Raw genomic sequence first — 288,358 nt, 5'->3', positions numbered from 1 at the left:
CAAGTCACCTGGCCTGCACATCTTTGGACTGTGGGAGGAAACTGGAGCACCTGGAGGAAACCCATGCAGACATGGGGAGAACGTGCAAACTCCACACAGTGTGGAGGCTGGAATCGAATCTGGGACCCTGGTGCTGTGAGGCAGCAGTGCTAACCACTGAGCCACCCCAAAGGATAATGTCAGGAGTGGGATTTGAACCCACACCCCCAGAAAGGGACCAGAATTCACTAGCCTTGATACAAGGCAAGGGCTAATATGCCTTGAGACTGGCACCTTAGACCACTCAGGAGAAAGTGAGGACTGCAGATGCTGGAGATCAGAGATGAAAAATGTGTTGCTGGAGAAGCGCAGCAGGTCAGGCAGCATCAAAGGAGCAGGAGAATCGACGTTCCTGCCCGAAACGTTGATTCTCCTGCTCCTTTGATGCTGCCTGACCTGCTGCACTTTTCCCGCAACACATTTTTCACCTTAGACCACTCAGCCATCCTGACAAACAGATAATCAATTACAAATGGCATGGTGGCTCAGTGGTTAGCACCGCTACCTCACAGCACCAAGGAACAGGATTCAATTCCACCTTCAATCAACTGTACAGAGTTTGCAGATTCGCCCCATGTCTGCGTGGGTTTCCTCCCACAGTCCAACAACATGCAGGATAGGTGGATTAGTCATAGGAAATTCAGATTCATGGAGATGGGGGGGCGGTTGGCTGCTGTTCAGAGGGTCAGTGTGAACTTAATGCGCCAAATGACCTGCTTCCACACTGTAGGAATTCTGTGAATCATTGGCATATAACTCTACTAACTAAACCTCTAATCCCCTAATGAGTTTTCCGTTTAACACACAGATAGGGAGAAAAGCATGCGTGATGGATGAAGGGGAAAACTGGAAAAGCAGTTCTGTGGTCCCTACTCATAGAACCTGCTAAGATGATTTTTGTGTTAACCGGAGTTGTTTCTCAGTCTTCCTTCTGTGGATGCTTCCATTGGTTTGCAGGAGGTGCAGATTGCTGGTTCATTCTCATGAAAGGGTCTCTGGCTGGTTAGTTAAAAGTTGCATCTTACATCAATTTCTGATGGAAAAATAAGCTATTATTTGTTCAGGCTTAAAGTAGCTTTTATTGCAGAGATCAGAAAGAGCTACTGAGCTGGTGAAGATTTGATGGCTTTCCCGACCTTGTTCATAGCTCCAACTACCCGTGGACGAATCATATAGTTGCTGGCAAAAGACCTTTGTCATCAATAACTGGTCACTAGGCCAATCAGCTGTTTGTTGATGGCTGAATCTCCAATTGCACACACCCTTGCCTGGAGCTGATCTGCACCTTTTCCTAATACTATTGTAACCAGTGACTGTGTAAACAAAGCTGATAATAAGTTATTTGTTTTCAAAAACCACGTCGTAAACCTTATGCAATTTTTGGTTTTGAAACACTTCTTTTCCCATTTCAGTCTACTATTAAAAATGCAAAAAAAATAGTTTTCATAATACTCAGTGTCCTCTTACATTTGATGTTCACACATAGTGTCCTATCACAAAGTGTGTTCAGAGTTAACACCTTCTCAGTACTGGTGCTCACAACTGATGCCTCCTCACATGTGGTGTTCACATATGGTGCCTCCTCACATGAATGTGTATCGGTACCCTCTCACTGTCGGTATTCACACTGTCGGATCAAGTGCAAGTCTCTGATAGAGTTTGGGCAGTGAGGCGTTAGGTGAACGAGGGACAAGGTAGTTGCTTGTTGCATTTGATTCTGTCCTTCCATCCTATTTGCTCTTTAGGAATTGATTCTTACTCCATTTCAGTAAAAGATCAGGGGTGGCACGATGGCTCGGTGGTTAGCATTGCTGGGTTCAATTCCAGCCTCTGGCGACTGTCTGTGTGGAGTTTGCACATTCTCCCTGTGTCTGCGTGGGTTTCCTCCGGGTGCTCCAGTTTTCTCCCACAATCCAAAGATGTGCAGGTCAGGTGAACTGACCATGCTAAATTGCCCATAGTGTTAGGTGCATTACTCAGAGGGAAATGGGTCTGGGTGGGTTACTCTTTGGAGAGTCGGTGTGGACTTGTTGGGCTGAAGGGCTTGTTTCCACACTGTAGGGAATCTAACCTTAAAAAAAGAGCTGGTAGATAAGCTACAGCATACTGGATTAGTGGTGCTGGAAGAGCACAGCAGTTCAGGCAGCATCCAACGAGCAGCGAAATCGATGTTTCGGGCAAAAGCCCTTGCCCGAAACATCGATTTCGCTGCTCATTGGATGCTGCCTGAACTGCTGTGCTCTTCCAGCACCACTAATCCAGTATTTGGTTTTCAGCATCTGCAGTCATTGTTTTTACCTTGTTGATGATAAGCTACAGCAGTCTGCCAACATTAAATGAACACACCAGTGTGACATCACAGGCAAGTGACTGGTAGTGAGTATTTCTTATTTCTGACTTTTCTACTATTCTTTAGTCTTTTATAATGTTCTACTGTGATGTATACTGTTTCATAAAATGCAATTTTTATATTTTTTTACATAGTTTTTCCTTCATTTTTGCACATATGGTCTTCAGGCTAAGAGTTTAGCCCCTTCTTACCAGAAATCATAGAGTCATGGAGATGTACAGCATGGAAACAGACCCTTCGGTCCAATTCATCCATGCCGACCAAATATCCTAACCTAATCTAGTCCCATTTGCCAGCACTTAGCCCATATCACTCTAAACCCTTCCTATTCATAAACTCATCCAGATGTTTTAAATGTTTTAATTGTACCAGCCTCCATCACTTCCTCTGGCAACTCATTCCATACATGCACCACCTTCTGCGTGAAAAAGTCTTAAATATAAGGAAAATAAAACAAAGAACTATGGACACAGAAGATTTGAAACAAAAACAGAAATTGCTGGAGAAACTCAGCAGTTCTGGCAGCATCTGTGGAGACAGAGCAGAGTTAACGTTTTGAGTCCAGTGACCCTTCTTCAGTTCTGAACCTATTATCTATCTACACTATTCTAACTCTTCAGCACTTGGTCCATAGCCTTGAATGATTTGACATTTCAGGTGCACAGCTGTGTATTTTTTTTAAAGGTTGTGAAGTTTTCTGCCTCTACTACCATCCCAGACAGTGCATTCCAGATTTCCACCAGAATGCAGATGAAAATACTTTTTCTCAAATCCCTCTAAACCTCCTAGCCTTTGCTTTAAATTTATGCCCCTTTATTATTGAGCCTTCAACTAAGGGGAACAGCTGCTTTCTATTTACTCTATCCATGCCCCATCAATTAGGGCCCCCTCAGGGTACTTGCCCCTCAGGGGTAACACGGTGGCTCACTGGTTAGCCCTGCTGCCTTACAGCGCCAGGGACCAGGGTTTGATTTCAACCTCGGGTGACTGTCCATGTGGAGTTTGTACATTCTCCCAGTGTCTGCATCAGATTCCTCCGGGTACTCCAGTTTCCTCCCACAATCTAAAGATATGCAGCTTAGGTGAATTGGTCATGCTAAATTTCCCACAGTGTGCAGGGATGTATAGCTTGGGTGCATTATTTAGGGGTAAATTTAGGATAATTGGGTAGCAGAATAGGTTTGGGTAGTTTACTCTTCGGTGGGTCGGTGTAGACTTGTTGGGCCGAACGGCCTGTTTCCACACTGTAGGGATTCTAAGTACTCTGCTCTAAAGGAAACAACTTGAGCCTGTGTCTCTTCATTACTGAAATGCTCCACCTAAGGCAACACCCTTTGGTGAATCTCCTTTGTATTCACTCCCGAGCAATCACATCCTTCCTATAGTGCAGTGAGCAGAACTGTACATAGTATTCCAAATGTGGCCTAACCAAAGTGCTATACATCTCCAACACAACCGCCCTGCCTTTATAATCTATGCCATGACTGATAAAAGCAAGTATTCTGTACACCTTCTGGTCTACCCTATTAACCTCTCTTGCCACCTTCAAGGATCTTTGGACAAACACCCCAAAATCACTCTGAGCAACTGTTGCAACTCCAGTGTAATCACATTCTTCTTATACTGTGGTGATCAGAACTGCACACAGTACTCCAGCTGTGGCCTCACCAAATTCCTGTAGAGCTCCAATATAACCGACCTGCTCTTATAACTAATGCAATGAAGTTATTTGGGTGTAACTGAGAAATAAGAAAGAGATGATCACCTTATTGGGATCGTATTATAAACCTCCCAACAGTCAGAGGGAAATTGAGGAAGAAACTTGTAAGGAGAGCTCAGCTATCTGTAAGAATAATAGGCTAGTTATGGTAGGGGATTTTAACTTTCCAAACAATGACTGGCACTGCCATAGGGTTAAAGGTTTAGATGGAGAGGAATTTGTTAAGTGTGTACAAGACAATTTGCTGATTCAGTATGTGGTTGTACCTGCTAGAGAAGTGCAAAACTTGACCTACTCTTGGGAAATAAGGCAGGGGAGGTGACTGAGGTGTCAGTGGGGCAGCACTTTGGAGCCAGCGACCATAATTCTATTTGTTTTAAAATAGTGATGGAAAAGGATAGACCAGATCTAAAAGTTGAAGTTCTAAATTGGAGAAAGGCCAATTTTGACGGTATTAGGCAAGAACTTTCGAAAGCTGATTGGAGGCAGATGTTTGCAGGTAAAGGGACAGCTGGAAAATGGGAAGCCTTCAGAAATGAAATAACAAGAATCCAGAGAAAGTATATTCCTGTTAGGGTGAAAGAGAAGGCTGGTAGATATAGGGAATGCTGGATGACTAAAGAAATTGAGGTTTGGTTATGAAAAAGGAAGCATATGTCAGGTATAGACAAGATAGATCGAGTGAATCCTTAGAAGAGTATAAAGAAAGTAGAAGTATACTTCAGAGGGAAATCAGGGAGGGCAAAACGGGGACATGAGATAGCATTGGCAAATAGAATTAAGGAGAATCCAAAGGGTTTTTACAAATATATTAAGGAGAAAAGGGTAACTAGGGAGAGAATTAGGACCCCTCAAAGATCAGCAAGGCGGCCTTTGTGTGGAGCCACAGAAAATGGGGGAGATACTAAATCAATATTTTGCATCAGTATTTATTGTAAATAGGATATGGAAGATATAGACTGTAGGGAAATAGATGGTGACATCTTGCAAAATGTCCAGATTACAGAGGAGAAAGTGCTGGATGCCTTGAAATGGTTAAAGGTGGATAAATCCCCAGGACATGATCAGGTGTACCCGAGAACACTGTGGGAAGCTAGAGAAGTGATTGCTGGGCCTCTTGCTGAGATATTTGTATTATCGACAGTCACAAGTGAGGTGCTGGAAGACTGGAGGTTGGCAAACATGGTGCCACTGTTTAAGAAGGGCGGTAAAGACAAGCCAGGGAACTATAGACCGGTGAGCCTGACCTCGGTGGTGGGCAAGTTGTTGGAGGGAATCCTGAGGGACAGGATGTACATGTATTTGGAAAGGTAAGGACTGATTCGGGATAGTCAACATGGCTTTGTGTGTGGGAAATCATGTCTCACAAACTTGATTGAACTTTTTGAAGAAGTAACAAAGAAGATTGATGAAGGCAGAGCATTGGATGCAATCTATATTGACTTCAGTAAGGCGTTTGACAAGGTTCCCCATGGGAGACTGATTAGCAAGGTGAGATCTCTTAGAATAAAGGGAGAACCATCCATTTGGATACAGAACTGGCTCAAAGGTAGAAGACAGAGGGTGGTGGTGGAGGGTTGTTTTTCAGACTGGAGGCCTGTGACCAGTGGAGTGCCACAAGGATTGGTGCTGGGCCCTCTACTTTTTGTCATTTACATAAATGATTTGGATGCGAGCATAAGAGGTACAGTTAGTAAATTTACAGATGACACCAAAATTGGAGGTGCAGTGGACAGTGAAGAGGGTTACCTCAGATTATGAGAGGATCTGGACCAGGTGAGCCAATGGGCTGAGAAGTGGCAGATGGAGTTTAATTCAGATAAATGCGAGGTGCTGCATTTTGGGAAAGCAAATTTTAGCAGGACTTATACACTTAATGGTAAGGTCCTAGGGAGTGTTGCTGAACAAAGAGACTTTGGAGTGCAGGTTCATAGCTCCTTGAAAGTGGAGTCGCAGGTAGATAGGATAGTGAAGAAAGCGTTTGGTATGCTTTCCTTTATTGGTCAGAGTATTAAGTACAGGAGCTGGAAGGTCATGTTGCGGCTGTACAGGACATTGGTTCAGCCACTGTTGGAATATTGCGTGCAATTCTGGTCTCCTTCCTATTGGAAAGATGTTGTGAAACTTGAAAGGGTTCAGAAAAGATTTACAAGGATGTTGCTAGGGTTGGAGAATCTGAGCTACAGGGAGAGGCTGAACAGGCTGGGGCTGTTTTCCCTGGAGTGTTGGAGGCTGAGAGGTGACCTTATAGAGGTTTACAAAATTATGAGGGGCATAGATAGGATAAATAGACAAAGCCTTTTCCCTGGAGTCAGGGAGTCCAGAACTAGAGGGCATAGGTTTAGGGTGAGAGGGGAAAGATATAAAAGAGACCTAAGGGGCAACGTTTTCATTCAGAGGGTGGTACGTGTATGGAATGAGCTGCCAGAGGAAGTGGTGGAGGCTGGTACAATTGCAACAGTTAAGAGGCATTTGGATGGGTATATGAATAGGAAGGGTTTGGAGAGATATGGGCCGAGTGCTGGCAGGTGGGACTAGATTGGTTTGGGATATCTGGTCGGCATGGACAGGTTGGACAGAAGGGTCTGTTTCCATGCTGTACACTCTATGACTCTATAAAGGTAAATGTCCCATATTCCTTGCTAACTACCCTATTAACTTGTTCTGCCATCTTTAGGGATCTGTGGACAAGCAACCTAAGATACCCCTATTCCTCTGAACTTCTTCATGTCCTACCATTCACTGAGGGCACCTAAAGGTAAAATCCCATCTGCTACTTATCTCCCATCTGACCAACCCATCTATATCTTCTTGTAGCTTACAACTTTCTTCCTCACTATTAATCGCCTGCCAATCTTCATGTCATTTGGAAACTTACTTATCATCTCCCCCACATTCTCAACTACATTGTTTTTATATATCGCAAACAATAAGGGACCCAGCACTGACCACTGGGATATGCCATTGGATACTGGCCTCCAGTTGCACAAACAGCCTTCTACCACCACCAGTCTCCTCCTGCTAAGTAAATTTTGGATGCAACTTGTCAAGTTACCCTGGATCCTTTGAGTGTTTACCTTCTTTATCAGTCTGCTGAATAAGGTAAGGAGAAAGTGAGGTCTGCAGATTCTGGAGATCAAAGTTGAAAGTGTGTTGCTGGAAAAGCACAGCAGGTCATGCAACATCCAAGGAGCAGGAGAATCAACGTTTCAGGCCTCAGCCCTTCATCGGGAATCATTCCTGATAAAGGGCTGTGGCCCGAAACGTCAATTCTCCTGCTCCTCAGATGTTGCCTGACCTGCTGTGCTTTTCCAGCAACACACTCTCGACTCTGAGTAAGGTAAGGGCCCATGGTATTAGAGGCAAGGTGCTAGCATGGATAGAAGATTGGCTGACTGGCGCCACCTCATGCCCCCGCGAAGAGGTTGAGCAATTCATCAACTTCACTAACATATTCCACCCTGACCTTAAATTTACCTGGACCATCTCTGACACCTCCCTCCCCTTCCTGGACCTCTCCACCACCGTTAATGACGACCGACTTGAAAAAAAACACCGACATGTTTTACAAACCCACAGACTCCCACATCTACCTGGATTATACCTCTTCCCACCCTACCTCCTGCACAAATGCCATCCCGTATTCCCAATTCCTCCGCCATATCTGCTCCCAGGAGGACCAGTTCCACCACAGAACACACCAGATGGCCTCCTTCTTTAGAGACCGCAATTTCCCTTCCCACGTGGTTAAAGATGCCCTCCAACGCATCTCGTCCACATCCCGCACCTCCACCCTCAGACCCCACCCCACCAACCGTAACAAGGACAGAACGTCCCTAGTGCTCACCTTCCAACCTACCAACCTTCACATAAACCAAATCATCTGCTGACATTTCCGCCACCTCCAAACAGACCCCACCACCAGAGATATATTTCCCTCCCCACCCTTTTTCACCTTCCGCAAAGACCGTTCCCTCCGTGACTACCTGGTCAGGTCCACGCCCCCCTACAACCCACCCTCCCATCCTGGCACCTTCCCCTGCCACCGCAGGAATTGCAAAACCTGTGCCCACACCTCCTCCCTCACCTCCATCCAAGGCCCTAAAGGAGCCTTCCACACCCATCAAAGTTTGACCTGCACATCCACCAATATCATTTAGAACATAGAACATAGAACAATACAGCGCAGTACAGGCCCTTCGGCCCTCGATGTTGCGCCGATCAAAGCCCACCTAACCTACACTAACCCACTATCCTCCATATACCTATCCAATGCCCGCTTAAATACCCATAAAGAGGGAGAGTCCACTACTGCTACTGGCAGGGCATTCCATGATCTTACGACTCGCTGAGTGAAGAACCTACCCCTAACATCAGTCCTATATCTACCCCCCCTTAATTTAAAGCTATGCCCCCTTGTAATAGCTGACTCCATACGCGGAAAAAGGTTCTCACTGTCAACCCTATCTAACCCCCTAATCATCTTGTACACCTCTATCAAATCACCCCTAAACCTTCTTTTCTCCAAAGAAAACAACCCCAAGTGCCTCAGCCTTTCCTCATAGGATCTTCCTACCATACCAGGCAACATCCTGGTAAACTTCCTCTGCACCCGTTCCAGTGCCTCCACATCCTTCCTATAGTATGGCGACCAAAACTGCACACAATATTCCAGAAGCGGCCGCACCAGAGTCTTATACAACTGCAGCATGACCTCAGGACTCCGGAACTCAATTCCTCTACCAATAAAAGCCAGTACGCCATATGCCTTCTTCACTGCACTATTTACCTGGGTGGCAACTTTCAGAGATCTGTGTACATGGACACCAAGATCCCTCTGCTCTTCCACACTACCAAGTAGTCTACCATTAGCCCAGTAATCCATCTTTTTATTACTCTTACCAAAGTGAATCACTTCACACTTAGCTACATTGAACTCCATTTGCCACCTTTCTGCCCAGCTCTGCAGCTTCTCTATATCCCGCTGTAACCTGCCATATCCTTCCTCACTGTCTACAACTCCTCCGACTTTCGTATCATCCGCAAACTTGCTCACCCAACCTTCTAACCCTTCCTCCAGGTCATTTATAAAAATGACAAACAGCAATGGCCCCAAAACAGATCCTTGCGGAACACCACTAGTGACGGCACTCCAAGATGAATCTTTGCCATCAACTACTACCCTCTGTCTTCTTCCAGAGAGCCAATTCCTAATCCAAACCTCCAACTCACCCTCAATGCCATATCTCTGTATTTTCTGCAGTAGCCTACCATGGGGGACCTTATCAAACGCCTTACTAAAATCCATATATACTACATCTACCGCTTTCCCCTCATCTACCTCCTTCGTCACCTTCTCAAAGAATTCAATAAGGTTTGTGCGGCACGACCTGCCCTTCACAAAACCATGCTGACTATCCTTGATCACATCATTCTTATCCAGATGTGCATAAATCCTATCCCTTATAATTCTCTCTAAGACTTTGCCCACAACAGAAGTGAGACTCACTGGCCTATAGTTACTAGGATTATCCCTACTCCCCTTCTTGAACAAGGGAACCACGTTTGCTAGCCTCCAGTCCTCTGGCACTACTCCTGTAGACAAAGAGGACACAAAAATCAAGGCCAATGGCTCTGCAATCTCCTCCCTTGCTTCCCAGAGAATCCTAGGATAAATGCAATCAGGCCCAGGGGACTTATCTATTTTCACCCTTGCCAGAATTTCCAACACCTCTTCTCTACATATCTCAAAGCCATCCATTCTACTTATTCGTGCCTCAGTATTCATATCGACAACAATGTCCTGTTCCTGAGTGAATACTGACGAAAAGTATTCATTCAGCGCCTCCCCAATCTCTTCAGCCTCCACACGCAACTTCCCATTACTATCCTTGATTGGACCTATTCCTTCCCTAGTCATTCTTTTATTCCTAACATACCTATAGAAAGCCTTAGGGTTTTCCCTAATCCTACCAACTAAGGACCTTTCATGTCCCCTCCTTGCTGCTCTTAGCTCTCTCTTCAGGTCCTTCCGGGCTACCTTATAACTCTCAATTGCCCCTATTGAACCTTCACGCCTCATCTTTACAAAGGCCGCCCTCTTCCATTTAACAAGGGATTCCAACTCCTTATTAAACCACGGCTCCTTCACACGACCCTTTCCTCCCTGCCTGATAGGTACGTACTTATCAAGGACACTCAATAGTTGCTCCTTGAACAAGTTCCACATATCAATTACGCTCTTGCCTTGGAATCTACTTTTCCAATCCACACATCCTAAGTCATGCCTCAACGCATCATAATTTCCCTGCCCCCAGCTATAACTCTTGCCCTGTAGTACACACTTATCCCTCCCCATCACGAGACTAAAAATCACCGAATTGTGGTCACTGTCCCCAAAGTGCTCACCTACCTCTAGTTCTAATACCTGGCCTGGTTCGTTACCCAGAACCAAATCCAGTATGGCCTCACCTCTAGTTGGCTTATCTACATATTGTGTCAGGAAACTCTCCTGCACACATTGCACAAACACTGACCCATCTAACGAACTTGAGCTATAGCTTTCCCAATCAATATCAGGAAAGTTAAAGTCTCCCATAACAATCACCCTATTACTGTCACTCTTCTCCTGAATCATCTTCGCAATCCTTTCTTCAACGATTCTAGGACTATTAGGAGGCCTGTAAAAGACTCCTAACAGGGTGACCTCACCTCTCCTATTCCTAACCTCAACCCAAACTACCTCAGATGGCAAATCTTCATCCATCTTCCTTTCCACCGCTGTAATACTATCTTTGACAAGCAAAGCCACACCCCCCCCTCTTTTACCCCCACCTCTGACCCTACTAAAACATTTAAACCCTGGAACCTGCAACAGCCAATCCTGTCCCTGATCTAGCCATGTCTCCGTAATAGCCACAACATCGAAGTCCCAGGTACCAACCCACGCTGCGAGTTCACCTACCTTATTTCGTATACTTCTGGCATTAAAGTATACACACTTCAAGCCACTCTTCTGTTTACAGGCACGATCCTTTAAGATTGATACCATATTCCTACCCTCCCTACACTCCAGGTCCTGCACCCTAAAGTTACAGTCTGGGTTCCCATGCCCCTGCAGAGTTAGTTTAAACCCCCCCCAAGAGCACTAGCAAACCTCCCCCCAAGGATACTGGTGCCCCTCAGGTTCAGGTGCAGACCATCCTGTCTATAGAGGTCCCACCTTCCCCAGAAAGAACCCCAGTTATCCAAATACCGAAATCCCTCCCTCCTGCACCATCCCTGTAGCCACGCATTTAACTCTTCTCTCTCCCTATTCCTCGACTCTCTATCACGTGGCACGGGTAACAAACCAGAGACAACAACTCTGTTCGTTCTAACTCTGAGCTTCCAACCTAGCTCCCTAAAAGCCTGTCTAACATCCTCAGCTCTCCTACCTATGTCATTGGTGCCAATATGGACCACGACTTCAGGCTGCTCCCCCTCCCCCTTAAGGACCCGGAAAACACGATCAGAGACATCACGTACCCTTGCACCTGGGAGGCAACATACCAAACGTGAGTCTCTCTCGTTCCCACAAAACCGCCTATCTGTGCCCCGAACTATCGAGTCCCCAATTATTATTGCTCTGCTCTTCTCCACCCTTCCCTTCTGAGTAGCGGGGACAGGCTCCGTGCCAGAGGCCTGAGCCCCGTTACTTACCCCTGGTAAGTCGTCCCCCCCACAAGTATCCAAAACGGTATACTTGTTCTTGAGGGGAACGACCACAGGGGGTCCCTGCACTGGCTGCTTCCTCCCAGTCCCCCTCACTGTCGCCCATCTATCTGCCATCTTTGGAGTTACTACTTCCCTATAGCTCCGATCTATGACCCCCTCTGCCTCCCGAATGATCCGAAGTTCATCCAACTCCAGCTCCAGTTCCCTAACACGGTCTTGGAGGAGCTGGAGATGGGTGCACTTCATGCAAGTGTAATCAGCAGGGATGTCCATGGCATCCCTCACCTCATACATGTTGCAGGAGGAACATTGCACTGCCTTCACTGCCATCCCTCTAAAGCTAACCTATATTTAAAAAAAACTGGGTCTAAAGAATACAACAAGCAAAATTCGGCACTTACCTCCTTACCACAACGGATCTTATTATTAGGTTAGAGGAGGAGGGCGGGTTCTTCAGCTGCACGCTTTTAAAGGGGAAACAAACCTACCCAGGTAAGCTTACGCTCTACCTGCTTCCGGGTCTCGGCTGCCTCTCTGGTCGTCGTCACTTCCCCCTACTGCTCCCGCTCTTTCTGTGAAGAGAGAGTGAAAAAAACCACCGCTGCCCGCTACCGGTAAGTACTTTTAAAACAAACAGTCTTACCTTAGCTGCTGCTCGCACTCAAAATTTATTGTATCCGTTGCTCCCGATGCGGTCTCCTCTACACTGGGGAGACTGGACGCCTCCTAGCAGAGCGCTTTAGGGACACCCGCACCAATCAACCACACCGCCCTGTGGCCCAACATTTCAAATCCTCCTCCCACTCTGCCAAGGCCATGGAGGTCCTGGGCCTGCTTCACCGCCACTCCCTCACCACCAGACACCTGGAGGAAGAATGCCTCATCTTCCGCCTTGGAACACTTCAACCCCAGGGCATCAATGTGGACTTCAACAGTTTCCTCATTTCCCCTTCTCCCACCTCACCCTAGTTCCAAACTTCCAGCTCAGCACTGTTCCCATGACTTGTCCTGCCTGCCTATCATCTTTTCCACCTATCCATTCCACCCTCCCTCCCCGACCTATCACCTTCATCCCCTCCCCCCCTCAATGCTACTTTCTCCCCACCCCGACCCTCCTTTCACTTATCTCTCCACCCTTCAGGCTCTCTGCCTGTATTCCTGATGAAGGGCTTTTGCCCGAAACGTCGATTTTACTGCTCCTCGGATGCTGCCTGAACTGCTGTGCTCTTCCAGCACCACTAATCCAGAATCTGGTTTCCAGCATCTGCAGTCATTGTTTTTACCTGTCTGGCAGAAAGCAGAGTGGGGATAAAAGGGTCCTTCTCAGGGTGGCAAGCTGGTGACTAGTGGTGTTCGCAACAGTCAGTGTTGGGACTGCAACCTTTCATTTTATACGGTAATGATCTAAATGAAGGAACTGAGGGCATTCTGGCTAAGTTTGCAAATGATACAAAGATAGGTAGAGGGATAGGTAGCATGAGGAGACGGGGAGGCTGCAGAAGCATTTAGATATGTTAGGAGAGTGAGCAAAGAAGTGGCAGATGGAATAAACCGTGGAAAAGTGTGAAGTCATGCACTTCCGTAGGAAGAATAGAGACACAGACTATTTCCTTGCTGGAGAGAAAACTCAGAAATCTGAAGTGTAAAAGAACTCAGGAGTCCTACTCCATATTCTCTTAAGGCAACTTGCAGGTTGAGCCAGTAGTTAGGAAGGTAAATTTAAGGTTGGTATTTATTGCGAGAGGACTAGAAAATAAAAGCAGGGATGTGCTTCTGAGGCTTTATAAGGCTCTGGTCAGACCATGGTTCAAGTATTGTGAGCAGTTTTGAGCCTCATACCTCAGGAAGGATGTACTGGCCCTGGAGTAGGTCCAGAGAAGGTTCACAAAATGAAAGGCTTAACATATGAGGAACATTTGAGGACTCTGCGACTATACTCGAAGGAGTTTAGAAGGATGAGGAAGGATCTAATTGAAACTTACAGAACACTGAATGGCCTGGACAGAGTGGATATTAGGAAGATGTTTCCATTGGTAAGAGAGACAAGGACCCGAGGGCACAGCCTTATAGTAAAGGGAAGACCATTTCAAAGGGAGATAAGGCGAAACCTCTTCACCCAGAAAGTGGCGAATCTATGGAATTCATTGCCACAGAAGGCTGTGGAGGCCAGGTCATTGAGTATAGTTAAGACAAAGATAGAGAGGTTCTTGACTGTCAAAGGGGAGAAAGCAGAAGAATGAGATTGAGAAACTTATCAGTCTGAATGCTGGAGCAGTTTCAATGGGTCGAATGGCCTAATCTCTGCTCCTATGTCTTTTGGTCTTATATGGGGGTGCCATGGTGGTGGTGGGGGGGGGGGGGGGGGGGGGGGGGGGGGAATCACTAAAATAAGGCCAAGAACTGTGGATGCTGAAGATCTGAAACAAAAACAGAAACTGCTGAAGAAAGCAGAGTCACTGTTGAGCCCCATGATTTTTCCGAACCGAAGAACATGTAGTGCACCCATCATATTCTGTATTCCTTGGTGCTCCCTCACTTTCAGTATTGCCTTCTCATACTTTATATTCACATGCAGTACCCTCTCACTTTCTGGTCATCCTTGGTGCTCTCTTACTCTCACTATTCACAATCAGCACCCTCTCACAGTCAGTGCTTTCTAACTTGCAATGCTCACACTTAGTGCCTTCTCACGTTCAATGTTTAGACTCAGTGTTCACATTCAGTGCTCTTTCACTCTTCACATTTAGAAATACAGAAACTAGGAGCCAGAGAGACCATTTGGTCCTTCAACCTACTCCACTATTCAATTGGATCATTGCTGATCCTCCATCTCAAAGCCGTACCTCACTTTCTCCCAACATTCCTTGATGCATTTAATTTCGAAAACTTCATCTCTTAATATACCCAGTTATTTGCTGCCCACAGCCTTCTGTGGTTGAGAATTCATAGATTCACTACCCTTTGAGTGATGTATATTTTTAAGTATATAAAGGATTGACTAACTAATCACTCTTTGTTGCCTGCGTGTCAACCAATTCTTGATCTATTACCTTTCCCATGAGGTTTTAACTTTACCCACAAACTTCTTCAGAGGAACCTATGAAATGTCTTCAGAAAATCCAAGTGCATGCTGGTTCTCCCCTATCTACTCAACTAATTAAATGCTCAAAAAACTCTAGTTGACTTATTAAGCATGATTTGGCTTTCAAAAGCCCATGCTGGCTTTGTCCAGTTCTTTTGATGTTTTCCAAACGTTTTGTTATCACATCTTTTATAATAGATGTTACCATTTTCCTCACTGCTGATGTCAGGCTAACAGTTCTGTAATTCTCTTGTATTTTCTCTACCTCCTTTTTTAAGTAGTAGGGTTACATTTGACACCCTCCAATCTGTCTATAGACTGTAGAATTTCGGAAGAAACTCAGTGTCCTCACTCAGTGTCGTGTTCATACTGAATGTCCCCACACTTGGTGCCTTCTCTCAGAATCGTAGTCACACTCAGCATCCCCTCAAGTGTTCTGAATAAGCGAGTTTTGAGATTTATAGCTCAGGTTGAGGTTTTGCATGTAAGTTTGCTCGCTGAGCTGGAATGTCACCGTACTACGTAACATCATCAGTGAGCCTCTGGTGTTATGTCCTGCTTTCTATTTATATGTTTAGGTTTCCTTGGGTTGCTGGTGTCATTTCCTGTTCTTTTTCTCAGAGTAGTAAATGGGGTCCAACTCATGCTTTCCTGAATTCTCGTGCATGTCTCTGTTTGGCTTGTCCTAGGATGCTCCTCGGATGCTGGCTGACCTGCTGTGCTTTTCCAGCACCACTCTAATCTAGACTCTGGTTTCCAGCATCTGCAGTCCTTGTTTTTACCTAGGATAGATGTGTTGTCCCAGTAGTGTCCTTCCTCATCTGTATGGAAGGATACTAGTGATTGTGGGTCATGTCTTTTTGTGGCTAATTGATGTTCATGTATCCTGGTGGTTGGTTTTCTGCCTGTTTGTCCAATGTAGTGTTTGTTATGGAAAACAACTACAAACTGCCATTCCTAGATGTAACAGTAGAGCAAACAGCCAATAGGGAACTTCAAACCAGGATCTACAGGAAAGCAACACATACAGACCAAATACTGAATTACAGAAGCAATCTTCTCAACACCCACAAATGAAGCTGCATTAGAACATATTTCAATGAGCCACCAGACACTGCAGCCCAGAGGAACTCCAAAGAGCATAGAAAACACATTGGATTCCATTTACCACCCACTGAGAAAAAAATAACAGGAAATGACATCACCACAGGAAATGACACCACCAATCCAAGGAAACTTAACGCATAAATAGAATGCGGGTCATAACACCAGTGCTTCACCGCAGGCTTACTGATGATGTTACCTAGTATGGTGACGAAATGTCTGAAAATGAACCTTCCAGCTCAGCAAGCAAACTTACATCTGGTTCTGAACCTGAAATATTAACTGTCTTCCTCTCTTCACAAATTCTATAAGACCAGAACATGAGCAGAATTAGACCATTGGGCCTATTGAGTATATTCTGCTGTTTGATCATGGCTGATATGTTTCCCAACCGCATTGTCCTGCCTTCTCTCCATAATAAAGAACCTGTCTAATCATATACAATCATCTTAAATACACTCAATGACTTGGTCTCCACAGCCTTCTGCAGTAATGCCTCTCCCTCTCAAACTGCAGGATGAATTCTATCACATCATGGTCACTGCATTCTAGGGGTTCCTTCACCTGTCGTGGCAGGGGAGTGGGAACCGGAAAAACGGGCCAGCTAGTACAGGGACTGGGGACAAAGGTGAGACTGAGAAATGCATAGCTTGGAGTAAGAGCAGGTAGTGGGAAGTTGCAGGGCTCAGCGGGACTGGAGGCCTGGAGGGAATTTACTTCATTGCAAGAAGTATAACAGGTAAGATGAACTAACAGCATGGATAATTGCATGGAATTAATATGTTATTGCCATTACAGAGACATCATTAAAGGAGGGACAGGATGGCAGCTTAACATTCCAGGATATTGCTGTTTTAGATGGGACAGAAAGGAAATCAAAAAGGGTGGGGAGTTGCATTGCTGATTAAGAATCACATCACAGCTGGGTTAAGGGAGGACACATTGGAGGGATCTTGCAGTGAGGCATTATGGATGCTCAGGAAAGGTGAAATAACAACTTTTCCAATGAAGTTCCTGTGGATTGAAGAGTGAGGCTTTAGCTCAGGAGTCTTTGACAAGGAGGTTGAATGAAGTGATTACGCCACAGTTGAAGAGGGTGAAGACATGACTGCCAAGCTGGTTCAGTGTACTACGTGCTCGATGTGGGAGGTCAACGACTCTGGTGTGTCTGGCTCGTATAAGTGTGGAAAGTGTGTGCACGTTCAGCTACTGACAGAGCATATTGCAGCACTGATGAAAGAACTCGAGGATCTTAGGCTCACCCGAGAGAACGAGATCTTTCTGGACAAGACCTTCAGCGATGTTATTACACCAATCATACCAGAAGACAGTAGAAGAGAGCAGACGATGAGGAAGGCAGAGAGGAGACAGGTGCAAGAGACCCCGGGGGAAGTACTTGACAGGAACAAGTTGAATCTTTTGGAAACAGTAGAGACAGATGACACTGCCAGGTCTGTCAATCAAAAGTTGGTGTGGAGACAGAGCGGAAGAGTCGAACAACTCACAGAGCCGTGGTAATAGAAGACTCCATAGTGAGAGGAACTGACCGGGGTTTTTGTGGCAGCAGACGGGACTTAAGGATGGTGTGTTGCCTTCCTGGTGCCAGGGTTAAAGACATCACAGACAGAGTGCAAGAAATCCTCAAGGACGAAGGTGAAGATCCAGAGATGGTGGTACATGTCGGTACAAATGATGTCGGGAAGAAGAGGAGGAACATACTACAGCGGGACTTCGGAGAACTAGGAAGAAGGCTGAAAAGCAGGACGTCCAAGGTGGTTATCTCCGGTTTGCTTCCAGTTCCTCGGGCTGGTGAGGCCAGAAACAGGGAGATAATGGACTTGAACGTGTGGCTGGGGAACTGGTGCAGGAAGCAAGGATTTAAATTCTTGGATCACTGGGGTACGTTTTGTGGTAAGCATAAATTTTACAAGAGAGACGGTTTGCACCTGAATAGGTTAGGGACCAGCATTCTGGCAGGCAGGTTTGCTACTGCAACACTGCTACGTTTAAACTAAGTAGCGAGGGGGAGGGTACAAACTGGATGTTTAAGAAGGAAATTGGAGGTAAGGTTAGAACAAGGGAAGTCAAGAAAGACAACTGTATCAATGAGGCAGAAAACTCAGAAAGGGAACATGCTGTAAGGTTGAGTGAAATAGGAGTTGATGGGAAGGGTGAGGGCAGTAACAAATTAAAAATACCATACATGAATGCACAAAGCATTAGAAATAAGACGGATGAGCTTGAGGCTCTTTTGGAAATTGACAGATATGATATTGTGGGGATAACTGGGATGTGGCTTCAAGTGGACAGGGCCTGGGAAATGAAAATTCAAGGCTACACGTGCTATCCTAAGGACAAACTGACAGGCAGAGAGGGTGAGGTGGCCATGTTGGTTAGGGATGATATTCAGTCCCTTGCGCGGGGGGACCCCCAATCAGGGGTTGTAGAGTCAGTGTGAATAGAGCTCAGAAATACTAAGGGTAAAAAGACCCTCTTGGGAGTTATCTACAGTAGTCAGGATGTTGGATGTAAGTTAAATCAGGACCTGAAATTGGCCTGTTGCAAAGGTGTTACTACAGTTGTTATGGGGGATTTCAACAAGACTGGGAGAATCAGGATGGTATTGGACCTCAAGAAAGAGACTTTGTGGAGTGCCTCCGAGATGGATTCTTAGAACAGCTGGTGCTGGAGCTGACCAGGGAGAAGGCAATTCTGGATCTGGTATTGTGCAACGAACCAGAATTGGTCAGGGACCTCGAAGTGAAGGAGCCATTGGGAAATAGTGACCATAATACAATAAGCTTCAATCTGCAATTTGAGGGGGAGAGGGTACAGTCGGAAGTGACAATATTTCTGATGAATAAAGGGAATTATGGAGCTATGAGGGAGGAGCTGGCCAAAGTTCAATGGTGCAATACCTTAGCAGGGATGACAATGGAGGAACAATGGCAGATATTTCTGTGTATAATGCAGAAGTTGCAGGATCAGTTCATTCCAAAAAGGAAGAAAGATCCTATAAGGAGGCATAGGTGGCCGTGGCTGACGAAGGAAGTTAAGAAACATATAAAGTTAAAAGAGAAAAAGTATAACATAGCAAAGATAAGTGGGAAAACGGAGGACTGAGAAGCTTTTAAAGAACAACAGATGATTACTAAGAAGGAAATACGCAGAGAAAAAATGAAGTACGAATGTAAACTGGCCAATAATATAAAGGAGGATAGTAAAAGCTTTCTTAGGTATGTGAAAGGGAAAAAAATGGTTAAGACTAAAATTGGGCCCTTGAAGACAGAAACAGGGAAATATATTACAGGGAACAAAGAAATGGCAGAAGAATTGAATGGGTACTTCAGATCTGTGTTCACTGGGGAAGACACAAGCAATCTCCCTGAGGTAACAGTGGCTGAAGGACCTGAACTGAAGGGAATTTATATTTGCCAGGAATTGGTGTTGGAGAGACTGTTAGGTCTGAAGGTTGATAAGTCCCCGGGATCTGATGGCCTGCATCCCAGGCTACTGAAGGAGGTGACTCGAGAAATCGTGGATGCCGCTCCCTCACCACCAGACGCCTGGAGGAAGAACGCCTCATCTTCCGCCTCGGAACGCTTCAACCCCAGGGCATCAATGTGGACTTCAACAGCTTCCTCATTTCCCCTTCCCCCACCTCATTTTAATTTCAAACTTCCAGCTCAGCACTGTCTCCTTGACTTGTCCGGACTTGTTTGACCTGCCTATTTCCTTTTCCACCTATCCACTCCACCCTCTCCTCCTTGACCATCTGCATCTGCAGTTATTGTTTTTACCCTTGAGTTTAGAAGACTGAGAGGGGATCTGATTGAGACATATAAGATTATGAAAGGATTGGACACTCTGGAGGCAGGAAACATGTTTCCGCTGATGGGTGAGTGCCAATACAGAGGACACAGCTTAAAAATACGGGGTAGACCATTTAGGACAGAGATGAGGAGAAACTTCTTCACCCAGAGAGTGGTGGCTGTGTGGAATGCTCTGCCCCAGAGGGCAGTAGAGGCCCAGTCTCTGGATTCATTTAAGAAAGTGTTGGATAGAGCTCTTAAGGATTGTGGAATCAAGGGTTATGGAGATAAGGCAGGAACAGGATACTGATTAAGGATGATCAGCCATGATCATATTGAATGGTGGTGCAGGTTCAAAGGGCAGAATGGCCTACTCCTGCACCTATTGTCTATTGTCTACCTCTCAACTGCACAGGGGAGACAGAAGAACAGATATGTAGTCAGATACTGGGAAAGAGTGAAAAAAACATGGTAGTTGTGGTGGTGACTTCAACTTTCCCCCTATTGAGTGGGACTCCTTAGAACCAGAGGCTCAGATAGAGAGCAATTTGTTAGATGTGTCCAGGGAGATTTATTGAGATAGTATGTTCACAGTCAGTCTTCTATCTGTGGTTAGCAAGGTTTGGGAAAGGATTCTGAGAGATACGACTTACGGCTATTTGGAAAAACATAGTTTTCACTGGAAAGACGGTGGCTGAAAGGAGACCTGATAGAGGTTTACACGATTATGAGAGGCATAAATAGGCTGGATAGTCAGAAGTTTTTTTCCCAGGGTTGAAGTTTCAATTACAAGGGGGCACAGGTTCAAGGTGACAGGTAGGGAAGTTCAAGTGAGATGTGTGAGGGATGTTTTTCATGCAGTGTCACACACTGCCAGATGAGGTGGTAGAAGCAGGCATGTTGGTGACATTTAAGAGGCATCTAGATGATTACTTGAATCGGGTGGAATAGAGCGATACGGACCGAATAAGGGCAGAAGGTTTATTTTTAGTTTAGTTAGGGCATGATGATCAGCACAAGCCTGGAGGGCCTAAAGACCCGTTCCTGTGCTGTACTTCTCTTTTGTTCAACTCCCCAATCAAATCTACATCAATACACATCACCAAATCCTGAATCACCTGTTCCCTACCAAGTTACTGCCACATGTTGCACTAAAAAGAAATCTTGTAGATTTTTCAGGAAATCCTTATCTTGAGATGTGCTACCAGTCAGATTTCCCAAGCCACCTACCGATTGATTATCGTGATCATAATAATAGATGCCCCCTCATACACAGTGACAGTCAACCTGTTCACACTCAGTGTTTACATTCAGTTTCTCACACTCAGTGGCCCCACATTTGCCGTTCAAGCTCAGGTTCCTCTCTGGGTGTTCACACTCGGCGTCCCTCTCCCCCTCTGGGTGTTCACACTCGGCGTCCCTCTCCCCCTCTGGGTGTTCACACTCACCGGGAGGTGGATGAAGCTCCGCCCTCGCTCCCCTCGCGTTGCTGAAGAAGCGGTGGTTGCACCAGTCTCTGGTTCCGGGAGAGGGTTGAGGCGGTGCGGCCTAGAGCCGGGGTTTGGGTGGCGATGCGATCCCAGGAGGCGCTGACGAACGCGGCTAAACTAACGTCATACAGCGCGGGGCTGCAGGTACAGGGAGGCCGAGGCTTGGGGCCTGTGTCACCATGGAAACCACTCAGCAAACGGAACCCCATTGACCCCTCTACCCCTCCCTACACTGTCCGATTCCCAAGTTCCATTCCCTCCCCTTGTTACATTACCCCCCCGTTCTCCCCCCCTCCCCCCCCGTTCTCGCCCCCCTCCCCCCCCCGTTCTCGCCCCCCTCCCCCCCCGTTCTCGCCCCCCTCCCCCCCCCGTTCTCCCCCCCCTCCCCCCCCCGTTCTCCCCCCCCGTTCTCCCCCCCCGTTCTCCCCCCCCCCCGTTCCCCCCCCCCTCCCCTCCCCCCCCCCCGGTTCCCCCCCCCTTCCCCCCCCCCCCCCCCCCGGTTCCCCCCCCCCCTCCCCCCCCCCGGTTCCCCCCCCCCTCCCCCCCCCCCGTTCTCCCCCCCCCCCCGTTCTCCCCCCCCCCGTTCTCCCCCCCCCCGTTCTCCCCCCCCCCCGTTCTCCCCCCCCCCCGTTCTCCCCCCCCCCCGTTCTCCCCCCCCCCCGTTCTGCCCGTTCTCCCCCCCCCCGTTCTCCCCCCCCCCCGTTCTCCCCCCCCCCCCCCGTTCTCCCCCCCCCCGTTCTCCCCCCCCCCCGTTCTCCCCCCCCCCCGTTCTCCCCCCCCCCCGTTCTCCCCCCCCCCCGTTCTCCCCCCCCCCGTTGTTCTCCCCCCCCCCCGTTCTGCCCGTTCTCCCCCCCCCGTTCTGCCCGTTCTCCCCCCCCCCGTTCTGCCCGTTCTCCCCCCCCCCCCGTTCTGCCCGTTCTTCCCCCCCCCCCCCGTTCTGCCCGTTCTCCCCCCCCCCCCCGTTCTGCCCGTTCTCCCCCCCCTCCCCGTTCTCCCCCCCCCCCCGTTCTCCCCCCCCTCCCCGTTCTCCCCCCCCCCTCCCCGTTCTCCCCCCCCCTCCCCGTTCTCCCCCCCCCTCCCCGTTCTCCCCCCCCCTCCCCGTTCTCCCCCCCCCTCCCCGTTCTCCCCCCCCTCCCCGTTCTCCCCCCCCCTCCCCGTTCTCCCCCCCCCTCCCCGTTCTCCCCCCCCTCCCCGTTCTCCCCCCCTGTTCTCCCCCCCCCCGTTCTCTCCCCCCCCTGTTCTCTCCCCCCCCTGTTCTCCCCCCCCCCGTTCTCTCCCCCCCCCCGTTCTCTCCCCCCCCCGTTCTCCCCCCCCCCCCGTTCTCCCCCCCCCCCCCCCGTTCTCCCCCCCCCGTTCTCCCCCCCCCCGTTCTCCCCCCCCCCCGTTCTCCCCCCCCCGTTCTCTCCCCCCCCCGTTCTCCCCCCCCCCCCGTTCTCCCCCCCCCCCCGTTCTCCCCCCCCCCCGTTCTCCCCCCCCCCCCGTTCTCCCCCCCCCCCGTTCTCCCCCCCCGTTCTCCCCCCCCCGTTCTTCCCCCCTACCCCCCCCGTTCTCCCCCCTCCCCCCCCGTTCTCCCCCCTCCCCCCCCGTTCTCCCCCCTCCCCCCCCGTTCTCCCCCCTCCCCCCCGTTCTCGCCCCTCTCCCCCCCTCCCCCGTTCTCCGCCCCCCCCGTTCTCGCCCCTCTCCCCCCCTCCCCCGTTCTCCGCCCCCCCCCCGTTCCCCCCCCGTTCCCCCCCCTCGTTCCCCCCCCCCGTTCCCCCCCCCCCCCGTTCTCCTCCCCCCCCCCCGTTCTCCTCCCCCCCCCCCCCGTTCTCCCCCCCCTCCCCCCCGTTCTCCCCCCCCTCGTTCTCCCCCGCCTCCCCCCCCGTTCTCCCCCCCCCCACCCCCCACCCCGGTCTCCCCTCCCCTCCCCCCCCCTCCCCTCCCCCCCCCGTTCTCCCCTCCCCCCCCCGTTCTCCCCTCCCCCCCCCGTTCTCCCCTCCCCCCCCCGTTCTCCCCTCCCCCCCCCGTTCTCCCCTCCCCCCCCCGTTCTCCCCCCCCTCCCCTCCCCCCCCGTTCTCCCTCCCCCCCCGTTCTCCCTCCCCCCCCGTTCTCCCCCCCCCCCCCGTTCTCCCCCCCCCCGTTCTCCCCCCCCTCCCCTCCCCCCCCGTTCTCCCCCCCCTCCCCTCCCCCCCCCGTTCTCCCCCCCCCTCCCCTCCCCCCTCTCCCCCCCCGTTCTCCCCCCCCGTTCTCCCCCCCCACCCCCCACCCCGGTCTCCCCTCCCCTCCCCCCACCCCGGTCTCCCCTCCCCTCCCCTCCCCTCCCCTCCCCTCCCCCCCCCCCGTTCTCCCCTCCCGCCCCCCCCGTTCTCCCCTCCCGCCCCCCCCGTTCTCCTCCTCCCCCCCCCCCGTTCTCCTCCTCCCCCCCCCCCGTTCTCCTCCTCCCCCCCCCCCCCGTTCTCCTCCTCCCCCCCCCCCGTTCTCCTCCTCCCCCTCCTCCCCCCCCCGTTCTCCTCGCCCCTCCCCCCCCCCCGTTCTCCTCCCCCCCCTCCTCCCCCCCCCGTTCTCCTCGCCCCCCCCCCCCGTTCTCCTCCTCCCCCCCCCCCCCCGTTCTCCTCCTCCCCCTCCTCCCCCCCCCGTTCTCCTCGCCCCTCCCCCCCCGTTCTCCTCGCCCCTCCCCCCCCCCGTTCTCCTCCCCCCCCTCCTCCCCCCCCCCCGTTCTCCTCCCCCCCCCCCGTTCTCCTCCCCCCCCCCCGTTCTCCTCCCCCCCCCCCCCATGCCTTCTTAACAATTCTATCAACCCTGCGTGGCAACATTCAACAATCTATGTACATGGACACCAAGATTCCTCTGCTCAACAACACTGCCAAGATTCTCACCCTTAGCCCAGTTCTCTCTATTCTTGTTACTCCTTCCAAAGTGAATCACCTCACACTTTTCCACATTAAACTCCATTTGCCACCAGTCAACCCATCTCTGCAGTTTATCTTTGTCCCTCTGAAACCTGCAACAACTTCCTTCTGCACTGTCCATAACTCGACTGACCTTTGTGTTATTCGCAAATTTACAAACCCATCCTTCTATCCCCTCATCCAGGTTGTTTATAAAAATGACAAACAGCAGTGGCCCCAAAACAGATCCTTGCAGTACACCACTCGTAATTGAACTCTAGGATGAACATTTCCCATCAACCTCCATGCTCTGTTTTCTTTCAGCTGGCCAATTTCTGATCCAAACAGCTAAATTGCCATCAATTCAATGCCTCCGTATTTTGTGCAATAGCTTACCATGGGAAACCTTATGAAATGCCTTACATAAATCCATAAAAACCTCATCTACCAGTTTGATCACCTTCTGAAAGAACTCAATAAGGTTTGTGAGGCATGACCTACCCTTCACAAAACTGTGTAAACCCCTCCCCACCACTCCCTTCCCTGTCTGCTCCCGTCCCCCTCCCTCATCCCATCCCCCTTTCCATTTCTATTCCTCATTAACTGCAGAGTATGTTGGTACTTTGGTTATTGGACAGATTTCTCACTGTTTTTTGTTGTGACTGTCAGGTGTTGTTTCGACTACTCAGCTTTCTGTTGAATGCTTACACCATGAGGTATGTTTCAAAGGAGACCATTGGCATTGTTAATGTGAGGTAAGAGCTTGGCATTTCAGTCTTTCACCTCTTTTCAATTTCAGCCTTTTTGTTTCTAAGATACAATATGAATGGTTTTTGTAAAAGTAAGCAAAATGTTCAGAATCAAGTTGACAGAAAAGAGACTCCCCTTCTCTACTTAACAAGAAATATTATTTATCACAAGTTAAATAGACTCTAGTTACACAAACAATTATACCTGTCAACATGTAGCTCAACTAATCAAAGCTGTAATTCCCTCACTGACTTTCCCTCGATATATGTGTAGGCGGACCCAAAAAAACATAGGTGTCATCATGGAGGCAGTGGGAAGAACTGGCTAGGCAGTTCTGTGGCCTGTGTACAGAATTTGCTGAGATGATCCTTTTGGCTGTTCAGAATGTGCTACTCCTTGGTTCACATTCCCTAGATACTTGCAAAAGACACAGCGTGGCTGGTTCACACTTATAAAGTCTCTGGCCCACTGGTTAAGAGGCCACCACTTATAGCAACTGCTGAAGGAATCTCTTTTAAATACACCTTAATCCTGAAGAAAGCCAGTTTAAAGAGAAAATAGAAGCTCCTGCCTATTTCATTTACACACCCAAACTGTTCTACTTGAGAACTAATCACATAGTTGTTGCATGCAGAAAGCCTTTGTAATTGATAACTGGTCACTAGTGCTTAGACCATTTAGCAACTTGTTCTAAGCCAAATCTTCATTTGTCCATTGTCCCTAATTTCAGCTTGTCTGCAAGCTGGGCATTTGCTACAGTTTAAACAAGTAGCTATGTAAACAACACTTACAATGAGTATCCAGTTACTTGCTTTTAAAAAGTGCCGCAATCTTTTGACGATCCTTGGTTTTTAAAACAGTCTTCTTCACATTCAAAACTTCAAAAAAATAAAAAGACATGGCCTTTACACAGAGACTGAAAGGCTGAGGAAGCAAGGTCCATGTCAATAGATCCCTCAAAGTTGCCACCCACATTGATAGGGTTGTTAAGAAGGTGTGTTGGCTTTTATTAGGAAGGGGATTGAGTTTAAGAGCCCCAAAGTTATGCTACAGTTCTACAAAGCCCTGGTTAGACCACACTTGGAATGTTGTGTTCAGTTCTGGTCGCCTCATTATAGGAAAGATGTGGAAGCTTTCAAGAAGGTGCAGAGAAGACTTAGCAGGATGTTGTCAGGACTGGAGAACGGTTGAGGGAGCCAGCATTTTTCTCATTGAAGCAAAGATGAGAGGCAACATGATAGAAGTGTACAAGATGTTGAGATGCATAGGTAGAGTGGATAGTCAGAAAACCCTTTTCCCCGGGCGGAAATGTCTGTCATGAAGGGGCATAATTTTAAGGTAATTGGGGAAAGATATCAGGTAGATTCTTTACACAGAGTGGTGGGTGCATGGAATGCATTGCCAGCAGTGGTAGTAGAGTCAGATACATTAGAGACATTTAAGCAACTAACTTGGATAGGCACATGGAAGATTGTATAATGAAGGGTACATAAGTTAGTTTGATCTTAGAGTAGGATAAAAGGTCGACACAACATTGTGGACTGAAGGGCCTGTTACTGTGCTGTACTGTTTTATGTTCCATTATCATCTTCTGCCTTTTTGATTTGCGTTCTTAATCAAGAGGGGTTTCTCTATTTTTCCACTCTTAAGTACTAAGTAGAGATGTGCTTCATATACATATACATTTGTATTGTGCCTTGATGAATGTTGGTTTGTGCTTGGGATTAAGGAGGATACATTCTAAGGACTGAGTGTTATTAATTTTCTGTATTTTTATTTGTGTACTGAAATGAGAAAGAGAACTGGATGAATTCTTTGTTTTGCTGCAAGCAACCAGAGATTCACTGCAAGTATTGTTTACACAACAACTTGTTCAAGCAGTAATTGATGTATAGTTTGTAGACGACATGGAGCCGAAGGGTGTGTACAACTGGAACTTTGGTTAGCAAAAAGAACTTGACTAGGGACCAGGGGACAATCTGTGTAAAACTGGAGGACAATTGGTGAAGCTGCTGAATGTGTGCCAAACAGCATAAGCAGCAAGTGGTAGATAGAGCTAAGCAATCCCCAAACCTATGGATCAAATCTAAGCTTTGCAATCCAGTAACACCCAGTCTTCAGTAGTGGTGGACAATTAAACAATTCACTGGAGCAGAGGCTCCACAAATATCTCTGTCCTAAGTAATGGGAGAGCCCATCACATCATTGCAAAAGCCAGAAGCATTAGCAACAATCTTCAGCTGCAAGTGCCAATCTCAGTCTCCTTCAGAGACCCCAACCTCTCAGATGCCAGTCTTCAGCCAATCCAGTTCCCTTCAAATGACATATAGAAACTATTGGAGGCACTGGTTACTGCAAAGACTATGGGCCCTGACAACATTCTGCCAATAGTACTGAAGACGTGCTTCAAAACTTGCCACTTCCCCAGCCAAGCTGCCATAGTATAGGGGAGCAGGGTAACTTCAGAACTAGGGTTCCTCTGGGTGCAGGCCTGCCTTTAAAGATGACACAGGTGTGAAGAATGATGATCTTGTGGCAAGTGTTCTGAGTGTGGTGAGTTCTTCAAGAAACAGAGTGGAAGAATGAGGCTGGAATCAGGTGAGGGGCACCTTCAGGGCTGGTGGTTAATGAGGCAAGTTTGATAAGATACAGCTAAGCTCTTGCTGGCACTCACAGAGAAAAAAACTCTGATACTGGACAAAACTGACCCATAGCCAAAAAGCAATATCAGATTCAGGCCATTATTTTTCATAGATATGAACATTTTTCAGCGATACTGACATTCCATGGAAGAATAAACAAATATGTGCTCTCCAAAAGAGTTGTTAAAAGCAGATTCATAGTAACTTTCCAAAGAGAATTAAGAACAAAAAAAGTTAAGGGGTTATGTGGCAAGAGCAGAAAAACTGGATTCTTTGAATAGATACTTCAAAGAGCCAGCAGAGGTATGATGAGCTAAATGACCTTCTTAGTTATGTAGTTCAATAATTTGCTGATCCCCTGATCCTGATTGAATTTTGATTCAGAATAAAATTCAGGGCAGGTGCAAGTTTTGTACTCTTTCTGACTTTACCTTTGACTATAAGCCACATTGTACTTAGGTAACTGCTGTTGGTCTTTCTCCATGCAGGCTCACACTGCTGTATTCTACAGTCGTTTTCCTTGCACGAGAAGCTTTTCGGAAAGCATGCCTGAATGTTGGTGTGGAACAGAAATGGGCCCAAGTTATAAACCTGCTCTGGTTAACGTAAGTATCCAGCAGAAGTTAAGTGCCAGCATGTCTCAACCAATTGTTTTTGGTCAGCTATCTCCTCAACAGATAGCTTTGGGATATCTTTGGGATAGAAGCCTCCTCGATGATGATATAGTGACAATAATCACAATCAGAAAGCTGCAGCTTATTAAAGTTTCTTTCTGGTTGGTCCTCATTGTAAATATTGACAAGGAATAATCACTGTGAAAGTCCAATACAATGAGTCCCAATACATTTCAAATTTGCTTATATGATGGAGGAGACTCGCATGAATAGCAAACTCGCCTCTATTGTATGTTTATCTTCTGCTACAATTATGACAATTATAAATTATAACTGTTAAGACAATTGGGACATCCCAGTATATGTGCTTGAATGTGTGTTTTCACAAGCATTAATTTATTTTGCCAAATGCAGCTTTAACAATGAAACATCAGCATCCTTATGATTGAGTTTATTGATATGATCAGTTTGGAAGGGTGATGAGCTAATTTCTCACTTTGTCCCACTTGTCCATTGGTCAAAACAAAGTTTTAATTTAGAAAAGAAGGGATTTCAGTCTGCTCATTGTTTAATATCCGAAACAAGTCAGTTAGAATTTTTTCAAGCAAAAAATAAATGGATTTCAGTAAGGCCTTTGATAAAGTTCCACATGGCAGATTGCTCTGGAAGGTTAGATGGCATTGAACCCAGGGCGAACTGGCAAATCGGATGCAAAATTAGCTTGATAGTAGGAAGCAAAGGGTAATAGTGGAAGGATGCTTGTTGGGCTGGAGGCCTGTAACTAGTGGAGTACGTCCGGGGTCAGTGCTGGGCCTGTTACTGTTTATCTATATCAATGATTTGGATGAAAGTGTACAAGATATCATAAGTAAGTTTGATGACACTAAAATAGGCTGTATATGGACAGTGAGGAAGGTTAAGAGAAATTGCAGCAGGACCTTGATCAGCTGGGGATTTGGGCCAAGGATTGGCAAATGGTGTTTAATATAGATTAGATTACTTACAGTGTGGAAACAGGCCCTTCGGCCCAACAAGTCCACACCGCCCCGCCGAATCGCAACCCACCCATACCCCTACATCTACCCCTTACCTAACACTACGGACAATTTAGCATGGCCAATTCACCTGACCTGCACATCTTTGGAGTGTGGGAGGAAACCAGAGCACCCGGAGGAAACCCACGCAGACACGGGGAGAATGTGCAAACTCCACACAGTCAGAGGTGGGAAATGAACCCGGGTCTCTGGCGCTGTGAGGCAGCAGTGCTAACCACTGTGCTAACCTGTGCTAACCAGTGTGAGGTTTTGCATTTTGGAAAGTCAAATCAACGTAGGAGTTTCATGGTGAATGGTAGGGTCTTAAGGAGTGTATTGGAACAGAGGGATCTTGGAGTTCAGGTTCACAGTTCTCTGAAAGTGGAGTCACAAGTAGACAGGGAAGTGAAGGAGGCTTTTGGCACACTGGCCTTCATCAGTCAGGACATTGAGTATAGAAGTTGGGAAGTTATGTTTCAGTTATACAGGATGTTGGTGAGGCTGCAATTGGATTATTGTGTTCAGTTTTGGTCACCTTGTTATGGGAAGGATGTTATTAAACTGTACAGAGTGCATCAGAAATTTACATGGATTTTGTCTGGTTTCAATGGTCTGAGTTATAGGTTAGACAAGCTAGGATCATTTTCTTTTAGAGCGTACAAGACTTGGGGGGGAGCATCTTATAGAGGTAATAAGATCATGAGAGGCATGGATAGGGTGAATGCACTCAGTCTTTTTTCTAGGGTTCGGGAATCAAAGTCTAGAAGGCATCAGTTGAAGGTTAGAGAGGAAAGAATAAAAGGGAACCTAAGGGGCAACTTTTTTACACAGAGTCTGGTACACATATGGAATGAGTTGCCAGCAGAATTGGTTAAGGCAAGTACATTAGCAACATTTTAATTGGCATTTGGACCAAGAGATAGATAGGAAAGGATTAGAAGGATATGGGCCAAGTGTAGCGAAATGGGGTTAGCATGGACGAACAATTTGGCCAACATGGACCAAAGGGCCTGCTCCGTGCTGTAGGACTCTATGAATAGTTTATTACATGCAAGCCATAGAAGATAAAAGATGTACAAATCATTTACTAAAGCTTTGAGCTGTAAAATTCTGCAGCGTTGTCTTAAAAGTACTTTGGCCAAATAGCTGTTAAATTTAGGAAAAAATAATTATTCATAGATACTTAGGGCTACGAAGTTGTGGCCATAACGGAGACATGGGTTTCACAGGGGCAGGAATGGTTGCTTGATGTTCCAGGGTTTAAAATGTTTAGAAAGAACAGGGAAGGTGGAAAAAGAGGAGGGGGTGTAGCAATGCTAATCAGAGAGTGCATCACAGCTACAGAAACGAAGGTTGTTGAGGAAGGTTTGTCTACTGAGTCAGTATGGGTGGAAGTTAGGAACAGCATTGGAGGTTTTCTACAGACCACCTAATAGCAGTAGAGAAATTGAAGATCTCATAGCTGGCCAGATTCTGGAATAATGCAAAAGTAGCAGGGTTGTTGTTATGGGTGATTTCAACTTTCCCAGTATCGACTGGAACCTCCTAAGTGCAGATGGTTTGGATAGAGCCGTTTTTGTCAAGTGTGTTCAGGACGGTTTCCTTACTCAGTATGTAGACAGACCGATGAGGGGAGAGGCCATTTTGGATTTGGTGCTCTGCAATGAGCCAGGACAGGGGTCAAATCTCGCGATGGGAGAGCACTTTGGTGAAAGTGATCACAACTGCCTCACATTTAGCATAGCCTTGGAGAGTGAAAGGAGCATTTACCAAGGGAAGATATTTAATTGGGGAAAAGGAAATTATGACGCTATCAGAAAGGAGTGAGGAAGTACAAACTGGGAGCAATTGTTCCACAGAGAGGGCACAGCAGACATGTGGAGACTATTTAAGGAGCAGTTCTTGCAAGTGATGCACAAATTTGTTCCTCTGAGACAGACAAGAAGGGGTAAGATGAAGGAGCCTTGGATGACGAGAACAGAGGAACTTCCCGTCAAAAGGAAGAAGGCAGTTTACATAAGGTGGAGGAAGCAAGGATCTCGCACAGCTTTAGAAGATTACTTGCTTGCTAGAAAGGAGCTCAAATGGACTGAGGAGAGCCAGGAGGGGGCATGAAAAAGGCTTGGCAAGAAGGATTAGGGAGAACCCAAAGGCATTTTATTCATATGTGAGGAATAAGAGAATGATGAGGGAGAAGGTAGGGCCGATCAGGGATAGCGGAGGGAACTCTTGCGTGGAGTCTGAGCAGATGGGGGAAGCCTTAAATGAGTTTTTTGCTTCGGTTTTCACCAAGGAAAGGGAACTTGTTGTAAATGAAAACTTTGAGGAGCTGGGATACAATCTTGACCAGATCAAGATTAATGAAGTTGATGTACTAGAAATTTTGGAAAACTTTAAGGTTGATAAGTCCCCAGGGTCAGACCAGATTTATCCTCGGCCGCACCAGGAAGCGAGAAAGGAGGTTGCTAAGCTGCTGGCGAGGATATTTGACTCCACACTCTCCACAGGAGTTGTACCAGAGGATTGGAAGGAGGTGAATGTTGTTCCCTTTTTTCAAGAAGGGTAATAGGAAATCCCTGGTAATTACAGACCAGTCAGTCTTCTGTCTGTAGTCAGCCAAGTTTCAGAAAGAATTCTGAGGGATAGGATTTATGACTATTTGGCAAAGTGTGATTAAAGGCAGTCAGCATGGCTTTGTCAGGGGCAGGCCATGCCTCACAACTCTTATTGACTTCTTTTGAGGAGGTGTCAAGACAGGTCGACGATGGTCGAGCAGTGGATGTGGTATATATGGACTTCAGCAAGGCATTTGATAAGGTTCCCTAAGGTAGGCTCATTCATAAAGTCAGAAAGTATGGGATTCAGGGAAATTTAGCTATCTGGATTCAGAATTGACTGGCTGACATAAGGCAGAGAGTGGTTGTAGATGGAAAGTATTCTGCCTGGAGGTCAGTGTTGAGTGGGGTCCCACAGGGCTCTGTTCTTGGGCCTCTGATCTTTGTAGTTTTTATAAATGACTTGGATGAGGAGGTTGAAGGGTGGGTTAATAAATTTGCAAATAACACAAAGGTTGGAGGTGTTGTCGATAGTATAGAGTGCGACATGGACAGGATGCAGAGCTGGGCTGAGAAATGGCAGATGGTGTTCAACCTGGATAAATGCGAAGTGATGCATTTTGGAAGGTCGAACTCGAATACTGAATATAGGATTAAAGACAAGATTCTTGGCAGTGTGGAGGAACAGAGGGATCTGGGCGTGCAAGTACATAGATCCCTCAAAGTTGCCACCCACGTGGATAGGGTTGTTAAGAAAGCATATGGTGTTTTGGCTTTCATTAACAGGGGGATCGAGTTTAAGAGCTGCAAGGTTTTGCTACAGTTCTAACGAGTCCCTGGTGAGACCACACTTGGAATATTGTGTCCAGTTCTGGTTGCCCTACTATAGGAAAGATACAGAGACTTTGTAGAAGGTGCAAAGAAGGTTTTCCAGGATGCTGCCTAGACTGGAGGGCTTGCCTTATGAAGAAAGGTTGAATAAGCTCGGACCTTTCTCTCTGGAGAGGAGGAGGAAAAGAGGGGACACGATTGAGGTGTACAAGATAATGAGAGGAATAGATAGAGTCAATAGCCAGAGACCTTTCCCCAGGGCAGGATTGACTTGGATGAGAAGTCATAATTTGAAGATTTTAGGAGGAAGATATAAAGGAGATGTCAGAGGTAAGTTCTTTTACGCAGAGAGTTGTGAATGCATGGAATGCGTTGCCAGCTGTGGTAGTGGAAGCAGAGTCATTGGGAACATTTTAAGCATCTGCTGGACATGCACATGGATAGCAGTGAGTTGAGGGGTGCGTAGGTTATGTTGTTAAATTTTACATTAGAATTAAATCTCGGCACAACATCGTAGGCCAAAAGGCCTGTTCTGTGCTGTACTTTTCTATGTTCTATATCCAAATGTTGTTCTGTAGCTGAAGTCACTTTGCATGCATTCTTGGCTCTGAGGTGTTTTCCTGGATCAATTATGGCTGGCATACATCACTTCTCTGGAGACAGTGATGTACAGTTTGAATTCTACTACATTCCACCTGTGGTTGAAATTCCAATAAAATCTACTCTTGCTGGGACCTTTGTTAAATGATTTGGAGGAAAATATAGGTTGTCTGATTAGTATGTTTGCGAATGACAATAGACAATAGATGCAGGAGTAGGCCATTCTGCCCTTCGAGCCTGCACCGCCATTCAATATGATCATGGCTGATCATTCCTAATCAGTATCCTGTTCCAGCCTTATCTCCATACCCCTTGACTCCACTATCCTTAAGAGCTCTATCCAATTCTTTCTTAAAAGAATCCAGAGACTGGGCCTCCACTGCCCTCTGGGGCAGAGCATTCCACACAGCCACCACTCTCTGGGTGAAGTAGTTTCTCCTCATCTCTGTCCTAAATGGTCTACCCCATATTTTTAAGTTGTGTCCTCTGGTTCGGCACTCCCCCATCAACGGAAATATGTTCCCTCCTGCCAGAGTGTCCAGTCCTTTCATAAGCCTATACGTTTCAATCAGATCCCCTCTCAGTCTTCTAAACTCAAGGGTATACAAGCCCAGTCGCTTCAGTCTTTCCGTGTAAGGCAATCCTGCCATTCCAGGAATTGACCTCGTGAACCTACGCTGCACTCCCTCAATAGCCAGAATGTCTTTCCTCAAATTTGGAGACCAGAACTGTACACAGTACTCCAGGTGTGGTCTCACCAGGGCCCTGTACAGCTGCAGAAGCACCTCTTTGCTTCTATACTCAATCCCTCTTGTTATGAAGGCCAGCATGCTATTAGCCTTCTTCACGACCTGCTGTACCTGCATGCTTGCCTTCATTGACTGGTGGACAAGAACACCCAGATCTCTCTGAACAGCCCCTTTACCTAATTTGATACCATTGAGGTAGTAATCTGCCTTCCTGTTCTTGCCACCAAAGTGGATAACCAGACATTTATCCACATTAAACTGCATCTGCCATGCATCTGCCCACTCACCTAACTTGTCCAGGTCACCCTGTAATCCCCTAACATCCTCATCACATTTCACCCTACCACCTAGCTTTGTGTCATCAGCAAATTTGCTAATGTTATTGCTGATACCATCTTCTATATCATTTACATATATTGTAAAAAGCTGCGGTCCCAGCACGGATCCCTGCGGTACCCCACTGGTCACTGCCTGCCATTTCGAAATGGAGCCGTTAATCACTACCCTTTGTTTCCTATTAGCCAACCAATTCTCTATCCAATCTAGTACTTTGCCCCCAATCCCGTGCGCCCTAATTTTACTCACTAACCTCTTGTGTGGGACTTTTATCAAAAGCTTTCTGAAAGTCCAGGTACACTACATCCACTGGATCTCCCTCGTCCATCTTCCGAGTTACATCCTCAAAAAATTCAAGAAGATTAGTCAAGCATGATTTCCCCTTCATAAATCCATGCTGACTCTGTCCTATCCTGTTACTATTATCCAGATGTGCCGTAATTTCATCCTTTATAATAGACTCCAGCATCTTTCCCACCACTGAGGTCAGACTAACTGGTCTATAATTTCCTGCTTTCTCCCGCCCACCCTTCTTAAAAAGTGGCACAACATTAGCCGCCCTCCAATCCTCAGGAACCAACCCCGATTCTATTGAACTCTGGAAAATAATCACCAGCGCATCCACGATTTCCCGAGCCACCTCCTTCAGTACCCTGGGATGCAGGCCATCAGGTCCCGGAGACTTATCAACCTTCAGACCTAACAGTCTCTCCAACACCAAATCCTGGCAAATAGAAATTCCCTTAAGTTCAGGTCCTTCAGCCACTGTTACCTCAGGGAGATTGCTTGTGTCTTCCTCAGTGAACACAGATCTGAAGTACCCATTTAATTCCTCTGCCATTTCTTCGTTCCCAGTAATATATTCCCCTGCTTCTGTCTTCAAGGGCCCAATTTTTGTCCTAACCATTTTTTTGCCTTGGACATACCTAAAAAGCTTTTACTATCCTCCTTTATATTCTTGGCCAGTTTACCTTCGTACCTCATTTTTTCTCTGCGTATTTCCTTCTTACTAATCCTCTGTTGTTCTTTAAAAGCTTCCCAGTCCTCCGTTTTCCCGCTTATCTTCGCTAAGTTATACTTTTTCTCTTTTAACCTTATATGTTTCTTTACTTCCCTTGTCAGCCACGGCTGCCCATGTCTCCTCCTGGGATCTTTCTTCCTTTTAGGAATGAACTGATCCTGCATCTTCTGCATTATACACAGAAATATCCGCCATTGTTCCTCCACGGTCTTCCCTGTTAAGGTATTAAACCATTGAACTTTGGCCAGTTGCTCCCTCATAGCTCCATATTTCCCTTTATTCAACTGAAATATTGTCACTTCAGATTGTACCCACTCCCTCTCAAATTGCAGATTGAAGCTTATTGTATTATGGTCACTACTTCCCAATGGCTCCTTCACTTCGAGGTCCCTGATCAATGACACTAAAATTGGTAGAGTTGCAGACAGTGAAGAGGATTGTCAAAGGATATAGCAGGATATAGATAGATTGCAGATTTGGGCAGAGAAATGGCAAATGCAGTTTATCCTGGACAAATGTAAGGTGATGCATTTTGGAAAATCAAATTCAGGTGTGACCTATACAATGAATGACTGAACCCTGAGGAGCATTGACATACAGAGGAATTTGGGCATACAGGACCACAGATTCTTGAAAGTAGCAACACAAGTGGATAAGGTGGCTAAAAAGGTATTTGGGATGCTTGCCTCCACTGGCCAGGGCAGCAAATGTCAAAGATAGAAAATTATATTGCAGCTGTATAAAATTTAGTTAGGCCAGGATTAGAATATTGCATACTGTTCTGGTTGTCACACTACCAGAAGGACATGGATGCTTTGAGAAGGTGCAGAGGAGGGTGACAAGGATATTGCCTGGAGGGTTTAGGTCTTAGAGGTTGGATAAACTTGGATTGGTTTCACTGGAAGCTTAAGGGTGGTCTGATCAAGGTCTATGAAATTATGAGAGGCACAGATAGGGTAGATAGCCAGAGGCTTTTTCCTAGGGTGGAAAGGTCAACTGCAAGATAGCGCAGGTTCAAGGTAAAAGGGGGAAGGTTTACGGGAGAAGTGTGGATAAAATATTTCACACAGAGGGTGGTGCGTGCACACTGCTAGTGGAAGTGGTGGAAACAGGTACATTTGCAGCATTTAAGGCATATCTTGATAGACCCATGAACGGGAGGCGAACAGTGGGATAGAAACTATGCATAGGCAGTAAGTCGTGGATCTAAATAAGGATTAGGAAATGGTGCAGGCTTGGTGGGTAGAAAGGGCCTGTTCCTGTGCTGTATTGTTCTTTGTACCTTATTTCAGTGTATCATAAAATTTCACATTTTATCCCAAGCACAGGAAGATCCAAAATAGCTTTTACTTTCATTTCTCAAGGTATCACTTATGTGGCCCAAAAAGTCTCATTTAATTTGGCAAATTCACCATTAACTAGATCTATAATCAAATTGCCTCTTTTGTAGCCAACCAGACAGTTCAAGGTAAAAACAATGACTGCAGATGCTGAAAATCAAATACTGGATTAGTGGTGCTGGAAGAGCACAGCAGTTCAGGCAGTATCCAACGAGCAGCGAAATCAACGTTTCGGGCAAAAGCCCTTCATCAGGAAGGGCTTTTGCCCGAAACGTTGATTTCGCTGCTCGTTGGATGCTGCCTGAACTGCTGTGCTCTTCCAGCACCACTAATCCAACCAGACAGTTCAGTCAAGCAGTAGAAGTGTTCTTCCCTTGTTTCGCTGAATACAATTGAGTTGTTGATATAAACCACCTAAGTTATATAGTACTTCAATTACTTTATTAGTTAATTATTGGAACATCATTGGTACATTTTTCATTCCAACTACATGACTTTTTATTAGTAAAGTCCATAACTGCTACAAAAGCTGGTATTTCTTTGGTTCTGTCAATCAATAGGACTTGCCAATTGACTTTTAGGTTACCAATTTTATTGATGAATTATGTGGGTCTGGTTCTTTCAAAGCAATTCTCCAATCTTGGAATAGGATACGAGTCTGGTTTTGTAACCACATTGATCTTGTCAATACAGAATGTTTGCGAACAGTTCGGTTTCTACAGCATCACAGTAGGTGAGCTTTGTTCATTAATATCGTTATCTATCATGAATTTATTCTTTTCCCTCACTTGAGGTAATTACTCTGGATTGAGTCTGTAAGGGTGTTGTTTATCGGTAATACATTCCCCCACATTAATGTAATGAACGTTTAATGCCCCCGAACCAGCCGGAACCATTACCACATCCAAGCAAAGCCCTGGACAATATGGGGGATGGTGGTATAGTGGTGAGCATAGCTGTCTTCCAAGCAGTTGACCCGGGTTCGATTCCCATCCATCACAGTTTTGTGGTTTGTAAACAACCTTTAGTGGGTGGCACGGTGGCACAGTGGTTAGCACTGTTGCCTTACAGTGCCTCAGGAATTGCCTCAATTCCTGCGTCAGACTGTGTGGAGTTTGTACGTTCTCCCCATGTCTGCATGGGTTTCCTCCGGGTGCTCCCGTTTCCTCCCGCAGTCCAGAGATGTGCAGGTCAGGTGAATTGGCCATGATAAATTGCCTGTAGTGTTAGATGAAGGGGTAAATGTAGGGGTATGGGTGGGTGGCAGGTCAGTGGGGATTTGTTGGGCCGAAGGGCCTGTTTCCATACTGTAAGTAATCTAATCTAATGGTGACTTTCCTGGCCAGTTCCCATAAAATTGATATATGATTTTGTAAAGTCCTTTGTAAATCATTTTGATAGTTTTATGGATGATAAAATGTTATGCCATCTAATGAGTTTTTGAGAAGATTTGTAGCTCAGATTGAGTTTCTGGACGTAGGTTTGCTTGCTGAGCTGGAAGGTTCGTTTTCAGACATTTCGTCACCATACTAGGTAACCTCTTCAATGTTTGAAAGCGAACCTTCCAGCTCAGCAAGCAAACCTACATACAGTATGCCATCTAATCTTTAAGTACCTCCATTGTATGTGATCTTATTACAGGAGCATCCATGTCTGACTTTTCATGGTCTGCTTCATTCTTTTATTAGGTAAAAACCACTCCCCACCACTTCCTCCGCTACATTGATGACTGCATTGGCACCACCTCGTGCTCCCGCGAGGAGGTTGAGCAATTCAACTTCATCAACACATTCCACCCTGACCTGATATTTACCTGGACCATCTCTGACATCTCCCTCCCCTTCCTGGACCTCTCCATCTCCATTAATGACGACCGACTTGACACTGACATTTTTTACAAACCCACCGACTCCCACAGCTACCTGGATTACACCTCTTCCCACCCTACCTCTTGCAAAAATGCCATCTCGTATTCACAATTCCTCCGCCTCCGCTGTATCTGCTCCCAGGAGGACCAGGTAAAAACAATGACTGCAGATGCTGGAAACCAGATTCTGGATTAGTGGTGTTGGAAGAGCACAGCAGTTCAGGCAGCATTCAAGGAGCTTCGAAATCGACGTTTCAGGCAAAAGCCCTTCATCAGGAATAAAGGCAGTGAGCCTAAAGCATGGAGAGATAAGCTAGAGGAGGGTGGGAGTGGGGAGAAAGTAGCATAGAGTAGAATGGGTGAGTGAGGGAGGGGATGAAGGTGATAGGTCAGGGAGGAGAGGGTGGAGTGGATAGGTAGAAAAGGAGATAGGCAGGTAGGACAAGTCCGGACAAGTCATGGGGACAGTGCTGAATTGGAAGTTTGGAACTAGGCTGAGGTGAGGGAAGGGGAAAATGAGGAAACTGTTGAAATCCACATCCTCCTCTAGCTTATCTCTCCACGCTTCAGGCTCTCTGCCTTTATTCCTGATACGTCGATTTTACTGCTCCTCGGATGCTGCCTGAACTGCAGTGCTCTTCCAGCACCACTAATCCAAATTCATTTTCTAATTGTTCTGACATTTTAATTTTAATTCCTGTTGGTCTGCTATTCTAAATACAGTTTTCTCCTGACTTTCATGCTTGTTGTAATATTTAGTTAGAATATTATAATGACACATTCACTGATCCTTTTTCCTCCTGTCTGGATTATTTTCTCCATAATTTCCATATTGAATTTCTTTTTGATTTGATAAGGTCCAGTGAACATTGTTTTTAATGGTTTCTCAGAGATAGGTAACAATACAAACACCTTGTCTCCAGCAACAAAATTTTGGCATTTTAATCTGCTCAAGTTTTCACTGTTTGTCGAGAACTCTTTTGAATGCTTCTTGGTCAATTCACGTACGTTGTTTAGTTTTCTCTGAAATTAAAAACCCAGACTGGAGTTATAATCTCTAAATTCTGGCATATCTTATTTTAAAAATCAATTTAAGTAGTACTCTCAACTCGTTGAGTATCACTCAAAAAGACTGAATGCTGTAGCCTCATTAAAAGCACCCCAAAAGCAAACAGTCATAGAATTAGAATTAACCTTTATTGTCACGTGTACTCAGAGTGCAGTGAAAATTTTATACATTGCCACTTACAGCCATCTCAGGTACAAAGGTACTCTAGGTACAGCTTGTTTAGTTACAGATCTTAGAGAATAGAGAAATAAAGTGTCCAGCATTGCAGAAATAAAAGTTTAGAACCACAGTCTTCCAACCCAGACCACACTGGCACCTAGCCTCCAATCTGCACTGGGTCTTGGCTCCAGACTGCGTCAGACTTCACCTGAGGATCATGAGGCTGGGAGATTGCTTCAGACTGCCATGTCAGTCCAGGAGGATGCCGGGCTTGGGACGCCGCTACGGGAAGACACTGCACCAGGCTGGGAGGTTGCCATTGTCATGCATGATATGGGAAGCTGCTATGCCAGGCTGGGAGATCCCATGCTGGGAGACTGCTATGCAAGGCTGGGAGGTTCCCAGTCATTGGAAGCCGGGAGTCATCACTAGAGGCTGGGAGAGAAGGAAAAAAAACACTAAGGGGGTGAAAAGAAAGGGAAGAAAAGAAGAGAAAGAGTGGAAGAGCTCCGGCTGGAGTGACCTAATCTGCCGCAATTTTACACCTAACAATGGAATTCCTTCATCCCAATACTGACCCTCCATAGCTGATTCCCAAATTCCCAGAGTCAACCACAATTCTGTGGGTCTGGAGTCACACGTAGGCTAGACCAGGTAAACATGACAGATTTCTTTCCCTAAGGGACATTAGTGAATGAGATAAGTTCTTATGATAATTGACAGTGATTCATGGTCATCATTAGGCTGTTTAATTCCAGATATGTACTGAATTCAAATGTCACCATCTGCCCAGTTCTGAAGAAGGGTTACACCTGAAACGTTGATTTCTCCACCTCCTGATGCTGCCTGGCTTGCTGTGCTCTTCCATCCTTCTGCTTGTTTGCCTTGGATTACAGCATCTGTAGTTTTTTTTGTCTTTAACCATCTGCCGTAGCACGATTCGAGCCCAGGTCCCCGGAGCATTACCTGGGTCTGTGGATTAACAGTCCAGTGATAATAACACTAGGCCATTGCCTCCCATCTTAATGCTATCTTTCCAATACCCCTAAAATTGTGCTGATAATTGGAAGATGCAAGTTGTTTTATTCCCAAACTTAACGTTTTCTTCTTCTCTTGTCGTAAAATCCCATAATCTAAACAAGCATCCATTAACTTTCCAGGAGGCTTCCAGCCTGCTCTCTGATATGCACTGATTTAAAGTCATAGTTCCAAGAAGACTGATCTAGTTAATTATTAAACCCCTTGAACACAAAATAGACCAACACCAAATGCCACAGATTTGAAATCCAAACATTCAAAAGAACGTGGTATTAATACAAATAAATTACATACCTTTCCTTAGCACAGAGCATGATGCCTGAAACACATTAGTAATGTGTTTGCTCTGATGGTGGGAGTCTGAATGCTGCACTTGCATGTGGTGAACTGTGTACATGGGTGGGGATCCAGGATGTAGGGAATTGAGCTGCTGTGCATTCCAAGTGTTAGGTTAAAGGTTGTAAAGGGTGAGGGGGAGGGAGGTGCATGAGGGTTGGATGGATGTGCAGAGATGAATGTAAATATGAGGACAGAAAGAGTGAGGGTTGATGATGAGGGTTCGAAAGTTCTTGTATGCAGAGTGGCAATAAGTCAATTAACAAATCTGTAATTGAAAGTGATAGTAACCATGAAATTATTAACGATTCTCACACAAAAACCATCTGGTTCACTAATGTCCTTTCAAAGAAAATCTGTCACTGTTACCTGGTTTGGCCTACATATGACTTCAGGCACATATCATTGTGATTAACTCTGAATAGCCTTTTAAAATGGCCAAACAAGACTGTTCAGTCAAGGGAAATTTGTGATGGGCAAAGTAAGGCCCACATTCAATGACAGAATAAAGAAAACAAAAGCTAAAATGGTGAGATATCAGAAACCCCAAAGTCTACTGTTTTGAAAGACTGTAAACTTATGGATCACATGGAATACAGGAAGAACTAGATATTTGGACAAAGAGCTGGCTTGAAGGTAGAAGACAGAGGTAGTGGTGGAGGGTTGCCTTTCAGACTGGAGGCCTTTGACCAGCAGTGTGCCACAAAGATTGGTGCTGCGTCCACTGTTTTTTGTCATTTATATAAATTATTTGGATGTGAACATAGGAGCTATGGTAAGTTTGCAGATGACACTGCAAAGGTGTAGTGGACAGCAAAGAAGGTTATCTCCGAGTACAGCGGGATGATCAGCTGGGGCAATGGGCTGAGGAGTGGCAGATGGAATTTAATTTACATAAGTGTGAGGTACTGCATTTTGGAAAGGCAAGTCAGGGCAGGACTTATGCACTTAGTGGTAAGGACCTGGAGAGTGTCGCTGAACAAAGAGACCTTGGACTGCAGGTTCATAGTCACTTGAAAGTGGAGTAGCACGTAGGTAAGATAGTGAAGAAGGCATTTGGTATGCTTTGCTTTATTGGTCAGAGCATCGAGTAAAGACACTGGGAGGTCATGTTACAGCTGTACAGGAAATTGGTTTGGCCATATTTGGAATATTGCGTGCAGTTCTGGTTTCCCACCAATCGGAAGGATGTTATGAAACTTGAAAGGGTTCAGGAAAGGTTTACAACAATGTTAACAGGAGTGAAGGGTTTGAGTGATAGGGAGAGGTTGAATAGGTGGGGCTGTTTTCCCTGGAGTGTCAGAAGTGGAGGAGTGAACTTTTAGAGGTTTATAATGTCATGAGAGGCATGGATTGGGTAAATAGACAAGGTATTTTCTCTGGGTGGCAATGCCTAGAACTAGAGGGCATAAACTTAGGGTGAGAGAGGAAAAAAATTAAAAGGACCTAAAGGGGCAACTTTTTCACACAGGGTGGTGAATGTATGGAATGAGCTGTTAGAGGAAGTGGTGGAATTTGGTACAATTACATTTAAAAAGGCATCTGGATGGGTATATGAATAGGAAGGATTTAGAGGGATATGGGCCAAGTTCTGCCAAATAGGACTAGATAGGACCATTTGCTAGACATGCACACGGACAGCAGTGAATTGAGGGGTGCGTAGGTTAGATTATTTTATTTTAGATTAGAAATAATCCTCAGCACAACATTGTGAGCCAAAGGGCGTGTTCTGTGCTGTACTTTTCTATGTTCTATGTCCTATTAGTTTGGGAATCTGGTCAGCATGGATGAGTTGGACTAAGGGTCTGTTTCTGTGCTGTGCATCTCTATGACTTCCTTGCTTTTATACTTTAACATCTATTTATAAACCCAAGAATCTTGTAAGCCTTCTTAACAACTATTTCAACATGTCTGGCCATCTTCAGAGAATTATGCATGTGAACCACAAGGTCTCTCTGCTCTTATATGCCCTTCAAAGTTGTACCGTTGAGCCTGTATCTATCAAAAACACATCGAGTTAGACCCCATCTACCACCCCTCCCTGAGAAAAACAGGAAATGACATCACAACAGAAAATGATGTCACCCCAGGAAATGACGTCACCAACCCAAGAAAACCCAAACATATAAATAGAATGCAGGAATTACCCACTGAAGAAGTTACTTAGTAGGGTGATGAAACTTCTGAAAATGAACCTTTCGATTCAGTGAGCAAACCTACATCCAGAACCTCAATCTGAGCTACAAATCTTCTCAAAACCCACTATTCTCCCTAGCTTAGTGTTATCTGCACATTTAGAGGTTTTGCACTCCATCTCCAAATCATTCATGTAAATTAGAAAAGGAAGGGTCCCAACATTGATCCCTGGGAAACATAACTTTCAACTTGTCTCCAATCTGAGAAATGCCCATCTATACCTACCCTCTGTTTCCTATTTTTTGTCAACTTTTAGTCCATTTGCCAAGGACACATCAGTCCCAAATATTTCTTAATTTGCTAACCAACCTTAAAACTTCGCCATATCAAATGCTTTCTGAAGTCCAAATATACAACATCTGCAGCACTATCCTCCATTCACTGCCTATGTTACCTTATCAGAGAACTCGATGAAATTTGTCAAGACAGGATCTGACCTTGACAAAGGCATGTTGACTGTCTAGTATTAACTTATTTTTCTCTAAGTGTATATTTACCTGATCCCATATTATGGTCTCCATCAGTTTTCACCCTATTAATGTCAATCTGATGGTTCTGTCATTTCCTGGGTTACGTTTGCCCTTTTCTAAACAACGGTGTCATATTTGGAAACTCCTGTCCCCCAGGACTAATCTATGTTCAGAGAACTTTGAAATCCTTTTTGTCAACGGCTCTGTGGACTGCTTCCTTAACTTTTTCAGCAATCTAGGATGTTTACAGTCAGGGCTGGTGACTTCTGTACATGGACTGTCACCAGCCTTTTTAGCACCTTTTACTTTTAATCACTATACTGCTCAGTTGCTCAACTCTCATGTTTCCAACTGGGCCATTGTCACCATTTTCTAATTTAGAAAAGACAGAAGCAAAGCACTAATTTAATACCTCAACCATACCCTTTGTTTCAGTGAGCAGTTTATCTTGCTTGTTCCTTATGGGCCACTCTATCCTTCACTAATCTTTTACTATCAATATGTTTGAAGAATGTTTTAGTGGAGCCTGCCACCCTTCCCTCATGCCTTCTCTTAGCCTTCCTTATTCCAGCCTTAGCCTCTCCTCTGTATTTGAGATACTCTTCCTAACTTCTGTTGCTATTTTTATTCCAGTATGCATCATATGCCTACTTCTCCTTCCTTACCTCCTCATCAATATCCTTAGACATTTAGGGTACTGTAGCATTGGGTACCTTGTATTTATTTCCCATGGGTATATACCTAACTTGCACCCTGTTCATCTTTTTTTTAAATACCCCCATTTTCAGCTATTATTTTATCCACCAAAATGCATTTCCAATCAACATGCTCCAGTTCAACTTTTTGACCCCTAAACTCTGCCCTTTTCAAGTCTGGGATCTTAGTCATTGACTAATTTTTACCTTTTTACAATTTGATATTATGATTGCTATTTCCAAAATGCTGCTCTGATATCTTCCACTTGACCTACCTTCTTTCCTATCAGCACAGCTCCCTGCCTGGTAGGATGGGAAATGTACTATTACAGAGAGTTCTTCTGCACACATTGCAAGAATTTCTCCCCTTCCTTGCTCCAAACACTAACTTTATTCCAGGCTACCCTAAGATATAATTGAAATCACCAGTTATCACAATCCAGCTTGTCCTGCAGATTTCCATAATCTGCCTACATATGGTCTCTTCTACTTCCACCCCACAATTTGGAAGGTTATAATAAATACCCAACAAGGTCACCACTCCTTTCCTGTTTCTCTCCTCCAACCATGTAGATTCTAATTCAGGAACTGCATCTCATTCAAGGGTAATAATACTAACTTTGACCAAGATTACTGCACTTCCTCTCTCTTAATCAACTCTGTGTCTACAAAAAAATTTATAACCTAGGATGTTAAATATCCAGTCCTGTTCAGGCTTGAGCCATGTTTCTGTCAATGCTACTTTGTATACCTCCCTAGAGCAGTTTCTGCTTCCAGTTCCCCAGTTTTGTTCATTGTACCCTTTGGAAGGTGACCACTTCTTTGTTCACTGTTAACACTTATGCCTTCCCTCACTTCTTTTTCCCTGTACCCTGTTTTGTCTCATTTGCCCTCTGCCTTACATTTTTAAATCTACCGGCACTATACGATTTATGCACTCAGCCAGGAGATCAGGTCTTTTTCTGTTCAGGTGAAACCCCTCTCTTCTGAACAACTTCCTCCTTTCCCAAAAGTGATCCAATTTTTTTCCAAAATCTAAACCTCTCCCTTCTACAACATCCCTCAACCATACATTTACCTCCCTGATCTGACTTGCCTAAATTGTGAAGCTCGTCACACACGTAGTATTTCTGAGATTACTACCTTGGGGATCCTGTGTTCCACCTACTCTCTCTAAAGCATGAAACTATGTCTGCATCTCCTCCAAGCATCTCCCTATGTTGTTGGTTCACACTTGAACTATAACTACTGGTTGCTTCCCTTTCTAGAAGTTTATCCAGCCCTACTGTTAATCCTTGCACCTGGTTTTAATGTACCATCACCATTGAATCATAGAAGTATCATAGGTTCCCTACAGTGTAGATTTGGTCCGTTGAAGTCTGCACCAACCCTCTGAAGAGCATTCCTCCATTTCCCTCCCTATCCTTCTGCCTCCCTCTACCCCCCCACCTTCCGACACTATTCACTTAACCCCTCATTTACCATGGCTAACCCACCTAGCCTGCATATCTTAAGATTGTGGGAGGAAACCCACATAAGCACAGGGAAGACATTGCAAACTCTATATAGGCAGTCACCCAAGGCTGGAATCAAAACCAGATCCCTGGCACTGTGAGGCGGCAGTGCTAACCACTGAACCACCTTGATAAGGGTCTCACAATCTGCGCTGCTCTTCTGCCATTGTTGCAATTATTTAGCCTATTGTATGTTGTACAGTATAATAAGTGTGCACTACAGTAAAATCTATAAAATCAAATTAAGACCAAAAAAAATCAATAAATGTCAAATTCTGAGCAGTTGTTGTTCACTGGACTCATTGTTTAAGAACTGTGAAGAGTTATAGAGTGATATAGCATGGAATTTATATTAGGCAGGAAATGGTGTTGGATGGACTGTTAGATCCGAAAGCTGATAAGTCCTCTGGACCTGGTGGTCTGCATCCCAGATTACTTAAGAAGGTGGCTCTAGAAATCGTAGACACATTGGTAATCATTTTCCAATGTTCAATCGATTCAGGATCAGTTCCTGCAGATTGGAGGGTGACTAATGTCCTCCCACTTTCAAGAAGGGAGGAAGAGAGAAAACAGGGAATTATAGACCGGTTAACCTGACATCAGTGGTGGGAAAGATGCTGGAGTCAATTATAAAAGATGAAATTATGACTCATTTGGATAGCAGTAACAGGATAGGTCAGAGCCAGCATGGATTTACAAAGGGAAAATTATGCTTGAATAATCTTCTTGAATCTTTTCAGGATGTAACTATGAAGATGGACAAGGGAGAACCAGTGGATGTAGTTTACCTGGACTTTCAGAAAGCCTTTGATAAAGTCCCAAATAGGAGATTAATGAGCAAAATTAGGGCACGTGGTATCGAGGGCAAAATACTGACTTGGATTGAAAATTGGCTGGCTGTCAGGAAGCAAAGAGTAGTGATAAACGGGTCCCTTTCGGAATGGCGGGCGGTGACCAGTGGTGTACCACAAGGTTCAGTGCTGGGACCGCAGCTGTTTACAATATACATTAATGATATAGATGAAGGTATTAAAAGTAATATTAGCAAATTTGCTGATGACACAAAGCTAGGTGGTAGGGTGAAATGTAAGGAGGATGTTATGAGAATACAGGGTGACTTGGACAGGCTAGGTGAGTGGACAGATGCATGGCAGATGCAGTTTAATGTGGATAAATGTGTGGTTATCCACTTTGGCAAGAACAGGAAGGCAGATTACTATCTAAATGGATTTTCCTGCTCCTCGGATGCTGCCTGACCTGCTGCACTTTTCCAGCATCACACTAATCTAGACTCTGATTTCCAGCATCTGCAGTCCTCACTTTTGCCTATTATCTGAATGGAGTCAAGTTAGGTAAAGGGGAAGTACAATGAGATCTAGGTATTCTTGTACATCAGTCAATGAAAGCAAGCATGCAGGTACAGCAGGCCATGAAGAAAGCTAATGGCATGCTGGCCTTCATAACAAGAGGAATTGAATATAGGAGCAAAGAAGTCCTTCTGGTGAGACCGCACCTAGAGTATTGTGTGCAGTTTTGGTCTCCAAATTTGAGGAAGGACATTCTGGCTATTGAGGAAGTGCAGCGTAGGTTCCGGAATGGCGGGACTATCATCTGTTGAAAGATTGGAGCAACTGGGATTGTATGTACTTGCGTTTAGAAGCATGAAGGGGATTGATTGAGGCGTATAAGATTATTAAAGAATTGGACACTCTGGAGGCAGGAAGCATTTTTCCACTGATGGGTGAATCCCAAACCAGAGGACACCGTTTTAAAATAAGGGGTAGGGCATTTAGAATAGAGTTGAAGAGAAACTTCTTCACCCAGAGAGTGGTGGATATATGGAATGTTCTGCCCCAGAAGGCAGTGGAGGTTAAGTCTCCGGTTACTTTCAAGAAAGAGATGGATAGAGCTCTTAAAGATAGTGGAACCAAGGGTTATGGAGATAAGGCTGGAACAGGATACTGATTGTAGATGATCAGCCATGATCATAATGAATGGTGGTGCTGGCTTGAAGGGCCGAATGGCCTACTCTTGCAGCTGTTATCTATTGGAAGCAGATCCTTCGGTCCAACTTGTCCATGCCAGCCAGATATCATAAACTGATCTAGTCCGTCTGCCCGCATTTGACTTATGTCCCTCTAAACCCTTTCTATTCATGTACCCATTCGGATGCCTTTTAATTTTTTTTGTACTCCCCTCCAAAGCCATCTCTGCTAGGTCACTCTCTGCATGTAAAAGGTGCTCCTCAGTTCCCTTTTAAATTCCCCTCCCCACCCCACCCCACCCCTCACCTTAAAGTTATGCCTTCTAGTTTTGGACTCCCCACCCTGGGAAAAAGCCCTTGGCTGTTCACCCTGCTTATAATCCTCAAGATTTTAAAAACCTCTATAAGCCTCTGACACTCCAGGGATTAAAAAGCCCCAGCCTATTTGGCCTCTCCCTATGTCTCAAATCCTCCAATCACAGCAACATCCTTGCAAATCTTTGCTGAATGCTTTCAAGTTTAATAACATGAGCAGGGAGACCAGAATTGAACACAGTGTTCAATGTCCTGTACAGCTGCAGCATGATGTCCCAACTCCTCTACTCAATGCACTGACCATTGAAGGCCAGTTAGCCAAATACCTTCTTCACCAACCTGTCCACCTGCAACTCCATTTTCAAATAATTATTTACCTGCATCAATGGGTCTCTTTGTTCAGCAACACTACCCAGCTCTAATGGTTCCTACAATTAGCTGTACAAGTCCTGCCCTGATTAGTCTTATCAAAATGCAACATTTCATATTTATTTAAATTAAACTCCATCTGCTACTCTTTGGCTTATTGGCCCATCTGATCGAGGTCCTGTTGTATTCTGAGATAACTTTCTTCACTGTCCGCTGCACCAACTTTGGTGTCATCTGCAAACTTATTGACCATACCTCCTATATTCACATCCAAATCATTTATATAAATGATGAAAAGCACTGGACCTAGCACCTAATCCTTGCAGGACACTGCTGGTCATAGGCCTCCAGTCCGAATACCAACCCTCTACCGCCATCATCCGTCTTCTACCTTGAAGCCAATTTTGTATCCAGTTGGCTAGCTCTGTTCTCCAGTTTATTTCACAAATTGAAATCATGTAAACTTCAGATTGGCGTAGAAATGAGGATCAGATCAATGAGGACCAAGAACTATTGTACCACCCTGAAGCAACCCATTGATAGTTAGTAGTAATGATTCTGTGCTTGCTCTTTATTTCAGTGTTCCACTTGGAGTGCTCTGGTCATTACTTTTGGGTTGGGTTTGGCTCCATTTAGTAACAACCCCAGACCCAGCTCTAATACCTCATTATGAAGTTGGCGTGGCAGCGTTCGGTCTCTCTGCTATAGTAGAACTCCTCTCTGAGCCGTTGTGGATCCTGGCACAGGTGCATATGTTGGTGAGGCTAAAGGTGAGTAGTTCATAAATTGTGACTGTCTTGTTGATCTTAAAAACTTTTGTTTCATGTTTTTATTTTTCCAAGATTCTCTTCCCCTGAAGTTGCTGGTCTTGAACCTGATTGGCTGACAGCTTGGTTGCTCTGCCCATGTGGCTGCTGGTTTTGTGTGGTGCTAGTCAGTGAGCATTGGCACTTTTCTACCCTGGGTGGCAGCACAACCAAGCCTGATCCTGCCTCACCTAATTTCTACATCTACAACGGTCTTTCAATAATGACAAAGTGCAGGAAACCTGGCTGATCTTTGTCAATTCAAACAAGCACTTCATAGCTGCACAGGCTATGGGTAATTTATGAGAACCATTGGTCAGTTGATCAGGATATCATTGTCTCAGGTTGGAGCTGGTTCTATATAAATTTACATGTAATTCATTTGCTTTCTCTACTTGTGGGTTGATATAATTATTTCCAAAGCAAACACACTGGTTATACAATAAGTTGGAGACTTGTACCTGGGAATGTTTCCCTTGCATTGTATTATGTAAGTTGGGTTAGGAGGTGGTGGGGGATTGATCAACTCCTTGACGACACGTCTCAGTTGGCTAGGAGTTGCAGTTCCCTGACCTGAGATAGAACATAAAACATAGAACATTACAGCGCAGTACAGGCCCTTTGGCTGTCGATATTGCGCCAACCTGTGAAACCAATCTGAAGCCCATCTAACCTACACTATTCCATTATCATTCATATATTCATCCAATGACCATTTAAATGCCCTTACAGTTGGTGAGTCCACTACTATTGCAAACAGGGCATTGCACTCCCTTACTACTCTGAGTAAAGAACCTACCTCTGATATCTATCACCCCTCAATTTAAAGCTATGTCCTCTTGTGCTATCCATCACCATCTGAGGAAAAAGGCAGTCACTGTCTTTCCTATCAAATCCTCTGATCATCTTGTATGTCTCTACCAAGTCACCTCTCAACCTTCTCTCTTATGAAAACAGTTTCAAGTTCCTCAACCTTTCCTCGTAAGACCATCCCTCCATACTAAGCAACATCCTGGTAAATCTCCTCTGCACCCTTTCCAATGCTTTCACAACTTTCCTAAAATGTGGCTACCAGAACTGTACGCAATACTTCCAAGTGCAGCTGCACCAGAGTTTTCTATAGCTGCAACATGATCTCATGGTTGGATTAGATTACTTACAGTGTGGAAACAGACCCTTCAGCCCAACAAGTCCACACTGACCCGCCGAAGCGCAACCCACCCAGACCCTTTTCCCTACATTTACCCTTTCGCGTAACACTACGGGCAATTTAGCATGGCCAATTCACCTAACCTGCACATTTTTGGCCTGTGGGATGAAACCGGAGGAAACTCACACAGACACTGGGAGAATGTGCAAACTCCACACAGTCACCCGAGGCTGGAATTGAACCCGGGTCTCTAGCGCTGTGAGGCAGCAGTGCTAACCACTGTGCCACCGTTCTGAAACTCAATCTTCTACCAATAAAAGACAACACACCATACGCCACCTTAACAACCCTATCAACCTGGGTGGCAACTTTCAGGGATCTATGCACATGGATACCAAGATAGAACATTACAGTGCAGTACAGGCTCTTCAGCCTTCGATGTTGCGCTGACTTGTGGAAACAATCTGAAGCCCATCTACCCTACACTGTTCCATTTTCATCCATTTGTTTATCCAAAGACCATTTAAATGCCCTTAAAGTTGCTGAGTTTACTGCTGTTGCAGGCAGTACGTTTCATGCTCCTAATATTCTCGGAATAAAGATATGTGGATGAGCAGAGATCTGTCTGTCAAGAATCTTATCATTAGCCCAGTACTCTGTATTCCTGTTACTCCTTCCAAAATGAATCACCTCACACTTTTCTGCATTAAATTCCATTTGCCACTTCTTATGGGTCACCACACGAGTCGGTTCTCTGGATAATTAATATCAAGAGAGTAAAAAGTACTGGAGAAATTCAAGGGACTAAAATTGGACAGTTCATACTGGCCTGTGTCCTATTATTCTAAAAGAGATATATACAGAGATGGAGTGTATACTTCCTTAGATTCTGAATTGGAACTCACAAATGTTAGCACTATTCAAAAAAGGAAGAGGACAATCTACAAAAAAGGTTGCTACTATCAGTCATCTTGAAAGTGTTGGAAATTGTTAAAAAGGAAGCAAGTCTTAAGAAGATTTGTAGCTCAAGTTGAGTTTCTGGATGTAGGTTTGCTCATTGAGCTGGAAGATTCATTTTCAGACATTTCTTCACCATACTAGGTAACATCTTCAGTGAGCCTCCGGACGAAGCATTGCTAATGATTCCTGCTTTCTATTTATATCTTTAGGTTAGTGATGTCATTTCCTGCGGTGATGTCATTTCCTTTAGTTATGTCATTTCCCGTTCTTTTTCTCAGGAGGTGGTTAATCGGGTCCAAGTCAATGTGTTTATTGATAGAGTTCCGGTTGGAATGCCATGCTTCTAGGAATTCTCGTGTGTGTCTCTCTGTTTGGCTTGTCCTAGGATGGATGTGTTGTCCCAGTAGAAGTGGTGTCCTTCCTCATTTGTATGTAGGGATATTAGTGAGGGAAGGTCATGTCGTTTTGTGGCTAGTTGATGTTTATAAAGAAGTCTTAACAGTGCACTTAGTAAAGCGTAGTATTATTAGAACAAGTCAGCATCCATTTTTGGGGGTGACATTGGCATAATGACAGTGTTACTGAATTAGTCATTTCAAGGGTCTGGGGACGCAAGTTTGAATTCCACCAAGCAGATGGTAGAATTTAAATTTGATTAATATATTTCAAAAGGAAAGCTAGTCTCAGGAATCTATCACTTATTATTGGAGAAAAGCCATCTGGTTCAGTACTGTTCTTTTAGTGAATGAAGTCTACTGTTCTTAGGTAATCTGGCCCACGTGACTCAGACTACTAGTGTAGATAACCGTCTTCTGAAATAGCCAAGAAATCCACATAGTTCCATGAAAAATAGGAATGGGCAACATGTTGTTTCCCACATTCTATGAAAGAATAAGGAAGAGGATTCCTGTTTGACCAAGTTATTAGATATTTTTGCTTTATTCTTTTTGTGGGACAGACAACATGTGCTGCACGTCCTTAGTTGCTCTTGAAGTAAATGGCTTTTTTCGCCCCTTCAGAGGATAATTAAGACTCAACCATATTGCTGTGGGTCTGAAGTTGTAAGTACAGCAATCAGTGGCAGCTGTCATTGTCACCATTACTGAGACTTGCTTTCAAATCCAGTTATATTGATTCAGTTTAAATTCTACCAGTTGCCCTAATGATATTTTTGTTACCACTGCATTAGACTGCATTTCTCTCTTATGAGTAAAATGACATTAGCACTATGGTATCTATAGCACGTGGCTGTGGTTTGGAAACAGAAGTGAGGAAAACAAAGATAGAAATGAAAGAAGGATATAAAGAACAAAGAAAAACAAAGAAAATTTAAAGCCCAGGTACAGGCCCTTCCGCCCTCCAAGTCTGAGCCGGTCCAAATCCACTGTCTAAATCTGTCGCCCAATTCCTAAGCATCTGTATTCCTCTGCTCCCCGCCTACTCGTGCATCTGTCCAGTCGTATCTTAAATTAATCTACCGTGCCTGCCTCTACTACCTCTACTGACAACTCGTTCCAGGCACCTACCACCCTCTGTGTAAAGTATATAATACAGAAGATAATAGGTGGGCAGGCAGGATCTCCTACAAACCTGTAAAATTCTAACAGGATTAGACCAGGCAGATGAGGAAGGAGGTTTACGATGAGTAGGGAGTCCAGAAACAGGAGTCACAATCTAAAGTTATGGTGTTGGCCTTTTAGGACAGAGGTGAGGAGGAATTTCTTCACCCAGAGAGTGGTGCGCCTGGAGAATTCTCTGCCACAGGAAATTGTTGAGGCCAAAATAGAAAAGACTTTGAAGAAAGATGTAGGTATAGTTCTTAAATGATCAAAGGATCGGGGAGAAAGTGGCAAAAGGGTACAGAGTTGGATGCAGTCATGATCATGTTAAATAGTGGAGCAGGCTCGTAGGGCCAAAAGGCATATTCCTGCTCCTATGTTCGATGTTTCCATGATTCTTTTTCAGTTTTAAAGGAGACTCCCATTTCCAATATCAATGACCTTCCTTCCATCAAAAGGTCACAAAAAGAAATGTTCACTGATATTCAGCACCATTTGTGATTCTTTTGATAGTGGAGCAGTCCATATCTATAGAATGGTAAATAGTGCGGTGAAGAAGGCATATGGCGTACTGGCTTTTATTGGTAGAGGAATTGAGTTCCGGAGTTCTGAGGTCATGTTGCAGTTGTATAAGACTCTGGTGCGGCCGCATCTGGAGTATTGTGTGCAGTTTTGGTTGCCATACTATAGGAAGGATGTGGAGGCACTGGAACAGAGGTGCAGAAGAGGTTTACCAGAATGTTGCCTGGTATGGTAGGAAGATCGTATGAGGAAAGGCTGAGGCACTTGGGGCTGTTTTCATTGGAGAAAAGAAGGTTTAGGGGTGACTTGATAGAGGTGTACAAGATGATTAAGGGTTTAGATAGGGTTGACCATGAGAACTTTTTCCACGTATGGAGTCAGCTGTTACGAGGGAGCATAGCTTTAAATTAAGGGGTGGTAGATATAGGACAGATGTTAAGGGTAGATTCTTTACTCAGCGAGTCGTGAGTTCATGGAATGCCCTGCCAGTAGCAGTGGTGGACTCTCCCTCTTTATGGGCATTTAAACGGGCATTGGATAGGCATATGGAGGATAGTGGGCTAGTGTAGGTTAGGTTAGGGAACTGGAGCTGGAGTTGGATGAACTTCGGATCATTCGGGAGGCAGAGGGGGTCATAGATCGGAGCTATAGGGAAGTAGTAACTCCAAAGATGGCAGATAGATGGGCGACAGTGAGGGGGACTGGGAGGAAGCAGCCAGTGCAGGGACCCCCTGTGGTCGTTCCCCTCAAGAACAAGTATACCGTTTTGGATACTTGTGGGGGGGACGACTTACCAGGGGTAAGTAACGGGGCTCAGGCCTCTGGCACGGAGCCTGTCCCCGCTACTCAGAAGGGAAGGGTGGAGAAGAGCAGAGCAATAATAATTGGGGACTCGATAGTTCGGGGCACAGATAGGCGGTTTTGTGGGAACGAGAGAGACTCACGTTTGGTATGTTGCCTCCCAGGTGCAAGGGTACGTGATGTCTCTGATCGTGTTTTCCGGGTCCTTAAGGGGGAGGGGGAGCAGCCTGAAGTCGTGGTCCATATTGGCACCAATGACATAGGTAGGAGAGCTGAGGATGTTAGACAGGCTTTTAGGGAGCTAGGTTGGAAGCTCAGAGTTAGAACGAACAGAGTTGTTGTCTCTGGTTTGTTACCCGTGCCACGTGATAGAGAGTCGAGGAATAGGGAGAGAGAAGAGTTAAATGCGTGGCTACAGGGATGGTGCAGGAGGGAGGGATTTCGGTATTTGGATAACTGGGGTTCTTTCTGGGGAAGGTGGGACCTCTATAGACAGGATGGTCTGCACCTGAACCTGAGGGGCACCAGTATCCTTGGGGGGAGGTTTGCTAGTGCTCTTGGGGGGGGTTTAAACTAACTCTGCAGGGGCATGGGAACCCAGACTGTAACTTTAGGGTGCAGGACCTGGAGTGTAGGGAGGGTAGGAATATGGTATCAATCTTAAAGGATCGTGCCTGTAAACAGAAGAGTGGCTTGAAGTGTGTATACTTTAATGCCAGAAGTATACGAAATAAGGTAGGTGAACTCGCAGCGTGGGTTGGTACCTGGGACTTCGATGTTGTGGCTATTACGGAGACATGGCTAGATCAGGGACAGGATTGGCTGTTGCAGGTTCCAGGGTTTAAATGTTTTAGTAGGGTCAGAGGTGGGGGTAAAAGAGGGGGGGGTGTGGCTTTGCTTGTCAAAGATAGTATTACAGCGGTGGAAAGGAAGATGGATGAAGATTTGCCATCTGAGGTAGTTTGGGTTGAGGTTAGGAATAGGAGAGGTGAGGTCACCCTGTTAGGAGTCTTTTACAGGCCTCCTAATAGTCCTAGAATCGTTGAAGAAAGGATTGCGAAGATGATTCAGGAGAAGAGTGACAGTAATAGGGTGATTGTTATGGGAGACTTTAACTTTCCTGATATTGATTGGGAAAGCTATAGCTCAAGTTCGTTAGATGGGTCAGTGTTTGTGCAATGTGTGCAGGAGAGTTTCCTGACACAATATGTAGATAAGCCAACTAGAGGTGAGGCCATACTGGATTTGGTTCTGGGTAACGAACCAGGCCAGGTATTAGAACTAGAGGTAGGTGAGCACTTTGGGGACAGTGACCACAATTCGGTGATTTTTAGTCTCGTGATGGGGAGGGATAAGTGTGTACTACAGGGCAAGAGTTATAGCTGGGGGCAGGGAAATTATGATGCGTTGAGGCATGACTTAGGAGGTGTGGATTGGAAAAGTAGATTCCAAGGCAAGAGCGTAATTGATATGTGGAACTTGTTCAAGGAGCAACTATTGAGTGTCCTTGATAAGTACGTACCTATCAGGCAGGGAGGAAAGGGTCGTGTGAGGGAGCCGTGGTTTAATAAGGAGTTGGAATCTCTTGTTAAATGGAAGAGGGCGGCCTTTGTAAAGATGAGGCGTGAAGATTCAATAGGGGCAATTGAGAGTTATAAGGTAGCCCGGAAGGACCTGAAGAGAGAGCTAAGAGCAGCAAGGAGGGGACATGAAAGGTCCTTAGTTGGTAGGATTAGGGAAAACCCTAAGGCTTTCTATAGGTATGTTAGGAATAAAAGAATGACTAGGGAAGGAATAGGTCCAATCAAGGATAGTAATGGGAAGTTGCGTGTGGAGGCTGAAGAGATTGGGGAGGCGCTGAATGAATACTTTTCATCAGTATTCACTCAGGAACAGGACATTGTTGTCGATATGAATACTGAGGCACGAATAAGTAGAATGGATGGCTTTGAGATATGTAGAGAAGAGGTGTTGGAAATTCTGGCAAGGGTGAAAATAGATAAGTCCCCTGGGCCTGATGGCATTTATCCTAGGATTCTCTGGGAAGCAAGGGAGGAGATTGCAGAGCCATTGGCCTTGATTTTTGTGTCCTCTTTGTTGACAGGAGTAGTGCCAGAGGACTGGAGGCTAGCAAACGTGGTTCCCTTGTTCAAGAAGGGGAGTAGGGATAATCCTAGTAACTATAGGCCAGTGAGTCTCACTTCTGTTGTGGGCAAAGTCTTAGAGAGAATTGTAAGGGATAGGATTTATGCACATCTGGATAAGAATGATGTGATCAAGGATAGTCAGCATGGTTTTGTGAAGGGCAGGTCGTGCCTCACAAACCTTATTGAATTCTTTGAGAAGGTGACTAAGGAGGTAGATGAGGGGAAAGCGGTAGATGTGGTATATATGGATTTTAGTAAGGCGTTTGATAAGGTCCCCCATGGTAGGCTACTGCAGAAAATACAGAGATATGGCATTGAGGGTGAGTTGGAGGTTTGGATTAGGAATTGGCTCTCTGGAAGAAGACAGAGGGTAGTAGTTGATGGCAAAGGTTCATCTTGGAGTGCCGTCACTAGTGGTGTTCCGCAAGGATCTGTTTTTGGACCATTGCTGTTTGTCATTTTTATAAATGACCTGGAGGAAGGGTTAGAAGGTTGGGTGAGCAAGTTTGCGGATGATACGAAAGTCGGAGGAGTTGTAGACAGTGAGGAAGGATATGGCAGGTTACAGCGGGATATAGAGAAGCTGCAGAGCTGGGCAGAAAGGTGGCAAATGGAGTTCAATGTAGCTAAGTGTGAGGTGATTCACTTTGGTAAGAGTAATAAAAAGATGGATTACTGGGCTAATGGTAGACTACTTGGTAGTGTGGAAGAGCAGAGGGATCTTGGTGTCCATGTACACAGATCTCTGAAAGTTGCCACCCAGGTAAATAGTGCAGTGAAGAAGGCATATGGCGTACTGGCTTTTATTGGTAGAGGAATTGAGTTCCGGAGTCCTGAGGTCATGCTGCAGTTGTATAAGACTCTGGTGCGGCCGCATCTGGAATATTGTGTGCAGTTTTGGTCGCCATACTATAGGAAGGATGTGGAGGCACTGGAACGGGTGCAGAGGAAGTTTACCAGGATGTTGCCTGGTATGGTAGGAAAATCCTATGAGGAAAGGCTGAGGCACTTGGGGTTGTTTTCATTGGAGAAAAGAAGGTTTAGGGGTGATTTGATAGAGGTGTACAAGATGATTAGGGGGTTAGATAGGGTTGACAGTGAGAACCTTTTTCCACGTATGGAGTCAGCTGTTACGAGGGAGCATAGCTTTAAATTAAGGGGTGGTAGATATAGGACAGATGTTAAGGGTAGATTCTTTACTCAGCGAGTCGTGAGTTCATGGAATGCCCTGCCAGTAGCAGTGGTGGACTCTCCCTCTTTATGGGCATTTAAACGGGCATTGGATAGGCATATGGAGGATAGTGGGCTAGTGTAGGTTAGGTGGGCTTGGATCAGCGCAACATCGAGGGCCGAAGGGCCTGTACTGCGCTGTATTTTTCTATGTTCTATGTTCTAATTCTTACAGTGTGGAAGCAAGCTATCCGACCCCACCACCTACCCTTCCTCTGTAACCTTGCATATCCCATGGCCACCCACCCTACACATCCTTTGAGAGTGTGAGCAATTTAGCATGGCCGTTCCACCTAACCTGCAGGAGGAAACTGAAGAACGTAAAGTTGCTCATGGCTGAAATCAAACCCGCGTTCCCTGGTGCTGTGAGGCAGCAGTGCTAACTACTGAGCCACTGTGTCGCCCCTATATTGAGCAAGACCTGGAGAATATGCAGGTTTGGGCTGATAAGTGGCAAATAATATTTGCATGACACCGGTGCCCGTGAATGATCATTTCCAGCAAAAGTACCTATTGGCTTTTGATAGTCAATGGCATCATCATCTCTGAGTCCCCCACTATTCTGGCATGGATAGTGCATTGGCTAACTGGCAGAAGGCAGAAAGTGGGGATTAAAGGGTCTTTTATCAGGATGGTAGCTGGTGACATTTTGTTCCGCAGGTGTCATTGTTGCAGAATTATGCATTAATGATCTGGACAATATCCACATCCTGAGAGCAAGTAAAAGATAAGGTTTGGGATAAGGCTCTGTCTTAGTGTTTTGCACTTCCTCTGGCCTGGGGAGGAAGTCAGTATCTGTGGTCTGTGGATCCTCAGGTATTAGAGGGAAGGGTAAATTTCTGTGGTTTGTGGATCTTCGGGTCTGGGGAGGGGGGAGGGGTCAGTGTCTGTAATTTCTTGGTTTTCATGCTTTGTCTGTACTTCTGTTTCTCACTTTGCAGGTGATTGCTGAGAGTCTTGCTATTGTTGCAAAGTGTGTGCTGACTGTTCTGTGTGTCACAATCGTACCGCACTGGGGTCTCTACATCTTCTCTGTGGCTCAGGTGGGTTTTTAAATTGAGTCTAAGTATACAGATCACTGAAACCAGAATGAGTTAAAAGAAAGCTGTTTGGGTAGACTGTTACTTACCCATGATAGTATGATAAGCTTGCCCCACGATTAAAGCGTTTGCCTCAAGGCCAATGTTTCGATGAACAGAATGCTCATTAATGTGGTACTGTTGTAGACAGTAACCAACAGTTAGTTTCACACACCCTGCTCTTCCCCATAGCACATCAAGTGTTTCCCTTCCAGAGTGTGATGGAGCATTATGACAATATCATTGAAGTAGTAATACTGAGGTCTAAGCTAATTCTCTGGGTACATGGGTTCAAATCCCACCGTGACAGGTGGTGTAATTTGAATTTAATTAATAAGTTTAGAATGGCCACTAGATTAATTTCAGAAATTAGGGATTTGTTTTATGAAGAGACATTAAGCGGTTTAGGCCTATATTTTCTGGACTTTAGAAAATTGAGAGAAGATTGAATTGAGGTTGACAAAATAGGTGTATAAGGGATGTTTCTTCACGTGGCGCCGTCTGGAACAAGAGGCCATAGGTTTGGGATAAGAAATTGCTTGTCTCAGAAGATCGTGAATCTGTGGAATTCACTCCCCCAGAGTGAGTGGACAGTGAGACATTGGATACATTTGAGGAGATAGACAGACAGACAAATTTGAATTTTTAATTAGCAATGGATTGAATGGTTATAGAGAGCAGACAGGAAAGTGATGTTGAAGCAAAGATGCAATCATCCATGATTGATCTGAATGTCAGAGCAAGCTGGAGGTGCTGAATGTCTACTCCTGCTCCTAGCTCTTAGATTCTAAATCTGGAATTGAAAGGTAATTTAGTCATGGTGACAATGAAACAAATGCCAATCATAATAGAAACCCATCTGATTTGCTAATGATCTTCAGGGAAGGAATTCTGTCATACTTACATGGTCTGGCCTACGTGAGACTTCAGACCCATAGGGATGTGATTAACTCTTAACTGTCCTTGAATTCAGTTCAAGGGAGCAGGCAACAAATGACAGCAATGCCCAATCCCATGAAAGAATAAAATAATTTATCTAAGCTCCCCTTTTGCAAGTTACAATTGAATCTACTTTGCATTCCAGATTACAACGATTTAGTGTTTTTTCAGGTGTAGTGTATCCTGATGTTTATTCAGATGTATCCTGGTGCCGTGTATCTTAGTGTTTTTCCAGATGCACGTAGGCCGATGTTATCGGGTGTTTTCCGGGTGCCGTGTATCCGAATGTTCTTCTGGGTGCAGTGTATCCAGGTGTTTTTCTGGTTGTGGTGTATATCCTGATGTTTTTCCGGTGCATTTGTGTATAGTGTACTTGGGTGTTTTCCTGGTTGTGAAACATCTGGGTGTTTGTCCAAATATATTTCCAGTTGTGGTGCATCTGGTGTTTATTTAGGTGTGGTCTGTCTGGTTTTGGTGTATCCGGATGTTTTTCCAGGTGCAGTATATCTGAGCGCTTTTCTGGGTGCGATGTATCCAGATTTTTCCGAGTGCAGTCTATCTATGTGTTGAGTGTTCTTCCAGTTGTGGTGCCTCTGGGTGTTTTTCTGGGTGCAATGTATCCAGGTGCAGTGTATCTGGATGTGGAGTATCCAGTTGTTTTTCTTGGGGGTGGGGGGGGGGGGGAGGTGTGTCTGGGTGTTTTCCATTTGAGGTGTATTGGTTGTTTTTCCATGTGTTTTTTCTCGTTTGGTGTGTTTTTCCGGGTGTGGTGTATCCATCTATTAAGAACATAGAACATTACAGCTCAGTACAGACCTTTCGGCTTTTGGTGTTGCGTCAATCTGTGGAACCAAACTGAAGCTTATCTATCCTACACTATTCCATTTTCATCCACATGTTTTTCCATTTGCAATGTATCCTTGTTATGGACTATGCCAGACCCCGTCAAAACATTTCAAAAAAAGTAGCCCGGACCCTAACTTTGGTAGTTGTTTTAAGCAAGTGTGTAGTGGAGATTCCAAGGGTAATGCAGCTGCCCCAATCTTAACTTAATGATGCTGTTCTAAATACTTACAACAATCCCATAAACAGCCCTTGGCAAAAAAGATAAAATCAAAGACCGTGTCTTACAGGAGAGAATCCAGAGAGAGGGAGGATCAGCATGGACTTGCTTCTTTGGGTCCAGCAGTTTCAAAACTGACTGACTGCTTTCAGTGAACAGCCACACTGCTCAAACCAAACCAGAGAAAAGTTGAGCTGGGAGAAAGGCCACTCCCCTTTCATTGCACAAGTGTTTTTTTTAAGAAACTTGAAAGCATTCTGAAGTAGTTAAACCCAGACTTTCAGAATCGCTGTTTTTACGACCTCTGTGAAGAAAAAGCCAAGGACAGCATAACCTTGTTAAAGGCATTGTCATATCCGGATGTTTTTCTGGGTGCAGAATACCTGGATGTTCTTCTGTTTTGGATGTATCCGGAAGCTTTCCGGATGTGATGTATCCAAGTGTTACTTTGGGTGTAGTATGCCTGCATGTTTTTCCTTATGCAGTGTATCTGGATGCTCTTCCAGGTGCAATGTATCTGGGTCCTTTTCTGATTGTTGTGTATTCAGATGTTTTTCTGGGTGTAGAGTGTCTGGTTGTTTTTCTGTTTTGGGTGTATCCGGAAGTTTTTCCGGTTGCGGTGTATCCACGTGTTATTCTAGGTGCAATTTGTCTGCGTGTTTTTCATGATGTGGTCTACCTGGATGCTTTTCCGGGTGCGGTGTATCACTTTGCGCTTCTCAGGTTTGAATGTTTTTGTTCCAGTTTCTGGCTCCCTCTAGTGATGCAGCTGTTTCACATTATCTCTGCTCCAAAATGCAAGAATAAAAGAACTAGAGTCAGCCATTCAGCCCTTTAAACCTGCCCCACCATTCAATAACATCATGTTGATACCTGGGACAGATCAGCTATCTTTGTAGTGCCAGGTACTTATCATTCTCAACTTCTTCATATTTGAAATATCTATCTCCCTCCTTTTGAAGTACTTTTTGTGATCTTGCCTCAGCAACTCTCTGGAGTAGAGAATTCTTGAAATTCACTACCCTTTGAGAGAATAAATTCACTTGCATTTCAATTTTTAATCAGTGCCTTTTTATTCTGTAACTATCTCCCTGAATTAGAGACTTCCCCATGAGTGAAAATATCTTCTCAACATCTACCCCAACAAGCCCATTCTTCTAATCTCTACTGAAAAAGATCTAACCTGTTCAAGGTGTTCTTGATGTCAAACTCTTCATCCTAGGAGTCAGTCTTGTGAATCTTGTTTGAATCTCTTGTGGCCCCCGCACTCCCTGGAAACGGTGCCAATATATCCTTTATCAAATATATGGACCAAAACTCTACACACTTTTCCAGGAGCTATCTAATTAATTTTTATATACTTTCCCTGTATTTTTGATTGTAGACTTAAATGGGAAAAGATAAGGGTTGTTGAAAATTCCTGATCTCTTTTGATAAGATCCCCCCCCATGAGAGACTGCTATCAAAGGTAAGATCCAATGGGATTCATATTTTGCAATTTGGATCCACGTTTGGCTTAGTGGCAGGAGGCAGAGGGTGATGAGTGAGGGGTGTTTTTCTAACCGGAAGTCTGTGTCCAGTATTGTGTGTAAAATTGTGAAATGGTAAAATAGGGAAAACATTGTGTGGCCCTTTTAAAAGATGGTGTCATATCCTATGCTTAGAGATTCAAAAAGAATGTCTGTGAGTTTGCAGATGCACAGAGCACCTGAATTGAAACTTTTGTATCAAAAGGCTATACTGTTAGCAGGCAAAGCAGCATTTTTATCAAGACAACAGTCTTTTCAAATTTAGCCAATCAATTTAAATCAGGTCCTTAGCTAACAAAAACTTGTTAAATTTAAATGTGATAATTTTGACAATCTAAGACCAACCTGATTATAAAAATATTGATAGGACATCAAGCTTATAAAAGATGAGGGCATTTGGAAAATTGGGTAGAGCCAACCACCATCTTCTAAGAGAAAGCAGCTCTCCGCTCTTAGAGAAAACATCATCTCTTTAACACAGTACCACAGCATGCCATCTAAAATCCTGACAGAAGAATCTACAGAGAGAACCCTCCTGACAGAAGGATCATCGGGGAAGACTCATAAGGTTCTGGAAGATATAACCTGGCTGTAATTTCAAGAGACTAAGCTCTATTGTTTTGTTACATAAGTGGGACTTGTACTTATTGGAACATCATACCATTAGAATCTTGCGTTAGTTGGGAATGGTTAATAGTTAGAGGGGAATTGTTTGGACTGTTAATAGTTTAGTTATTTTGTACACTGTTAGATATAGAAATAAATTGTTACTTGTTGATTACAAAGTGAGTGTCAGGGTTTGTTTTATTTAACCACTAGAAGTTGCTGAAGAAAATGGATTACACCCATTCTCACACGTCTTTTCAACAGATTATAAAGTGAGGTGCTCCTCTCTGGTTTTTTTTTGGTTTTGGTTACTAGAGGGTGGTCAACTTCTGATTTATAACAGTTGTCCCACAAGGGTCAGTATTGGGGTCTTTGCTGTTTGTGGTGAATATATAAATGATTTAGATTTGAATGTAGGAGGGTTCAGCAGTAACTTCGCAAGTGATACACAAATTAATGGGTGGGTAAATAGTGAGGAGGATATAAATGGCTGGTCAGGTGGGCAGATCAGTGGCAAATGGAATTCAATCCAGATAAATGTGAGATGATGCACTTGGGCAGGACAAACAAGGTAAGGGAATACATAACAAACAGTAGGAACCTGGGAAGCATAGCGGATCAGAGGGACAGATCAGACATTCTTGGTGTGCATGTCCACAGGTCTTTTAAGGTATTAGGACAGAGGATAAAATGGTTATTAAGACATATGGTATACTTTATTAGTTGAGACGTAGAATTTAAGAGCGGGGAGATTATACTGGTAATATATAGAATGTTACTTAGTCTATAGCTAGAATATTGTATTTAATTCTGGAATCCACATTTTAGGAGGGCTGTGATAGCATTGGAGAGGTTGCAGAGGAAGTTTACCAGGATATTGACTGAGCTGGAGAGTTTGTATGAAGAGAGATTGGACAGGCTGAGGTTGTTTTCCTTGGAGAAGAGGAGATTGAGGTGAGGGGGGGGGGGTGGGGGAGGTCTGCTTGTATCAAGTTATGAAGGACATAGACAGACTCGGCAAGATGGCGGCAATTCTGTAGAACTGCTATGGACAGCTCTGCCCAATAGCCAAGGCATACTGGTTTTTTTTTTGCCATCCCTGGCCAACTTATGTGGTGGAATTATTAGTTTAAAACCTTACAGAACTCATATTTGTTAATATTTGGGAGGGGGAAGGATGTTAAAGGGAAAAGGAGCAAGCAAACAACAGCACGGAGGACACTCCTCTGCAGCACCAGGCATACCAGAGACTGCAGCAGCAGCAGCCTCTCCTGAACCCCCCCGGGCACCTGACAGATTTACTGGAATTGGTTGCGGCGATGGAGAGACTTACCTTGAAGGTTGCAGCCGCAATTGAGGAAATCCGTGGGGACATTCGTGCCCAGGTTCAACCTATCGCATCCATGCTGTAGAAGCATGAGCAGCAGATCCAGGGCCTCGGGTAGCAGTTGGAGGAGATGGAGGGTCGAACCAAGGCCTCGGAAGCTGCGATGGAGTCCTCATCCAATCGGATCCAGGTGCTGGAGCGAGAGGTGCGGGCCTTGCGAGAACATATCGACAACCTTGAAGATCAAGGTTGGAGGATAAATCTCCAAATTGTCGGGCTCCCTGAAGGTGAGCAGCCAGTCAGCTTCTTTGAAAGCTGGCTGCCAAAGCTTTTGGGCCTTCATGTCGAGTCTAGCAGGCTTCAGATTGACAGAGCTTATCGGGTTACAGTGCACAGGTCAGGCCCAGTGCAGTGCCTCCGCTCGGTCCTCGTCCACTTCCATTCATATAAGGACAAGCAAAAAGTCATAGAAGCTTCCAGATCCCTGGGAAAAGATCCACAAGCACTGCTGTACAAGGGGTCAAAAATCATGTTTTTTCAGGATTTCTCTGCAGCTGTAATTCAAAAGAGAAAGTCCTTCGATGAAGTTAAAAAGAGGCTGAAGAACCTGGGCATCCAGTACTTCATGAGATACCCCGCAGTATTTCGTTTCAGTCACGAGGACTCAGTTTATAATTTGACTCAACGGATAAAGCTAAAAACTTTGTGGACACTTTAAAATAGACAGATTGGCCTGAAGAATATGGCTAATGTTTGTTCTCTTTTCTATCTTTCCCCATGTTTTCCCTTCCTTTTGTTTTATTCCTTTCTTTCTCTCTAGTAATTTCTTTTTTGCAAAGAGGGGAGAAGACTTTGGAATATGTTGTTCCTGTTTTTTTCAATAACTGGATTTTCTGATGGGAAATTTTGTGGATGTTCTTTGTTGTCTCTCCCCCTTTTTTGTTTGTTTGTTCTGCTTCTCTTTTGGTTACAAGTAATGGTGATATGAAGCCAGGGATGGGTGGAGAACTCATCCTGACTTTGTCTTTTTTTCTGTTGATTTAAGGATCATCTCCTTGTTTTTTTTTCTGGCCTTAGGCTGGGGCACAATCCGGGTTTGAAGCAGCTGTGAAGGAGGGGATGGGTAGGGTGAGTGTCTTCTATGGGCAGGGGGAAGATCTTCCTTTCGAGGTTTTAGAGTTAGTTTACTTTTGTAGTTTTTTGGTAGTAATAGTTGTGTATAGTTATGATAGATTAATTTTTGTATATATAGTTTTTCGATTCTGAGTCTTTATTTACTTATGCTTGACACTTTGTAAGCAGGGTTCTCCATCCAAGGAGTTCAAGGATGTCTGAAAGGGGAGATGGCTAAGTGTCTTATTAAAAGGTGCACCTGGAACATTAAGGGAAGTAATTCGACTGTTAAAAGGAAAAAAGTGCTTTCTAGACTTAAGAGGGAAAAGGTTGATATCGCTTTGTTGCAGGAAACCCATCTTGATGATGGGAACACCTGAAATTACAACAGAGGGGTTATGACCAGGTATTCTTTTCATCCTTTACTACTAAAAGTAGGGGAGTGGCAGTACTTATCTAGATAAATCTTCCGTTCATGTTATTAGAGCAGGTGAAAGATGAGCAGGGACGGTTTGTGATACTTAAAGCCATGATACATTGGGTGGAATATGGCATTTTAAACGTCTACCGTCCTCCGGCGCATTCCCTCAAATGTTTGATTAGTGCTTTCTCTAAGTTGTGTGCTTTTGGAACTCGGCACATTATTATAGAGGGGATTTTAATTGTCTTTTGGATCCGACAGTGGACAGGATGCCTTGTGGGCACCCAACTATTTCTTCGCAGGCCAAGCAGGTGGTTGACTTATGCGAAGAGTTGGGGCTGGTGGATATTTGAAGATGTCTTCACCTTACCGGTAGAGACTTCACCTTTTTCTCAAACTCGCATAAATGTCACACGAGGATTGACCTCTTTCTGGCTCCCTCAGCCCTTCTGGATTCGATTATGGATTGTAAAATTGGGAATATAGCTATCTCTGATCACGTGGCCGTATATTTGAGGTTAAGGCCAAGAGTGAAGGGCTAGGTTTGCGGCACTGGCGTTTGGACCCTTTTCTCCTTAAGGATTCCAAATTTGTGGAATATAATTTGAAGGAGTTTCAGGAATTCTTGACTATCAACTCAGGCACAGCTGGTAGTCTGTCTATGCCAAGGGAGACTGCTAAGGCCTTTGCTAAGGGCTTAACTATTTCCTATTTGGCTAGCTGGAAACGACAGAAGGAGGAACAGCAGCGTCTATTTGAGATGCGGTTGAAAGTGGCTGAGGCGGCACATTTTGCGTGGCCTTCGGTGACTAAACTACAGCATATCACGGCCCTCCAGGCTGCCTTGAATTCAATATTGACACAAAACACAAAGAAAGAACTTGCTTTTGCTAGACAAAGGCTGTTCGAATACGGGGATAGGCCAGGGAAGTATTTAGTGTACCTGACTTGGAAAAAGCGTGCTCCCCAATCCATTACTGCAATCAGAGACAGCACCGGGATCCTTGCATACGATGCTAAAAAGATTAATGAGATTTTTTGGAGCTTTTACTCTAAATTGTATCGGTCTGAAGGTTGCGAAGACAAGAGGGCTAAAATGGAGGCCTTTTTTAAGAACCTGGACCTCCCGGGGTAACCTTGGAACAGGTTAATGCCCCCTTGACAGTTCAGAAATACAGGAGGTCGCTAGGCAACTTCACAGTGGGAAAGCGCCTGGCCCTGATGGTCTCCCGGGTGAGTTTTATAAGGAGTTTATAGGGATTCTGTCAGGGCCGATGTTGGAGATGTACAATCACTCCTATATGCATGAATGCCTACCACCATCTTTGAGAGAAGCTCATATTTCCTTAATTCTTAAGAAGAGGAAGGTTCCTGAGGATTGTGCCTCATACAGGCCCATCTCTCTATTAAATTCAGATTTCAAGATTCTGTCCAAGATCCTGGCACTGAGATTGGAAAGGGTGTTGCCCCATATTATTAAAGTGGACCAGGCAGGCTTTATAAGGGAACATAGGTCCTCTAATAATATTAGAAGGTTGCTGAATGTGGTCTAAGTTTGTCAGCAACGATTGATTCAGGGGTTGGTGATTTCCTTAGATGCAGAGAAAGCATTTGGCTGGGTGGAATGGCCGTATCTTTTTTATGACTTAGAACAGTTTGGGTTGGGTGAAGTCTTTGCTAGGTGGGTTTTATATTGCCACCCTGTGGCCGCGGTCATCACTAACGGGATGAAGTCTGGGAATTTTAGGATTGTTAGGGGTAGTCAGCAAGGCTGCCCCCTCTCCACGTTGTTGATTATGTTGGTGATAGAGCCGCTGGCAGAGGCCATTCGTCAGAACGTCCACATAACCGCTTCGGAAATGGGATTGAGGACATACAAGATTACGCTGTATGTTGATGATGTCTTTCTGTTTTTATCGAACCCGATGACCTCTGTACCCCATTTGATACAATGTCAATTCATTTGGGGCTATTTCAGGATATAAGATTAACTTTGCAAAATCAGAGGCTATGCCTTTGGGGAACCTTAAGGATGTGCCAGAAGTTTGGGCGGTACGGTGGCACAGTGGTTAGCACTGCTGCCTCACAGCGCTAGAGACCCAGGTTCAATTCCTGCCTCAGGCAACTGACTGTGTGGAGTTTGCACATTCTCCCCGTGTCTGCGTGGGTTTCCTCCAGGTGTTCCGGTTTCCTCCCACAGTCCAAAGATGTGCAGGTCAGGTGAATTGGCCATGCTAAATTGCCCGTGGTGTTAGGTTAAAGGGGTAAATGTAGGGGTATGGGTGGGTTGCGCTTCGGCGGGTTGGTGTGGACTTGTTGGGCCGAAGGGCCTGTTTCCACACTGTAAGTAATCCAATCTAATCTAATCTAATCAAGTTGAAGGTGGCCCTACATTCTCTTTTAAGTGGTCACGAGCAGGGTTCCGATACCTAGACATTTTTATTACCCCCAAGTTTGATCTGTTATTTCGGACTAACTTTGCTCACTTGCTCGAAGATATTTGAGATGGGAGGCTCTTCCAATTTCATGGCTGGGCCGAATAAGTCTCATTAAGATGAATGTTCTGCCTTGTTTGCTTTATCCCAAGTGTATGCTCTCTATAATGTTTCTCAGGTCAATGCTGTGGAAGGTTATGGGATGGTTTGGTTCCTTTGTCTGGCATTGTGGGTGGCCCCTCATCAACCTTACTAAATTGCAGTAGCCTCAAGGAGGGGGAGGAGTTGATTTCCCAGACATCAGAAGGTATCAATTGAGTTCCCTGCTGTCCTCGATCCAAACTCAATATGGCTGGATATTGAGGCTTCCCAAGCAAAGTACCCTCTTATTAACCTGTTGTTCGTGGAAAGATGAGGACAGTTATCGACCACTGCCATAACCCCATTGTCATTAGTACAGTCAGGGCTTGGAGGGCGATGCGTCAGAGTAAAGGTTGTTTATCCAAGACTTCGCCACTTACACCTGTAGTTGGCATGCCAGGATTCCACTAGGGATGATGGACTCAGAGTTCAAACTATGGGCAGCAAGAGGAGTTCCTAGTTTGGGAGACTTGTTTGAGGGGGAGGTAATGATGTCTTTTGAGCAACTGAGCTGTAAATATGGGTTACCCAGCAGAGATCTCTTCCGTTTTTTTCAGGTTAGGGATTTCATCCAGAAGAAGACTACGCTTCTCGCTAAGCCCAATAAGCCAGATACAGAGAGAATGTTGCTACGTTCCACAAGCACCCTTTCGGTTAGTGCCCCCTATCGCCTGCTGGGTGGCAGGCCCTGGCAGGATATTAACCGGTTATGTGAGGTCTGGAAGCAAGAGCTAGGAGTGCAGATCTCTTCTGAAACATGGGAGAACATATGGGGGAATACTCGAAAGGTCTCAATCTGTAACAGGACATGCACTACGCAGTTAAAAGTTCTGCACAGGGCTCATCTGGCACTGGACCGTCTGGCGAAGTTTAAAAAAGGGGCATCTTCAGTGTGCCCCAAATGTAAAATAAGTGTAGGTACTCTTACCCATTGCTTCTGGACATGCCATAGGCTCCGTGTTTATTGGAGTGCTGTGACGGAAGAGATAGGGAGGATATTGTCGACTGAAGTCAAAGTAGACCTGATATCTCTCCTCTTAGGTCTACTGAATTTACCAACTTTAGACGGGCATGGGAAGAAACTATTTAATATTCTTGCATACTGTGCACGGAAGAATATTCTGATGAATTGGGTGTCTGAGAACCCGCTGGGCTTGCTGGGATGGCAGAAATTAATTATGGAGCACATTCCCTTGGACCTTTTTACAAACGTGGTGCACCACACAACAGACCATTTTTATAAGACATGGCAGCCCTACTTGAGTTATTTGGAAATAGATTTGTCAGTTGTCTGAACTAGGGCATTTGTTTAACCAAGATGGTTAGATTTGTCAAGTCCTGGGCCCCGAAGGGGGCCTCCTGAGTTAATACGGGTGTATATACAATGCTCCTGTTCCTTTATTTGGGAGCTTTGAACCTAGCGCAGCTGTTCTGTACTTTGTGGGTTTTTTTCAGTTTTGTTTGTTCGTTTTTTTTGGTGTTGCTTTGCACAGTGTTAGGGTTTGTTTTGTATTAGAGGGTAGGTTAATAGTTAGGAGACAGTGATTGTATTGTAATTTGTGTTTTTTTTCTTTTTATTATATTTATATTTGTTATTGTATTTTTCAATAATTTTATATGTTTGTAAAGTTAAAAAAAATTTGCTAATAAATATAGTTACAAAAAAAAAGAAGGGTAGATAGAACATTTTGATCTTGAAGGAAGGGAATCAATGACCTGGGGAATAGATTTAAGATAAAGGGCAGGAGGTTTAGAGAAGATGTGAGGAAAAACATTTTCACCCAGAGGGTGGTTGGAATCTGAAACTCACTGCCTATAAGGACGGAAGAGGCAGAAACCTTCATTACATTGAAGAAGTATTTAGGTGTGCACTTGAGATGCCAAGGCGTCCAAGACCACGAGTCAAGAGCTGGAAAACGGGATTAGAATAGTGAGCTGGTTGTTTTGGTCTGGAATGGATGGGGCCTTTTCTCTGTACTATGGCTTTCTGTGACTCTTTGAAAACCAGTAACCTGACACTCATTGTAAGTTCTGTTGCTAAGGAGCTGGAGCCAAGAGTTGTGTACAAATGGAGATTCAGCAGGCAGCAAATAGCTGGTTGGTCTGTGCACCAATGACCAGTTGCTGATAACTAAGGCCTTCCGCTTGCCAACAGCTCTATCATTTGCTCTCCGGTAGTTGGACACCTTAGTGCTGTAAATGGGGTAGGGAGAAGCTGTCAGATCCCTACAAGCTCAGGAGCTGCTTATTTCTCCGTTTTGTGGAATAATTCAATGTCATAAATTGCTTTAATTTACATAATTTACGATCATTTATCCTTGGCAAGTGGACATTTGTTGATTCTCCGCTTTAATGCAACTGAGTACCTGACAAGAATCTGATGCTTTGGCAACTGCTAAAACTGCTTGACTGTCATCCTCATTCCAGTTTTACTATAAGGCTAACCCTGCAGTGATGCTCTGAGTCACACTTTCAGCCATTTGAGCCAGTCCCTGGGCACTGGATGGTGATACTGGGTGGATGTGGGACATGTGCTGGGTTAAAGCGAGAACAGCCTGATTATTGGGTGGGGTGAGTGGTGGTGGTGGTGGTGAATGGCTGGGGGAAGCAGAGGTGCCAGGGAGAACAGGTCCTATCTTTGATTTATTTATAGAACAGGATAGACAGGATAGATCGAGTGAATCCTTAGAGTATAAAGAAAGTAGGGGTATACTTCAGAGGGAGATCAGGAGGGCAAAACGGGGACATGAGATAGCTTTGGCAAATAGAATTAAGGAGAATCCAAAGGGTTTTTACAAATATATTCAGGACAAAAAGGTAACTAGGGAGAGAATAGGGCCCCTCAAAGATCAGCAAGGTGGCCTTTGTGTGGAGCCACAGAAAATGGGGGAGATACTAAATGGATATTTTGCATCAGTATTTACTGTGGGAAAGGATATGGAAGATATAGACTGTAGGGAAATAGATGGTGACATCTTGCAAAATGTCCAGATTACAGAGGAGGAAGCGCTAGATGCCTTGAAATGGTCGAAGGTGGATAAATCCCCCAGGACCTGATCAGGTGTAACTGAGAACTCTGTGGGAAGCTAGAGAAGTGATTGCTGGGCCTCTTGCTGAGATATTTGTATCATCGATAGTCACAGGTGAGGTGCCGGAAGACTGGAGGTTGGCAAACGTGGTGCCACTGTTTAAGAAGGGTGGTAAGGACAATCCAGGGAACTATAGACCAGTGAGCCTGACCTCGGTGGTGGGCAGGTTGTTGGAGGGAATCCTGAGGGACAGGATGTACATGTATTTGGAAAGGCAAGGACTGATTCAGGATAGTCAACATGACTTTATGCGTGGGAAATCATGTCTCACAAACCTGATTGAGTTTTTTGAAGAAGTAACAAAGAAGATTGATGAGGGCAGAGCAGTAGATGTGATCTACATGGACTTCAGTAAGGCGTTTGACATGGTTCCCCATGGGAGACTGATTAGCAGGGTTAGATCTCATGGAATACAGGGAGAACTAGCCATTTGGATACAGAACTGGCTCAAAGGTAAAAGACAGAGGGTGGTGGTGGAGGGTTGTTTTTCAGACTGGAGGCCTGTGACCAGTGGAGTGCCACAAGGATTGGTGCTGGGACCTCTACTTTTTGTCATTTACATAAATTATTTGGTTGCGAGCATAAGAAGAGGTACAGTTAGTAAGTTTGCAAATGACACCAAAGTTGGAGGTGTAGTGGACAGTGAAGAGGGTTACCTCAGATTACAACAGGCTCTTTTGACCAATGGGCCAGTGGGCTGAGAAGTGGCAGATGGAGTTTAATTCAGATAAATGCAAGGTGCTGCATTTTTGGAAAGCAAATCTTAGCAGGACTTATACACTTAATAGTTAGGTCCTAGGGAGTGTTGCTGAACAAAGAGACCTTGGAGTGCAGGTTCATAGCTCCTTGAAAGTGGAGTCGCAGGTAAGTAGGATAGTGAAGAAGGTGTTTGGTATGCTTTCCTTTATTGGTCAGAGTATTGAGTACAGGAGTTGGGAGGTCATGTTGTGGCTGTACAGGACATTGGTTAGGCCACTGTTGGAATATTGCGTGCAATTCTGGTCTCCTTCCTATCGGAAAGATGTTGTGAAACTTGAAAGGGTTCAGAAAAGATTTACAAGGATGTTGCCAGGGTTGGAGGATTTGAGCTATAGGGAGAGGTTGAACGGGCTTGGGGCTGTTTTCCCTGGAGCGTTGGAGGTTGAAGGGTGACCTTATACAGGTTTACAAGACTCTGAGGGGCATGGATAGAATAAATAGACAAAGTCTTTTCCCTGAGGTCGGGGAGTCCAGAACTAGAGGGCATAGGTTTAGGGTGAGAGGGGAAAGATATAAAAAAGATCTAAGGGTCAACTTTTTCACGCAGAGGGTGGTACGTGTATGGAATGAGCTGCCAGAGGAAGTTGTGGAGGCTGGTACAATTGCAACATTTAAGAGACATTTGGATGGGTATATGAATAGGAAGGGTTTGGAGGTATATGGGCTGGGTGCTGGCAGGTGGGACTAGATTGGGTTGGGATATCTTGTCGGCATGGACGGGTTGGACCGAAGGGTCTGTTTTCATGCTGTACATCTCTATGACTCTATAACTGTGCTGCCATAATCTCTGTAAACTGATGTTAATCTGACTGTTTCCTTTCTCTGACAGCTGCTTTACTCAGGTTGCCTCCTTACTTGTTACGTGCTGTATTTTATGAAGTATATTGGTTCACAGGAAGCACAAAGAAAATCCTTCCCTCTCTCCACAGTAAGCGACGTTTTGCCTAAATATCATTGTAATCAGGTAAGTGACCTGCTCCTTAATCACTGCTTGTTAATACCACACCCACCACAATCCACTGACTGTTCCCCTCCCTCACCCTCACTGCCCTCTCTCTCATCCTTACTTCCCCACACTTATCCCCACTGCCTCCTCCCTCACCTTCACTGCCCCCACTGTCACCTTTACTGTCCCTTGCTCACTGTTCACTGCTCCCTCCCTCACCGTTCATTGGATTAAGATCTCAGCTAATAGCAATATTGGACAAGTCTGACCTAAGAATGATACCTGAATTGATATGCCATATATGTTTTTTGTGATTGTCTCGTATATTGCTATTACAATATATTCCAATTATAAGTCAGAAAGATCAGATTAGAACAATTTTTTTCAATCTATTTTTCAATGCCATCCATTACAGAGACCCCAGTCCGGAGGAATTATACTCTGGGGTGCAGGCTCGAGGGACCAAACAGTCTACTCCTGTTCCTATTGTCCATCTGTTTTGGATCTGGTATTGGGTATTGAGATGGACTTACAATATAATGTTAGGGTAAATGATTCCCAAGGAAGCACGGACTATAACATGACAGAATTTAGCTTTGCATTTGGGAGGGTAGGACTTAGATTGAAGATAATTGTGCTAATTTTAAGTAAGGCAATTAGAAGGGAATGGAACATTCTGGGAAAGGAGTTTAGCAGCAAAGACACTTGAGGAACAATGTCAGATAGTGAAGAAAATAGCTCATGGCTCACAGCAAAGATATCTCCCAGTGAGGAAGAGGAATTCTAGGAAGTCAACAATGGTTAACAAGAAAAGTTAAAGGTAGCATCAAATTGAAAGGAATGAAATACAGCGGGGCAACGATTAGCGTTATGTCAGAAGATTTAAAAAGTTTTAAAAACGAACAAAAGATCACAAAAAAAAGGAAGAGGAAGAAAATAAACTTTGAGGTAAACTTGCAAATAACATCACGGCGGACAACAAAAGCTCCTTTTAAATGTATAAAAAGAAAGAGAGAAGCCAAAGTGAGCATGGATCCCTTGGAGAAGGAGACTAGAGAAACAATAATGGGAATGCAGGAAATGGCACAGGAGTTAAAATAATAATTTGCATCAGTCTTCACAATAGAAAAAACCCATAACATTCCAAAGTTTGTAAATAATCAGGGGGAAAAAGGAGGAGTGGAAATAAATACAATAACTATCACGGGGAAAGAAGTATGAGCAAAACTGACGGGGCTAAAGACTGATAAATCCCCTGGACCTGATGAGATGCAGCCCCAGACATTAAAGGAAGTAGCAACAGAGATATTTGATGCACTGGTAGTAATCTTCCAGGAATCCTTAGATTCTCAAAAGGTCCCAGAGGAAAACTGTCAATGTTACACCTTTTATTGAAAAAGGGGAAGGAGACAAAAAAAGGTGACCATAAACCAGCTAGCTTAACATTTGTTATTGGGAAAATGTCTGTTATACAGAATGTAAAAGAACAGCTTTTAGAAAAACTTGTAATCAGAATGAGTCCGCATGGCTTCATGAAGGGGAAATCATTCCTGACAAATATACTGGAATGTTTTAAGGATGTAACCAACAAGATGGATAAAACGCTGCTCACAGTGTTGGTATATGCATGGGTAGAGGACTGACTAACTAATGGAAGACAGAGAGTTGGGATATGGTGGACATTTTCAGAACAGCAACTTATAACTACGCTATAGAATTTGGTGCTGAGACCTCAATTATTTATGATACATAGTAGTGACTTGGATGAGAAAAGTGAATGTACTATAGCCAAGTTGCAGATGACACAAAATAGTTGGTAAGACAATGGCAAAGATGACATGAAAAGGGATGTAGACAAGTTAAGTGAGTGGGCAGAAACTTGGCAGGTGGTATATAATTTGGGTAAACGTGAGGTAATGCATTTTGGCAGGAAGAATAGAGGAGCTGAAAATTATTTAAATGAAGAAAGACTGCAAAAGCTACAGAACAGAGGAATTTGGTAGTCCTTGTCCATGAATCTCAAAAAGCACCCAAGTTAAACAGGAAACCAAATGGAACGTTGGCTTTTATTTCAAAGGGGATGAAGTATAGAAGTAGGAAGATTTTGCTAAAACTATACGAGGCACTAGTCAGACCACATCTGGAATACTGTAATCAATTTTGGACCCCATATCTAAGGAAAGATGCGAGCCTTGGAGGCAGTCCAGAGAATGTTCACTAGGCTGATACCAGGTGTGGAGGGACTGATACCAGTGGTCGGGGGAGTCGTTGGGTAGGGGGTTATGAGTCAGTGGAATTCTTTACTGTAAAGGGCTGTTGAAATTGGGTCATTAAGATTATTCAACATGAAAATAGACAGATTTTTAATCACTAAGCAATCAAGGGTTATGGCTAAAAGGCAGGGATGTGGAGTCCAGGGCTATCAGATCAGCCATAACCTCATTGAACAGCAGAACACACTCGATGGACTCGATGGCCTGTTTACACTCTGAGATCTTATGGTCTTAGGAATGAGTAGCATGAACCTTCTCTGAACTGCTTCTAAAGCAATTATATCTTTTTCAAATAATGAGTCCAAAATTGTATCCAGGATTCCAGCTGGGTACTTACTTAAGACCCTGTACAGCTACAGCAAAAACACTTTTTATACTTGATTGCACTTAACAATAGATGATAACTTTTCATTTGTCTTCCTAACCTCTTGCTGGATCTCAATACTAACCTTCTGCCATGCATCAGGTCAACCAGATTTACATGAGACTTACAATCTCTCTCCATTTAAGTAACATACAGCGTTTTCAATTTTACCTGCCAAAGTGGACAACTTTATATTTTTTCACATTGTACTACTTCTGCCAAATTTTTCCTCAATCTATTAATCCATTTACATCCTTTTGCAGACTCCCTCTCCTCTCTTGACAACTTACTTGCCTATTTATCTTGATGTCATTGGAAGAATTTGCTACCACGCTTTTGGTCCTTCATCCAAATCATTGATATAGATTGTGATTAGTGCAGTCATATCTACAGGTTTTGCTTTATCTACATTGCTTTTTACTTTTGTAAAAATTTTAGTAACATAATTTTCCTTTAACTAAGCCCTTGTTAGGTCTGCTGTTGCATTACTATTTTCTAGGTTTAATGCTCTAACTTCCTTAACAATGGATTCTGGAACTTTCAGAATGACAGATGTTAGGATAACTGGCCTATACTTTTGGTCTTCATTCTTTCCTAAACAAAAATATTAAATTGACAGGTAAACAGGGTGGTCAAGAAGGCATTTTGCATGCTTGCCATCATCAGTCAGTGCACAGAGTATAGGTGTTGGGACATCATGTTGCAGTTGTACCAGACATTAAGAAGACCACTTTTGGAGTACTGCATACAATTCTGGTTAGAAGGATATTATTAAATTGGAGAGGGTGTAGAAAATATTTACGAGGATGTTACCAAGACCGGAGGGTTTGAGTTAGAAGAAGAGGGTGGATAGTCTATGACTTTTTTCCCTGAAGCATAGGAGGTTGAGGGGGACTGTATAAAGGTTTATAAAATCATGAATAGCAAAGGTGTTTTCCCTAGGGTAGGGGAATTCAAAATGAGGGGGCATAGGTTTAAGGTGAGAGGGGTAAGATTTAAAAAGGACCTGAAGGGCAACTTCTTCACACAGAGGGTGTTGCATATATGGAATAAGCTGCCAGAGGAAGTGGTAGATGCAGATATGATTACAATAGTTAAAAGACATTTGGACATGTATATGGATAAGAAAGGTTTAGAGAAATATGGGCTAAGGCAGGCAAGTGGGACTAGTTTTGCTTAGGAAACTTGATTGGCATGGAGTAGTTGGACCAAAGGGACTGTTTCTATGTAGTATGACACTATCTTCCAAAATAGTGAAATTCATCTTAGCACAGGCTGTAATGTTCTTAGCAGAGGCACTCAGGCACTTGAACAAACAGCTCTGCCAACCATTCAACCTAAACTTTGGGTCCGTAACATGGATGACACCTTTGTCATCACTAAACGAAACAAGTTAGAGGAAATCTTCAAGACCATCAATAATCCCCTTACTGGCATAAAATTCACTAAAGAGGACGATAACAACAGCAAACTGCCATTCCTAGATGTTGCAGTAGAGCAAACAGCCAATGGGGAACTTCAAGCTAGTGTCTACAGGAAAACAACACAAAGGTCCAAATACTGAACTACAAAAGAAATCCAGCATCCACAAATGAAGCTGCATTAGAACATTGTTTTTTAGATAAGCCACCACACATTGTAGCACAGAGGAACTACGAAGAGCAGAAAATCACCTATACAGTGTATTCAAAAAGAACAGGTACCCAACGAACACAGTCCTCTGATTTCTCGGCAACAAACCAAACAAGCAGACAAAACACGTCCAGAAATCCTAGCCGCTCCCCCCTCTATATCAAAGACATCTCGGAAATGACTGCCAGACTACTTAGACCTTTTGGCATCATGGTAGCCCACAAACCCACCAACACACTAAAACAGCAGCTACTGAACTTGAAGGACCCTTTACAGACATGCAAAACTAATGTCATTTACAAAATACCTTGCAAGAACTGTAACAAACACTACATTGGACAAACAGTCAGAAAACCAGCCACCAGGATACATGACCATCAACTAGCCACAAAAAGACATGACCCACTCTCACTAGTATCTTTAGATACAGATGAGGAAGGACACCATTTCGACTGGGACAACACATCCACCCTAGGACAAGCCAAATAGAGAGACACGTGACAATTCCTAGAAGCATGGCATTCCAACTAGAATTCAACAAACGTGTTGACTAGGATCCCATTTACTACCTGCATCATAGGAAATGTCACCAATCCAAGGAAACTTAAACACACAAATGAAAAGTTGGCCATGCCACCAGTGCTTCATCTGGAGGCTCATTGCTGGCGTTACCTATTATAGTGACAAAACGTCTAAAACTGAACCTTCCAACTGAGCGAGCAAACTTACATCCAAAACCTCAACCTGAGCTACTAATCTTCTCAAAACTTGCATGAGCAATTTATCATTAAGAATGTAACTTTAGCAGAGCACAGACAGACCACAAGGCAAACTAATTAACATGTATGATTAAACCTGATCTTGTTGAATACAAACCCACACTAATACACTGACAGACACACACAGTTAAGGATTAAATTTAAAAAGAAAATGCAAGCATTGTAATTTGTCAGTTTGATAACAATCTCAATGATGAATACTAGGTCTTCATGAAATCCTTTTCATGAGCGTTGTATTACAGGCATGTGGTAGTGTACATTTTGCTTGAAATCTAAACTTGCTCATCAATGCAAACCACTTAAGCAGATTGCAGGCGACTTTTATTTATTTCTTATGACTGGATTCTTTTCTGGGAACTTCAGTAAGTTGATAACTGAGAGCAAAACCAAAACACCTGGCCATGTCCAGCAGCTTCCAAAGCAAAGACTGCCTTCTGCCCAGAACCCTGTCAAAGCCAGTTCATTGTTTGTTTTCTCTTTCTTTTTTGTGTGATTGGCTAGCCAGCACTGATCCTTCCTTGATTAACCAGGTGCCAGTCCCTGAACCTAAAAACATCTTAGTGCCAAATTGATGACACTGTTCTTAGAGCAGTAATTAACATGCATATCTTTCCAGGCCAGTTCCCAACAACAAACATCAATTGTTTGTTTTTTTTAAAGCAAGCTGCTGTTCAAAGTTCAATTCTCAACTTCAACTCTCAGTTCCAAGCCAAAAATGAAGAAAATAAAACAAAGATAGTGACGATCTCAACATTAGCTTTGGTTTCTCAAATATATTTAAATTACTGTGAAAGATACAATTTGGAACAGGCAAGAGGGAAAGGAGCTGTATCACCCTGTTGTCCCCAATTTAGCCATACTAATAACAGTGAACAATTTTATTTGTAGCCATTCAGATTGTAAACTTGCTTAGTGACATAAATGTATGGGCTTCATATCTGATTTTATTGAAAGTAATTTTAAATACTTGTGTGTTTTAAATGCCGATGTAGGGTATATTCCTGCTAATCAATTTTATTTTTCAGCCTATCATCGATCTGAGATTGGCTGTTCTTACTTGGAGCTTCTACAAACAATCTTTTCTGAAGCAGATCCTGACAGAAGGTGTGAGTAGGTTACAGACACTGATCAAATGACTTTAAACACGTTTGTCTCCCAAGATGAAGCTTTAGATTTTTTTTCTGTATATGTCTCACCATCTTTACATACTCTATCTGCTTGTGCAGAAATGTATTTATGTGTCAGAATGGCAGTATTTTCAGACATTGAATAATATTTTGTGTCTGCCTTCACAATAGAAGCCACAAATTACATATCAAAAATAGACGTTATCCAACTTAGAGTGAGAAATGTAATGTTCTTAATGCTAGTAGAGAAAGTTTATTAGAGTAACTTAGTCATAGAGACATTTATGGCAAAAAGGGAAGTCATTTGGCCCATTGAGTGTGCCAATTCCCCACAGAGCAATTTGATCAGTCCTACTACTTGCTTTCTAAGTTTATTTTATTCAAATATCCATCCAATTTCCTTTAGAAATTATTGTTTGGCCTGCATTTCTATCTCCATCATTGGCAGTAGGTTCCAGGTTATAACAATTCAATTTAGCACAGGAACAGACCCTTCAACCCACCAGGCCTGCACCAGTTCCAATACTTATTTAGACCTGCCAATTATTCCGCATGCAATAAGTTTCTATCCTTTTGTTCACCTCCTGTTCAGTGTCTGTCATGATACGCTAATGTACCTGCTTCCACTACCTCCACTGGCAGTGCGTTCCAGACACCCATCAACCTCTGTGTGAAATATTTGCCTGCACTTCTTCCTTAAACATTTCCTCTCTCACCTTGACAAAGTCTCTGACTATCTACTCTGTCTATACCTTTCATAATTTTAGACCCATATCAGATCTCCCCTCAGCGTCTATCTTTCCAGTGAAAACTATCCGTGTTTATCCAACCTGTGCTCATAACTAAAACTCTCCAGACCAGGCAACATCCTGGTAAACCTTCTCTGCACCATCTCCAAAGCATCCACGTCTTTCTGATAGTGTGGCGACCAGAATTGCGCTTTGGTATTCCAAACTTGGCCCAACTAAAGTTTTATACTGCTGAAACATAACTTGCCAACATTTATATTTGATGCCCAGGCTGATGAATACGGGTATGCTGTCTGCCTTCTTGACCATCTTATCCACCTAATTACTACTCTGTGTATAAAACAAAATATTCTTCTAAATGTTCCAGGATATGCACGCTTCAGACAGGACAGGGAGGAAAGTAAAAGAGGGGGTGGAGTTGCATTGCTGGTCAGGATGATACACAGCTGTGCTAAAGGAGGATACTTGGCGGTCTTGGGTAGTAAGGCATTATGGGTGGAGCTGAGAAATAAGATAGGTGCAGTTACATTGTTGGGGCTGTATTACAGACCTCCCAACAGTGAGTGTGAGGTAGAAGAACAAATAGGTAAACAGATCATGAATAGATGTAGAAGCAATAGGGTAGTGGTGATGGGAGATTTTAATTTTCCCAACATTAACTAGGATATACTTCGTGTCAGCGGTCTGGATGGAGTAGAATTTGTACAAAGTGTCCAGGAGAGTTTCCTAGAGCAGTATGTCAATAGTCCAACGAGGGAAGGGGCCATATTGGACCTGGTACTGGGGAACAAGCCAGGACAACTGGTGGAAGTTACGGCGGGGGATTTCTTTGGGAACAGTGACCACAATTCTGTAAGTTTTAGAATACTCGTAGATAAAGAAGAGAGTGGTCCTCAGGGAAGAGTACTAAACTGGGCCAAAGCCAATTATATCAAAATTAGGCAGGAGCTGGGAAATGTGGATTGGACACAGCTAATTGATGGGAAGTCCACATTTGAGATGTGGGAGGTTCTCAAGTTTAGGTTAACGGTAGTGCAGGATAGGCATGTCACGTTGAAGGCAAAGGATAGAAAGGGCAAGATTCGTGAACCGGATGACAGGAGAAATTGTATGACTAGCCAAGAGGAAAAAGGAAGCATACATAAGGTCTAGACAGCTACGAACAGAACGGGCCCTGGAGGAATATTGGAAGAGTAGGACATGTCTTAAACAAAGAATCAAGTGGGCTAAAAGGGGTCATGAAATAGCTTTAGCGAGCAGAATTAAGGAAAATCCCAAAGCATTCTATTCTTCTATAAGAAACAAGCAGGTAACTAGAGAAAGGATTGTTCAACTAAAAGATAATGAAGGAAGGCTGTGTGCCAAACCTAACAGAATGGTTGAGATTCTGAATGATTACTTTGCATCAGTGTTCACTGAGGAAAGGAACATGATGAATCTTGAGATTAGAGATAGAAGTTTGATTAGTCTGGATCACGTTGGCATAAGTAGGGAAGGTGTGTTGGGTAGGCTAGAAGTTATTAAGTTGGACAAATCCCCAGGACGGGATGGGATCTATTCCAGGTTGCTGAGGGAGGCGAGAGAGGAAATAGCTGGGGCCCTGACAGGTATCTTTGTGGCATTCTTAAATACAGGTGAGGTGCCGGAGGACTGGAGGGTAGCTTATGTTGTCCCCCTGTACAAGAAGAGTAGTAGGGATATTCTGGATAACTACAGACCAATGAGCCTCACGTCAGTGGTGGGGAAGTTGCTGGAGAGGGTATTAAGAGATGGGATCTATTTATGTTTAGAAAAGAATGAGCTTATCAGTATAGGCAACATGGTTTTGTGCGGGAGAGATCATGCCTTACCAACTCAATAGAGTTCTTCGAGGAAGTGACCAAGTTGTTAGATGAAGGAAGGGCTGTTGATGTCATATGCATGGACTTTAGTAAGGCGTTTGACAAGGTTGCCTTAGTAAGGTTTGATAAGGTAGACGAATGGAGAAAGTGAAGTCACATGGTGTGCAGGGTGTTCTAGCTGGGTGGTTAAAGAATTGTTTGAGCAACAGGAGATGGAGAGTAGTAGTTGAAGGGAGTTTCTCGAAATGGAGAAAGGTGACCAGTGGTGTTCCACAGGGGTCAGTATTGGGGCCACTGTTGTTTGTAATATACATAAATGATCTAGAAGACGGCTGTTGATATGATCAGCAAGTTTGCAAGTGACACAAAGATTGGTGGAGTAGCAGAAAGCATAAGGGACTGTCCGAGAATGCAGGAGGATATAGATAGACTGGAGAGTTGGGCGGAAAAGTGGCAGATGGATTTCAATCCAGACAAATGTAAGGTGATGCACATTTAGGCAAGTCTAATTCTAGAGCGAATTATTCCTGAAGCAGGGCTTATGCCCGAAATGTCGATTCTCCTGCTCCTTGGATGCTGCCTGACCTGCTGCGCTTTTCCAGCAACACGTTTTTCAGCTCTGATCTCCAGCATCTGCAGTCCTCACTTTCTCCAATGAATGGAAGAGCCTTGGGAAAAGTTGATGGGTAGAGAGATCTGGGAGTGCAAGTCCATTGTACCCTGAAGGTTGCTGCATAGCTGGATAGAGTGGTCAAGAAGGCATATAGCATGCTTGCCTTCATTGGACGGGGTATCGGGTATCAAATATAAGAGCTGGCAGGTCATGTAAAAATTGTACAAGACATTGGTTCGGCCGCATTTAGAATACTGTGTACAGTTCTGGTCGCCACATTACCAAAAGGATGTAGATGCTTTGGAGAGGGTGCAGAGAAGGTTTACAAGGATGTTGCCTGGTATGGAAGGTGCTAGCTATGAAGAGAGGTTGAGTAGGTTAAGTTTATTTTCATTAGAAAAAAGGAGATTTGAGGTGGGGCCCAATCGAGGTTTACAAAATCATGAAGGGTATAGACACGGTGGATAGAGATAAGCTTCTTCCCAGGATGAAGGATTCAATAAGGAGAGGTCACGCTTTCAAGGTGAGAGGTGGAAAGTTTAAGGGGGATACACACAGCAAGTACTTCACACAGAGGCTTGTGGGCGTTTGGAACCTGTTGCCAGCAGAGGTGGTAGAGGCAGGCACGGTAGATTCATTTAGAATGCGTCTGGATAGATGCATGAGTAGGTGGGGAGCAGAGGGTTACAAATGTTTAGGAATTGACCGACAGGTGTAGACAGTACATTTGGATGTGCTCAGGCTTTGCGGGCTGAAGGGCCTGTTTCTGGGCTGTAAATTTTCTTTGTTCTCTTTGTTTTTTGTTCCTTCATCCTCCGCTACTTAATGTTCTAGCTAACATCTCTGGAACTAATCAGATAAACTTCCTCTGTGCCCTCTCAAGGATCCTCACATCCTTTCTAAAATGTGGTAACTGTAACAGGATGTAATACTCTGGGTGTGCTCTGGTTAGCATAGATATACTTCTTTTGTACTCAGCCTCTATTCATGAAGCCAACGATTCCATATGCTGTGCTGACCACTCTCAATATGTCCTGCCACCTTCAAAGATTAATACAAATCCACCCTCCGGTCCCTGTCCCTGAACAATCTGCAGAATTATGCTATTAAGTCTATATTGCCTCTCCCTATTCCATATGCCAAAATGCATTATCCTCTCACTTCTGTGTATTGAATTACATCTACCAATTGCAATCCATTTTGGTAGCTTGTCTCCCCTCCTCCTAGGTAAAAACAATGACTGCAGATGCTGGAAACCAGATTCTGGATTAGTGGTGCTGGAAGAGCACAGCAGTTCAGGCAGCATCCAAGGAACAGTAAAATCGACGTTTCGGGCAAAAGCCCTTCATCAGGAATAAAGGCTGAGAGCCTGAAGGGTGGAAAGATAAGCTCGAGGATGGTGGGTGTGGGGATAAAGCAGCATAGAATACAATAGGTGAGTGGGAGAGGGGATGAAGGTGATGGGGCGGGGGGTAGGGTGGAGTGGATATGTGGAAAAGAAGATAGGCAGGTAGGACAAGTCACGGGGACAGTGCTAAGCTGGAAGTTTGGGACCGGGGTTAGGTGGGGGAAGGGGAAATGAGGAAACTGTTGAAGTCCACATTGATGCCCTGAGGTTGAAGTATTCCGAGGCGGAAGATGAGACATTCTTCCTCCAGGCATCTGGTGGTGAGGGAGCAGCGGTGAAGGAGGCCGAGGACCGCCATGTCCTTGGCAGAGTGGGAGGGAAAGTTGAAATGTTGGGCCACAGGGCGGTGTGGTTGATTGGTGCGGGTGTCCCGGAGATGTTAGTGGGCGGCACGGTGGCACAATGGTTAGCACTATTGCCTCACAGCGCCAGAGACCCAGGTTCAATTCCCGCCTCAGGCGACTGACTGTGTGGCGTTTGCACGTTCTCCCCGTGTCTGCGTGGGTTTCCTCCGGGTGCTCCGGTTTCCTCCCACAGTCCAAAGATGTGCAGGTCAGGTGTATTGGCCATGCTAAATTGCCTGTAGTGTTAGGTAAGGGGTAAATGTAGGGGCATGGGTGGGTTGCGCTTCAGCGGGTCGGTGTGGACTTGTTGGGCCGAAGGGCCTGTTTCCACACTGTAATGTAATCTAATCTAATGTTCCCTAAAGCACTCTGCTAGGATGCATCCAGTCTCCCCAATGTAGAGGAGACCGCATTGGGAGCAACGGATACAATAAATGATATTGGTGGATGTGCAGGTAAAACTTTGATGGATGTGGAAGACTCCTTTAGGGCCTTGGATGAAGGTGAGAGAGGCAGTGTGGGCGCAGGTTTTGCAGTTCCTGCAGTGACAGGGGAAGGTGCCAGGATGGGAGGGTGGGTTGAACATCTCCAGGACACCTGCACCAATCAACCCCACCGCCCTGTGGCCCAACATTTCAACTCTCCCTCCCACTCTGCTGAGGATATGGAGGTCCTGGGCCTCCTTCACCGCCGCTCCCTCACCACCAGACGCCTGGAGGAAGAATGCCTCATCTTCCGCCTTGGAACACTTCAATCCCAGGGCATCAATGTGGACTTCAGCAGTTTCCTCATTTCCCCTTCCCCCACCTAACCCCAGTCTCAAACTTCCAGCTCAGCACTGACCCCGTGATTGTCCAGACTTGTCCTACCTGCCTATCTCCTTTTCCACCTATCCACTCCACCCTCTCCTCCCTGACCTATCACCTTCATCCCCTCCCCCACTCACCTATTGTACTCTATGCTACTTTCTCCCCACCCCCACCCTCCTCTAGCTTATCTCTTCACGCTTCAGGCTCTCTGCCTTTATTCCTGATGAAGGGCTTTTGCCCAAAATGTCAATTTTACTGTTCCTCGGATGCTGCCTGAACTGCTGTGCTCTTCCAGCACCACTAAATCCAGAATCTCCTCCTCCTCCTAGGCAGTCCTTCAAGATCAGGAATGATTTGATTTCATGCCTGTTCAGTGGGTTCTTGGAATTCCAATAAGTCCAATATGAAATTTGCCATCTCTTACATATAGGACAGGTCATGCTTGAATGTTTAAACAAATGAACTGTTTAGAAGTTGTATGCTGTCTCCAGGGTTCCCTCTGTACACAGTGTAATCCACCAATGTGTTCTTGAAACCTATCTATTTTGTCACTTTTCCAAGTTTGGTATCATTATTGAATTTTGAAATTTTACTCTGTATCCCAAGAACCAAGTTAACACAATTTTCCACCATGTCAAAATAAAAGCTAATTATTGTGCATGCTGGAGAAATATAGACAAGTGGTGATGAAGAAGCCGTTAACGTTTCAAGTCCAATTTCTTCAGATTTGACGGAGTCATATCCGATTTGAGATGTTAACTCTGTTTTTCACACTTTACTGATGCTGCCAGACCTGATTTTCTCTAATAATTTGATTTATCTACCATGACGTGCTGTATTCTGACCTAAAGCTGCTTTTTTATCCAATGCATACTGGCCCTCCTATCACAAATCTCCATTTTGTTAACCAGCCTTTTATATGAAAAAACTTGTAAACTTCTTTAAAATACATATGAACAGCATCCACTGCATTCTCTTGATTTACCTTTTCTGATACTTTATCAAAATATTAATTTGATTAGTCAAGCGTCATCCGTCTTTTACAAAAACATGTTGCCTTTCCTTAATTGTCTTCAACCTCTTCAGCTTTTCACTGATACTTCTCTGACTGATGTTTCTAAAGCCTGCCTTATCACTAATGAAAAACTAATCAGCTTGTAGATTCTAGGACTCTCTGTACAGTCTTTCCTGAATAACAGAGTCATATTTGCACTCTTTAGGACACTAGAAACTTCACCAACTTTAAGGCAGATTTAAGATCTGTCTTTCTGCTGTTTTTTCACTCCCACTTTTGGCAACCTGGGATTGTAGGTATCGGGTGACTTTTACTATCCTAATATTGGCCAACCTTTCCGCCACAGTCATCTTCCTTTCACTTTCCACACAGCCCATTGCCTCCAATACCTCAGTTTCTCTTACCGAAGTATTTTCCACTGACATTTGGTCCTCTTGACATCTCCTAATACCAAAACCAGCATTCACTTGAGACTGAAAATGCCCACTAATTGAGCAAGATCTCCTGAACGCATTTCCAAAGTTCCTCCCCTTCTTGTATTTTACTCCAACCTTATCCCAATTTCCATCTCTCCCTCTCACTTTTTGTAGGTGTATTAAATATCCAAATAGTGTGGTCTTACACTTTTTTGCTTCTCTACTCCAACCAATTGGACTCTGTTATTTCCCTTTCAGGGACATACCCTGTCTCTTCAATATTACAATGTCTTTTTTATTCAGTACTGTCATCCCACCACCCTTTTATCCTTCTCTATATTTTTAAACAGTTTATATCTTTGTTTAAATGCCCAAGTTCTCACCATTTTAAGCTTCATTTCCATTATTGCCGCAACATAGTTGCACTCTGCTGTTTGTGCTTGAAGCTCATGGGCACATTTTTGTTACCAGTAAGGCTAGGAATAGGAAGAAAGTATGATTAAATACGTGGCTAAAGAGTTGATGTAGGAGGACGGTTTCAGATATTTGGATCATTAGAATCTCTTACAGAGCAGCTGGCAGGCAGTCCTACATCAGAAAGACAGGTTGTACTTAAACTGGAGGGGCACCAATATTTTGGCAGGTACACTTGATAGTGTCACTCAGGAGGGTTTGAAGTACTAGTGCAGAATTTCAGCAAGTGAAATGACCAAGGAGGTGTGAGAGACTAAGGCCAATAAGGCTAAGAGGAGCAGCGGACAGGGAGAATGAAGGAAGGACATGATGATTGGCAATTAAATGTTCCAAGATATAGATGCTTCAGACAGGACAGGGAGGGAAGTAAAAGGGGGGGTGAAGTTGTATTGCTGGTCAAGGACGATATCACGGCTGTGCTAAAGGAGCACACTATGGAGGTCTTGGGTAGTGAGGCATTATGCGTGGAGTTGAGAAATAAGAAGGATGCAGTCACACAGGCCTCCCAGCAGTGAGTGTAAGGTAGAAGAACAAATAGATAAACAGATTATGGAAAGATGTAGAGGCAATAGGGTAGTGGTGATGGGAGATTTTAATTTTCCCAACATTGACTGGGATAAAATTAACGTCAGAGGTCTGGATGGGATAGAATTTGTAAGTGTCCAGGAGAGTTTTCTAGTGCAGTATGTCAATAGTCTGGCGAGAGAAGGGGCCATATTGGACCTGGTACAGGGGAATGAGCCAGGACAGGTGGTAGATGTTGCAGCGGGGGATTTCTTTGGGAACAGTGACCACAATTCTGTAAGTTTTAGAATACTCGTAGATAAAGAAGAGAGTGGTCCTCGGGGAAGAGTACTAAACTGGGCCAAGGCCAATTATATCAAAATTAGGCAGGAGCTTGGAAATGTGGATTGGACACAGGGAAGTCCACATTTGAGAGGTGGGAGGCTTTCAAAGATAGGTTAGGATAGGAAAGGCAAGATCCATGAACGGTAGATGACAGAAGAAATTGTACAACTAGCCAAGAGGAAAAGGGAAGCGTACATAAGGTCTAGGCAGCTACGAACAGAACGGGCCCTGGAGGAATATTGGAAGAGTAGGACAAGTCTTAAACGAGGAATCAAGCGGGCTAAAAGTCATGAAATAGCTTTAATGAGCAGAATTAAGGAAAATCCCAAAGTATTTTATTCTTCTATAAGTAGCAAGCAGGTAACTAGAGAAAGGATTGGTCCACTATCGGATAATGAAGGAAGGCTGAGTGTCGAACCTGAGAGAATGGGTGAGATTCTGAATGATTACTTTGCATCAGTTTTCACTGAGGAGAGGAACATGATGAATGTTGAGATTAGAGATAGAATATTGATTTGTCTGGATCACGTTGACATAAGTAGGGAGAATGTGTTGGGTAGGCTAGAGGTTATTAAGGTGGACAAATCCCCAGGACTGGATGGGATCTATCCCAGGTTGCTAGGGAGGCAAGAGAGGAAATAGCTGGGACCCTGACAGATATCTCTGTGGCATCCTTAAATACAGGTGAGGTGCCGGAGGACTGGAGGGTTGCTCATGTTGTCTCCCTGTACAAGAAGGGTAGTAGGGATATTCCGGTGAGCCAGACGTCGGTGGTGGGAAAGTTGCTGGAGAAGGTACTGAGGAATAGGATCTATTTATATTTAGAAAAGAATGGGCTTTTCAGTGATAGGCAATGTGGTTTTGTGCGGGGGAGATTGTGCCTTACCAACTTAATAGAGTTCTTCGAGGAAGTGACCAAGTTGATAGATGAAGGAAGGACTGTTGATGTAATATACGTGGACTTTAGTAAAGCGTTTGATAAGGTAGACTAATGGAGAAAGTGAAGTCACATGGTGCGCAGGGTGTTCTAGCTAGGTGGATAAAGAACTGGAGACAGAGAGTAGTAGTTGAAGGGAGTTTCTCGAAATGGGGAAAGGTGACCAGTGGTGTTCCACAGGCGTCAGTGTTGGGGCCACTGTTGTTTGTAATATACATAAATGATGTGGAAGAGGGCACTGTTGGTATGATCAGCAAGTTTGCAGATGGCATGAAGGTTCGTGGAGTAGCAGAAAGCGTAAGGGACTGTCAGACAATACAGGAGGATATAGATAGACTGGAAAGTTGGGCGGAAAAGTGACAGACGGCTTTCAATCCAGACAAATGTGAGGTGATGCATTCAGGCAAGACTAATTCTAGATGGAATTATACAATGAATGAAAGACCCTTGGGAAAAGTTGATGGGCAGAGAGATCTGGGAGTGCAGGTCTATTGTACCCTGAAGGTTGCTGCACAGGTGGATAAAGTGGTCAAGAAGGCATATAGTATGCTTGCCTTCATTGGATGGGGTATTGAGTATAAGAGCTGGCAAATCATGTTAAAATTGTACAAGACATTGGTTTGGCCACATTTAGAAAACGGTGTACAGTTCTGGTCACCACATTACCAAAAGGATGTGGATGCTTTGGAGAGGGTGCAGAGAAGGTTTACGAGGATGTTGCCTGGTATGGAAGGTGCTAGCTATGAAGAAAGATTGAGTCGGTTAGGTTTATTTTCATTAGAAAAAAGGAGATTGAGGTGTGATCTGATTGAGGTTTACAAAATCATGAAAGGTATAGACAGGGTGGATAGACACCAGCTTTTTCCTAGAGTGAAGGATTCAATAAGGAGAGGTCACGCTTTCAAGGTGAGAAGTGGAACGTTTAAGGGGCATACACATGGCATGTACTTCACACAGAGGGTGGTGGGCGTTTGGAATGCGTTGCCAGCAGAGGTGGTAGAGGCAGGCATGGTAGGAAGGCGGTAATTACTTTGATGGGGTTGTACTACAGACACCCAACAGCCAGCGGAAATGGAGGAACAGATATGTAGACAAATCATGGAAAAATGTGAAAACAACAGGATTGCTATGGTGGTGATTTTAACCTCCAATTTATTGACTCGCACTACCTTAGTTCCAGGGACTTGGATGTGAGGGAATTTGTTCAGTGTGTCCAGGAGGGTCTTTTGAAGTAACATTTAAATAGTCCACCTAGGGAAGTGGCCCTAGCAGAGCCAGTATTGGGGAATGATGCCAGCCAGGTGATTGAAGTTTCAGTGGGGGCGCATTTCGGGAACAACAATTATAATTATGTTAGTTTTAAGTGACTTGTGGATACAGATAAGAGTAGTCCTCAGGTGAGAGTAAATTGGCAGAAGGCTAACTACCACAATATTACGCAGTAACTTGGGAACGTAGATTCTGGGTGGCTGTTTGAGGCTAAATCCACATTTGTCACATAGGAATCTTTGAAAGTCCAGTTGGTTAGAGTTCAGGACCAACACAGTTCTATGAAAATAAAAGACAAGGATGACAAGATTCAAGAACCTTGTTGGCTCAAAGGTAAAAGACAGAGGGTGGTGGTGGAGGCTTGTTTTTCAGACTGGAGGCCTGTGACCAGTGGAGTGCCACAAAGATCGGTGCTGGGTACTCTATTTCTTGTCATTTACATAAATGATTTGGATGCGAGCATGAGGTACAGTTAGTAAGTTTGCAGATGACACCAAAATTGGAGGTGTAGTGGACAGCGAAGAGGGTTACAACAGGATCTGGACCAGATGAGCCAATGGGCTGAGAAGTGGCAGATGGAGTTTAATTCAGATAAATGCGGGTTGCTGCATTTTGGGAAAGCAAATCTTAGTAGGACTTAGACACTTAATGGTAAGGTCCTAGGGAGTGTTGCTGAACAAAGAGACCTTGGAGTGCAGGTTCATAGCTCCTTGCAAGTGGAGTCACAGGTAGATAGGATAGTGAAGAAGGTGTTTTGTATGCTTTCCTTTATTGGTCAGAGTATTGAGTACAGGAGTTGGGAGGCCATATTGTGGCTCTACAGGACATTGGTTAGGCCACTGTTGGAATATTGCGTGCAATTCTGATCTCCTTCCTATCAGAAAGATGGTTTTTTTTTTAGATTAGATTACTTAGTGTGGAAACAGGCCCTTTGGCCCAACAAGTCCACACCCACCCGCCGAAGCGCAATCCACCCAGACCCATTCCCCTACATTTACCCCTTCACCTAACTCTACGGGCAATTTAGCATGGCCAATTCATCTAACCTGCACATTTTTTGTGCTGTGGGAGGAAACCAGAGCACCCAGAGGAAACCCACGCAGACATGGGAAGAATGTTGATAAGGTTCCCCATAGTGGGCTACTGTGTAAAATATGGAGGCATGGGATTGAGGGTGATTTAGTGGCTTGGATCAGAAATTGGCTAGTTGAGAAAAGAAGACATGGTGGTGATTGATGGGAAATATTCATCCTGGAGTTGTGTTACTAGCTGAGAACCGCAAAGATTCGATTTAGGTCCTCTGTTGTTTGTCATTTTTTTATAAATGACCTGGATGAGGGCATAGAAGGATGAGTTAGTAAATTTGCAGATGACACTAAGGTCACTAGAGTTGTGGATAGTGATGAAGGATGTTGTAGGTTACAGAGTGACATAGGTAAGCTGCAGAGCTGGGCTGAGAGATGGCAAATGGAATTTAATGCGGAAAAGTGTGAGGTGATTCACTTTGAAAGGAGTAACAGGAATGCAGGTTACTGAGCTAATGGTAAGATTCTTGGTAGTGTAGATAAGCAGAGACATCTGTGTCCAGGTACATAGATCCCTGAAAGTTGCCAAACAGGTTGATAGAGTTGTAAAGAAGGCATACAGTGTGTTAGCTTTTATTGGTAGAGGGATTGAGCTTTGGAACCATGAGATCTTGCTACAACTGTACAAAACTCTGGAGCGGCCATATTTGGAGTATTACGTACAGTTCTGGTCACCGCATAATAGGAAGGATGTGGAAATTTTGGAAAGGGTTCAGAGAAAATTTACTTGGATGTTGTCTGGTATGGAGGGAAGTTCTGACGAGGTAAGGCTGAGGGACATGAGGCTGTTTTCGTTAGAGAGAAGAAGGTTGAGTGGTGATGTGATTGAGACATACAAGATAACCAGAGGGTTACGTAGGGTGGACAATGAGAGTCTTTTTTCCTCAGATGGTGATGGCTAGCATGAGGGAGCATAGCTTTAAATTGAGGGTGATAGATTTAGGACAGATGTCAGAGGTAGTTTCTTTACTCTGAAAGTAGTAGGGGTGTGGAATGCACTGCCTGCAACAGTAATAGACTCGCCAACTTTAAGGGCATTTAAATAGTCATTGGATAGGCATATGGGCGAGAATAGAATAGTGTAGGTTAGATGAGCTTTAGATTGGTTCCACAGGTCGGTGAAAAGTCGGTTGAAGGGCTGATACTGCGCTGAAATGTTCTGTGTTCTATGGTTGATGAGAGTAGGGTGGTGGTTGTTATTAATTTGGACTTTAGCAAGACCTCTGACAAGGTTCCTCATGGCTGTCTGGCACAGAAGGTGAACTCCTTGGGACCGTTGGTGAGCTGGTAAGATGGATACAGAACTGGCTTGGTCATAAAAGACAGAAAGTAGCATCAGGTCATAGAGATTTACAGCACAGAAACAGACCCTGCGGTCCAACTCATCCATGCTGACCAGAAATCCCAACCCAATCTAGTCCCACCTGCCAGCACCCGACCCATATCCCTCCAAACCCTTCCTATTCATGTCCAGATGTCTTTTAAATGTTGCAAACAGTGGAAGGGTATTTTTCTGACTGGAGATCTGTGAACAGTGTTGTTCTCCAGGGATTAGTGCTGTATCCTGGTTATTTGTAATGTATATAAATGATTTGGAGGAGGGTGTAGGTGGTCTGATTAGTACGCTGTGGATAGCACAAAGATTGGAGGAACTGCAGATAGTGAGAAAGATTGCCAGAAAATACAGACAGACATAGATAGGCTTGATAAAAACAATGATTGCAGATGCTGGAAACCAGATTCTGGAGTAGAGTGGTGCTGGAAAAGCACAGCAGTTCAGGCAGCATCCGAGGAGCAGTAAAATCGACATTTTGGGCAAAAGCCCTTCATCAGGAATATAGGCAAAGTGCCTGAAGGGTGGAGAGATAAATGAGAGGAGGTTTATCTCTCCACCCTTCAGGCACTCTGCCTGTATCCCTGATGAAGGGCTTTTGCCCGAAACTTCGATTTTACTGCTCCTCGGATGCTGTCTGAACAGCTGTGCTTTTCCAGCACCACTCTACTCCAGATCATAGATAGGCTTGAGTCTTGGGTAGAGAAATGACAATGGAATTTAATCCAAACAAATGCAAGATAATGCATTTTGGAAGGTCTAATGTAGGCAAAGCCCTTCAAAGCATTAAAATACAGAGGGATCTAGGCTAGAGGTTCCCTGAAAGAAGTGACACAAGTGGATAAGTTGGCCAAGAAGGCATATTGCATGCCTGCCTTCATCAGTTGGGGCACAAGTTGCAGCTGTTTAGAACTTTAGTTAAGCTCCATTTGGAATATAGTGTAGTGACCAGAACTGTACACAATCAGAAGAATGCGGAAACTTTGGAGAGGGTACAGAAAAGGTTTACCAGGATGTTGTTTGGTTTGGAATGTATTCGCTGTGAGGAGAAATTGGACAAACTCAATTTATTTTCACTTGACTGTTAGAGGCTAAGGGATGGCCTGATAGAATGGATAGTCCGAGCTTTTTCGCAGGGTAGAAATGTCAGTTACTCGGGCATAGGTTTAATGTAAATTGAGGAAAGTTCAAAGGAGACATGAGAGGCAAGTTTTTTATGCAGAGGGTGGTAAGTGCCTGGAACATACTGTCAGTGGACGTGGTGGAGGCATATACAATAGCAGTGTTCAGGCATCTTGACAGATACATGAATAGGCAGGGAATATAGGGATACCGACCACATAGAGGCAAAAGGTTTGTAGTTTAGAAAGGCATCATGTGTGGGTGCAGGTTTGGTGGGCCAAAGGTCCTGTTCTGTTACTGTTCTTTGCCCCATGTTTTGTGTATTTACAGTTGTACTTTATTGTTTTATTTTTGCATTCATCCTAGTGCTTCTTAGTCTGCTCCTGTCTGATTTTGTTTTATTAATTCATTCATGAGATGAGGATGTCACTGGCTGGGTCAGCATTTATTGCCCATCCATAATTGTCCAGAGGGCAGCTAAGAGTCAACCACATTGCTGAGAGTGTGGAATCATTCATAGGCCAGACCACAAGGATGGCAGTTATCCTCCCTAAAGGACATCAGTGAACCAGTTGGGTTTTCCCAACAATTGACAATAGATTAATGGTCATCATTTAGACTGTTAATTCCAATATTTTTAACAATTGAATTCAAATTCCACCAGTTGCTGTGGCAGGATTTGAACTCTAGTCCCCAGAACATTATGAGGGTCTCTGAATTAATAGTCCAGCAATAATGGCACTAAGTCATTTCCTCCCCCCAGCATGGTACAACTTTCCTCTTTATTCCTGCCCAAAATACACTTCCAGGACCTTATCTTTTTTTATTTCTGTATGCTAGTACTGGTGCTGAAAATGTGTTGCTGGAAAAGTGCAGCAGGTCAGGCAGCATCCAAGGAGCAGGAGAATCGACATTTCAGGCATGAGCCCTTCTTCAGGAAGTAGTACTGGTCCCAATGTTCCAATAATCTACCTTGCTTCATTGTTCCTGCTGAACATAAAAGGAGAAATGCTGGAAAATTCAACAGTTCTTGCACTGTTTCTAGAAAGAGAAACAGAGTTAAAATTTTGTATTCAAAAACACTTCTCCAAAGACTTTTCGAATTTCAATGAACAGTGGACTTGAAATGTTAACTATTCCATCCTTATAGATGTAATAAGACCATAAGAAATAGGAACAAGAGTAGGCCATTTGGCCCCTTAAGCCTCTTCCACTCTTCACTTACATTTTCCTGCCCTTTCCCTATAATCCTTGATGCCTCAAATCATCAAGAGACTATCTCAGCCTTAAATATACATAAATACTCTGGCAAGGAGTTCCAAAGACTCTCAATCCTCTTTAGCCAGTTTCTTCAGCACTTCCTGTTTTAATTTTAGCTTTCTAGTATCTGCAATGTTTTACTTCTAGAACGTAGAACATTACAGCGCAGTACAGGCCCTTTGGCCCTCGGTTGCGCTGACCTGCAGAACCAATCTGAAGCCTTTCTGACCTACATTATACTATTTCATTCATATGTTTATCCAATGACCATTTAAATTCCCTTAAAATTGGCGAGACTACTACTGTTGCAGGCAGAGATTTCCATACCCCTACTTCTTTCTGAGTAAAGAAACTACTTCTAACATCCGTCTTATTTCTATCACTCCTCAATATAAAGCTATGTCCCCTCGTGCTAACCATCACCATATGAGGAAAAGGGCTCTCACTGTCCACCCTATCTAATCCTCTGATTATCTTATATGCCTCAATTAAGTCACATCTCAACCTTCTTCTCTGTAATGAAAACAACCTCAAGTTCCTCAGTCTTTCTTCAGAAGACCTTCCATCCATACCAGGCAACATCCTAGTAAATCTCCTCTGCACCTTTTCCAAAGCTTCCACGTCCATCCTATAACGCGGTGACCAGAACTGTACGCAATATTCCAAGTATAGCTGCACCAGAGTTTCTCACAGCTGCAGCATGACCTTGTGGCTCTGAAACGCAATCCCTCTGCCAATAAAACTTAACACACTGTATGGAATTGTGATTTGGAGGTGTGGATGTTGGACTGGGCTGTACAAATTTAAAAATCATACAACACCAGGCTATAGTCCAACAGGTTTATTTGGAAGCAGTAGCTTTCAGAGCGCTGCTCCTTTATCAATTGGCTGTGACCACCTGATGATGAAGCAGCGCTCCAAAAGCTAGTGCTTTCAAATAAACCTGTTGGACTATAACCTGGTGTTGTATGACTTTTAACACACCATATGCCTTCTTAACAATCCTATCAACCTGAGGCAACTTTCAGGGACCTGTGCATATGGACACCAAGATCTCTCTGCTCATCCACACTACCAAGAAGTTTCCCATTAGCTCAGTATTCTGTATTCCTGTTACTCCTTCCATAGTGAATCACCTCACACTTTCCGTATTAAACTCCATTTGCCACCTCTCAGCCCAGCTCTGCAGCTTATCTATGTCGCTCTGTCACCTGCAACATCCTTCAGCACTATCCAGAACTCTACCGACCTTTGTGTCATCCGAAAATTTACTAACCCATCCTTCTATGCCCTCATCTAGGTCATTTATAAAAATGACAAACAGCAGTGGCCCCAAAACAGATCCTTGCTGTATTCCACTAGTAACTGAACTCCACTTCCCATCAACCACCATACTCTGCCTTCTTTCAGCTAGCCAATTTCTGATCCAAATTACCCTCTATCTCATGCCTCTGTATTTTGTGCAGTAGCCTACTGTGGGGAACCTTATTAAACACCTTACTGAAATCCATATACACCACATCAACTGCCCTAACCTCATCCGTTTGGTCACCATCTCAAAGAACTCAATAACGTTTGTGAGACACAACCCCTCCTTCACAAAACTGTGTTAACTATCCCTAATCAACTTATTCCTCTAGATAATTATGAATTCTATCTCTTATAACTTTTCCCATCACTTTACCACAACCAAAGTAAGGCTCACTGGTCTATAATTGCCAAGGTTGTCTCTACTCTCTTCCTTGAACAAGGGGACAACATTTTGCTATCCTCCAGTCTTCTGCCACCATTCCTGTCGACAATGATGACATAAAGATCAAAACCAAAGGTTCTGCAATCTCTTCCCTGGCTTCCCAGAGAACCCTTGGTTAAATTCCATCTGGCCCAGGGGACTTACCTATTTTCACACTTTCTAGAATTGCTAACACCTCCTCGTTATGAACCTCAATCCAATCTAGCCTCATAGCCTGTCTCAGTATTCTCATCGACAACATTGTCTTTTTCCAGTGTGAATACTGACGAAAAATATTCATTTAGCGCTTCCCCCATCACCACGGACTCCATGCACAACTTCCCACTACTATCCCTGATTGGCAAGGAGAAAGTGAGGACAGCAGATGCTGGGGATCAGAGCTTAAAAATGTGTTGCTGGAAAAGCGCAGCAGGTCAGGCAGCATCAAAGGAGAAGGAGAATCGACGTTTCGGGCATAGGGCTTATGCCCGAAACGTCGATTTATCCCTGATTGGCCCTAATCTTTCTCTAGTCATTCTTTTATACCTGATATACCTAAAGAAAACTTTAGGGTTTTCCTTGATCCTATCTGCCAACGACTTCTCATGACTCCTCCTGGCTCTTCTTTGCTCTCTCTTTAGGTCTTTCCTGGCTAACTTGTAACTCGAGCACCCTAACTGAGCCTTCACGTCTCATCATAACATAAGCTGCCTTCTTCCTCTTGACAAGAGATTCTATTTGATTGTTTGTCCCTATTTTCCTATTTCTACTTTGGCTATGTTTGGCAGTGGGACTACTCTTGAGGTCCTCCTTTTTAACTTCCTCCCCAGCTCTTGAAAGTCTGATGTTATGACCTCAATATGTATGTACAAATATGGAGCAGGAGTTGGTAATTTGGCCCCTCAAGCCTACTCCATCATTTAGTAAGACCTTAGCTCATCTGACTGTAACTAGAAGTGTTCTACAACTCTCAACCCTCAAAAAGGAAAGCAATTGTCTCATCTCTGTTGAGTTTTAAACAGTAACCCCTCATTCTAGATGCTTACAGAATAGGAAATATCCTCTCCACATCTACCGTCAAGACTCGAGACATCTACCTTGAAGCCCAAGAAGTCAAGACCTCTCCGGACCTTATATTTTTCGATCATGTCTTTCTCCATCCTCAGTACCAGCATATGCCACAAAGTCTGGTTCACTTCATTCTCCCTGCAGCATATTTTGCACCTTCTCCATGATATCATTTACCTTGACATTTACAGAAATGCCTCTCTATCCCTCTAATGATAGAATCTACTTTAGCAACTGTATTTCTTCACATTAATGTTCCCTCCTGTACAGTTCCTTTCCTGTTGCTTAGAGCCTAGACTGCACTGTTTCACTTGCAGCTGTGCTGAGTCCAGTTTGAGATTGGCTCACCACCTCAAGACCTTTATTATTTGTCTTTTCCTGCTCTTGTGGTTGGCCACGTATTGCATCTCACTGTCCATGGAGTGACTACCTCCTAGAAAATATGACCTAGGAAACTGCCATCCTATCTGATGCTGCACAGTGAATCCAGCTATCCAGCTAAATTTGGAAATGCTGAGGATGAGCTGAAGATAGTTCCTGCATGCATGGTCACACATTATTTGAAAAAGAAACACCATGTATGCAGGAAAAAGGCAGGGGAAGGGATTAGGCAAATTACTTCCTTCAAAGAGACAACACACCCGTCGGACTGATTGGCTTCTTTCTGTGCTATAGACTTTTTTGAATCTAAGACACATGCGATGTCCTAAGGTTCCCATGTTCTGCAACAATTGAAATAAACAAACAGATCTCTGAAACCATCCATAATGTAAAAGAAATACACTGTTTAAAGTATTGATTTTAACACGTATTTTTCAACCTGTTGGTTGTGGTTGGATCTCACTGGAGTCATGCATTAGAAATCAAGCTCCGTTATTCCTGGATTCATCACCAAGAGTTAAAAGTTTTAAATAAGTGTGTGCAAATTTTTCCCAATTTCTCTTTTAGGTCCAGATTGACAGAGTTAGAGTTTTAAACTCCCCTGTATTTTCTGTTTGTGTTCCAGGTGAGCGATATGTCATGACTTTTCTAAATGTGTTAAATTTTGGAGATCAAGGTATGTTTTTTTAGATAGAGTCTGTCTAGTTGAATTTAAAATGCTTTATTACAAAGATGTACAGTAGTGTTAGTAATGATACTTTCTGTCATACTGAGGAAAATAGCGAGTGCAGCTCTTGAATGAGCCACCTTGCCTCACTAGCAGCACTACCAGGTTTTGAGACCAAGAGGGTAGAAATTAAGCACTTAATTTCAGACATCAGTCGAGTGCTACAAGGAAGTAGACTGCACGCTGCAGTACAATGCACCATTCAGCAGTCATTAAATTAGACTCGAGGTTAGATGGGAAGCATGCGTTTCTCTTGCTTGGCAGCAAGTGCTGAACATTCCTGAAAGGATGAACAGGTGGATCTTGGGAACTACAGAGAGAGGACCTAAGGGACAACTTTCATGCAGAGGCTGGTGCGTGTATGGAATGAGCTGCGAGAGGAAGTGATGGAGGCTGGTACAATTACAACAGTTAAAAGCCATCTGGATGGGTATATGAATCGGAAGGTTTAGGGGGATATTGGCCAAATGCTGGCAAATGGGTCTAGATTAAAGTTTGGGAGAAGATTTGTAGCTCGGGTGCTTGTTGTTGTGGTTCTGTTCGCCGAGCTGGGAATTTGTCTTGCAAACGTTTCGTCCCCTGTCTACGAACAAATCAACGGAACACCCATGGGCTCACCGATCTCTGGACTCATAGCAGAAGTAGTAATGCAAAGGTTAGAACAGTCTTACCACAAATTCAACCCAAACTCTGGGTCAGATAGGTGGATGACACCTTTGTAATAATTAAAAACACAGAAATAGAGAACACACACCAGATCATCAACGCCACACTCACAGGAATCCGATTCACTAGAGAGGAAGAAAAGGACAACCAACTCCCATTCCTAGACGTGATGGTACAGAGAACACCGAATGGAGAATTCACCACAAAGTTTACAGGAAAGCCACACACACAGACCAAGTCCTAAACTATGAAAGTAACCACCCCAACACACACAAACGAAGTTGCATCAGGACACTATTCAAAAGGGCTACAACACACTGCAGCACACCAGAACTGCAAAAAAAGGAAGAGGAACACTTATACAAGGTATTCGCCAAAAACGGATACCCTTGCAATTTCATCAACAGATGCCTAAGGGAGAGACAACGGAACGAAGACATGCTGCAACCCAAAGGATTAGCCACACTACCATACATCAGGAGCATTTCTGAACTGACAGCCAGACTACTGCGACCACTAGGACTCATAACAGCACACAAACCAACAGCCACGCTCAGACAACAACTCACCAGAACGAAGGACCCGATACCCAACATGAGCAAAACTAATGTAGTGTACAAAATCCCATGCAAGGACTGCACAAAACACTACATAGGACAAACAGGAAGACAGCTAACGATCCATATCCATGAGCACCAACTAGCCACGAAACGACACGACCAGCTATCCTTAGTAGCCACACACACAGATGACAAGCAACATGAATTCGACTGGGACAACACTACCATTATAGGGCAAGCCAAACAGAGAACAGCCAGGGAATTCCTAGAGGCATGGCACTCATCCACAGACTCTATCAACAAACACATCGACCTGGACCCACTATACCGGCCACTACAGCGGACAGCTCAAACTGACAACCGGAAGCGGCAGAGACAGGTCACTATAAATGTCAGAGGAAACATCACAGAAGCGCTTCACAGGAGGCTCCCAAGCACTGAGGATGTCACCTAGACCGGGGACAAAGCGTTTGCAAGACAAATTCCCAGCTCGGCGAACAGAACCACAGGGACTAGATTATTTAGGATGTCTGGGCAGCAAGGACGAATTGCACCAAAAAATCTGTTTCCTTGCTGCACATCTCTGACTCCACAAGTCTCAATTGTTGAGACTAGCATAGACTCTGATTGTAGCTGTGATTTTTCTGACTGTTTATGGATAGAACATATGTTGTTTTGTTGCTGACTGCGTACAGTTGAAATAGAACATAGAACATAGAAAAATACAGCGCAGTACAGGCCCTTCGGCCCTCAATGTTGCGCCGACTGAAGCCTACCTAACCTACACTAGCCCAATAACCTCTATATGCTTATCCAATGCCCGCTTGAATGACCATAAAGAGGGAGAGTCCACCACCGATACTTGCAGGGCATTCCATGAACTCTCAACCCGCTGAGTAAAGAATCTACCCCTAACATCTGTCCTATACCAACCTCCCCTTAATTTAAAGCTGTGTCCCCAAGTAACAGCTGACTCCATACGTGGAAAAAGGTTCTCACTGTCAACCCTATCTAAACCCCTAATCATCTTGTACACCTCTATCAAATCTCCCCTAAACCTTATTTTCTCCAATGAGAACAGCCCCAAGTGCCTCAGCCTTTCCTCATACGATCTTCCTACCATGCCAGGCAACATCCTGGTAAACCTCCTCTGCACCTGTTCCAGTGCCTCCACATCCTTCCTAAAGTATGGCAACCAGAACTGTACACAATACTCCAGATAAGGCCGCACCAGAGTCTTATACAATTGCAACATGACCTCAGGACTCCGGAACTCAATTCCTCTACCAATAAAGCCCAGTACGCCATCTGCCTTCTTCACAGCACTATTTACCTGGGTGGCAACTTTCAGAGATCTGTGTACATGGACACCAAGATCCCTCTGCTCATCGACACTACCAAGTAGCCTACCATTAGCCCAGTAATCCATCTTCTTATTACTCCTACCAAAGTGAATGACTTCACACTTAGCTACATTGAACTCCATTTGCCACCTTTCTGCCCAGCTCTGCAACTTATCTATATCCCGCTGTAACCTGCCACATCCTTCTTCGCTGTCCACCACTCCATCGACTTTCGTATCATCTGCAAACTTGCTCACCCAGCTGTCAAGCCCCTCTTCCAAGTCATTTATAATAGTCATTGTTTTCACAAAGCAATGGGAATGGAAAGGGAGAAACATCACAGAATCTGTTTGAAACATCAGAAGGGAAAAACATCATTAATAAGACAATGCCCATCTATCCCTTAGTTCATGATATTCTTGTCTCACCAACTATTCAACATGTGTCTACAGAGCTGGTGTAGGAGGGAAGGCTTCAGATATGTGGATCATTGGGTCACCTTCTGGGGAAAGTGGGACCTCTACAAGGAGAATGGGTTTCATCTGAACTGGAGGGGCACCAATATCCTGGGTGGAAGGTTTGCTAGCGTTCTTCAGGATTGTTTAAACTAGTTTGGCAGGGGATGGGAACTGGATCTACAGATCAGAGGATGTGGTAGCTGGTGAACAGGCAGATAGAGCATGCATTGAGTCTGTGAGGAAGGATAGACGATTGATAGGGCAAAGTTGCAGTTAGTGTGATGGGTTGAAGTGTGTCTTTTTTAACGCAAGAATCAGGAATAAGAGTGATGAACTTAGAGCTTGGATCAGTACTTGGAGCTACAATGTTGTGGCCATTACGGAGACTTGGATATCACAGGGGCAGGAATGGTTTTTGGATGTTCCAGGGTTTAGATGTTTCAGAAGGAATAGGGAGGGAGGTGAAAGAAGTGGGGGAGTGGCATTGCTAATTAGGAATAGTATCGCAGCTACAGAAAGGGAGGTCGTCGAGGAGGGTTTGTCTACTGAGTCAGTATGGGTGGAAGTCAGAAACAGGGAAAAGAGCAATCACTTTAGAACATAGAAAAGTACAGCCCACTATGTTGTGCCAAGGTTTAATCTTAATGTAAAATATAATAACACCCCTCAACTCACTGCTATCCATGTGCATGTCCAGCAGTCACTTAAATGTCCCCAATGACTCTGCTTCCACCACCACAGCTGGCAACGCATTCCATGCATTCACAAGTCTCTGCGTAAAGAACCTGCCTCTGACGTCTCCTTTATACCTTCCTCCTAATATCTTCAAACTATGACTCCTTGTACCAGTCAATCCTGCCCTGGAGAAATGTCTCTGGCTATTGACTCTATCTATTCCATTCATTATCTTGTATACCTCGATCAGGTCTCCTCTCTTCCTCCTTCTCTCCAGAGAGAAAAGTCCAAGCTTGTTCAACCTTTCTTCGTAAGGCAAGCCCTCCAGTCCAGGCAGCATCCTGGTAAACCTTTTTTGCACCCTCTCCAAACCTCTGTATCTTTCCTATATTAGGGCGACCAGAGCTGAACACAATATTCCAAGTATGGTCTCACCAGAGACTTGTAGAGCTGTAGTAAAACCTCGCAGCTCTTAAACTCGATCTCCCTTTTAATGAAAGCCAAAACATCATATGCTTTCTTAACAACCCTATCCACTTGGGTGGCAACTTTGAGGGATCTATGTACTTGCACGCCCAGATCCCTCTGTTCCTCCACACTGCCAAGAATCCTGTCTTTAATCCTATATTCAGCATTCAATTTATTGGGAGTTTTCTATAGATCCCCCAGTTTCCACAAAGACTTTGTGGGAGGCAGATTTTGGAAAGGTGCAGAAGTAACACAGTTGTTGTAATGGGTGACTTTAACTTTCCTAAGCTGAAACCTCATTAGTGCAAATAGTTTGGATGCAGCAGATTTTGTCAGGTGTGTCCAGGAAGGGTTCCTGACTCAATATGTAGATGGACTGACTAGAGGGGAGACCATATTGGATTTGGAATTTGACAACAAACCAGGCCAGGTGTCAGATCTCTCGGTGGGAGAGCATTTTGGTGATGGTGATCACAACCCCCTGACCTTTACTATAGTCATTTGAGAGGGTTAGGGACAGACGGTATGGGAAAGTATTTAATTGGGGGAGGGGGATTTACAATACTTTTAGGCAGGGACTATGGAGCATAAATTGTGTGCAAATATTCTCAGGGAAATGCGCAACAGAAATGTGGAGGTTGTTTAGGGAGCACTTGTTGCGAGTGCTGGATAGATTTGTCCAACTGAGGCAGAGAAGGGATGGTAGTGTAAAGAAACCTTGGATGACAAGGGATGTAGAATATCTAGTCAAGAGGAAGAAGGAAGTTTACGTAAGGTTGAGGAAGCAAGGATTAGACAGGGCTGTAGAGGGTTATAAGGTGGCCAGGAAGGAACTGAAGAATGGGCTTAGGAGAGGTAGAAGGGGACATGGTTATAACCTTGGCAGATAAGATTAAGGAAAACCCCAAGATGTTAGGTGAGAGCAAGAGGATGGCCAGCATGAGGGTAGGGCTGAGCAGGGATAGTGGAGGGATCTTGTGCCTGGAGTTGGATGAAGTAGGGGAATATTGCTTCAGTATTCACGAGTGAGAGGCACCTTGTCGTTTGTGATGACATAATTAAATAGGCTGATACGCTTGAACAGGTTGATGTTAGGAAGGAGGATGTGCTGGAAACTTTGAAAAACATGAGAATATTTAAGTCCCTGGGCCCAACAGGATATACCAAGTGATACTAAGGAAAGCAAGGGAAGAGATTGCTGTGTCTTTGGAGATGATCTGTCCACTAAAGTAATACCAGATGACTGAATGGTGGCAAATGTTATTCCCTTGTTCAAGAAAGGGAATAGGGATAACTCTGGGAATTACAGGGTTATTATAGTCAAGTCTGTGGTGAACAAATTATTGGAGAGGATTGTGAGGGGCATGTCTCACAAGCCTTATTGAATTCTTTGAGGATGTGACAAAATGCATTGCTGAAGGTAGATCAGTGATTGTGGTGGATATGGATTTTAGCAAGGCATTTGATAACGTTCTCCATGGTAGGCTTGGGATACAGGGAAATCTGGCTGTCTGGATACAGAATGGGCTGGCCCATAGAAAACAGAGGGTGGTCGTTGAAGGAAAATCTTCAACCTGGAGCTCAGTGACCAATGGTGTTCCGCAGGAATCTGTTCTGGGACCTCTGGTCTTTCTAATTTTTATAAGTGGCTTCGATGAGGAAGTGGAAGTGTGGGTTAGGAAGGTTGGTGGAGTTGTCGACAGTGTGGAGGCCAATTGTAGGTTGCAATGGGACATTGACAGGATGCAGAACTGGGCTGAGAAGTAACTGATGGAGTTCAACCTGAAAAAGTGCGAAGTGATTCACTTTGAAAGGTCGAATTTGAATGCAGATTACAGGATTAAAGGCAGGATTCTTGGCAGTGTGGAGGAACCAAAGGATCTTGGGGCACACGTCCATAGAACCCTCAAAGTTGCTACCCAAGTTCATAGGGTTGTTAAGAAGGTGAATGGTGTGTTGACTTTCATTAGGAGGATTGCATTTGAGAGCCGCGAGGTTATGCTGCAGCTCTATAAAGCCCTGGTTCGACCACACTTGGAATATTGTGTTCAGTTCTGGTCACCCCATTATAGGAAAGATGTGGAGCTTTAAAGAAGGTGCAGAGGAGATTTACCAGGCTTTTCTCATTGGAGTGAAGAAGGATTAGAGGTTTACAAGATAATGATAGGCAAAGATAGAGTGGATAGCCAGAGACTTTTCCCCAGGCAGAAATGGCTATCATGAAGGGGCATAATTTTAAAGTGATTAGAGGAAGGTTTAGGGGAGATAGAGCATAGAACAATATAGCGCAGAACAGGCCCTTCAGCCCTCGAAGTTGTGCCGACCTGTGAACTAATCTAAGCCTATCCCCTATACTATCCCACCATCATCCATGTGCTTACCCAAGAGTTGTTTGAATGTCCCTAATGTGGCTGAGTTAACTAATTGGCAGGTAGGGCATTCCACACCCTTAACACTCTCTAAGTAAAGAACCTGCCTCTGATATCTGTCTTAAATCTATCACCCCTCAATTTGTAGCTATGACTCCTCATACAATCTGACGTCATCATTTTAGGGTAGACAGTGGAAGTCCTTTTCCTATCTAATACTCTGATCATCTTATATGTTTCTATCAAATCCCCTCTTAGCCTCCTTCTCTCCAATGAGAACAGACCCAGCTGTCCCAGCCTTTCATCATAAGACCTTCCCTCTGGACAAGGCAACATCCTGGTAAATCTCCTCTGCACCTTTTCCAATGCTTCTACATCCTTCCTATAATGGGGTGACCAGAACTGTACACAATATTCCAAGTGTGGCCGCACTAGCGTTTTATATAATTGCAGCATGCTATTACAGCTCTGAAACTCAATCCCCCTACCACAAAACTGGAGGGAGGCAAATGTAATTCCTCTCTTCAAGAAAGGAAATAGGGAAATCCCCGGCAATTACAGACCAGTGAGTCTCACGTCTGTCGTCTGCAAGCTGTTAGAAAGGATTCTGAGGGGTAGGATTTATGACTATCTGGAAGAGCATGGCTTGATTAAAGGCAGTCGGCACGGCTTTGTGAGGGGCAGGTCATGCTTCACAAATCTTATTGAGTTTTTTGAGGGTGTTACTAGACAAGTTGATGAGGGTCGAGCGGTGGATGTTGTGTATATGGACTTCATTAAGGCATTTGATAAGGTTCTCCATGGTAGGCTCGTTCAGAAGGTCAGGGGGAATGGGATACAGGGAAATTTAGCTGTCTGGATATAGAATTGGCTGGTCGACAGAAGACAGCGAGTGGTAGTGGAAGGAAAATATTCTGCCTGGAAGTCTGTGGTGAGTGGTGTTCCACAGGGCTCTGTTCTTGGGCCTCTATTCTTTGTAATTTTTATTACTGACTTGGATGCGGAGATTGAAGGATGGATTAGCAAGTTTGCAGATGACACAAAGGTTGGAGGTGTCGTTGACAGTTTAGAGGACTGTTGTAGGCTGCAGCGTGACATTGACAGGATGCAGAGATGGGCTGAGAGGTGGCAGATGGAATTCAACTCGGATAAGTGCAAGGTGATGCATTTTGGAAGGTCGAACTTGAAAGTTGAGTACAGGATTGAAGACCGGATTCTTGGCAGTGCAGAGGAACAGCAGGATCTTAGTATGCAGGTACATAGATCCCTTAAAATTGCCACCAAGTGGACAGGGTTGTTAAGAAAGCATATAGTGTTTTGGCTTTCATTAACAGGGGGGATTGAGTTTAAGAGTCGTGAGATCTTGTTGCAGCTCTATAAAACTTTGGTTAGACTGCACTTGGAATTCTGTGTCCAGTTCTGGTCGCCCTATTATAGGAAAGATATGGATGCTTTGGAGAGAGTTCAGAGGAGGTTTACCAGGATGCTGCCTGGAATGGAGGGCTTATCTTACAAAGAGAGGTTGACTGAGCTCAGACCTTTTCATTGGAAAAATGAAGGAAGAGAGGGGACCTAATTGAGGTATACAAGATAATGAGAGGCATAGATAGAGTTGATAGCCAGAAACTTGTTCCCAGGGCAGAAATTGTTAACATGAGGAGTCATAGTTTTAAGCTGTTTGGCGGAAAGTATAGAGGGGATGTCAGAGGCGGGTTCTTTACGCAGAGAGTTGTGAGAGCATGGAATGCATTGGCAGTAGCATTTGTGGAAGTGAGGTCACTGGGGATATTTAAGAGCCTGCTGGACATGCATATGGTCACAGAAATTTGAGAGTTCGTACATTAGGTTTACCTCACATGAGGATCAATGGTCGGCACAACATCGTGGGCTGAAGGGCCTGTTCTGTGCTGTACTGTTCTATGTTCTATACGTATGCCGCCTTAACAGCACTATCAACCTGCGTGGTAACTTTCAGGGATCTATGTACGTGGTTCCAAGATCCCTCTGCACATCCACACTACCAAGAATCTTTCCATTGACCCAGTATTCTGCCTTCCTGTTATTCTTACCAAAATGAATCTCCTCACATTTAGCTGCATTGAACTCGATTTGCCACCTCTCAGCCCAATTCTGCAGTTTATCCAAGTCCCCCTGCAACCTGTAACATTCTTCCATACTGTCCACTACTCCTCCAACTTTAGTGTCATGTGCAAACTTACTGACCCATCCACCAATGCCTGCATCCAAGTTATTTATAAAAATGACAAATAGTAGTGGTCCCAAAACAGATGCTTGTGGCACACCACTAGTAACCGGACTCCAGGCTGAATATTTTTCATCAACCACCACTTGCTGCCTTCTTATAGAAAGCCAGTTCCTAATCCAACCTGCTAAATCACCCTCAATCCCATGCCTCTGCATTTTCTCCAACAGCCTACCATGTGGAACCTTACTAAAGGCTTTACTGAAGTCCATGTATACCACGTCAACTGCCCTACCCTCATCTACATGCTTGGTGACCTTCTCAAAAAACTCTGAGGTTTGTGAGATATGACCTGTCCTTGATGAAACCATGTCGAATATCTCTGCAATCAGATTGTTGCTTGCTAAGTAATTATAAATCCTATCTCTTATACTCCTTTCCATAACTTTTCCTACAACAGACGTAAGGCTCAAATCAGAGATTGGTTCCTTATGCAGAGATGTCAGGCATTTTTTTACTCCGAGAATGGTGGGTGTGTGGAATGCACTGCCAGCAGTGGTAATTGAGTCAGATACATTGGGGACATTTAAGTGACTCTTGCAACAGCACATGGATGATAGTAAAATGGAGGGTACGTAACTCAGTTTGATCTTAGAGTAGAATAAAAGGTCGTCATAATATCAAGGACCGAAGTACCTGTACTGTGCTGTACTGTTCTATATTCCCAGAGCTGAGTCCAGCTTCCAGGGAACTGCTGGCTGCACAATTGTTTGCAATGTGTTAGAATGACTGCTTATATGTGCTTTTTGATGCAGGTGTGTATGACGTTGTGAATAACCTGGGATCGCTGGTGGCCAGATTCATGTTCCTTCCCATTGAGGAAAGCTTCTATGTTTTCTTTGTCAAAGTGCTTGAGCGAGGAAAGGACATTGGACACCAGAAGCAGGTAATGCCTTTCTGCAGCAAACTGCCAGACTGTCAGGTGTTGTGGTATCTCCAGATCCTGTTACTATACTGACAGGAATAAATGGGAGCGTCGACGTCAGGAATGTGTTGGGTGGGGTGGGGAGAGGTGCCCAAGGGGGCTGAGAGATAAATGGGAAGGGGGTGGGGCTGTGGGGGAAGGTAGCTTGGAATGCAATGGGTAGATGAAGGTGGGGTGTGATAGTGATAGGTCGGAGCAGAGGGTGGACCAGATAGTTGGAAAGGAAGATGGACAGGTAAGACAGTTAAAGAGGGCGGTGCCGATTTGGAGGGTAGGATCTGGGATAAGATGGAGAGAGGGGAGATGAGGAAACTGGTGAAATTGACATTGATGCAGTATGGTTGGAGGGTCCCAAGGTGGAAGTTGAGGCACTCCTCCTCCAGGCTTGGATTTGGCAGTGGAGGAGGCCCAGGGCTTGCATGTCCTTGGTGGAGTGGAAGGGGGATTTGTAGTGGTCGGCCATAGGGCGGTGGATTTGTTGGGTGCGTGTGTCCCAGAGATGTTCCCTGAACTGTTCTGCAAGTTGGCAGCCTGTCTCCCCAATGTAGAGGGGATCACATCAGGAGCAGCGGACACAGTAGATGAGGTGTTTGGATGGTCAGGAAAATCTCTGTCAAGTGTGAAAGGATCCTTTGGGGCCTTGGACGGAGATGAGAGCGGTGGTGTGGGCACAGGTTTTACACGTCTTGCTGGAGCAAGTGGAGGTGGGTTGGTGGGGTGTGTGGACTTAATGAGGGAGTCATGGAGGGAATGGTCTCTGCGAAATGCTGGTAAAGGTGGGAGGGAAATATATCTCTGGTGGTGGAATCTGACTGTAGGTGGCGGAAATGGTGGAGGATGATGCATTGTTTCCAGAGAGATACAACGTTGACTCTTCTGCTCCTCGGATGTTGCCTGACCGGCTGTGCTTTTTCCAGCGCCACACTTTTTTTGACTCTGATCTTCAGCATCTGCAGTCCTCACTTTCTCCTAACAGGGATACATGCATTGCATGATTCTTCAGTTGGGACGGTATTTGTGCCAGTGTCTAAGCAGAGGAAGAAGAGGCAATAGTGATATCGGATAAATAGGAATAAAAAGAGGATATTTAAAAGATTCACAGCTGTCAAAATGGGAAATACACCTAATCTGGATGGCAATGAATTTTTAAATATGTTGAAAAGTTGGAAACACTGGAGGCTATGGCCTTGGGTTTGAGAGGTGCCAGGGAATTGTAAATGTTTTATTCATGTTTAGATTCCTGATGAAGGGCTTTTGCCTGAAACGTCGATTTCGAAGCTACTTGGATGCTGCCTGAACTGCTGTGCTCTTCCAACGCCACTAATCCCGAATCTGGTTTCCAGCATCTGCAGTCATTGTTTTTACCTCGTTGATAAAAACCTAGTAGTCAGCCTAACAACAATAGTGGAAAACATTTAGAAATGTTAATCCAGTGCAAAATAAATTGACATTTTTAAAAGGATGTGTGAATAAATGAAAATCCATATGAATTGATTAAAGGCTGTGTTTTGTAGAAATGCAACCTGTACGTAGCACAGGTACAGAAACTTGATCTGGTAGTACTGTGCCACTGCCAAGTGATAGCTGCAGCTGACTAGAAGGGTAGTCTGTTTAACAAGCCTTCTGGTGTTCACCAAAGTAATTGTTGCTGAGTGTCAGGCTGGGTGAAGTCCTCAATGCAATCAACACTGACCCCCTACAACCCACCCCAAGTATAATAGGGGGATACAGGACTGTGAGCTCTATCATAAAAAACTGCCCAGCTGAACACTTGGCTCTACTGTTGTGACCTTTGCTCCAGTTTCCAGTTTTTGACCTCATATCCAGACTTTATCCTCGCTGCTTGAACTTTGGTCTTAGTAAGGCCACCTGCATATGCACAACCAGTGCAATGTTGTTGTGCACCAAACATAGGTTAATTCTGGCTTGGTACATCAATCTCCAGTAACTGAAATCACCATGATAATATTAAATAAAGCAATCACCATGCCCATCTTTATGTGCACAAGCAACCATTTGGGCAGCCATCTTTACGCTCATCACTCCGTTAATTAAAAGCAGATTGTGTATGATTAACTTGATTAAGTTCTTCCAAAGATTGAGAGGTTGATATTGTTTATGTGGACTTTCAAGAGATATTTGACAAAATATCATGAAACAGATTTGTTAATAATTGAGCCCTGAGGAAGTGATGTCAAGGAGCTTGGGGTGAAAGTGGAAATGAAGCAATGAGGTAGAGGATCAGTCTTGATGATGAATTTATAGACTTCAGGAAATTATACAGAGGAGTTTGCCAGTGATGGGTATTGGGGCCTTTGCCTTTTTTTAACATACATTAGATTGGAGTGCACGGAGAATAATTTTTAAATTTGCCCATTTAAACAGGGAACTGTAGTAAACAATGAAGGGTGTGATAACAGACTTCAGGAGGACATGAACAAATTGATGAAATAGGCAAACTCATGACAGTTGGTTTAAGTGCTACCTTCTGGTAGGAGAAAGAAGATGCTAAGTACAGTAAATGGTACAGATATGATGGGATTGTAAGAGCAGAGAGAAATGCACAGTGGCAGGAAAAGAACATGTTAAAAAAAGCAAATGAAATCCTTAGATTTCCAAATCATTCCCAAGAGTATGGAAAAGAGGTAGTTATGCTGATTTTTATAAAATTCTTTACCTTACTGAGTTAGTTCACATAACATTCTAGGAAGGATATCAAGGCCTTAGAGAGAATGCAGAGGAGATGTGCTATGGATAAGGCACTTCAGTAACATGTTGGAAACTGATTCATACTGGAGTAACTTTCAAAGAGAATTGGATAAATATGTGAAGCTGGACTTTGTTGAGCTGAGGAAAGAATGCAGAAGATAATGGTTAATTGGGTAGCTGTTTCAAAGAACTAGCAGATGTGCAGTGGCCTGGGTATCACTTCCTATTTTATGATTATAACATGCTCTGGATTAATGTTTGTCATGATAGCTGCCACATTATGAAGAATAGAATAATCACAAAACTTCCTGTTTGGTTACCAGGAGGATGTTTCTATGGCAGCCAATGTTCTGGAGATGCTTATGAAGCTGATGATGTTGATTGGACTGACCATCACTGTGTTTGGATACTCATACTCCCATCTGGCCCTGAATATCTATGGTGGATCGATGCTGAGCTCGGGCCCAGGTATTTCTGTCTCTGTGTAGAGTGTTGAATTTCAACACATCTTTTTGTGGAGTCCCAAGAGAAGGAATTTGTGCAACTTCATGAAACAGCAATTCAGAAGCAATTTTTAAAAATTCATTTTTGTTTTATGGGCAGGCTAGGAAGATCAGCAATTACTGCTCATTCCCTAATTTCCCTGGAAAAGGTGGGGGTGAACTGTATTCTTGAACAGCTGTGGTCCACGTGCTCTGATAAGGTGTTTAGATTAGATTAGATTAGATTACTTACAGTGTGGAAACAGGCCCTTCGTCCTAACAAGTCCACACTGCCCCGCCGAAGCGCAACCCACCCATACCCCTACATTTACCCCTTTAACCTAACACTACGGGCAATTTAGCATGGCCAATTCACCTGACCTGCACATCTTTGGACTGTGGGAGGAAACCGGAGCACCCGGAGGAAACCCACGCAGACACGGGGAGAACGTGCAAACTCCACACAGTTAGTCGCCTGAGGCGGGAATTGAACCCGGGTCTCTGGCGCTGTGAGGCAGCAGTGCTAACTACTGTGCCACCGTGCCGCCCGTGTATATAGAGGATAAAAGTTCATTGTGTTGGGGGTAGCATTTTACTTTACTCTATCGTGGGATATAGGCTCTGCTGTTTGGACCAGCATTTATTGCCAGTCCCTTAAGCAAATTCCTTGATTAAACCTGTCTGACTTTACTCTCTTAAAATGGTCCTTCCAGCTTGCCTTCAACCAAGATCCTGCCTCAGTGTCTCCTTATACCAAATATTACATAGAACATAGAACAATACAGCACAGAACAGGCCCTTCAGCCCATGATGTTGTGCCGACCACTGATCCTCATGTATGCACCCTCCAACTTCTGTGACCATATGCATGTCCAGGAGTCTCTTAAATGTCCCCAATGACCCTGCCTCCACAAACGCTGCTGACAATGCATTCCATGCTCTTTCAACTCTGTGTAAAGAACCCGTCTCTGACATCCCCTCTATACTTTCCTCCAACCAGCTTAAAACTATGACCCCTTGTGTTCGTCATTTCTGCCCTGGGAAATAGTCTCTGGCTATTGACTCTATCTATGCCTCGCATTATCTTGTATACCTCAATTAGGTCCCCTCTTCTCCTCCTTTTCTCTAATGAAAAAAGTCCAAGCTCAGTCAATCTCTCCTCATAAGATAAGTCCTCCAGTCCAGGTAGCATCCTGGTAAATCTCCTCTGAACCCTCTCCAAAGCATCCACATCTTTCCTATAATAGGGCAACCAGAACTGGCCGCAGTATTCCAAGTGCGGTCTTACCAAAATTTTATAGAGCTGCAACATGATCTCATGACACTTAAACTCAATCCCCCCGTTAATGTAAGCCAATACACCATATGCTTTCTTAACAACCCTGTCCACTTGGGTAGCCATTTTAAGGGATCTATGTACCTGCACACCAAGATCCCTCTGCTCCTCCACACTGCCAAGAATCCTATCCTTAATCCTGTACTCAGCTTTCAAATTCGACCTTCCAAAATGCATCACCTCACATTCTTTGATAACATTTCGCCCAAGAACTTTGAGACTTAATATGATGTTAAAGGCACTATAAAAACACATCTTTATTGTTGATGACAGCGCTTCAACTTTTTAACTATTTCATTAATATTGTTATCCAGCCGTTGGAAATGAGTTGTAGATCCATGCAAATTCTTTTCCTTATACCCAGGACAAATATGATTTCAGCTGTTGGCGCATAGTCAAATAATTCATCTGAATAATCATTGCCTTGAATTTTACATTGAAGAACATTCACTTCAGGGAACCAGTGGAGAGTAACATTTGCTGTTGAAATAGGTTTCAGCATGGATATACACCATGAGAGAAAGAATGGACAAAAGAAGGCGAAATGTTATGGAAAATGGGGTTTAATGTGGAAAAGTGTGAGGTGATTCACTTTGGAAGGACAACAGGAGTAAAGAGTACTGGGCTAATGGTAGATTCTCAGTAGTGTGGATGAGCAACAAGATCTTGGTGTCCATGTACATAGATCCCTGAAAGTCACCACCCAAGTTGATAGGGTTGTTAAGAAGGCAAATGGTGTGTTAGCTTTTATTGGTAGAGGGACTGAGTGTCATGCTGCAGCTGTACAAAACTCTGGTGCGGCCACACTTGGAGTATTGCGTACAGCTCTGGTCACCATATTATAGGATGGACGTGGAAGCTTTTGAAAGGGTTCAGAGGCGATTTACTAGGATGTTGCCTGGTATGGAGGGAAGGTCTTTTTAGGAAAGGCAGAGGGACGTGAGGCTGTTCTCATTAGAGAGAAGAAGGTTGAGAGGTGATTTAATTGAGACATATAAGATAATCAGAGGGTTAGATAGGTTGGACAATGAAACCCTTTTTCCTCGAATGATGTTGGCTAGCACAAGGGACATAGCTTTAAATTGAGGGGTAATAGTTGTAGGACAAATGTCAGAGATGGTTTCTTTACTCAGAGTAGTAGGAGTGTGGAATGCACAGCATGCAACAGTAGTAGACTTGCTAACATTAAGGGCAGTTAGATGGTCATTGGATAAAAATATGGATGAAAATGGAATATTGTAGGATAGGTAGGCTTCAGATTGGTTTCACAGGTTAGTCATAGAGATATACAGCCGTCCATGCTGACCAGATATCCCAACCCAATCTAGTCCCACCTGCCAGCACCTGGCCCATATCCCTCCAACCTCTTCCCATTCATGTACCCATCCAAATGCCTCTTAAATGTTGCAATTGTACCAGCCTCCACCACTTCCTCTGACAGCTCCTTCCATATACGTACCACCCTCCGTGTGAAAAAGTTGCCCCGTAGGTCTCTTTTATATCTTTCCCCTCTCACCCTAAACCTATGTCCTCTAGTTCTGGACTCCCGATCCCAGGGAAAAGACTTTGTCTATTTATCCTATCCATGCCCCTCAATTTTATAAACCTCTATAAGGTCACCCCTCAGCCTCCGACGCTCCAGGGAAAACAGCCCCAGCCTGTTAAGCCTCTCCCTGTAGCTCAGATCCTCCAACCCTGGCAACATCCTTGTAAATCTTTTTCTGAACCCTTTCAAGTTTCACAACATCTTTCCGATAGGAAGGAGACCAGAATTGCACGCAATATTCAAACAGTGGCCTAACCAATGTTCTGTACAGCTGCAATGTGACTTCCCAACTCCTGTACTCAATACTCTGACCAATAAAGGAAAGCATACCAAACACCGCCTTCACTATCCTATCTACCTGTGACTCCACTTTCAAGGACCTATGAACCTGCACTCCAAGGTCTCTTTGTTCAGCAACACTCCTTAGGACTTTACCATTAGGTATATAAGTCCTGCTAAGATTTGCCTTCCTGAAATGCAGCACCTCGCATTTATCTGAATTAAACTCCATCTGCCACTTCTCAGCCCATTGGCCCATCTGTTCAAGATCCTGTTGTAATCTGAGGTAACCCTCTTTGCTGTACACTACACCTCTACACCTCCAATTTTGGTGTCATCTGCAAACTTACCAACTATACCTCTTATGCTCGTATCCAAATCATTTATGAAAATGACAAAAAGTAGAGGACCCAGTACTGATCCTTGTGGCACTCCACTGGTCACTGAGGGCCAAAGGGCTTGTACTACATTGTAATACTCTATGTAATAGTTTGCTGTTTCTCTGTAGGTCCAACTCTTTTGCGTTGTTACTGTGTCTATGTACTGCTCCTGGCTATAAATGGAGTGACCGAATGTTTCACATTCGCTGCAATGAGTAAGGAAGAAGTTGACCGGTAAGTAGCTGAATTGAATTGAATTTATTGTCACTTGAACTGAGGCACAGTGAAAAGCTTTGTCTTGCAAGTAATACAGGTAGATCACATAGTTAAGTAGTTCAAAGTTTGGGAAAAGATTTGTAGCTCGGGTGCTCATTGTTGTGGTTCTGTTCGCCGAGCTGGGAATTTGTGTTGCAAACGTTGTGTCCCCTGTCTAGGTGACATCCTCAGTGCTTGGGAGCTTCCTGTGAAGCGCTTCTGTGATGTTTCCTCCGGCATTTAAAGTGGCTTGTCTCTGCTGTTTCCGGTTGTCAGTTCCAGCTGTCCGTTGCAGTGGCCGGTATATTGGGTCCAGGTCGATTGTGTTTGTTGATAGAATCTGTGGATGAGTGCCATGCCTCTAGGAATTCCCTGGCTGTTATCTGTTTGGCTTGCCCTATAATATTGGTGTTATCCCAGTCAAATTCATGTTGCTTGTCATCTGCATGTGTGGCTACGAAGGATAGCTGGTCGTGTCGTTTCGTGGCTAGTAGGTGTTCACTACTATTATAGGGCAAGCCAAACAGAGAACAGCCAGGGAATTCCTAGAGGCATGGCACTCATCCACAGATTCTATCAACAAACACAATCGACCTGGACCCAATATACCGGCCACTGCAACGGACAGCTGGAACTGACAACCGGAAACAGCAGAGACAAGCCACTTTAAATGCCGGAGGAAACATCACAGAAGCGCTTCACAGGAAGCTCCCAAGCACTGAGGATGTCACCTAGACAGGGGACGAAACGTTTGCAACACAAATTCCCAGCTCGGCGAACAGAACCACAACATAGTTAAGTAAATTTGATAAGTAAATAATTGGTAAACAGCAGCAAAAACAAAAACACGGGCACAAGTACTTCTCTTCAGTATTTACGAATGAGAGGGACCGTATTGTTGAAGAGGAGAGTGTGAAATGGACTGTTAAGCTAGAAGAGATACCTGTTAGGAAGGAAGATGTGTTGGACATTTTGAACAACTTGAGGATAGACAAGTCCCCCGGGCCTGACGGGATATATCTTAGGATTATGTGGGAAGCAAGAGAGGAAATTGCAGTACCGTTGGCAATGATCTTCTCGTCTTCACTGGCAACGGGGGTGGTACCAGGGGACTGGAGAGTAGCGAATGTTGTGCCCCTGTTCAAAAAAGGGAATAGGGATAACCCCGGGAATTATAGGCTAGTTAGTCTTACTTCTGTGGTAGGCAAAGTAATGGAAAGGGTACTGAGGGATAGGATTTACGAGTATCTGGAAAGACACTGCTTGATTAGGGACAGCCAGCATGGATTTGTGAAGGGTAGGTCTTGCCTTACAAGTCTTATTGAATTCTTTGAGGAGGTGACCAAGCATGTGGATGAGGGTAGAGCAGTGGATGTAGTGTACATGGATTTTAGTAAGGAATTTGATAAGGTTCCCCATGGTAGGCTTATGCGGAAAGTCAGGAGGCATGGGATAGAGGGAAATTTGGCCAATTGGATAGAAAACTGGCTAACCGGTCGAAGGCAGAGAGTGGTGGTAGATGGTAAATATTCAGCCTGGAGCCCAGTTACAAGTGGAGTTCCGCAGGGATCAGTTCTGGGTCCTCTGCTGTTTGTAATTTTCATTAATGACTTAGATGAGGGATTCGAAGGGTGGGTCAGCAAATTTGCAGATGATACGAAGATAGGTGGAGTTGTGGACAGTGAGGAGGGCTGTTGTCGGCTGCAGAGGGACTTAGATATGATGCAGAGCTGGGCTGAGGAGTGGCAGATGGAGTTCAACCCTGCCAAGTGTGAGGTTGTCCATTTTGGAAGAACAAATAAGAATGCGGAATACAGGGTTAATGGTAGGGTTCTTAGTCAGGTGGAGGAACAGAGGGATCTTGGGGTCTATGTACATAGATCTTTGAAGGTTGCCACTGAGGTGGATAGAGTTTGTAAGAAAGCCTATGGAGTATTATCGTTCATTAGCAGAGGGATTGAATTCAAGAGTCGTGAAGTGATGTTGCAGCTGTACAGGACTTTGGTTAGGCCACAGTTGGAGTACTGCGTGCAGTTCTGGTCGCCTCACTTTAGGAAAGATGTGGAAGCTTTGGAGAGGGTGCAGAGAAGATTTACCAGGATGTTGCCTGGAATGGAGAGTAGGTCGTACGAGGATAGGTTGAGTGTTCTCGGCCTTTTCTCGTTGGAACGGCGAAGGATGAGGGGTGACTTGATAGAGGTTTATAAGATGATCAGAGGAATAGATAGAGTAGACAGTCAGAAGCTTTTCCCCTGGGTACAACAGAGTGTTACAAGGGGACATAAATTTAAGGTGAAGGGTGGAAGGTATAGGGGAGATGTCAGGGGTGGGTTCTTTACCCAGAGAGTGGTGGGGGCATGGAATGCGCTGCCCGTGGGAGTGGTAGAGTCAGAATCATTGGCGACCTTTAAGCGGCATTTGGATAGGTACATGGATGGGTGCTTAATCTAGGTTAGAAGTTCGGCATAACATCGTGGGCCGAAGGGCCTGTTCTGTGCTGTATTGTTCTATGTTCTATGTTCTATAGGTGAATGTTAAGAGTTTGTGAGTCCATCCAGTATTCTAACAACAGTAGGGTAGAAACTGTTACGAAACCGGCGTGTGTGTGTGTGTGTGTGTGTGTGTGTTCAGGCTTCTGTACCTTCTCCCCGATAGAGGTTGTAGAAAATATTGCCGGGATGGGATGGATATTTGAGAATGCTGGGGGCCTTTCCTTGACGGCGGGCCTGGTAGATGGATTCTATAGACGGGAGGTTGGCCTTTGTGATTGTCTGGGCCAAGTTCACCACTCTCTGTAGCCATCTCCGACTTGAATGGTACAGTTGCCATACCAGGTAGTGACATATCCAGACAGGATGCTCTCAATGGCACACCTATAAAAGTTGGCAAGGGTATTCGCCGTCATGCCAAATTTCCTCAGCTGCCTGAGGAAGAAGAGATGTTGTTGGGCCTTTGTACCAGTGCATCCACATGAAGACTCCAAGAAAGCTTGTTGTGGATGACCACTCCCAGAAGCTTGACTTTGTTCCACCTCTGTGCTGTTGATGTGTAGGGGGGCATGAGTGACATCCTGCCAAAAGTCAAAAATAGCTGAAGTTGTTTGTGAAGCTAAATCTAACTATTAAAATCACTAAGCTTCTTGAAACATTAATGTCAGCTCTTTATAAATTTATTTCACATATATAAAATGCAATAATACTTTAAAAATGGGGGGCATGACGGAACACTGGTGGGTAAAATTAGGGAGAATCCCAATATAGTCTATGTATATCAAGCAAAAGAGAATAACCGATGTAGTTTGCATTGGATTGCAGCAAAGCCTTTGACAAGGTCCCACATAGGAAACTGATAAAGAAGGTAATAACACAAGCAATTCAGGGTAACTTGGCAAACTGGATATAAAAATGGCTTTGTGGCAAGAGACAGAGGGTGGTGGGCAAAGGCTGTTTGTGTGACTGGAGCCCAGTGTGTAGTTGTGTACCACAGGAATCCGTGCTAGTCCCTCTTTTTTTTTTGTGATATCCATAAGTTATCTTAATGAGAATGTGGGGAGTGATAAGTTTGTGGATGATACATAAATTAGCCACATCTTGAAAAATGTCCATAATACAGAGAAGATGCTGTGGATGTCTTAAAATGCGTAAATGTAGATAAATCTCCAGGACCTGATCAGGTGTACCCAAGAACTCTATGGGAAGCTAGGGAAGTGATTGCTGGGGCCCTTGCTGAGATAGCCACAGATGACGTGCCAGAAGTCTGGAAGTTGGCTAATGTGGTGTCCTTATTTAAGACAGGTGGTAAGGACAAGCGAGGGAATTATAGACCGGTGAGCCTGACGTCAGTGGTGGGCAGGTTGTTGGAGGGAATCCTGAGGGACAAGATTTACATATAGTTGGAAAAGGCAATGACTGATTAGGGATACAATATGGCTTTGTGTGTGGGAAATCATGTCTCATGAACTTGATTGAGTTTTTTGAAGAAGTAACAAAAAGGATTGATGAGGGCAGAGTGTTGAACGTGACGTAAATGGACTTTAGTAAGTCTTTTGACAAGGTTCCTCATGACAGACTGATTAGTGAGGTTGGATTACATGGAATACAGGGAGAACTAGCCATGTGGGTACAGAACTGGCTCAAAGATAGAAGACAGAAGGTGGTGGTAGAGGGCTACTTTTTCAGACTGGAGGCCTGTAACCAGCGGTGTGTCACAAATATCGGTGCTTGGTCCACTGCTTTTCTTATTTATATAAATGATTTGGATGTGAATATAGGAGGTATAGTTTGTAAGTTTGGAAATGACACCAAAATTGGAGGTATTGTGGAAGATTACCTCAGAGTACAATGGGATCTTGATCAAGATGGGCCATTGGGCCGAGGTGTGGCAATTGGAGTTTAATTTAAATAAATGTGAGGTGCTGCGTGAGGTTTTGGAAAGGCAAATCAGGGCAGGACTTATACACTTAATGGTAAGGTCCTGTGGAGTGTTGCTGAACAAAGAGACCTTGGAGTGCAGGTTCACAGTGCCACGAATCTGGAGTCCCAGGGAGACAGGATAGTGAAGAAGGTGTTTGATATGTTTGCCTTTATTGGTCAGTGCACTGTGTGTTGGAGTTGGGTGGTCATGTTGCAGCTGTACAGGACATTGGTTAGGCCACTTTTGGAATACTGGATGCAGTTCTGGTCTCCCTGCTATAGAAAGGGTGTTGTGAAACTTGAAAGGATTAAGAAAAGATTTACAAGGATGTTGCCAGGGTTGGAGAGTTTGAGCTATAGGGAGAGGCTGAATGGGCAAAGGCTATTTTCCCTCGACTGTTAGAAGCTGAGGGCTGACCTTGTAGAGATTTATAAAACCATGAGGGGCATAGATCGGGTAAATAGACAATGTCTTCCCCGCGGTGGGGAGTCCAAAACTAGAGGGCATAGATTAATATGAGAGAGGAATGAGTGCCAGGGACCTGTGTTCAATTCCAGCCTTGGGCAACTTTCTGTGTGGAGTTTGCACATTCTCCCTGTGTCTGCGTAGGTTTCCTCCAGGTGCTCGAGTTTCCTCCCACAATCCAAAATGTGCAGGTAAGGTGAACTGGCCATGTAAAATTGCCAGTAGTGTTCAGGGATGTGTAGGTTAGTTGTATTAGTCAGGGTTAATGTGGAGTAATATGGTTCGGGAATAGGTCTGGGTGGGTTACTCTTCAGAAGGTCAGTGTGGACTTGTTTGGCCAAAGGGTCTGTTTTTATGATTCTATGATTTAAAAGGGACCTAAGGGGCAACCTTTTCACACAGAGGGTGGTGTTTGTATGGAATGAGCTACCAGAGGAAGTGGTGGAGGCTGGTACAATTACAACATTTAAAGGCATCTGGATGGATATTAATGAATAGAGAGGGTTTAGAGCGTTACTGACTAAATTTTGACAAATGCGACTAGGTTAATTTAGGATATTTGGTTGGTATGGAAGAGTAAGACCAAAGGGTAAGACCATGCTGTATATCTCTATGACTCTAAACTCTAGTTGTTTTGTTTAGAATAGCAAAGGCTGAGATTAAGGTATATAAGAGTATGAGGAGCATGGACATGGTCGATAGAAAGCAGTTGTTAGTTGATAAGTCAATTACAAGGGACATAATCTTAAAGCAAAAGGCAGGAGATTGGAGGAAAATGTTTTTCACCCAGAGGGTGGTGAGGGCCTGGGAGGGGAGTGAGGTGGGAAAGCTCACAACCTTTAAAATGTACTTGGTGGAGCACTTGAAATATCATAACATTGAATGCCTAATGTATGAAAATAGGACTTGTCTATTTTTGTCAGTGCAGACTCAATAGGCTGAAGGATCTCTCCTGTTTGATTCTAGGATTCTAAGGTTTAGAGTTTGCAACACATCTGATGGTTAGACACTCAAATGCTTTGCAGTTCCAAGTTAGGTATTCAAGCTGGTCAAATGTCAGAATACAATTCATTACAACCTGAAACAACCTAGTTTCCAGATATCACTGGTCTGATTGCAAGATTTAACAGTTTCATCTCTTGATTTTCTTACTGTCTGCACCAAGTGCGCCAATTAAAATCCCTGGGAGAAATGTTTCTGACATACTTCAGTGCAGGTGCATAAGATCATAAGTTTCCATAATAATTGCAAATCTTCCTTGATCCATTAGGTACTTCAATATTTTGTTTAATGTTTGATTGTTTTATTGAAGGTATAACTTTATGATGCTGGCTCTGTCGCTTACATTTCTTGGCTTTTCCTATTGTTTGACATGGTGGCAAGGAGGTGTTGGATTTATTTTAGCAAACTGCCTGAACATGGGACTCCGAATTACTCACAGCCTTCAGTATATCAGCCGTTATTTCAAGCATAGCAAGAGTCAGCCCCTCAAGGGCCTTCTGATCCCTGGACCTTTACTGCTAGTCTATCTTGGCAGTGGCATAGTGACAGCACTTTCACAGGTAGGTACTGGGGAAGGTGGGTGCAGAAAATCAAAAGATGGTCATCATTCCAAAGTTGCTGAAGGAAAACTACTACGTGACACTGACCCCGGTCCCTGACCCAGTGACGTGGCGACCTCAGCTCCTGGCCATTTGACACTCCGACCCTGGCCCCTCTCACTCGGACACTCTGACCCTGGCCCCTGGCTCCTCTCACTGCGACACTCCAGCCCCAGGCCCCTCTCACTGTGATACTCCGACTCTGGCCCCGATCCCTGTCACTATGGCACTCCAACCCTGGCCTCAGGCCCCTGGCTCTGCGACACTCTGACCCTGGCCTCTGGCTCTGCAACACTCCGAGACTGGCCCCTGGCTCTGCAACACTCCGACCCTAGCCCCTGGCTCTGCAACACGCCGACTCTGGCCCCTGGCCCAGCGACGCCCTGGCCCCTGTCACTGCGACACTCTAGCCCTGGCCCCTGGCTCGCCGACACCTGCAACCCTGGCCTCTGGCTCTGCAACACTCTGATCTTGGCCCTTGGCCCAGCGACACTCTGTCCCTAGTCCCTGGCCCCCGGCCCAGCGCCACTGCGACCCAGTCCCCCGGCCCAGCGCCACTGCGACCCAGTCCCCCGGCCCAGCGCCACTGCGACCCAGTCCCCCGGCCCAGCGCCACTGCGACCCAGGCCCCCGGCCCAGCGAAACACCCACAGTGGAGCACGAGTGCTGAACAGCGCCGCCTCCTCACCAGTCTTGATGACATTGATACAATGCTTTATGTGACCTTGTTGCTTTGAATGAATTGTTTTGTTTTTTCCCAGGCTACTTTGAGTGAGCAGTGTTTGATGTCCCAGTTGGTCCATGTTCTGCTAGGGGCTTTGTGTTTTTCCATCACTCTTGTGACGATCTTCTTCACTGAGCCCAGACTTGTTTGGTTCGTTAGAACTCAATTCCTTTCTCAGGGCAAGAAAGAAATGTAGAATTGAGAATGAAACGAGCAGAATGGTGATTCCAAAGCCAAGAGACACCAACACCAGAGGACCTCCAGGGTGATGGATGAAAATTTTGCATTTTAATTATTATAAAATCACAGAGACTCAAAGTAGTCATGAAATCATCAGCTCCAAATGTGTGGGATGGATTTCACCAGAGATTTGAAACAAGCCTGCTGCACTGTATTTATTGAATAGATTGAGTTCAAATTTTGTTTATCACTTAACAGCCTTATCTTCATACTTCATTTTGCACTTTACAGATAAATGGAATGCAGGGGAGATGGGAATTAATGCATTCCCAATGTGGTGTTGGGAGGAAAGTAAAATCAACAAATGAAGTTTCAACGCAGATAAATATGGGGGTGTACGTTTTGATGGGAAGTGTCAGCAAGTTAGTTATTCCATGGAAGGTATGTGACTAGGTGGAGTAAAAGGAGCAAAATACACCGACTAAAGATTGTATCGCAGGCATTAGATGGTACAGTAAAAAGGACAGAATTCAAAATTTGAGAAGTTATGTTAAGCCTGTACTGAACCTTGTTTAGACCATATTCATGAGTACTGTAAAAGTAATAATCGGTAATTATACTGGGAAATATCAACTTTCCCAACATAAATTGGGATATTATTAGTGTAGGGGTTTAGAGGAAGCGGATTTCTTAAAATGTATCTGGGGAGTTTTTTGTATCAATACATAGAAGTCCCAACAAGAGAGAGTGCAGTGCTGGATCTGGTTCTGGGAAAAGTAGCTGGATGAGTGTTCGCAAAGGCAGTGGGGGAACATTTAGGCAATAGCAACCTCAATATGGTGTGGTTCAAATTTATTCTGGACAAGGAAAAAGATGTCCTACAAGGGCTATGGATCGGGGAAGGCAGATTTTATTAAAATAAAGCAGGATCTGGCCACAGTAGACTGGGAACAGCTCTTTGCATGTAAGTCTGCAATGGGGCCATTCAAAAAGGAGATGGGAGAGTACAGATCCAACATGTACCCTTTAGAGGGAGGTGTAGGAGCAAAATGTTCAGAGAATCCTGGATAACACAGAGCTGGATAAAGAAGAAGAGTAAGGCTTTTAGCAAGTCCAAAGGAAGCAATTCTGCTATGGTCATAGAGGAATACAGGAAGTGCAGAAGGAAACTTAAGAAAGCAATTAGAAGAGCAATGAGTGGGCATGAGAAAGGACTTGCAAACAGGATTAGGAAGAATCCTGAGATATTTTATAAATGCTTTAAAAGACAAGAGGTTAACCAGGGAAAGAGTAGGGCCCATTAAGGACTGAGAGGGTAATCTGTGTGTAAAGCTGCAGGATATTGGAAGGGCTTTAAATGAATACTTCTCTCTGGTCTTCACGCTGGAAAAGGAAAACATAGAACGTGACAATGCAGTACAGGCCCTTCAGCCCTCGATGTTGCACCAACCTGTGGAACCAAGGTGAAGCCTGTCGATCCTACATTATATGTTTATCTCATGACCATTTCAATGCTCTTAAAGTTGGCGAGTCTACTACTGTTGCAGGCAGTGCGTTCCATACCCCTACCACTGTCTCAGTAAAGAACCTACCTCTGACATCTGTTCTATATCTATCACCCCTCAATTTAAAGCTATGTCCCCTTGTGCTAGCCATCCCCATCCGAGGAAAAAGGCTCTCACTCTCCATCCTATCTAACCCTCTGATTATCTTATATGTCTCAATTAAGTCACCCCTCAACCTTCTTCTCACTAATGAAAACAGCCTCAAATCCCTCAGCCTTTCCTCATAAGACCTTCCCTCCATACCAGACAATATCCTAGTAAATCTCCTCTGAGCCCTTACCAAAACTTCCACATCCTTCTTATAATGTACATTTGTATAGAATTCAGGAAAAGGGACTGTGAGGAATTTGCACAGTTTGACATAGGAAATGGGGAGGTATTGGAGGTTTTGTTGGGTTTAAAAATAGATAAGTTTCCTGGCCCAGGTGAATTGTACCCCAAGCTGCTGTGGGAGGTGAGGCAGGAAATCACAGGGGATCTTTCTTACACAAATTTTTAATTTCAGTCTGGCCATGGAGGAAATGTCAAAGAACTGGAGGACTGCAGATGCAGTTCTACCTTTTAAGAAATTTGATAGAGATGAACCAGGAACTTACAGATCACTAGGTCTTAGCCAGAGATAGGAAAACTATTGGAGGAAATTCTAAAGGAGTGAATTATTACCCAGTTGGAAAGCATTGGATTATTTAGGAAGTCAGCATGGCTTCCTCAGAGAGAGGCGGAGTGTGTGGATGAGGGAAGTTTAATTGATGTAATTTATATGGATTTTAGCAAAGCTTTTGGCAAGGTCCCATATGAGAGACTGAGAAGGTTAAAGCATGTCGAATTGAGAGTAAATTGGCAAGGTGGATCAGAAACTTGCTTAATAATAGAACGCAAAGGGTAGTGATAGAAGGCTGTTTGAGTCACTGGAGGCCAATGTCTAGTTCTATACCACAACAATCAGTACTAGGACCCTTATTGTTTGTTATATAAATAAATGATATAGATGAAAATGTGGGGGAATGTTAAGCAAAGTTGCAGATGACACTAAGATTGGTAGAGTGGTGAATAGCAAAATCGAAACGTGTGGCACTGGAAAAGCAACAGGCAACATTGGTCAGGCAACATTGGAGGAGCAGGAGAATCAACATTTCAGGCATAAGCCCTTCATCAGGAATGTGGGCTTATTCCTGATGAGGGGTTTATGCCTGAACGTCGATTCTGCGGCTCCTTGGATGCCACTTGAATTGCTGTGCTTTTCCAGCGCCACACTTTTTGACACTGATCTCCAGCATCTGCAATCCTCGCTTTCTCCTGGTTAATAGCAAATACGATCACATACAGATATAGATGGGTTGGTCAGATGGGCAGACCAGTGACAGATAGTATTTAACTCTGATAAGTGCAAGGTGATGTGCTTTGGAAGAAGAAACAAGATGAGGAAGTATTTAATGAATGGCAGGACACTGTTTGGGTTAGAGGGACAGAAGGATTATTCACAGATCCCTGAAGTCAGCATAGCACGTGAATAGGATAGTTAAGAAGACATATGGGATACTTGCTTTCTTCAGGTATGGCTTAGAGTATGCGAGCAAGGAGGTAATGTTGGAGTCATACAGCGTGTTGGTTAGGCCACAGCTGGAGTACTGTGTGTAGTTCTGGTCACCTCACTACAGGAAGGACGTGATAGAACTAGAGGCGGTACAGAGGAGGTTCACCAGGTGTTGATTGGAATGGAGAAGTTGAGCTATAAAGACAACTAGATAGGCTTGGATTGTTTTCTTTAGAGCAGAGAAGGCTGGGGTGCGGGGGTGGGAATCATGATTGAGGTGCATAAGATTTTGAAGGGTGTGGACATGGTGGATATAGAGTAGCTGTTCCCCTTGGTTGAAGGGTCAATCACATGAGGGCATGGTTTTTAGGTAAGGGGCAGGAGATTCAGAGTGGATTTGGGGGAAAAGAAACCTATTCACTCAGCAGATGGTGGGAATCTGAAAACGTAGTGGAGACTGGAAACCTTACAATCTTTAGAAAAATGTTTGGATGTGTTCTTCAAGGGATGTGGGCCAAGTGCAGGAAATTGAAATAGTGCACTTTTCGTGGTAGTTATGTCAGTGTAGACTTGATGGGCTAAGGGCCTTTTCTGTTCTGTATGAATCAGTGAATCTATGCAGGCAGTGTGGTCACCATCTTATTAAAAAGGATGTAGAGGTACTGGCAAGGGTTAGGGAAGGTTTATGAGGAGGATGCCAGAAAAATCGAGGAAGGATTGACCCACTGGGTCTGTTTTCTTAGGGGAAAGGCCTGAGGGTAATCAAGCGGAGATCTTTAAAATAAAATAAAGGTTTTGATTGAATGGATGCAGAGGGAATGTTTCATCTTGTGGGGAAGAGCAAATTGAGAGGCCATCAGTATTAGAGTCACAAAGTTCAGGAATTCAGGAGAAATCACCTGAGCTGGAGACTGGTGAGAATGTGGAACTTCCCCCAGGCAGGGAATGGTTGAAACAAATACTGTCTTCATAATCATAAGATGATTACTATACAGAAGAAGACTATTTGGGCCATTGTACCTATACTACCTTCACCCTATTGACCTGAACATTCAAGACTTAAATAAGCTTAACAAAGCCTTTCTCAGCCTTTTCTTCTCCAGAGAAAATACTGTCATCTCTAATTTATCTATTTAACAGAAGATTCTTATCATTGGAATCATTCTTGTAAATCTCTTCTGCATCCTCTCAATGTGTGCACATAGAACATAAAACATTACAGCACAGTACAGGCCTTTCATCCCTTGACATTTCACCGACCTGTGGAACCAATCTGGAGTCCATCTAACCCACACTATTCCATTCTCGTCCATATGCCTATCCAATGGCCATTTAAATGCTCTTGAAGTTGGTGAATCTACTACTGGTGCAGGCAGTACACGCCCCTATGACTCTGAGTAGAGAAACTACTTCTGATATTTGTCCTAAATCTATCAACCCTCAATTTAAAGCTATGTCCCCTTGTGCTAGCCATCATCATCCGAGGAAAAAGGCTCTCACTGTCCAACCTATCTAACCCTTTGATTATCTTGTACATCTCAATTAAGTCACCTCTCAACCTTCTCTCTAACAAAAACAACCTCACGTACCTCAGCCTTTCCTCGTAAAACCTTCTCTCCATACCAGGCAAAATCATAGTAAATCTCCTCTGAACCCTTTCCAAAGCTTCCACATCCTTCCTATAATGTGGTGACCAGAACTGCACACAATGCTCCAAATATGGCCACACTGGAGCTTTGTATGGCTGCTGCATGATCTCATTGTACCGAAACTCAATCCCTCTACCAACAAAAGCTAACACACTGTATGCCTTCTTAACAACCTTATTAACCTGGGTGGCAACTTTCAGGGATCTGTATAAATGGACACCAAGATGTCTGCTCATCTACACTACCAAGAATCGTACCATTAGCCAAGTAGCCTGCATTCCTATTACTCCTTCCAATGTGAATCACCTCACACATTTCCGCATTAAACTCTATTTGCCACTTCTCAGCTCAGTTCTGCAGCTTATCTATGTCTCTCTGTAACCTACAACATCCTTCGTTACTATCCACAACTCTCGTGACCTTGGTATCATGCACAAATTTACTAACCCATCCTTCTATGCTCTCAACCAGGTCCTTTATAAAAATGACAAACAACAGAGGAACCAAAACAGATCCTTGCAGTACCCCACTAGTAACTGAACTCCAGGATGAATGTTTCCGATCAATCACCACCCTTTGAAATCTTGTTTCAATTAGCCAATTTCTGATCCAGACCGTTAAATCAACATCAATCCCGTGCCTCCATATTTTGTGGAATAACCTACCATGGGGAACCTTACCAAATGCTTTACTGAAATCCATATACACCACATAAACTGCTTTACCCTCATCCACCTGTTTGGTCATCTTCTCAAAGAATTCAATAAGGTTTGTGAGGCATGACCTACCCTTCACAAAACCATGTTGACTATCCCTAATCAATTTATTCCTTTCCAGATTATTATAAATCCTATCTCTTATAACCGAAGTAAGGCTCACTGGTCTATAATTACTAGGGTTGTCTCTACTCCCCTTCTTGAACAAGGGAACAACATTTGCTATCCTCCAGTCTTCTGGCACCATTCCTGTAGACTATGGCAACATAAAGGTCAATGCCAAAGGCTCAGCAGTCTACTCCCTGGCTTCCCACAGGATCCTAGGATAAATACCTTCCAGCCCAGGGGACATATCTATTTTTACACTTTCCAGAATTGCTAACACCACCTCCTTCTGCACCTCAATCCCATCCACTCTAGTAGCCTGTAATGTGAATACTGAAGAAAAGTATTCATTTAGCACTTCCCCTATCTCTTCTGACTCCACGCATAGCTTCCCACTACTATGCTCGATTGGCCCAAATCTTACTGTAGTCATTCTTTTATTCCTGATATACCTGTAGAAAGTCTTAGGGTTTTCCTTGATCCCGTGTGCTAACAATTTCTCATGTCCCCTCCTGGCTCTGCTTAGCTCTTTCTTTAGGTCTTTCCTGGCTAGCTTGTAACTCTCAAGCAATAACCATTCCTGTCCCTGCTCTACCCATGTCTCTGAAATGGCCACAACATCGAAATCCCAAGCACCAACCGATGCTGTAAGTTCACCCACCTTATTTTGGATGCACCGAGCGTTGAAGTAGACACTTCAAACTAACTTCTTGCTTGCCAGTGCCTTCTTGTAATCTTGTAATCTTAGTTCTGACTTCACTACTCTCAACCTCACAGTGCCAGAGACCCGGGTTCAATTCCCGCCTCGGGTGACTGACTGTGTGGAGTTTGCACATTCTCCCCATGTCTGCGTGGGTTTCCTCCGGGTGCTCCGGTTTCCTCCCACAGTCCAAAGATGTGCAGATTAGGTGAATTGGCCATGCTAAATTGCCCGTAGGTGAGGGGTACATGTATGGGTGGGTTGCGCTTCGGCAGGGCGGTGTGGACTTGTTGGGTCGAAAGGCCTGTTTCCACACTGTAAGTAATCTAATCTAATCTAACCTTCCATATACTCGAGCTACAATTTCAGTTCCCATCCACCTGCTGCATTAGTTTCAACCCACCCAAAGAGCATTAGCAAGTTTCCCCCCCCAAGGAAACTGGTACCCCTATGGTTCAGGTGAAGACCATCCTGTTTGTAGAGGTTCCAATTGTCCAGGAATCCAAACCCTCCCTCCTGCAGCATCCCTGTAGCCACATGTTCAACTGCTCTCTGTCTGTTCCTTGCCTTGCTAGCATGTGGCACAGGCAACAAACCACAGATAACATCTGTTTGTTCTAGCTCTAAGCTTCCACTGTAGCTCCCTGAATTTCTGCTTTAAATCCCCATCTCTCTTCCTAACTATGTTGTTGGTGTCTATGTGAACCACGACTTGAGGCTGCTGCCCCCACCTCAAGAATCCCGAAAATATGATCTGAGACATCACAAACCCTGGTACCTGGGAGGCAACACACCAACCGTGAGTCTCTCTCATTCCCACAGAACCTCCTATCTGTCCCCCTAACTATTGGAATTCCCAATGGCTAATGCTCTGCACCTCTACCCCCTTCCCTTCTGAGCAACAGGGACAGACTATGTGCCAGAGACCTGTGCCCCATTGCTTACCCCGGTAAGTCTTTTCCCCCTAACAGTATCCAAAACAGTATACTTGTTGTTGAGAGGAACGGTCACAGGGGATCCCTGCACTGCATGCCGGTTGTCTTTCAGTCCCATGATGGTAACCGATTTACCTTCTTTTACCTGAGGTGTGACTACCTACCTGTATCTCTTTTCAATAACCCCTCCATCTCCCGAATGATCCGATATTCATCCAGCTCCAGTTCCGTCACGCGGTTTTCGAGGAGCTGGAGTTAGGTGTACTAGCCACAACATCATATTGCAGAACTGAGAATCATCCTTAGCTGAAGGTTGGACATTTTGGCTGGTGCCTCTACAAATTCTGCTCTCCCTTTCCTCAGTACCCAAATGTTTCATGAACATTTAAATGCAGCCTATTCATAAGGTTCCTCCTTGTCTATATTGAAACCTTTGAAGTGCATGACAGCCTCCTTTTTCATAAGCTGGTGAACATTTTTGCAGCTAACATAAAGGGGAAACCAATCTTATGTCTTTCTTGGTCTGGTTCTCAATTGTATTATTCACCTATTTGACTAAACACAATTTTTCTTCATCTTATTCTTACCCTGGTTAGTCTTTGTCTTTTTCTATAACCAACCTAAAGTTATGATGCAAAGACCACTGTCTCTTAAATGGTCTCGCTTTGACACTTGATTCACTTTGGCCACTGTCATTCTCAAGAGCCAGATCCAGAAATGCTTGCTCCGTATATGGCCGCGAAAAAATTTCCACATACTCCAGCAACACATGGGTCTGCCTTATACATTACTTCCATTTCAGCTTTCAGATGATTAAAGTTCCCAATATAGCTACTCAATAATATCTTTATAATTTCCTTGCAAATTTGTTCTTCTACATCCTTCTCACTAGTGGATGATCTGTAGACAACACCAACCAATGCAATTGCACCTATTTTGTTCTTTCACTCTATTTAAATGAATTGTTTCTTTGATCCCTCTGGAAAATCCTCTTTCTTCAGCATTGCAGTGCTATATTTAAACAGGACTACTAGCCCTCCCCTTCCTTTCCTGGACAACTTGTATTCAGGAATTTTTAATACATAGTCCTGCCCTTGAATTAGAACTCTGACTCTTGTACACTGATTTAGCAGATTGGATTTGTGCTGCTTCAGTACTAATGTGGTCTGATTGAAAGCCAGATGGAAAAGCTAAATAACTGAAATCTTCTCATTCAAACCACAAACCTCAAATGGAGTATGTGATATAAAATCAGGAAACAACATTTTTTTGTTGTTTTATTTATATAAAAATAAGTACTTTTTCACTCCAGACGATATTAAGGCTTAACAAAATTAGCTTATAGCTATTTTCACTTTAGAATCAGATGTGACTTTGCTGATCTCTTCTCATTTACTGAAGACGCTCTTCGGCTGATCGGTGGTTCCCTTTGTGAAAACTGTCTCTTGTCCTGTTCTCACGGCACTGAAAACAGAAGGAGCAGCTCCACCTTCCTTCTCTGTTAGTACAAACAAAGCATGTAAACTTCAGAAACATTTGCGTAGTTACAGAACAGTCCCACCATTGCTGGCAATCATTATAGAATTGAAATTGAGCGAGCCACAATCAGTGTGAGCCCAGATTCAGCAATACTGGGGACCAGGTTGGGGACGTTCAATATTTTTCTTCCTGGAGATGGTAATAACCTGGCAATTGTGTGGTGCAGATATTATTTACCATTTATAGACTGACTAATCATAAAATTACACATTTAGTTAAATCTTAAATAAAAACAATCCTCTGTCACGTGTGAGGCATGTTAGATAACATGTAATGATGTAATTGCAGGATTGTTGTAAACTGCCTGGTTTGCTACTGTTTTCGAGGGAGGAACAGCTGCTGTCCTTAAGCTGTCTAGCCAACAGCTGACTTCAAATCTATAGCAAAGTGGTTACCTCTTAACCACTTTCTGAAATGACTAGCAAGCCACTCAACTGCATCAAACCGCAAGTGACATATACCATATATATGACTGACATTGACCAAAGACTCAAAAACACAATAAGGGACTACCAATCCTGTCCAGTCCACCTCACTGACATCTGGGAACTTCTGGTGAAATTGTGAGACAGACGCCTAGTAAAGTCTTGTTCATTGAGCCATAACTTGCAGCTAACATTCCAGATACCACCATCATTATCCTTGAGAATGTCCGATTCCACCAACATGACACACTCACCAGGGCTAGCAGCAATAGTATATAGTCAGGAGGAAGTTGCCTGGGAGTTCTTGGCATTAACTCCAGACCCCAAGAAAACCTATTAATCAGGTTAGACAAGTATAAGGAAACACTGCCTGTCTCCCTCAGCTGATGATTCAGCAATCTCTGCTGAACACCACTTGTAAGAGGCACTAAGAGTGGAAGGGTAATGAATGTGGTTTGGGTGACTGGATCGCCCCTGTATTGGCTAAGGTAATTTGATCATGAAAGACATAGCTGCTAAACTGTACTTCTCTTGGGTGTTGAAGCAATGAGGTAATATAAAACGCTTGACCTTGCCCTCACTGAACTACCTATCACTGACTCTTCGGAATGGAATAACCAAAGGAATGACCTTGTGGAGAAGGAGGACACATGTAGCGTTACCATCTGTAAAGTAATTAATTGAGAACAGAGATGTGGAGAAAGAGCAGAGAAGTAGGTCTTTGAGAGAACTGGCACAAGCAAGGCAGTCTGAATGATGTCTTTCTATGAACTGCCATAAGGTGAGCAAGCAGTTTGCTGTGTTTTAAGTTCAGGACATCTCTAATAATCAGAGGCGGTCAGTAGCTGAAAATATTTTTAAACATTCACAGGACATGAACACAAGTGACACCAGCAGTTATTGGCTATCCGTAGTAGCTCTGATAAGATGGTATTGGGAATAAGCATTTGTTTGTGCTTCAGAAGCTGTTTAGCTTGAAAATATCTTGCACTGGGAGGGCCAAGCCTCTGTCCCTTTTGCTGCTTCTGTAAATCAAAGCACTGCAACCTATTATATATTTGTTCATGCAAACTTACCTGTTCTATTTGTTGTCCAGTAAAAACAAAACCTGTTTACTGACTTATTTAAATATCTGAGTTTCATTTTCCTTCAATCTTAAGTTTGGATGAGTATGAAATTTTTCTGGTTCATCATTAAAAAGACTGAAGTGAACAGTTAAATCTGCATAAATTCTGCTCTTCTGTCACCCATTTCAATCCTATGCTTGACTACAGTCTTTGAATCTGGTTTCTGTTGAATTCATGGTGGAATTTGAACCCATGGCTACAGAACATTAGAGTCTGGGATTCTGGATTAGTTCAACATTACCACAATGCCACCACCTCTCCATGAACCTAACTACACCCCTTTGCAGATTTTATGCTCTCTTCACAACGATTCCTATTGTCATCAGTAAATGTTGTATCCATGCATTAGATCTCTTCATAAAAGTCATTTATATAGCTTAAAGGGTGGTACAGTGGTTAGCACTGTTGCCTCACAGTGCTAGGGAACCTGGATTCAAGTCCAGCCTTAAGCGACTGCCTGTGTGGAGTTTGCACATTCACCCCATGTCTGCACCGGGTGCTCTGGTTTCCTCCCACCGTCTAAAGATGTGCAGATTAAGTGGATTGGCTATGCTAAATTGCTCATAGTGTCCAAAAATGTGCAGGCTAGATGGATTGGGCATGGGAAATACAGGGTTACAGGGATATGATAGGAGGGCGTGTCTAGGTGGAATGCTCTTTGGAGGGTCAGTGTGGACTCAGTGGACTGAATGGCCTATTTCCACATTATAAAGTGTATAGAATAGATACCATACAAATAGATGAGTGAAGCAGTGATTTGTGAGATATTCTGTTCATCACATTTTTTTCCACTCAGAAATGACCTATTTATACCCACTCTGTTCCCGCTTAGCTAACCAGTTCTCTATCCATGCCAATATGTTGTTAACTCTTGTATTATAACATGGTTAAATGTGAAGTTGGAGAGATAAATGAGAGGAGGGTGGGGCTGGGGGGAAAGTAGCATAGAGTACAATAGGTGAATGGGGGTGGGGATGAAGGTGATAGAGAGAAGGGTGGAGTGGATAGGTGGAAAGGAAGATAGGCGCAGGTAGGACAAGTCATGGGGACAGTGCTGAGCTAGAAGTTTGGAGCTGGGGTGAGGTAGGGGCAGGGGACATGAGGAAACTGGTGAAGTCCATATTGATACCCTGGGGTTGAAGTGTTCCGAGGTGGAAGATGAGGCGTTCTTCCTCCAGGTGTCGGGTGGTGAGGGAGTGGCGGTGAAGGAGGCCTAGGACCTCCATGCCAATAACTGCCTCATCTTCCGCCTCGAAACACTTCAACCTCAGGGCATCAATGTGGACTTCACCAGTTTCCTCATTTCACCTCACCCCAGCTCCAAACTTCCAGCTCAGCACTGTCCCCATGACCTGTCCTACCTGTCTATCTTCCTTGCCATCTATCCACTCCACCGTCTTCTCTGACCTATCACCTTCATCCCATCCCCATCCACCCATTGTACTCTTTGCTACCTTACCCCACTCTCCTCTCATTTATCTCTCCACCCTTCAGGCTCTCTGCCTGTATTCCTGATGAAGGGCTTTTGCCTGAAACATCGATTTTTTTGCTCCTCGGATGCTGCCTGAACTGCTGTGCTCTTCCAGCACCACTCTAATCCAGAATCTGGTTTCCAGCATCTGCAGTCATTGTTTTTACCCAAATGCGAAGTTACCCACTTCGGTAGGAAAAGCAGAATGGCAGTGTATTATTTAAATGGTAGATTGTACCTTGATATCTTTGTTCATCAATCATTGAAAGCAAGCATATTGGTGCAGTAAAGAGTTAGGAAGGCAAATGATATATTGACCTCTTTGCAAGAGAATTTAAGTACAGGAGCAAGGATATCTTATTACAACTGTACTGGGCCTTGGAGAGATCACACCTGAACCATTTTGTTCCATTTTGATTTCCTTACCTAAGAATAGATGTACTTGCCATAGAAAAAGCACAGCCAAGGTTCACCAAACTGATTTCTGGGATGACAAGTTTTCAGATGATGAGAGATTGGGTTGACTAGGACTGTATTCAATGGAGAAAGTGAGGTCTGCAGATGCTGGAAATCAGAGTCAAGAGTGTATTACTGGAATAGCACAGCAGGTCAGACAGCATCTGAGGAGCAGGAGAATCAATGTTTCGGGCTAGAACCCTTCATCAGGATTCCTGACGAAGAGCTCTGGCCCAAAACAACAAATCACCTACTCCTCGGATGCTGCCTGACCTGCTGTGCTTTTCCAGCAACACACTCTCGACTTTGTATTCAGTGGAGTTCAGAAGAATAATAGGAAGCTTGCTGAAAACATTAAATTATGACAACTGGACAGACTAGATGCAGACAGGATGTTTCTCTGTGAGAGACCTGAAACAAGGTGTCATGGTCCCAGGATATGTATTAGACAATATTGGTTTGAAATGAGAAATTTCTTCACTCGAGGATGAGGAGCCTATGAAATTCTTAATTGCAAAAGGCAGTGAAGGCCAATTTAAGGAAAAATGTAGATTTCTAGACACTAAAGGCATCAATGGGTTGGGGAGGCTGGGATTCTGTCACTGAGATAGAAGTTCAGTTCTGGTCAAATCGAATGGCACAGCAAGCTTGATGGCTGAATGGCCTACTTCTCCTATTTTATACTTCAATCCCACATCTAGAGAAGAAGCATTCAGGAGCAGCGTAGCACATTTAAACAGTGTGTAAGAAAGAACCTTTATTACACAGGACAATTCCATGTTGCCTCCTTGGAAAAAAAAAGTCACTGAGCAGCTGCAGGACATTCTGAATGAGGTTGGTGAACAACCAGAGGTTATGCTTGAGACCAATTCCAAAGGCTGAGCCATAAAGTGATTACATCCTGATTGTAAATTTGTGCTCTCTGGTTACTAATCATCTTGCTATTGCAATCAGCTTCTTATTTATTCTGTCATGTTTTTGAACACACAAACCTAATCTTACTTTAATGTTCTCTCCAAAATCTTAACTTCATTAGTTTTTTCATGCAACTAAAGCCCCTCCCCCTCTACATGAAATCCATACTATTTCCAAGACCTTGATACCTTCCATAAAAGATGGTGTCCAGAATTGATCACAAGGCTTAAGCTGGGACTCAACCTGCAATATATAAACGCTTAATCATGGATAGCCATAACCAGCTTCATTCCAGATGTGAATCAACTCCAGTCAGGTTTCTCTTGGGAACTTCGATGAGATTTTTAAAAATTTTTTTTGAAATCTCATTTTCAGGCTTTCAGTTCCCAGCATGCTTTCTATCTATTGCTTTCATTAACAGGGGATCGAGTTTAAGATCCATGACGTTTTGCTATAGCTCTACAAGTCGCTGCTGAGACCACACTTGGAATATTGTGTCCAGTTCTAGTCACCTTACTATAGAAAAGATACAGAGGCTTTGGAGAGAATGCAAAGAAGGTTTACCAGGATGCTGCTTGGACTGGAAGGTTTACCTTATGAAGAGAGGTTGACTAAGTTCGTACTTTACTCTCTGGAGAGAAGGAGGAAGAGAAGTGACCTGATTAAGGTATACAAGGTAATGAGAGGCATGGATAGAGTCGATAGCCAGAGACTTTTCCCTGGGGCAGGATTGACTGGCACAAGGGGTCATAGTTTTAAGATATTAGGAGAAAGATATAGAGGGGATGTCAGAGGAATGTTCTTTAGGCAGAGAGTTGTGAATGCATGGAATGCATTGCCAGCAGTGGTGGTGGAAGCAGAGTCATTAGGGACATTTAAGTGACTGCTGGACAAGCACATGGATAGCAGTGAATTGAGGGGTGTGAAGGTTAAGTTATTTTACATTAGGATTAATCCTCGGCGCAACATCGTGGGCTAAAGGGCCTGTTCTGTGCTGTACTGTTCTATGTATTGTTAATCCAGAGTAGGTCATTATCCCTGTGCTGAAAGGGCAGTGAGAGTTATGCCATATATGCTGATTAGTCAATTATCATCAATTCTACTACTGATAGGTCAGAATGCCTCATGGAGGGGGAATGGATTTGTTAGATTGTTGATCAAAAATCTGTGGAATTCATTGCCACAGCAGGCTGTGGAGGCCAAGCTATTTGGCTGTATTTAAGACAGAGATTGATAGATTCTTAATTAGTTAGGAGATCAAGGGTTACAGGGAAAAGGCAGAAGAATGGGGATGTGAAGCATACTAGCCATGATCAAATGGCTGAGAAGACAAGCCAAATGCCCTAGTTCTGTCATATATTTTATGGTTTTATGAAGAATTTACCAGACAAATTAGATGCATCCCTGCAAAGAAACAGTACTCTATTATTAGCGTTTGTGTAATTAGATTACTTACAGTGTGGAAACAGGCCCTTCGGCCCAACAAGTCCACACCAACCCGCTGAAGCGCAACCCACCCAGACCCATTCCCCTACATTTACTCCTGCACTTAACACTACGGGCAATTTAGCATGGCCAATTCACCTAACCTGCACATTTTTGGACTGTGGGAGGAAACTGGAGCACCTGGAGGAAACCCACACAGACAGGGGGAGAATGTGCAAACTCCACACAGTCAGTCACCTGAAGCAGGAATTGAACCTGGGTCTCTGGCGCTGTGAGATAGCAGTGCTAACCACTGTGCCACCGTGCTGCCTGCATTGTTAATGGGTAATCCTTTAGAAAACAGATGTACTCCACTGGCTCTTTTTTGTGAGGTATCAGTTACTGCTGAACCCAGCCAATAGAGTCACAGAGTCATACAGCATGGAACAGGGCCTTTGACCCAACTGGTCCATGCCAACCAGGTTGCCTAAACTGAACTAGTTGTATTTGCCTGTATTTGGCCCATATGCCTCAACTTTTAAAATACATTTGCATGAATAGGAAATGTTGTAATTGTATTTGTCTCTATTACTTCCTCTAAAAGCTTGTTCCATACATTTGCCACCCTCTGTGTGAAAACATTGCCCCTCAGGTCCCTTTTAAACCTTTCCCCTCTCATCTTTAAACCTATGGCCTCTAGTTTTGGACTGTCCTACCCTGGGAAAAAGACCTTGACTATTCACTTTATCTATACCTCTCATGATTTTATAAACCTCTATAATGTCACCTCTCAGTCTCCTATGTTTCAGGCAAAAGAAATCCCAGCCTATATCACCTCTCCATATAACTCAAACCATGCAGTCTCAGTGATCTTTCTTGTATCCTTTCCAGCTTAATAACATATAGCAGAGCAACCAGAATTGTTTCCAGTACTTCAGTGTAGCCTTACAAGTGTGAACTAGGTCTCAGAGGCCACAAATGATTGACAATATGATGGGAAGACATGAGGTGACACAGTCTGCAGAGGGACAGACAGGCTAAATCATAGAGTCCCTACAGTGTGGTAGGAGGCCATTTGTATCAAATCCACACCAACCTTCTGAAGAGTATCACACCCAAACCCACCCCTATCCTTGTAGCCCTGCATTTCCCATGGACAATTCACCTAACCTGCACATCTTTGGACCGTGGGAGGAAACCAGAGCATCTGGAAGAAACCCACACAGGCACAGCAAGAATGTGCAGACTCCACACAGTCAGCTACAGATGGAATCGAACCCAGGTCTATGGCACTGTGAAGCAGCAGTGCTAACACTGAGCCACTGTTCTGTCCACTGAGTTGGCAAAACTTACCAGATGAAGTATAATATAGGAAAATGTGAGATGCACTTTGGCAGAAAGAATAGAGGAGCTGAATATTATTTAAATGGAGAAAGATCAGAAAAAGCTACAGAATAGAGGGATTTGGCGATCTGAGTACCTGAATCACAAAAAGCTAGCATTCACCTTCAGTAGATAATAGGTAAGGCAAATGCAATGTTGGCCTTTATTTCAAAGGGCATGGAATAGAAAAGCAGGGAGATCTTGCTAAAACAATACAGGGCACTAGTCAGACCACAGCTGGAATGCACTGCACAGTTTTGGGCACCTTGTCTAAGGACTGATATACTGAACCCAGGTATGGAGTTACTATGTTATGAGGAGAGGTGGAGTCATTTGGGTCTGTAATCAAAAGAGTGAGAGGGAACCTTATTGAAATATACAGGATTCTTAGGGGGCTTGACAATGTAAATGTGGAGAGGGTGTTTCCCTTTATGGGAGAGTCTAGGACCAGAAGGCATCACCTTAGAATAAGGGGTTGCATGTTTAAAACAGATGAGGGGGAATTTCTTCTCTCAGAGGGTAGTCAGTCAATCTGTAGAATTCTTTATTCTAGGCTGGGTCTTAAAATATATTCAAAGCTGAGATAGACAGATTTTTTTTATGAGTAGTGGATTAAACAGTTAGTTAGAACATAGAACAGTACAGCACAGGAACAGGGTCTTCAGCCCATGATGTTAGCTAAACATGACACCAAATTAAACTAATCCCTACTTCCTGCCTTTGGTCCATATCCTTCCATTTCTTACATATTATGTGCTACCTAAATGTCCTTGTCATTTCTGCCTCCACCATCACCCCTGGCAGGACATTCTAGAGCTCTAACATTCTGTTTTAAAATAAACTTGTCCCTCATGTCTCCTTTGAACTTTCCCCCTCTCTCCTTAAATGCATACTCCATAGTATTAGACATTTCAAGTCTGGGGATAAAAGATTCTGACTATCAACTCTGCATCTCATAATTTTATGGACTTCTATCAAGTCTCCCCTTAGCCGCTCTAGAGAAAACAACCAGAGTTTTTCTAGGCTCTCCGTATAGTTCATACCCTCTACAAAGCCTCCACATCCTTTCTATAATATGGCGACAAAAATTGAACTCAATACTCTTAAGTGGCCTAACCAAAGTCTTATAAAGCTGCAACATGACATCCTAACTCTTGTACTTAATCCCCTGACCAATAAAGGCAAGCATGCCATACGTTGTCTTTACCAGCCTATCCACGTGCATGGCCACTTTCAGGGAGATGTGGACTTGAACCCCAAGATCTCTCTGAACATCAAGGCTGCTCAGGGACCTGCCATTAACTGTATACATTTCCTTAACATTTGATCTCCCAAAGTGCAGCACCTCGCTCTTACCCAGATTAAACTCCATCTACTATTTCTCCGCGCATATCTGCAACCGATCTATATCCCACTGTATCCTTTGACAACCTTCTACACTACCCACAACTCCACCCATCTTTATGTTGTCTGCAAACCTACTTACCCACCCATCTACATTTTTATCCAAGTGAGTTTTATATATATATATATTATATATATATACACTCACACAGCAGAGGTCACAATACAGATCCCTGCAGAAAACCACCAGTCATGGACCTCCAGCCTAAAAAAAACCCTTCTTGCAGTACCTTCTAAGGGCCAACCAATTTTGAATCCACATGGCCAAATCATTGTGGATCCCATGCATCTTAATCTTCTGGATGAGCGTACCTTGTCAAAAGCTTTACTAAAATCCATGTAAACAACATCCACAGCTCTACCCTCATCAATCACCTTTGTCATCTCCTCAAAATGTTCAATCAAATTTGTAAAACATAGCCTGTCCTGCATAAAGCCATGCTGGCTGTCCCTAATCAGGCCATGCTTTTCCAAATATGCTAAATCCTATATTTAAAAATTCTCTCCTGTAGCTTCCCAACCACCAATGTGAGACTCGCCGGTCAATAGTTTCCCAGATTATCCCTATTCCCCTTCTTGAACAGAGGTACAGCATTAGCTACTTGCTAGTCCTCCAGGACCTCTCAGTGGCTAGTGAGGACACAAAGATCTTGGGGTCAAGATTAGAGTGATGTTTGAAAAGCACAGCAGGTCAGGCAGCATCTGAGGAGCAGGAAAACTGACATTTTGGGCAAAAGCCTTTCATCAGGAATGAGCCCCTCTTGCATCTCTCAATAACCTGGGGTAGGTACCACTTCTTTCTTGATCTCAAAATGCTCCACACTCATCTCACTATCCTCCATATCATTCTTCTGGGTGAATACTGATGGAAAGTACTCATTTAGGATCTCACCCACATCCTGCGCCTCCAAGCACAAGATCCCTTCTTTATCCTTGAGTGGTCTTAGCTTCACCCTAGTTATTCTTTTTTCAAAATATCTACAGAATGCCTTGGGATTCTCTTTAACCCTCCTTGCCAGGGTCAATTAGAGACAAAAAGACTGCAGATGCTGGAATCCAAGGTGGACAAGCAGGAGGCTGGAAGAACACCGCAAGCCAGGCAGCACCAGGAGGTGCAGAAGTCAATGTTTCGGGTTCAACCCTTTGGAGTCATTTAATGGCCCCTTCTTGCTCCAATTCCCTGCTTGAGTACTTTCTGCTTTCTTCATGTTCCTCATGGTCCTGTTCGATGTTAGCTTCTTAAACCTTACATATGCTTTTTTCCCCTCCTTTTGACTAAATTCACAACCTCCCTCGCTATCCAAAAGGTCCCTTGCCCTTGCCATCCTTGTCCTTTCTCCTTATGGGAACATGCCAGTCTTTAACTCTCATCAGGTCTTTAAACAATTCCCACGTCATATGTGGATTTTCCCCAGAACGGCTTCTCCCAATTAACGCTCGCTAACTCCTGTCTAATACTGAAGTAATTTGACCTCCCCAATTTACTACCTTCCCTCAAAGTCCTGACTTATCCTTATTCATAGCTATCTTCAAACTTAAGGAGTTGTGATCACTGTTTCCAAAATGCTCACCCACTGAAAAGTTTCTCTATTTCGTGCATTCATTTATTTATTGGTTGAGTTTGCTCCTGAAGTAACTGGCATCCTGTATAAAGGCAGTTTGTTGTGCGTTGAAAAGAATTCCAATTCCACCTTCTCGAATAAGAATCGTGCAAAAAAAATCGACCTCTCTTTAAAATAAGAATTCGCTTTGTTCAATTCTGCACGGATGGCTGAGTTTACAGCTACTTCCCTTCCCTAGAAACTACCCCTAAGGACACTCACCACATTGCTGCATTACGCGGTACGTTTTCGACTGGACTTTCTGTTCTTTTCCCAGTTTACTTCGAGCTCCTTTAATATCTTCCTCCTTCATCGGTGGTCGTTTCTTCTTAACAACGTGCACTTCCTAGACAGTACATTTTTCAAGAACTGGTTGAGAATATACAGAAAACAGTGAACTAAAGCCGCGCAGACAAGCAGTGTTTTACCTGCGACATGGTCTGGGAGCTGCAAAGTGACCCAGCGTCGGAGCCTCTCGCTTGGAATCCAAGGAGCTGCTCCGCGTTTTGTTGCTGCTACTCAGTTTCTAATTTTGGGGAGAATGAGCTCAGAGCTCGTCACCAGCCGCTTATTATGACCCATGATTCTTGTTTGCAGAATTTCCTGAACCTGTTTGATGTTCATGAGCAGCTGCAGAGACTGACAAGAGAGGGCTGGGGATAGCTGCAGCTGAACTGGGTAAGATGACGTGAGTTTATAACAAGAGACAGAACATTCTCGGGTATATCAAAGTCCCCACTCCGTATAGAAAAACCCATGTCAGCATCAGGAGCTGTCATCGCAGATCTTGTATATTTTTTGGTCAGAAAATTTGGGATGGGGTGGCGGAAATTCGGTGAAGCATTACGTTCTCGGCTTTGTTTTGGGAAACTGGATTCTACACTGATTATCATTGGGCCAGTTGCAAGTTTAACGTGTGAACCAGGAAGAAGAGAATTCATGAAGTATCTGCTGGGTAGTGCCAGACTTGGAGGTTTTCAGAACCAGCTGTTGTTCCTGACTCAGGTCCTATCTATGTATACTGACATTTAGAGAGACTGTCTCTTTTTGTACCCTCTTTAATTTCATGATCAAAATATTCAAAATGTTTGCAGCTGACGATTCTTCTCATCATAATCTTTACATGGATTTGATGGTGATGAACATTCTGTGAGAAGATTCATATCTAGGATTGAAGAAGATTATCTTTGGCCATTGTCCAGACTGGAGATTGTCAACGGAGTGGTCTCCTTCTCAAATGACACCTGGATCTTTCTCTATTCACTGTTCCACCTGTTGTGGAAAAAAATAATGCCCAAAGAATACCTGTCTGTAAGAGTGATAGGGGCAAAAACCCTTATAAAGTTTAATAAGTATTTAGATGTACACTTATAACACCAAGGTTATGGGCCAAGTGCTGGAAAGTGGGATTAGGATAGTTAGGGTGTTGCTCTTGAACCCGTGTGGACACAGTGGGCTGCAGGTCAATGCTGTAGATCATTATGCTTCAACCCAAATTAATTCCAGTTTATGAACTGTTCATTTCCCATCTTCTGTACAAAACTTCAATCTGAGTTTGCCCCTTTTGCTGAGAAATCATTGTTTTTAAGTCTTGTTTAATTCTCAGGCTCGTAAATAGCCAATTCAGTACCAAATTCATGTTGATTTAAGTCATCTTTGGTTTTCTAGGTCTAAACAGTGAGACAGTGAATGATTAAAACTAAAACTAGGTAAAAGTTAATCGAAGTTGCCTGAAAAAAAACTCTGGGAGCTTGAGTTGAGGCAGTTACATGAAGATTGGTTTTCACACTTGGGAGTATTTGACAGATCACATTACGTTTGAGGTATAGAACTGATTTTTTTAAGAGATGACTGAAATCTCTCATTAATTTCAATTATTTGAACTGTCGGGCAGGATTTGATGAAGTCTTTAATCGAGGGTAATCTGAAATTGAAACTCATGGAATTGAAAACAAATTATTGGTTCAACTAACAAAATAGCTGAAAGGCAAGGAAGGAATGGGAATGAACAAGATGTGACTGGAGAAATTCTGCAACTATTTTAATATTTATTGAGAAAATGGGATATTAAACTTTGCAAAAAAGACACATGAAATAAAGCATTTCACCATGTATTCACCAGACCAGGACAGAAGAAACCAAACTTTAAAAAGAAACACTATATTACCTGCAAAGAGAAGGTGTCTCAAATGTTTAAGCAACAGATGAAGCTTGCTGTCTCAAACTGCTAATAAGCCACAGTGATTTTCTCCACTAACAGAATGCTGTAATCAAGCCAAAAAGATATCTTGCCTACAACACAACTAAGTAATGTGATATTTGTGTTTCAGTGCTGGTGCGATGCCAGTTATATAAGTTGTTTGTCCCAATTACTGACAGACCAATCAAACAATAAGCCCTAGGAGAAAGTGAGGACTGCAGACGCTGGAGATCAGAGTCGAGAATGTGGTGCTGGAAAAGCACAGCAGGTCAGGCAGCATCCGAGGAGCAGGAAAATTTACATTTTGGACATAAGCTCTTCATCAGAAATGAGGCTCCCTTGTAGAGGGAGGAGGAGGACGTCTTCAAGGTAGGCATGCTTAGAAGAGGCTTCACAGTAAGGTTTAAATTAACTAGGAGACCTTGTAGAGAAAGGAGGAGAACTCATTCCTGATTACTGATGAAGGGCTTATGTCTGAAATGTTGATTTTCCAAGAGCTTGGATGTTGCCTGACCTCCTGTGCTTTTCAGCACCATCCTCCTGAAACAATATGCCCTGTTGACTGCTCACAATGAGCAGGTTATTGAGCACATAAACCAGCCCATGCTTGCAAAAATGCAAAACAGTGTGTCCAATGCTAGATGTGATTCTGCTATGGAACAACATTCATTAAATAATTCATTAAATTCAAAGTGTGTTAAGAATTGCACCAGAAACCAATTTAGTCGTATTTTAAAGTAGTTTCATTTGTGTGTGCTACAAGTTACATATTTTATCAGACAGGACCCTATTAGATTAGATTACTTACAGTGTGGAAACAGGCCCTTCAGCCCAACAAATCCGCAGTGCTAACCACTGGATTAGTGGTGCTGGAAGAACACAGCAGTTCAGGCAGCATCCGAGGAGCAGTAAAATCGACGTTTCGGGCAAAAGCCCTTCATCAGGAATACAGTGCTAACCACTGTACCACCATGCCACCCCCATTTCTCTCACTTCCAACATCACCCAATATTTCATCTCATTGGACTAGAAATACCAACCATAAAGCTGAAGTTAAGTCATGGCTCAATATGTGAAAGTGAACCATTATTAACTCGATCTCACTCCTCCCAGAAAACTGTAGCTACTTTTCTTGACTTCTCAAACTAGCAGCCACTAAATTTATTTGACAGAAGAAAATAGTTCATATCCAGTTGGGTCCTGGAAAGTGAACAGCTCCTTGACGGTACTGGGACAATTAATATCTTAATTAATACATTCATACAGGTCTTCATTGAAGGTCATTACATAAAATGAGTTTGATTTGTTGTTGTCATGTAGAATCATAGAACCCCTACAGTGTGGAAGCAGGCCATTCAGCCCATACCAACCCTCTGAATATCACCCTACCAATCCCTGTGATCTTGCATATTCCCATGGGTAATTCCAGCCTGCACATTATAGGAAATCTCCCATGGCCAATCCATCTAACCTGTATGTTATTGGACTGTGGGAGGTAACTGGAACTTCAGAGGAAACTCACATAGACACAGGGAGAATGTGCAAACTCCATACAGTCACCTGAAGGTGGAATCAAACTCAGGTCCCTGGCACTGTGAGACAGCAATATTAACCACTGAGCCACCATATACTGAGATATAGTGAAAAGTGTTGCTTTGCATGCTGTTCAAGCAAATCATACTGTACAAAGTGTATCCGGTTCGGCAAAAAGAATGCAGAATACGTTGTTAAGGCACAGAGAGAGAATGATCAGAATTAACATTTGAGAAGTCCGTTCAAAAGTTTTAAAAAAATCCAAAGGCCTCACAAGCTTTTTCCTGTCCAGGAGCAGCAGGAGACAGAGCAGAGGTGACGGGACCAGGAGGTTGCCAGGAAGGTAAGGACTTAGGATACATTTGGGCAGCAGCTAAACCCAAGATACTACACAGGTAGTATCTCCCTCCTGACCCCCCCCCCCCCCCCCCCCCCTCCTCTAACCAGAAGAAAAGGGTGACCTTATAGAGGTTTACAAAATTATGAGGGTCATGGATAGGATAAGTAGACAAAGTCTTTTCCCTGGGGTGGGGGAGTCCAGAACTAGAGGGCATAGGTTTACGGTGAGAGGGGAAAGATATAAAAGAGACCTAAGGGGCAACTTTTTCACGCAGAGGGTGGTATTTGTATGGAATGAGCTGTCAGAGGAAGTGGTGGAGGCTGGTACAATTGCAGCATTAAAGAGGCATTTGGATGGGTTTATGAATAGGAAGGGTTTGGAGGGATATGGGCCGGGTGCTGGCAGGTGGGACTGGATTGGGTTGGGAAATCTGGTTGGCATGGACAGGTTGGACCAAAAGGTCTGTTTCCATGCTGTACATCTCTATGACTCTGTGACCCTGGAGGGTAAGGCTTTTTCTTTTATATATTTAAGTGCATTGTTTGGTATTAGTTAGTTGAGTTAGAACAGAACCTCATCACCTCAGGAGATCTCCCACCCACAGCTTCCAACCTCATAGTCCGGGAACCCCGCACTGCCCGGTTCTACCTCCCTCCTAAGATCCACAAGCCTAACCACCCTGGCCGACCCATTGTCTCAGCATGCTCCTGCCCCACTGAACTCATCTCTACCTACCTCGACACTGTCCTATCCCCCTAGTTCAGGAACTCCCCACATACGTTTGAGACACCACCCACACCCTCCACCTCCTCCAAGACTTCCGTTTTCCTGGCCCCCAACGCCTCATCTTCACCATGGATATCCAATCCCTCTACACCTCCATCCGCCATGACCAGGGCCTCCAAGCCCTCCGTTTTTTCCTCTCCAGACGTCCCCAACAGTACCCTTCCACCGACACTCTCATTCGTTTGGCCGAACTGGTCCTCACCCTTAACAATTTCTCCTTTGAATCCTCCCACTTCCTCCAGACCAAAGGGGTAGCCATGGGCACATGTATGGGCCCCAGCTATGCCTGTCTCTTTGTTGGCTACGTAGAGCAGTTGATCTTCCGTAATTACACTGGCACCACTCCCCACCTATTCCTCCGCTACATTGATGACTGCATTGGCGCCACCTCGTACTCCCGCGAGGAGGTTGAGCAATTCATCAACTTCACCAACACATTCCACCCTGACCTTAAATTTACCTGGACCATCTCTGACACCTCCCTCCCCTTCCTGGACCTCTCCATCTCCATTAATGATGACCGACTTGACACTGACATTTTTTACAAACCCACCGACTCCCACAGCTACCTGGATTCACCTCTTCCCACCCTACCTCTTGCAAAAATGCCATCCCGTATTCCCAATTCCTCCGCCTCCGCCGGATCTGCTCCCAGGAGGACCAGTTCCACCACAGAACACACCAGATGGCCTCCTTCTTTAGAGATCGCAATTTCCCTTCCCACATGATTAAAGATGCCCTCCAACGCATCTCGTCTACATCCCGCACCTCTGCCCTCAGACCCCACCCCTCCAACCGTAACAAGGACAGAACGCCCCTGGTGCTCACCTTCCACCCTACCAACCTTTGCATAAACCAAATCATTTGCCGACATTTCCGCCACCTCCAAACAGACCCCACTACCAGGGATATATTTCCCTCCCGACCCCTTTCCGCCTTCCGCAAAGACTGTTCCCTCCGCGACTACCTGGTCAGGTCCACGCCCCTAAACAACCCACCCTCCAATCCAGGCACTTTCCCCTGCCACCACAGGAACTGTAAAACCTGCGCCCACACCTCCTCCCTCACCTCTATCCAAGGCCCTAAAGGAGCCTTCCACATCCATCAAAGTTTTACTTGCACATCCACTAATATCATTTATTGTATCCGTTGCTCCCGATTCGGTCTCCTCTACATTGGGGAGACTGGGCGCCTCCTAGCTGAGCGCTTTAGGGAACATGTCTGGGACACCCGCACCAATCAACCACACCGCCCCGTGGCCCAACATTTCAACTCCCCCTCCCACTCTGCCGAGGACATGGAGGTCCTGGGCCTCCTTCACCGCCACTCCCTCACCACCAGACACCTGGAGGAAGAACGCCTCATCTTCCGCCTCGGAACACTTCAACCCCAGGGCATCAATGTGGACTTCAACAGTTTCCTCATTTCTCTTAAAGGTCAACAATGATTCTGACTCTGCCACTCCCACAGGCAGCGCATTCCATGCCACCACCACTCTCTGGGTAAAGAACCTACCCCTGACATCCCCCCTATACCTTCCACCCTTCACCTTAAATTTATGTCCCCTTGTAACACTCTGTTGTACTCGGGGAAAAAGTCTCTGACCATCTACTCTATCTATTCCCCTGATCATCTTATAAACCTCTATCAAGTCACCCCTCGTCCTTCGCCGTTCCAATGAGAAAAGGCCTAGCACTCTCAACCTATCCTCGTCCGACCTATTCTCCAAGCCAGGCAACATCCTGGTAAACCTCCTCCGTACCCTCTCCAAAGTTTCCACATCTTTCCTAAAGTTAGGCGACCAGAACCGCACACAGTACTCCAAATGTGGCCTAACCAAGGTCCTGTACAGCTGCAACATCACCTCATGACTCTTGAATTCAATCCCTCTGCTACTGAACACTAATACACCATAGGCCTTCCTACAAGCTCTATCCACCTGAGTGGCAACCTTCAAAGATCTATGAACATAGACCCCAAGATCCCTCTGCTCCTCCACCTTACTAAGAACCCTACCATTAACCCTGTATTCCGCATTCTTATTTGTCCTTCCAAAATGGACAACCTCACACTTGACAGGGTTGAACTCCATCTGCCACTCCTCAGCACAGCTCTGCATCATATCTAAGTCCCTTTGCAGCCGACAATAGCCCTCCTCACTATCCACAACTCCACCAATCTTCGTATCATCTGCAAATTTTCTGACCCACCCTTCGACTCTTTCTTCCAAGTCATTAATAAAAATTACAAACAGCAGAGGACCCAGAACTGATCCGTGCGGAACTCCACTTGTAACTGGGCTCCAGGCTGAATATTTACCATCTACCACCACTCTCTGCCTTTGACCGGTTAGCCAGTTTTCTATCCAACTGGCCAAACCTCCCATTATCCCATGCCTCTTGACTTTCCGCATAAGCCTACTATAGTGAACCTTATCAAATGCCTTACTAAAATCCATGTACACTACATCCACTGCTCTACCCTCATCCACATGCTTGGTCACGTCCTCAAAGAATTCAATAAGACTTGTAAGGCAAGACCTACCCTTCACAAATCCGTGCTGGCTGTCCCTAATCAAGCTGTGTCTTTCCAGATACTCATAAAACCTATCCCTCAGTACCCTTTCCATTACTTTGCCTACCACCGAAGTAAGACTAACTGGCCTGTAATTCCTGGGGTTATCCCTATTCCCTTTTTTGAATAGGGGCACAACATTCGCCACTCTCCAGTCCCCTGGCACCACCCCCATTGACAGTGAAGATGAAAAGATCATTGCCAATGGTTCTGCAATTTCCTGTCTTGCTTCCCACATAATCCTAGGATATATCCCGTCAGGCCCAGGGGACTTGTCTATCCTCAAGTTTTTCAAAATGCCCAACTCATCTTCCTTCCTAACAAGTATCTCTTCTAGCTTACCAGTCCGTTTCATACTCTCCTCTTCAACAATACGGTCCCTCTCATTTGTAAATACTGAAGAAAAGTACTCATTCAAGACCTCACCTATCTCTTCCGACTCAATACACAGTCTCCCACTACTGTCCTTGATCGGACCTACCCTTGTTCTCGTCATTGTCATATTTTTCACATATGCATAAAATGCCTTGGGGTTATCCTTGATCCTATCCACCAAAGATTTTTTATGCCCTCTCTTAGCTCTCCTGATCCCTTTCTTCAGCTCCCTTCAGGCTATCCTGTATCCCTCCAATGCTCTGTCTGAACCTTGTTTCCTCAACCTTATGTAAGCCTCCTTCTTCCTCCTTATAAGACATTCAACCTCCCTCGTCAACCAAGGTTCCCTCACACGACCATCTCTTTCCTGCCTGACAGGTACATACATATCAAGGACGCGTCGTATCTGTTAAAAGTTCCACATTTCAACAACATCCTTCCCTGACAGCCTATGTTGTTAGGCCACTCAACAGTCAGCAGGAGGTAGAAGAACAAATAGGTAAACAGATTATGTAAACAGAAAAATGTAGAAGCAACAGGGTAGTATTGATGGAAGATTGTTGTGGTTCTGTTCGCCAAGCTGGGAATTTGTGTTGCAGATGTTTCGTCCCCTGTCTAGGTGACATCCTCAGTGCTTGGGAGCCTCCTGTGAAGCGCTTCTGTGATCTTTCCTCCAGCATTTATAGTGATTTGTATCTGCCGCTTCCGGTTGTCAGTTCCAGCCGTCCAGTTCCAGTAGTGTACAAAATCCCATGCAAGGACTGCACAAAACACTACATAGGACAAACAGGAAAACAGCTAATGATCCGCATCCATGAACACCAACTAGCCACGAAATGACATGACTAGCTATCGTTAGTAGCCACACGCTCAGATGACATGCAACATGAGTTTGACTGGGACAACACTACTATTATCGGACAAGCCAAACAGAGAACAGCCAGGGAATTCCTAGAGGCATGGCTCTCATCCACTGATTCAATCAATAAGCACATCGACCTGGACCCAATATACCGGCCACTGCAGCGGACATGGATTTTTCTACTAATATCTTAAAACTGTAACCCCTCATGCCAGTCAATCCTGCCCTGGGTAAAAGTCTGGCTATTGACTCTATCCATGCCTCTCATGTGAGGATGAGGCGTGAAGGCTCAGTTAGGGGGCTTGAGAGTAAGAAGTTAGCCAGAAAAGATCTAAAGAGAGGGCTAAGAAGAGGCAGGAGGGGACATGAGCAGTTGTAGATGGATAGGATCAAGGAAAACCCTAAGGCCTTCTATATATAAATCAGGAATAAAAGAATGACTCGAGTAAGATTAGGGCCAATCAAAGATAGTAGTGGAATCTGATGACATAGGAGAAACGCTTAATGAGCCCTTTTTGTCAGTATTCACATTGGAAAAGGGCAATGTTAGATACAGGTTACAAGATTAGATGGGATTGTGGTTGACAAAGAGGTCTTAGCAACTTAGACATAGTCAACCAGACAGGATTGACTAGCCAAGAAGATTAAATAGGGTGGACAGTGAGAGTCTTCTTCCTAGGATGATGATGTTGGCTTGTATGAGGGGGCATTGCTGCAAATTGAGTAAAGAACCAGTCTCTGACATCTATCTTAAATCTGAGTGGTAAGGGCGTAGAATGCCCTACCTGCCAATGTAATTAACTCAGCCACATTAGGGGCATTTGAACATTCCTTGGATAAGCATATGGATGGGATAGTGTAAGGGAGTGGGCTTGGATTGGTTCACAGCTTAGTGCAACCTTGAGGGCCGAAGGACCTGTTCTGCACTGTATTATTCTATGTTCCTTGTAAATGTTGTTCCCTTGTTTAAGAAGGGGAGTCGGGACAACCCTGGTAATTATAGGCCAGTGAGCCCAACTTCGGTTGTGGGTAAAGTGTTGGAAAAGGTTATCAGAGATAGGATTTTCAATCACCTGGCAAGGAGTAATTTGATTAAGCATAGTCAACATGGTTTTGTGAAGGGTATGTTGTGCCTTAACTAACCTTTTGAGTTCTTCGAGAAGGTGACTTAACAGGTGAATTAATGTAAAGCAGTTGATGTAGTGTATGTGGACTTCATTAAGTTTTGGGATTGAAGGTAATTTAGCAGTTTTGATCAGAAATTGGCTAGCTGAAAAAAGATTGAGGGGAAATGTTCATCCTGGAGTTCAGTTACCAGTGGCATGCTGCAAGGATCTATTTTGGGGCCACTGCTCTTTGTCATTTTTATGTGGGTGTAAGGGGGATGGATTAGTAAATTTGTGGATGACACTAAGATAGGCAGAGTTGTGGATAGTGCCAAAAGATGTTATGGGTTACAGAGGGACGTAGATAAAATGCAGAGCTGGGCTGAGAAGTGGCAAATGGAGTTTAATGCGGAAAGGTGTGAGGAAGTTCACTTTGGAAGAAGTAACAGGAATGCAGAGTACTGGGCTAATGGTAAAATTCTTGGCAGTGTAGATGAGCAGAGAGATCTCGGTGTCCTGGTGCATAAATGCCTGAAAGTTGCCACCAGGTAGGTAGAGTTGTTAAGGCATATGGTGTCTTGGCGTTTTTTGGTGTCTTAGCATTTGTTGGTAGGGGGATTGAGTTTCAGAGCCATGAGCTTATGCTGCAGTTGTACAAGATACTTGTAAGGCTGCACCTGGAATACTGCGTACAGTTCTGATCACTGCATTATAGGAAGGATGTGGAAACTTTGGAAAGGGTTCAGAGGAGACTTACTAGGATGTCGCCTCATATGAGGAAAGACTGAGGGAACTGACGCTATTTTCATTGGAGAGAAGAAGGTCGAGAGGTGACTTTATCGAGTCATATAAGATAGTCAGAGGGTTCGATAAGGTGGACAGTGGGAGCCTTTTTCCTCAGATGGTGAAGGCTAACATGAGGGGACAGATATCAGAGGTAGTTTCTTTACTCAGAGAATAGTGGGGGCATGCAACGCACTGCCTGCAACAGTAGTAGACTCGCCAATTTTACAGGCATTTAAATGGTCATTGGGTAGGCATATGAATGAGAATGGAATAGTGTAGGTTAAATGGGCCTCAGATTGGTTCCATAGATCAGCGCAACATTGAGGGCCAAAGGACCTGTACTGCGCTGTAATGTTCTATGTTCTATTAATCTGTTTTGTCAATTTGCACATGGTTCGGGTAATAATCCAGAGATTGTGCACCTTGAGGTTCTGGTTTTTAATTTTGTCTCTAATTCCTGATAATCCCCAAACAGAACCTCTCACCTACACTTGTCTAAATTGTTAGTGCCAATGTGGACCACAACAACTGGATTCTCCCCTTCCTCTCCAATACCTTTTCAAGCCAACTCGAGATGTCCTTCACCTTCACCAGGCAGGCAACACACAATGTGGGAATCTTGATCCTGCTCACAAAGGATGCTGTCTGCCCTCTAATTATACAACTTCCTACCACTATCAGTTTTCTTTGGCTCGCATCTTTTTAATGGCTTCCTGGACCATAGTGTTGTGGTCAGTTTGACCAAAATCTCTGCAGACTCTTTTCTCAACCACACAGGGAGAAAGTACCTCATACTTGTTTGGATAAAGTCAAGAGCTGAGGGTCCTCCAATGTTTTGTTCAGGATGTCTCTAACTGCCTCACTTGTCATAGTTTCCTGACCTTGACCAGTGACCAAATGTGAACTATTAAAGTTAAAAAGTGTGACTGCCTGGAACACAGTGTCAAGGTAACTCTCCCTGTCCCAATGTGTCACAACGCCTGAACCTTGGGTTTCAGTTCATTAACTCTGAGCTGGAAGTTCTTTGAGCTGCACACACCTACTGCAGATGTGGTCATTGTGGCTCACAGTAGGATCCATCAGCTACCACATCATGCAAGATCAACACATTGCCTGTACTGTCAGGATAGTATTCGGTTCTCAAGGAAAGCTAGGGACAGCCAGTGATGTCCTCATCCCTGAAAGAAGTCTCACTCACTTAACACTAGGTAAATTAGATTCTGACCTCCAGCATCTCAAGTTTAAAAATATTAGCCTCATGTTCACATCACTTCCCTCACTCCCTTTTCCAATCTCCTTCAGCTGCATGACGATTTCTGCTAAACTTTTCTTCTAGTATTGGCCTCATGTGCATTCCTCTATATTTTAAGACCAGAAGACATAGGAGTGGAAGTAAGGCCATTCAGCCCATTGAGTCCACTCTGCCATTTAATCATGACTGATGGGCATTTCAAGTCTACTTACCTGCACTCTTCCCGTGTCCCTTAATTCCTTGCAAGATTAAAAATTTGTTAATCTCTGCCTTGAAGACATTCAACGTCCCAGCCTCTGCTGCACTCAGTGGTAATGAATTCCACAGGCCCACCATTCTCTGACTGAAGAAATGTTTCCTCATTTCCGTTCTAAGTTGACACTCTCTAATTCTAAGGCTGTGCCCATGTGTCCTGGTCTCTCCGCCTAATGGAAACAACTTCCCAGGGTCCATTCTTGCTAACATGCATTATCTTGAGAGTTTCTATTAGATCTCTCCTCAACCTTCCAACTTTAATGTATACAATCCCAAGATCCTGAGCCATTCATTGTATGTTAGGCTTACCATTCCAGGGATCATCTGTATGAATCTCTGCTGGACACGCTCCAGTGCCAGTATGTCCTTCCTGCGGTGTGGGGCCCAAAATTGGACACAATATTCTAAGTAGAGCCTAAATGAGTTTATAAAGTCTCAGAAGCACATCACTGTTTTTATATTCCACCCTCTTGAGATAAATGAAAACATTACATTCGTTTTCTTAATCACGGACTCAACCTTCAAGTTAACCTTTAGAGAATCCTGGACTAGCACTCCCAGATCCCTTTGTACTTTGGCTTTATGAATTTTAGTCATAGAGTCATAGAGATGTACAGCATGGAAACAGACCCTTCAGTCCAACCCGTCCATGCCGACCAGGCATCCCAACCCAATCTAGTCCCACCTGCCAGCACCCGGCCCATATCTCTCCAACCCCTTCCTATTCATATATACCCATCCAAATGCCTCTTAAATGTTGTAATTGTACCAGCCTCCACCACATCCTCTGGCAGCTCATTCCATACACGTACCACCCTCTGCGTGAAAAAGTTGCCCCTTAGGTCTCTTTTAAATCTTTCCCCTCTCACCCTAAACCTATGCCCTCTAGTTCTGGATTCCCCAAACCCAGGGAAAAGACTTTGTCTATTTATCCTATCCATGCCCCTCATAATTTTGTAAACCTCTATAAGGTCACCCCTCAGCCTCCGACACTCCAGGGAAAACAGCCCCAGCCTGTTCAGCCTCTCCCTGTAGCTCAGATCTTCCAACCCTGGCAACATCCTTGTAAATCTTTTCTGAACCCTTTCAAGTTTCACAACATCTTTCTGATAGGAAGGAGATCAGAATTGCACACAATATTCCAACAGTGGCCTAACCAATGTCCTGTATAGCAGCAACATGACCTCCCAACTCCTGTACTCAATACTCTGACCAATAAAGGAAAGCATACCAAACGCCTTCTTCACTATCCTATCTACCTGTGACTCCACTTTCAAGGACCTATGAACCTGCACTCCAAGGTCTCTTTGTTCAGCAACACTCCCTAGGACCTTACTATTAAGTGTATAAGTCCTGCTAAGATTTGCTTTCCCAAAATGCAGCACCTCGCAATTATCTGAATTAAACTCCATCTGCCATTTTTTGGCCCATTTGCCCATCTGGTCCAGATCCTGTTGTAATCTGAGATAACCCTCTTTGCTATCCACGACAGCTCTATTTTTGGTGTCCTCTGTAAACTTACTAACTGTACCTCTTATGCTCACATCGAAATCATTTATGTAAATGACAAAGAGTATACGGCCCAGCACCAATCCTTGTGGCACTCCACTGGTCACAGGCCTCCAGTCTGAAAAACAACCCTCCACCACCATCCTCTGTCTTCTACCTTTGAGCCAGTTCTGTATCCAAATGTCTAGTTCTCCTTGTATTCCATGAGATCTAACCTTGCTAATCAGTCTCCCATGGGGAACCTTGTTGAACGCCTTACTGAAGTCCATATAGATCATATCTACTGCTTTGCCCTCATCAATCTTCTTTGTTACTTCTTCAAAAAACTCAATCAAGTTTATGAGACATGATTTCCCACGCACAAAGCCATGTTGACTATCCCTAATCAGTCCTTGCCTTTCCAAATACATGTACATCCTGTCCCTCAGGATTCCCTCCAACAATTTGCTCACCACTGACATCAGGCTCACCACTCTATCGTTCCCTGGATTGTCCTTACCACCCTTCTTAAACAGTGGCACCACGTTTGCCAACCTCCAGTCGTCTAGCACCTCACCTGTGACTATCGATGATACAAATATCTCAGCAAGAGGCCTAGCAATCACTTCTCTAGCTTCCCATAGATTTCTCGGGTACACCTGATCAGGTCCTGGGGATTTATCCAACTTTAACCATTTCAAGACATCCAGCACTTCCTCCTCTGTAATCTGGACATTTTGCAAGATGTCACCATCTATTTCCCTACAGTCTGTATCTTTCATATCCTTTTCCACAGTAAATACTGATGCAAAATATTCATTTAGTATCTCCCCCATTTTCTGTGGCTCCACACAAAGGCCGCCTTGCTGATCTTTGAGGGGCCCTATTCTCTCCCTAGTTACCCTTTTGTCCTGAATATATTTGTAAAACCCCATTGGATTCTCCTTAATTCTATTTGCCAAAGCTATCTCATGTCCCCGTTTTGCCCTCCTGATTTCCCTCTGAAGTATACTCCTACTTTCTTAATCCTCTTCTTAGGATTCACTCGATCTATCCTGTCTATACCTGACATATGCTTCCTTTTTCTTAACCAAACCCTCAATTTCTTTAGTCATCCAGCATTCCCTATACCTAGCAGTCTTTCCTTTCACCCTGACAGGAATATACTTTCTCTGGATTCTTGTTATTTCATTTCTGAAGACTTCCCATTTTCCAGCTGTCCCTTTACCTGTGAACATCTGCCCCCAATCAGCTTTTGAACGTTCTTGCCTAATACCGTCAAAATTGGCCTTTCTCCAATTTAGAACTTCAACTTTTAGATCTGGTCTATCCTTTTCCATCACTATTTTAAAACTAATAGAATTATGGTCGCTGGCCCCAAAGTGCTCCCCCACCGACACCTCAGTCACCTGCCCTGCCTTATTTCCAAAGAGTATGTCAAGTTTTGCACCTTCTCTAGTAGGTACATCCACATACTGAATCAGAAAATTGTCTTGTACATGCTTAAGAAGTTCCTCTCCATCTAAGCCTTTAACACTATGGTAGTCCCAGTCAATGTTTGGAAAGTTAAAATCCCCTACATAACTACCCGATTATTCTTAAAGATAGCTGAGATCTCCTTACAAGTTTGTTTCTCAATTTCCATCTGACTATTGGGGGGTCTATAATACAATTCCAATAAGGTGATCATCTCTTTCTTATTTCTCAGTTCCACCCAAATAACTTCCCTGGATGTATTTCTGGGAATATGCTCCCTTAGCACAGCTGTAATGCTATCCCTGATCAAAAATGCCACTTCCCCTCCACTTTTGCCTCCCTTTCTATCCTTCCTGTAGCATATGTACCCTGGAACATTCAGCTGCCAGTCCTGCCCATCCCTGAGCCATGTTTCTGTAATTGCTATGATATCCCAGTCCCATGTTCCTAACCATGCCCTGAGTTCATCTGCCTTCCCTGTTAGGCCCCTTACATTGAAATAAATGCAGTTTATGAGTCCTACCTTGTCCTTGCCTGCCCTGACTGTTTGACTCACTTCTGTTCTCAGCTGTACCCGTCTCAGATCGATCTCTTTCCTCACTATCTCCCTGGGTCCCCCCTGCACCCCACCACCTACCCCCCCCCCCCCCCCCCCCGCCCCCACTTACTAGTTTAAATCCTCCCAAGCAGTTCTAGCAAATTTCCCTGCCAGTATATTAGTCCCCTTCAAATTTTCTCACCATTTAGAAAATAGTCGATGCTTGTATTCTTTTTTCCAAAGTGCAAAACCTTGCATTTGCTCACATTGAATTTCATCAGCCATTTCCTGGACCACTCTCCTAAACTGCCTAAATCTTTCTGCATCCTCCCCACCTCTTCAGTACCAACTGCCTGTCCACCTAACTTTGTATCATTGGTGAACTTCACCAGAATGTCTCCAATCCCTTCATCCAGATCATTAATAGATAAAGTGAACAGTTGCAGCCCCAGCACTGAACCCTGCGGGACACTTATGCTGGGGCTGCAACTGTTCACAGGCTGCCATTCCAAAAAGGAACCTGTTATCCCAACTCTCTGCCTTCTGTCAGTCAGCCAATAGGAAGGGTTTGGAGGGAAATGGGCTGGGTGCTGGCAGGTGGGACTAGATTGGGTTAGGATATCTGGTTGGCATGGATGGGTTGGACCAAAGGGTCTGTTTCCATGATGTACATCTCTATGACTCTATAACTGAGATTAGGCTAATCAGCCTATGATTTTCCATCTTTTGTCTTGATCCTTTTTTGAACAAGGGAGTTACAAAAACTATTTTCCAATCATCTGGGACTTTCCCTGACCCAGTGACTTTTGAAAGATCACAATCAATGCCTCCACTATTTCCTCAGCCACCTCCCTCAGAACTCTAGGATGTAGCCCATCACGGCCAGGAGATTTATCAGTGTTTAGACCTTTTATGTTTTCTAGCACTTTCTCTTTTGTAATGGCTGCCACACTCAACTCTGCCTCAGACTCTCCTTAATTGTTGGGATATTACTCACGTCTTCCACTGTGAAAAGTACTTATTAAGTTCTTCAGCTATTTCCTTATCTCGCAGCACTAGCCTTCCTGCATCAATTTGGAGTGGCCAAATATCTACTTTTGCCTCTCGTTTGTTTCTTATTGCCTAGCCTACCTTCTTATTTGATCCTCTCCTTCCTTATTTCTCTCTTTGTTGTCCTCTGTTTGGGAAGATTACAAAAACAATCTTCTGATTTTGCCCATGATTGACAACTTTGTCTTCAATCTCTTTTCACAGCAGAGAGCGGTGCAACCTGGGCGGAAGTGAAGTTGAAGCGCAGAGCTGGTCGGGAAGGTAAGTGATTGATATTGGAGTGGGTGTGTTCTAGACCCCAGGCCCTACAAATAGCCTCCCTCCCATCCTCCTCCTCTAACCTAACTTTAAAGTCCACAGGTAAGCTACTCAGTGTTCTTGTTTTGGAGACTAAGTGTAGAGTAATGGCAGCGCAGGCAGTAGAATGTTCCTCCTGCAGGATGTTTGAGGTAGGGGTGACCACCGATGCTCCTGCTGACTTCATCTGCAGGAAATGCAGTCAGCTCCTGCTCCTCACAGAACGCGTTAGGGAACTGGACCTGGAGTTGGATGAGCTGAGGATTATTCGAGAGGCTGAGAGGGTGATAGATAGAAGCTACAGGGACATAGTTACGCCAGAGAACAGAGGTAGCTGGGTAACAGTTAGAGGTGGAAAGGGAAGGAAGCAGGCAGTGCAGGGATCCCCTGTGGTCGTTCCCCTCAACAATACGTATACCGCTTTGGATACTGTTGGGGGGGAAGGCCTAGCAGGGGTAAGCTGCAGTGACCGGTCTCTGGCACGAGGTCCGGCTCTGAGGCTCAGAAGGGAAAGGGGGAGAGGAGGAGAGCACTAGTTATAGGAGACGCTATAGTTAGAGGGACGGACAGGCGGTTCTGTGGACATGGGCGAGACTCTCGAATGGTTTGTTGCCTCCCGGGTGCCAGGGTCCAAGACGTCTCGGACTGTGTCTTCAGAATCCTTAAGGGGGAGGGTGTGCAGCCATTGGCACCAACGACATAGGTAGGAAGAGGGGTGGGGAGGTCATTCAGGAGCTCAGGGAGTTAGGCTGGAAGCTAAAAGCTAGGACAGACAGAGTCGTCATCTCTGGGTTGTTGCCGGTGCCACGTGACAGTGAGGCAAGGAAAAGGGAGAGAGTGCAGTTGAACACGTGGCTGCAAGGATGGTGTAGGAGGGAGGGCTCCAGGTATTTGGACAATTGGACTGCATTCTGGGGAAGGTGGGACCTGTACAAGCAGGACGGGTTGCACCTGAACCAGAAGGGCACCAATATCCTGGGATGTAGGTTTGCTAGCACTCTTCGGGGGGATTTAAACTAATTTGGCAGGGGGATGGGATCTGGACTTGCAGTCCAGCAAGTAGGTTAGCTGTGTGTCAGGATGTCCAAGAATGTAGGGAGGCTGTGGAGAAGGTAGCACTGACAGAGAATACTTGCGGACACAGAGGTGGGTTCAAGTGTGTATACTTCAACGCAAGGAATATCAGAAATAAGTGGGTGAACTTAAGGCGTGGATCGGTACCTGGGACTACGATGTTGTGGCCATCATGGAAACGTGGATAGAAGAGGGACAGGAATGGTTGTTGGAGATTCCTGGTTACAGATGTTTCAGTAAGATTAAGGAGGGTGGTAAAAAAGGAGGGTGGGGGGTGGCGTTGCTAATTAGAAATGGTATAACAGCTGCAGAAAGGCAGTTCGAGGGGGATCTGCCTTTGGAGGTAGTATGGGCTGAAGTCAGAAATAGGAAAGTAGCAGTCACCTTGTTGGGTGTTTACTATAGGCCCCCCAATAGCAGCAGAGATGTGGAGAAACCGATTGGGAAACAGATTTTGGAAAGGTACAGAAGCCACAGGGTAGTAGTCATGGGTGATTTCAACTTCCCAAGTCTTGACTGGAAGCTCTTTAGATCAAGTAGATTGGATGGGGCGGTGTTTGTGCAGTGTGTCCAGGAAGCTTTTCTAACTCAGGATGTAGATTGTCCGACCAGAGGGGAGGCCATATTGGATTTGGTACTTGGTAACAAACTGGGACAAGTGATGGGCTTGTTAGTGGGTGAACATTTTGGTGATGGTGACCACAATTCTGTGACTTTCACCTTGGTTATGGAGAGAGATAGGTGCGTACAACAGGGTAGGTTTTACAATTGGGGGAAGGGTAAATACGATGCTGTAAGACAGGATCTGAGGAGCATATGTTGGGAGCATAGGCTGTCAGGGAAGGATGTCGTGGAAATGTGGAACTTTTTCAAGGAACAGATACGACGTGTCCTTGACATGTATGTACCTGTCAGGCAGGAAAGAGATGGTCGTGTGAGGGAACCTTGGTTGACGAGGGAGGTTGAATGTCTTATAAGGAGGAAGAAGGAGGCTTACATAAGGTTGAGGAAACAAGGTTCAGACAGAGCATTGGAGGGATACAGGATAACCTGAAGGGAGCTGAAGAAAGGGATCAGGAGAGCTAAGAGAGGGCATAAAAAATCTTTGGTGGATAGGATCAAGGATAACCCCAAGGCATTTTATGCATATGTGAAAAATATGACAATGATGAGAACAAGGGTAGGTCCGATCAAGGACAGTAGTGGGAGACTGTGTATTGAGTTCGAAGAGATAGGAGAGGTCTTGAACGAGTACTTTTCTTCAGTATTTACAAACGAGAGGGACCGAATTGTTGAAGAGGAGAGTGTGAAACGGACTGGTAAGCTAGAAGAGATACTTGTTAGGAAGGAAGATGTGTTGGACATTTTGAACAACTTGAGGATAGACAAGTCCCCTGGGCCTGACGGGATATATCTTAGGATTATGTGGGAAGCAAGAGAGGAAATTGCAGAACCATTGGCAATGATCTTCTCGTCTTCACTGTCAACGGGGGTGGTACCAGGGGACTGGAGAGTGGCGAATGTTGTTCCCCTGTTCAAAAAAGGGAATAGGGATAACCCCGGGAATTACAGGCCAGTTTGTCTTACTTCGGTGGTAGGCAAAGTAGTGGAAAGGGTACTGAGGGATAGGTTTTATGAATATCTGGAAAGACATTGCTTGATTAGGGACAGCCAGCACGGAGTTGTGAGGGGTAGGTCTTGCCTTACAAGTCTTATTGAATTCTTTGAGGAGGTGACCAAGCATGTGGATGAGGGTAGAGCAGTGGATGTAGTGTACATGGATTTTAGTACGGCATTTGATAAGGTTCCCCATGGTAGGCTTATGCGGAAAGTCAGGAGGCATGGGATAACGGGAGGTTTGGCCAGTTGGATAGAAAACTGGCTAACCGGTCAAAGTCAGAGAGTGGTGGTAGATGGTAAATATTCAGCCTAGAGCCCAGTTACAAGTGGAGTTCCGCACGGATCAGTTCTGGGTCCTCTGCTGTTTGTAATTTTTATTAATGACTTGGAAGAGGGAGTTGAAGGGTGGGTCAGTAAATTTGCAGATGATACGAAGATTGGTGGAGTTGTGGATAGTGAGGAGGGCTGTTGTCGGCTGCAAAGGGACTTAGATATGATGCAGAGCTGTGCTGAGGAGTGGCAGATGGAGTTCAACCCTGTCAAGTGTGAGGTTGTCCATTTTGGAAGGACAAATAAGAATGCGGAATACAGGGTTAACGGTAGGGTTCTTAGTAAGGTGGAGGAGCAGAGGGATCTTGGGGTCTATGTTCATAGATCTTTGAAAGTTGCCACTCAGGTGGATAGAGCTTGTAAGAAGGCCTATGGTGTATTAGCGTTCATTAGCAGAGGGATTGAATTCAAGAGTCGTGAGGTGATGTTGCAGCTGTACAGGACCTTGGTTAGGCCACATTTGGAGTACTGTGTGCAGTTCTGGTCGCCTCACTTTAGGAAAGATGTGGAAGGTTTGGAGAGGGTGCAGAGAAGATTTACCAGGTTGTTGCCTGGAATGGAAAATAGGTCGTACGAGGATAGGTTGAGAGTGCTAGGCCTTTTCTCATTGGAACGGCAAAGGATGAGGGGTGACTTGATAGAGGTTTATGAGATGATCAGAGGAATAGATAGACAGTCAGAAACCTTTTCCCCGGGTACAACAGAGTGTTACAAGGGGACATAAATTTAAGGTGAAGGGTGGAAGGTATGGGGGGATGTCAGGGGTAGGTTCTTTACCCAGAGAGTGGTGGGGGCATGGAATGCGCTGCCCGTGGGAGTGGTAGAGTCAGAATCATTGGCAAGCTTTAAGCGGCAATTGGATAGGTACATGGATGGGTGCTTAAGCTAGGAAAAATGTTCGGCACAACATCGTGGGTCGAAGGGCCTGTTCTGTGCTGTATTGTTCTATGTTCTATCTGTTATTCTCTATATTCTGGAATATTTTTACCATAAAGGTTGCAGGAGTGTATCGGCAGGCAGAAAGGTGGTTTGAAGTGTGTCTACTTCAAGGTCAGGAGCATCTGGAACGAGGTGGGTGAACTTGCGGCATGAATTGGTACCCAAGATGTCAATGTTGTGGCCATTTCAGAGACAAGGATAGAGCAGGAATGGCTGTTACAGATTCCAGGGTTTAGATATTTCAGTAATATCAGAGAAAGTGGTAAAAGAGGGAGATATGCAGCATTGTTAGTCAAGGACAGTATTATGGTGGCAGAAAGGACTTGTTTGATGAGGACTTGTCTACTGAGGTATATGTGCTGAGGTTAGAAACAGGAAAGGAGAGGTCACCCTGTTGGGGAGTTTTCTACAGGCCTCCAAAGTTCCAGAGATATAGAGGAAAAGGATTGCAAAGATGATTCTGGATAGGAGCGAGCGTAATAGGGAGTTGTTATTGGGGACTTTAATTTTCCAAATATTGACTGGAAACACTATAGTTTGAGTTGTGAACAGGTGGGTTTCCTGACACAGTATGTAAATAGGTCAACAAGAGGTGAGGCCACATTGGATTTGGTACTGGGTAATGAACCTGGCCAGGTGTTAGATTCGGAGGTAGGTGAGCACTGGTGATAGCGACCACAATTCGGTTATGTTTACTTTAGCAATGGAAAGGGATAGGTATACAACAAAGGGCAAGAGTTATAGCTGGGGAAAGGGAAACTATGATGTGGTCAGGCATGATTTAGGATGCGTAGGATGGGGAAGGAAACTGCAGGGATGGGCACTACTGAAATGTGGAGCTTGTTCAAGGAACCGCTACTGAGTGGCCTTGATAAGTATGTACCTGTCAGGCAGGGAGTTAAAAATCACAACACCAGGTTATAGTCCAACAGGTTTAATTGGAAGTATACTAGCTTTCGGAGCGACACTCCTTCATCAGGTGATATCACCTGGTGAAGGAACTTCGCTCCGAAAGCTAGTGTGCTTCCAATTAAACCTGTTGGACTATAACCTGGTGTTGTGTGATTTTTAACTTTGTACACCCTTGTCCAACACCGGCATCTCCAAATCACATCAGGCAGGGAGGAAGTGATTGGGTGAGGGAACGGTGGTTGACTAAAAAAGTTGAATCTCTTGTCAAGAGGAAGAAGGTAGCTTATGTTAGGATGAGATGTTAGGCTCAGTCAGAGCACTTGAGTTACAGGTTAGCCAGGAATGACCTAAAGAGATAGCTAAGAAGAGCCAAGAAGGGTCATGAGATGTTGTTGGCAGGTACGATCAAGGAAAACCCTAAAGCTTTCTATAGATATGCCAAGGATAAAAGAATGACTGGAGTAAGTTTAGGTCAGTCAAGGAGTAGTGGGAAGCTGTGCTTGGAGTCCAAAGAGATAGGAGAGGCACTAAATTAATATTTTTCAAGTTATTCACACAGGAAAAAGACAATGTTGCCGAGGAGAATACTGAGATACAGGCTATTATAGACAATAGGAGCAGGAGTAGGCCATTCTGCCCTTTGAGCCTGCATCACCATTCAATATGATCATGGCTGATCATCCTTAATCGGTTTCCTGTTCCTGCCTTATCTCCATAACGCTTCAAAGTTTGGGAGAAGATTTGTAGCTCGGGTGCTGGTTGTTGTGGTTCTGTTCGCCGAGCTGGGATTTGTCTTGCAAATGTTTCATCCCCTGTCTAGGTAACATCCTCAGTGCTTGGGAGCCACCTGTGAAGCGCTTCTGTGCTGTTTCCTCCGACATTTATAGTGGCCTGTCTCCGCCGCTTCCGGTTGTCTGTTCGAGCTGTCCGCTGTAGTGGCCGGTATATTGGGTCCAGGTCGATGTGTTTGTTGATAGAGTCTGTGGATGAGTGCCATGTCTCTAGGAATTCCCTGGCTGTTCTCTGTTTGGCTTGCCCTTTAATGGTAGTGTTGTCCCAGTCAAATTCATGTTGCTTGTCGTCTGTGTGTGTGGCTACTAAGGATAGCTGGTCGTGTCGTTTCGTGGCTAGTTGGTGTTCTTGTATACAGATCGTTAACTGTCTTCCTGTTTGTCCTATGTAGTGTTTTGTGCAGTCCTTGCATGGGATTTTGTACGCTACATCAGTTTTGCTCATGTTGAGTATCGGGTCCTTCGTTCTGGTGAGTTGTTGTCTGAGCGTGACTGTTGGTTTGTGTGCTGTTATGAGTCCTAGTGTTCGCAGTAGTCTGGCTGTCAGTTCAGAAATGCTCCTGATGTATGGTAGTGTGGCTAGTCCTTTGGGTTGCGGCATAAAGATGAGGATGTCACCTAGACAGGGGATGAAACGTTTGCAAGACAAATTCCCAGCTCGGTGAACAGATCCATAACCCTTGATTCCACTATCCTTCAGAGCTCTACCAAATCTTTCTTAAATGAATCCAGAGACTGGGCCCCCACTGCCCTCTGGGGCAGAGCATTCCACAGAGCCACCACTCTCTGGTTGAAGAAGTTTCTCCTCATCTCTGTCCTAAATGGTCTACCCTGTATTTTTAAGCTGTGTCCTCTAGTTCAGCACTCACCCACCAGCGGAAACATGTTTCCTGCCTCCAGAGTGTACAATCCTTTAATAGTCTTATATGTTTCAATCAGATCCCCTCTCAGCCTTCTAAAGTCAAGGATATACAAGCCCAGTCACTCCAGTCTTTCAGCATAATGTAGTCCCTCAATTCCAGGAATTGACCTCGTGAACCTACGATGCACTCCCTCAATAGCCAGAACGTCTTTCCTCAAATTTGGAGATCAGAACTGCACACAGTATTCCAGATGTGGTCTCACCAGGGCCCTGTACAGCTGCAGAAGAACCTCTTTGCTTCTATACTCAATCCCTCTTGCTATGAAGGCCAGCATGCTATTAGACTTCTTCACTACCTGCTGTACCTGCATGCTTACCTTCATTGACTGGTGTACAAGAACACCCAGATCTCTTTTTTTTTAATTTCAAAAATATACTTATTCATCTCTTTGTACTGCCCAAATTGATTCCATTTAGGTAGTAATCTGCCTTCCTGTTCTTGCCACCAAAGTGGATAACCATACATTTATCCACATTAAACTGCATCTGACCACTCACCTAACCTGTCCAGGTCACCCTACAATCTCCTAACATCCTCCTCACATTTCACCCTGCCACCCAGCTTAGTATCATCAGCAAATTTGCTCATGTTATTACTAAAACCATCTTCTATATCATTAACATATATTGTAAAAAGCTGCGGTCCCAGTGGTCACTGGCTGCCATTCCAAAATGGAGCAGTTTATCACTATTCTTTGTTTCCTATCAGCCAACCAACTTTCATTCCAAGTTAGTACTTTGCCCCCAAAAACATTGTGCCCTAATTTTGCTAACCTCCCATGTGGGCCTTTTTCAAAAGCTTTCTGAAAGTCCAGGTACACTACATCTACTGGATCTTTCTCATTCATCTTCAGAGTTACATCCTCAAAAAATTCCAGAAGATTAGTCAAGCATGATTTCCCCTTCATAAATCCATGCTGACTCTGACCTAACCTGTTACTATCCAGATATGTCGTAATTTCATCCTTTATAATAGACTCCAGCATCTTTCCCACCACTGAGGTCAGACTAACTGGTCTATAATTTCCTGTTTTCTCTCTCCCACCTTTCTTAAAAAGTGGTACAACATTAGCCACCCTCCAATCCGCAGGAACTGATCCCGAATCTATTAGACTAGACGGGATTAAGGTTCATAAGGAGGTGTTATCTATTTTCACACTTTCCAGAATTGCTAAATCCCCTGGGCTGGATGGGATTTATCCTCGTATTCTCTGGGAAGCCAGGGTGGAGATTGCAGAGCCTTTGGCTTTGATCTTTATGTCGTCATTGTTTACAGGAAAAGTACCAGAATGTTATCCCCTTGTTCACGAACGGGAGTAGAGACAACCCTGGTAATTATAAACCAGTGAGCCTTACTTCTGTGGACACGGGGAGAAGGTGAGGAGCAAGTGATTTAGAGTAGTCCTGAGAATTTTTTTTTATTCTCCTCAAAGATGCTAGACACATGGATTGTATGTACAGTGTGGTGGAGGCAGGTACTCTTGCAACATTTAAGAAACATCTGGATGAGTAGTTAAAATGCCAAGGACATAGTAAGCTATGGACCAAGTGCAAGTAAACAGGATTAGTGTAGCTTGGTGTTTGTTGACTGGCATAGACATGGTGGGCCAAAGAACGCAATTCTATGCTGTATGTAGAAGCATAAAATATAAGGCAAGGGTGACTGTGGTGCAGTGGTAGCATCCCTAAACAAAATATAGAAGCAGGGAAGTGACAGGACACTTTCCTTACCATCACATCATAACAAATGGGCGGCACGGTGGCACAGTGGTTAGCACTGCTGCCTCACAGCGCCAGAGATCCGGGTTCAAGTCCCGTCTCAGGCGACTGTGTGGAGTTTGCACGTTCTCCCCGTGTCTGCGTGGGTTTCCTCCGGGTGCTCTGGTTTCCTCCCACAGTCCAAAGATGTGCAGGTCAGGTGAATTGGTCATGCTAAATTGCCCGTAGTGTTAGGTAAGGGGTAGATGTAGATGTAGGGGTATGGGTGGGTTACGCTTCGACGGGGCGGTGTGGACTTGTTGGGCCGAAGGGCCTGTTTCCACACTGTAAGTAATCTAATCTAAATAAAACAGGTTTGTTCCCCTAGTGTTTAGCTGGAGGAAATTCAGTCTCATTCATTATTAGGTGTAAGTAAAATATTGCAAAATACAGGATGATTGCCTTCCAAAACTGAGGACAGGTACATAATAGGGTTAGAGACAAAATAAAGCTACCTGTATATTGTACCCATCAAACACTCCAAGGATGGGGTTAGATACAGATTAAGGCAGCCTCTGCATCAAATCATTAAGACAGCTCATTGCCACCTTTCCTATAGCACCTTCTGCTTTTGTTGGAGTCTGATTGTTAATTTTTGTGTTGCTTACTTGTTAATTGAGGACGATTCTAATGCAACTTCATTCATTCCAAACTGGATTGAAATCACACAAACACGTCATGTCTTAAAATGAACAGAAGAAAAATTTGGTCTGGATTCAAAACCATGCTTAAAGTGAGGTGACCACCTATCTGATGGATCACGGTCTGTGAAATTTACAGGCAGATACTGTTGCTATTCTACAAATTTCAGCATTTCCTGTACAATAATATAGAGCATTTTTAAAAAACAGGCATCATGAATGCAAGTTTTGAAGTTTCCAAAACTTTAATATAAAGTGATATATAAAGTATATACATCATATACTCATTGCTGTACACATTGCAACATGGTGAACTTGACCCGGCCCGAAAGCAGCATTGTGAATCTACACATACCTTTCGCTGAGTTGGTTGATGCAAGAATTGTTGTAACATTTAAACTACACTACAAAGGAGTGACAGAAGTAAAGATTGATTTTAATACATTGATAGTTACCAAAACATTATTAAAACACCTGAACTTAGTTTCACTGCAAATAAATTAAATAATTAGAATGGCCTTTTTTAAGCATCTCATGTTACAAAATTAATTTCAGCTTAAACTTGAGGATATTTTATGAGAAAGCATATTTATGATATTTTTACTTGTTGTGAAAATGAAACATAATTTAGGGATCAGAAGAAAAATGTTATTTCATTAATTAAATACACCACTACAATCAGTGGTCAATAATAAGTACCCATTTGGCTGAGAATGGGCCTCAAATGTTTTAATGTTACATTTCTTCACAATCTGATCTTTGAAAAGAAACAATGATGAAAGGAATGAACACATCAGAATCAATCAGGCCTGATCGAAACATTCAGTCTTCTGGGCTATCCATCCAATCTGTGTATATAATTGAGGGATGTTCCCTGGTATTGACAGTGCCTCAGTACAGGAGCATCTGATTCTATTCCCAATTAATGTGACCAGATGTACTTTCACTTTTCTCTCAGATTCATTCAGGAAATATTTTTACAGACTTAAAGAAATTCCAGAGCAATGCCTTGGTCATATTCTCCAGATTCAATGGTAGGACCATCACACAAAACTGCATGTTCTTTTTGAAGCCAAGTCCACAACTACTCAGGCACGTTCTTGCAAAAGTATCCATTGAGTAATGGACATTGTCCATAAGTTGAAAAACATCTTCCCTACCAGGTCCTGTTTTCTCTCGACTCATCTGATCAGATGAGGCAATGGACAAGGGTCTTTTCCATAGGATGGGGGAGTTCAAAACTAGGGGGGGTATATTTTTTTTAAGGAGAAGAGAGGAACTTAAAAAGACATGAAGGGGAACTTATTCTTAACAGAGAGAATGGTTTGTGTGTGGAATGAACTGCTAGAGAAGGTGGTGGATGCAGATAAAGTTACAACATTTAAAAGACGTTTGGATAAGTTCATGAAAAGGAAAGCTTTGGAGGGATATGCACCTAGCGCAAGCAGGTTGGACTAGTTTAGTTTTGGAACATGGTCAGCCTGTTACGGCAGGGATCAAGAAAAAGCTTCAAAAACTCTCTGAACATTCTTGAACCGTGGCAGTATTGACATCAGTGACCAAGAGGAGCTTGCTATCAATCATTCAAGCTGACAATAGCTTGTGTATCAAGCTGCATCAGACTTTGAATCCCAGCAATCCTAATAATGAGTCCCAGGAGCTGCAGAGAAGACAGCAAACCTTGCATTCCAGATTCCATACTTTGTATGACATTCTGCCTCATGAACACAAAGATTTGCAGATCCATAATCTGCCTGTTCAGTCAAATGAAACATTGCAGAAATCTGTGACCCTGATTAGATCGCATCCTCAAATCAAGAGACCCCAGTCATACTTCCTGACAACAATACCAGCTCTATCTCAGTGTCCCGGATATGAGACACTGTTGCTACGCCAGCTTTATTCCAATATCCAGGACATAAGACATTGTAAAATACTTGATGTAGTGTTTTTGCCCTGGAAGCTATTTTCCAGCTTCCAGAACAAAAACACTACATCATCAACTATTTTCCCATGCCTCTTACCTGTATGTTTTAGAACAAGTTTCACTTAATATTTTAGACTGTAGTCTGAGAGTTAAATACAGCTTTAAATAATCAGAGCTCACACTTACAATAAATGACTCACATGTAGACAGTCTCCAGTTTTGCATTTTGTCCGATAATAAAAAAGTGTTTTATGCCTTAAATTCATTTTAAAAAGAGTTCTGATTGCAACATTATTTTTTCAGAACATGAGGCACTTTATCTGAAGCAGTGACTTACATTCAAATGAGAAAAAACATTACTGCAAGCTAAAATCTCAGTTAAATTAGTTGCATTAATGTCACTATAAATGTAAGCAAATATGCTACAAATTTCATATAAACATTTTATGTGAATGAACAATGATTAAGCATCTAAAAATTAGTGTATCAAATGTCTAGTTTTCCAAATGATTAAATTAAGCATTCGAGAAAACACCTGCAATAGATTGATGTAAACTGAATCCCTAATAAATGCATTAGGTTAAATGTGTTGTTTAATTTAATAAATATCAGCATCAGCTTTATGCTAGTGAATCCAGCAAATTCATGAGTAAGAATTAGCCTGCAATCATATTTAGTGATTGCGGAATAGAGAATGATTTTCAGCTCCTTAAGCCAACTTTATAAAGGCTGAACAGAGAGGAAAAAAAAAATCATAATTGGGACTGTTCAACTAAAAATTACCAAACAGATCAGTCGCACTCATCTGAGTTCTCATACCAGCTGCATTTCTCCAAGACTAGAATCAGAAAAAAACTGAAATGCTTCTATTGAAATTCTTTTAAAATCATATTTTAATAGCACTGAACTTCCATGCTAGCAGTCCCTGTCTTATGCATTGCTTTAGGAGTAAATTTTGTTCCAAACAGTTTATTTCACTCCAAAAAAAAAATTCTTAGCATTCAATCTGCAAATTTATACTGACTTTGAAATCTTTGAAGGTAAATGTGTTAAGGTTTTTTTTCATTTTAAGTGATTAAAACTAGTTTCAGCATTTGAAGCATGATAGATTTCAAGCTAGTAATTGGGCCCATTTTAGAACAAAATACGATTTTCAATAATGAACTTCAGGGTTATTCAAACACAGAAAATGTAGGGGAAACTCAGATGTCTGGCAGCATCCGAAGAGACAGAAATAGAGTAAATGTTCAAGTCTGGAATGAATTCTTCAGAACCAACTCAAAAAGCTAGACTCAAAACTTTAACTCTTTCTCTTGCCACAGATGTTGCCAGACATACTGAGTATTGTCAGCATTGCATTTATCACAAATTTCCAGCATTCGAGGCATTTTGCCTTTATTCACAGTTATTGATTCTGACAGGATTCCTTTTTAAATTATTGATGTAAAAACAATGGTACATTTATCCCTGCTAATTTTTACAGAAACGAGAAGTTGATCTTTAAATTTATAAACAGATTAATGTTACATTTAGGTGGGAGGTCTCTTTACACTGTCTCCCATCAAATACTCCCAAGTCAGGTACAGCATGGGGTTAGATACAGAGTAAAGCTCCCTTTCCGCTGCCTCCATCAATTACTCCCAGGGCAGGTTCAAAACTGGGTGAAGATAGAGTAATGCACGCAGTGCTCTAACGATATGCCTCAAGTTAAAATTCGAAAGATTCACAGCAGCCATGATTTATGTTTAGTTTACACACAAATCATGCCACTATTTATAATGATGTGGAGGTGCCAGTGTTGGACAAAGTTAAAAATAACAAAACCAGGTTATAGACCAACAGGTCTATCTGGAAGCACTAGCTTTCGTAGCCTGATGAAGGAGCAGCACTCCGAAAGCTAGTGCTTCCAAATAAACCTGCTAGACTATAACCTGATGTTGTGTGCTTTTTAACTATTTATAATGTTACAGTTGCCAAAATGTTTTGAAAGGTACAGTAAAAATACATTAAAATGAAACCTCAATAAACATTAATGCCATCAATTAATTAATTAATATTTGCCTGTCAGAGCAAGTATGGGTTAGAAACATCATTATGAAATAGTTTTAAACGCTTGAATGTTTTTGATCAGAACAGACAGGCAACATATACCTCCAATGCTCTGTTAGTGAGCTTTGTAAAGTCTCAAAAGAGATGACCTAGTTTTGAAATTGAATACTTTGTTGCTGTTGAGAATCATAGCCCATTAAGAAACCATGCTGCAAAGTAGCATTCGTTTTGTCCCACAGGTAAATTTATAATAAATAAAGCATGTTTATCATGATTTGACTAGAAATGATGGAGAACAGGGAGACAGGGCCAGAGGAAACAGCCTGGACAAGTCATAAAAGAATGGAACAGGCCAACAGCTGCCTTGCCCTTTCTCAGTGTGGATTTTTCAGCTGTTACAGTATTTTCAATTTAGTAATTGCTGAGATTTTTCATACCGATCAGATCTCCAACCTGTGACTATGCTGTGTCACAATTACAGCTGCTTGGTTATGACCTTTGAAAGTTGAGGATTCACAGTTCTTGGGCATTGTATAAAACCTAAAAACAGACTGACTGACAGATTTAATAACTTAAAACAAGGTAACAAAAGCCTGACTGGTGCTAAAAGAAAAATGTTTTGCAGCATCCAACAGTCCTGTACATTTTGCATTTGCAAACAATGGACAACTTTGATTAGGGAATGTTCGATATCAGTGCAAAGAGGAGAGTTGAGACCATAAAATTCACAATCACTGCAATCTCATCTTTTTGTTCATCTTCCAGATCTTTGTGCCACTCCAACATTTTATGTAGCCCATTTTCATACTGAAGTTTGGAGTAGGAAAAGATTTCACATGTTCCGTTAACTCTGAAAGACAGAGCACCATCCTGTGTCATACGGGGAGGCCCCCAAATCGCAGCTTCTTTTTAACAGGCTTTAAATTCATCAGTCTCCTCAGGTCCTCGTCACCTTCAGATTCATCCATCTCATCATCTGCTGAAATGAGGATCTGTAAACCAGTTTAAATGGTGAAAACTGGAAATTACAAGCAATGCCTGCACAATGCATATATTATTAAAAACCAGCTTTCTACATTTTCTATTTGTATTCCACAGAGTTTAATAAATACTATTTTAAATATCTTAAGAACATAAAGTAGGATCATGAATAGGTGTATGGTCCCTCGACTCTGATCAACCATTCAACAAATTTACAACTGATTTGATATCGCCACCATTTTTCCGACCAAGCCCCATCATCTCTGATTAACTTGGGTCCAGAAATCTACCCATTCTTAACTCAAAATCTAGTCAAAGCATAAAATCACAACACCAAATTGTAGTCCAACAGATTTATTTGGAAGCACTAGCTTTCAGAGCGCAGTTAGTGCTTCCAAATAAACCTGTTGGACTACAGCTCCTCCAAATCATAGTCAAAGCATGAGTGCCTACAACACCCTGTGATAGAAAAATCCAAAGCTTCACAACCCTCAGAGACAACATTTCTCATTACAGTCCAAATTGGACAATCGTCTTATCCTGAGACCATGTCCCAGAGATCCAGACCATACATCCAGAGGAGGCCCTTGGCCCATGAAACCAGCGCCGACACAAAAAAATCCATCAGCTTCTGATACTTGTCCAGCACCTGGTCCATAGCGTTGAAGGTTATGTCATTTCAAGTGCTCATCGACATTTATTTTTAGAAAAGGCAGTGCATTTCACATTCCCACCATCCTCTGGGTTAAAATTAATTTCCTCAAAACCCTTCACCTTAAAATTATGCCCCTTGTTACCAACCCTTCAACGAAGGAAAACAACTGTTTCCTATCAATCTTCCCCAACTGGGCAGGACTGACAAGGCAAGGGAGTACACAATGAGCGGTAGGACCCTGGGAAGCATCAAAGATCAGAGGGACTTTGGTGTGTATGTACTCCAGTCCCTTAAGGTATCACGACAATTAGATAAAGTGCTTAAGGAGGTATATGGGTATAGCAGCTGGAATATTGTGCGCAGGGTGGGTGGACAGACAAGAGCTTTTCCTCTTGGTGGGAGGGGAATCAATGACTGGGGACACAAATTTAGGTGGGGTAAGGAAGAGTTATACCCAGAAACAGGTGGGAATTTGGAACTCACTGACTATAATGGTGGTAGAGGCAGAAACCCTCAGAATGCCAAGGCATACAAGGCTAAGGGCCAAGTGTTAGGAAAATGGATTACAGTAGTTAGGTTTTTTTCCCCCCCACTGGTGCAGATTCAATGGGCCAAAGGGCCGTTTCCAGTACTGTACACTTCCTTACCCGATAACATGGGGAAAGCATAAGCAAATTGGAGAGTGGCAAACTGTGGCACACTCCAATATCCATATATGAAATTAGGCAACAATTATTTTCAGAGATTCACAAATCAATGGTATTGTACAAACCTAAGTTTCCGCCTTTCCCTTCAGGACCCTTTCCCTGGCCAGATGCCAATGCCCCACATGGGAAGAACGCCATACTTAAATAGAATGTTAAATAAGCATCACCTGTTCTTGATCAACTCCAGGTCTATTCGAGCCAAAGTAACCTGAATTTTTAACTCTGACAATCCAGAGAGATTGGAGACCAGCACTTACCTCAGACTCAGACTCCTCGTGTGATGCTGCTCTTCTGTATCTGACCTTGTTGCTGCTTCTAGATTCGTCTTCTCCAACTTCTCCTTCCAGTTTAGCTTTAGTTTTGCCTTTTCTCATTAGAAAATTATCTACTACCCAAAACATTAACGCCTGTGAGAAATGAAAAAGCAGAACATGGAGTAGAGTTAAGGGATAACGTATGAACAGTAACGAGGTCATTTAGCCATTAGGGTGTTGTCCCACTTAACTCTATCATGGCTGAGCTGTGATCTAATTCCATACCCCTGCTTTACCCCACAACTCTTCCCATCTATGGTTAACAAAGTCTGTCATTTCAGTTTTAGAATTAGCAATCAACCTCTGACAAGTAACCCATCTCCTGACTCCACCATGCCTGTACACAAGGTACAAAACACAAGTCAGATGCGAGATGGAATACATCCCACTTGACTGGATGAGGGGAGCTCCAACAACACTCGAGGGTTGACAACATCCAGTACAAAAAGTATTGATTTATACCCCATCCAGCACCCTCAACAGTCACTCCCTTCACCACTGTCGGACAGTGGCAGCAGTGTGCAATAATGCACTGCTGCAGGTCATCAAGGCTTCTCCAGTAGCATCTTCCAAACCAATGACTTATACCATCTAGAAATACAAAAGCAACAGATACATGGGAATATCATCACTTGCAAAGTCCCCTCCAAACATTCACCATCCTATCATGAACTATACCAGTGTTCCCTCACTGGCAGTGAACATAGTGCTGGAACTAGGCAAAAGTGAGAACTGCAGATGGAGATTAGAGTCGAGAGTGTGGTGCTGGAAAAGCACAGCAGGTCAGGCAGCATCCGAGGAGCAGGAGAATCATTGTTTCTGAAGGGCTTTTGCCCAAAACATTGATTCACAATCCTGGAACTCCCTCCCTAACAGCCTACATCCCAAGATTCAAGGACGAACTCACTCCACCTTCTGCGAAGTAATTCAAGTTGGCAATTAACGCTGACCTAGTCAGTGATAGCACAAACAAATTTAACATTCTGTGTGTATACAAATGATTCTCAATTTTACTATTGAATGGTCAAGCTCTAAATTTTAAGACTGCCAGTCAGACCTCAACTCTCAAACTCGGAACAATATTTTCTCTAATTCTGGTCTCAATGCCTTGAAAACTTTCATTAAATCAGCACTCAGTCTTCTCTAGATATATAATCTAATTTACGTAACATCTCTTAGTAACTTAACCATTAGTCATGGTAGTATTCTGGTAAGTCAAGCCTGCCAGTCCTTCCAATGAATATTCATCTTGCTGAAGCTATAATTCCCAGAACTGTTCACATTCAAGATACACAAAATGTCATTCAATCTTGCTATAGCACAACTTCTTACATATAATAACATGCATTCCATTAGCCTCTTCTCTACCTGTTTATAACATCTTAATGATCATGCGTGTGTCCCTGTCCTAACCACCCCAAATTGTTAGGATCCCAATATACAGCCAAACAATTGCAGATGTTGGAAATCCAAAATTAGAACAGAAAATGCTCGAAATGTTTAGCAGGTCAGATAGCAATGATTTTTAATTCCTTCATAGGATGCGGCCATTGTTGACTAGGTCAACATATATTTAATATCCCTTGGTGCCCTTATGGTGAGCTATCTTACAGCTAGACTGTGCAAAAGATAGGCACACCTACAAGGCCATTAGGAAGGGAATTCAGGATTCGGATCCAGGAACATTGATATATTTCCAGGTAGTAGTCATCTCAGGCTCAGAGGGGAACTTGTGAGTACTGTGTTTCATGCTTCTGCAGCTCTTGTCCTTCTAATTGGTAGAAGTTGCAGGCTTTCCATTACACTCCTGACTTGTGCCTTCTGGACAGGCATTAGGGAAACGAGGTAAGTTTCTCACCTCAAAATTCCTAGCTGTTGACCTTCTCTTGTGGGAACAGTATTTATATGCTCAATTTCTGCTCCGGGAAGCGAGAAAGGAGATTGCTAAGCCACTGACGAGGATATTTGCCTCCTCACTCTCCACAGGAGTCGGACCGGAGGATTGAAAGGAGGCGAATGTCGTTCCTCTTTTCAAGAAGGGTAATAGGGAAAGACCAGTCAGTCTTATGTCTATGGTCAGCAAGGTTTTGGAAAGAATTCTGAGGGATAGGATTTATGACTATTTGGCAAAGCAGTGTGATTAAAGGCAGTTATAACATGGCTTCGTGAGGGGCAGGTCATGCCTCACAAATCTTATTGAGTTCTTTGAGGAGGTGTCAAGACAGGTTGATGACGGCTGAGCAGTGGATGTGGTGTATATGGACTTCAGCAAGGCATTTGATAAGGTTCCCCATGGTAGGTTCAATCACAAAGTCAGGAAGTATGGGATACAGGGAGATTTGGCTATCTGGATTCAGAATTGGCTGGCTGTCACAAGGTACAGAGTGGTTGTAGGTGGAAAGCATTCTGCCTGGAGGACAGTGTTGAGTGGGGTCCCGCAGGGCTCTGTTCTTGGGCCTCTGATCTTTGTAGTTTTTATAAAAATGATTTGGATGAGGAGGTTATAGGGTGGGTTAGTAAATTTGCAGATGACACAAAGGTTGGAAGTGCCGTCGATAGTATAGAGGGCTACTGCAGGCTGCAAAGTGACACAGACAGGATGCAGAGGTGGGCTGAGAAATGGCAGATGGTGTTCAACCTGGATAAATGCGAAGTGATGTATTTTGGAAGGTCGAACTCCAATGTTGAATATAGGATTAAAGACAGGAATCTTGGCAGTGTGGAGGAACAGAGGGATCTGGGCGTGCAAGTACATCGATCCCTCAAAGTTGCCACCCATGTGGATAGGGTTGTTAAGAAAGCATATAGTGTTTTGGCTTTCATTAACAGGGGGATCATGTTTAATAGCCACGAGGTTTTGCTACAACTGTACAAGTCCACGGTGAGACCACACTTGGAATATTGTGTCCAGTTCTGGTCGCCCTACTATAGGAAAGATACAGAGGCTTTGGAGAGGGTGCAAAGAAGGTTTTCCAGGATGCTGCCTGGACTGGATGGCTTGCCTTTTGAAGAAAGGTTGAATAAGCTCAGACCTTTCTCTCTGGAGAGAAGGAGGAAGAGAGGAGACATGATCGAGGTGGACAAAATAATGAGTGGAATAGATAGAACCAATAGCCAGAAACTTTTCCCCTGGGCAGGATTGACTGGTACAAGGAATCATAGTATCAAGATATTAGGAGGAAGGTATAAAGGAGACGTCAGAGGTAGGTTCTTTACACGGAGAGTTGTGAATGCACGGAATGCATTGCCAGCTGTGGTGGTGGAAGCAGAGTCATTGGGGACATTTAAGCGACTGCAAGACATGCACATAGATAGCAGTGAGTTGAGGGGTGTGTAGGTTAAGTTACTATATTTTACATTAGGATTAAGCCTCGACACAACATCATGGGCCAAAGGGCCTGTTCTGTGCTGTACTTTTCTATGTTCTAGTCAATGGCAAACTCCAAGATGTTGATAGTGGGAGATTCAGCAACAGCAATAACACAAAGTCAAGGGGTGACGGCTAAATTCTGTCTTGATGGAGATGCCCATTGTCTGGTATCTATGTGGCACAAATACTACTCATGACACATCAGCCCAAACCAGATTGTTGTCTAAATGTTGCTGCATACCAACATGGATACATGGTGACTGCAAAGACTACGAAATTTATTTTCTTTCATTTGGATTGTGGACTAAAATGGGAAAAGAGATCTTTCCACAGCTTTTTCTCCAACCAAGAACTTTGGAAAAAATTTCTGCACTTTTTAAAAAAAACAAGTTAGTGGGACATAGTGTGAGTTACGTTTACTCCATCACTGTGTTCAAGCAGTAGAGGAAGAGGTCTAAAATGACACAGTCGGGACTTTCAAAGTTAACGCGGCCCAGCAACAGATTATCAATTGGTTTGTGTGATTGGGATTAGTCGTGGATGCCAGAAGTCAACATAAGTAGCACTAAACGAATGTGACTTAATAGCGACTACACAGCTGTGATTGCAGGGTGACCAGAAATGCAAACAATATTGTTATACCTCACTGGCATAGCGCAGTGGAACCAATCCCTATTATTGTGGAAGTCATTACAAAAGTTAAAGCTTTTAAAAAAGTACACAAAATTGTTCAATTTATCTGTATTTTAGAATGTTGAGAGAAAGCACAGACCAGGTTTCTATACTAAACATGAATTACTGTTTCTTCCAAGCATTTAGAGTCTAGCTACTTGTGAGCAATTTGAATTGCCAACATATAACTCTGCTAGTTAAAACTCTAATCCCCTTATGAATTTCTCCTTAAACACACAATTACACACCCACAGATGTGAACAGGAAAATTAATGGGTGTGATGGACAGAAGGAAAACCACTCATTAATCTCTGTTCACAGGATCTGCTGAGATTGTTGCTTTGCTGGTCAGAATGCTGCTTCTTGATCTCCCTTCTCCAGATGCCTTCATGGTTTTCATGAAGCATAGCATGGCTGGTTCAATGATTTAAAAAAAGCCTTTGGCTTATTAATTAAAAATCAAAACTACAGCAATTGCTGAAGGTAAGATAAAATGGTTTTCTTTAAGTAACTCTTACTGTAGAGAACAGTGAGCTGTTAAGTGATCAGTTGACTTTTCATTTTCTTGTTCATAACCAAAGTTGTTCAGTTACCCAAGAACCCAATTGGCCAGCAGAAGGGATCTATTAAAGTGTGATAAGGTAGGACCGATCAGAGATCTCATAATTAAGGATCCTCACGGGGGAGGCATCACAACATGACAGAAGCTCAAATTCAGTTTGAGTGTAACACGGGTCTCAAACCAGTATCCTCAACTTAAATAAGGGCAACCACAAAGGTACAAGGAAAGTGTTGTCTAAAACGGGCTGGGAAAAAAAGATGAACAGGAAGATCAGTAGATGAACAGTGGCAGACACTTAAGCTGATATTTTGTAACAGTCAGCAAAAATTTATTCCAGTCAAACAGAAGGACTTGATGAAGAGGATGATCCACCTGTGGCTAACAAAAGGTGATCAAATAGAATATCCAATCATAGGTATAAAAAGCAATTTTTAAAAAAATAGTGAGATGCCAGAGGATTGAGATTTTTTTAAAGATGCCATTACCAGATAACTAAACAGCTAATAAATGGACAAAACCGATTATGAAAGTAAATAGCCAAGAAATATGAAAACAGACCACAAAAACTCCAATAAATAGACAATAGGTGCAGGAGTAGGCCATTCGGCTCTTTGAGCTGAATATTTATAATATTTAAAATGAAAAATGTAGCTAAAGTGAGCGTGACATCCTTGGAGGAATTGATAATGGTGATCAGGGAAATGGCAGATAATTTAAAGCAATAGTTTGCATTGGTAGTCACAGTTGAGGACATTATAAACATCCTAAAGATATCAGATAAGCAAGGTGCTAATGGAAGAAAAGGTCTTCCAACATTCTCTATCATGAGAGACAAAGTATTTGACAAACTAATGAAACTGAAGGCAGAAGTCGCCAGCATTGACTACCTGCATCCAAGGGTTTTAAACTAAGTGACTGAAGAGATTGTGGAGGATTGGTTGTAATATTCCAGAAATGGATGAGTCCGAATCGGGTTCCAGATCAGAAAACGGCAAATCTTCACAAAGGGAGGTAGACAGAAAACAGGAATCTACGGGCCCTATAGTTTAACATCTGTCATCAGGAAAAGCTAAATAAGGAGGAAGCAAGAGGAAAAGATGGCAGTCTGCACTAAAAAAAAGTAAAATGTTTTTCAAACGTATTAATAGTAAAAGATTAGTGAAGAATAGAGTGGGGCCCATAAGGAACTTCACTGTTGCGGAGTCAAAATCCTGGAATTCCCTCTCTTAACAGCATTGTGTGGCAACTTAGAACATGTGGACTATAGCAGTTCAAGGCGGCAACTCACCAGCACCTTCTCAAGGGCAACTAAGGACAGACAATAAATGCTGGCCCAGCCAATGATGCCCACATCCCAGAAATGAACAGAAAAAACAACAAGCAGGATAAACTGCTCATTGAAGCAAAGAATATGGCTGATGTACTAAATTAATACTTTGCTTCAGTCTTTACTGACTCTTGTACTCAATACCCCGCCCAATGAAAGAAAGAAAGCTGTATATATATTTGAAAGGGATGAAGTTAGAGGGCTATGGAGATGGACTTGAACTCCCAGATCTCTTCGTACATCAATTTTCCCCACCGCTTTTCCATTTATCATATAGTTCACTCTTGAATTGGATCCTCCAAAACGCATTACCTTGCATTTGCCTGGATTGAACTCCATCTGTCATTTTTCGGCCCAACTCTCCAATCTATCTATATTCTGCTGCATTCTTGCATTCACTCCACCAATATTAACGTCATCTCCAAACTTGCTAATCAGACCATCTATACCTTACTCCAGATCACTTATGTATATCATAAACAACAGTGGTTCTAGCACGGGTCCCTGTGGAACACCACTGGTCACAGTTCTCCATCTTGAGAAACTCCCTTCCACTACTACTCTCGGTCTCCTGTTGCCCAGTCAGCTCTCTAACCACCTAGTTTGTACAAGTTAGACCCCATGCGACTTCACTTTCTCCATCAGCCTATCATGGGGAACCTTATCAAACACCTTACTCAAGTCCATGTATATGACATCTACAGCCCTTCCCTCATCAAACACTTCCTCAAAGAATTCTATTAAGTTGGTAAGACATGACCACCTGTCACTGATAAGTCCATTTTCTTCCAAATGTAAATAGGTCCTTTCCCTCAATTATCTTCTCCAGCAGCTTCCCTATCACTGACGTCAGACTCATCAGTCTATAAGGGCAGGTCATGTCTGACAAATTGGAATTATTTGACAAGGTGACTCAGGCAGTAGATGAGGGCAGTACTGTTGATGTTGGATAGTTCAGAAAGCATTTGATATGGTGCCACATGGCAGGTTGGGTCCTTGGTAGTATGGATTAGAAGTTGACTAAAAGATAGAAAACAGATGGTTGGCATAGATGGCCATTTTTCACATTGGAGGCGACTTGAAAGTGGTGTTCTCAGGGATCAATGTTGAGACCTTTGCCTTTCCTGATTTGTATAACTGATTTCGAGGACAAAATCTCCAGATTTGCAGATGATACTAAGCTAGGGAGAATAGTGAATTGTGAGGATTATACTGAGCAACTTTAGAGGGACACTGACAAATTGGCCAAATGGGCAGACACTTGATAGATGAATTTCGATGTAGAGAAATGAAAGATAATACAATGTGGTAGAAGAAGCTCAGAGACAATACAGGCTTAGTGGTTCAACTTTGAGCAAAGCACAGGAGCAGAGGGAGCTCAGGGTTCACGTGCATAATTCTCTGAAGGTGACCAGGTGCGTTGAAACAGTTGTTAAGAAGGCTTATACAATCCTTGGGTCTACAAATAAAAGTAAAGAGTATAGGGTGTAGGTTTGCTCGCTGAGCTGGAGGTTTGCTATCCAGACGTTTCATTACCTGGCTAGGTAACATCATCAGTGGCGACCTCCAAGTGAAGCAAAGCTGTTGTCTCCTGCTTTCTATTTATGTTTGTCCTGGATGGGGTTCCTGGGGTTTGTGGTGATGTCATTTCCTGTTCGTTTTCTGAGGGGTTGATAGATGGTATCTAGATCTATGTGTTTGTTTATGGCGCTGTGGTTGGAGTGCCAGGCCTCTAGAAATTCTCTGGCATGTCTTTGCTTAGCCTGTCCCAGGTTAGATCTGTTGTCCCAGTCGAATTGGTGGTTGTTTTCATCAGTGTGTAGGGCTACGAGGGAGAGAGGGTCGTGTCTTTTTCAGGCTAGCTGGTGTTCGTGTATCCTGGTGGCTAACTTTCTTCCTGTTTGTCTTATGTAGTGCTTGTGGCAGTCCATGCATGGAATTTTGTAGATGACGTTGGTTTTGTCCATCGGTTGTACTGGGTCTTTTAAGTTTGTTAGTTTTTGTTTGAGAGTGTTGGTGGGTTTGTGTGCTACAAGGATTCTGAGAGGTCTTAGTAATCTGGCTGTCATTTCTGAAACTTCTTTGATGTATGGTAAGGTGGTTAGGGTTTCTGGCTGTGTTTGGTCTGCTTGTTGTAGCTTGTTCTTGAGAAATCTGCGGACTGTATTTTTTGAGTATCCGTTCTTCTTGAACACGTTGTATAGATGGTTCTCCTCTGTTTTCTGACGTTCGTCTGTGCTGCAGTGTGGGGTGGCTCGTTGGAATAGTGTTCTGATACAGCTTCGTTTGTGTGTGTTAGGATGGTGGCTGGTCAGTGTTTGTCGGTTTTCTGTATACGCAGGTTTGTAGTTCGCCGTTGTCCTTTCTTTCGCCTATGACATCCAGGAATGTGAGTTTGTTGTTGGTTTCTTCCTCCTTGGTGAACTTTATGCCTGTGAGGGTTTGTTGATGATGTTAAATGTCTCTTCTATCTTATTTCGTATAGAGTATAGTATAGAGTATAAAAGCAAAGATGTGATGCAACACCTCTACAAATCAATGTTCAGACCACATTTGGAATATTGCATTCAGTTCCAGATGTTTTATTTAAGAAAGGATCTTAAAGCCCTGCAGAGAGTGCAAAGGAAATTTACTAGAATTGATTATATACAAGGAAAGATTGGGCTTTTTCGCCTTATAGCAGAAATGATTAAGAGATGAACCTCATTGAAGTGTTCAAAATTATGCACAATTTTGAGAGGGTAAGGAAGGATATTCTGTTTCCACGAGTTGGTATGTCAGTAACTAGAGGTCATAATTTCAAGATCGTCAGCAAGAGAACCAGAAGTGAGAGGAGAAGAAATGTCTTTACTCTGACAGTTATTAGGATTTAGAGAGTACCACCTGGAAAGTGGTGGAAGTGAATTCCATAGGAAGTTTCAAAAGAAAGCTGTATATATATTTGAAAGGGATGAAGTTAGAGGGCTATGGAGATAGGACTGGATAGTATGTTTATTAAGGTAGCTCTTTTGGGAGCCAGTACAGACACAATGTGTCGAATAGCCTCCTTTAGTACTGTAAAATTCAATGAGATCAGTCAAGTTAGAGGGAGAGGTAAAAGCGATAGGAGAGTAGCATTAGTGGTAAGGGAGAATTATCACAGCTATACTGAGGGGAGACACCTTGGAGGACTCATCCGGCAAGGCCATATAGGTACAGCTCAGGAATGGGAAGGGTGCAATCACTTTGACTGGCTTGTACTACAGACCTCCCAACAGCTGGCAAGAGATAGAGAAACAAATATATAGACAAATTATATATAAAAAAAAGTAAAAAGCTATGGTGGTGATTTTAACATTCACAACATTGAACAAGGCTCCCTTTGTGCCAGGGGCTTGGATTTATTCGGAGGGTTTCTTGAAGTAATATGTAGATAGTCCAACTAGGGAAGGGGGTCATACTAGACCTGATATTGGGAAATGAGCGCGATTGGATGATTGAAGTTTCAATAGGGAAGCATTTCAGGAACAGTGACCATAATTCCGTAAGTTTTAAGTTACTTGTGGATAAAAATAAGAGTAGTCCTTGGGTGAAAGCAGTAAAATGAGGGAAGGCTAAATGCAACAATATTAGGTAGGATCTACGGAATGTAAATTGAAAGCGGCTGTTTGATGGTAGATCCAAATATATCACGTGGGAACCTTCTAAAGGCCAGCTGATTAGAGTTCAGGGCCATGTTCCTGTGAAAATGAAGGATAAGGACGGCAAGATTTGAGAATCTTAGATAACTAATGAAATTGTGAGCTTTATGAAACAAAAAGGAGGCATACATAAAGTTTAGGAAACTGAAGACAGACAGTGCCTTTGAAGAATATAAATAAAGCAGGAAAGTGCTTAAAGGCGTTAGGGGGGCTAAAAGGGGCCATGAATGTCTTTAGCACACTGGATTAAGGAAAATCCCCAAGACATTTTATACGTCTATTAGGAGCAAGGAGGTAGGTAGAGAAATGGTAGGTCCACTCAAAGGCAAAAGAGGGAAATTATGCGAGGAAGAGAGGGTGAGGTCCTCAACGAATACTTTGCATTGATATACACAAAGGAGGAGAATGTGGTGGATGGTGAGTCTAGGGAGGGGTATGTTGATATTCTAAGGCTTGTCAATATAAAAAAAGTAGCATTGGGTATTTTGAAAAGCATTAAGGTAGGCAAGTCTCCAAGATTTGATGGGACCTATCCCAGAATACCAAGGCAGAGGAGCAGGGAATTTGCTGGAGCCTTGTACGATCTTTGAATGTCTTTTACCCACAGTAGAGGTCATAGGGAATTGGAGAATAGCCAAAGTTGTTCTTTTGTTTAAAAAGGGCAAGAGGATTATCCAGGAATTACAAACCCTTCCCAGTCAGTGATAGGGAATTTTTTTTTCTTTATTCATTAATGGGATGAGGGCGTCGCTGACTAGGTAGCATTTATTGTCCATCCCCAATTGTCTATTAGGCAGTGAAGAGTAAACCACATTGCTGTGGGTCTGCAGCAAGGTTAAGTAAAGGATGGCAGTTCCCTTCCATAAATAGCATTAGTGTACCAACTGGGTTTTTCCTGACAATCAACAATGGATTCATGGTCACCATTTGACTCTTAATTTCAGATTTTTAAAAAAAAATTGGATTCAAATTCCACGAACTGCCGTGGCAGAAACTGAACACGGTTGAAGCTTGATGGGCTGAAGGGCTTGTTTCTGCACTGTACTGTTGTTTGTTCTTTGACAAATGTGTCATCAACAGTGCTATCAAATGCCACTTGCAAAGTAATAACCTGCCCACTGACTGTCAAATTGGTTTCCAGCAAGGCTACGCAACTCCTGACCTCATTATAGTCAATGTCCAAACTTGACACCATCCAGGACAAAAGATGACAGTCAACTAAGGTATTCACTGCCTTTATCACTGATGCAGATTGGCAGCAGATTATAACAACTTAAAAATGCACGCAACAACTCAACTAACCTCCGACAGCTCTTTCCAAATCCAGAGCTCCACCACATAGATGAACAAGTTCCCAACAAATCTATACACCATCTTTACTTGGAATTATATCACATTCACTGTCTCTGGATCAAATGCTTAGAACTCCCTTCCTAAAAGGATTGAGAATGTCCTTACACTGTAAAGACTACAGCAACTCAACAAAATAGATCACTACTGCCTTCTCCAAGGCATTTAGTGATGGACAATAATTCATGGTCTGGCCAGCTGTGCCCACGTTCCATGAACAAATATAAAAACCTAAGCTTTTGTTGTGAAGTGATGCCAGGAAGCTGGGAGCCAAGAACAGGGCAAGTGGAAGCCAGGGACTGGGACCAAGGGCAGCTTTTTTTCCAGTTTGGGAAAGGGGATCGGGATTCTCTTGCTTGCCAAGACAGCTTTCTGCGTCCAGGGCTCTGAGGTGTAGAGGGTCACAAGGGGATTGTGGGGAGATGGAGAGGCTGAAAGATGACTGAAAGGGTACAATGGAGACTGTGGGAGATGGGATTGGGGACAGAGGGAATCTGTGGGGTGGAAAGAAAACCTGCTGGTGAGGGGAGTGAGTGAAAAGAGGGAAAAACCAAACAATAGCTGAAAGGAGCCATCAAAGAAGAAAACATTTTGTGCCCGGTTGAGGAAAAAGTGTTCAAAGTTTGGAAGAAGATTTGTAGCTCGGGTGCTCGTTGTTGTGGTTGTGTTCATCGAGCTGGGAATTTGTGTTGCAAACATTTCGTCCCCTGTCTAGGTGACATCCTCAGTGCTTGGGAGCCTCCTGTGAAGCTTGACAACACTATTAACAAGCTGGATCTACCATGTGTTTAATGGCTAAGGCATATCTTCGCAATATTTCATCTTTGCGGTTGATACCGATGTTGTAGCTGTAATTGAACAGATTGGTTAGGGTGCAGTTAATTCTAGATCACAATCTTCAGCATTGTTGTCAGAATACTGTCTGGGCCCACAGCCTTTGCAAAATATCCAGTACTTTCAGCATTTCTTGATAACTGAGCTGGCATCTGTGATGCTGGGGTCCTCAGTAGAAGGTTGAAATTGATCATCCTCACAGTATTTCTACATGAATACGGTTGAAGGTGCTTCAGCCTGGTCTCTTGCATTGATATGGTCGGGTCCACCATCATTGAGGATGTGGATATTTGTGTTGCCTCTTCCTCCAGTTAGTAATTTATTTGTTGACCACCAATCACATTGAATACGGCAGAACTGCAGATCTTAAAACTGATTCAATGGGTGAGAGATTCACGATTCTGTCTGTTGCATGCAAGTGCAATTAGACCATAGAACAAATACAGCGCAAAACAGGCCCTTCAGCCCTCGATGTTGCGCCGACCTGTAAACTATTCTCAGCTCGTCCCCCTAAATTATCCCATCATCATCCGTGTGCTTAGCTAAGGATTGTTTAAATCTCCCTAATGTGGCTGAGTTGACTACATTAGCAGGTGGAGCATTCCACACCCTTACCTCTCTCTGTGTAAAGATTAAATTAGATTACTTTCAGTGTGGAAACAGGCCTTGCAACCCAACAAGTGCACACCTACCCTCCGAAGAGCAATTCTTCTGGAATTATTTGAGGATGCATCTCTGAAGATGGACAAGGGAGATCCAGTGGATGTAGTGTAAATGGACTTTCAGAAAGCTTTTGATAAAGTCCCACATAGGAGCTTAGTGAGCAAAATTAGGGCACATGGTATTGGGGGCAAAACACGGACTTGGATTGAAAATTGGTTAGCTGATAGGAAACAAAGAGTAGTGATAAACAGCTCCCTTTCGGAATGGCAGGCGGTGACCAGTGGGGATCAGTGCTGGGACCGCAGCTTTTTACAATATACATTAATGAAATAGATGATGGTATTAAAAGTAATATTAGCAAACTTGCTGATGATACAAAGCTGGGTGGCAGGGTGAAATGTGAGGAGGATGTTAGGAGATTACAGGGTGACCTGGACAGGCTAGGTGAGTGGACAGATGCATGGCAGATGCAGTTTAGTGTGGATAAATGTGTGGTTATCCACTTTGGTGGCAAGAACAGGAAGGCAGATTATTACCCAAATGGAGTCAAGTTAGGTAAAGGGGCAGTACAATGAGATCTAGGTGCTCTTGTACATCAATCAATGAAAGCAAGCATGCAGGTACAGCAGGGAATGAAGAAAGCTAATAGCATGCTGGCCTTCATAACAAGAGGAATTGAGTATAGAAGCAAAGAGGTTCTTCTGCAGCTGTACAGGACCCTGGTGAGACCGCACCTGGAACACTCTGGAGACCAAAACTGCACAAATTTAAGGAAAGACATTCTGGCTATTGAGGCAGTGCAAAGTAGGTTCAGGAGGTCAATTACCGGAATGGCGGGACTATCTTACGTTGAAAGATTGGAGCGATTGGGCTTGTATACCCTTGAGTTTAGAAGGCCGAGAGGGGATCTGATTGAGACATGTAGGATATCAAAAATTTGGACACTCTGGAGGCAGGAAACATGTTTCCGCTGATGGGCGAGTCCTGAACCAGAGGACACAGTTTAAAAATTAGGGGTAGGCCATTTAGAACAGAGTTGAGAGAAACTTCTTCACCCAGAGAGTGGAGGGTGTGTGGAATGCTCTGCCCGAGGGGGCAGTGGAGGCCAAGTCTCTGAATACTTCCAAGAAAGAGTTGGATAGAGCTCTTAAGGATAGTGGAATCAAGGGTTATGGGGATAAGGCAGGAACAGGATACTGATTGAGGATCATCAGCCACGATCATAATGAATGGTGGTGCTGGCTCAAAGAATGGCCTACTCCTGCACCTATTGTCTATCTGTAGTCACCCAGACCCATTTCCCCTACATTTACCCCTTCACCTAACACTACAGGAAATTTAGCATGGCCAATTCACCTAACCTGCACATTTTGGACTGTGGGAGGAAACCGGAGCACCCGGAGGAAACCCACGCAGACATGGGGAGAATGTGAAACTCCACACAGACACCATTGCCTGAGGCAGGAATTGAACCCAGGCCTCTGGCGCTGTGAGGCAGCAGTGCTAACCACTGTGCCACCGTGCTGCCCATAAAGAATCTGCCTCTGATGTCGGTCTTAAATCTATCACCCCTCAGTTTGTAGTTATGCCCCCTCGTACAAGCTGACTTCATCATCCTCGGAAAAAGAGTTTCACTTTAAAAGCAAAAGGACGAGATTCATCAGGAGCCAGGGACTTGTTGGCCCTTCCTTCCATTTCTTTCTTCTCAACTGTTTCTGACATTCACTATATGGAAGCTAATGCAAACAACCTGTCACATCATTTGCCACTCCTTATTTCACATTATTAATTACCCAGGCTCATTTTGCAATAGGACCAAAATTTGCATTGTTAACACTTTTAAATATCTTTCAAAGCTCTACTATGTATTTTGGTATGTTTAACTCGCTTTTCAAAATTTTTTTTTAAGATTCTTTGCTGCATTTTATATTTGGTCTAATCTTCTGACTGCACCCATCTGTTTCCAAGTCAGGATGGTGAGTGGCTCGATGGGAAACTTGGAAATAGTAATGCTTCCCTGTTTCTGCTTCCCTTGTCTTTCTAAATGGCAATGGTCATGGGTTTGGAAGGTGCTGCTAACACTGGTGAATTTCTGCAGTGCATCTTCGAAATGGTGCACACTGCTGCTGAGGTGGCCTCTGAAATACACAACATTCAGAATTGCTGAGCAAAAACTGATAGCCAAGTTCCATACACATGAAGACTGCCTCAACCGTGATCTTGGGTTCATGTTGTGCTACATGTGATCCCACCGTACTGTTCTGTAAAATCTTCCTTACTGAACTGTTTTGACACCATCATGTTGATAAATTGTTATGATCTCTCAACCCTAATTAGCTTACCAGCAGATGACAAGCAACATGAGTTCGACTGGGACAACACTACTATTATAGGACAAGCCAAACAGAGAACAGCCAGGGAATTCCTAGAGGCATGGCACTCATCCACAGATTCAATCAATAAGCACATCGACCTGGACCCAATATACCGGCCACTGCAGCAGACAGCTGGAACGGACAACCAGAAGCGGCAGGTACAAATCTCTATAAATGCCGGAAGAAACATCACAGAAGCGCTTCACAGGAGGCTCCCAAGCACCAAGAATGTCACCTAGACAGGGGACGAAACGTCTGCAACACAAATTCCCAGCTCGGCGAACAGAACAACAACGAGCACCCGAGCTACAAATCTTCTCCCAAACTTTGAAGGCTTTGAGAGTGGGAGATCATGCCTCACAAATTTGTTAGAATTCTTGGATGAAGTGACCAGGAAGGTTGACGAGGGCAGGGCAGCAGACACAGTCTATATGGATTTCATTAAGGCCTTTGCCAAGGTTCCACATGGTAGGCATTTCTGGAAGGTTAATTCGCATGGAATCCAGCACAAACTGACAAATTAGATTATAATTGGCTTGATGGTAGGAAGCAGAAGGTAATAGTGGAAGAATGCTTGTTGGACTAGAGGACTGTGACTAATGGAGTGCCTCAGGGGTCAGTGCTGCGCCAATTACTGTTTGTTATCTATAGCAATGATTTGGATGAGAATGCACAAGGCATGATTAGTAAGTTTTCTTATGACACTAAAATAGGTGGTATTGTGGACAATGAGGAAGGTTATCAGAAATTGCAGCAGGACCTTGATCAGCTGGGGAAGTGGGCCAAGAAATGGGAATGGGAGTTTAATATAGATAGGTGTGAGATCTTGCATTTTGGAAAGTCAAATCAAGTTTTATGGTGAATGGTAGGGCCTAAGCAGTGTGAAGTGGAACACAGGGATCTTGGAATTCAGGTTTAGAGTTCCCTGAAAGTGGAGTTACAGGTAGACAGGGCAGTGAAGGCGGCTTTTGGCACACTGGCTTTCATCAGACAGGACACTGAGTATAGAAGTTGGGAAGTTACGTTGCAGTTTTATAGGACATTGGTGAGGCTGTAACTTGGAGTGCTGTGTTCAGTTTTAGTCATGCTGTTATAGGAAGTATGGTATTAAATTAGAAAGAGCGCAGAAGAAATTTACAAGATGTCGCCTAGACTCAATGGTGTAAGTTATAGGGAGAGATTGGGCAAGCTAGGACTTTTTTTCTTCAGAGCATAAGAGACTGAAGGGGACCTTATAGAGGCGTACAAGATCATGACAGGCACAGATAGATAGAATGCACTTAGTCTTTTTCCCAAGGTTGGCTAATCGAGGAATAGAGGACATTAGCTTCAGGTTAGAGGGGAAAGAATAAAAGGAAACCTGAGGGATAAGTCTTTTACTCAGAGGGTACACGTATGGAATGAGCGCCAGAAGTGGTTGAGGCATGTACATTAACAACATTTAAAAGGCACTTTTACAAATACATGGATAGGAAAGGATTAGGGCCGAGTGCAGGTAAATGGGGTTGGTGTAGATGGACATTTTGATCAGCATGGACCACTTTGGGCCAAAGGACCTGTCCCCTTGCTGTAGGTCTCTATGACTCTAATAAAGGTTAAGCACACTGACAGGGCAGTAATTAGTGGGTCGCATTTTTCCAGCTTTTGGTGGACAGGATAAACCTGGCCAATTTTCCTTGCTGCTGGATAAATGCTGCTGTATTTGGCAATCAGGAAAGTTAACCTGCTCTATTTGAGGGTTTGTTAGCTTTTAGTGATATTACTTTCTCCATTAACAGAGTAAGAGTCATAGAGGTGTACAACATGGAAACAGACGCTTCGGTCCAACACGTCCATGCCGACCAGATATCCCAACCAATCTAGTCCCACCTGTCAGCTTGTATTGTCTCCATTCCCAATTCAATAGTGGTTTCCTTGAGATGTCTTGACAGGGTTGTTAAAAAGGTTTATGTTGTGTTAGTTTTCATTATAGAATCATAGAGATGTCATAGAATCATAATCATGGAAACAGAGCCTTCGGTCCAACCCGTCCATGCCGACCATACTTTCTAAATGGTGAGAAAATTAATAAAGCCAAAGCACAAAGGGATCTGGGAGTGCTAGTCGAGGATTCTCTAAAGGTAAACATGCAGGTTGAGTCTGTGATTAAGAAAGCGAATGCAATGTTGTCTCTTATCTCAAGAGGGTTGGAATATAAAAGCAGAGATGTACTACTAAGACTTTATAAAGCTCTGGTTAGGCCCCATTTGGAGTACTGTGTCCAGTTTTGGTCCCCACACCTCAGGAAGGACATACTGGCACTGGAACGTGTCCAGCGGAGATTCACACGGATGATCCCTGGAATGACAGGTCTAGCATATGAGGAACAGCTGAGGATACTGGGATTGTATTCGTTGGAGTTTAGAAGATTAAGGGGAGACTTAATAGAGACGTACAAAATAGTACATGGCTTGGAAAAGGTGGATGCTAGGAAATTGTTTCCGTTAGACGAGGAGACTAGGACCCGTGGACACAGCCTTAGAATTAGAGGGGGCCATTTCAGAACAGAAATGCGGAGACATTTCTTCAGCCAGAGAGTGGTGGGCCTGTGGAATTCATTGCCACAGAGTGCAGTGGAAGCCGGGACGCTAAATGTCTTCAAGGCCGAGATTGATAGATTCTTGTTGTCTAGAGGAATTAAGGGCTACGGGGAGAACGCTGGTAATTGGAGCTGAAATGCGCATCAGCCATGATTGAATGGCGGAGTGGACTCGATGGGCCGAATGGCCTTACTTCCACTCCTATGTCTTATGGTCTTATGGACCAGGCATCCCAACCCAATCTAGTCCCACCTGCCAGCACCCGGCCCATATCCCTCCAAACCCTTCCTATTCATATACCCATCCAAATGCCTCTTAAATGTTGCAAATGTACCAGCCTCCACCCACTTCCTCTGGCAGCTCATTCCATACCCGTACCACCCTCTGTGTGAAAAGGTTGCCCCTTGGGTCTCTTTTATATCTTTCCCCTCTCACCCTAAACCTATGCCCTCTAGTTCTGGACTCCCCGACCAAAAGGAAAAGACTTTGTCTATTTATACTATCCATGCCGCTCCTAATTTTGTAAGCCTCTAAGGTCACCCCTCAGCCTCTGACGCTCCAGGGAAAATAGCCCCAGCCTGTTCAGCCTCTCCCTGTAGCTCAAATCCTCCAACCTTGGCAACATCGTTGTAAATCTTTTCTGAACCCTTTCAAGTTTCACAACATTCTTCAGATAGGAAGGAGACCAGAATTGTACGCAATATTCGAACAGTGGCCTGACCAACGTCCTGTACAGCCACAACATGACCTCCTAACTCCTGTAGTCAATACTCTGACCAATGAAGGAAAGCATACTAAACACCTTCTTCACTATCCTATCTACCTGCGACTCCACTTTCAAGGAGCTATGAACCTGCACTCCAAGGTCTCTTTGTTCAGCAACACTCCCTAGGACCTTACCATTAAGTGTATAAGTCCTGCTAAGATTTGCTTTCCCAAAATGCAGCATCGCACATTTATCTGAATTAAACTCCATCTGCCACTGCTCAGCCCATTGGCCCACCTGGTCAAGATCCTGTTGTAATTGGAGGTAACCCTCTTTGCTGTCCACTACACCTCTAATTTTGGTGTCATCTGCAAACTTACTAACTGTACCTCTCATGCTCGCATCCAAATCATTTATGTAAATGACAAAATGTAGAGGGCCCAGCACTGATCCTTGTGGCACTCCACTCGTCACAGGCCTCCGGTCTGAAAAACAACCCTCCACCACCAGCTAAAAGCAAATTACTGCGAATGCTGGAATCTGAAACCAAAAGAGAAAATGCTGGAGAATCTCAGCAGGTCTGGCAGCATCTGTAAGAAGAGAAAAGAGCTGACGTTTCAAGTCTAACTGACCCTTTGTCAAAGCTCCACCACCACGCTCTGTCTTCTACCTTTGAGCCAGTTCTGTATCCAAATGGCTAGTTCTCCCTGTATTCCATGAGATCTAACCTTGCTAATCAGTCTCCCATGGGGAACCTTGTCGAACGCCTTACTGAATCCATTAGATCACATCTACTGCTTTGCCCTCAATCTTCTTTGTTACTTTTTAAAAATAAACTCAATCAATTTTGTGAGACATTACTTCCCACACACAAAGCCATGTTGACTATCCCGAATCAGTCCTTGCCTTTCCAAATACACGTACATCCTGTCCTTCAGGATTCCCTCCAACAACTTGCCCACCACTGACGTCAGGCTCACCGGTCTATAGTTCCCTGGTTTGTCTTTACCGCCCTTATTAAACAGTGGCACCACATTTGCCAACCTCCAGTCTTCCGGCACCTCACCTGTGACTATCGATGATACAAATATCTCAGCAAGAGGCCCAGCAATCACTTCTCTAGCTTCCCACAGAGCTCTCGGGTACACCTGATCAGGTCCTGGGGATTTATCCACCTTTACCCATTTCAAGACATTCAGCACTTCCTCTTCTGTAATCTGGACGTTTTGCAAGATGTCACCATCTATTTCCCTACAGTCTGTATCTTCCATATCCTTTTCCACAGTAAATACTGATGCAAAATATTCATTTAGTATCTCCCCCATTTTCTGTGGATCCACACAAAGGCTGCCTTGCTGATCTTTGAGGGGCCCTATTCTCTCCCTAGTTACCCTTTTGTCCTTAATATACTTGTAAAAACCCTTTGGATTCTCCTTAATTCCATTTGCCAAAGGTATCTCATGTCCCCGGTTTGCCCTCCCTGATTTCCCTCTGAAGTATACTCCTACTTTCTTTATACTCTAAGGATTCACTCGATCTATCCTGTCTATACCTGACATATGCTTCCTTCTTTTTCTTAACCAAACCCTCAATTTCTTTTAGTCATCCAGCATTCCCTATACCTAGCAGCTTTCCCTTTCACCCTGACAGGAATATACTTTCTCTGGATTCTTGTTATCTCATTTCTGAAGGCTTCTCATTTTCCAGCCGTCCCTTTACCCGCGAACATCTGCCTCCAATCCGTTAGCAGAGGGATTGAGTTTAAGAGCCACAAATTTATGCTGCAGCTCATCGAGCCTTGGTTAGACTACACTTGGAATATTGTGTTCAGCTCTGGTCACCTCATTATAGGAAAGATGTGGAAGCTTTATAGAGAGTGCAGAGGAGATTTGCCAGGATGTTGCCTGGACTGGAGGGCATGTCTTATGAAGAAAGGTTGAGGGAGCTAAGGCTTTTCTCATTGGAGCAAAGGAGGATGAGGGGTGACTTGAAAGAAGTGTACATGATGAAGAGAGGCATAGATAGAGTGGATAGCCAGAGACTTTTTTCCCCAGGGCGGAAGTAGCTATCACGAGGGGGCATAATTTTCAGGTGTTTGGAGGAAGGTTTAGGGGCGATGTCAGAGGCACGTTCTTTACACACAGTGTGGTGGGTGCATGGAAGCACAGTCAGCAGTGGTAGTAGAGTTAGATACGTTGGGGACATTTAAGAGACTCTTGGATAGGCACATGGAAGATAGTACAATAAAGGGTATGTAGGTTAGTCTGACCTTAAAAGAGGATAAAAGGCCGACAGAACATCGAGTGCCGAAGGACCAGTACCGTGCTGTACTGTTCTATGTCAAACGTGTGACTATCACATTTACAGTTGCAAAGTTATTATTGTCCCTGTCCATTATTGCTTTATTTTGCTTGCTAATATCATGAGTATTAGTTTACGTGGCTCAAATTATCATCTCATCACCCTCTTCTCACTCAATTGCGAAATGCTTTGCATCAATGTCTATATTGCTTCTAAGGTTTGTTTCATATTCAATTTTTAATATCTACTTTGTTGCTTTACTTTATATTCAGACAGTGTTAAATAAAACAAACAGACTGAGATTGCCATGGTTCAAGCATATCTATACTTTGCCAAAGTAAAGTTTGAAGTTCAATGCAGACAAGTGTGAGGTGATGTATCTTGGTAGGAAAAACATGGATATAAAATATAAAATAAGGGATAAAGCTCTAAAGGAGTGCAGCAGGACAGGAACCTGGGTGTTTATTTGCACAGATTATAGAAGGAATCAGGACAGGTGGCGAGAACAGTTAATAAGGTTCCTGGGCTTTATTCATGGGGCACAGTACGAAACAGCAAGGAGGTAATTTTTAATTTGTGCAAGACACTCGTTGGACCTCAGCTAGAGTACCATACACAGTTCTAGATGCAACACTATAGGTAGGGTATGAACATACTGCAGAAGAGATTTACAAGAATGGTTGGAAGAGGAGATACTTCAGCTATGAGGATAGACTGAAGATGTAACTGTCCTCCTTGGAAAGAAGGCTAAGATAAAGGTTTTCAAAACCACGAGCGGCTGGATAGAATAGAATGGTTCTCTCAAAAGGAACAAGAATGAGACAACATAGATATAAACTGATATGTAAGTTTAGCAAATGCACCAGAGTTGGAGAGGTCTAGAGTACAAAAAAAAAGTCCATTGTCCCATCAAGTCTGCACTGGTGAAAAAACAAACATTTCAGGTGTACATCTAAATATTTAAATGTTTTGAGGGTTTTGCCCTCTGCTACCCCTAAAGGAAATGAATTCCAGATTTCCACACCCTCTAGGTGAAAATAGTTACCTCACAGCTCCTCTAAGCCTATCCTCCTATTCCTTACATGAAATAATGAGAGGTCATTTTCCCCTTTGTGCATTCCCCTGCACGAAGGGGAAAAAGTTTCTTCCAGTCTAGCCTGGCTATGCTCTTCATAATTTTACATATCTCAAAATGTCCCTCCTCAGTCTTCTTTGCTCTAAAGAAAATAATTCCAATCTATCCAATCAATCTTGGGGCAATTGTGAGGCGGCACGGTGACTCAGTGGTTAGCACTGCTGCCTCACAGCGTTCGATTCCAGCCTCGGGTGACTGTGTGAAATTTGCACATTCTTCCAATGTCTGCATGGGTTTCCTCTGGGTGTTCCAGTTTCCTCCAAAGATGTGCAGGTTAGGTGAATTGAACATGCTAAATTGTCCAGTGTTCAGGGATGTATAGGTTAGATGCATTAGTCAGGGGAAATGTAGGGTAATGGGTCTGGGTGGGATATTCTTTGGAGGGGCGGTGTGGACTCGTTGGGCCGAAGGGCCTGTTTTCCACACTGATGGAATTTTAATGTTAATTCTAATTCATAACTAAAACTCTTCAGCCCAGGCAACATCCTGGTTAATTTCCTCTGCACTCTCTTCAGTGCAATCACATCCTTCCTATAATGTGGATTCCAAAACTGCGCAATGTGTGATGGCAGAAACACCTTTTTCACTCAGCGAGTGATTTGGGCCTGGAATGCACTGCATGCAAATACAAAGAAGGCAGGTTGAAGTAAGGCATTCAAGGTGGTACTGGATGACTATTTAAACAGAAACAACGTATAGGTTTATGAGCAAAAGGCAGATGAAGAGTACCAAGTCATAATGCTCACTTGGAAAGCTACAACAGACATGATAGATCATTTGGCTGCCTCTACACCAACTTTGCAAAAAAGTTCACTTTCCGGTTGCTCAAACATGACCACTTCAATTTGGTTCACGAATTCATGCTGTTGAATATAAATTAATGAGGACCGGAGTTTCCAGAAATCAAAATTTTCAACTTTCAAAAGATATAGACAACATACCAAACAATGAATCAAGTTTGTTATCATCATTTACAGTTGTCTTCTATATCAGAACTAGGTTAAAAAAATTAAGAGTCTCCCATTTAACACTGAGAAAAGGAAATTTTCTCTCTCAAAAGATCTGTTGAATTCTTTTCCTCAGAGAACAGTCACTGAATATATTCACAGCTGAGTTAGGTAGGCTTTAATTCTGCAAGGAGAGTCACAGGTTAGGATGGACAGATGGGAAAGTGGAGTTGAGGCCATAATCAGATCAGCCATGATCATATCAAATAGTGGAGCAAGCTTGAGCTGAATTACCTCATCCCTCTTAAAATTCTTGCACCTAATCAGTTAATGTCAAAAACAAGAAACTCATTCAAGTGGCTCAGTTCAGGTACCTTTAGTAAAGGTCAGTCTGAAAGGGCTACTTACATTGACAAAAAAAGGAACTATGAGCATCACAATCGCCAGCTCCAACTGTGGATTCTGGATTGGATTGAGTAAAGCTACCTGTGAAGAAAATCAGAAAAACACAAATGATGAAAAGCTATTTTACCAAGCAGGTTTAATCCCATAATCTCTTCCCATGGTCCACATCACCAACCACCACACTTGCAATTCCATTGCATATCAGAAAGATAATTGAATGCAACTGAAAAACTGGAATACCCATCACAGAAAAACAAGTGTTAAAGCACAGGAGACGACCATTTGGCCCAATGTGCTTGCACTGGTCCACAATATTAGTATCATAACCTAGTGCCAATCTCCTGCTTCATTTCCCCTCTACCACTGCATATTATTTTTAATCCAAATAATCACCAAGTGCTTCTTGAATACTGCATTTGATTCTGCATTCACCACATTTCCAGGCAATACATTCCATTGCTGAACTATTTGAGGAGTGAAAAGGTTTCTCCTCGCTTCACCTTTGTTTCTTTTGGAGATCACTTCAAATCTGTGCCTGCTTGTTCCTGCTCCGAAAGGGAACAATTTATCCCAACAGACTCTATCCAATCTGCCCATGATTTTGATCAATTTTATCAGGTTTCCTCTAGCCTCTCTCTCTCCAAGGAGAACAGTCCCAACTTCTTCAATCTATCCTCATACCTAGAACCATTATTACAAAACACTTCTGTACTCACTCCAATGCATTTCCATCCTTGCTACCCATAACTGTACACAATACTCAAGGGGAGGTCAACAAGTGTCTTATACAAGTCTAGATTAGAGTGGTGCTGGAAAAGCACAGCAGGTCAGGCAGCATCCGAGGAGCAGGAAAATTGACATTTCGGGCAAAAGCCTTTCATTAGGAATGAGCCCCTCTATAGAGTTGCAGCATAACCTTGTGGCTCTTAAACACAATCCCCTCCTAATGAAAGACAACACACCATATGGCTTCTTGACAATCCTATCAACTTAGGTGGCAACTTTGAGGAATCTATGCACATGGACTCCAAGATCCCTCTATTCCTCCACACTGCCAAGAATCCTGCCTTTAATCCTGTATTCTGCATTCAAATTCGACCCTCCAAAGTGAATTACTACACACTTTTCCAGACTGAACTCCATCTGCCATTTAATAGCCCATCCTGTCAATGTCCTGTTGCAACCGACAACAGCCCTTCACACTATACCACTTCATCAATCTTCGTGTCTTCGGCAAACTTACTAACTCACCCTTCCACTTCCTCATCTAAGTCATTTATAAAAATCACAGACAGAGGTCCCAGAACCGATCCCTACAGGGCACCACTGGTCACCAAGCTCCAGGCTAAATACTTTCCATCTACCACCACCATCTGTCTTCTACGGGCCAGCCAATTCTGTACCCATACAGCCAGATTTCCCTGTATCTCATATCTCCTTACTTTCTGAATCAGCCTTCCATGGGGAACCTTATCAAACGCCTTGCTAAAATCCATGTACACTCCATCCACTGCTCTACTTTCATCAATATATTTTGTCACATCCTCAAATACTTCAATAAGGTTTGAGAGGCATGACCTGTCCCTCACAAAGCCATGCTGACTATCTCTAATCAAGTTATGGTTTTTCAAGTCATCATAAATCCTGCCCCCAGAATCCTGTCCAGTATTTTACCCATCACAGACATGAGACTGACTGGTTTATAATTCTTAGGATTATTTCTATTCTCTCTCTTGAACAAGGGAATAACATTTAGGTAAAAACAATGACTGCAGATGATGGAAACCAGAGTCTAGATTAGAGTGGTGCTGGAAAAGCACAGCAGTTCGGGCAAAAGCTGTATTCCTGATGAAGGGCTTTTACCTGAAACATCGATTTTACTGCTCCTCGGATGCTGCCTGAACTGCTGTGCTTTTCCAACACCACTCTAATCTAGACAAGGGAATAACATTTGCCAAATCCCAATCATCTGGCACTACTCAGTGGACAGTGAAGACACAAAGATCATCACCAAAGGCACAGCAATCTTTCCCCTCACTTCCTGTCATAACCTAGGGTATACCCTGTCTGGCCCAGGGGATTTATCTATCCTTAAGATTTTCAACATTTTCAGCACTTCCTCCTTCTTAACATCAACCTGCTCAAGTATATCAGCCTGCTTCACACTGTTCTCAGAAACATCAAAGGTTCCTCTCAGTAGTGAATACTGAAGCAAAGTATTCATTAAGAACCTCCCCTACCTCCCCTACTCTAAGCGCAAGTTCCCTCCACTATCCCTGACTGGCCCTACCCTCACTCTGGCCATTATCTTGTTCCTCACATAAATGTTAAGGTTAAGGTTTTCCTTTTTCTAACCTGCTAAAACTTTTTCATGCTTCCTTCCAGCTCTAAGTCCATTCTTCAGTTCTTTCCTGGTGACCTTGTAACCCTCTAAAGCCCTGTCTGATCCTTGCCTCCTCAACCTTAAGTAAGCTTCCTTCTTCCTCTTGACTAGATGTTCCACATCCCTTGTCACACAAGGTTCTTTCAACCTACCATCCCTTCCTTGTCTCAGTGGGACAAACCTGCTTAGCAATATCAGCAAGTACTTCCTAAACAAACTCCACATTTCTGTTATGCATTTTCCTGAGAACATCTGTTCCCAATTTAGGCACCCCAGTTTCTGCCTAAAAGCATTGTTAGTCCCCCTCCCCGAATCAAATACTTTCCCATACCATCTGCTTCTATCCCTCTCCAGGAGTATAGTAAAGGTCAGGGAGTTGTGATCACTATTACCGAAATACTCTCCCACAATGAGAACTAGTTGGTGTTCATGGATATGGATGGCTAGCTGTCTTCCGGTTTGTCCTATTTAGTGTTTGGTGCAGTCCTTGCATGGGATTTTGTACACTACGTTGATTTTGCTCATGCTGGGTATCGGGTCCTTTGTCCTGGTGAGTTGTTGTTGGAGAGCGGCTGTTGGTTTGTGTGCTGTTATGAGTCCTAGTGGTCGTGGTAGTCTGGCTGTCAGTTCAGAAATGTTCTTGATGTATGGTAATGTGGCTAGTCCTTTGGGCTGTGGCATGTCCTCATTCCATTGTCTTTCCCTTAGGCATCTGTTGATGAAATTGTAGAGGTATCCATTTTTGGTGAATACATTGCCAAGGTGTTCTTCTTCCTCCTGCAGTTCTGGTGTACTGCAGTGTGTTGTGGCCCTTTTGAACAGTGTCTTGATGCAACTTCTTTTGTGTGTTGGGGTGGTTGCTTTCATAGTTCAGGACTTGGTCTGTGTGTGTGGCTTTCCTGTATACCTTTGTGGTGAATTCTCCGTTCGGTGTTCTCTGTACCATCACATCTAGGAATGGGAGTTGGTTGTCCTTTTCATCCTCTCTAGTGAATCTGATTCCTGTGAGTGTAGCGTTGATGATTCTGGTGTGTGTTTTCTATTTTGGTGTTTTTAATGATTACAAAGGCGTCATCCACATATCTGACCCATAGTTTGGGTTGAATTTGCGGTAAGACTGCCTGTTCTAATCTTTGCACTCCAGAGATGGGTGAGCCCATGGGTGTGCTGTTGATTTGTTCAAAAATTTGGTTGTTGAATGTGAAGTGTGTTGTGAGGCACAGGTCCAGTAGTTTGAGTATGCAGTCTTTGTTGATAGGTTCCCCTATCCATGAACACCAACTAGCTACGAAACGACACAACCAGCTATCCTCAGTAGCCACACACGCAAATGACAACCAACATGAGTTCGACTGGGACAACACTACTATTATAGGACAAGCCAAACAGAGAACAGCCAGAGAATTCCTAGAGGCATGGCACTCATCCACAGATTCTATCAACAAACACATTGACCTGGACCCAATATACCGGCCACTGCAACGGACAGCTGGAACTGACAACTGGAAGCGGCAGAGACAAACCACTATAAATGCCGAAGGAAACAACACAGAAGCGCTTCACAGGAGGCTACCAAGCACTGAGGATGTCTCCTAGACAGGGGACGAAATGTCTGCAACACAAATTCCCAGCTCGGCGAACAGAACCACAACAATAAATAGACAAATGTCTTTCCCTGGGATGCAGGTGTCTAGAACCAGAGAGCATAGGTTTAGGATGAGATGGGAAAGATATAAAACAGACCCAAGGGGCAACCTTTTCACACAGAGGGTGGTATGTGTATGGAATGAGGTTCCAGAGGAAGTGGTGGAGCTAGTACAATTGCAACATTTAAAAAGGCATCTAGACGGGTATATGAATAGGAAGGGTTTGGAGGGATATGGGCCAGGTGCTGGCAGGTGGAACTAGATTGGGTTGGAATATCTGGTCGGCATGGACGATTTGGACCTAAGGGTCTGTTTCCCTGTGCTGTGCCTCTCTATGACTCTATAATTGTCATGTCCTTCTCCTTGGTGAATATCAATGCAAAGTACTTGTTAAGAATCTCACATTTTCTCTGACTCCATGTACCCCAGTCTTGTCAAATCCCTAGCCCAGGTAGGTCACTTGAGGTACCCAGAACACATTTTCAACTCATAAGGCTTACACCTGCCTTGGAGAAACACTTAAGCACTACATCCAAGTTTTATAAATGCTCTTTATTGGTCCACCTGGTTATCAGCAAGTCATCTAGATATATGGCAACCTGGAGTAGACCTTGTAAAATATTCTCCATTGCCCACTGGAACAGGCTGATGATTCTCCAAAAGGCAGATAGTTATGAGTATTAACTGTAGCATGCTTCTGGTATTCCTCTGCCCCTACCTCAATGACTTCCACACCCTCCATGACATGGAGCTCTTCCTCCGCGCCGCCTTCTTCGACGAAGCCTCCCTCTAAGAACCCCTTCTCCCACCTCCAACCTTCCTCCTCCATTTGGCTCCACGCCCCCAACACCCACCACAGGCCTTATACCCACCCTAGACTTTTGTTGCTAACTGATGACAGCTATCGGCTGCCTCAATTTGTCCGCTCAGCTCATCCGCTCCAACATCATCCCCTCCAAAGGTGCAGCACTCCACTCTCTCCGCACCAACGCCTGGTTCACCATCAAACCCACTGACAAAGGCAGGGCAGTGGTAGTCTGGGGAACAGACCTCTATGTTACAGAGGCCAATCACCAACTCCTACCTTCCCCTTGCCCATGACTCTACTGCGACCCATCATGCCAAAATCACTTGCAATGTCCGTGCCCTCATCGCCTCTGGTGATTCCCCCTGCGCTGCCTCCAATCTTATAGTCCCCGAGCCATGCACTGCTCGGTTCTATCTGTTCCCCAAGATCCACAAGCCCAACTACCCCAAGCTGATCAATCATCTTGGCTTATCGTCCTATCTCGACTCCATCCTCTTCCCCCTTGGTTCAGGCACTTCCCATCTACATCTGTGACACCAACCACACCCTCCATCTCTTCAGTAGCTTCCAGGTCCCCAGCGCTTTATCTTCACAATGGACGTGCAGTCCTTATACACATCTATACCCCACAAGGGTGGCCTCCAGGCCCTCAGCTTCTTCCTCTCCAACAGACCTATCCAGTTCTCCTCCATCAATACCTTCCTCCGCCTTGTCGAACTGGTCCTCACCCTTAATAACTTTTCCTTTAACTCCTCCCATTTCCTCCAAATCCAGGGGGTGGGCTCCAGCAACACCTGCTTCTTTGTTGGCTATGTCGAGCAGTCCCTCTTCAGCACCTGCACAGGCACTGTGACCCAACTCTTCCACCATTACATTGATGATTACATCAGTGCAGCATCCTGCACCCAAGCTGAACTGGAGCAGTTCATCGACTTCACCTACAACTTCCACTCCAACCTCGGACACTTCTTTCCCCTTTCTTGACCTCTCCATTTCCATCTCCAGCGAGTCTCCAGACACACCGACTCCCACAACTACCTGGATTAGACCTCCGCCCACCCAGTATCCTGCAAGAATTCCATCCTCTTCTCTAAATTTCTCTACCTCCGTTGAATCCGCTCAGACGAGGAGATATTCCACTCCCAAGCATCCCAGATGTCTATCTATTTCAAACAACGTGATTCACTCCCCAGCCCTGTCATCCAGACAGCCCTCCAACCGCACCACCTTCACTCCTGTTCCACTGCTCTAAACCCCCCTGCAAACACTATAAAGACAGAGTCCCCCTTGTCCTCACCTACTACCCCATTAATCTCCACATCCAATGCATCATCCTTAAACAGTTACGCCAACTCCAACTAGACCCCACCACCAAGAACATCTTCCTCTCCTTACCCCTCTCTGCCTTCCACAAGGACCATTCCCTTCAACAGCCTTTTTACCCCCGGGTACCTTCCCCTGCAACTGAAAAAGATGCAAAACATGCTGGCACACCACCCCCTCACCTCTATCCAGGGCCCCAAACAGTTCTTCCAGGTGAGACAGAGGTTCACCTGCCTCTCTTCCAAACTAGGTGCTCCTGATGTGGTCTTCTCTACATTGGGGAGATCAAACGTAAACTTAGGAAACGGTTCACCAAGCATCTCAGCCAGGCCCGCAGGGGCCGACCAGACATCTCAGTCACTGCCCGTTTTAATTCTCCTTCCCACTCCCTTTCAGACATGATCATCCTTGGCTTCTCCACTGCCACAACAAACCAAATCACAAATTGGAGGAACAACACCTCATCTTTCGCTTGGGCATCCTACAGCCCAGAGGACTCAATGTTGAGTTCTCCAATTTCAAAGAACCTATCTTCCTTTCCCAGCCCCTCCACCTCCTTTGCACACCTCCCAGCCAACTACAGATTCATTTGTCCCATTGACCAACCAGATTGTACCCTCTCCCTGTCGTCACTTATCCCCACTTCTGCTTTTCATGAATCCATGCTGTATCTACGCAATGCGATAACAGATTACAGATTCAAGCCATTTCGCCATTACAGAAGTGAAGCAAATGGGCCTATAATTACCTACCTCCTTTTTTTTTTTAAAAAGTTGGCCTGACATTTGCCATTTTCCAATCTGCCAGAACCACCCCAGAATTCAGAAAATTTTGGTAAATTACCACAAGAGCATCCTATTTCTGCTGCCACCTCTTAATACCCTGGAATGCATGCCAACATGGCCAAGAGATTTGTCCACCTTTAACAGCATTAGCTTGCCAACACTACTACTTTAGTGATAATGATTAGTTTCTGTTATGGCCTCCTTGTCATCAATTACTGGCATGCCATTTGTGTCTTCCACTGTGAAGACCGACACAAAATACCCGTCAACACCTTGGCCATTTCCTCATTTTGCAATACTAAATCCTCCTCTTCTAGAGGTTTGTAAAATCATGAGGGGCATGGACAGAGTGAATAGCCAAGGTTTCTTCCCTGTAGTTGGGGAGTTGAAAACTAAAGGGAATAGGTTTAAGTTGGGCAAGAAAGATTCAAAGAGCACTTGTGTGGGAATATTTTCACAGAGGGTGATGAGTTTATGGATTGAGCTGTCAGAGGAAATTGTGGATGTGGGTAGAATTACAACATTTAAAAACCATCTGGATAGGTATATGAATAGGAAAGGTTTGAGGGAGAGGAGCCAAATACTGGCAAGTGGAACTAGATCTTTTCGTGGTCTCGACTCCACTTACCTGCCATCTCACCACAGTCGTCAATTCATTTACTGTTCAAAAAATTATCTATCTTCACTTTAAAAACATTCAATGTGGAAGTCTTAACTATTTCACTGGGCATGGAATTCCACAGATTTACAACCCTCTGGGTGAAGAAGTTCCTTCTCAATTTGGTCATAAATCTGCTCCTCCCTAATTTTGAGGCTATGCCCTCTTGTCCTAGTTTCACCCGCGAGTGGAAACATCCTCTCTACTCATATCTTATCTATTCCATTCATAATTTTATATGTTTCTATCAGATCCCTGCTCATTCTTCTAAATTCCAATGAATATAATCCCAGTCTACTCAGGCTCCCTCATAAGCCAACCCCCTCAACTCCAGAATCAACCTAGTGAACCTCCTCTGCACCTGCTCCAGTGCCAGTACATCCTCTCTCAAGTAAGGAGACCAAAATTGCATCCAGCTGCAACATAACCTCCCTGTTTTTAAACTCAATCCTTTAGCAATGAAGGACAAAATTCCATATTCCTCCTTAATTACCTGTTGTACCTGCAGACCAACCTTCTATGATTCATGCACAAGAACACCCAAGTCCCTCTGCACAGCAGCATGCTGCAAATTTTTTTTACCATTCATTCAATTAATAGTCCTTTCTACTGTTATTCCCACTAAAATGGATGACTTCATATTTATTCACATTGTACTCCATCTGCCAGACCTTTGCCCACTCACTTAAACGATCATGTCCCTTTGCAATGTTTCACAGTCCTCTGCACACTTCACTCCACTGTTCAACTTAGTGTCATCTGCAAACTTTGGTTGGTCCCCAATTCCAAGCCATTTATGTAAATTGTGAATAACTGTGGTCCCAACATTGATCCCTGAGGCACACCACTAGTCACTGATCACCGACCAAAAAAGCACTCATTTATCCCCATTCTTGGCTTCCTATTAACCAATCTACCCCTGCTAATACATTGCCCATAATGCCATGCATCCTTATCTTACAAAGCAGTCTTTTGTGCAGCACCTTGTCGAATGCTTTTTGGAAATCTTGATACACCTCCTACTTATATCAACTTTTACTCTTTTAAACTCCGGTGGATACAAACCTAGCTTGTTCAACTAAGGATGGGTTAGTAAATTCATGGATGACACTAGGGTCAGTGGAGTTGTGGATAGTGCCAAAGGGTATTGCAGGTTACACAGGGTTGTAGATAAGCTGCAGAGCTGGGTTGAGAGGTGGCAAATAGAGTTTAATGTAGTAAAGTGTGAGGTGATTCATTTTGGAAGGAGCAACAGGAATAAAGAGTAGTGGGCTAAGGGTAAGATTCTTGGTAGTGTAAATGAGCAGAGGTCTCGGTGTCCATGCACATAGATCCTTGAAAGTTGCCACCCTGGTTGATACAGTTGTTAAGGCAGCATATGGTGTGTTACCTTTTACTGGTAGAGGGGTTGAGATTTGGAGCCAAGAGGCCATGCTGCAGCTGTACAAAATTTTGGTGCAGCCGCATTTGGAGTATTGTGTACAGTTCTGGTCACTGCATTACAGGAAGGATGTGAAAGCTTTGGAAAGGGTTCAGAGGAGATTTACTAGGATGTTGCCTGATATAGAGGGAAGGTCTTATGAGGAAAGGCTGAGGGACTGGAGGCTGTTTCCGTTAGAGAAGAAAGTTGAGAAGTGATTTAATCGAGACATGGAAGATATTAAGAGGGTTAGATAAGGTAATTAGATAAGACAATTCCTTGGATTGTGATAGCGAGCACAAGGGGACATAGCTCTAAATTGAAGGATGATAGATTTAGGACAGGATGCCAGAAGTAGTTTCTTTACTCAATGTTGAGGTGGAAGCAGACACAATAGCTGATTTCAAGAAGCACCTGGACAAATGGATGAACAGGAAGGGAATAGAGGGATACGGATACTGTATGTGAAGATCGTTTTAACCTGAAAGGGCCGAAAGCCTGTTTTTGCGCTATATTGTAGGAATGGGCAATTAATGTTGGCCTAACCAATGCCCACATTCGCTGGATGAATTAAGAGAACATACCCACCCACCCTCCCTCCCTCCCTCTCTCCACCCAGAGAAAATCCACGCAAACATGGGGAAAATGTGCAAACTCCACACAGTCGTCCGAGGCAGGAATCAAACCCAGGTCCCTGGCGCTGCGAGGCAGCAGTGCTAACCACTGAGCCGCCCTGAATATGCCAGACTACCATTACCACTAATTCAGTGGATCAATGAGGCGGGGAGGATGTCCTACCAGGAGCAGTATCAAGCATATCTAAAACTGAGTCAGCAATCTAATGGAGCTAAAAGACAGGACTACCTGCATGCTAAGCAGTGCACATAGCATGCAATAGATACAACTAGCAATCCCACAAACCAATGGATTAGATCTAAACTCTGCAGTCCCTCCCCAACAGTACTATGGGTGTACCTTCACTAAATGGACTGTAACGGTTTCAGAAGGAAGCACACTACCACTTTTGTAAGGACAACTAAGGATGGGTAATGAACAGCCTAGTCACGAATGTCCACATTCTGAAGGAATCAAAAGTGACTAAGTTCAGAAACACAGATGAGTTCAGTCTGAGTTGGGGTTGGAGAGGAAGTGACAATAAATACAAACCTTCTTCCACTGAGGTAAGAGCAGCACCACAATCACCACAGTCTTCTCCAACATCATAATTAACAGGTAAAGTGCACACTGTCCAACCCAGGCACTGCACTCCAGTGGGTCGCCTGCAATTAAAGTTTAATACATAGAGTGAATGCTGCATGCAACCAGTTAACAGCTGGATTATTAGATTTCAGTTTCAATACATAAATGCAGCAAAGGCCAAACTGCATTCAGGATTACGGTAATAAGTGATGGTATAGCTTCGATAGGCTGAAACGCCTTTTCCACACTTAATGATTTTATGAATATACAAGTCACAAGTGGAAAGGAGAGACAAATTCCACTAAGTGAAATTTTAACCACCACACTCACCCCAGACCCCCTGGACATTCAATGGTATTATCTTTGCTGAATTCCCCAGTGAACAACCTGGGCATGATCAATGATCAGGATACCTAATTAGACCAACTGAGTGTTTTCCTCCTGAGTCCCAGTGATATCAGTCTTACTAGGGCTCCTTGACGTCACACTCTGTTGAAATCAGCGAAAATATTAAGGGCTGTCACCCTTACCCCACCTCTGGAATTCAGCTCTTTTGTCTATATTTTAAATCAATGCTGTGAGGTCAGGAACTGAGTGGCTCTGGTGGAACCCAAACTGAGTGTCACTGAGCAGATGCTGCTTGATGCACTGTTGACGACACTTTCCATCTGTAAGGATTCTATGAGTTGCCAATATATCATAATTGAAGTCAAATACCTATTGCCCACAATTACAGGAAGCTTTGGAAAGTTACCATCAGACTCTTAAAACTATGATTAAGGCACACTGTCACAATACCCATGGATTGGGGGAAAAAAGATTAGATTGCTAAATCTTTTCTATCAGGAATTCCCAAATAAATCCATGGATTTATTTAGTCCATTTAAACTGGCTTACGGTCATGGATTAGAGATCATTAAAACAGATTATGGAGATGTTCTTGAACTCTAGATGAATCTTCAATATTGGATTACATGTCCATATTTCGAGAAAAAAACTCACAGAAGCATGTCAAGTGGCAAAAGACATTCAAAATGTTCACAATCTGATAAGTGCTTCTGAGCTGGATTGGGAAAGTATGTTAAAAGGAATGACAGTACATAAGCAATGGACAGTCTTTAATGAACTATTATATAGCTTGCTGCAACTATGCATTCTTTCGGAGGTACAAAATTCAAAGTGTCCAAAAATAGTAATAGTAATGTTTGGGATATTTTTAAGAATACAGTAAAGGAAGACCAAAAAAAAACTGATAATGAAAGGAAGAAAAGAATTTGCATACAATCTTGCAAACATTTAAAAGATGGACAGTAAAAGCTTCTTCAGGTATGCAAACAGGAAATGTGCAGCTAAGACGAATATGGCCAATTAAAATCAGTCAGGAGAATTCATAATGGGGAATTCATAATGGGGAATAAAGAAGTGGCAAAGAATCTAAATGATTCCTTTGTTTGCTTTCATGGAGGAAAAGTCTGCCAGAGTTAAGAGATTCAAGTGGCTAGTGAGAATGAGGAATTGAAGGAAATTACATGATCAAGCCAATAAGAATTTTAAGCTTTGAGGAGATCACTTCATTCTCTTAAGCCCAGAGAATTTCAGGTCAGTATCCACCATCATGGCTCATTCAACAATGCTACCATCCCAGAGATCAGTTTGGTGAACTTTCATTGCACTCCCTCTTTGGTAAGTACGTCCTTTCTTAGGCAAGGTACACAGTACTCAAAAGCTCTCTACGGATGCATCAAGACTTTGTTCCTGAACTCAAATTCTCAAAACAGAACTGAAGTAGTTGAGCTTCATAAAGAGTGCAAGATAATAAGTGGCACAGTGACTCAGTGGTTAGCACTGCTGCAACACAGCGCAAGGTACTCAGGTTCAATTCCACCCTTGTGTGGAGTTTGCACACTCCACCCACGTCTGCTTGAGGTGAGGTGCCAGAAGACTGGAGATTGGCTAATGTGGTGCCACTATTTAAGAAAGGTGGTAAGGACTAGCCAGGGAACTACAGAACGGTGAGCCTGGGCAAATTGATGGAGGGAATCCCGACGGACAGGATTACATGTATTTGGAAAGGCAAGGACTGATTAGGGACAGTCAACATGGTTGTGTGTGGGGGAAATCATACCACACAAACTTGATTGAGTTTTTTGAAGAAGTAACAAGAGGATTGAGGAGGGCAGAGCGGTAGACGTGATCTATATGGACTGAGGTAAGGTGTTCGACAAGGTTCCTCATGGGATACGGGTTAGCAAGGTTTGATCTCATGGAATACAGCAAGAACTATCCATTTGCATTAAGGACTGGCTCAAAAGGTAGAAGACAGAGTGGTGGTGGAGGGTTGTTTTTCAGACTCGAGGCCTGTGACCAGTGGAGTGCCACAAGGATCGGTGATGGGTCCTCTACTTTTCATCATTTATATAAATGACTTGGATGTGAGCATAAGAAGTATAGTTAGTAAGTTTGCAGATGACACCAAAATTGTAGATTAGGTGGACAGCAAAGAAGGTTACCCCAGAGTACAACGGGATCTTGATCAGTTGGGCCAATGGGCTGAGCAGTGGCAGATGGAGTTTAATTCAGATAAATGAGAGGTGCTGCATTTTGGGAAAGCAAATCCTAGCAGGACTTATACACTTAGTGCCAAGGTCCTAGGGAGTGTTGCTGAACAAAGAGACCTTGGAGTGCAGGTTCATAGCTCCTTGAAAGTGGAGTTGCAGGTAGATAGGATAGTGAAGGTGGCGTTCGGTATGCTTTCCTTCATTGGTCAGAGTATTATGTACAGGAGTTAGGAGGTCATGTTGTGGCTGTACAGGACATTGGTTAGGCCACTTTTGGAATATTGCGTGCAATTCTGGTCTCCTTCCAATCAGAAAAATTGTGTGAAACTTGAAAAGGGTTCAGAAAAGACTTACAAGGACATTGCCACGGTTGGAGGATTTGAGCTATAGGGAGAGGTTGAATAGGTTGGGGCTGTTTTCCCTGGAGCATTGGAGGCTGAGGGATAACCTTATAGAGGTTTATAAAATCATGAGGGGCATAGATAGGATAAATAGACAAAGTCTTTTCTCTGAGGCGTGGGAGTCCAGAACAATAGAGCAGAGGTTGAGGGTGAGAGGAAAAAAGGTATAAAAGAGACCTAAGGGACAACATTTTCACAGAGGGTGGTACATGTATGGAATGAGCTACCAGAGAAAGTGGTAGAGGCTAGTACAATTGTAACATTTAAAGGCATCTGGATGGGTATCTGAATAGGAAGGGTTTGGAGAGATATGGGCCGGGGCTGGCAAGGGGGACGAGATTGGGTTGGGATATCTGGTCAGCGTGGATGAATTAGATGGAAGGGTCTGTTTCCGTGCTGTACTTCTCTGTAACTCAAAAAGCACTCTCTCATTAAAGTTTGGTAGAAGATTTGCAGCTCGGGTGCTCGTTGTTGTGGTTCTGTTCGCCGAGCTGGGAATTTGTCTTGCAAACGTTTCGTCTCCTGTCTAGGTGACATCGTCAATGCTTGGGAGCCTCCTGTGAAGCGCATCTGTGCTGTTTCCTCCGGCATTTATAGTGGCCCGTCTCTGCCGCTTCCGGTTGTCAGTTCGAGCTGTCCACTGTAGTGGCCGGTATATGGGGTCCAGGTCGATGTGTTTGTTGATAGAGTCTGTGGATGAGTGCCATGCCTCTAGGAATTCCCTGGCTGTTCTCTGTTTGGCTTGCCCTATAATGGTAGTGTTGTCCCAGTCAAATTCATGTTGCTTGTCATCTGTGTGTGTGGCTACTAAGGATAGCTGGTCGTGTTGTATCGTGGCTAGTTGATGTTCGTGTATACGGATCGTTAACTGTCTTCCTGTTTGTCCGATGTAATGTTTTCTGCAGTCCTTGCATGGGATTTTGCACACATTAGTTTTGCTCATGTTGGGTATCGGGTCCTTCGTTCTGGTGAGTTGTTGTCTGAGCGTGGCTGTTGGTTTATGTGCTGTTATGAGCCCTAGTGGTCGCTGTAGTCTGGCTGTCAGTTCAGAAATGCTCCTGATGTATGGTAGTGTGGCTAGTCCTTTGGGTTGCGGTATGTCCTCGTTCCGTTGTCTCTCCCTTAGGCATCTGTTGATGAAATTGCGAGGGTATCCGTTTTTGGCGAATACTTTGTATAGGTGATCCTCTTCCTCTTTTTGTAGTTCTGGTGTGCTGCAGTGTGTTGTGGCCCTTTTGAATAGTGTCCTGATGCAACTTCGTTTGTGTGTGTTGGGGTGGTTGCTTTCATAGTTTAGGACTTGGTCTGTGTGTGTGGCTTTCCTGTAAACCTTTGTGGTGAATTCTCCGTTCGGTGTTGTCTGTACCATCACGTCTAGGAATGGGAGTTGGTTGTCCTTTTCTTCCCCTCTATTGAATCGGATTCCTGTGAGTGTGGCGTTGATGATCTGGTGTGTGTTCTCTATTTCTGTGTTTTTAATTATTACAAAGGTGTCATCCACGTATCTGACCCAGAGTTTGGGTTGAAGTTGTGGTAAGACTGTTTGTTCTAACCTTGGCATTACTGCTTCTGCTATGAGTCCAGAGATCGGTGAGCCCATGGGTGTTCCGTTGATTTGTTCGTATATTTGGTTATTGAGTGCAAAGTGTGTTGTGAGGCACAAGTCCAGTAGTTTAAGTATGCTGTCTTTGTTGATAGGTTCAACGTCCTGTTGTCTGTTATGTCTGTCCAGCAAGTTGGCTACTGTTTCTTTGGCTAGTGTTTTGTTGATGGATAATGACGTTACATCGAATGAGACCATAGTTTCTTCCTTGTCTATGTGTATATTTCTGATGATGTCCAAGAATTCCTGTGTCGATTGTATAGATTGTCTGGATCAGGTGTTTCAGTTTCTGCTGTAGTTCTTTTGCCAGTTTGTGTGATGGTGTCCCTGGTAGTGATACTATGGGTCTGAGTGGGATGTCTGGTTTGTGCACTTTGGGTAGTCCATAGAATCTGTGGGTGTTGTTGCTTTCAGGTTTCATTCTTTGTAGGTCAGACCTGGTTATCTGTCCGTTTTTTTTGTAGATTCCTCAGTGTGTTGTTTATCCTATTGGTGAGCTGTGGGGTGGGGTCAAACTTCCTCTTTTGGTAGGTGTTGGTATCTGCAAGTAGTTGTTGTGCTTTTTGCATGTACTCTGCTTTGTCCAGGATGACCGTCATTCTGCCTTTGTCTGTTGGTAGTATAATTATGATAAGAACAGGACAACCAACTCCCATTCCGAGACGTGATGGTACAGAGAACACCGAACGGAGAATTCACCACAAAGGTTTACAGGAAAGCCACACACACAGACCAAGTCCTAAACTATGAAAGCAACCACCCCAACACACACAAACAAAGTTGCATCAGGACACTATTCAAAAGGGCCACAACACACTGCAGCACACCAGAACTACAAAAAGAGGAAGAGGATCACCTATACAAAGTATTCGCCAAAAACGGATACCCTCGCAATTTCATCAACAGATGCCTAAGGGAGAGACAACGGAACGAGGACATGCCGCAACCCAAAGGACTAGCCACACTACCATACATCAGGAGCATTTCTGAACTGACAGCCAGACTACTGCGACCACTAGGACTCATAACAGCACACAAACCAACAGCCACGCTCAGACAACAACTCACCAGAACGAAGGACCCGATACCCAACATGAGCAAAACTGATGTAGCGTACAAAATCCCATGCAAGGACTGCACAAAACACTACATAGGACAAACAGGAAGACAGCTAACGATCCATATCCATGAGCACCAACTAGCCACGAAACGACACGACCAGCTATCCTTAGTAGCCACACACACAGATGACAAGCAACATGAATTTGACTGGGACAACACTACCATTATAGGGCAAGCCAAACAGAGAACAGCCAGGGAATTCCTAGAGGCATGGCACTCATCCACAGACTCTATCAACAAACACATCGACCTGGACCCAATACACCGGCCACTACAGTGGACTGCTTGAACTGACAACCGGAAGCGGCAGAGACAGGCCACTATAAATGCCGGAGGAAACAGCACAGAAGCGCTTCACAGGAGGCTCCCAAGCACTGACGATGTCACCTAGACAGGGGACGAAACGTTTGCAAGACAAATTCCCAGCTCGGCGAACAGAACCACAACAACTATCTCATTAGCTAACATTCCAGACAGCAGAATTCACAGAGAGAACACCTCTCACAGAAAAACTGACACAAGAATTTGTTGCAGAGCGGCGTTCCTGACTCAAGAAATTGAAGAAAGATGTTCCAAAAAGATGATCAGAGAGGGGGCAAGGAGCAATCTGAAAAACATATCCTACCTGTAATTTTGAGAAACTAAATGCTATTGTTTTGTTATATTATTGGGACTTTATTTATTGAAACAGCATACCAATAGGATTTTGTTCAATTAGGAAATAGTGCGTAGTCAGAGGGGAATTGTTCAGTGTGTTAGTGGTTCTGTTAAGTTGTTCACTGTTGGAGTTAGATAAATAAATTGTTACTTGTTGATTATAGAGTGAGTGAAAGAATTTCATTTCATTTAGTCACTCCTTTATAACAGATTGGGGGGTGAGAGGTAGACCATACCATTGTTCACATTTCTTTTAACATATTGAAGTGAAGCATGCCTCTTTGGGCATTTTAGATTTAGTTACTGGGCCGGGGGTTTTGGGGGGGCGGGCGTCGGGGAAGGGGAATACTTAGAGTCAGCGAGCTGCAGACACTGCAACAACACAGGAAGGAGGAAAGTGCCTGATCATTGGGCTCCATTCATATTCCCTAACCAAAATAGACAACACAGCACAAGAACCTATTTCATCTTAACTGATATAGCAAACCTTTCTGCGAAAATAACAATCTCAGTATGGTTTAAATGCTTACTATTGGCCAAACAAACATTGATGTGATCATAGATTAAAAGAACGGCGATATAATTGGATGGTGATTAGAAGGTTGACGATTTCATAATTCTTCATTAAACAAAAATTCCTTTCAGATATCTAAAACATAAAAGTACTATATAAACATAATCTTTGCTTCAGGAATATAAAACTGCCTGAACACTCTGCTTCATCGACAGTTTTGACTGTTTTGTTATTAAATATGTCATACAGAAATTCCCCTCCACAAATGACTTATTTTCCAGCAACATCTCAACTTCCTTAAGCAGATCTGCATTTTGTCACTATATATGGATACAGCATAATCCACAGGACGTCTATTTCAAGCTCTGTCTTCCACACAACTGGCAAGGAATTTTTCCGTTCAATGCAGCCTGTAGTCGTTGATATTTATCCATCACAGGAGACGGCAGGCTGCAATGTTCACTGACCCAACAACACAATATTCAGTAGGATCGCGTATTATGTAATATTTGCCTATCCTGACCATATGTTAGAGACAGTAGATGTTTACTGCAGCTGATGGGCTGCAATTCCTTTATCCTAGATGCGATCAAACTTCAAATTTTATTTAATTTGCACTTTCCATTCAAGAAGTCCATCATATTTTGCTGGTTTATTCATCCACTTTATATTGCAGCTCACAGCTGTTCTTCGGCTTTACTCCAAGATGCATGATAAACTCGCCGAGTTTACTACAATTGCAACATTTAAAAGGTATCTCGATGGGTATTTATCTGTCACACATGGATCAATGTTTCAAGGTGTGTCATGCATTAAGAGAAGGAGCAGGTGGTGTGGCAGGGACTCGAGGAGAAATGATTACCCCTGAGAGTGGTGACTATCTGGAACTGATTGTGTAAAATTTAGTTGAGGCAGAAACTGTGAAGGTATCTCGGAATGAGTGTTTGATACACTGTCGTATAAAGTCAAGTGCTGGAATTGAGATTAGAATAGATGGATACTTAATGGTAAGCACAGATATGATAAGTTGAAGGGCCTGTATTCTGTGCTGTAAGAACATGGCGTGATGACAAATCTTTGTCACTCGGTGAGACGAGGATGCTTGGACCTTCCTGCTGGTTGGTTGTCTTTCCGTGTTACCTCAGTGTCAGTGTTCCAGTGTGTGCCTCACTGGCAGACTGTGCTGAAAATCAAAGTCCTGCTTTTCCCTGAGTCGTCATAAAGTTAAATCTTCTAAAACGCACACAAAGTCCTAAATTAGCTGACCCACGTTAACAGCAATCACAAAGCGGGTTACAAATGAGAATGACTATTTAGCTATTCCAAATACTGAGACTGTAGTTACAAGTAAATAGTTAAAAACCACGTTCAACAAGGTGACTGGAATACAGGGAGAACTAGCCATTTGGTTACAGAACTGGCTTGAAGCAAGAAGACACAGGGTGGAAGTGGAGGGCTACTTTTCAGACTGGAGACCTGTAATCAGTGGACTGCCACAAGGACTGGTGCTGGGTCCTCTACTTTTCATCATTTATATATATGATTTAGATGTGAGGATAAGAGGTATAGTTAGTAAGTTTGCTGATGACACCAAAAATGGAGGTGTAGTGGACAGCGAAGAAGGTTACCTCAGATTACAACAGGATCTTGATCAGATGGGCCAATGGGCCAAGGAGTGGCAGATGGAGTTTAATTCAGATAAATGCGAGGTGTTGCATTTTGGGAAAGCAAATCAGGGCAGGACTTATTCACTTAATGGTAAAGTCCTGGGGAGTTTTGCTGAACAAAGACAAAGACACTTTTGAGTGCAGGTTCATAGCTCCTTGAAAGTAGACTCGCAGGCAGATAGGATAGTGAAGGCGTCGTTTGGTATGCTTTCCTTGAACGGGTTCAGAAAGGATTTACAAGGACGTTGCCAGGATTAGAGGATTTGAACTATAGGGAGAGGTTGAATAAGCTGGGACCGTTTTCCCTGGAGTGCTGGAGGCTGAGGGGTGACCTCAGAGGTTAATAAAATCATGAGGGGCATGGAAAGCATAAATAGACAAAGTCTTTTCCCTGGGGTGGGCAAGTCCAGAACTAGATGGCATAGATTTACGGTGAGAGGGGAAGATTTAAAAAGGACCTGAGGGGTCACTTTTTCACAGAGGGTGGTGCATGTATGGAATGAGCTGTCAGAGGAAGTGGTGGAGGCTACTACAATTGCAACATTTAAAAGGCCTCTTGACAGGTAAATTAAGAGGAAGGCTATGGGCCAAGATTTGGTTAGGATATCTGGTCGGCATGGAAGAGTTGGACTGAAGGGTGTGTTTCTGTGCTGTACATCTATATGACTCTATCACACTCCCGCTGAGCCATTACACTTTGCACTAAGTAATCCAATTTAACTAAGAGGCAAAATAGCCACTACTTCAATTTGTTGCCTCTCACATAGCAAAGGTACAAAAACCCTAATACTCTGTCCCTTTGATGTGGGTAACGAAGAAGTTAGGAGGAAAAAAATATTAAAAATAATTAGTAATTTTTGGGTTGCAAGTTTCCTTGGTCTTGGTCTGTTGTGGTGGGTGATATCACTTCTGGTTCTTTTTCTGAGAGTTTGGTAAATGGAGTCCAAATCAATATGTTTGTTAATGGAGTTCTGGTTTGAATGCCAGGCCTCTCTGAATTCCAGTGCATGTTTTTGTTTAGCATGTCCCAGGAAGGATGTATTGTCCCTGTCAAACTGGTGTCCCTCTTCATCTGTGTGTATGGATACCAGTGATAGTTGATCATGTCTTTTGGTGCTCATGTATTCTGGTGACTAGTTTCCTGCCAGTCTGTCCAATGTAATGTTTGTTGCAGTCCTTGCAGGGTATTTTGTATATGACACCATCAGAGACTCACGATGATGTTACCTAGCATCGTGGCAAATGTCTGAGAACAAATCTACCAAGTTAGCGAGCAAACTTACAACCTGATCCACAACCAGAGCTACAAATCTTCTCTAAAATTGCAAATTAATAATTTTTGTTTACCATACTCGCCAAAACGAAGAGACTCCCAGTGTCGCCATTCTACAAGGACACCCACTATTCGTACTCCAGCATAGATCAGAAGCATTCCCAGAGTAGCATCCAACAGGAAGTTAATCAAATACCTGAATAATGAACAGAAAAACGTCAGTCACCAAACACAAACCTAAGCACCAAAACAGTGGCAGCAGTGCATACCGCCTACAAGATGATTTGCAAAAATTCAAAAAGGCTCCTTCAACATTTTCAAACCTCTACCACCAAGAGAAACAACTGGAGCAATGCGAAATGACCACAGAATTGTAGTGAATTGTATACAAAGAGGCAGACAACTGAAAAATGAGTCACCAAGCCTAATTTCACTTCCCAGCAAAATGGGACATATTTCATTCAGATCAAACAGCTCAAGATTGGGCATCTATGAAATGGCATGAGCCATCAACAACAGCAGAAAAGTACTTTACCCTCTTGACCTATCATATCCTCATACGCCAATCAGCCACTACTATCAAGCCAGGAATCTACCCTTCTTCAATGGAGGGCATGCCAAGAACAGCACCAGGCAGACCTTAAAAATGAGGCATCAACCTGGTGGGGCTAGCAAATGGGGCTGCTTGCTTGTCAAACAGTACAAGCAAATTATGAAGAGAGCTGAACTACCTTTTCCTGTCCAGAAGCAGCGGCAGACAGAGCAGAGGGGACGCTGGAGACAAGGAGGTTGCTGGGAAGGTAAGGACTGATAGTATATATTTGGGCAGCGGCTAAACCTGAGATACTACATGTGTCGCGTCTCCCTCCTGTTCCATCCCCCATCCTCTAACCAGAAGAATATTTAAGTGCATTGTTTGGATTTAGTTAGTAGATATAAAGCTAAGGCTTACAATGGCAGGGGACATCAGACCCGTGGCATATGCCTCTTGTATGAAGTGGGAGCTCAGAGACGTGGTTGACGTTGCTGACTCTTACACTTGCAAGTAGTGAGTCCAGCTGCAGCTCTTGTTTGACCTCATGAAGGTTCTGGAGCTGCGGAGGAACTCTGTGGAACATCCATGATGCTGAGGTGGTCATGGATAGCACGTTCAGTGAATTGGTCACACCGCAGATTAGAATTGCTGAGGGAAACAGTAAATGGGTGAACAAAAGGCAGAGAAAGAGTAAGAAAGCAGTGCAGGTGTCCCTTGTGGTCACCTCCTTCCAAAACAGGTATAACGTTTTGGGTACTGTTGGGGAGATAGCTCACCAGGGGAGGGCAGCAATTGCCAGGATCATGGCACCGTGGTGGGCACTGCAGAAGGGCAGAAAAAAGACTCGCCGGGCCATAGTCATAGGGGATTCTATTGTAAGGGAGTAGATAGGCAGATCGGTGGGAGAAAACTAGACTCCCGGATGGTATGTTGCCTTCCAGGTGCTCAGGTCAGGGACGTCACCAATCGGCTGCAGAGCATTCTGAAAGAGAAGGGTGAACAGCCAGTTGTCGTGGTGCCTATAGGCAACAATGATGTAAGTAAAAAATGAGGGGAGGTCCTGAAAGCAGAATTCAGGAAGCTAGGTGAAAAGTTAAAAGAGGAGGACCTCAAAGTTCGAGATCTCGGGATTGCTACCAGCGCCTCAAGCTAGCCAGGGTAGAAATGAAAGAATAGGCTGGATGAACACGTGGCTTGCAGGTTGGTGTAGGAGGGAGGGATTCAGATTTGTGGGACATTGGCACAGGTTCTGGGGAAGGTGGGACTATTACAAATTGGATGGTCTACACGTGAACCAGACTAGAACTAATGTCCTTGGGGGAGTTTTTGCTACTGCTGTTGGGGAGGATTTAAACTAAAGTGGCAGGGGACTGGGAACCAGAAGTTTAGTAGACAGTGAGGTGGAAACTAGAGACTGAAAACATTACCAAGGGAAAGAGTAGGCAGAGAGCAGATGAACGCAAAAGAACTGGCAGCCTGAAGTGCATTTACTTTAATGCAAGGAGTATACGGAGTAAGGCAGATGAAGTTAGGGCTTGGATTGGTGCCTGGGAATATGACGTTATTGCAATCACAGAGACTTGGTTGAAGGAAAGGCATGATTGGCAACTAAATGTTCCAGGATATAGACACTTCAGACAGGACAGGGAGGGAAGTAAAAGTGGCAAAGGAGTTGCATTGCTGGTCATGAATGATATCACGGCTGTCCTAAAGGAGGACACTATGGGGGGGGGCTTGAGCAGTGAAGCATTATGGGTAGAGCTGAGAAATAAGAAGGTTGCAGTTACATTGTTCAGGCTGTATTACAAGCCTCCCAACAGTGAGCGTGAGGTAGATGAACAAATAGGTAAACAGATTAATCGAAAGCTGTCGAGGCAACAGGGTGATGGTGATGGGAGACTTTAATTTTCCCAACATTGACTGGGATACACAGCATCGGAGGTCTGGATGTGGCAGAATTTGTAAAGAGCATCGAGGAGAGTTTTCTAGTGTAGTATGTCGACAGTCCGATGAGGGAAGGGGCCATATTGGACCTGATGTTGGGGAATGAGCCAGGCCAGGTGGTGGAAGTTGCAGTGGGGGATTTCTTTGTGAATAGTGACTACAATTCTGTAAGCTTTAGAATACTCGGACAAAGATGAGTGGTCCTAAGGGACGAGTACTAAACTGGGCCAAGGCGAATTATATCAAAATTCGGCAGGAACTCTGAAATGTGAATTGTGAGCAGCTATTTGAAGAGAAGTCCACATTTGATATGTGGAAGGCTTTCAAAGACAGGTTGAAGATTGTACAGGATAGGCATGTCCCTTTGAAAACAAGGGACAGGAAAAGCAAGATGCAAGTGCATGACAGGAGAAATTGTATGACTAGCCAAGAGGAAAAGGAAAGCGTACATAAGGTCCAGGCAGCTAGGAACAGAGCAGGCTTTGGAGGAATATCAGGAGATTAGGACCAATCTTAAGCAAGGAATCAAGTGGGCTAAAAGGCATCATGAAATAACTTTAGTGAACAGAATTAAAGAGAATCCCAAGGCCTTATATTCATTTATAAGAAGCAAGAGGGTAATTAGAGAAAGGATGATCCACTAAAGGATAAGGAAAGAAGGTTGTGTGTTAAATCTGAGAAAAATGGGTGAGATTCTCAATGATCACTTTGCATCAGTGTTCACTGAGGAGAGGCACATGATGAGTGTTGAGATTAGAGATAGAAGTTTGTTTACTCTGGATCACAGTGACATATGGTGGGAAGAGGTGTTGGTTAGGCTAAAGCTTATTAAGGTGGATAAATCCCCAGGACTGGATGGGATCTATCCTAGGTTGCTGAGGGAGGCGAGACAGGAAATAGCTGGGGCCCTGGCAGATATCTTTGTAGCATCCTTAAACATAGGTGAGGTACTGGAGGGTTGGTCATGTTGTCCCCCTGTACAAGAAGGGTAGTAGGGATATTCCAGGTAACTACAGACCAGTGAGCCCAACGTCAGTGGTGGGAAAGTTGCTGGAGAAGGTACTGAGGGATAAAATCTATTTATATTTGGAAAAGAATGGGCTTATCAGTGATAGGCAACATGGTTTTGTATGGGGGAGATCGTGCCTTACCAACTTTATAGAGTTCTTTGAGGAAGGGACCAAGTTGATCGATGAAGGGCTGTAGATGTCATATACATGGACTTTAGGAAGGCATTTGATAAGGTTCCCCATGGGAAACTAATGGAGAAAGTGAAGTCACATGGTGTACTGGGTGCTCTAGCTAGGTAGATAAAGAACTCGTTAAGTAACAGGAGATGGAGAGTAGTAGTTGAAGGAAGTTTCTCAAAATAGAGAAAAGGTGACCAGTGGTGTTCCACAGGGATTAGTGCTGGGGCCACTGCTGTTTGTGATATACATAAATGATCTGGAAGAGGGCATTGGTGTCTGACCAGTAAGTTTGCAGATAACACGAAGATTGGTGTAGTAGCAGAAAGCATAGCGGACTGTCAAAGAATAAGGAGACTATAGATAGACTGGAGATTTGGGCGGAGAAGTGGCAGGTGGAGTTCAATCTAGGCAAATGTGAGGTAATACATTTTGGGAAGTATAATTCTAGAGCAAACTATACTGTAAACAGAAGAGCCTTGGGAAAAGTTGATGAGCAGAGAGATCTGGGTGTTCAGATCCATTGTACCCCGAAGGTGGCTGCACAGGTGGATCGAGTGGTCAAGGCGGCACATGGTACGTTTGCCTTTATCTGACCGGGTATTGAGTATAAGAGCTGGCAGATCATGTTAAAATTGTACACGACATTGGTTCGCCGCATTAAGAATACTGTGTACAGTTCTGGTCGCCACATTACCAAAAGGATGTGGACGCTTTGAAGAGGGTGCAGAGAAGGTTTATGAGGATGTTGTCTGGTATGGAATGTGTTAGCTATGAAGAGAGGTTGAGTAGGTTAGGATTGTTTTCATTAGAAATAAAAGATGGGGAGGACCTGACTGAGGTCTACAAAATCACAAAGGGTATAGACAGGATGGATACAGATAAGCCTTTCCCCAGGGTGAGGGATTCCACAGAGGGTGGTAGGTGCCCGAAAAGCGTTGCCAGCAGAGGGAGGAGAGGCAGTCACGGTAGATTCATTTAAGATGCATCTGTACAGATGCACGAGTAAGTGGGGAGTAGAGGGATACAGATGCTTAGGAATTGGGCGGCAGGTTTAGACAGTGGATGTGGATCGGCCCAGGCTTGGAGGGCAGAAAGGTCTGTTCCTGGGCTGTAAATTTTCTTTGTTCTTTATTCCTCAATCAATTGATCAGATTGAAGGTGAGCAGTCCTATCACATCCAGTCACGAATGGTGGTGGTCAACTAAACAAGACTGGGGAAGGAGGCTGCAAAAATATTCCCAATGATGTCACAGCCTAGTGCATCAGCACAAAAAGGTAAGGCTGAAGCATTCGCATTGATCTTCAGTAAGAAATGCCAAGTGAATAATCCATCGGGGCCTCCACCAGAAGTCTCCAGAATCATGGGTTCCTGTTTACAGCCAATCCAATTCACTCCATGTGACATCAAGAAATAGGAGGAAGCACTGTGTCCTACAAAGGCAATGGGTCTTGACAATTTTCCAGCAATTTTCCAAAAGATTCTCGCTCCAGAACTTGCCTTTCCCCTAGCCAAGCTCGTCCAGTACAACTACAACACTGGCATTACCTCATGTGAAAAATTGCCCAGGTATATCCTATACACACAAAGCAGAAAATTCCGACCCAGCCAATTCCCGCTCCTTCAATCTGCTCTCAATCATCAGTAAAGTGATGGAAGGTGTCATGAACAGTGCTATCATGCAGCACCTGCTCAGCAGCACCCACTTTGGGTTCCACCTGTGCCACTCAACTCCTGATCTCATTACAGTCTTTGTTCACATATGGACAAAAGAGCTGAATTCCAAAGATGAGGTGAGTGTGACATCGAGGCCACGTTGACAGAGTGCAGCATCAAGGAACCCTAGCAAAACTGGAATCAATGGAAATCTGAGGAAAATATTCTTCTGTTTCGACTCATGGGAAGATAGCTGTAGTAGTTGAAGGTCAGTTATCTCCGCTCCCTGACATCTTTGCGGAGTTCCTCAGGGTAGTGTCCTAGGCCCAACCATCCTCAACTGCTTCATCAATGACCTTCCCTCCATCATAAGGTCAGATACTGAAGCAGTGCATGTTCAAATGCAACAGGATATGGACAAATATCCCGGCTTGGGCTGACAAGTAACGTTTGTGCCACATAAATGTCAGGCAATTACTATCGCCAATAAGAGACAATCTAACCACTGTCCCTTGTTATTCAATGGTGTTACCAGCACTGAATCCCCCACTAACAACATCCTAAGGGGGCACAATTGACTAGAAACTCAACTGAACTTGCCACTTAAACACAATGGCAACAACAGGTCAGAGGCTAGGAATATTGCAGCAAATAACTCATTTGTCAACTCCCAAAAGTTTGTTCACCATCTACAAGGCACAAAACAGGAGCGTGATGGAATACTCTCCACTAGTATGGATGGCTGTTTAGCACCATTAGGACAAAGCAGCCCACTTGATTGGTACCACTTCTACAAGCATTGATTCTTTCCAGCACCGATGCTCAATAGCAGCAGCATGTACTCTCCAAAAGATGCACTGCAGAAATTAACCAAAGATTCATCTTCCAAACCCATGACTACTCCCATCTAGAAAGACAAGGGCAGCAGATACATGGGAAGACCACCACCTGCAACTGCCCCATCAAGGCTCTTATCATCCTGACTTGGAAATATATCGCTGTTCCTTCAATGATGCTGGGTCAAAATCCTGGAATTCCCTCACTAATGGCATTGTGGGTCTACTTAAGACATGGACTGCAGCAATTCAAGAAGGCAGCTCGCTATCACCTTCTCAAGGGCAACAGGACAGAGGCAATAAATGCTGGCCAGCCAGCAACACCTATGTCCCAAAAATGAATTAGAAAAAGATGGCAGTGGTTGTTGGAAATCAGTCATCACAGCTCCAGGACAACTCCCCAGGAATTCCTTTTCACCCACATAGACTCAACCACCTTCAGCTGCTTCAATAACATTCCCTCCATCATAACGTCAGAAAATGGGACGTTCATTGCTAATTGGACCATGTTCAATACCATTTAAGTCTCCTCAGATCAAAAAAAACTGTTCATGCTCAAATGCAGCAAGATCTGGACAATATTCAGGTTTAAGCAGACAATTGCCAAGTAACATTTACACCTCAGAAGAGCCAGGCAGTGATCATCTCCAACAAGAAAGGGGAAATTCATGATATCGTTCTAAAGATATTTGGACTCCACAGGCTCAGTGTCCTCCTTCTCTACTGTAATGAATGTATGACTCCAGCTCTTTGACTGAGCTTCTGGACACATGACAATGAGCTGCTAGTGGGTGGCAGTAAACAGTGCTGTTCCTTTCATAAATATCATCACAGATATTTGTGAATTTTAAGAGTCATAGTGTTAATTACAGTGAGCAGGGCCTGTAAGCACACTTGAATCAAAAGCATGGAAAACTGAGATTTATGTTGTTAAAAATGGCAACATAACACATCTAACGGATAAGTAGCATATAAATACCATTACTCACAATGAACATGGGTCCTCTTCAGTCAGGTCAGATAAATAAACATTGGCAAAATGGATAAAGAGCATCCCAATAGCCTGCTTGGAGGTGTCCAAGAACCTGCAATAGCACCAAACCTAAACATTATTTGAGAGATATTAATTAGTGCTTAGAAAATGAAATACAAGGATTGTTGGAATTTTTTTTAAAAATTGCTACATGACCCCTAATTTACTGAGAATCAGAAGCTTTTATGTATTATGACCCTAATGTCTTCAATATCTCTAGTGGTCAGTGGTTCTCACTGAAAAGTCTGACAATTCTGTTTATTTCATTCAACAGGTGGGATAAGGTCTGAGATACAAAAGCTGATGGTGCATTAAAGATACAGAGCAGCTCTTGAACATGGAGTCACAACTTACAGTTTGGGTGGAGTGGGGAAGCGGATGATAAAGGGTGCAGATGTATGAACAAAATATTTAAACTTGACGGTGCGTTCAGTGAGGGAATTCGGTTCAATGAGGAGCAGGTGCCGTTATGGTAGTGGTTCGAGAGTGGGAACCAAGAATGTCGAGGCTCAAGAGCTGAAACCTAGAGAAATTAATTAGGTGATCAGGTAGTTAATTAGGGAAGTTAACATTTTTATTAAAATTCCTTCTAAACTGTTGCAGTTTTTTTAATCCAGGAAGATAAGAACTATATTTATGATGTTGCAAGTTAAACTTTGTAACATAGCTACAGCTAATTAGTGAAGGATATTCTAAGCTTAGCACTTAATTAGTTTACAAAAATAAAATAGAGATGGGAAGACAGATGATGTGTTGTTGCTGTAATATTTGGAAGAGGAAACGTTACCGGGGAACATTAATGCTCATTAGTTACCAGAATTCAGTAAGGCGTTCGACAAGGTTCCTCATGGGAGACTGGTTAACAAGGTTTGATTTCATGGAATACAGCGAGAACTACCCATTTGCATACAGCACTGGCTCAAAAGGTAGAAGACAGAGAGAGGTGGTGGACAGTTGTTTTTCAGACTGGAGGCCTGTGACCAGTGGAGTGCCACAAGGATCGGTGCTGGGCCCTCTACTTTTGTCATTTACATAAAAGATTTGGATGCAAGCATAAGAGGTACAGTTAGTAAGTTTGCAGAGGACACCAAAATTGGAGGTGTAGTGAACAGTGAAGAGGGTTACCTCAGATTACAACAGGATCTGGACCTGATGGGCCAATGGGCTGAGAAGTGGCAGATGGAGTTTAATTCAGATAAATATGAGGTGCTGCATTTCGAGAAAGCAAATCTTAGCAGGACTTATACACTTAATGGTAAGGTCCTAGGGAGTGTTGCTGGACCAAGGGACCTTGGAGTGCAGGTTCATAGCTCCTTGAAAGTGGAGTTGCAGGTAGATAGGATAGTGCTTTCCTTTATTGGTCAGAGTATTGAGTACAAGAGTTGTGAGGTCATGTTGCGGCTGTACAGGACATTGGTTAGGCCACTTTTGGAATATTGCGTGCAATTCTGGTCTCCTTCCTATCGGAAAGATGTTGTGAAACTTGAAAGGGTTCAGAAAAGATTTACAAGGATGTTGCCAGGGTTGGAGGATCTGAGCTACAGGGAGAGGCTGAACAGGCTGGGGCTGTTTTCTCTGGAGTGTTGGAGGCTGAGGGGTGACCTTATAGAGGTTTACAAAATTATGAGGGGCATCGTTAGGATAAATAGACAAAGTCTTTTGCCTGGGGTGAGGGAGTCCAGAACTAGAGGGCATAGATTTAGGGTGAGAGGGGAAAGATATAAAAGAGACCCAAGGGGCAACTTTTTCACGCAGAGGGTGGCTCGTGTGTGGGATGAACTGCCAGAGGATGTGGTGGAGGCTGGTACAATTGCAACATTTAAGCGGCATTTGGATGGGTACATGAATAGGAAGGGTGTGGAGGGATATGGGCCGGGTGCTGGCAGGTGGGACTAGATTGGGTTGGGTTATTTGGTCGGCATGGACGGATTGGACTGAAGGGTCTGTTTCCATGCTGTACATCTCTATGCCTCTATGACCCCTTCCAAACTAAGTGCTTCAGATTTGGTTTGGACATGGCTTGATGCATTCGTGGCCATGGGACAGATTCGGGGTCAAAAGATATCTATTCAAAAGGAAATGGTTACATCTCAATAGGACGGAGGATCAATGTCAACGTGGGGAAATTCACATAGACGGAAGGTTTGAATGAAAAAGAGAGGGAGAAATGTTATGTTATGGAGGAAGACAGCCGAATCAAATCAGCCGCACTACTTCTATATGCACTACAAAGTAGAATTTAAACTTTCAAAGACCCTCAAAATGACTCCAATGGTTCGTAACCAGACTTTTTGAATGACCAATTCCCAACTGTAAATAATCAGTTCCAGACACCAGGTTTGTAGCTTAAACAAAAAAAAAACTTCACAATTCATTAACAATACAGTAACTTCAGCAAAACAAAGTAATTGTCAATTGTTTAAATCCAATAATCTTTGTTTTTAGCCCCATTCACACAAAAATAGACATGGCTTGATGCATTCGTGGCCATGGGACTGATTCGGGGACAAAACAAACCAAATAGACAGCCAAACAAACAATTAAAGAGAGTTTTTTTTTCCCCAAATAACAAAACTGGCCAGATTACTGAAGTGGTTTCCACAATGCATTGTCCTACACACATAAATGATTGTTTCATTGATTTTTTTGAAGATGACCCTGCCACCTTTTCAGTTAATTGAGCAAAATTCAGTAATACTTATAACTTCATTTCTATTCTCTAAACTTCCAAAAATTGGTAATGGGAGGCTAGGTATGGAACTTCCAAATTTTTATGCTGCAACATCAATGGCCAAACTCCTCTCCCAGAAATGAAAACCAATATAAATTCTCCAACCCCTCCCTCTGTTTGACCATCCTGTTCCCATCCCCAGCTACAGGCGAATTCCAGTTACTCTGGCGTGGGCCCATCAATTGATTCTTGAACATACACTGAACTTCCCTTGTTACTTTAGTCTGTTTCTCTAGGTTTTGTTTGTTTGGGTCTGAATATCTTCATCCATATCATGTTCGTTAACGTAGTATACCTAAGTGCATCTTCACAAACTGCTTTCTATTTTCTGAGCAATCTCATTATGTTTCCCTATTGATCTTCCTTTAGTTATGAAAATTTAGTGTCTAAATTCTCTTAAAATTTCTGAATTCTTTCAACTATTAGTAGGCAGTTCATTTTTGGATTTATCCATATAGTATATTTTTATTAAGAAAAAATAAATTTTTAAGTAATACAAATACAAAACAATGCAATTCAAAACAGTACTAAAATAGTACAAAACTAAACCCAAATAATAAAAAAATTCCCCAACCCACCCTCCTATACGAATATATGCACATATATATATATATATATTATAGAGAGAGAGAGAGAGAGAAGTATAAAATTAAAAAAAACCTAAACTAGCTATTTAACTAACTAAATAAACACCTACCAACAAACAAATAATAGTAATAACTCAGCCCAGCCAAACAAAACACTCATACAATCACAGTTTCTCCTCCCTGGATATTGGACTCATGAAATACAATCGTAACGGCTATATAAAAGCCCTTGTTAGTGTGGCAGATAAATCTGCGTCCAGGTATTTCAAAAAAGGGTTGCCATGTCTTGTAAAAATTCTCAGTTTTGTGGTGTACCATATTTGTGAGAAAATCCAGGGGAATATGCTCCATAACAATCTTCCGCCAACCCGACAGGCCTCCGGCAGGGGGGGGGGGGGGGGGGGGGGGGGTTCTGATATCCAACCTAGCAAGATATTCTTCCTTGCACAGATTGTAAGAATATTGAAAAGTTTTGCGTTATGAGAGTCTGCAGGAAATACAATGGGTAGGCCCTAAAGGAGCAAAATAGGGTCCTTCTCCACCCCTACACCTAAAATCCTCTCAATTGCACCCACCACAGCGCTCCAATATGTTTGAACCCTGTCACAAGACCAAAGACAATGGGTAAGAGTACCCGTACAGACCTTGCACTTGGGGCATGCTGAAAATACCCCTAGTTTAAATTTAGGCAAACGGTCTGGGGCTAAATGGTCCCTGTGGAGAATCTTCAGCTAGGAGAAAGTGAGGACTGCAGATGCTGGAGATCAGAGCTTAAAAATGTGTTGCTGGAAAAGCGCAGCAGGTCAGGCAGCAAAGGAGGAGGAGATTGGCTTATGCCCGAAACATCGATTCTCCTTTGATGCTGCCTGACGTGTTGCGCTTTTCCAGCAACACATTTTTAAGCGAGAATCTTCAGCTGTAAAGCATGGGTCCTATTGCGAATTGATATCTTCCTTGCGTTCTCCCAAATATCCTCCCATGCCACAGAAGAAACCTCAACACCCAGCTCGCTTTCCCACATCTTGCAGAGTCGATCAGACTCATCTGAGGTGGCACCCCCCAATTTGTGATATAGAGTACTGATAGAAAGTGTACTCTTAGCCCTTAGTACCCCTCTTTCTATGTCAGATTTGTAGGGATCAGTCAAAAGTGTGGCCTTTTTTTGAATAAAATCCCTAACTTGAGAAAAACGAAAGAGGTCTCTATTAGGTGACTCCTACTTCCGTACTAACTGATCGAAGGACATCACATCTCCCTCAAATAAATCACCCATGCAAGATATACCTCTAGCTGCCCAACATTTAAATCCTGAATCTATCATAACGGGTTGAAAACTCGGCATACCCACTAAAGGCGTAAACAAAGATGTTTTTCCAATATTACCTTCCCTCTGCCGAATTGCCCTCCATGCTTTAACAGTATTGATGATTATTGGGTTATGGCAATATTCCCTAACTGTCCTCACTTTGTCCAAAAACAGCAAGCTGGTAAGGGGGCACCTTGCCTAGGAGACTTCGATATCTAGCCATATTGAAAGAGGGCCCCCACAAACCCAATAACTTACGTAGGTCAAAAGCGAGCTTAATTGGTCATTTTTAATGTCTGGAAGGTCTACTCCCCCCAGACTGTGAGGCAACTGCAGTTTGGCTAATTTAATGAGGGGCCGTTTATGGTACCAGATAAAGGAGCTGAACCAATTGTTCAGTCTCCTGAGTGTTTGTTTATTGAAAATCAGGGGGAGCATCCGCATAGGGTATAGCAAATGAGGGAGAATATTCATCTTAATTAGCGCTATCCGACCCAACCATGAGACTGGAAGTGCCTCCCATTCAAAGTTTGGTAGAAGATTTGTAGCTCGGGTGCTCATTGTTGTGGTTCTGTTCGCCGAGCTGGGAATTTGTCTTGCAAACGTTTCGTCCCCTGTCTAGGTGACATCGTCAGTGCTTGGAAGCCTCCTGTGAAGCGCTTCTGTGCTGTTTCCTCCAGCATTTATAGTGGCCTGTCTCTGCCGCTTCCGGTTGTCAGTTCGAGCTGTCCACTGTAGTGGCCGGTATATTGGGTCCAGGTCGATGTGTTTGTTGATAGAGTCTGTGGATGAGTGCCATGCCTCTAGGAATTCCCTGGCTGTTCTCTGTTTGGCTTGCCCTATAATGGTAGTGTTGTCCCAGTCGAATTCATGTTGCTTGTCGTCTGTGTGCATGGCTACTAAGGATAGCTGGTCGTGTCGTTTCGTGGCTAGTTGGTGTTAGTGTATACGGATCATTAACTGGTCTTCCTGTTTGTCCGATGTAGTGTTTTCTGCAGTCCTTGCATGGGATTTTGTACACTACATTAGTGCCTCCCATCTTTGGAGATCTTGTTTAATTTTTTCAAATAATGGAGTAAAATTGGCTTTGAACAGCCAGTCCAGAACTGGAGTAATGAATATGCCCAAATACACAAAACCCCCCTGTGACCACCTAAATGGGAATCTATAGTCACTCTCAAGAGCCAACTCTTTCGTAAGACCATCCATAGGCATAGCCTCTGATTTAGCAAAATTAATCTTATACTCTGAAAAAGCGCCAAACTCGTGAATACATTGTATCAGGCAAGGCACTGAAACTGCTGGATTTGTCAAGAAAATTAGAACATCTGCATACAGCAAGATCTTATGTAATTTTGACCCCACTTCTGGAGCGGATATATTGAGATCCCCACAAATGGCCTCTGCCAACAGTTCAATCACCAACGTAAAAAGTAATGGTGAAAGGGGACAGTCCTGCTGGCTGCCCCTAGAAATATTAAAATTGCTTGATCGTACCCCGTTGGTAATGACCACAGCGAGAGGTACACTGTAGAGAACCTTTACCCATCTTATGAAAACTTCGCCCAGACCAAACCGGTCTAGAGTATAGAAAAAGTACGGCCACTCGACTCAGTCAAATGCCTTCTCTGCATCTAAAGAAATCACCAATCCCTGTATTGACTGCTGTTGGCATGCTTGAATTACGTTACGCAGCCTCCTAACATTATTGGAGGATCTGCGAGCCTTTATGAAGCCTGTCTGATCCTCTTTAATAATAGAAGGTAACACAGCTCCAGCCTTAACACAAGAGCCTTAGAAAGGATCTTAAAGTCCACATTTAAGAGCGAGATGGGCCTGTATGAAGCACATTCTTCCAGATCCTTCCCGTTTTTAAGGATAAGTGAAATATTGGCCTCTCTCAGAGATGGGGGGAGACAAACATGACTGTATGAATCATTAAACATATTCAGCATCGGGCCCGACAGTATACTTATAAATTCCTTGTAGAATTCACCGGCAAGTCCATCAGGACCGGGCGCCTTTCCACTCTGAAGCTGCCTCACAGCTTCCTGCACTTCTTGCTCTGATAATGGGGCATTGAGAAAGGACTGTTGTTCGGGAGTCGCACCCAGGAGCTTCAGATCTCTAAAAAAGGATTCCATTTTGGCCTGCCCCTCCTCACAATTCTCAGACTGATATAATTTAGAGTAGAATCTCTGGAACGCCACATTAATCTTTTTAGAATCACATGTTAGGTTCCCAGACGCTTCCCTAATCGCTATAATGGTTTGTGGGGGACTTCTCTTTCTGGCAAGGTATGCTAAGTATTTGCCTGGCTTGTCACCATGCTCCTATAACCTTTGTTTTGCAAAAGCCAGCTCCTTTTTTGCCGTCTGCGTGAGCACAGAATTTAGTGCAGACCGCAGTGCCGTAATCCTCTGCTGTTTGACCAACAAGGGTCTGTCAAAATAGGCCTTCTCGGCTGCTTTCAACCGTGCTTCAAGGAGACGCGGCTGCTCACCCTTCTACCGCTTCCTACTTGTGGAATATGAAATAACTAACCCTCTGGCATAAGCTTTGGCAGTTTCCCAGAGAACAGATGAGCTATCAACCGAGCCTATGTTGATGTCTAGGAATGCCCAAAATTCCCTAGAGAAATGCCCCACAAACTTGCTGTCCACAAGAATAAAGGGGTCCATTCGCCAGTACCTTGAATCTACTGTAACATCCTTAATTTTAACCATGAGGTACACTGGAGCATGATCAGAGATAGCAATATTACCAATCATACAGGATGCCACCAGATCCAGGGTTACCACAGGGTTCAGAAAAAAAAAAAATCAATCCTCGTGTGACATCTGTGCGGATTGGAGAAAAACGTGAAATCCCTACCTGTTGGGTGGAGACACCTTCAGACATCCACCAATCCTAATTCCCCACACAAACCCAATTACTGTTTAGTTCGTGCAGAGAGTGAGTGTCAAGGGACCTTTAGGCAATCTGTCCACTGTGGCATCCATGAGGCAGTTAAAATCTCCCCCTATAATGATGTGCCGAGACTTGAGACTTAGCAGTTTAGCATCTACCACGAATTTAAGAGGATGAGCTGGGGGACAATAAACATTTAAAATGCCATATTCTTCCCCATTTATCAAGGCTTTAAGAATTACAAACCTCCCGTATGTGTCTTTAACACATTCCAACAATTTAAATGAGATTTTTCCTAACCAATATAGCCACTCCCCTACTTCTGGTATTAAATGATGAAAAATAAACTCGGTCAAAGCCAATCTGCTGTAATTTCAGATGCTCCTTGTCATCAAACTTTGTCTCCTGTAACAAATCAATATCCACCTTCTCCTTTCTAAGACTCAAGAGTACCTTATTCCTCTTCATTGGTGAGTGACTTCCCTTGATATTCTAGGTACACCATTTAATCAAATCATTAGCCATAATAAGACCATAAGACATAGGAGTGGAAGTAAGGCCATTCGGCCCATCGAGTCCACTCTGCCATTCAATCATGGCTGCTGGGCACTTCAACTCCACTTACCCGCATTCTCCCTGTAGCCCTTAATTCCTCGAGACAACAAGAATCTATCAATCTTCTGCAATTACATTTAAATTCCAGAGAGGAGGAACCCGAAACAAATTGCTGATCCTTAGTGTCGCTTGATCCACCAAATATAAAAACTACATAAACTAAAACCACTACATTTAACAAACATACAAAATTATTAAAAATAAAAAACAATAAAAACCAGAAAACAAGCCAACATATAAAGTGCCAATAGCGCTGAGTAGGGGAACTCACCCCCTGCCCGGAGGGGGCAACTACCCGTCCCGAACTGCCCATAAATAGGCATCTAACCATCTCAACCACCTTCACTTCTCCCAGCTAGAGCTGCATCGCAAGCACAAGCAAGCTAAAAAGAATAAATACCCTATAGAATATCAATATGAATAAAAAACAATATTCTTTTATTAAAAAAAGGGGAATAAATACCCCCCATCTTTTGGTATGTCCTAACTTAGAAATTAAAATGTACATCTTAACCACCTCCAGACATAGTTTGAACCAAATTATTCTCAATAGGAGGTTAAAAAAAGGAAAAACAAAGCTCCAACTGAATTTCCGCCATTTCTTTTACAGAATGATAAACGCATACCCAAGCAACAATATTTGTACATACTACAATGTTTCACTTAGGTTAGTTTGTCCATAAAGTCTCTTGCCTTCTCCGATGTGTCAAAGAGATGCATGGATCCATCTAAGGTGATCCAAAGCACTGCTGGATATCTCAAGGAGTACTGAATCCCAAGCTCCTTCAACCTTCTCTTGACACCATCATACGATTTTCGTTTCTGGATCACCACCGCTGAAAAGACCTGGAAAAACATGATCTTAGACCCCTCGTAAATTAGGGCCTTTGGATCCTTCCCCTGGAGTCTGGAAGCCTCCGTGACTCTCTCCTTATCCCGGTAATGATGGAACCGCACCAGGAAAGGACGAGGGCATTGACCCAGACCCGACCTCCGTGCTGCGACCCGGTGAGCCCTCTCTATCTTCAATCCTCTCATGCCAGTCTCCAAGTCAAGGAATTTCGGCAGCCAATCTTCAACAAATTCCGCAGGCCGCTCACCTTCCTTACCCTCAGGCAGACCGATGATCCGAATGCTTTTTCTCCTGCCCCTGTTTTCAAGATCATCCACTTGGTCACACAAATTACGAACCTGCATCTTCAGGGCTTGGATCGCTTCCTTGAATGAACTGGCAACAGCTTCCACCACTGTGACCCTGTGCTCCACCTCATTCGCCCTCTTCTCCAGGTCTCCCAGCTGCTGCTCATGCTTCTGCAGCATGAGCGAGACTGGAGCCAGCTTATCTTCAATTTGTTTCCCCAACATCTCCCGAGATGGAGAGCTGGTTCACCAGGTCCTGGAGAGTAATCTGCTCAGAGGCTGCTGCAGGCCCAGCCTCAGATGCTCCTCCTCCCTTTTTAGGCATTTCTGGACAGCTGAAAATACAGGCAAGTCAATTTTTAAATGTTTCTTGGGGCTCCACAATCTTTCCAACACCCCAAGAAATTCTGATGACCTGGGTTGGGTGGGTTAAAGGAGCATCCTGCTCCTGCTGCGATGTGAAGCTCTGCATTGTGATCTTCTCAGATCGCCGCCATCTTAGATCCCCCGGATTTATCCATTTCTACTTGGTTCCCATTCTTCTGTCCTCCTCTACTACATTTGCAACTTGACGTGAAAGTGCCGGTGTTGGATTGTTCACCTGGCGAAGGGGCTATGCTCCAATAGGTTTGTGGTTTCAAATAAACCTGTTCAACTATAACCTGGTGTCACATGACTTAACTGCCACCTGATGAAGGAGCAGCACTCCGAAAGCTTGTGATTTTACATAAAACTGTTAGACTATAACCTGGTTTTGAGAGACTTCTGACTACTTGACACACCTGTACATTCATATCTTCTCTACAGTAGGCTGTTTCAACACGTTCACACGACAATCAATTCTTTTTCCTTGATCAGGAATATCAATTATCTGATTAACTCATAACTACCTGGTAGGGATTGCTGAATTTTGCTTTTAGTGGATCACCTCAAGGCAACAGTACCAACTTTATCACCTGCTGTGAAGTTTCTAGCCACTCTTACTTTGTTTTGGGAAGGTTTCACATGTAGAATTGCACAGTAATATGCTTCTGTTAACTTTTTGAGAATTTTGGACTTTAACATCGAAAATTCTTTTTTTTTGACTTAATAGCTTACCTCTAAATCAGTTTTAATAGTTTTTCTTCTCACGGCCACAAACTAATATGAATGGGCCAAAGCCAGTAGTTTTGTTTGGAGAAGCCCTGGTTGCAAATAGAAGAAATCTAACCTTTTGCCCAATTCCTTTGGACACTCATAACAAGCGGCTTTGACCACAGTTTCGAGAATCTGGTAATATCTCTCAAAGCACCTTGGGTCTGCAGATGGCACGTAGTCTATTTTATTTGATTAATCTCCAGACTGTAATTGTTCCTGTAATTGTTCTGTCTCTTGAATCTCCTTCGGCCATTCTGCAATTATGGGAGAAGCTACTACCTTTAGTCCTGCCAAATCATTCCCTATTGAGGGAGCACACTTTCGCTTGGGTAATGTCTTTATTACTCCAATAATTACTTTGCCTGGTAACAAACCACATTCCAGTTGTACTTTTATAGAATGGAACCAGAATATATTCTTCATCAATCCCAATTATTAATACTTTGGCTGTCCGTGAACTTTGGAGAGGAAATCAAGTTTTTCTCCAGTAAAAATAATTGCGTTGCCCCTGTAACTCTTCGTATTGTTTTGGGTTTAGCTATCGCACCTTACCTGCAGTTACAGTCACACCTGTGGTATTATCTTTGTGTTCCCTTCTCCGATTCACTTTAACTCCTAAAAGTCTCATGGGTTTACCTCAACTTCTAGTATTCCGAATGCATAATCAGCTAAGGAAAGGCTGGATAAGTTTGGGTTGATTTCTTCGGAGCAGAGAAGTTTGAGTGGGGACCTGATAAAGGTGCATAAGATTATTAGTGGAATGGACATGTGAATAGAAAGCAGCTGTTCCCCTTAGTTGAAGAATCAATAATGAGGCATAATTTTAAAATGAACAACAGAAGGTTTAGAGGGGAATTGAGGAACATTTTTCACCCAGGTGGTGGTGGTAGGGTTTGGGAACTGGAAGGCAGTGCCTTGAAGAGTACTTGAGGCGGGAAATCTCACAACCTTTAAAAATATTTGGACAAGCAATTAACGTGTCATAGCATCCATGGCTACGGGTCTAGTGCAGGCAAGTGGGTCTAATGTAGTTTGTAAAGTAATTTTGGCGGTTGAGACGAGAGAGGCTGAATGCCCTCTTCTGTACTGTACAATTCAAGCCCAACATATTACAATAGAAACATTTAAACTTCCAAACATCAGCTCTACCCTCAGTAATTCCCTTTTTAATCTGAGTAGGAAATCTTGAGTCATTCCCTACTGTCTATTCTCTGTACTGATTACCTGCCTTCATTTTACTTTCTCACTTTTTTTATTTTCATCAAATTTCTGGGGGTGACAGGGAAAAAAAAAAGTGCTTATGCATCCGTTCATATTCATTAGCCATTATAGCTGCCTGTCCTGCCATTGCTACCCTTGGGAGTTCTCTATTTGAGTTCTGATTACAGAGGCTCAAATTCGTCTGAAAGAATAATTTCCTTGACAGCATTGCAAGTATTCTCAGTCATTAACGGTCTTATTCAACTATCAAAATTTTACTTAATTCTCTGAAGCTCAAAACAAGTTTGGAGAAAGTGAGGAGAGCAGATGCTGAAGATCAGAGTCAAGAGTGTGGTGCTGGAAAAGCACAGCAGGGCAGGCAGCAGAGGAGCAGGAGAATCAAATATTTCAGGTATAAGCACCACACTCTAGACTCAAAACAAATTGGTCCAAGAGGTTTCTGTCGGTTCTGAAACCCTGCCTCTGCGTGTTCGAGGTCAACTCATATGCATTTAGAATAGTATTTTTTGTCTCATTACATTACCAAGAACGTTCCTCCAACAGGGATGCATAAACTTTGTGCTTTCCCAGCTAATCTACTTTTCATGGGAAATATAGAGTCTGTGTTTCTCGAATGAGATGAAAAATGTTCCCACAGCCTTCGCTTTAAACTTTGGCAAAGCATGCACGAGCTTAACCATCTCCTGACTGAACCGTGGAGTATGACTGGATCCTTCTCTGCCAAATTCTCCCAAACCTTTGATTTAGCTTGCCTTCTTCCTCTTGCCTCTCTAGTTCCAGTGTTTTAAGTTTTAATGCTCTTTGGAATGGTCTTTCTTTTACTTCACTTCGGAATTCCACCTCCAATTTTCTCATTTTGATATCCCTAAATTGCAACTCAAGATTCACTGATGCATCCAATGTACTACGTGTAGCACTTTCTCTCTCTAGTTTTACTAAACTCAACTGGCTCATTATTAATTCTATTACAGGATTTGGAGATGACTGGGGTGTACCAAGTTAAAAATCTCACAACACCAGGTTATAGTCATACTAAAGGTATCCCCACTGCACTACGCACAGACACACACTCCTCCAGACCCATACACTCATGAAAACCTTCTCTCATATACAAGCTCTCTCTCATACACTCCCACATGCACCCTCTCACAGACTTATACTCCTTTACCCACACACACACACACACGTTTGTGGAATGAATTTATACTTGCAGAATTTATGGAAAATAAAGAAAATGAAAGCACGGAGAGGGTTAAAGCATGAAGACCACTGGCAAACTGTGGTCTGTGGAAGGCAGGGTGGGATAAGAATAGTGGAATGCTCTTACACCAATTAACAGAATAACGTTAAGGCTGAAAGGTCACTATGGTGAGATGAGATAACATAAGTAATAAAGCAAGTTTCTCTGTTAAGTGTTATTATGACATGATTGGGACCATAAATATTTGGGACATGATATTAAAATATCTAATTAATCGTTAGTAGAGTCAGCTTGAGACAGGAGACTATTGTAATATATGGAATAGCCAAATATCTATCATGACAGGTTAGTTTGGAATGGAAGATCACTGTAGCAGAGATAGCAATAAATATCTAACCGTGACATTAGAATAACATTAAGTAGAATGTACAACTAAAGAGATGATGGGAACTAACATCACTGGTTTATTGTGTAGCTAGAGTGAGTACTTTGATTAATATAGTTGTACATGCTAATCAGCTCACAGAAACATGGTAAAAAAAATTAAAATCCACGGACCCTCACGTTCGTGGGCATTCGGAGAATCTGCTTTCTCAGTGTCACGGTTTTTTGTTTGCAAATAAAAGACCTATTTCTTGAAGAACTCTCTGCGTCTCCTGGTGATTCTGTACATTTTTCTCCACAAAAAATTACATTTTATTTTGCTCAAAAACTGCATTAATCTCTAAGATTCTGTAAATTCATTTAAGATTAGAATCAGTCTGAACATTGCGCCAGAGAGTCTCACACAGGGCAACTCACACCTTAAATCTGGGCCGACATGACACCAATTGTTAAAGTTCATTTGAGAATGTAACTTGAGAATAGTTCCGCGATTTACATATGAAAAGAACTAAAACCAACATGCTCATTCTAAAAGATGAGACTTAATAAACAATCCAAGGTCTTTCCCAACATATAATTTCAGTCACATCACATTGTAAACGTTTGCTATAAATTCTGTGTTTTACGATCTTATACTCCACAAGGAGCAGTGCTCTGAAAGCTAGGGCTTCCAAATAAACCTGTTGGGACAATAACCTGGTGCTGTGCGATTTTCACCTTCATTCTACAACGTCAGTCTTCTTAGCCTGCTCTGACAACTTTATTTCCCATCTGCTGGCTAACTCTGCTAATTTAGCTTTAGTCATACCCTACTTTCAAAAAATAAATTCCAGTGCCACCTTAAATCGGTGTACAAACTTGGTGTCCAACTACCCAAAGTTCAGTTCCACAAATATATTGTCTGTGTTTCAAGAGACTTTGTGAACAGTCAGTCAGTCAATGCCAGATACTGGGCTTGTAGCTTAAACAAAAGATTCAGCAATTTATTAATAATACAGTAACATTAGCAGAGTAAGATTGAACAGAATACTCTAATTAGAACATAGAACAGTACAGCACAGAACAGGCCCTTCAGCCCACGATGTTGTGCTGACCACTGATCCTCATGTATGCACCCTCAAATTTCTGTGACCATATACATGTCCAGTAGTCTCTTAAATATCCCCAATGACCTTGCTTCCACAACTGCTGCTGGCAACGCATTCCATGCTCTCACAACTCTGTAAAGAACCCACCTCTGACATCCCCTCTATACTTTCCTTAAATCATAGTGTTTATGATTTAAGACCAACAATCTTTGTTTTCATTCTCACAAAAGATAGACAAACTTACGTAGCAAAGGAGTCATTCTTCAAAAAAAAAAAACAAAACTGGCCACATTACTGAAGTGGTTTCCACAATGTGCTGTTTCACATGCATATATGATTGATTGTTTGCTGGTTGATTTTCTGAAATGATCAGTGCCACCTTTTCAGTTAACAGAGGAAAATTCAGTCATACTTACAAATTAATTTCTATTATCTAAATTTCCAACAGTTGATAATGGGAGGCAAGGTATAGACCTTTCACATTTTCATGCTGTAGCATCAAGAGCCAAACTCCTCCTCTCCCAGTAACACGGTCCAAAATCCAGCACAAATTCTCCAGACCCTCCCTCTGTTTGTCCATCCTATTTCTACTCCACCCCACTCCAGACTTGCTGGCACCAAGTCCTGGGTATTGACTTCATTAATTGCCAAGTATCTGCTATATGATTAAACTAACGGTTTTCTCCAGTGTGTAAGTGTCCACGGACATTTCTGATTAAGAACTAATCCGCAACTAACTTTTGGACTGGCCTCACAGTTTGTTTGTTCTCTCTTTTATAAACAAGCTGTCTCATGTTCCAAAGGTCACTTTTCAGCTCTCAGTTCACAGCTCCAAATCAAAATTTAAAAAACTGAAAGAAAAGAAAAATCAGTAAAGGTTGAAACAATGGGGACCAGTATACATAAGTATAACAGAATAAGGTACTTTCAGTCAGTGTTGAAGAGCGCTAAAGAAATCAGAACCATATTATATCAAGTAGATTTAATAGGGATGACATGGAACATTGTTTTAGTTACATTTCTGAAACAGGAGTCAGCTGAGTCATCTCAGGTGAAGTCAGTTATTTGAGTAACTGATTTGATACAGTACAGAAGCATTGTTATTGGGGCCTATAAAAAGGAAGCAATCTCACGGGAAAGTAGCAACAGCTGGGTTCATGACACTACAGGTGACTCGGCTGCACAGGAGGGGAGGAAAACCAGTGGCAGGGCTATAATGATAGGGGATTCAATAGTAAGAGGAACATTCAGGCTTTTCTGTGGCTACATAGGTGAATCCAGAACGGTATGTTGCCTCCCTTGTGCCAGGGTCAGGAATGTGGCTTTAGGACATTCTGGAGAAGAAGGATGAACAGCCAGTGATTGTGGTACACATGTTTACCTATGGCATTGGCACTTAAGGGATGAGGACCCGTAAACTGAATATAGGAAATTAGAAGACAAATTAAAGTGAGGATTTCAAACGTAGTAATTTCAGGATTTCGTCCTGACCCATGTGCCGGTGAGAGCAGAAATTAGAGGAAGATCAGTTGAATGCATGGCTGGAGAAATGGTGCATCAGGGAGGAGTTTCGATTCTCGAGGCATTGATACTGTTCTTGGGAAGGTGGGACCTACAAGCCTGATGGATTGCACTTGGGGAGAACTGGGAAAAATATCCTGAAAGGGGCTTTTGCTAGTTCAATTGGTGAGGTTTTAAAACAGCATGGCAGGGAGATGGGAGCTAGAGTGCTGATGAGTCAGATTCAGACCAGGAAACGCAAGATTGTATTAGTTAGTGATGTAGTCAGTGACTCAAAGACAAAAAAAAGGGTTAAAAAGTATCCAAAGGAAATCAAGGCGTTGAGCTGCTTCCACTACAATGCAAGGAGTATTACAAACATGGCGGATGAACGAAGGACACAGATAGACTCATGACAGTACAATGTCACTACTATATTGGAGGACTGTCTAAAGGAGGTGCAAAATTGGTTGCTCAAAATCCCTGGATATAGATAGAGGGTGACAAATGGGGTGGGATAACAGCAATGGTTAAAGAAATCAATTATAATTGTGAGAAGGGATGACTTTCTAATGGATTAACATATGAGGTTTTATGGTTGAGTTTAGGGATTTAAAAAAGCAGTCACACCACTAGGTGTATACTACAGATCACTGCATAGTAATATGGACATAGAAGGCGGCATAATGTAGACAATTTTCTGCCTGTAGGAAAAAGAGGGCAATAATAGTTGCAGACCTTTAACTATCCCAATATCACCTGGATCCACAAGGAGCATTAAAGATAAAAAGTCATTTACTGTATCCTGGGAAATTCTTTCAAACAAGCCCAGTGAAAGAAGATACAATTCTGGATTTAACTCTGGGAAACGAAGATGGGCAAGCGGGTGAAGTGACAGTGGATAATCATTTCAGGGTTAGTGACCACAATTTGGTTACATTTAGTACTATTGTGGAAAAAGACAGAGAAAAATCAGGAGTAAAAGTTTTAAATTGGGAGAGCACAAATTTTATGAACTGAGAAATGATTTGGCTGAGCTGGACTAGACAGGACTGCTAAGGATAAATCAGTGGCAAACCAACGGGAGGCACTAAAGAGTAAGATCTTTGGAGCATAAAGCAGACTTATCCCTCCAAAAATATTAATGGTACTGCCAAATATAAACTCCCATGATAGTTTAGAAAAATACAAGTTAGGAATAAACAGAAAAAGAAAGCTTATGATAGTCACCAAAAACTCAACACTGCAGATAGCTGAGGGGAGTGTGGAAAGTACCGGGATGAAGTCAAAAAAAGACATAAGGAAATCAAAGATAGGTCATAAAAAAATATTAACAAGCAAAATATAGAAAAATGCAAAGAAGTATTACCAGTATATAAAGAGCAAAAGGATAGTTAAGGGAAAAAAAAAGAGACCTCAGAGATGAAGTAATGATTCCAGAGTTGATGAGGTTGGTTTAGAAGAACAGACTGAGTAGACTGGGATTATATTCAATGGAATTCAGAAGATTGAGGGAGGGGAATCTTATAGAAACATATAAAATTATGAAGGGAACAGATAAGATAGAAGTATAGAGGATGTTTCCACTGGTAGGTGAACAGAGGACACGAGGGTGAGAGGTGAAAATTCAAGGTGATTCAAGTGTAAGGGAGTTACACGCATCAAGTACTTTACGCAGAGGGTGGTAGGTGCCTGGAATGCGTTGCCAGCAGAGGAAGGAGGCAGGCACGCACGGTAGATTCATTTAAGATGCGTCTGGACAGATGCGTGAGTAGATGGGGAGCAGAGAGATACAGATGCTGAGGAATTGGGAGATAAGTTTAGACAGTAGATTTGGATCAGCTCAGGCTTAGAGGCTGAAGAGCCTGTTCCTGGGCTGTAAATTTTCTTTGTTCGGTGGTCTTTAGGGCATAGCCTCAAGATTAGAGGGAGCAGGTTTAGGACTGAATTGAGAAAGAACTTCACCCAGAGGTTTGTATATCTATGGAATTCCTTGCCTAGTGAAGTAGTTGATGCTATTTCAGTAAACATTTTTAAAGCTAAAGGTAAATTTTTTTTTGCATAATAAAAGGAATAAGGGGATATGGTGAGAGCGTAGGTAAGTGGATCAGAGTCCACAAGGATATCAGCCATAATCTTATTGACTAGCAGAGCAGGCTCCTGATCCTAGTTCTTATGTAAGTGAACTTGTGTAAAGATGCAGAGGATGTGGGAAGAATTTTAAATAAAGGACAAGGTGGGTGTGTTTTGAGGGGTGGGGACAGAGCTGCTGGAAAATCCAGTTAGAACTTGCAGAATCCCAAGAGGTCTGGATAGTGTGAACTAGTAGGAGAAAATAGGAGCTCAGGGCACAGCCTCAGACCAAAAGGACGATCCTTTAGACTGCAATGAGAAAGGCTTTTGTCAGCCAGAGGATGTTAGTCTGTGAAACTAAATGCTGCAGATAGTTGGAGGCCAAGACATTGAGTGTATTTAAGACAGAGATAAAAAGTTTCTTGGATTAATAAGGGGATCAAGGGTTACGAGGAGAAGATAGTAGAATCAGGTTGAAAAACATATCAGCCAGGATCAAATGGCAGATCAGACTTGGACTGAATGGCTTAATTCTACTCTTAGACTCTCTGGTCTTGTGTTCTCAGCACAATGAATAAGGACATTTTGCCCAATCTGTTGCAGGGGATTGAGGCAGGCAAAGTGGACAACACTCGGGTAAGGTAATTAACGTGTCATGAAGTTCACATTTGCAATGGAAAATAGCAAGGCAAATTCTAATTTAGAACCAAGAGTTCCAGCCAGAATACAACAGAACCAGAAACAACAGGAAAATCTGTCAGAACAATGTTTACAGTGTAATGTAACTGAAATTATATATTGAAAAAGACCTGGATTGTTTTTAAGTCTCGGATCTTTAAGAATGACCATGTTGGCTTCAGATCTTTCACATGTAAATTGCAAAACTTTTTTTAATATATTAAAAGTTACATTCTGAAGTGAACTTTAACAACAGGTGTCATGTTAGACCAGATAATGTCAGAGAGATGTACAGCATAGAAACAGACCCTTCGGTCTAACCTGTCCATGCCGACTAGATATCCCAACTCAATCTAGTCCCACCTGCCAGCACCCGGCCCATATCCCTTCAAACCATGCCTATTCATATACCCATCCAAATGCCTCAGAAATGTTGCAATTGTACCAGCCTCCACCACATTCCCTGGCAGCTCATTCCATACACGTACCACATAACGTATTGAAGGCGTGGGTTTCCCTGTGAGGCTGTCTGTGCCACCATGGCCAGACTGATTCTAATTTAAAAGACGGATTTACAGGATCTTACATGGATTCGTGCAGTTTTTGAGCAAAGTAAAATGTAATTTTGCAAGTATAAATTCACCCCGGAAACTTTTATGTGTAAGTGTGCGTGTGCATGCCGGGGTGGGGGGGGGGAAAGAGGAGGGGGGAAGGTGTATGGGTGTCTGAGAGAAAGTGTATGAGAGTGTAAAGGGGTATAAAGTCTGTGAGAATGTATTGCGGGAATGTGTGTGTGCGTGCCTTTGCTCAAAAACTCAATGAATCCATATAAGATTCTGAAAATCTGTCTCACAGGGAAACTCAAATATTCAATACATTATCTGGGCCAAAGTTAAAAATCACACAACACCAGGTTATAGTCCAACAGGTTTAATCGGAAGCACTAGATTTCGGAGCATTGCCCCTTCATCAGGTGGTTGTGGAGTACACAATTGTAAGACACAATTTATAGCAAAAGTTTACAGTGCGATGTAACTGAAATTATACATTGAAATATACGTTTATTGTTTGTTAAGTCTCTCATCTATTAGAATGACCATGTTAGTTTCACTTCTTTCACATGTAAATCACAGAACTGGTTTTAAAAGTTACATTCTCAGGGTAACTTTAACAATTGGTGTCAGCCCAGACAACGTGTTGAAGGTATTAGCCCCCTGTGTGCTGGTCTGTGCCATAATGTTTAGACAGATTCTATTTTAAAAATTAGTTAACAGAATCTTACATGGATTCATGCAGTTTTTGAGCAAAATACAATGCTACTCTGCAAGTACAAACTCATTGCACAAACGTGTGTGTGTATATGTATGTGTGCGCGAGTGCGAGAGTGTGGGATGGGGGGGTTGAGAGTGTCTGTGAGAGTGAGTGCATAAGTGCGTGTGAGAGAGTGTAAAAAGGGTCTAAGTCTGGGAGAAGGTGCATGTGCGAGTGTGTGTGTCTGTAGAAGTGTGTCTAGGAGCGCCTGTGCGGGAGCCTGTGTATAGGAGTGCCTGTGTGCGTATACTGCAATGGTGGTCACCTGTTGTGCAACATGAACCCAAGGTCCCAGTTGAGGGCCTCACTATGGATACTGAACTTAGCTATCAGCCTCTGCTCGGCCACCTTTCGCTGCTGCTTGTCCCGAAGTCCGCTTTGGAGGATGGTCACTCAAAAGTCCGAGGTCAAATGTCCTAGACCGCTGAAGTGTTCTCCAACTGGGAGGGCACAGTCCTGTCTGTTGATTGTCATGCGGTGCCCATTCATCCGTTGCCGTAGCCTCTGCTCAGTTTCACCAATGTACCATGCCTCAGGGCATCCTTGCCTGCAGCATATGAGATAGACAACGTTGGCTGAGTCACATGAGTACCTGCCAACTACATTGTGGGAGATGTCCCCACGCATAAAAGGTGGTATCCATGTCCACACTGACACAACTTGCAACATCTACTGTGACAGGGTTGTATGGAGTTGTCCTGAAAGCCGGGCACCTTCTCTCAGACTTAGACCCCTTTAGATTTGATTCCCTACAGTGTGGAAACAGGTCATTCAGCCAACAAGTCCACACCGACCCTCTGAAGATTTACCAACCCAGACCCATTTTCCCTGAGTAATGCACCTAATACTGTGGACAATTTAGCGTGGCCAATTCTCCTGACCTGCACATCTTTGGACTGTTGGAGGAAACCGGAGCACCCGGAGAAAACCCATGCAAACACGGAGAATATGCAAACTCCAGACAGACAGACAGACACACACACACACACACACACACACACACACAGATCCATATAAGATTCTGTTAATTCATTTTTTTAGATTAGAATCAATCTCAACATTATGGCACAGACAGCAGCATACAGGGGGTTAATACCTTCAACATGTTGTCTGGGCTGACACCAATTGTTAAAGTTAACCTGAGAATGTAACTTTTTTTTAAAAATGTGGTGATTTACATATAAAAAAGTGAAACTAACATGAGAGATTTAACAAACAATTAAGGTATTTTTCAATGTATAATTTCAGTTACATCACACTGTATATACATTTGCTATAAATTCTGTATCTTACAATCTTATTCTCCATAACCACCTGATGAAGGAGCAGCACTCCGAAAGCTAGTGCTTCCAATTAAACCTGTTGGACTATAAGTTAGTGCTGTGTGAGGTTTCACTTTGCATAGCCCAGTCTAACACCAGCGTCTCCAAATCATAGAACAATGGGTTATAAGGAAGAGTGATTCTTCAGGTAGAAGTTTATTATAATTTAGCAAGGCAAAAAGGTAAGGAAGCCAAAAACAGGGCTCCCTGGATGATGAGGGATAATGAAGCAAAAACAGACGCATGATATATGTCAAGTGAATTCTAGTGAAACCAGGTCAAATACCATAGGTTGAGAAGAGAGATGAAGAGGAAAATAAAACTGGCAAAGAGAAAATATGGGAATAGAATGACAGTCAATATTAATCAAAACCCTTCCACCAACAGAGGTGGTGTGGCTCCTATTAAGGGAAAAGTAGTACATATGCTTAGAAGCTCTTGACAAGCCGAGAATACATAACTACTTTATAATGGTGTTTAGGAAGAGGCATATGACAAAGTATCAGCACAGTAGGGACAATGGAAAGTGCAAACATTGAAGGAGATACCAGAAAGGCTTGACAGGTAGACACTGAAGTCCTTGAGTTCTGTTGAAGAGTCACCAGACTCAAAACATTAACTCTGCTTTCTTCACATAGATGCTGCCAGACCTGCTGAATTTCACCAGTAATTTCTGTTTTGACACTGTTTCTCCTGGGTGAAGTTACAACCTCAACGTAAAGGATCAATCATTTAGGGTCAGGATAAGAAATGTCTTCATGACATTGTGAACCTTTTGTAAATCTCTGCCCGAGAAGGAGGTAGATGCTCCATCGTGGAGCATTTTCAAGCAGTGATACATTTTTGAGAAATACGGGTGCAGGACAGAATGTGCCATTGAAGCAGGGGAGCAGTTATGATCACACGGAATGGTGGAGCAGGTTCAAGAGTCTGTACTCTCTACTCTTGACCCTTTAACTAACATGACACTGTAATGGTTATGGGGACGGTGGCATTAAAAGGGAATGGAGTGTGTGATCAGCTGTAATTGTATTAAATGGTGAAGCAGGCTCGATGGGATGAATGGACTAGTCTTGTTCTTATGTTCCTAAGTGACCATTCCACACCACAACTAATCAATAAGAATGATTATTTTAGTAATATTTCAATACTCGCCATATCTTCCAAGGTCGCCTCTCATACTTTGGTTCTCGGAAACGTTTCACTGCAAGAAACAAAGCAATGTATAAATTTTTAAAACTTGAGTCACTCTCACTATATCTCCATCAATTCAAAAAAAGTTTGTTTTGGTCCAACTGTGAATGTTACACTTGCAGTTCTAATTTTTCTCGTTTAAATTTACCATAATAACCATCAATTCCCTCCTCACTTGCATGCTTGACAAAATTCTCCTTGACTACGTCTGTACTAAATCATTTTTTCTGGTAGGAAGTTACATATTTTTAGATATTTGTGTGTGAGAAAGTTTCTTCCGAGTTTCCTGTTGGATTTCTTCGCGACTCTCTTGAATTGATGGCCTCTCAGTTATGTTGTTCCCAAGTAGAAAGATCTCTGCATTGACTCTATCAAAATCTTTTCTAATTAGAAAACCAGCACTTAAAACATCCAAGGTAAGTGGGAAGAGTCAGCATAGTTTTGTGAAAAGAAAGTCACGCTTAACAAATTTAATAGAGTTCTTTGAGGAAGAAACACGCAACGGATATACTGCATTCAGATTTCTTGAGGTGACTTGATCAGAAACCTCAAATATTATCATGCAGAGCTAATGGTGTAGAGTCACGAAAAATTAGTACGCGGGTATACCATGTAATCAAGGCAGCCAATGGGATGTTATTTATTATAAGAAGAATTGAATGGGTTATGCTTTTTTACAAGGCATTGGTGTAAGAACATTTAAATAAAGTTTCATTCTCCTTATTTGAGGAAGGATGTAAATGCATCTGTGACAGCTCAGAGGAAGTTTACGAGATTGAAATGGTGTCTTATGATAATGGGGTGGGTTCCAGTATTTCTTACTTTCTTGTTAGACTGACTGCATCCAAATCCACCCTTTACCATCTTAATCTTCTCCTCCTCACTTCCCAACATGCAGAAATAGCAGTTAGAACCACACAGAGTGATCAGGAATCTTCCTCAGCCAGGTGTCAAATATGCTTACACCATCAGGAAAATGTGCTATCCCAAGAAAAGAGTCTGGGCCAAGATGGAATTCACAGTTGTACCCAGTTACGTGAAAGAACTTGTAGTCAACTATATTCGGTTGGATTTTTAAGTCCATTCCATATATAGTAATAGCTAATATCCAAATGGCCATTTGTTTTGCCATTGTTTGCTGCAAGCTTGTCATGTTATTTCCAAATTGGAGAAGTTCCTCTGAGCAATAGACCTGGTGATCATCATTGTCTTAATTAACTCTCTAAAAATTCATAACATTTTCCATCACTTAAAACATTTGCAGCAGAGCTTGAGGATGATGCCTGGTCACTGTACTCAACTGATCTTAGCCAGAACACTTTACAGAAGGAAAACTCAAACCTCTCCCTTCTGATCATCACTGCAGTACTCCTGGTTGAAGCATGTGTGTGCAATACAGAGTTCTCAAAACCAAAAACAGTTCACAGGTAAAGATCAGAGGCTTCAAGCTGTTACCAACAAATTAGCTGAATAAAAAAAGTTATCCACAGTCACTGAATTATCAAATATACAAATATAAATATAATGAGTAGAGGTAGGCCCTTTGGTTACAAAGGTTCACCAAACTGTTCCTTGAGACTGGGGAAAGCGAGGACCGGCACAAAGGGCTTATGCACGAAATATTGATTCTCCTGCTCCTTGGACGCTGCAAGCACCATACATTCTACTCTGATCCCTGAGATAGCAGGACTTACATATGAAGAGGGTCTGGGAAGAGAGAGAGGGTGCACAAGTGTGAGCGAGGGCGCACAAGTTCAAGCGAGGGCACACGAGAGAAGGGGAAGAGAACGAGTGAGCAAGCTTGGTGGACAGAGCGAGCAAGCGAGGGGGGGGGGGGTAGAGGGAGAGACAGCAAGTAAGCTGGGGGGTGTGGGGGAAAGAGAGCAAGAGGGAGAGTGAGCGAGCAAACGAACAGGAGGGAGAGGGAGAGAATGAGTGAGTGAGCGAATGGGAGGGTGGTGGGGGAGAATGAATGAGTGAGCAAGCAGGAGAGGAGGAAAGAGTGTGGGAGAGAGTGGGGAGGAAGCCCGGGGAGAGGTATTGCAAAGTGGACGGTGATCTTTTGCTGTAAATTCAGTGTCTTATGATCCTGCTCCACAGCTACCTCATGAAGGCTGCGCTCCAAAAACTACTGCTTCCAAATAAACCTGTTGGACTATGGTGTTGTGCGATTTTTAATTTTGTCCACCCTAGTCCAACACCGTCACCTCCACATCATAACTGCAGCTGTGACTTTAAAGAGGTGTTTCGTCCTGGTGTCATTGAGCAAGGGCGAGAGGTGTCGAGCAGTTTATGGGAAGAGAAAGAACTTGTTAAGCCTTGGGTGTTTTTGTTTAAGTAACTGAAACAATAGACGCTGCCTGAATGAGTGTGGTCCAAGCTCCCACCCAATGAACCGGGGATTTTAGTTTTCAGCAGCAGTTGCTGTAGGGGTCTTGAAGACGTGAAAGCTATTTTCTCCTCAATTTTCTCAAAGCTAATTTTCTCTCAATTACAGCCAAAAGCTGGGAGTTTTCTTCCTGGGCTGCTGAATTACTTGTGAGACAAAATCTGTTTTCTGAACTAGCCTTTTACCAAGGGTGCATTTACCGAATGCTGCTACATTAGAACAGTTAATTAGTAATGGTTACTGTTATGTATTATTCTGTTAAGTTTTCTAATAGAGTTATGCTACCCCAAGTTCTTCTTTCTCTTGCTGGATATTAACTGTAGTGTTTAAATAAATTGTGTTTTGCTTAACGTTGAAGAATTTGACGGGTCAAATTCTATCTGGAACACTGCACCTGGCATTTAAAATAAGAAAAAGATGGGTCTCGGCTACCTTCTTAATATATTTTGAGGGGTTTTGTCTGGTCCATGATAACATTTTAACCCATTGCTTAAGGAGAATTTGTCCACATCTACCTTAAAAATATTCAAGGACAATGCTTTTTGCCAGGAAGAAAGGTCCAAAGACTAATGATGCTCTGAGAAAAGAATTTTGCTTAATCTTTGCCATAGAGATCCATTAGTCCAACCAGTCCATGCCGAATACAATCCCAAACTAAATAAGTTCCACCTGCCTGCTCCTTGCACATATCCCTCTAAACCTTTCCTATTCATGTACCTATCCAAATGTTTTTGGAATTGTACCCACATTCACCACTTCCTCAGGAAGTTCATTCCACATGTGAACCACCCTGTGTAAAAAAAAAAAGTTTACCTCGTCTTTTTTAAATGTCTCCTTTCACCTTAAAAATGTCTCCCCCAGTCTTGAAATCTCCCATCTTAGGGTAAAGACAGCTACCTGTTGCAGACAGGGAGAACGTGCAAACTCCACAGTCAGTCGCCTGAGGCGGGAACTGAACCCGGATCTCAGGCGCTGTGAGGCAGCAGCGCTAACCACTGTGCCATCGTGCTGCCCACCATGCCACCGCGCCGCCCACAAGAGGAGCGATCTTTCCACATCTATCTTATCAAGACTACTCAGGATTTTAAATGTTTCAATCAAGTCAGCTCCTAGTCTTCCAAACTTCAAAGGATACAAGCCTAGCCAAGTCCAACATTTCTTTATAAGACAAGACGTTCATTTCAGTTATTAGACTCGTAAACATTCTTTGAACTGCACCCTTCTTTAAATAAGGTGACCACGATTTGAGCAGTACTTTAGATGTGGTTTCATCAGTGCCCTGTATAAATGACGTATAATCTCCCTACTCTTGTATTTAATTTCTCTCTATAAATTGTAACATTCTATTAGCTTTCTTAATTATTTACTGTTGGTACATGCTTACCGGTTACAATTCATGCATGAAAGAGCTCTGCAAGCTCTCAGCATTTAAATAATATTCCTTCCTGCTAAAAAGGCCAATTTCACGTTTTCCAACATATACTCCTTTGCCCACTCATCTATCTATATTCTTTTTGCTCCCTCCTTATGTGCTCTTCAAACTTGCTTCGCTACCTATCTGTGTTGTCAGAAAAATTGGCAATTATACCTTTGTTCACCTACGTCATTTATATAATCTGGAAATAGTTGAGGCCCCCAGCACCAATTCTTGTAATGCAAGCACTCATCATATTTTGCCAGCTTGAAGTAGACCCACTTACACCTAATTTCTGCTTCTTGTTAACCAGCTATGCTTCTACTCCTTACCCATATTTTATTTTCTGCTGTCACCTCTGATGTGAACCCTTTCAAATGTCTTCTGAAAATTTAAGTACTGGTTCTCCTTCATCCAAAGCACATGTTAACTAACAAAATAACTTTGAGATTGGAATTTGCTTACACAAGATCACGTCTGATTAGCTTTAACTTATCCAAGCGCCCTTCTATAACTCATGTAATAAAAGCTCCAACATTTCCCTATGAGAGACGTTAAGCTAACTGACTTAAAATGATTTATTGAAATGGTAAGCAATTGGAAGGTCAGGATCATTCCAACAGAGAGTGCAGGAATTCCGCAAAGCTGTCACTTTATCCGCATTTAAACAAGAGAATAGACTGGAAGAAAACAGCAAGCCAGGCAGCATCAGGAGGTGGAGAAGTCGAGGTTTCAGTGTAACCCTTCTTCAGGGCAGGGGGAGGGTGGGTGAGTGGAGGGGAAACTGCAGATGAAGAATTGAATTGGGCGAGGGCAGGGTGGTGAAGTGGGAATAGGCAAAGACAGGTAGACGGTACAACCTGGTTGGTCAATGGGAGGAATGAATCCAGTTGGTGGCAAGGAGGAGTGGAAGCGATGGGGAGGGGCTGGGAAGGGACGCTATTTGAAATTGGAGAACTCGACATTGAGTCGTCTGGGCTGTAGGCTGCCCAGGCGGAAGATGAGGTGTTCCTCCTCCAATTTGTGGTCCTTTGTGGCAACGGAGGAGACCAAGGATGGTCATTGTTGGAAATGATGTGGGAAGTGGAATCAAAATGGGCGGTGACTGGGAGGTCCGATTTACACCTGCAGACCCAGCGGAGACACTCAGGTGAACCATTCCCTAAGTTACATTCGGTCTCCCTGATTAGAGAAGACCACTTTGGATACACCTGATGCAGTAAACTGGGTTGGAAGAGAGGCAGGTGAACCTCTGTCTCACCTGGAAGGACTGTTTGGGGCCAGAGATTGGGGTGATGGGGGCAGTGTACCAGCAGATTTTGCATCTTTTCTGATTGCAGGGGAAGATACTTGGGGGGGAGGGGGTGCAAACCAATGAATGTCAAAGGGAATGGTCCTTGTGGAAGGCAGAGAGAGGTGGGGAGGGGAAGATGTTCTTGATGATGGGGTCTAATTAGAGTTGGTGAAAGCGTTTAAGGATTGTGTGTTGGTTGTGGAGACTGGTGGGGTGGTAGGTGAGGACAAGGGGGACTGTCTTTATTGCGTGGGGGGGGTGGTTTAGAGCAGTGGAACAGAATAATTTGGTGTGGCAGAGGACTGTCTGGATGTCAGAGGAAGAAAAAGCACATTGTTCAAAATAGGTGGATATCTGGATGCTCACGAGTGGAATGTCTCCTCGTCCGAGCAAATGTGGCAGAGTAATTGGTACAATGGAATGGAGTACTTGCAGAGCCCTGGGTGGGGCCCAGGTAGTTTTGGAAGTTTGTGGGTTTGTAGTAAACATCCTCCTGGAGACTGTCGCCGCAGATGGAAATGGGGAGATCAAGAAAGGGCACGGAGGTGTCCAAAATGGACCAAGTGAATTTGAGGGCAGGGTGAGTGTTGTGGGCAAGGTTGATAAACTGCTCCAGTTAAGCGAGAGAAAACAGGAAGAGGAGCAGGTTATTCAGCCTTCAAGCTGGTTGTACAATTCATTATGATCATGGCTGATCATCCAACTAGATAGCCTGTTTGTTTTTTTCTCCATAAGATTTGAGAATAGTTCACAGGTCGGCGCAACATCAAGGGCCGAAGGGCCTGCTGTATGCTGTATCGTTCTATGATCCCTTATCCACACGTGCTGTATCCAACTCCTTCTTGAAGTCATACAATGTTTTGGCCTCAACTGTTTTCCGTGGTAGCAAATTCCTCAGGCTCACCATCTCTGGGTGAAGAACTCAATCCTAAATAGTTTAACCCCATCCTTAGACCATGACCCCTAGTTCTGGACTTACCGGTTATCTACCTTGTCTACGCTTGTTACAATCTTGTCCCCCACACACTCCCTCCCCCTGCAACACAAACACACACCCCCAGCCTTATCTTAGAACATAACAGTGCAGTACAGGCCCTCGATGTTGCGCCGACCTGTCATACCAATCTGAAGCCCATCTAACCTACACTATTCCATGTACGTCCATAGGCTTGTCCAATGACGACTTAAATGTACTTAAAGTTGGCGAATCTACTACCGTTGCAGGCAAAGCATTCCATACCCTTCCTACTTTTTGTCAGTATTCAAATCGGCAACAATGTCCTGTTCCTGAGTGAAGACTGAGTCACAATTAGAATGGACGGCTTTGAGGTATGGAGGGAAGAGGTGTTGGAAATTCTGGAAAGGGTAAAAAAAGATAAGTCCCCTGGGCCTGATGGCATTTATCCTAGGATTCTCTGGGAAGCAAGGGAGGAGATTGCAGAGCCATTGGCCTGGATTTTTATGTCCTCATTGTCTACAGGAATAGTGCCAGAACACTGGAGGATAGCAAATGTGGTTCCCTTGTTCAAGAAGGGGAGTAGGGATAACCCCAGTAACTATAGGCTGGTGAGCCTCACTTCTGTTGTGGGCAAAGTCTTAGAGAGAATTGTAAGGGATAGGATTTATGAACATCTGGATAGGAATAATGTGATCAAGGATAGTCAACATGGTTTTGTGAAGGGCAGATCGTGCCTCACAAACCTTATTGAATTCTTTGAGAAGGTGACTAAGGAGGTGGACGAGGGTAAAGCGGTAGATGTGGTGTATATGGATTTTATTAAGGCGTTTGATAAGGTTCCCCATGGTAGGCTACTGCAAAAAATACGGAGGTATGGCATTGAGGGTGAGTTGGAGGTTTGGATTAGGAATTGGCTGGCTGGAAGACGTTGGAGGGTAGTAGTTGATGGTAAAGGTTCATCTTGGAGTGCAGTTACTAGCGGTGCTCCGCAAGGATCTGTTTTGGGACCACTGCTATTTGTCATTTTTATAAATGACCTGAAAGAGGGGCTAGAAGGTTGGGTGAGCAAGTTTGCGGATGATACGAAAGTCGGTGGAGTTGTTGACAGTGAGGAAGGATGTGGCAGGTTACAGCGGGATATAGATAAGCTGCAGAGCTAGGCAGAAAGGTGGCAAATGGAGTTCAATGTGGGTAATTGTGAGGTGATTCATTTTGGTACGAGTAACAAAAAGATGGAGTACTGGGCTAATGGTCGGATACTTGGTAGTGTGGATGAGCAGAGGGATCTTGGTGTCCATGTACAAAGATCTCTGAAAGTTGCCACCCAGGTAAATAGTGCGGTGAAGAAGGCATATGGCGTACTGGCTTTTATTGGTAGAGGAATTGAGTTCCGGAGTCCTGAGGTCATGTTGCATGCTCCAGTGCGGCCGCATCTGGAGTAGTGTGCGCAGTTTTGGTCACCATACTATAGGAAGGATGTGGAGGCACTGGAACAGGTGCAGAAGAGGTTTACCAGGATGTTGCATGGTATGGTAGAAAGATCGTATGAGGAAAGGCTGAGGCACCTGGGGGCTGTTTTCATTGGAGAAAAGAAGGTTTAGGGGTGACTTGATAGAGGTATACAAGATGATTAGGGGTTTAGATAGGGTTGACCACGAGATCCTTTTTCCACATATGGAGTCAGCTATTACGAGGGGGCATAGCTTTAAATTAAGGGGTGGTAGGTATAGGAGAGATGCTTGGGGTAGATTGTTTACTCAGCGAGTCGTGAGTTCATGGAATGCCCTGCCAGTAGCAGTGGTGGACTCTCCCTCTTTATGGGCATTTAAACGGGCATTGGATAGACATATGGAGGATAATGGGCTAGTGTAGGTTAGGTGGGCTTGGATCGGCGCAACATCAAGGGCCAAAGGGCCTGTACTGCGCTGTATTTTTCTATGCACTATGTACTCTCTGATCTTGTTTACTTTGCTGTTCGCAGAAAGGATCCAGTATCCTGCTTCACACCCATTTCATATCACTTTTCCTCTTCTACCATCATTAACAACCCCTTGTATTTGCTCTGGACCTCTCCATTATCTGGTCCCTTGATACTGCTCCACCTTTGTCCAAAGTGTAGAAAAATATTTTTCCAACATCTATCAGTTCTGAAGAAGTCGTACTGACTCAAAACACTGACTGTTGCTCTCCCCATTGAGGCTGCCAGACCTGCTGCCATTATCTAGCATTCTGTTTCTTTTCCAGATTTCCAGCATCTTTTATTCAAGGGTATAACTGCAATCATAGGTGACTTTAATTTACATAAGATTGAACAAACCAAACTACCTATAATACTACAAAGGAGGATTTCCTGATTTTTTTTTTAAGAAAAACACCAATAGTTGAGGAACCAACCAGAGAAGAAGCAACCATTTCAGAGTCTACAGCTTTCATATAGTCCACGTGCTTGTTCCCGAACACTGTCACAGGACCTGACCTTGTGTCGACTTTGCCTCTTAACTATGCAGAGCCATCCCGACGATTCCTACACCAAACTTCACCCCCTGAAGTAAACGGTCTCACTTGCTTAGCAGAGGCTTGTGTCAGATACTGGTGTTCCTGATGCCATTTCATCCTCTCCCCAGGTCAGGTAGATCTGGTATGGAGTCTTCTCCCAACAACAACTCTGGAGCTAAACCTTTGGGAGAATGAAGGTTGGTCCTATAATCAAGTAGGAACTGGGACAGTTTGGTATCTAGTGAAGCTGTAGGCTGTTTCTTTAAGCCTGCCTTCAAAGTTTGGACAGCTCTTTTTGCCAGACTATTTCATGGCGGATGGTATAGAGCTGTCCTTATATTATGAATACCATTCAATTTTAGGAAATACTCAAATTCCCTGCTGCTAAACGATGTCCCATTACCTGTGACCCAACACTTCTGGGAGTCCGCGTATTACAAAAGATGCGTGCAGCTTTTCGATTGTCGTTTCCATATTTGACAAATTAACTCTATGCAAGTCCAACCACTTCTGAGTGGTTGCCCACAATGACTAAGAACATTAAGCCCATGAAAGAACCTGGATAGTCAACATGTAATGGAATCCAGGATTTACCCTGCCATTTGCACCAAATGTTGAGGAGTTGCTAGTGGTAAGTTTTGACCTTGCTGGCACTCTGGGCATTGACCCACCAATGCGGCCACCAGCCATAACTTCTCACCAATATCTTCATATCAGAAATCCCTGGATGATCCTGGCAGAGTTCACGCAGTATCTGGCAGCGACCTTCGCTTGGGACAATGAGTTGCTCCACTTAATAATATGCCATCCTCTATTGTGATCGGGTCTCTCAGGTCGAAACGGCTCTTTGGTTTCCCCCATCACCACCAGCTGTTTCCGTTTTGCCAGGAGTAATCTTCCTGCATCCAAAGTCTGATCCAGTCAGCTGTAACTGGAAGTGTCCAGAAAATTTAAAACTATTACAGGCTCTTCCTATGGTAGTACCACATGTGGTGTATATGCCAGCAAGAGGCGCATTTGTTACTTGGCCTCTCGGACGGTGTTCCAATTTGTAATTGTACACACTCCGTATTACAGCCCAAAGCTGAATGTGGCCTGAAGCTACAGGCGGGACTATCTTGTCCTCTTTAAATAGACCTAGCGGAGGCTTGTGGTCCGTTATTGTTACAAACTTACGTTTGTAATAGTATCAGTGGAATTCCTGACTCAAATATAACCACCAAACCTTCCTTCTCTATCTAGGTATATTTACACTCTGCATTAACCAAAGTCCCGAATGCATACAATATTGGATGTTCCTCTCCATTGGGTCACCTATGAGCTAATACTACCCCGATACAATACAAGGAGACGTCGCACATCATTACCTGATCTCGTTTGGGATCATAGCACACCAACACCGGAGAGGATGACAGTGCTACTTTATTTCACAGAGTTATAGCTTGGCTATGCAACCATTTCCAAGACTTACCCTTTTTAAAAAGATTGTTGCAAGGTGCCAGGTTATGCATGAACTTTGCGTAATCATTCATCAACCTAAGGAAAGACCTAAGCTTTGGCAGAAATGTGGGAGCCAGGGCACCTTTGATCACCCTTACTTTAACTTCCGATGATTGCTACCGGTTTGTAGCGACCGGGTGTCTGGAACAGTTTCCTCTTCGACGGCATATGCTCACCAGGAGAAACGTCTAAGGACTATGTTCAAGTTCTCTAAGTGCTGCTTATTGGTCTACCCAGTTAATAGCTGGGAATTATCATCTAGATAAATAGTAACCTGGGGTAGACTTTGTAGAACGTTCTCCATCGTCTGCTGAAAAATAGCACAGGTTGACAATATCCCAAAGGCCAGTCTCGCATATTGGTAGAAACCCTTAGGGGTATTAATTGTAGCATACATCTGGGAATCCTCAGTTAATTGCAATTGCAAGTACGCATAGCTCATGTCCAGTTTCATGGAGGACAGATCCCTGCCAGCTTTGGGTTAGTAATTGCGCCGATGACATGAAGGTTGGTGAAGCTGTGGATAGTGTGAAGGGCTGCTGTAGGTTGCAACGGGACATTGACAGGATGCAGAGCTGGGCTGAGAAGTGGCAGGTGGAACTCAACTAAAATAGCGTGAAGTGATTCATTTTGGAAAGTTGCATTTGAATGTAGATGACAGGGTTAGAGGCAGGATTCTTGGCAGTATGGAGGAACAGAGGGATCTTGGGGTCCATATCCACAAGTCCCTCAAAGTTATGAGTTTTGAGAAGATTTGTAGCTCAGGTTGGAGGTTCTAGATGTAGGTTTGCTCACTGAGCTGGAAGGTTCGTCACCATACTCGGTAATATCTTCAGTGAGCCTCCGGACGAAGCACTGCTGGTGATTCCTGCTTTCTATTTATAGGTTTGCTTTGGGCTGGTGATGTCACTTCCTGTGATAATGTCATTCCCTATGGTGATGTATCCTGTTCTTTTTCTCAGGGGGTGGTAAACAGGGTCCAAGTCAACGTGTTTGCTGATAGAGCTCTAGGAATTCTCATGAATGTCTCTGTTTGGCTTGATTCCTGAAGGGCTCATGTCCGAAACGTCAATTCTCCTGTTCCTTGGATGCTGCCTGACCTACTGCGCTTTTCCAGCAACACATTTTCAGCTCTGTTTGGCTTGTCCGAGGATGGATGTGTTGTCCCAGTCGAAGTGGTGTCCTTTCTTATTTGTATATAAAGGATACTAGTGAGAGAGGGTCATGTCGTTTTGTGGCTAGTAGATGTTTCATGTATCCTGGTGGCTAGTTTTCTGCCTGTTTGTCCAATGTGGTGTTTGTTACAGTTTTTGCACGGTATTTTGTAAATTACATTACTTTTGCTTTTCTGTATAGTGAGACCCATAGTCTCACTACCTGGAACACCAACTTACAGATTGGCCAAGGAGCCACACCAAAGACTGAACCACTTAGAAGACTCACACCATTCCATCCACTCCAACCAAGAATTCCTGAAGACCAACAAAGACACGAAGATAAGAGGATGAAATAATTGTCTCCTTTGATGTAACAGCACTGTTCACATCAATCAACATTAACCTGGCCAAGGCAACACTGACTACATTATTAGAAGAACCAAAGACACATATACCAAACACCACCAACTTCATCAGCAAGGACAGTATTGTCAAGCTAGTGGGCCTATGCATTACCACTCACTTCACCTTCAGCAACAAAACTTCCAGACAAACCAACGGAACACCAACGGGATCTCCGATATCAGGGTTCTTAGCAGAGACAGTAATGCAAAGACTCTAAACAACAGCTCTGCCAACCATCCATCCCAAAAACTTTGGTCTGCTACGTGGATGACACTTTTGTCATCACTAAATGAAACTAATTAGAAGAAACCTTCAAGACCATCAATAATACCCTTACTGGCATAAAATTCACTAAAGAGAAGGAAAACAATAAACTGCCAATTCTAGATGTCACAGTAGAGTGAACAACCAATGGGGAACTTCAAACCAGCGTCTACAGGAAAACACATACGAACCAAATGTTGAACTACAGAAGCGATCATCCCATCATCCCAACATCCACAAATAAAGTTATATCAGAACATTATTTTGATGAGCCACCTCACACTGCAGCACAGAGGAACTACACAGAGCAGAGGAAAATCACCTATACAGTACATTCAAAAAGAATGTGTACCCAATGAACACAGTCCACCGATTTTAGATTAGATTAGATTACTTACAGTGTGGAAACAGGCCCTTCGGCCCAACAAGTCCACACCGACCTGCCGAAACGCAACCCACCCAGACCCATTCCCCTACATTTTACCCCCTTCACCTAACACTATGGGCAATTTACCATGGCCAATTCACCTCACCACACATCTTTGGACTGTGGGAGGAAGCCCACGCAGACACGGGGAGAATGTGCAAACTCAACACAGTCAGTCGCCTGAGGTGGGAATTGAACCCGGGTCTCTGGCGCTGAGAGGCAACAGTGCTAACCACTGTGCCGCACACTTCTCAGCAACAAACCCAAACAAGCAGACAAAACACATCCAGAAACGTTAGCCACTCTCCCCTAAATCAAAGGCATCTCAGAAATGACTGCCAGACTACTCAGGTCCCTTGACATCATGGTAGCCCACAAACCCACTAAAACAGCAGCTAATGAACTTGAGACACCCTATACAGACAATTAGCAAAACTAATGTCAAGAACTGTAACAAACACCACATTGGACAAATAGGCAGAAAACTAGCCACCAGGATACATGAACTTTAACTAGCCACAAAACGACATGACCCTCTCTCACTAGTATCCTTACATACAGATAAGGAAGGACACCACTTTGACTGGGACAACACATCCATGCTAAGACAAGCCAAACAGATGTGCGAGAATTTCTTAGAAGCATGACATTGCAACCGGAACTCTATCAACAGACACATTGACCCGGACCCTATTTACCACCTCATGAGAAAAAGAACGGAAAATGACAGCGCCAGCCCAAAGAAACCCAAACATATAAATAGAAAGCAGGAGCCATCAGCAATACTTTGGCCAGAGGCTCAATGAAGATGTACCGAGTATGGTGACGAAACATCTGAAAACAAACCTTCCAGATCCCTCAAAGTTACCACCCAGGTTGATAGAGTTGTTAAGGTGGCGTATGGTGTTTTGGCTTTCATTAGCAGGGGGATTAAAGGACGTAGCATCTTTCTAAAGCCCTGGCTAGACCACACTTGGAATATTGCGCTCCGTTCTGGTCACCTCAATATAGGAAGGATGTGAAAGCTTTAGAGGGTGCAGATGAGATTTACCAGAATTCTGCCTGGACTGGAGGGCACGTCTTATGAAGAAAGGTTGAGGGAGCTAGGGACTCTCATTGGAGTGAAGGAGGAGGAGATGTGACTTGATAGAGGTTTGTAATTTTTATTCTGTTTGTAATTTTTATTAATGACTTAGATGAGGGAGTCGAAGCATGGGTCAGTAAATTTGCAGATGATACGAAGATAGGTGGAGTTGTGGACAGTGAGGGGGGCTGTTGTCGGCTGCAGAGGGACTTAGATATGATGCAGAGCTGGGCTGAGGAGTGGCAGATGGAGTTCAACCCTGCCAAGTGTGAGGTTGTCCATTTTGGAAGAACAAATAAGAATGCGGAATACAGGGTTAATGGTAGGGTTCTTAGTCAGGTGGAAGAACAGAGGGATCTTGGGGTCTATGTACATAGATCTTTGAAGGTTGCCACTCAGGTGGATAGAGTTTGTAAGAAGGCCTAAGGAGTATTATCGTTCATTAGCAGAGGGATTGAATTCAAGAGTCGTGAAGTGATGTTGCAGCTGTACAGGACTTTGGTTAGGCCACACTTGGAGTACTGTGTGCAGTTCTGGTCGCCTCACTTTAGGAAAGATGTGGAAGCTTTGGAGAGGGTGCAGAGAAGATTTACCAGGATGTTGCCTGGAATGGAGAGTAGGTCGTACGAGGATAGGTTGAGAGTTCTCGGCCTTTTCTCGTTGGAACGGCGAAGGATGAGGGGTGACTTGATAGAGGTTTATAAGATGATCAGAGGAATAGATAGAGTAGACAGTCAGAAACTTTTTCCCCGGGTACAACAGAGTGTTACAAGGGGACATAAATTTAAGGTGAAGGGTGGAAGGTACAGGGGAGATCTCAGGGGTGGGTTCTTTACCCAGAGAGTGGTGGGGGCATGGAATGCGCTGCCCGTGGGAGTGGTAGAGTCAGAATCATTGGCGACCTTTAAGCGGCATTTGGATAGGTACATGGATGGGTGCTTAATCTAGGTTAGAAGTTCGGCACAACATCGTGGGCCGAAGGGCCTGTTCTGTGCTGTATTGTTCTATGTTCTAATCTTGTATGTCTCAATCAGATCCCCTCTCAGCCTTCTAAACTCAAGGGTATACAAGTCCAGTCGCTCCAATCTTTCAACGTGAGAGAGAGTCCCGCCATTCCAAGAATTGACCTCTTGAACCTACACTGCACTCCCTCAATAGCCAGAATGTCTTTCCTCAAATTTGGAGATCAGAACTGCACACAATATTCCAGGTGCGGTCTCACCAGGGCCCTGTACAGTTGCAGAAGAACCTTTTTGCTTCTATACTCAATTCCTCTTGTTATGAAGGCCAGCATGCTATTAGCTTTCTTCACTGCCTGCTGTACCTGCATGCTTGCTTTCATTGATTGATGTACAAGAGCACCTAGATCTCATTGTACTGCCCCTTTACCTAACTTGACTCCATTTGGGTAATAATCTGCCTTCCTGTTCTTGCCACCAAAGTGGATAACCACACATTTATCCACACTAAACTGCATCTGCCATGCATCTGTCCACTCACCTAGCCTGTCCAGGTCACCCTGTAATCTCCTAATATCCTTCTCACATTTCATCCTGCCACCCAGCTTTGTATTATCAGCAAGTTTGCTAATATTACTCTTAATATTATCATCTATATTAAGAATGTATATTGTAAAAAGCTGCAGTCCCAGCACTGATCCCTGCAGTACCCCACTGGTCACTGCCTGCCATTCCGAAAGGGAGCCGTTTATCACTACTCTTTGTTTCCTGTCAGCCAGGAGAAAGTGAGGACTGCAGATGCTGGAGATCAGAGCTGAAAATGTGTTGCTGGAAAAGCGCAGCAGGTCAGACAGCATCCAAGGAACAGGAGAATCGACGTTTCGGGCATCAGCCCTTCCTGTCAGCCAACCAATTTTCAATCCAAGTCAGTATTTTGCCCCCAATACCATGCGGCCTAATTTTGGTCACTAACCTCCTATGTGGGACTTTATCAAAAGGCTTTCTGAAAGTCCAGGTACACTACATCCATTGCATCTCCCTTGTCCATCTTCAGAGTTACATCCTCAAAAAATTCCATAAGATTAGTCAAGAATGATTTCCCCTTCATAAATCCATGCTGACTCTGACCTATCCTGTTACTGCTATCCAGATGTGTCGTAATTTCATCCTTTATAAAATTGACTCCAGAGTGCCCTTGCACTGTTAAGAGTGAAGGAGAAGGCTGGTAAGATTAGGGAACAATGGATGAATAAAGACATTGAGGTGCTGGTCAAGAATAAGAAGGAGGCATAATTTAGATATAGAAGTAAAAACTGCAGATGCTGGAGTTCAAAGTCGAGAATGTGGTGCTGGAAAACAGCAGCAGGTCAAGCAGCATCCAAGGAGTAGGAGCATCAACGTTTTGGGCAAGAGCTCTTTACCAGCAATGAGCATTTAGATATAGACAATTAGAATCAAGTGAATCTCTTGAAGGGTGTAAGGGGTGTAGAGACATTCTTCAGAGGGAAATCAGGAGTGTAGAAAGAGGATATGAGATTGCGTTGGCTGAGGTGGTTATGGATAATCTAAAGAGATTGTGCAAGTACATTAAGAGCAAAAGGACAACTAGGGAGAGAACAGGGCCCCTTAAAGATCAATGAGGTTGCCTATGTGCCAAACTTCAGGAGGTGCGAGAGATACTAAATTAATATTTCATACAAGTTTTTACTGTAGAGAAAGAAATGGAGACTAGGGAACACTGGGAAATAAGTAGCGATGTTATAAAATTTTAATGTTACAGAAGAGGAAATGCTGGAGGTCTTAGAAAATATAAAGTTGGATAAATCTCTGGGACCTGATCAAGTGTATCCCAGGATGTTGAGGGAAGTTAGAGAAGAAATTGCAGAGCCCCTAGCAGAGATATTTGTGTTATCTATAACCATGGGTGAGGTGCTGGAGGACTGGAGGGTGGCCAATGTTGTGTCTTTACTTAAGAAAAGGTTGTAAGGAGAAGCCTGAGAACTACAGACTTGAGGGTCAGACATCAGTGGTGACTAAGTTGTTGGAGGTGATTCTGAAATTTAGGTACGGATTAGGGATAGTCAGCATGATTGTGTGGCAAGGCAAGTTGTGACTCACAAACTTGATTTTTTTTTGAGGAAGTAACCAAAAAATAGATGAGGGCAGAGCGGTAGACGTTTTCACTTGGACTTTACTAAAGCCTTTGACAAGGTTCCACATGAACTGATTTAGTAAAGTTAGTAAAATGGGATTCAGGGTGAGCTTGCCAATTGGATATAAAATTGGCTTTACAGCAAGACAGACAGGAAGGTAGTGGGGGTTGTTTTTGGAACTAGAGTCCTGTGACGAACGGTGTTCCGCAGGGATTCGCAATGTGCTCACTGTTGTTTATCATTTATAGAAATGATTTTGGCGAGAATTTAGGATGCATTGTTAGCAAGTTTGCAGATGACACCAAAATTAGTGGTATAGTTGACAGTGAAGAAGGTTAAACCAGATTACAAACAGACCTTGATCAATTGGGTCAATGGGCTAAGGAGTGAGTGGTAGATGGAGTTTATTTTGGCTAAATGCGAAGCATTGCATTTTGGTAAAACAAACAAGGGCAGGACTTACACAATTAATGTTAGGGCAGTGTTGTAGAACAGATACCTAGGGGTTCAAGTATATAATTCTTTGAAATTTGCATCACATGTAGACAGGGTGATTATGAAGGTGTTTAGCACACTTGCCTTCGGTGCTCAGACCTAATGAGCATAGGAGTTGAAATATCATGTTGAGGTTGTACAGGACATTGGCAAGGCCTTTTCTGGAGTGCTGCATCCAGTTCTGGTGTCCCTGCCATAAGAAGGATATTATTAAATCGGAGACGGTTCAGAAAAGATATACCAGGATGTTACTGGCAATGGAAGGCTAGAGTTATAAAGATAGGCTGGGAATGTTTCCACTGGAGCAGAGGAGATTATGGGGTTGACCTTATAAAATCATGAGGGGCATAGATATGAATAGCAAGGGCCTTTTCCCTAGGGTGGGAGAATTGGGGGCATATCTTTAAGGTGAGAGGAGGAAGATTAAAAAAAAGTGAGGAAGTGTCTTTTATACAGAGTGGTTCATATGTGGAATGAACTGCCAGAGGATGTGGTGGATGGAGGTACAGTTACAACATTTAAAGAACTTTGAATAAGTACGTGAATAGGAAAGGTTTGGAGGGGTATGGGCCAATTGCAGGCAGGTGGGACTAGTTTAGTTTGGGAACATGGTCGGCGTGGATTAATTGGACTGAAGGGTCTGTTTCCTTGCTAGAACATAGAACATAGAACATAGAAGAATACAGCGCAGTACAGGCCCTTCGGCCCTCGATGTTGCGCCGATCAAAGCCCACCTAACCTACACTAACCCACTATCCTCCATATACCTATCCAATGCCCGCTTAAATACCCATAAAGAGGGAGAGTCCACCACTGCTACTGGCAGGGCACTCCATGAACTTACGACTCGCTGAGTGAAGAACCTACCCCTAACATCAGTCCTATATCTACCCCCCCTTAATTTAAAGCTATGCCCCCTTGTAATAGCTGACTCCATACGTGGAAAAAGGTTCTCACTGTTAACCCTATCTAACCCCCTAATCATCTTGTACCCCTCTATCAAGTCACCCCGAAACCTTCTTTTCTCCAATGAAAACAACCCCAAGTGCCTCAGCCTTTCCTCATAGGATCTTCCTACCATACCAGGCAACATCCTGGTAAACTTCCTCTGCACCCGTTCCAGTGCCTCCACATCCTTCCTATAGTATGGCGACCAAAACTGCATACAATATTCCAGATGCGGCCGCACCAGAGACTTATACAACTGCAGCATGACCTCAGGACTCCGGAACTCAATTCCTCTACCAATAAAAGCCAGTACGCCATATGCCTTCTTCACTGCACTATTTACCTGGGTGGCACCTTTCAGAAATCTGTGTACATGGACACCAAGATCCCTCTGCTCTTCCACACTACCAAGTAGTCTACCATTAGCCCAGTACCCCATCTTTTTGTTACTCTTACCAAAGTGAATCACCTCACACTTAGCTACATTGAACTCCATTTGCCACCTTTCTGCCCAGCTCTGCAGCTTCTCTATATCCCGCTGTAACCTGCCACATCCTGCCTCACTGTCTACAACTCCTCCGACTTTCGTATCATCCGCAAACTTGCTCACCCAACCTTCTAACCCTTCCTCCAGGTCATTTATAAAAATGACAAACAGCAATGGTCCCAAAACAGATCCTTGCGGAACACCGCTAGTGACGGCACTCCAAGATGAACCTTTGCCATCAACTACTACCCTCTGTCTTCTTCCAGCCAGCCAATTCCTAATCCAAACCTCCAACTCACCCTCAATGCCATATCTCTATTTTCTGCCGTAGCCTACCATGGGGGACCTTATCAAACGCCTTACTAAAATCCATATATACCACATCTACCGCTTTCCCCTCATCTACCTCCTTAGTCACCTTCTCAAAGAATTCAATAAGGTTTGTGAGGCACGACCTGCCCTTCACAAAACCATGCTGACTATCCTTGATCACATTATTCTTATCCAGATGTGCATAAATCCTATCCCTTACAATTCTCTCTCAGACTTTGCCCACAACAGAAGTGAGACTCACTGGCCTATAGTTACTAGGATTATCCCTACTCCCCTTCTTGAACAAGGGAACCACGTTTGCTAGCCTCCAGTCCTCCGGCACTACTCCTGTAGACAAAGAGGACACAAAAATCAAGGCCAATGGCTCTGCAATCTCCTCCCTTGCTTCCCAGAGAATCCTAGGATAAATGCCATCAGGCCCAGGGGACTTATCTATTTTCACCCTTGCCAGAATTTCCAACACCTCTTCTCTACATATCTCAAAGCCATCCATTCTACTTATTCGTGCCTCAGTATTCATATCGACAACAATGTCCTGTTCCTGAGTGAATACTGACGGAAAGTATTCATTCAGTGCCTCCCCAATCTCTTCAGCCTCCACACGCAACTTCCCATTACTATCCTTGATTGGACCTATTCCTTCCCTAGACATTCTTTTATTCCTGACATACCTATGGAAAGCCTTAGGGTTTTCCCTAATCCTACCAACTAAGGACCTTTCATGTCCCCTCCTTGCTGCTCTTAGCTCTCTCTTCAGGTCCTTCCGGGCTACCTTATAACTCTCAATCGCCCCTATTGAACCTTCACGCCTCATCTTTACAAAGGCCGCCCTCTTCCATTTAACAAGGGATTCCAATTTCTTATTAAACCACGGCTCCCTCACACGACCCTTTCCTCCCTGCCTGATAGGTACGTACTTATCAAGGACACTCAATAGTTGCTCCTTGAACAAGTTCCACATATCAATTACGCTCTTTCCTTGGAATCTACTTTTCCAATCCACACATCCTAAGTCATGCCTCACCGCATCATAATTTCCCTGCCCCCAGCTATAACTCTTGCCCTGTAGTACACACTTATCCCTCTCCATCACTAGAGTAAAAATCACCGAATTGTGGTCACTGTCCCCAAAGTGCTCACCTACCTCTAGTTCTAATACCTGGCCTGGTTCGTTACCCAGAACCAAATCCAGTATGGCCTCACCTCTTGTTGGCTTATCTACATATTGTGTCAGGAAACTCTCCTGCACACATTGGACAAACACTGACCCATCTAACGAACTTGAGCTATAGCTTTCCCAATCAATATCAGGAAAGTTAAAGTCCCCCATAACAACTACCCTATTACTGTCACTCTTCTCCTGAATCATCTTCGCAATCCTTTCTTCAACGATTCTAGGACTATTAGGAGGCCTGTAAAAGACTCCTAACAGGGTGACCTCACCTCTCCTATTCCTAACCTCAACCCAAACTACCTCAGATGGCAAATCTTCGTCCATCTTCCTTTCCACTGCTGTATTACTATCTTTGACAAGCAAAGCCACACCCCCCCCCCCCCCTCTTTTACCCCCACCTCTGACCCTACTAAAACATTTAAACCCTGGAACCTGCAACAGCCAATCCTGTCCCTGATCTAGCCATGTCTCCGTAATAGCCACAACATCGAAGTCCCAGGTACCAACCCACGCTGTGAGTTCACCTACCTTATTTCGTATACTTCTGGCATTAAAGTATACACACTTCAAGCCACTCTTCTGTTTACAGGCCCCCTCCTTTAAGATTGATGCCATATTCCTAACCTCCCTACACTCCAGGTCCTGCACCCTAAAACTACAGTCTGGGTTCCCATGCCCCTGCAGAGTTAGTTTGTATGACTATTTTCCATTCATCAGGACAGGGATAAAATCATAAGGTCTAGCAGCAGAATTAGGGCATTCAACCCATCAAGTTTGCTCCACTAATCAAGGAGATCATGGCTGATTTGGTAATCTGCAGCTCTCCTGCCTTTTCCATACAGCTCTTGATTTCTTTATTTTAAAAAGTTGCAACTATTCAAGGCTCAGATTCATTCAGAAGTCTATCACAGAGAAAAACAACTTTAGAAAGGAAAAGGCAGCAGTTCATATAAATTGTTATTCCCTTTATAAATTTAGTTTTCTTGCACGCCAGTCCTGATGAGGCTATTTTTCCTGGAGCTACGGAGGCTGAGGGGTAACCTTATAGTTATTTATAAAACCATGAGGGGCATGGATAGGATAAATAGACAAAGTCTTTTCCCTTGGGTAGGGGAGTCCAGAACTAGAGGGCATAGGTTTAGAGTGTGAGAGGGGAAAGATATAAAAGGGACCAGAGGATCAACTTTTTCACGCAGACGGCAGTGCATGTATGGAATGGGCTGCCAGAGGAAGTGGTTGAGGCTGGTACAATTACATTTAAAAAGGCATCTAAATGGGTATATGAATAGGAAGGGTTGAGGGATATGGACCAGGTGTCAGCAAGTGGGACTAGATTAGGTTGGGCTATCTGATCAGCATGGATGACTTGGACCGAAGGGTCTGTTTCCGTGCTGTACATCTCTATGACTCTATGGCGTAGGCACATGGATGATAGTAAAATGAAGGCTAGTTTGAAGTTAAGAGTAGGATAAAAGGTCGGCACAACATCGAGGGCTGAAGAGCCTGATCTACATTCGCATATAAATCCTCTATGCAAGGGATTTGGTATTTATGGCAGTTTACCTATCGTTTAAGATCATCACAAAAGTAAACCAATCCATTCAACTTCACAATCAGCATGACTGGTGCTGCTCACCCCATAAACTGGACTTTCACTTTCCAGCCTTCTGAATTCTGCCTCTACTGTTGCCTCTAAGGCAAATGGCACTGGATAGGCCTTGCAGAATTGTGGAATTGCTTCCCAGTCAACATGAGAGGTGACCTTATCCCCTTTGATAGTACCTCGAACCTCTTGTAAAATGTCTAGGAGTTTAATTTAAGACTTCACTCAGGCAGACATTTTCTAACTGAAAAATGTTAAGCCAATCCAGGTGAATCTTTCTTAACTAATTTTGCCCTGTCAAGCTTGCGCCTTAGCCTTTTACTATGATCAATGGTAACTGAACCACCTGCTTTTCATAACAGACGAGAACCAAAGTTGCACCGTTAATCTGTAAAGGCTCCCCCGTACAGGTTCTCAGTCTAGCACAAATTTAAGGGCCAGATACACAATTTTGTTAAAGACTAGGTTTATGATCACTGAAACAGCCATCTGGTATCGAACTCCATTAGAACCGGGTGATCATTTAACCAGATGTTCATTTTCATTGGTTCTGATTTCGACGTTGCTCAGCAATTTAACAATTCCAAACCACATGGAGGTGGACTTGCCAGGGTGTGCACTCTCCTGGATACCAACCTATGAGTTCTCTTACTCCATTTAGGTCTAGTGGGACTCTCTTGCTATTTCAAATCCACATACCGACAGCAACTACAATAGCTTGCCAGCCCAGATCCTGAAGAAAATTTTAACCATTTGGCTTTGTTATGGAATTTAGCTGTGGCTGACCTAGAGTCACCCTGTCCAGAATATGTCTGGAATGAGGCTATGCAATTGCCTCCACTCAGTTGGTGTCCCCCAAGCTCAGTAAGTCTCATGAGCGTGTCCACTCTGAATACCCTGCAACCCATGCTCTACTTGCTACATTTTCTAGTGATAAAGCCAGTTGGACTTCAGCTAGTAAGCATTTTTGCACAGTTAAAAACATTAATCCCAGTCTTGTCACCACTGAAATAATTCAGCAGAGGCCGGTACCCCATTACCAAGAAACCCTTTATTTACAAGTGGAGAGTCCTTGACACTGATCCACCTCCCTAAGAGCCAGCTCTCAGAGTGCACAACACACACGACATTCTTGTTCTTATCTGTCAGCCAAGGCTGCCTGACTAGACCAGATTAACAGACCCAATCAGGGAACTCACTCTGGCTGACTTTGTTACAATCACTACAGGGTCCTGAATCTAAATAAAGAGAACCAGGAATGTCTGAGGCGTGAAGAGGCAAGGATGGATTAAGCAACCTTAGTACCAAGCAACAGGTCAACCAAGCAACAGAGCAAGAGCTGTTGACGATCGATAGACAATGAATAATGTTTAAAGAATGTGCACATAAATTACAATAATTATTCATTCCATCTGTCACAAAAATTAAAGAGGAAAAGTGGCTCAATCATGGCTTACAAATGCAATTAGTGATAGTTTTAGATACAAAAGGGCAGACATATAAAATTGCTAGAAAAGGTAGCAAGCTAATGATTGGAAGCATTTGAAAATTCAAAGAAAGGAGGACAAAGTGATCAAGGAGGGAAAATAGCATAGTAGAATAAAATTACAGGGAACATAGAAATTGACTAAAAATTCTACAGATGTGAGAGAAACTGTTACTGAAGACAAATGTAGATCCTTTACAATGAGAAGCTGGGGAAATTGTAACAGGGAATCAAGAAATTATAGATGACATATTTTCCAGAAATGTTAGAGAACCAATGGTCTACTGAGATGGCAGATTTGAAGGAAATCAGTATTAGTAACAAAATAGTACTAAAGAAATGAATAGGGTTAAAGGCTGACAAGATTTGCTTCCAGTCTACTTTAGCCAACTCCTCATTCATCCTATTGTAGCTTCCTTTGTATGAGCACAGGACCCTGGTACTAGATTCTTTTCTCGCTTTCCATCTGTAATTCTAAATTCAACCATATTGTGATCGCTCTGTGGTCGAATTTAGAATGCAAGAAAATAAAATCCAATACAAGGGACCTGTGCTTAAACAAAGGAGACTACAATAAGATGAGTGAGGAGTTGACTAAAGCACACTGGAAGCAAAGACTTTATGGTGGGACAGTTGACAAACAATGGAGGCCTTTCAAATTTTTCAATTTTTCCAAAGTGCTCAGGAAAAGGTATATACTAGTGAAAAGGAAAGATTGTAGGAAAAGGAGTAATCCGCCACGGGTGTCTAAGTAAATAAGAGAGGCTATCAAATTGAGAGAGAAGACATAACAAAGTGGCCAAGATCAGCGAGAAACTAGAAGATTGAGAAAGCTTTAAAGATCAACAGAAAGCCACGAGAAAAGCTATAAAGATAGATTATGAGAATAAACTAACTCAGAATATAAAGACGGACAACAAAAGTTCCTATAAATATGTAAAACGAAAAAGAGTGGCTAAAGTAAACATTGTTCCTTTGGAGGAGCAGAAGGGGGATTTAGTAATGGGATAGGAGGAAATGGCCAAGGCATTGAACAGGTATTTTGTGTCGATCTTCAGTGGGGGACACGAATAACATGCCAGTAATTCACAGAGACAAAGGTAGGTGAGGAACTGGAAACAAATCATTATCACAAAAGAGGTAATGTTAGGCAAGCTAATGGAGCTAAGAGTAGACAAGTCTTCTTGCTCTTACGTAATGCATCCCAGGGTACTAAAAGGGGATAGTGGAATAAATAGCAAACGTACTTGCGGTAATTTCCCAAACTTCACTGGACTCTGGGGCAGTTTCAGCAGATTAGAAAACAACAAATATTGTTTAGAAAAAGAGGTAAACAAAAGATGGCAAATTATAGACTGGTTCACTTAACTTCTGTAGTGGGGAAAATGCTTGAAGCTATTATCAAGGAAGTAGTAGCAAGGCATCTACATAGAAATTGTCCCTTTGGGCAGACATAGCATGGGTTCATGAAGGGCAAGTCATACTTAACTAATCTACTGGAACTCTAAGAAGATATTACGAGCACAATGGACAGCAGAGACTCAGTAGATGTGGTGTATCTAGACTTCTAAAAGGTATTAGAAAGGTATTTTGTGCAGCAACGCTGCACAAAAGGCTGCTGCAGAAGGTTAAGATGCAAGGTGTTACGGGTAATGTATTATCGTGGATAGAGGATTGGTGAACTAATAGCAAGCAAAGAATAGGGATAAAGGAGTGCTTTTCTGGTTGACGGTCAGTGACTAGTGGTGTGCCTCAGGAATCAATGCTGGGACCATAATTATTCACAATTACATAGATGATTTGGAGTTGGGGACCATATGGAGTGTGTCAAAGTTGTTGGATGACACTTATGAGTGGCAGAGCAAAATGTGCAAAGGACTGTAACTTTGCAAAGGGACAGAGATAGTTTAAGTGAGTCGGCAAAGGTCTGGAAGATGGAGTACAATGTCAATAAATATGAAGTCATCCATTTTGGTGGGAATAACAGTAAAAAAGACTATTATTTGAATGGTAAAAAATTGCAGCATGCTGCTGTGCAGAGGGGACCTGGGTGTCCTTGTGCATGAATCACAGAAGGTTGGTCTGAAGTGCAATAGGTAATTAAGAAAGCAAATGGAATTTTGTCCTTCATTGAGTTTTTTCAGAAGGTGCCCAAGCATGTGGATGAGAGTACGGCAGTTGACGTGGCATACATGGACTTCAGTAAAGCCTTTGATAAGATTCCACATGGTAGTCACACCAGGTTATAGTCCAACAGGCTCATTTGAAAGTACAAGCTTTTGGAGTGCTGTCCTTCATCAGGTAGCTCCGAAAGTTTCAAATAAACCAGCTGCACTATGGCCTGCTGTTGTGTGATTTTTAACTATTGGGATAGAACTTCGTCTTTCACTGCGAAAAAGTTAACATGGCAACAGTGCCACACAACAGTGGAAGGTATGCTCAATACGAACGCGGGACTTTGTCTCCACAAAGGTAGTGCTGCTGTCCAGGCACTCTTGGTGATTGTTATTGAAATCCTCCACTCAGTGACCTACCCACTCACTGCTTCCTCCAAATGTTGCTCAACATAGTCAAGAGAAGGCGGTACATGATAACCTGTAGGAAGTTTCCTTGCCCACGTTCAGCCTGCTGCAGACTTCACCACGTCCACAATCAATGTTGGGAATTTCTGAGGCAACTCTCGCTCGACTGCATACTTCTGCTGGATATGCCTTACCGATGGGATAAAAGTGCTCATACATGAATCACAAAGTTAATTTGCAGCTGCAACAGGTAATCAGAAAGGCAAACAGAATACTGGTTTTCATTGCTAGAGAGACTGAATTTAAGAGCAGGGAGGTTCTGCTGCAATTGAACAAGGTGTTGGTGAGGCCGTAACTGGAGTATTGTTCACAGTTCTGGTCTCCTTACTTGGAGGAGGATATATGGCTTTGGAGGTAGTGCAGAGGAGGGTCACCAGGTTGATTCAGAGATGAGGGGGTTACCCTATGAGGAAAGGTTGAACAGCCAGGGACTGTATTCACTAGAATTTAGAAGAATGAGAGGAGATCTTATCGAAATATATAAAATTATGAAAGGAATAGATAAGATAGTGTCCGGCAAATAAGTCGTTTCCACGGTTGGGTGAGACGAGGTCTAGAGGACGTGGCCTCAAGATTAGGGGAGTAGATTTAGGAAAGAGATGAGGAGGAATTGCTTTTCCCAGAAAGTACTGAATCTATGGAATTCTCTGCCTAGGCAGCTTCATTAAATATATTCAAGAGACAGTTGAATAGGTTTTTGCATGGTCGGGGAATTATGCAGGTAGAAGGAGCTGAGACGGTGGATAGATCAGCCATAAGATTAATGAAAGACAGAGCAGGCTTGATGGACCAAATGGCCTACACCTGCTTCTCTTACTTTGAAACTATGACATATCCATTGATGGCAGTATCTGGGACATCGTATAGTATGATTCTGTTAGTATGAGCACCTTAGTTAGCTTTCCCTACTGCCTTGATCCAATGGTGAAACAGACTCAGTAATCTGAACGGGCTAATTCTGGTCCCATACCTTAAGGTCAGGCTGTTGCTCGAATAATCTGCGAGACAGTTCTCCCAATTTTGGCACTATCCCAGAGATTTCACAGCATGGGACAAACACAAAGACGAATAAAGGACCACAAAGCAGATAATAAGAGTGGCTAAAAAGGATTATGAAAGGAAAATTGCAACGTGCATAAAAGATAACAGGAGATTTTATATTTCTGTAAAGGGAAAGCAGCTGGTTAAGGGCACTAATAGTCCACTGAAGGTCAAGAATGGGGATACTGACAAATGACTGAAGGGAAATGACAGACATGCTGAATGATTATTTCACTTGTGTTCACCGTGAAAAAGGATAGTGTCAGAAGTCCAAAAGTAGTTAACAGAGGACCAGTGGCAGGGTCCAAATAAAGTTAGCTTAAATAAATCATTAAATTGGGAAATTAACAGAACTGGAGACTGCCAAATCACTAGGACTGATGGTTTCTATCCATGGGTATTAAAGGAGGTACGAGAGCACACTGTCATTGCCTTTACCATAGTCTTTCAGTTTCCTGGATTCAGGAGTTGTACCTGAAATTTGCTCGTGTCACCATGCTCCTTAATGACAGAGCGAAACCAGGGAATTACAGACCAATTATAGCTAGATATGTATGGTAGGAAACTTGCTGGTGCCTATAATAGACAATAGACAATAGATGCAGGAGTAGGCCATTCTGCCCTTCGAGCCTGCACCGCCATTCAATATGATCATGGCTGATCATTCCTAATCAGTATCCTGTTCCAGCCTTATCTCCATACCCCTTGACTCCACTATCTTTAAGAGCTCTATCCAATTCTTTCTTAAAAGGAATCCAGAGACTGGGCCTCCACTGCCCTCTGGGGCAGAGCATTCCACACAGCCACCACTCTCTGGGTGAAGTAGTTTCTCCTCATCTCTGTCCTAAATGGTCTACCCCGTATTTTTAAGTTGTGTCCTCTGGTTCGGCACTCCCCCATCAACGGAAATATGTTCCCTCCTGCCAGAGTGTCCAGTCCTTTCATAAGCCTATATGTTTCAATCAGATCCCCTCTCAGTCTTCTAAACTCAAGGGTATACAAGCCCAGTCGCTTCAGTCTTTCCGTGTAAGGCAATCCTGCCATTCCAGGAATTGACCTCGTGAACCTACGCTGCACTCCCTCAATAGCCAGAATGTCTTTCCTCAAATTTGGAGACCAGAACTGTACACAGTACTCCAGGTGTGGTCTCACCAGGGCCCTGTACAGCTGCAGAAGCACCTCTTTGCTTCTATACTCAATCCCTCTTGTTATGAAGGCCAGCATGCTATTAGCCTTCTTCACGACCTGCTGTACCTGCATGCTTGCCTTCATTGACTGGTGGACAAGAACACCCAGATCTCTCTGAACAGCCCCTTTACCTAATTTGATACCATTGAGGTAGTAATCTGCCTTCCTGTTCTTGCCACCAAAGTGGATAACCAGACATTTATCCACATTAAACTGCATCTGCCATGCATCTGCCCACTCACCTAACTTGTCCAGGTCACCCTGTAATCCCCTAACATCCTCATCACATTTCACCCTACCACCTAGCTTTGTGTCATCAGCAAATTTGCTAATGTTATTGCTGATACCATCTTCTATATCATTTACATATATTGTAAAAAGCTGCGGTCCCAGCACGGATCCCTGCGGTACCCCACTGGTCACTGCCTGCCATTTCGAAATGGAGCCGTTAATCACTACCCTTTGTTTCCTATTAGCCAACCAATTCTCTATCCAATCTAGTACTTTGCCCCCAATCCCGTGCGCCCTAATTTTACTCACTAACCTCTTGTGTGGGACTTTATCAAAAGCTTTCTGAAAGTCCAGGTACACTACATCCACTGGATCTCCCTCGTCCATCTTCCGAGTTACATCCTCAAAAAATTCAAGAAGATTAGTCAAGCATGATTTCCCCTTCATAAATCCATGCTGACTCTGTCCTATCCTGTTACTATTATCCAGATGTGCCGTAATTTCATCCTTTATAATAGACTCCAGCATCTTTCCCACCACTGAGGTCAGACTAACTGGTCTATAATTTCCTGCTTTCTCCCGCCCACCCTTCTTAAAAAGTGGCACAACATTAGCCGCCCTCCAATCCTCAGGAACCAACCCCGATTCTATTGAACTCTGGAAAATAATCACCAGAGCATCCACGATTTCCCGAGCCACCTCCTTCAGTACCCTGGGATGCAGGCCATCAGGTCCCGGAGACTTATCAACCTTCAGACCTAACAGTCTCTCCAACACCAAATCCTGGTAAATAGAAATTCCCTTAAGTTCAGGTCCTTCAGCCACTGTTACCTCAGGGAGATTGCTTGTGTCTTCCCCAGTGAACACAGATCTGAAGTACCCATTTAATTCCTCTGCCATTTCTTCGTTCCCAGTAATATATTCCCCTGCTTCTGTCTTCAAGGGCCCAATTTTTGTCCTAACCATTTTTTTGCCTTGGACATACCTAAAAAAGCTTTTACTATCCTCCTTTATATTCTTGGCCAGTTTACCTTCGTACCTCATTTTTTCTCTGCGTATTTCCTTCTTACTAATCCTCTGTTGTTCTTTAAAAGCTTCCCAGTCCTCCGTTTTCCCGCTTATCTTCGCTAAGTTATACTTTTTCTCTTTTAACCTTATATGTTTCTTTACTTCCCTTGTCAGCCACGGCCGCCCATGTCTCCTCCTGGGATCTTTCTTCCTTTTCGGAATGAACTGATCCTGCATCTTCTGCATTATACACAGAAATATCCGCCATTGTTCCTCCACGGTCTTCCCTGTTAAGGTATTAAACCATTGAACTTTGGCCAGTTGCTCCCTCATAGCTCCATATTTCCCTTTATTCAACTGAAATATTGTCACTTCAGATTGTACCCACTCCCTCTCAAATTGCAGATTGAAGCTTATTGTATTATGGTCACTACTTCCCAATGGCTCCTTCACTTCGAGGTCACTGACCAATTCTGGTTCGTTACACAATACCAGATCCAGAATTGCCTTATCCCTGGTCGGCTCCAGCACCAGCTGCTCTAAAAATCCATCTCTGAGGCACTCCACAAAGTCTCTTTCTTGAGGCCCGATACCATCCTGATTCACCCAGTCTACCTGCATGTTAAAATCCCCCATAACAACTGTAGTAACATCTTTGCGACAAGCCAATTTCAGCTCCTGATTCAACTTACCTCCAACATCCAGACTACTGTTTGGGGGCCTGTAGATGACTCCCATGAGGGTCTTTTTACCCTTAGTGTTTCGAAGCTCTATCCACACTGACTCTACATCCCCTGACTCTAGGTCCGCCCGCGCAAGGGACTGAATATCCTCCCTTACCAACAAGGCCACCCCACCCCCTCTGCCCGTCAGTCTATCCTTACGATAACACGTGTAGCCTTGAATATTCATTTCCCAGGCCCTGTCCCCATGAAGCCACGTCTCAGTTATCCCCACAATATCGTATCTGCCAATTTCCAAAAGAGCCTCAAGCTCATCCACCTTGTGTCTAATGCTTCGTGCATTCATATATAGAATTTTTAATTTGTTACTGCTCTCACCCTTCCCCTCAACCCTTATTTCACTCAACTTTACAGCATGATGCCTTTTCCAGTTTTCTGCCTCCTTGATACAGTTGTCTTTCTTGAGTAATCAAGAGTAAAGTAACAGATCACCTCAAAATTTTCAATTAACCATAGAGAGTCAGCTTGAATTCAGGAGGGGTAGGTCATGTCTGATAAACCTCAGTTTTCTGAAGATGTGACAAATGCGGTGGACAATGCTGAGTTGATAGATATTGCCTATAATGGATAAAATCCCACACAAGTCACTGTTAGCAAAGATGGAAGCCTTTGAATGGAGGGCAAATTGCTGGAATGGATAGGAAATTGATTGAATAGCAGGGGGGAAACGTTGGAATAATAGGTAGGTGCTCAAATTGGCAGGATGTGACAAGGATCCCCCAAGGATCTGTATTGGGGCCTCAATTATTCACAATGTTCATTAACAACTTGGATAATGGCATAAAAAGTCAACATATCTAAATTTGCTGATGACAATATTGGGCAGCGTTGAGACAGTGTGGATGACAGCATAAAATTACAACAGAACATTGACAGAGTAGGTAAATAGGCAAAGCTACAGCAGATGGATTTTAATATAAGCAAATGAGGTCAATCTTTTCAAACCAAAAATGGATTCAGAGTTTTTTTTTAAAAGAACAAATACAAAGTTAAATACAGTTGACGTCCAACAAGATTTGGGGAGTTCAAGTGTGTAGCCCTTTAAAATGTCACAAACAGGTGCAGAAAATAGTCAAGGCAGCGAATGGAATGCAGGCCTCTATATCTAAAGAGCTGGAAATGTACAAAGTAAATTTTATGTTGTAGTTATACAAAATTCTTTGTCTCTCGAGGGAATTCAGCACAGGATTACAAGGATGGGGTTATGAAGATAGATTAGGCAAATTGGGATTTTATTTTCTAGAATTTAGAAGGTTAAGGGTGATTTAATGGAGGTCTTCAGGATATTAACAGGGACAGAGAGGGTAGAAAATGATATAAACTATTCCCATTGGTTGAGGATTCTAGAACTAATCTAAAAATTAGGGCCAAGCCTAATTCAAGAGAGATGTTAGAAAGCACTTCTACACAGTAGTGGAGGTTTGGTACCATCTTCTTCAAATGGTGGTCAATTCTAATTCAATAGTTAAATTTAAATCAGACACAGACAAATGTTTATTAAATAATGGCATCAGGGAAATGGGTCCAAGGCAACCATATAGGTTACGCCACAGATCAGGCATGATCTTATTGAATGGCAGAGCAGGCTCGAGGGACTGAGTGGCCCCCTCGTGGCCCTATGTCAGGAAGGAGGGTCAATGGGGTTGCTTCTCCCATTTTTTTTGGAGGCTAGGTCAATGCTGATGTCTATTCGATTTCAGTTCTTTGTTGAAACTTTGTAGGGATTACTGGGTCATTTTGGAGGGCAGTTGAGAGTCAATCACATCGCTGTCACACATAAGCCAGACCAGGTAAGGATGGCAGATTTTCTTCCCTGAAGGAAATCAGTGAGCCAGGTGGGTTTTTCTGACGATGGTTTTATGGTCATCGGTAGATTCTTAATTCCAGACATTTTTTGTTGAATTCAAATTCCACCATTTGCATAGCAGGATTCAAATCCAGGTTGCCAGATAATTAGTCGGGTTTGTGGATTAGTAGTCTAGCGATAATACAACTAGATCAAGGGTCAGTGAGGGTCAAGTATTCCTGGATTGTTTTCTGGAGAGATTCCTAAAGCAGTACGTGTCCAGTCCAACAAGGAAGGATGCATTGTTGAACCTCATGCTAGGTCCACTGAGTCCACTCATTTCCAAAGTGTCAGCAAAGGAACACGTAGGAGACAGGTTTCATTGCATTGTAAGATTTAGGTTGGTGCCAGAGAATGACATACAACAATCCAGGACAAGAAAATTCAATTGACAATGGTACTAGAACAGAGTTGAGTAGGATTGGTTGGAATAAGAGGCTGGTGGAAAGATCAGTTACTGAACAGTCATGGCACCTTCAAGGATCCAACCTTAGTGCTTTGTTAATTGCCAACAATCAATCCAAGACTACTTCTTTCATTTTGATCCCTTCTAATGACAGACTTTTCCTGTGTCATCACGGCCTGGGCAGCGGCATCCTCTTTGGTAAAGAGGGATGCGAAATAGTTCAGCCATGGCCCCTGTCTCTGCCTGAAAATCCCCTATTTGGTCTCTGATCCGCCCTACACCTCCTTTAACCACTCTCACTGTTCACATACTTATGGAAGACTTTGGGATTTCATATTGTTAGCTGCTAGTCTTTTCTCAATTTCCCTTTGCTTTTCTCATTTGTTTTTTGGTCTCCGCTTACACCTTTGGTATTTCTGTTGACTCTCAGTTGTACTTTCTGCTTTACACCTATCACAACCATTCTAATTCCTTGGTCATCCGGGGAACTCTGGATTTGTTTATCTCACCTTTCCCATTAGGAGGGAATCTCCTTCAACTGTGTCTAAATCACAGATCGGAATTAGGTTTAAATAAATTGAAAATGCTCTTTTTTCTGCACAGTTAAATACTTATAGTTCTACCAAACATTGACAGACATCTTTGCATCCTCTTTGGCCACAGAGGAGGTTACTGCAAACTGGTCACAGGCAGACGAGTACAAGAGGTAAAGTCACATGGTATTGGGGTGAGCTGACAGGATGGTAAGAGCTGGCTTAGACACAGAGGGTAGCGGTGGAAGGATGGTTTTTGGAAAGGGAAGTGGTGACTGGTGGTGTTCCACAGGGATCAGTACTGGGACCTCTGCTGTTTATGACCTACCTACACGATTTGGAGGAAAACATGGTTAGTCTAATTAGTAAGTTTGCAGACAATACAAAGATTGGCAGAGTTGTAGATGGTGAGGAAAATTGACAGAGGATACAGCAGGGTTAGATCAGTTGGAGGCATGGGCAGAAAAATGGCAGATGCAATTTAATCCAGACAAATGCAAGGTGATGCATTTTAGAAGGTCAACTAAAGGTAGAAATTATATAGTGGATGGCAGAATCCTAGGAGTATTGACATACAGAGGGATCTGTGTATGCAGGTTCACAGTTCACTGAAAATAACAGTGCAAGTAGATAAGGTAGTAAAAGAAAAGGCCGGTGGCATGCTCACCTTCAATGGAAGGGGCATGGAGTATAAGGATAGACAAGTTATGCTGCAGCTTTATAGAACTTTAGTTAGGCCACAGTTGGAATATTGTGTACAGTTCTGGTCAAACTACCAGAAGGATCTGAATGCTTTGGAGAGAGTACAGAAAGAGTTGACCAGGATGTTACCTGATTATAGGGGATTTTACGCTATGAAGAAAGGTTGGATAGACTGAGTTTGTTTCCACTGGAAAGCAGGAGGTTGAAGAGCAATCTGATAGAAGTTTAAAAGATTGTAAATGACATGGATAGAGTGGAAAATTAGGCTTTTTCCCAGGACGGAGGGGTCAATTACTAGGTGTGGGATGGAGGAAGCTTAAGAGAGATGTTCGAGGCAATATTTTCACACAAAAGGGTGGAGAATGCCTGGAATGCGCTGCCAGAGGTGGTACTGGAAGCAGACACATTAACAGCATTCAAAAAGCACCTGGACAAACATATGAATAGAAGGGGAACAGAGGGATATGGATACTGCAAGTGAAAACAATTTTAGTATGGAAAGGCAAAAATGTGTCAGCATAGGCTCGAAGGGCCTGTTCCTATGCTGTATTGTTCTTTGTTCCAAAGGAGAGTAACTCGCAACTAAATCATTTGACAGAAATCAAATATTTGCAGCATTTTGAATCACAAAACACAACCTCAGCAGCACTTCATGGACCACCTTACAATCACTCTACACTAATGTTCTCTGCATGTGGCTGTTCTATTGAAGCAGCTGAATAAATTGATAGTGACATAGAAAGTGGAGTGACCAACACAACGTATTGGTCTAACAGGCAAAGGTGAGGACTGCAGATGCTGGAAATCAGAGTCTAGATTAGAGTGGCGCTGGAAAAGCACAGCAGGTCAGGCAGCATCTGAGGAACAGGAAAATTGACATTTTGGGCAAAAGCATTTCCTGAGGAACCGGTCTAACACATCAGTGTACAAAGGGTTGAAATACAGACTAACATTAATTGGTCTAACGACTGTGTAAATACAAGGGACCTTGCAGTGCAGTGGTAAAGTCTCGGTCTAAACTGACTGAAAATTAATTAAAAGTAGGAGGTAGCACAGAGGATGTGGAGTGAGCAGTGTGGCTGTTTGTTCAATTCGGACCTCCCTGCTATAGGAGAGATGTTGTTAATCTTGAAAGGGTGCAGAGAATATTTACAAAGATGTGGCCAGGATTGGAGGGTTTGAGCTGTAGGGAGAGGCTAAGTAGGCTAGGACTATTTTCCAAGAGTGTCGGAAGCTGAGGGGTGACCTTATAGAGGTTTATAAAATCAGGAAGGGCATGAACAGGGTGGATAGCCAAGATCTTTTTCAGAGTATGAGTGTCCAAAGCTAGAGGGTAGAAGTTTAAGTTGAGATGGGAAAGTTTTAAAATGGATCTAAGGGGCAACTTTTTTTAAAATGGAGAAGTTGGTACACGTATGTGATGAGCTGCCAGAGAAGGTGGTGGAGGCATGTACAGTTATATCATTTCAAAGGCAACTGGATGGGTACATGAATAGGAAAGATTCAGAGGGATATGGACCAAATGCTGGCAAATAGAATTGGATCGATTTAAGATATCTGGTCGGCATGGGCGAGTTAGTCTGTTGCCATACTGTACAACTACCGAAAATCATTGAATTTTAATTTACCAATAATCTGAGATAGAACAGAGAACATAACAGTGCAGTAAAGGCCCTTTGGCCCTCAATGTTGCACTGACCTGTGGAACCAATCTGAAGCCCATCTAACCTACACTATTCTATTTTCATCCGTATGTTTATCCAATGACTATTTAAGTGCCCTTAAAGTTGGTGAGTCTACTACTGTTGCCCTGAGTACTCAGAGTAAAGAAAGTACTTCTGCCATCTGTCCTATACCTATCACACCTCAATTTAAAGCTATATCCCCTCGTGCTAGCCATCACCATCCAAGGTGAAAGGCTCTCACTGTCCACCCTATCTAGCCCACTGATTATCTGACATATCTCAATTGTCACCTCTCAACCTTCTTCTCTCTAACGAAAACAGCGTCAATTCCCTCAGCCTTTCCTCAGAAGACCTTCTCTCCATACCAGGCAACATCATAGTAAATCTCCTCAGAACCCTTTCCAAAGCTTCCACATCCTTCCTATAATGCGGTGACCAGAACTGTACGCAATACTCCAAGTGTGTGGGCACACCAGTGTTTTGCACGGCTGTAGCATGACCTTGTGGCTCTGAAACTCAATCCTTCTACCTATAAAAGCTAACACACCATATGCCTTCTTAACAACCCTATCAACCTGGGTAGCAACTTTCAGGAATCTATGTACATGGCCACAGAGGTCTCTCTGCTCATCTACACTACCAAGAATCTTACTATTAGCCCAGTACTCTGCATTTCTGTTGCTTCCAAAGTGAATCACCTCATTTTTCTGCATTAAACTCTATTTGACACCTCTCAGCCCAGCTCTGCAGCTTATCTATGTCCCTCTGCAACCTGCAACAAGGAACAAGGATTAGATAGCTTGAGGATGGAAACAGGCCCTTCAGCCCAACAAGTTCACACCGACCCTCTGAAAAGTAACCCACCCAGACCCATCCCCCTACCCTATACTTAGCCCTGACTATTGCACCGAGCACCATGGGCAATTTAGCATGGCCAATTCACCTGAAACCGGAGCACCCAGAGGAAATCCACACAGGCACGGGAAGAACGTGCAAACGCCATACAGTCACCCAAGGCAGGAATCTAACCCGGGTCCCTGGTGCTGTGAGGTAGCAGTGCTAACCACTGAGCCACCTGGCCACCCTTCAGCATTATCCACGACACCACCAACCCGAGTGTCACCCACAAGTTTATTCCTTCTACCACCTCATCCAGGTCATTTATAAAAAACAGCAGTGGCCCAAAAACAAATCTTTGCAGTACTCCACTTGTCACTGAACTCCAGGATGAACATTTCCCAACAACCACCACCCTCTATCTTCTTTCAGCTAGAGAATTTCTGATCCAGACTGCTAAATCACCCTCAATCCCACACCTCCGTATTTTGTGCAAAAGCCTACTGTGGGGAACCTTATCAAATGTTTTACTGAAATCCATATACACCACATCAACTGCTTTACCCACATCCACCTGTTTGGTCACCATCTCAAAGAACTCAATAAGGTTAGTGAGTTCTCACCCATAGTTAAAAACTGACACATCTAAAATACTCAAACTATAGTATTGCCAGTCAAAATATAATCCAAATGAACAAACTGTCACCTGGAGTACTTGCCCATTGTGGTCACTCCAGTAAAAAGACAAACTGCACTGACAAGGAATGGTAAGAAGATTAATCCATGTGTGGAGGAGACAAACTGACAATATTTAGACTGAACCTTGAGGGGCTATAGGAATACTAGTGAATACACATTTACTCTCATTGCTTTTTCCAGCTTTAATTTACTCCAATCCGAAAGGGTACACCGAACAGCAAACTTCACCAAAACTGTTGCCCTCGCAGTATCATTCAATTCAGTGAGAACTACAATGTTCATTCAGGGCACTCAGAATTACCAACAGATAAAGTAGCAGCTGCTGTAGACTCACGGGGCGAGGGTCTACCATCCGGGAGAAACTGGGCTCGCAGGGTAAACAGGATCCGGGTTGAGAAGGGAGCTCGGGGTGTGGAGGGTTTGGGCTTGTGGATCCTGGATAAGGGAGGAGAGATGCTGGAGGAGGGGAACAGGGATCCCAAGAGATAAGGGGTTCTTGGGGGAGTGACGGTGAGACGGGACGAGATATTGGGGGGGGGTCACTTTCAGATCCTCTAACCCCACCCCGTACTCACGCATCAAGAGGCTGAAAGCCACGACCCCGAGCAGACCCTGAATGAACATTCCGAAGTTTCCCATCAAGGCGCCATTCTCGCAGCCTCGGGACCCGGGACCCGGGCGCCCAGCCGTAGCTGGTGGGACGGTAGTGTTGGAAGCGGAATAGGAGCCACGGAGGAGCCGCTGCACAGTGTCCAGGCTCCGGAACTCGCTGTCGGCCATGGATTTGAGATCCAGCCAGTCACGGCCTCAATTCCCGACGGTCCGCCCGCACCGCATTCTGGGAGCTGTAGTTCCGGCCGCGGTGCATTGTTTAAAGGCAACTTCCGGTGCAGAACTAAAATTCCCGGCATTCTCTCCAGATACAAACAGAAGGGCGTGTCCAGTTTAAAAACCCAAACAAAACTGAGGTATTTATAAATAGCCTTGATCATAGGGACTTTTGGCTGAGTTAGTAAGAGATGGGGTAATTATAAATCTCTGGAATTGACGGCACACGACAATCTGCCGCACAGGAAGATTCCACCAAGAAAAACAGATTATCAAAACATCATGATGTCAGGCATCAGCTCCCTCCCTCAGAAACATCGGCCTGTAATCCATCAACCTCCCGCCCCAAAACATTAGTCTGTAAACCGTCAACGCCCTCCACCCAAACATTGGCCTGTAATCCGACAATTACCCCACCCAACCCCAACTTGTAATCCATCACCATCCCCCAGAACATCGGCCTGTAATCCATCACCATCCCCCAGAACATCGGCCTGTAATCCATCAATCATCTCCCCCCAAAACCCCAACCTGTAATCCATCAATCACCCCTCCAAACACCAGCTGTAATCCATCAATCACCCCTCCAAACATCAACCTGTAATCCATCAATCACCCCTCCAAACACCAGCTGTAATCCATCAATCACCCCTCCAAACATCAACCTGTAATCCATCAATCACCCCTCCAAACACCAACCTGTAATCCATCAATCACCCCTCCAAACACCAACCTGTAATCCAACAATCACCCCTCCAAACACCAACCTGTAATCCATCAATCACCCCTCCAAACACCAATCTGTAATCCATCAATCACCCCTCCAAACACCAACCTGTAATCCAACAATCACCCCTCCAAACACCAACCTGTAATCCAACAATCAACCCTCCAAACACCAACCTGTAATCCATCAATCACCCCTCCAAACACCAACCTGTAATCCATCAATCACCCCTCCAAACACCAACCTGTAATCCATCAATCACCCCTCCAAACACCAGCCTGTAATCCATCAATCACCCCTCCAAACACCAACCTGTAATCCATCAATCACCCCTCCAAACACCAACCTGTAATCCATCAATCACCCCTCCAAACACCAGCCTGTAATCCATCAATCACCCCTCCAAACACCAGCTGTAATCCATCAATCACCCCTCCAAACACCAGCCTGTAATCCATCAATCACCCCTCCAAACACCAACCTGTAATCCAACAATCACCCCTCCAAACACCAACCTGTAATCCAACAATCACCCCTCCAAACCCCAACCTGTAATCCATCAATCACCCCTCCAAACCCCAACCTGTAATCCATCAATCACCCCTCCAAACACCAACCTGTAATCCAACAATCACCCCTCCAAACCCCAACCTGTAATCCAACAATCAACCCTCCAAACCCCAACCTGTAATCCAACAATCACCCCTCCAAACACCAGCCTGTAATCCATCAATCACCCCTCCAAACACCAACCTGTAATCCATCAATCACCCCTCCAAACACCAGCCTGTAATCCATCAATCACCCCTCCAAACCCCAACCTGTAATCCATCAATCACCTCTCCAAACACCAACCTGTAATCCGACAATTACCCCACCCAACCCCAACCTGTAATCCATCAATCACCTCTCCAAACACCAGCCTGTAATCCATCAATCACCCCTCCAAACCCCAACCTGTAATCCATCAATCACCCCTCCAAACACCAGCCTGTAATCCAACAATCGTTCCCCCCGACCTCATCTTGTAACCTAACAATCACCACACCCCCCCCCCCAAACCCCAGCCTGTAATCCATCAACATCCCCCCCCAAACATCGGCCTGTAATCGATCAATCATCTCCCCGCAAAATCCCAGCCTATAATCCATCAATCAGCCCCTCCTGATGAAGGGCTTTTGCCCGAAACGTCGATTTCAAAGCTACTTGGATGCTGCCTGAAGTGCTGTGCACTTCCAGCACCACTAATCCAGAATCTGGTTTCCAGCATCTGCAGTCATTGTTTTTACCTAATCAGCCCCTAATCCCCAGCCTGTAATTCATTAACACCTGCCCACGAAACGTTGGCCTGTAATCCATCAATTACCCCCCAAACCCCAGCTTGTAATCCATTGTGGTATGTGGGAGAAATAATGTTACTTCTGCAATTCCATTTTACAAAGTAAATGAACTCACACCAGTGTGTAATTGTTTTAGCCAAGAGCTGAGTCAACAAGAATGGATACGATGTGGAGGAAATATATAATTGTTTTTGTATTAGCTAAAATTGTATGCCAGAATGAAACGTGACTGCAAAATAATGGTAGACATTACAGGCAAATAGATAAGATGTTGTGAGGGGATGAAGTTAAGCTAGATACGCCTGTACAAACAGTAGGTATAAACATCTGTTTCCCACTTTTACAGAAACATCGGAACCAACCCCAATTAAAAGGGTCATAGGGATCAGAACGGCCTCGGGAAAAGCACAGATGAAGGGGGGGTAGATAATGATGAAGAAAGAATATGCCTAACAATGACCTACAGCAGGATGCGGTCAAACAGCCTTGTGAGGCCAGAAATAAGCATTTTGTCACAGACAAGGCCGGATAAGGCAAGAGATAAACAGGGGTAAATGGGGGCCGGTCTTAGGGAAGTGGAAGATGTAAGCAGGGGAGGAGCAATGTAAAACAAAAGAAATCAAGTTATATATATATTGTGTATGAATTGAATTTGATGTGTGTATGTCCTCTGACTTATAGGCACTGGACATCTCACCCTCTTGCAAGCGTAAAATAAAGGACACTGCTGATTCAGATTTTGTCTCGGACTGCAATTATTGAAGTATGTGAGCTTTGTTTCTCACACCATCAATCACCACTCAAATCCCAGCCTGTAATCTATCAATCACGCTCCAAAAACCAAGCCTGTAATCCATCAATCATCTCCCAAAACTCCATCAATCACCCCACCCAAGACCCAACCTATGATTCATTAACACTCCAAACATTGGCCTGTAATCCATCAATCACTCCCCAAACCCCAACCTGCAATCCATTAATTACCACTTAAGCCCCAGCCTGTAATCTATCAATCATGCCCCAAGCCCTAGCCTGTAATTCATCAATCACCTGCCAAAACCCAGCCCGTAATGCATCAATAACCCCCAAACCCCAGCCTGTAATTCATTAACCCCCACCCAAACACTTGCCTGCAATCTATCAACAATGTCCACCCATACATCAACCTGTAATCCATCAATCACCCCTCCAAACACCAACCTGTAATCCGACAATTACCCCACCCAACCCCAACCTGTAATCCATCAATCACCTCTCCAAACACCAGCCTGTAATCCATCAATCACCCCTCCAAACACCAACCTGTAATCCATCAATCATCTCCCCCCAAAACCCCAACCTGTAATCCATCAATCATCTCCCCCCAAAACCCCAACCTGTAATCCATCAATCACCCCTCCAAACACCAACCTGTAATCCATCAATCACCCCTCCAAACACCAACCTGTAATCCATCAATCACCCCTCCAAACACCAACCTGTAATCCAACAATCACCCCTCCAAACACCAACCTGTAATCCATCAATCACCCCTCCAAACACCAACCTGTAATCCATCAATCACCCCTCCAAACACCAACCTGTAATCCAACAATCACCCCTCCAAACACCAACCTGTAATCCAACAATCAACCCTCCAAACACCAACCTGTAATCCATCAATCACCCCTCCAAACACCAACCTGTAATCCATCAATCACCCCTCCAAACACCAACCTGTAATCCATCAATCACCCCTCCAAACACCAGCCTGTAATCCATCAATCACCCCTCCAAACACCAACCTGTAATCCATCAATCACCCCTCCAAACACCAACCTGTAATCCATCAATCACCCCTCCAAACACCAGCCTGTAATCCATCAATCACCCCTCCAAACACCAGCTGTAATCCATCAATCACCCCTCCAAACACCAGCCTGTAATCCATCAATCACCCCTCCA

General features: G+C 43.8%; 3 protein-coding genes across 12 annotated transcripts; 1 reads left to right on the top strand and 2 right to left on the bottom strand.

The window, feature by feature from the left end:
• Positions 1-21,325: 21,325 nt before the first annotated feature.
• rft1 (RFT1 homolog) lies at positions 21,326-133,378 on the top strand. 7 transcript variants are annotated; one of them, XM_072581698.1, is made up of 15 exons: positions 21,356-21,457; positions 24,505-24,661; positions 24,850-24,896; positions 28,061-28,177; positions 49,245-49,434; positions 58,781-58,882; positions 69,050-69,145; positions 73,170-73,304; positions 79,360-79,438; positions 98,792-98,842; positions 108,451-108,581; positions 111,653-111,797; positions 115,481-115,586; positions 121,798-122,047; positions 122,848-133,378. In XM_072581698.1, exons 3-15 carry the CDS (start codon positions 24,892-24,894, stop codon positions 123,004-123,006), a joined length of 1,566 nt encoding a protein of 521 aa, XP_072437799.1. In that variant the 5' UTR covers positions 21,356-21,457; positions 24,505-24,661; positions 24,850-24,891; the 3' UTR covers positions 123,007-133,378. The 7 variants fall into 7 exon arrangements, 6 of the variants coding, with proteins under 6 accessions (XP_072437795.1, XP_072437794.1, XP_072437797.1 ...); XM_072581697.1 differs by having other exon boundaries at positions 24,850-24,935; XR_011962005.1 differs by lacking the exon at positions 24,505-24,661 and having other exon boundaries at positions 21,326-21,457; positions 24,850-24,935; positions 121,869-122,047; positions 122,848-122,990.
• LOC140483532 (musculoskeletal embryonic nuclear protein 1-like) lies at positions 131,441-142,495 on the bottom strand. The gene is made up of 3 exons (XM_072581703.1): positions 142,369-142,495; positions 142,163-142,286; positions 131,441-131,692 (listed from the first exon to the last, which is right to left on the bottom strand). The coding sequence occupies exons 1-3, from the start codon at positions 142,375-142,377 to the stop codon at positions 131,583-131,585; spliced, it is 243 nt and encodes an 80-aa protein (XP_072437804.1). The 5' UTR covers positions 142,378-142,495; the 3' UTR covers positions 131,441-131,582.
• A 25,576-nt stretch (positions 142,496-168,071) lies between these two features.
• Positions 168,072-284,299, bottom strand: stimate (STIM activating enhance). 4 transcript variants are annotated; one of them, XM_072581702.1, is made up of 9 exons: positions 284,095-284,226; positions 264,072-264,177; positions 246,954-247,002; positions 224,551-224,646; positions 217,477-217,598; positions 207,575-207,687; positions 197,388-197,465; positions 174,422-174,571; positions 168,072-172,813 (listed from the first exon to the last, which is right to left on the bottom strand). In XM_072581702.1, the coding sequence occupies exons 2-9, from the start codon at positions 264,160-264,162 to the stop codon at positions 172,697-172,699; spliced, it is 816 nt and encodes a 271-aa protein (XP_072437803.1). In that variant the 5' UTR covers positions 264,163-264,177; positions 284,095-284,226; the 3' UTR covers positions 168,072-172,696. The 4 variants fall into 4 exon arrangements, with proteins under 4 accessions (XP_072437803.1, XP_072437801.1, XP_072437800.1 ...); XM_072581700.1 differs by lacking the exon at positions 284,095-284,226 and adding an exon at positions 283,821-283,955; XM_072581699.1 differs by lacking the exon at positions 264,072-264,177 and having other exon boundaries at positions 284,095-284,299.
• Between the last annotated feature and the right edge of the window lie 4,059 nt (positions 284,300-288,358).

Source organism: Chiloscyllium punctatum, chromosome 12 (genome assembly GCF_047496795.1).
Source record: "Chiloscyllium punctatum isolate Juve2018m chromosome 12, sChiPun1.3, whole genome shotgun sequence".
Taxonomy (NCBI): Eukaryota; Metazoa; Chordata; class Chondrichthyes; order Orectolobiformes; family Hemiscylliidae; genus Chiloscyllium; species Chiloscyllium punctatum.
This window is presented reverse-complemented; position numbering and strand designations above follow the sequence as displayed.

Coding starts and splice junctions, on each gene's coding strand:
- rft1 (XM_072581693.1), top strand. CDS start 21,395: ATGCGATCCCAGGAGGCGCTGACGAACGCGGCTAAACTAACGTCATAC. Junction 111,798..115,480: donor GATGCTGAGCTCGGGCCCAG/GTATTTCTGTCT, acceptor GTTTCTCTGTAG/GTCCAACTCTTTTGCGTTGT. Junction 122,048..122,847: donor TAGTGACAGCACTTTCACAG/GTAGGTACTGGG, acceptor GTTTTTTCCCAG/GCTACTTTGAGTGAGCAGTG.
- LOC140483532 (XM_072581703.1), bottom strand. Junction 131,693..142,162: donor CCGCGTAATGCAGCAATGTG/GTGAGTGTCCTT, acceptor TTGTACTAACAG/AGAAGGAAGGTGGAGCTGCT.
- stimate (XM_072581699.1), bottom strand. CDS start 284,299: ATGGCCGACAGCGAGTTCCGGAGCCTGGACACTGTGCAGCGGCTCCTC. Junction 224,647..246,953: donor AGGCGACCTTGGAAGATATG/GCGAGTATTGAA, acceptor GTGCTATTGCAG/GTTCTTGGACACCTCCAAGC. Junction 207,688..217,476: donor TCTTCGTTTTGGCGAGTATG/GTAAACAAAAAT, acceptor CTTTAATTGCAG/GCGACCCACTGGAGTGCAGT.